General features: G+C 44.5%; 4 protein-coding genes across 6 annotated transcripts in view; 3 read left to right on the top strand and 1 right to left on the bottom strand.

Moving 5' to 3' along the window:
* Nucleotides 1-21,028: 21,028 nt before the first annotated feature.
* Nucleotides 21,029-45,136, bottom strand: DRP5A (Dynamin related protein 5A). Its single transcript, XM_087379361.1, has 9 exons — nt 44,738-45,136; nt 44,456-44,647; nt 44,137-44,343; nt 43,754-44,016; nt 43,505-43,667; nt 43,174-43,401; nt 42,881-43,073; nt 41,962-42,667; nt 21,029-21,465 (listed from the first exon to the last, which is right to left on the bottom strand). The coding sequence occupies exons 1-9, from the start codon at nt 45,086-45,088 to the stop codon at nt 21,279-21,281; spliced, it is 2,490 nt and encodes an 829-aa protein (XP_087235487.1). The 5' UTR covers nt 45,089-45,136; the 3' UTR covers nt 21,029-21,278.
* An 18,166-nt stretch (nt 45,137-63,302) lies between these two features.
* On the top strand, nt 63,303-65,192 carry LOC147898351 (GDSL esterase/lipase At4g16230-like). Its single transcript, XM_087379150.1, has 6 exons — nt 63,303-63,422; nt 63,509-63,758; nt 63,878-64,008; nt 64,108-64,350; nt 64,475-64,730; nt 64,963-65,192. Exons 1-6 carry the CDS (start codon nt 63,303-63,305, stop codon nt 65,190-65,192), a joined length of 1,230 nt encoding a protein of 409 aa, XP_087235276.1.
* Nucleotides 65,193-92,561: 27,369 nt separating this feature from the next.
* Nucleotides 92,562-264,303, top strand: LOC147898350 (protein PSK SIMULATOR 1-like). Of its 3 annotated transcripts, XM_087379660.1 has the most exons (13): nt 92,562-93,752; nt 97,121-97,443; nt 135,270-135,362; nt 135,584-135,674; nt 203,278-203,362; nt 246,534-246,631; nt 246,870-246,939; nt 255,691-255,791; nt 262,853-262,969; nt 263,161-263,240; nt 263,449-263,493; nt 263,589-263,856; nt 263,941-264,301. In XM_087379660.1, exons 1-13 carry the CDS (start codon nt 93,453-93,455, stop codon nt 264,202-264,204), a joined length of 1,935 nt encoding a protein of 644 aa, XP_087235786.1. In that variant the 5' UTR covers nt 92,562-93,452; the 3' UTR covers nt 264,205-264,301. The 3 variants fall into 3 exon arrangements, with proteins under 3 accessions (XP_087235786.1, XP_087235785.1, XP_087235787.1); XM_087379659.1 differs by having other exon boundaries at nt 263,589-264,302; XM_087379661.1 differs by lacking the exon at nt 135,270-135,362 and having other exon boundaries at nt 263,589-264,303.
* A 22,272-nt stretch (nt 264,304-286,575) lies between these two features.
* Nucleotides 286,576-288,358, top strand: part of LOC147898349 (GDSL esterase/lipase At4g16230-like) — a 2,347-nt gene continuing 564 nt past the window's right edge. The window contains exons 1-4 of the mRNA XM_087379603.1: nt 286,576-287,227; nt 287,315-287,445; nt 287,609-287,851; nt 287,970-288,225. Coding sequence (XP_087235729.1) covers nt 286,894-287,227; nt 287,315-287,445; nt 287,609-287,851; nt 287,970-288,225 — 964 coding nt within the window. The 5' untranslated portion in view covers nt 286,576-286,893. The remainder of the gene's footprint in view (nt 287,228-287,314; nt 287,446-287,608; nt 287,852-287,969; nt 288,226-288,358) is intronic.

The following is a 288,358-nucleotide window of genomic DNA, read 5'->3' as shown; positions in this document are numbered from 1 at the left end:
TGCAAAGCAATGCAGATAGTGGTATGCCAGTATCACGAAAAGGAAAATAGAAGGAAGATCAGCCCATGTTTGATGTGAATGCAGGTCACTCTTATGTGGATGGTGAATCCAGTGGCTCAAAACATAGCATTGATGATGAGTTGGGTATTCCTTCTGTTGTTACACCTCGAGTAAGGAAGACCAGGGATGTTTTGAGAGCACCTGGAAGTGAGCCTATTTTGCACAGGTCTACCAGAGGTAGATATCCTGTGGATAGGCTGAAATATGATGGATTTACAGCCATTCACTATGCCTATATGGTCAAAGTTATACAGGAACCAGAACCCACTTCTTTTGAGCAAGCCATGGGAAAAGAAAAATGGGAGAAAGCCATGGATGAAGAAATGGATGCCTTGGAAGCAAATACTACATGGGAATTGGTGCCTTTTCTTAAAGAAAAGAATACGATTGGCTGTAAGTGGGTTTATAAGGTGAAGCACAATGCAGATGGTTCTGTGAATAGATACAAGGCAAGATTAGTTGTCAAGGGGTATGCACAGACATATGACATTCCCGGTTATAAGGATGGCAACCGTAAGAGCAGTCATTGCTATGGCTACATCAAAGGGATGGTCTTTACATCAGATGGATGTAAAGAATGCCTTCTTGCATGGTGATTTGCAAGAAGAGGTCTTCATGGAGCATCCACCAGGTTGTGTTCATGCTGTTCATCCTGAGTTTGTTTGTAGGTTGAAGAAAGCCTTGTATGGCTTCAAGCAAGCACCTAGAGCATGGTCTGACAAGATAGGATAGTATCTTGTCACTATTGGCTTTCAGATTTCCAAGGCAGCTTTCTCACTTTATGTGAGAAAAACAGAGAAAGGTATTATGCTGCTTGTCATTTATGTTGATGATTTGATCATCACAGGTGATAGTGATGAAGATATCCTTCACGTGAAAATGTTATTGAAGCAAAAGTTTGAAATGAAGGATTTGGGAGAGCTGCATTATTTCTTGGACATTGAGGTGATTAGATCACCAAGTGGGATACAGCCCTTGTAGAGGCAGTATGGATTGGTCATGCTGTCCAAATATAGGATGACAGGCTGTAAGCCTATTTCAGTTCCTTTGGAGCAGAATGTGAAGCTGAGTGCAGATGCAGGTGAGCTTGTGGAAGACCCTACTATGTACAGACGCATAGTAGGAAGTTTGATTTATATGACTATTACTAGGCCAGATTTGAGCTATGTTCTTGGATTGGTAAGTCAGTTTATGCAAGCTCCAAGGAAACCACATTTGTATGCGGCTAGACGCATACTCAGGTATGTGAAGTCCACATTGCAGTATGGACTATTTTATGAGGCTGGGGTTTAGATACAGTTGCATGGATACACTGATGTTGATTGGGCTGGTAGTATTTATGATAGCGATCTACCAGTGGATATATGTTCTCTTTTGGGAGTGCTGCAGTCACTTGGAGCAGTAAGAAACAGCCTACAGTTGCCTTATCGAGCACAGAGGCTGAGTACAGGGGTGCAGCAATGGCTGCATGTGAGGTAGCTTGGTTGCATAAGCTACTTTATGATATGCATCAGTCTACAGATGGGCCAGTTGTCATTTATTGTGACAACATGAGAAGTATACACTTGGCAAATAACCCAGTCTATCATGCTAGAACAAAGCACATTGAGGTGCATTATCACTATGTGTGGGAGAAGGTTTTGCTAGGTCTTATTGATCTAGTTTATGTCAGCACAGAGGAGCAGGTAGCTGACATATTCACAAAGGCATTGGGCGCAGAGAGGCTGCATAAGTTCAGAGACTTGGTTGGTGTGTAGGAATTGGGATTGAGCTCGAGGGGGAGTGTTGAGATATTGAGCTCCACTCGTGATATGCCAGGGTGACCGTTGTGCATTTATGTCACCAACTTGCTAGCTACATATGCGGTTGGTACACCGCCCATGAATGGATGATAGCTATCCTTATCTACTCTAGTTCGTGGCTCAGTTAGTATCCCACCTTAGTTAGCTGAGTTTGGTTTGAGACCCACATATAGGGTTCTTCTATTTCTTTGTACTAGAGTTCTTTTTTTGGCTTTCACAACTAAGAAGAGGAAAATTGTTTTCAGCCTTCACATTTATGTGTATTCCCCCATTGTGTATGTGAGAAGGCCGCAAGTGAGACTCCTTCCTTCTCTCCCACTATCTTCACATGGTGGTGACCTAGCCAAGTAGGAAGGATATTCCACATTAGGGTGTGTTGTGTTAATAGGCAGGTAGTGTTGAAATAGGTTGAAGACTTTAGTTTATGTACAACCATTTGTGCTTTTCCATACCATAGGCATGTCCTACCCTAGCTGTGGTCCAGCAACTCCATGGTGTTGCCTTGTCCAGACCTTCCATGTCAACAGACTGAATCCATATGGTTCTTCTCAGGCTCCTCTCCCAGGCCTAGCAATGTTGAGCCATCTCCAAAAACTGGCACGTGTTGGTTTAGTGGTTACACGTCATGAGGTGCCTATGGTATGGATGGTTGTATCGAAATAGAGCAGCAGATTCAAGGTTGCACAAGTGTAGGCAAGAATCATTGACCCAGACAATCACATTTAACTTGTATGCCTATATGGAAACTCTAGAATAGGGTTGGGAGATTCATGCAACTATGACTAGCAATAGATAGGAGTCACATGGATGTGTCCTACACATGGCTTTCATAAATGCACTTGTCAAGATGGGACCTATGATTATAGCTTTTGCTCATAATTCACATGACAAAGGCGCTTTGAATGTTTTCCATCAGAGGAAGCTTGAGGGCTTCAAGCTGAATGAAATCACCTTTATCTATGCTCTTGAAGTGTGTGCCAGTCCATCAAAGGAAGCTCTTCAAGCCGAATGAAATCATCTTTGTCTATGCTCTTGAAGCATGTGCTAGTTTGGCTGCTTAATAGAGGTGTAGACAAATCATGTTGCTATATTAGATCATGGATGTCTCCAATACATGGCTCTGGAAACTGCACTTGTCAAGATGGATGTGGTGTGTGTTAGCATGTGCAAAGCAAGGAGATTTTTTACCATAATCCCTTATGACTATGGTCTCCTGGACTGCCATAATTGTGGCTTCTGACCACAATGGGCATTGCTTGATCCCTACCAACGCTTTCAGTTTTTCCCCCATGAATGGCCACGTCGCATTCTGACTCTCTGTTGGACACCTCACCCATACTCTTCCATATGTTGCCAACAATAAAAGTATGGATCTCTTGACCTTTCTGTAAGGCTGCTATGCTAGCACTGAGAACACAGACAAAGGTTACCTTGTATGGCTTCACACCTTTAGCCTACTTTTGACCGAACAGTTGTAGGGCTTCCTTGCTAAACCCGTTCTAAGCAAATGTTGGAATTATGGTATTCCATGAGACCACATTTCACACAGGCATCACTGCAAACACAGATCTTGAATCATCTAGACTCCCACATTTGCCATACATATTGACAAGGGCTGTCCCCACAACAACATCAGATTCCAATTTACAGCAGCCAACAAAACTAGCATGTAAGTGCCCCAATCTTCCAAGGCTTTTTCTTTGGTGCACACATCCAAAATGCAAATGAAAATGACCTTGTTATGGTTAATGCTTTCACCGTGCATTTGACCAAATAGTTGTAAAGCCTCCTCATTGTGCGCTTCTTGGAGACAAGCTATGATCATGGTGGCATTCCATGAGATCGCATCCTATAGTGAAATCTTTGCCAAAAAAAACCATTGAATCGTGTAGACACACTGTAATCATGGCATTCCAAGAGGTTGCATTCCGAAGTGGCATCTACGAAAACACAGCCCTTGAATCATCCATGCTGCTACACTTAACATACATATTGACAAGACTTGTCACCACCACCACATCTGACTACCATCTATTACCAACAATAAGAGCATATATCTCTAGACCTTTTGCTAAGGCTACTACAATAGCACATGCATCTAATACACAAGTAGAAGCTATCTTGTTTTTCTAGACTTGTATTTGAATTTCTTCAAACAATTGTTAAGCTTCTTTGCCAAATTCATTCTAGGCTTACGTAGCAATCATAATACTCTAGGAGTATTTTGTTGAAAACAACTTGTGCATAATCCAAGCTTTCACATTTTCCATACATTTCAACGAGAAGGTTACTCAGAAATTTATTACCACTTTGAATCCGGAATCTGATAATGTCGGGCTTGTATCGATGGGTGATGGTTTGGCCATACAGGAAGGAGGTTCTGTAAAAGCAACGGGAAGGATTGCCCAGATATCCATGCTACTGATGCACATGCTCACTCTAAGAACTAAACAAGGATTTCCTCATTCAAGCTTTCAGGAAAGCAATCATAATTCCTTGCAAAGCCAATATGATGGTGCCCATCCAATATATGTATATGACAAGGGTTTCTAGTTTGTAGCTCCTTAAGCACCTCTTTGCAACCTTGGATCACTCACAATTCCTCCGTACTTGCCAAAATCTAATTTCATATCCCTCACCCAATGGATCTCATCATACAAGCTTTCAAGAAGATAGAAGCCATCATTCCTCACAAACTCACTCTTATGGTGCCCGTCTAACCTAGGTGTGGGAAAGCCCCCCCTCATTCCTAGCTCCTCTTCTGCAAGCTTGAAACTATATAAAGTCAACATACCATATAGCTCACTCTGCACATATACCTAGAACAAGAACCACCCAAGATGTTGATATGGCATGTTAGCCATTTTAAAACTAATACCTAAATGAAGATTACTATATACTAAATACAAATTTCCATATCCCAAACTCAAATTGCTACATGCTATATACAAAATACTGTGTGCAAAATACAAAATCATACATTCCTAAAAGCAAAGTACCATGTGCAAAATGCAAAGTGCTATGTTCTATTTCCCAAACTCATGCTCACTCTAAGAACTAAACAAGGATTTCCTCATTCAAGCTTTCAGGAAAGCAATCATAATTCCTTGCAAAGCCAATCTGATGGTGCCCATCCAATATATGTATATGACAAGGGTTTCTAGTTTGTAGCTCCTTAAGCACCTCTTTGCAACCTTGGATCACTCACAATTCCTCCGTACTTGCCAAAATCTAATTTCATATCCCTCACCCAATGGATCTCATCATACAAGCTTTCAAGAAGATAGAAGCCATCATTCCTCACAAGCTCACTCTTATGGTGCCCGTCTAACCTAGGTGTGGGAAAGCCCCCCCTCATTCCTAGCTCCTCTTCTGCAAGCTTGAAACTATATAAAGTCAACATACCATATAGCTCACTCTGCACATATACCTAGAACAAGAACCACCCAAGATGTTGATATGGCATGTTAGCCATTTTAAAACTAATACCTAAATGAAGATTACTATATACTAAATACAAATTTCTATATCCCAAACTCAAATTGCTACATGCTATATACAAAATACTGTGTGCAAAATACAAAATCATACATTCCTAAAAGCAAAGTACCATGTGCAAAATGCAAAGTGCTATGTTCTATTTCCCAAACTCAAAACTTCATGCTATATGCAAAATACTAAGTGCAAAATACAAAATGATATGAACCCAAGGAAGGGCACGTTCCTTGGTCTTATAATTTTTGGAGAGGAAATGTGCCAACTCTCCCCCCACACGAATGTGTGGTTAAGTTTATTTGTTTATGTGTTGGATACAAAGTGCTATGTGCTAAATGCAAAAATACTAGTTAGTCAATTCTATGTGCTATATGCAAAATAATGTACAAAAAGTACCATGTGCAAAATGCAAAATGCTATGTTCTATATCCCAAACTCAAATTGCAACATGCTATATGCAAAATACTATGTGCAAAATGCAAAATTATATGAATCCAAGGAAGGGCACATTCCTGATCTTATAATTTTTGGAGAGGAAATGTGCCGATTCTCCCCCCACATGAATGTATGGTTAAGTTTATCTGTTTATGTGTTGGATACAAAGTGCTATATGCTAAATGCAAAAATGCTAGTTGATCAATGCTAAGTGCTAATTCTTAATGCAAAATGCTATGTACGAAATTCAGGGTGCTATATCTTAAATTCAAATTGCTACCATATATATAAAAAGTGATAAATGAAAATGCTATGTCCAAATTCAAATAGCTACCAAAAAAATGCAAAAAAATATATGTTAATGCAAAATGCAAAATGATATGAACCCAAGGAAGGGCACCTTCCTTGGTCTTATAATTTTTAGAGATGAAATGTGCCGACTCTCCCCCCACACGAATGTGTGGTTAAGTTTATTTGTTTATGTGTTGGATACAAAGCGTTATATGCTAAATGCAAAAATGTTAGTTGCTTAATGATTAAGTGCTAATTCTTAATGCAAAATGCTTTGTACTAAATTTAAAGTGCTATATCTTAAATTCAAATTGCTACCAAATATATACAAAGTGATAAATGAAAATGCTATATCCCAAATTCAAATAGCTACCAAAAACATTCAAAAAATTATATGTTAAACACAAACTCCGATGTGCAAAAAGAAAGAGCTATTTACCATTTTGTAAATTCGAAATGCTATATGCTACATTCAAATTCCTATATGCTATATTCAAATTGGTATCAAATTGGTAAAAATATAAAGTGTTAACAACCTTGATATTTTGTTTGCAGATTATTCGAATTGGTGAATTTCAAGTCATTTTTAATGCTTTGATCTACAACAGGAAAATAAAGTAGGTGCTTCTACTTCAACATATAATTTACTTTACAAATATGAAAAGGTCACTTATTCAAAGGAGAGAACATGCTTCCTACATTAGCATAGAAAACAAGAAAAGACAATTACAACCAAGTTTCTCTTCATGCTATTCATTGATAAATTTCTAAAAGAATGGAACCAAATTACTTCTAAGGTCTTGCAGTGTGCTCCATCCATAAATGGATTCATTTGGTTCCTTTCTAGCCATGTTTGCTAGATGCATTTGAGCTGTATACAAGAAATAATTTTGTCCCTTTGTTCTTTTTGTTGATTTTTCTTGATCTTGTTGAGCCAATCAGGCCTTACTTTTAAATTGATTAAATATCTGCAAAATAGTAATTTGTTATGAATTTGAATATAAACTAATGTGAAGAAATATTACAATGTGTAATATTGAAAACGTACCTCATCTAATGTTGCCATATTTTATTGTTGGCTATTCTTCAAATAAGTAGTTGATAGATCCTGCATATTAGTTTGTATATCAAAAGTTTCTTTTGTCTTATAATGATGAATATTTAATAAAAGTATTTTCTATTGATTACTTTTTTTTTAAAGTTTATGGAAGCATTGGAATGAAGGCAGATGGATTGATTTTATTTAAGATTCTTAAGTTGTTTCGAGTGGTGATGCATGAAAGCATGACATACATTAGGCCTAGTGCAAATGATTTTTATATTACTACAAGAGCCTTTCCTTTGAGTGTGCATCCTTGTGACTTGTGTCCCATAATTGCATATGCTAGTATCATTGGAAAAGTTGTTTTGTGATACCATATTGAGTTTAATACCTTTTGTTTATGTTTTGATCGTCTTAGTGTGATTTTTTCATTTGTTGATAAGATCTTGGCATGAATTTTTGAAATGTTGTTTGTGTTATTATCTATTTCTAGTGATATGACACTTGCAATAGCGCCATTTGTAGCTCCGATTGTGAGATCTATATTTTCTATGATCATCACTTTTGCTCCTATTTCTATTTGTTGTATGGAATGGAAATCTGGATCCATTATCCATTCTTGTAATTCTAAGATTTGATCTGCATTGGATGCCACAATGACGCTTTTAATTTGATGCTCATTGAATTTCTTATATAGTATGAGCTCATTATAGTATCATGTGTCTTTTTTATGGGTGCACAGTATAGTTGTGTCCTTGTCAATGAAATCGTTTGCTTCACTATCACTCATGATTAAATTACCTAGGTAATATTGAATCTCTTCTACTGTTGGTTGTCTTATCCTGATTATGTTTAAGAATTCTATGTATGTTGGATCTTCTAGGTGACGTGAAGGAATGAAAAGGTTGTAGTTGTCCAGAAACCCAAGTTTCCAATATAGCATTTTCTATCAAATTCATTTTCTTGCACCTTGCATTTACATACTAGAGGCAACTGGGACATATCTCCGAATAAGAGCATCTTTTTATTTTCAAAAGGCTGCAAGATTGTTTGCTTGCAAGTTTCGCACAACTGTTTGATTACTGTGTTTAATGTTTGGCATGTCATCATTGAGATCTCATCAATTATTATGATTTCTGCATTTTGCAATTCTATGTATCATTCGTCTAACTCTGGTAAGGAGGCACGAAACATATCATGTCTCTTTGGTAGAGCAAACTGATAATGGATAGTAGTTGCTAATAAACTTAGTCTCATTACAACTGCTCCTGTTGTTGCTGCTAGAACAATGAATTTTCCTTGTTTTACAAAATTATAAGTTGATCATAAATGTCTTTCCTGAACCACGAGTACCACAAATGACATGAATTCCTATGGGTAATCCATTAATCTTTTCGTAAATTTCTTATTGTTCAGAAGAAAGAGTTGCATTTTCGAAGTCCTTGAACTCGTTCATCAGTTCAAGTAATTTTGTGCGTGCTGTGTTATGTATATTGGTATCTTCATGAAGGTCGGTTGAAGCCATGAAGGAGTTTTGAATAACACGTAATGGGCTTTTTTGGAGTATCATGTTTGTTAGTTGGTGGTGATTTTGATGAATTAGCAAGTGCACTTTGCAATATTGTCATATAGTTAAGCTTTCTTTTAATTGGATCCTCTATCCAGTTATTAAAATCATTCATGTAAGGGATATATGCATCTATCTGTTTGATACGATCTCTATGTCTTGTTCATCTACCCATAGCATCATGTGTGCATGCATAGATCCTCGATTTTGTACCTCATATCTTATGATGTGATGGTTGATTCTACCTAATAGTCGTTTATCACACAGAATATATCTTGCTAAGAATTGTTGCAGTCTAACATGGAAGAGCACTGCACATTCAACTGGACAATCTCTCCATGTGAAGTTCTTATTGAATTGTTTAGCAATGGTTTCTATTTGATCGATTTCACACCATCTCGTGGTTGATACCTCATCTGTAGTAAGTATAAGGAATATATTGGGAAGGCCCCATGTGTCAACCATTGCCATTAGATTTTTCAAGTTTCTATGGTGCCATGAAGGAGATCCAGGAATAGAGCTTGGTATCTGAAACTTAAGAATACATCTAATTATCTCTTGTTCAGATATTCTTAGATCTTGTCATCTTTGTTGGTCAATATCTCTTTGTAATACTATAGTTTGAGTAGAGTTTTCTATTATAATAGATTGACGTATTTGGTACATCAAAAACAAGTGGGTTTGTAAAGAGTGAACATGGAGAACAATGTTGATATTCTCATTTTTAAATATACGTTGAAGAATATCTACATGTTAATTCATCACATTGTGATAGACCTTCCATAGATGTTATGAGCTGATGCTCAATAATTCTTGTTGAATCACGAAGTACAATCGTGCGCGATGTATTTTTTTTTAATTAATGAGTTGTAGGTAGCATGTTAATTTGTTCTAGTAATGACAAGTAGTTGTCCTCATGTGCAATTTTCATAAAATCGAATGGTGAGTCAGCAGATTGTCTTTCAAGAATATCAGAAATAACTTCTGAAGAAAGAACACCTACTCCTAGTTTTGGATGCGGTCATTCATACATGGTCAAGTATTTTTTAAATATGAAATTTGTTCTAGAGTTAAACGCTAGAATGTGTTTCGTTGTTGATAGTAAGTTTGTTGAGTTACTACAGAATCTTTGTTGGCGATTCCAACATATTAGTGGATTATCCAACATCGATCTCCTTTGTAGTATATCTATTGCTAAAGATGTAATACCTAGAAACGTTTAGGGATATATCGATTATAGAAAGCATTTGCATTTGAGATATGTCCGCACCTAATACATTTTGTAAATAGTCTAGATCATAGGGAACCGAGTACAACTTTCTGAATGGACTATCTATGCATGCTTTACAAGCCATTTTTTATATGTGTCTTGGGCCATTTTCTACATGCAAACTTATGAACATATTGGATAAGTCATATGGTAAAGAAATGAGAGCTAACGGTTAGTAAAAAATTATTAAACTTTACATATTTTTAAAAAAAAACATATGCATAGTATCAATTCAAACATAATGCAGGTCTAACTAAGTACATAATTTGAAAAATCACAAAAGAAGAGGATATCATTACTCTAATAATGTTGAGAACAGAAGCACAAGCAATAAAAGATAAGCACTCAGAAGTAATTTCAGCTTATTGCCTTGAACTTCTACACTTTGGCTACAATGTAAGCTTAGCTAAACTCCTCAAAATAGACCGTAAGAATAGAAATGTCATACTAACAGAGTTCAACAACATGTTCCAAACAGATGATTAAAAAGAAGCAAAAGAGTTGCCATTTACCATAGAAGGTATAACTTCCATTATTGATTTGAATTTTGCAAAAGAAGCATATGGCGAACATTTTGAGTTTTTCCCGACTCCACCAAAGAACAATATATTTCAGCAGCCCACAGGTACATTCTTGACTCCATATCTTAGAATACATACAAATTTCATTTTCTAGCACACATAAAAAAACTCATCGTACTTCATTTTGCTATTTCAAATAGGAAATTGCAAAGAAGACAAAGAAAAAGAAACAAAAGGACCATATTACGTATATTCTATTCTATGTATTGCTACAAAAAAACGATATATTGGACAAACTAGTAATCTTGAAAAACGGATAGCACAACACCAAACCAAACCTCCATTAAAAATAAAACATGATGTTAACAGGTATAAACCATTCCACTCGAACTTCAAAACAAAAATCCTAGCCACCACAAACTTAAAATGCAAAGCAGATACACTCGAAGAGAAATTCATAAGAGAACTCAACACAACCGACTCGACATATGGCTACAATAACCTCAGTGGAAATCCAGCATCTACAAAAAAAAATTTCTTTCTCAAAAATAGATACATAATCTAGTATATTGAAGTAGAAGCCCATTTTCAATACATGTAAAGGACTTCTTATTTCAAACTATAGTTAAGTCATACTCTTGAATGACTCTTAATTCATAGCATATATTACTCAATTATTTCCATTTTCAAAGCATTACGAATTCTTTTTAATACACATAAAATAATTCATGTATGAACTATTATTAATTCATGCTTTTAAAAAAATTATGTTTTTAGTGACATATAACTCCATTTATAAAAACTCCAAAAAAAAATATTTTTAAGTATACTAGATAAATTTGCATGTATTGTTAGTCTTATAATAATATTGTAGTGTATTTCAAATATTTCTACTATTATAGTGCTCTTCTTGATATCATAATTAATACTTCTCAAATTGCAATTTTACATAAATCTAAGTTATAAATTCACTATAAAAATTAAGACAAAATAAAAAATACTAGTAAAAAATTTCTAGGAAATAGCACTAAATTCATTTATATATATTCTAGCTCAATACAGCTACCTACCTAGATCTAGTTCCTTTCTTTTCCACCCTTATCTTTTGGATCCTAGTGGAAGCATCCTCCAATGTGGGCTTTCCAAAGACACGGATTTCTTCGAAAGTTTGTTTGTTCGACATGATACCTACAAAAGACATAAACAATGTCAAAATATTATGATATCATGGAGAGAATATCTCAAGTTGAAAAAAACAAAAGCTAGTACAACAAGCTTGATGGTTTTCAAAAAGACTTTGAGCTTCTAAGATCTACATTCTTCATGGAAAAAGATGTCAACAAGCTTATTATTGGAACATGATTTTGGACTAGAGAATAAAAAATAAAAAAGCATGGAAAGTAAAAACACTATAATGCAAAAACTACAAAATTATGGCCAAAATGCCTCTCTCTCTCTCTCAAATTTAATTCAAAAACACTAAAAAACATCTCCATAATTCGAATAGAAAATTTTGCTTTTCAATACAAATCAACCAAGAAATTAACAAAATTTACCAAAGAACCCTCTCCCTCTCTCCAACTATCCCTCTCTCCCTCTCCCTAATTCTCTCTCTCTCTCTCTCTCTCTCTCTCTCTCTCTCTCTCTCTCTCTCTCTCTCTCTCTCTCTCTCTCTCTCTCTCTCTCTCTCTCTCTCTCTCTCTCTCTCTCTCTCTCTCTCTCCCTTCATCCCTAACTCTCTCTCTCCTTCTCTCCCTCTCTCTCCTTCTCTCCCTCTCTTCCTAACTCTCTCTCTCCTTCTCTCCCTCTCCTTCTCTCCCTATCTCCCTAACTCTCTCTCTCCTCTCCCTCAGCTAACGCCATGCCTTCCACCATGCATGCAGCCCGATATCCCGATCGATGATATCATCGACCATGCGAACAGCCCGTCGATGATATCGTCGATCAGGTGATGCGCCCATCGATGATGTCATCGATTGGGCTACATGCATGGTGGAAGGCATGGTGAATCTGCAAGAGTGCAAGCAAAAAGAGGTTGAGGAGGAGAATCGGTGGGCACATCAGCGAGGGAGCTCGAGGAAGAAGAAGATGGCGGGGAAGAAGAAGAAGATGGTAGGGAAGAAGAAGAAAAAGATGGCGGGGAAGAAGAAGCTCCCTTCACTCCAAAAAAATTTAAACAAATGCATGAGGAGATGGAGAGTTTACATGGCAAAGCTGGAGAGCTAAGAGGGGTAGATGGTAGAGGGAGAGATGGAGAGGTTAAAGAAACTAACAAAAAGGGATTGGGGTAGAATATAGAGTAATTTATTTTTTGAAATGTTTCTTGCTATTTTTAGTAAATAGGATAGACTAGCAATCAAAGCAATGTGTTTTCAAAAAAGCAAACATAAAGTACTTTAAATCATATTCAAGCACACCACCCCCATTTTCAAAATATGGTAAATTATATTGAAGCACGTCGTAAAATTTGATTTCATGACCGAATTAAAAATAAAAAACACTTAACCAAAAGAAAATTGCACATTCCTGGTGATTCTTTGAACTCTTGGGCGTATTTGGAAATAATGAGAAACAAATGTGGGAATCTCATGTTTATAAAGAAAATTTACTATTTTTAAAAATTTCTCTATGCTCAAAACCCTAAACCTAACCTTGACTTTTATGGTCAGGCATATAATTTCCACCTTTCATTGTTGCATGGCACTTTTTGGGCATCCCCTTTGAAGCTTCCCAAAGTTCTGCATGGGAGGTTCGTTCGACACTGCGTCTATCTCAATTTCTTCTTCTCGTAGTTCTAAGTGCGCTTCCTTTACTACATTGGATGTATCTTGTACTAGTGGTGGAACCTCTTTTGCCACCTTGGATGTGTCTCCTACTCCTTCACCTAAGCATGATGGTGGACATAGAAGCCCAAGTACTCAAATCCATGGACCTGATATTCCCATTCAAGAGAATGAAATAATAGATGTCGAAGCAAGCACGAGAGGTCAACAAGTGTTATCAGGTATGTGTTCCATGTCTAAGTTCATTCAATGGCTCTCTTTGTTTTGTTTTTAGAGCTAGAAATTATTTCTTACAAAGGACATCTAATCCAAATGGATCTCAATGACTGTCTCGGCTATCACAAAAGGGGAAGCGGAATTCAATCTCGTCTGTTGAGGAGAGACTAAAGGGAAGACCAATGAATGTGGACCTCAAAAAGTCTAGCTTCACAAGAGGGAGAGCTTGTATAATGCTAACAGTGCACATCTGAAAGAGACCTGCAATACTCTTTGTTGTAGCAGAATGTGCCTGGTCACTTTTGGGGTTGTGAAATTAAGGGTCTTACGGCAAAATTATGTTGAAATGAATAAAGATGATCAAAATTTTTATTTAGCATGGTCTGTAAGACCTAGGGAAAACAATATTATCAAAATTGTGTTTGAGTACTCATTCAGTTCAAGGATTATTTGTCGAAAGCATATAGACTTGTACATTGTCTTGGCAATGAAAGGCTAAAAAGATTACAAGCCCACCTCTATAAAGACCCTTGCATTTGTATAGCAGGAGAAATAAGAGTGCCTGGACCACATGGCAATATGGTATGCTTATGGTTGCAAGACTTTGTGCAAAAACATGCCAAGGCTCTTCCAAATAGTGATCGGTTGCACTTATCAGATAATTTCTCCAAGCATGAGATCCATTCCATGTACAAGCATGCCATGGTTATTGCAGGTGACGAACACATGACATACCAACATTTTTGTAGGATTTGGAAGAACAAATTCAACAATGTGAAGATACCAAATCTTTGTCGCTTTGGTGTGTGTGCCACATGCGTAGACTTGAAGGCCTTCATAATAGAAGTCAAGGACAAGAGAGAGGTGTGTGTAATGATGCCGTGAAATTTTGCTTCTTTTTGAAAAAAATGGTTTTCTTGCAACATCTAATCATTTTCTATATTTGAAGAAGAAGCAATCGCAGAGTTGCAAATGCATCGAGAAATGCAAGCTCTAGAAAGGAAGAAGTTTGCGAAGCATCACAAGAACAGCTACCAACCACCTGATAAGTACATAACCATCATCATTGATGGGATGGATCAAAAGAAGACCAATCTTCCACACTTCAAATGAGTGCCCAAGGATTTGAAAGAGGAGAACTTCATCACATATCACGTGGTTCGATGCATGATCTACCATGGTGAATTAATCCCCAAGGTTTATCTTACGACACCAAATGTAAGAAATGATCCTAATCTCATAGTTTTCGTCCTTAATGATGCATTGAGGAATTTACACAACCTCTTCCAAAAGTGTTGTATGTCCAACTTGATAACACATTGAGAGAGAACAAGAATCAAGTTGTGTTGGCATATCTTTGCATGCTTGTGGAGAAAGGCATATTTTTGAAAGTGAAATTAGGATTCCTTATGGTGGGTCACACACACAACCATATTGATCAAATGTTTAGCCAGTTCTCAGTAAAGCTAAGAAGGAAAGAAGCATGGGATGGGGATGCAATGATCCGCATTGTATAGGATGCATATGTGCCAAAATCGATAATTGCAAACATGGAAAAAACAACAAATTCTAGACGCTTTGTGTTTGGTGACAATGAGCGAATTGATCGATGTATTGAGAAGCTCAATGAGTTAAGCTTTCAACACCAATTTCAAATGAAGAAAGATCAAGAAGGCACGATGTTGTTGTGGGGGAAGTTCTATTCCACATCACCGACTTGGGTTCCAGTCAAAGGATTGAAGTTCTTGGAGTGTGTTCCAAAGCGTGAGTTGTATGTGGCACCCTTACAACCTTTACAATTAGTGAGGGAGTTGCAATGTTGCAATGAGCCATGAAAGAGGGGAGAGATGCAAACCCTATAAGTTCAGTCAATGAGATTAGAGAAACAATCCAGCATGCTGCAACGTATTTTGAAGATGTGGTGTGGACATGGTGAAATCCATTCTTTGCATCCCAAATACTTATCAATCATTTACTAAATGACCCCCAAGATGTGTCAGATTTTAGTTGGCTACAATACATTAAACAAGATTTTGTAAATGCGTGTATGAATGCTCCTTCAAGTGCGCATTTACATGCACCTTCAAAGAAGAACTATCTTGGGGAGGAGAGAGAAATGTACCTTGAAGCAAGAAAGTCCAAAAAAGCTAGGGAAAGGGTTCAAGAAATGTGGAGTGGTAGAATTGAGAACTTGGCAGTGGATATGATGGTTGCTGTATTAGCAACAGATAATCCTAGTGGATTTCCTTTTTGGATTGCTAAAGTTGTGAAAGTCGAAAAAGAAGGTTCAAACACCAAGGCAATCGAGGCGCATTGGTTTTTTACCAAGTCCATGGATGCTTTCATGGGTCGATATAACCCAAAGATGGTGGTAACAAAGAAGCGTGGCCAAAAAGGGAAGAGGGCGACAAAGAATTGTCCAAGAATTGATACTCTACAATTGGATGAGGTAGATATTTTGGTATATGCATTTCAATCAACACAAGCTGGGCATTTGCCAAAGGAGACACAATACATAATATCCCAAAAACTTCCGAAGACATTAATCGGATGCAGTGAACAAATGGAAGCCAAGACAGGCCATGCAAAAAAGAGGGTGGCAACTAAACTTGCCCAGGTTGACTTAGAGAATGTTCTAGTGGACAGCCTAGAGGAGGAAGGATCTTCAACTTCTACCACACAGAGCTTAGGCTCTAGTGCATTTAAAGGTGTAGGATCAAAGGATGAGTACTGTTCTTTGTAGGATCAGTGGCATGTATGTTTGTGAAACAATGTGATTTGTACCTTTTTAGGATTTTGAAATGTGTTATGCAATGGTCCTTTTATGTGCATTGGATGCATAGGCCCTTATTGTATTGGTTTCAAAAAATTAATGTACTTTTTGCAATTTTGGTATTCCAAGTGTAGGTGTTTGTGCCCATTTTCCAAAAAAACTGTCGGCAAAACGAGTTTTTTGAGTTTGAGATGGAGCTTGGCCTCCACCCCAACCCCCCCATCCCACAAGCCATCGGTCCCTCCAACTCACAAAGCACGCCCTCGGCCACGATCCGTATGCCCTCCAACTTTCCAGCTGAAGATTTGCAAGTGGAAGAAGATGTCCCTATGCAATAGGCTACCCAAGAGGTGCCTACAACAATAGGCACGCCCCTCTCAAGGATGTTAAGGAAGCGCACCTGGGCCCCCACAAAAGGGCAATAAAAAATTGTGCGATCAAAAATGCACTCGCCACTTGGAGAGGCATGGCTCTAACAGCTCGATGTATGTGCCATCCACTCCCGCTATGCATACGAGAATCATGACTACACCCTTCATTACCACACCGTAGCTGCATATCAAGCGCTTAAGGAGCTGGCAGTTCAAGATGCACTCACAGTGACAAGTCTAGGATCCGTGGCAAACTACCTTCCCTCTTGAGAGAGTTTCTCCAAGCCTATAACTCCAACACGAATGTAGGCATCCTTTGAGATGCAACAGGCACTCCCCACTTCTACCACCCCAACGTGGACGTGGTGCAAGCCACCTTCGACCTACTAATCATCGGTGACAAATACTGAGTAAAGAAGAAGATGCCCGAGGCCCTCACTCAAATATGCCGATACAATCACAAAAAGAGCAAGGGGTGCATCCATTTCTTAGAGATCATCAAGCCAGAAATGGAAAAGCCAACATTGGCCCTACAATGGTTAATCCATGTCAGAGGCACACTGACCACCACCAGTCGATCGTGCCAAACATCTTCTTGAGGCTGGCAGAACCCCAGGTCACTAACTTTGTTGATTACTTTTGTAATCAGATATGGGAAGACCTCAAAACACATGGTAAGGTCATCGGCAACCCAATGTTGTACATGCCCATCCTCTATCATTTGCTGCAAAAGCAACCGCCTATCAACTACTAGTTTGCTGCGACAAGATGACCACGGGATCGGTACCAACAAATCAAGAGTCGCACCAAAGCGAGGACGAACAGAGCCCGGCACCACTCCAACCAATCGCCCCACGCAACTTGACCAAAGTCAGTTGCTCACCCAGTATGAGGATCGCCACCTGCAAGCATTCCTACGTCGACAATATTGCATCGAGCACTCAAATCCCCAAGCCAAGTGAAAAAGTATAGAGCAGCAGCCATCACCATTGACGACCTCCTGGGAGACGAGACGGTCACCATTGGTCTCCACCCAGGAGCTCAAGCTATCCCGACAACTCCCCCTATGTCGCAGGTCTCAGCCTCAGCCACGGCCCATCCACAGGAGACCACTTCCTTCATCATTAGCTCCTCCTCTCCATGGGCAAGCCTCACAGAAGCCCTATAGTTTTGCAGTGCGCCCCATTATCAGATAGCAAGTGGTTATAGCCACATGATGGCAGAGCAGCTCTCCCGTGCCAACCAAATGGAGCAACATTTATTCAAGGCAATGGCCCAACTCCCACAATTGGCATGAACAATTCTACAGAGAGACGGTAGGAACATTCCTCTCAACCTTTCACGACTCTCCTCTAGACATAGCTCTCCGCACATGATAGCCACATCTTAATGGTCGTCGCCCAGCCACAGGGAGCAAATGAACCTCGATCGAGCAGAGGAGTACCGCAACAAAGCAAATGAGCTTGAGCTATTAGTCACCAAGCTGAAGGATGAGCTCGCCGCAAGCGAATCCCTGGTCCAAATTCTCATGGACCAGATCGACAAAGCAGAGTCCCGCCTCTAAACTGCAAACAAACAACAAGCGCAAGTAGAGGCCCAGCAAGCACAGACCAAGGAGGACTACAACTGCCAGATCCAGGCCTTGCAAGATCTCTTGGCACAAGAACGGACATTGACTCGGTCAATGCAAAAATAGAACGAGCGGTTGCGTACCCCTGGCCACACAGAGGACTCTAGGTTGGAAGACCGAGAGCAAGAAGAATTTCATATGTACAGGAAGGTCTCCGCACAATTAGCCACTTACACACTCGCCCCATGTACTGTCCCCAAAACACTCCAAAAGCACTTCGATGCACTCCACGCCCAAAATCTCATCTTCTACCTCGACCTTGCTGCTCCACTCTCTCTTAATACCCTTGAAACCATCCTCCGCCGTACTCCCGATCATTGCCACCCCGTTCTCTCCATGTCTTATTTCTCATTAGACCTTTACCCATGTAGTCTCTCTCTCATTCACCCCTCTAACCTCTAAACCCTCGCCACCCATCCAATTTTTCTTAACTTCCAAACATGGTGCCAGTCATCACAGAGTCCACAAATTATCCTCCAAACGAGGATGTGATGCAATTAGGCAAGCCTGAGGAGCTTAGCCCGTGGGTTTGTACCCCAGACAGTCTGCAAGCTGACATCAATTGGATGCAGACCTATAGCCGAAGCCTCCGTAATAAAAAAGTAAGGGCATCTCGTCGCTTACCAATCCACTCTCCTATTCCCTTCTCCTTTCTCCCCCTTCCCTCTCTCATGTAAACACATTGCAATAATCCGTAGCTTGGAGTGAAGGCTCCATCGACATTCCTTCAAAATCCCCCACGACACGAGTCACCATTGACACTACACAATCTGTTGCCTATATCTAAACAACCATGAGTTAGCAATCTTTAAAGTCATATTTATGGTCTCAAATTATGATATTTTCCATTGCCCTTTGATGTTGATCATCTTCACCATCTCTAATGTTAATGTGTTTTGCATCTCCTAGCCTTGTTATAACTCCCTTGATGGTGGTTAATAAAAACCACTTTGGAACCTTATGAAGAACCATGGCCCCACTACTCCATTGCAATGAAGCCTCCAAGAGACATATGGAGAAGTAAAGAATAATTACTTCATTTTACTAAGCATGCATTTTAAATTCTTGCAAGGTTCCAAAATATTAGAGTTGAGGAAACACAATATATAGGATTTCATATGTTGTAGAGGAGATAAACATTTACAATCCAAATTTTAGAAAAGATATCACTCATGGGAAAAAAAAACCACTTCCAAAGGAAAAGGATGAAGTACCACTCTAATATATAGTCAACAAGAAATCTTGTACACAGAACGTTCTAAAATATGTAAAACAAAGATAAGCACAAGAGTGTGAAATGTGAAATCTCACATGACACCTAACATCCATGCCTCCTTTACTATCCGAGATTATCCAATATGTAAAAACTCAATGCACCCCTGTGTGTGTGTGAGTTGAATAAAACCCCTACCGACAAAATCGTGTGAATGTGTCTAAAATAAAAGCCCTACCAATAGATTCTTATAAGCTATGTACACCCATTTTATACATTTTGAGATTATAAGAGTACCTCTTTTATATAAAAATCTTAACTTTTTTTATTTAAAACCCTTATGCACCCAAGAAAATAATTCATCGTTATATTAAACGCACAACTATCTTGAAATGGCACGATGGTAATACAAGATTAATCTCAGGTGTCTTGTTTTAGGATCGCAAGTGCTTCTCTCTTTTTAGGACCATGATCTTAACCAGCACAATGGTAATACAGGGTTAGTCTCAAGTGTCCTATTTCAAGATCGCAAGTGATTCTCTCTTTTTAAGACTATGATCTTAACCAACTCGATGGTAATACATGATTAGACTCAAGTGTCCTGTTTTAGGATCGCAAGATTGCAAACCTACATAGTGGTACATCGAATAAGTGGTCACCAATGTGGTGGTTTATTGCACATGATTCAGACTGCAACCAATGCAATGGTAGTACTATGGTCTCTCTTTTAGGGATAAGTTCTCAATAGTGCGGTGGTTGGTTTCCCATCATAACCAGCAGTAGCATCATCCACAAGCGATACATTCAACTTTACCAACACAAATCATCTCAATCCTTAGTTTTCTTGCTCGCTTGCCAAGAATGGCCTACTATTAACTTTAGGCTTACAAAATGGTGCAATGCAACCTATACCTATTCCACGAAATACAATAAGCCCAACAACCACATGAAATATAGGATGTAACTTGGTATCCTTGAGATCCTAGCTTGTAGACCAAATTTCTATACAACTAGAGTACTCTTAATGGTCTCCCATATCTATATGAATGTCTTCTTTGGCATAACGCATAAAAATACCATCACATTCCTCGGTGTCTCTCGCCTCTTCTGTACCATTTACACCAATTCTCTAATTTAACTAAGACTCCTTATCATGGTGGGACTTTGAGTGAGCTATATCTTTGTAAACAATACTACCTTTGAAAGATTAAAGATAAAGATGTCCATTAATTTAAAGATAAAGATGTCCATTAATTTAAACAAGCTATTTAATTTAAAACACTTCTACATGATGAAAAGAATTCAAATAACTTTCATAAAAGTGATTCGATATAGTATTTCAAATAACGAACATAGTATTTTATTACATTGCAGCCAAATATTATCGTCATTATTCAAAAATAGTCCATTGACCGTTGACCAATATGCCTTAAAACATGCATATATTTTCTCCACACGCTCTGTTATGTTTAATCCTCATCAAGCTTGAATCTGTAAGTATTTTGGATTGCGTGTAACCGCCTTGAAATTCAAGGCTCGCCCCCTAAATGAACTCGAAATAGAAATCAATTGCAGCATCTGTGCCCCTTAAAATACAGTAAAATGTTTTTGCACATCACTTAGCTGATGATTCCTTTAAACATTGAGTAAATTATTGGTCACTATGTGTTAACAACATACATATTCTTTTACCCATAGATGTGCAGTTTAATATCTGAACACTTCCCCAATTGGAAAGTGGCTTGCAGCTACAGATTTGATAGTGCGACCAGCTTACAATTGAGGAATGTCATACAAACCTACATCCTTTCATAGAGAGCGTGCAAGATTTCGAAATTCCTGAAGACAGGCCTTTAGTGTTGTGCAGCGCTTTTGCAAAGTTGCCTGCTCGTTTTGAAGCTGTTCCACAGCACCTGGGGCTACAAACATGTCCATGAATTGCATATCACTCACAGCAAACAGCTCCAGCCCTATAAACATTGCTAGTTGATCCCGACTGCACAAACAAGTATTTTCAGGAGACAGACCACATGTCAAGACGATTATGTCTGAAGACGTGCTAAAATTATTTTCTATGCTCTCTCTCTCTCTCACACATAGCTTCCCAACCAGTACCACATCTCCCACTTCCCCACGCAGCACCCATTACTCCCAACATCCCAAGAATACACAGAACCGTTAGACAGGATCTGTAGTAAGTGTACAATCAGCAGGTGATTTCATGTAGGTGACAGGGTACTCACAGAATCACCTCACATGTGAGCAAGGATAGCCATGGGCTAACTCTAGACATCATCTCATTGGTGCAAACTTGAGGCAGGCCACGATTGATGTGACTTAACATTTTAAAGATTTGAAATTGTGCACTCCATGCAAGATGTCATGTGCTGATTAGATGCCAAGTACCATGAGATTCTAGATAGAAACCATAGCACCTTTTTCCAAGGTTCCTAAGCATCAGACAAAGCACCTTTTTCCAAGGTTCTTAAGCATCAGACAAATCATTGATTTCCAGAGATTTCCAGAAACACATAGACTCGCAAGGGCCCACAGCCAAACAGTGGCCTGGACAATAGATGCTCACAGAGTTCGTCACAAATAAGTCTGCACAGAGTCAACACCATAGAAAAAGCGGGATCAGAGCCCATTCTCCAGAGACATTAGAGACAAGAGGCTTAGGATCTTCAAGCTCACACCCCTCTTGCCAACATGAAGAGACTAAGACATCCATGACCCACCAACTCATCCCTTTAAACAGCGCAGAGGACACTAGCAAGAGATTAATTTCATTGGCTTCTTAACTCAGCTAGAGATATTCAGTCAATTCCCCACCTGCGACCCCCCAAATGAGGAGAGCTCAAGTGGTTGACAGCTCAGCATACTTCAGGGTAGATGAACCTGAGGGGGAAGGAGTGAGGCTCGCATGTGGGGCAGCAGTTCATATTCCTGGTTAAGGGCAGCCCAAAGGGCCACCTATGTGCGCTGGCTGTGGGGCTGGAAAGAGGCCAGCCATAAACCCAAGCAGAGGGCACATGAGCTGAAGCAGTGCACAGCAGCAGCAGGAGGAGCAGCAGCAGGGAAGAAAGGCTACAACAGTACCTGGTCAGCAGGTACAGAGGGTACTGCAGATGGTATGGCTACTGCAGCATCAGTTATGGAATGTCTGCAACAGGTTAGCAGTGCAGCAGCAGACTTAAGCAGCAGAGTCGGGGTAGATGCAGGGCCTGGAGAAGACTGCATCACATGGAAAGTGTCCAGCAGACAGGCGCCTACAGCAGGGACCAGTATTAATCAGCAGGAGATTGTTTGGTTGGATGGAACAGCCAGACTTGGTTGGCTGGCAGCCTACCAGGTCGATCAGTCTGTCAGACCTGATTGCGTGGTCTTTAGGGGCCAGTCAGCCAGTTTGGTGGGAATTCCCCTCGATGAATAGGGCCCTGTATGCAGGGGTCCATATATTCTTGGAGCCTCACCTGCACATCACTATTTTGAGTAAGGAGCAGAAGGAGAACCAGGGATCTATATCACCATTACTTGCAGATCAGAAGTCCAGCACACCGAGGTGCATACTTACTCACTGTAGAGAGCATAAGGGTGCAGAGCGTAAGGGTGCAGTAAGGGAGCTGTCTACAGTACACCAATGGAGCAAAACTTTTGCAGAACTGCTCAGCCTTGAGTAGCTATTCAAGCCTATCACAGAGACGCGTGGCAGAGAGGTTTCCTTGAGAGGGAGCACCAAAACAGAGCCCTTTTTTGGTACTTAACCTCATAGATTGTTTCTAAAAGTGTTGATACATATGATGGCAAGTTTTGGACTTTAAGATTCATTTTGTTTTGGCTATACACTTGTAGGTCTGAATTGTCTCCTTAAATTTAAGACTTAAGTAGAGCACATGTATTTGAATTGTCCCACCATAAGTATCTGGTGCTCTCGGCATGAATCTTCCGCTGCGTACAAGTGTTGGCCTTGAGCAAGCAATTTACGTCTACGTTTTCTAGCACAGTATCAGAGTCAAATGTGATCCCTTGCTCGTGACTCGGAGCCCAGGACACCGAAGACCACGAACATCTTCAAACTGAATGGTGGAGTCCTTGCCAAGGAGGAAAGAGCACTCACATTCAGGGGTGCTTAATTGGCTTGCATTTAGTGCAAAATACTTCAGCGGACTTCAGATCTGCTACAACAAGCCATGGGATCCAACCTACTTGTTCCAAACTTCAGACAGTCTGGGAAGCTAACCGGAACCAATTATCATCTGGAAAGTGAAGGTTTGTAGCAATCTCGTGGTCAGGAAGATCTGGGAGATGACGAAAGGCACAAACCTGAAACCTATTGATGTGTTGGATGCCTCGGGGAACTTCATTGTTCGGATAGACCCAGATAAGGTCTAAGAGTGGAACATTAGAGATGCAGTTGCTCTTTCCATGATCATCGAGAGGACTGCAGCTTCGATGACACCTAGTATTTAATTGACGGATACAGCCCCAAAGGCACAAAGACCTTGCAAGATCTCTCTATGAGACCAAGCGCACATTCAAAATCAACTCTTCAACTTGAAAATAGACCCACAACTTCCTAGTGAAGATGAATATTATCAAGGATCAACTCGAAGCAATTGCTCACAAGGTGGACAGCAACCAGTTATCCATTCTCCTTGTCAATAAGCTTCCGAGGACACACACCCCTTCACATTAGGGGGACGTTACAAACCCCTTGACAAAAAGGGTGCCACCCACGTACCCTATATGAAGGGTTATAATAGCAGTCCAAATGCCACCCAACCCTTTACCAAAGGGCTCCAACCCTTTACCCAAGACTAACCCATGCCAAAAGGGCACCCCACAACCTTGGTCCTAACCACCAACCCTACAGAATTCCCCTTGCAGATTTGCAACCAGCCAGCACCCCCCACCCCTGCAGATTCACCCCCAGCAGCACCTGGTCAGCCTGCACAACATTCATGCCCCACCTGCATGCCCACGAACAGCAGCAAGTGCTGCCTTTGCAAACAGACGCGCCACCGCACAATCAACCATGCCAATCTGTTGTTCATGTGCCCTGCCTTAGCATACTCATTTACAATTTGCCATGCCCAATTGCATACATGCACAATGCCCTGGCCATACACACCTACAGCCTGCCATTACACACAGACAGCCTGCTGAGCTTTATTTCCCTGAAAAACAGCATCTGCACAGAGCCCTCCAGACCTTGCGATTTGCCAGTCTTAGCTGCCTTGACTTTTGCGCCCAGCAATCCCAATTTGCCTAGGGATTTGCATCTGCAAAACATTGCACCTTCTGCCTTCTCATTTAGTGCTGTTTATTAACAGGACACTTTCAACATAAGGGCCACACATTTCTGTACAAATTCATGGCACCCCAAGCTGCAACAAGTGGATCACTTCGACTAACAGGCCCCATCCCAGTCATCTGAGGCAAAACCCAATTGGAAGTTAGTTGTGTCGCCATGTGTGATCCATAGCTCCCTACCCTAGTGACCCAACCACTCCTCCATCATGTGGAACATCTAGTTTCTCATCATCAAGTCAAACAAACTAGGTGTCCAATGTACAGGTCTGAAAACCCATAGCTTCAATGGATCCCCCCTTTTGGGACTGTAAAATCAGAATCGTTACCTCCAATGCCAACAGATACTCATCAAAAATCTTGAGGTAGTTCCACGGCCCAAGCCACCAAAACTCCCTCGATATAGACCACCCTCGCGAGGTTTCAAGCCGAGCAGCCAAGAAAAAGGGTCATCAGATCTTGACGGCTCCTTGTTGGTAGCTGCATCCTATGATGAATGAGCACTCAATCGTGGCTGAGAGGAAGAAACCACTAACCAGGAAGAGGAAGCCCTTGTCTTTTCCTTGCCCAAGGACTAAGGCTCAAAGCGAGGCTGAGGCTCCACTGGAGGGAGGCTCGAAGATGAAGAAGAGGTTGGAACTGTTGTAAAGAGAGGAGGAAGAGGGGGTGAAGAGGCGGAGGAGCCACTTGCTACACACAAGATAGGTACTGAACCAAAGAATGCTACCAACAATAACGGAGGCAATGGAGGGAGAACCAATGGACGTACCAACAGTAATAATTAGTGCAACAACTCCGCACGGATCAACTACATTGATGATGGATCCCATGATAAATCTTTCAAGCAAGAGGGCGCGGATGAGGACAACGATACTGAAGATGCCGACTACACCCCTTAAGATAAGTGTTATTCAAGTAAAAGTGCATCTTATTTTCGTACTTCTTTGTTACATATGACTACACTATTGCACGAAAAAGAACATAGTGTCTTATTTGATGATGGAAGCACCCATGATTTCATTTCGCAATGTTTAGTTGAAAAGTTAGGGCTCGCAACCATCAAAACAAAATATAAAGTCAAATCAACTTTTCAAGGATCGAATTATAATTGCTTGCAAATGGTTAAGGATATTGAGGTGACTTTAGGGCCATTAGTTGAGAGCCGTGATTTCTTAGTCGCTCCTTTGCGTGAGCAAGATCTCATTCCAAGGATGCCCTGGCACGTCGATCATAATGCCAAACCCGATTATCTTAAACGCATCATTACTGTGACTCAAGGCACTAAGACTATGACTCTAGAATGCGACAAGAATCTTTCCTCTTGACCTATATTGTCACATACCCAAGCTAAAAGAGCTTTGTGCAAACGTGAGAATACATATCTAGTTATGGTCAATAAGATTGAGGCTAGTCCTGAGACTAAGAAAACTAAGCAAGAGCCTTTGGATCCTTTTCTAGCTACCTATGACAACTGCTTTATGGAAGACTTACTCCCTGGCCTACCTCAATCTAGACATGAGGATCACAAGATTGACCTTATTCCAGGTAGCGCATCACCGTGTAAATCACCATATAGACACAATCCTACTGAGCAACAACAGATTCAATTCCAAATAGAAGATCTTTTGGCTAGAGGCCTAATTCGACCTAGTAGCTCACCATTTGGGACACCCGTTCTTGTCAAGAAGAAAAATGAAACTTTCCGAATGTGCATCGATTATCGTGCCTTAAATAAAATCACAATGAAAAACCCCATTCCGAGAGTTGATGATTTACTCGACAAGTTGAAAGGATCCACAATCTTTAGTAAGATCGATCTTAAGTCAAGATTTCATCAAGTGAGAGTGATCGAGCCCGATATTTTCAAGATTGCTTTTAGAACCCAAACTGGTCACTATGAATTTCTTGTTATGCCTTTTGGATTAACCAATGCACCTTCCACATTTAGTCGGATGATGAATCGTATCTTCCTACCCTATCAAGACTTTGTGGTAGTTTTCTTTGATGATATCATGATTTATAGCAAGAGTCGAGAGAAACATGAAAAACACTTAGATCTTGTTTTCTCTCTTACGTGAGAACCAACTGTATGCCAACCCGGAGAAAAGTTCTTTTTTCCAGCCTGAAATTGAATATCTTGGAGACATTGTTTCAGCTGAAGGCATTCGAGTAGATCCCAAGAAGGTAGAAGTGATAGTAAACTGGCCACAGCCTAAAGATATCCATGAGTTACGATCTTTTCTAGATCTGTATAGTTTCTATCGCAGATTTGTTAGAAATTTTGCACACAAGGCACATCCATTGACCGAACTACTGCATAAGACTCATACTTTCTCTTGGAGTGAGCAACACACTTTAGCTTTTCAACGACTTAAGGGTGCAATGACACACACACCAGTTTTGACCATGCCGGACTTTACAAGACCCTACTTTGTCATGGTCACTGATGCTAGTAGACAAGGTTTTGGGGCTGTGCTCATGCAAGATAATCATCCAATTGCATTCGAGTCACGTAAATTAAAACCAACAGAGCTAAACTATTCCCAGTATGATAAAGAATTAGCCATTGTGGTGCATGCCCTTAAACTCTGAAAACACTATCTTATGGGTTTCGAGTTACTCATTAAGACTGATCACCGGAGTCTTAGACATCTCCTTACTCAGCCGGTGATCTCGGATCGACACATTAAATGGGCTACCTTTATTGACAGCTTTAAACCGATGATCCAATATCAACCAAGCAAAGACAATGTAGTTGCCGATGCACTGAGCCGTCGACCTAGCATAAATAATATCTCAGTCATCAAGGAAGACCCTTTCAAGCCTATGAAGACAGACTATCCTATTGATCGAGACTTTTTAAAAATTTGACATAAGATTAAGCAAGCTAATAACACCCCTATTCCTGTCACTGTACCATTTCGACGCTTGGTACTAGAAGAGGTACATCAACCACCCTACATGGGACATAGAGACGTCACAGCTACGTATCAGACTATAATTCAAGATATTTTCTGGCTTAAGCTTAAAATTGATGTTGCAACTTTTGTTGCACAATGTCTTATTTGTCAAAAAGTCAAGAGCTACAAGGACAAATATCAAGGTTTACTTATGCCTTTACCAATTCCTGATGGCCCATGGGAGCAGATTTCTATGGACTTTATCCCATTAATTTAATCCTTCAATTTTTAGTTTAGTTAGACCCAACATTTTTGTCGCGCAACTGATGCATGTATGCTCGTTGTTCCATAGTGATGCATGTGTACTCCTACATGGTTAGATATACGACTGCGACTGTATGAGTGTGTAGCATTGTGTGCACCACTTACGCGATGACGGTATGTGTAGCATGTGTGCACCATCCGTACGATTTTATTCATGTGTAGCATCAGATGCACCATGAGATAGTATGTGTCGCATGTGTGCACCATTCATCTGTGATTTATTGATTTCACGTTGCTATAATACTGAAAGGTTGATTGATTGTGGTGATTAATTCCAAGGTTATCTTATGTTTGAAATATTTCATTACTATTGATCGCGTGAATTCAGGGAAAGAGTAATTGATCAGACGATGGCATCTGGCAAGCATGATCTATCATAATTTGGGCGCGTAGGCGCAACTCCAGTGATGCGAGCATGAATAAGGCTTATGTCTAATTTTTAATATTACAAAAGCTTATGTACATATTTGAATTTTGGATTATTAGTGGCTTGGCTAAAAGTATAAACTTAAGTTAGAAAAAGCCAACTATTCTAGAAGGTGGATGGGCTTTTTGTAAAATCGAGTATGGAGAAAAGCACAGAGGTTTTTGTATGATTTTTGCTCGGAAGCTTTTTGGGAAATATACATAAATGCACAGGAGGTGGAAGGAGAGCACCACACCTATGGGAGGAGATTGTACCCAGCAGGCTTGTTCTGTCTCTTCCGTTTGTGAGTTTTGAGAGTTTGTGCGTATTTTCGAAGAGTGTTGCTGTGTTTTTCAAGGATTTGCAAGTTCCGTGAGTGTTTCCCGTCGCATCTAGAGTCTCGAGGTAGCTCTGATCTAGGAGGGACTCTAGTTTTTCTACCACTCGTGTGAGTCGGGGAACCCTGCACCAAGCTGATGTAGCTGATCAGGCTTGCAACAATGTACCAAAAATTTGACCAATGCAAGGTAGGATGGCTCTGTATTTCTTGGGAAGCCTCGAGCAGTGGAGCGTCACCAGAAAGTGAGCCTTCAGATGGATCGAGTCCATGTCCTCTACCAAGTGCGGGCCAAGAGAAACAGGGCTCTGCTCCACAAGTGCCCCGATGGTGTTAGGTGAGCTCAAATGGAGAAGGAATACTCCTCTCCCATAGATGGTGATCTCCCAAATGTGGTTCCCTTCTAGTGCTCCTTGATGGCGTGAGACCAACAATCTTGCCCACCACAACTATGTCCTGTAAAGATTGCACTACTTACTTTACCTATTGCTTATACCGTGGAGAGGGTAGAACTTTGACGGTAGACGGAATCAAGGATGCTGCCATTTGAGCCCAACTTGCTAGACCTAGGGTCCCGTTTCTCCAAGGATAAGCAAAAACCTTGCGTTGGGAAAAAGAGGAAAAAAGAGAGAGGAAAGATGAGGAAAAAGACCAAAGAGACCAGCCCCAAGCACGGACAAAAAAGACTGCTCCAAACTCGTAAAAGAATGGTAAAAAGCTTGCTGGGAAGGAGGCCAACAACGCCAAAGGCTTGAAGGAAGGGCTGCAAAAAGGCTTTCAGCTTCTTCCTAAACAGGCCAAAAAAGTCCTAGCTCGAGCCAAGAGCCTAGACCCACCAGCCTCTCGGGTGCTTACCAAAGGCAACTACAAAGCTGTATCAAAAAACCTGGAAGCTTGAGAAAACTAAGAGCAAGGTCCGGCCCCAATACAAGAACAGCCATTATCACCTTTGTGCAGTCTAAACTGTGAGGCAGCTCCCTAACTGAGCTGCAAACTGAAGTTTAGCTGCACAATGCCAGCCCAAACTGGCACCAATCAAGCAACACCTGCTTGAAAAGGTTCTCACAGAGCCACGACCTGCAAGAGAGGCAATGCAATCTACGGGGGAAGCATAGGTGCCCACTACCTATTGGAGAGGCAAAATGATCTGCAAGAGGGGGGGTGTCCATGACCACTCCCAGTACTCCTGAGTGAGATAACCTGCAAGCGTACTATACAAAGTCCCTGCTCTGTTCACAACCAGAAATCGAGGCTAGAAGGGAAAAAGACTGCTCGGGAGCGAAACAGACGAGAGGGGAGGTGAGATCATAGGCAGAAGAAGCAAGATGAAAGGGAGAAGGTGGGGAAGGCACCGTGGGAGAAGCAAGGGGCTAGCAATGTTACCTTTGCTCTAGGTGTATATTATTTTTTTGACACATTATCTAGAAAAACATGATAAACACTTTGGCACAACAATACAAGCTCTTCTCAAAGAACCATGTCCATCTAAATAGAAGATACTCATCTTACTCTTAGAAAAATGACATTTCATGTCATGAGCTACATCTTTTGTTGAGAGCTCATTATGTAGTTCCACACGCAACACGTCCCACAACTGGCAGGCGTATAAATAGGCCGTAACATTCTGCAGAACATGTTGCCACTCTGTATTCGCCTTTGTGGAAGAGAGTGCAGCTACCAGTTGCATCTTGCTTAGCCAAGATATGGCCCCTGATGCAAGCATGAAGCAAAAGCCTGATGTCAAGCATTGTGTATCTCAATATGAATCACAAAACCCTCCAAGCTTGCTCTCCGAGTAATACATGATCCCATAGCTAGATGTACCTTTGAGGCATCTCTAAACCTTGAATCTGTCTTTAATGCGATTCCTCCTTGGATATTACAAGAACTGACCGAGCAATCCCACTATAAAAGCTATATCTAGATGAGTAATGGTTAGATGGTTAGATGCAACAAACTACCAACATTTTTTAAAAAAACTCCTGCAACAACCAACAATTGAGACATGTTCTTAGGCTCAACTTTGGCCAAACCTGCATTGGGGTTGATGCTTGTTAGAATTCCTTGATCTGAAACTCTTTAGCACCTTCTTATAATACTTCTCTTAACAAATGAAGTGCTAACATCCTTTTGCCAGACTTCTACAAATTAGTGAAGAAGTTTTAAATCTGTGATCTTGAACTCTTGCACCAACTATCCTTTCACCTCCTGGATCCTCCTATGATCAATTGTGACAATTAAGTCAACATCAAGGATACGAATTGTGGTCTTATCTCTTTCTATGAAGGAATAGAGGTTAGCACGAAATGGACTACGAGATAAGACTATCTCATAGAAGTAGTCATCTAGTACAATGTTCTCGTGCCTTCTAGCTCATAAAGTGCCTTCGAAGCGTGCATATCGTCTTTCTTTAACATGGTTGTCGAAATCTTGCAAGCTGCTTATAATAAACTTCTCCTTGATGCTTAACGTTTAAAAAGAAAGACTTCACGTCCATTTGAAAGATTGGCCACCAATGGTGGGCAGCCAAATCTATGATCGTGAGTATGATAGTCATCTCAGCTATAGGAGCAGAAGGGAGTGGAAGCACCATCGGCTCTAATACCGTGATAGCGAAAGTGAGAGAGAGAGAGAGAGAGAGAGAGAGGAGTACACACGATATAGCTACCTGTACACTAAGTTGTATTGAACATAACATGAAGCTTCTTCAAACGTTCTTGGATCCACGATCTTCTAGATCTGAACCATAATAACATAGTCTATGGTCGGTGCTTTTCTCTAAAACCTCCTTAATTCTGAACTGCTCTTTAGAATGTCTGTGACACTTGAGTCTTCCAAGGTCATCTGAAACCATCTAGGTAGCTTTCTCTCCTTTCCCAAGGTCTGTCTTGTTGGTTTGGATGCCCTAAAAATGACTCTGAATCGTTTATCTCTGGATCTTTTGTCTCCTTTCCTTGCATGATAACAAGCCTCGGCCTTAAGAAACTACTGAAACTTTTGGTGTGGTTGCTTGTGGCTCAGATTCTCTCTTGAAAAACATCTCTACTCTGAGTCATACATGGATAGGCCTTTGATTCAATTATACCCAATAAAGATCCACATCTCGCTCTGGGATCCAATTTAGTTCTATCTACTTTCTTCACATGTACATAAGCATTAGAACTCGAGATCCTCAAATGGGAAATGATAGGTTTCTTACCAAAATATGCTTTGTATGAATTTTTTCCTTCAACAACCTTGGTCTTTGTTCCATTCAAGACGTGAATAGCCGTATGGACTACGTCATCCCCAAAATATCTAGAAAGCTTTCTTCCTGTCAACATACATAGCCCTATCTTAGTGATTGCTCTATTGTTTATTTACGCTACCCAGATTTGCAAGGATGTGTTATTAAACTTAAATGAAGGCTTGAGACTTCTTCGCAAATCAATAGATCCATATCATTGTTCTTTGAAATCATCAATGAAGGTGAGATAATACTTGGCTCCAAAGAATGATATCATGAACTTTCCGCATATGTCAAAATTGACCAACTCCAATGGAACCTTGGCTCTTCCTTTGGGAATGCCTCCCAGTGTTGCTTACCCTCCACGTAAGCCTAGCACACTTTTGCACTGTCTGCGATTTATATAAGGCAATCCACTAACCCAAGTCTTAGCATCTCTAAGAGAGTCGCATAGTTGGCATGCTTGAACCTTTTATGCCACAACTTGAACTACCTATATCCACATGGCACATTAATGCTCCTAATTTTCTACAACCCATGCTCCTCTGTTTCTCTTGCTACACCTTTTTCTATATCTTTCAATCAAATCAGGACTATTCCGACATCAAATTCAACCTTCAACCTATTCTTTGTGATCTGGCAAAGAGACAAATGTTCTTGCAAAGATTAAAAACATAGAGAATATTTGTGTTGGGATATGTGTGACCAAGGGCTTGCTAGGTGCATGTGTGCATCCACTAGTAGTCATATGGTTGTGAGTGTGTGTGTATGTGTGTGTGTGTAGAAGAGACAAACTTAGTGCCATAGGCCATGACATAAGTGATGATGTAATGCAAGGGCCCCTCACATGGGATGGTACCTATGATTGTGGAGTTCCTATGATTTAGGAGTTACCTCCTTTGATGTAAGAGAGGTGCCATTGATTTAGGCCACCCCCTCTCCCATTCTATAAAAGAGAGGACTTTCTCTCAACTCAATGGAACATTTTGCTCTTTGGTTCCCACACTCTCTTCCATGATGTCCTCCTTCTCTCCCACTCCCCAACATGTGGTATCAAAGCCTCCTTGAGCCTCTAGTCCATTCTAGCTCCGAAATGCCACCTCATCATCTTCTTCTCCACCCTCCACCCTCCACCCTCTTCTTCATTTCTGCCCTCTCTCTCTCTCCAGAACTTGCATAGCTCTATTCTCCATCCTCACGCGACCATTTTCAGATCCCTCTGAATGGAAGAATCCTCTCCTCAAGGCACACCTCAAGCATTCTCTGAAATTTTACGTTTACAGCCTATACTGGCAAGAAAATTGCCCTATGACTTTTGACGAAATTGCGCCTCTACAGAACCTACCCTTCAAGCAAGTGTTAGGCAATGCTAAGAGCTTGCTCTTGATGAAATCTGAGCTCAAATGCTTGCTGGAGTGTGGAGAAACAACCAAAAGACCAAGCAAAAAAGGTGTTGCTCTCATGAGCAATTCTAGGTGAATTTTTTACAATTCTCCTAGGTGGACAATCTCTGGTATAAGATCTTCCAATGCATACTAAAAGCCCTCTCACATCTGCTTCATAGTGTTTGAATTAAGGCCTCTAAGTTACTATGTTTTCCCACAACAATTTTGTGCATTTTTTGTTATTGGATGCTTGATGCAAGCTTGGAGATGACTTATTAACAAAAAATTCTTAGTTAACAATGCCTAGCTCTTGTTCATCTTCCAATGCTTCATATGTGAAAGCAAAGAAGAAGAAACAAGCACCTAGATATGTCAATAGGAAGGTAACAAAACTTGTGAATGAAAAGTCACATAAACTATATTATTATTTTGATGCAAAAAGTTTAGGATTTTTTGATTTTATGGCTTGCAATATGCACTTGTATGGTTGAGACTCATAAGCCATTTGTAAGAGAGCAGACACTGCCTAAACATAAAGGTAAGACCCTCTCATGGCCACCTTTAAGATAGATAACTTCAATGGCCAAGGTTTTCACACTTGGCAAATGAAAATCAAATTTGTGCTTATGAAAGAGAATTTATGGGACTTGGTCAAGCCAAGGAATCAATCATCTCAAGAAGGTGAATCCACCACAACCAAAGATAAAGAGAAGACAAGTGACTCTTCTTCACTACACCTGCAAATGCTAAAAGGATAGAGGAAGCTTATGCAATTATTGCATTAGGTTTGAGAGATGATTATGTGCATCATATTTTAGATTTGGGATCCCCTTCTAAGACCTAACATAAGTTAGATGTGTTATTTAGTGCTAGCTCTCATACTTCTAAGTTGAATTTGAAAATTAAGTTATTTGAAATTAAGATGGATGAAGACAACGTTGCAACTCATATTAATACTTTGAGGAAGTGTTATGACACAATTGGCCTCAATCAACTCTCCAGTTACTGAAGATGATGCTATGGCGATGCTCTTAAAGAGTATGCCTTAAGACTATGATTATGTTGTGACTACCTTGAAGAATATTCCCCAACCCACACTAGGACATCATCAGTGCTCTACAAGAGAAAGAGAGAAAGAAAACTTTAAGAATGGATGAAGAGCACACACAAGCACTTGCAATACAAGTACAAGGCATGCAAGCATTGTGAAAAGGTCAATCATCTTGAAAAATATTGCTTCAAGATCAATCCTTGCACTCATTGTAGCAAGAACAATCATTCAGAGAAGTTTTGCGATGAGAAGAAGAAAAACATGGCAAATCTGGTTGAAGAGAGAACTCCATCAACAAATGAAGAATCGAATCAAACTTTGTGATAGAAGATAGACTTTGTTTTTTGAGCTCTTTTTTCATCACTTGGTCAATTTTGAGATTTTCTACGTGGAATAGTACTCCAAAAAGAATGTTATGTGTTTCATCTTTTGTAAATCATCTCTGGTCACCATATGATGTAGGCCATGTGATATGTGTTTGCCTCCATGGTACCTCTTGCAGACATGAGAAACTAGGTCCACACAAAGGCCTATACATGCAAGAGAGATAACCATTTGAGGGAGTCTATCCCATTTTTGTAAACCTTGACCCTTGGGCACCTTTGCTAGCATGAGATCCTAGCCATAGATTTATCCTTGACCACCATGAGATGGCTTATGAAACTATGAGACTAGATGTATCCTTGACACAGCATGAGGCAAACCCTTGAGGAGAGGTATGTTGGATATGTGTGATCAAAGGCTTTCTAGATGCATGTATGCATCCACTAGCAATCATATGGTTGTGTGTGTATGTGTGTGTGTGTGTGTGTGTGTGTGTGTATGTGTGTGTAGAAGAGGCACACTTAGTGCCATAGGCCATGACATAAGTGATGATGTAATGCAAGGCTCCCCCACATGGGGTGGTACCTATGATTGTGGAGTTTCTATGATTTAGCAGTTACCTCCTTTGATTTAGGAGAGGTGCCATTGATTTAGGCAACCATAGTTACTATCAAACGCGTTTGATTGATTTTTCACACGTTTAAAAACGTTTGAAAAAAAGGTGTTTGGAAACTTCAATCAAACTTTGCTTTGCATGCACAAGTTTAAAAAATTTCAAACGTTTGAAAAACCCCACGTTTGAAAAAGACCCTAAGTCTTAAACTATGAAGATTTCGCCTCTTGTTTCATGCCCGTTTAGATGCCCGTACCCGTACGATGGCATCCATACCTCCTACATTGAAAGCAACAGCTCTCGTGATGTGTGCTGCTCTCCAAGCTCTAGGGTTGCATGCTGTAGCCTGATCTAGCTTTTAGATGCTAGCTACTAGCTACCATCTATCTAGTAGCTACTTAGTAGTTCCTAGCCTTGACATTGATGTGTGGGGACACCATTGCTTTCAAGTTTCATATTTTGCAGCTAGCAAGTTCTAACTTGTAAGTTTTTTTTGGAGAAAAAGGGTTTCGTATTTGACTTTGTAATGTTGTTTTCAATTTATGGGCCTAGGCCCCAAGCTCCAAGCTTTGTAGTTCGACTCTTTGAACGTCAAAACTCAAAATGTGATTGGTTTGGCAATACTAAGTTTGTAACTCGTTTTTGCTTTAAATTTCTAAATTTAAATGAAATTTCTAGCTTGTAAGCTATGTATTATTTTTTATATATCTTTGTAAGACTAGAATAAGTCCAATCATACAAATTTAGATTTTTTGTTGTTCTAATGACAATATGTCAAAATATGCAGCATAGCATTTTTTTAATTGAAATTATGATATTAAAAAAACCCACGTTTGGAAACTTCACCTCATTTTTTCAAACTTATCAAACGTTTGGAAACTCCAAACGTTTGGAACCTTCAAACGTTTGATTGTAACTATGTAAGCAACCCCCTCTCCCATTTTATAAAAGAGAGGACTTCCTCTCAAAGTTTGATTGTAACTATGTAAGCAATCCCCTCTCCCATTTTATAAAAGAGAGGACTTCCTCTCAACTCAATGGAACATTTTTCTCTTTGCTTCCCACACTCTCTTCCATGATGTCCTCCTTCTCTCCCACTCCCCAACAATTTGCAAATCCAATTTCTTGACTCGAACCCATGTTGAACGAAATGCTTTGGATTCCTTCTACGAGCACTTTCTCATGTCTCAATAGTTACACATGAATCTCGATATGCAAGGTGAGGTATGATCACCAATTTAGAGTATCTTGGAGGTAGAGTTATCAATAGAATTGCCTTCGTGCCCTGTCATCATCATTCACTCTCGACCTAAGTGATTGCAAATGCTTTGTCAAAACTGCACTAATTAAGACGAGTTCCCAAGGATGCATTGTCTCCCATATGCAGACAAAACAATTCTTGTTCTACAACGATCTTGCAATTCTTGACTTTTCTATCAAAAAGTGTATCTAACATTTGCCAATTTCGAGCAACGCTTTGGAGACATCCAGATGGTGTAAGTAGTCCACACCAAGAGCTCATTCTTTGCTCGATTCACGAATCCTGATGTAACTCTCAAAAGTCCCCTTTGCATGAGAAGCATTCTAACAAAGTTTCCACGAGGGAAAATTCTTTTCATTAAATTTTACCATGCGAAACTTTGCTAGACCAGACTTGTTCTTCTTCGACCCACTAGCCATCTTTCTCTCAACAAACCCTCACAAGAAACAATTACACAAATATTACAACTAAAGACTCACTACAAGACACGGAGACTCACAACCAACTACTACAACTTTAAAGAAGAAGTGACTTCTGACAACGCTCAACGCTACTAACCAATCGACCTACGTGACAACCCACTTAAGCCCGCCAAGTGGCAGTATCACCACACCCACTTAAGCCTTAGCAGAGCTTAGCACACACCCCTAAGAATGTTTAAAACAAGAAATGCCTAATAACACGCACATACACCCCCCCCCCAACACACACACACATACATGTATGTACAAATATACTTCCATGACTAGGTCTGCATTGAGCTCTATCTAATGGAGATACGCCAACACAAGGAGACAATAATACGACAGATCAGAGAGCAACAGGAGGTGACTAGGCCACGAGATATAGAGAATGATCAAGCAGGACGTGTCATAGACTTCTAAACATTTGAGTCAACTCTAGGACACAATGAAGTAGAGGAGGAGAAGCTAACTGATACGAGGGTAGCCTAGATTTATAAAGAAAGCCAACACTATCATGACAAGAGAAATCACTAATCCGTGGTTAGTAGATATTAAAACATTATACATTATACACCAATTGTGTAACATGTATTTGTATTTATGATGGACACCAACTGATTTGTTATGGCGATGGATCATCTCAGTAAATAGAAACAAGTACTCTCATGAGGACGCTCTTCCTCATTGGAGGACCAATCGGCATTCAACTTCTGCATGCATTACACACATTTGCATTCTCAAGGAGTCCGGTTCTCCACATTTGGTAACAGAGCAACGACAATCCACGAGCGAGACGAGAAGAGAAACCGAGTGTGGAAATGTTCGGGATAGAGGAGGTGCAAGGAACGCAGTGAGGCAAACTGACAACGAACAAGAGATGGCACGTGCGGTGGGACCCCGTGTGAACAGCAAGCGCAACGACGCACCTAGTGGGAGAGAATCGAACATAAGCAAGGTCTTGCGACCACGCACAACGGGAGCATTGATTTCTCAGCCCTAGTTTGTTTTCCTGTCTGGCGAAACAGCAAATTCAAAAGAGTGGTTAAAGACTAGGATCTATGTTGGAAATCCTAAATATTGGAGCTCCTAGGAGAAGGGCTTTCTCTAAAATTTTTAACTTTTGGACAGGAAACAATGTAGCAGGAGATAGACTATCCTCACTCTCTCTCTTGCTCAATACTAACTGCAATTACAAGATGATGCACTCAATACACAAAGTGAGCTATGGATGTGAGTGAGAGAATCAAAGGGAGAGAATGTAGTGGACCTCTGAAGAGAAAATAGATACAACTGAATAATAAATGCCCAAAGAATTGAATACAACTGTATGAAGGGGCTGAAACCCTCACTGCAAAATTGAGAGAGTAGAATTCTTAGAGGAGGCGAATCCTCACTAGATCCCTGAAGAGACTGAGGCTATCTTGCTGGTCTGCTGCGAGGAGGCCTGACTCTACTGCTCTCAAGGCTTAAAGGCCTGAGAAGTGGATGTAGAATGAGGACCAAAGGCTGCTCTTTTATAGGCTGATAGGTCAACCTGGCCAACTTGATCAACGCCGATCGTTAACCTTGGTCGGCTAGTCAACATTGACCATTGACCAAGTCAGTCAAAAAGTCAAGATAGTCTTTTGGCCAAAAAGTCAACTCTGCATTTTCTGACATGCGATGGTGTGACGTTGACTTCCTGTTGATTGTGTGCTGATTGTTGATTGCGCAAGGCTACTTGAGTGATTGTATAGACGCCTACGTCACCAGTTAGCATGGCCACAGTGGATGCCCGTGACAAACGAGATGACTCTCTCCTACAAATAGACCCTTAAAATCCTTAAACCATTGATAAGGAAAAAAAAGAAAGACAACCAAGAATTATGTACTTCACCACGTTAGATAGCTGAGACTTCATAGAGATCTATATTTATGTACTCTAGTTAGTGACTCAGTTAGTATGCCACCTTAGTTATCTGAGTTTGGTTTGAGATTCACATATAGGGTTCACATATTCTTTTGTACTTAGAGTTCTTTTGGCTTTCACAACTAAGAAGAGAAAAATTGTTTTCAGCCTCCACCTTTGTGTATATTTTCCCATTGTGTATGTGAAAAAGTTGCAAGTGAGAATCCTTCCTTCTCTCCCACTCTCTTTACATGATATCAGAGCTCGGTTCGTGGTAAGGAGCTCAAGAAAGAAAACCAAGTTCACGGTGTCCTAGTAAGAGGATCAATGTTGCTTTCCTTTTTTTTCGAGTTTGAAAGCAAATCTCTGCAAGTAGCACAACCAAAAAGTACAAGAGTGCATTGTCTCAGATTAAGACATCCTTCGCGGTCTGACGAGAGAGCATTATTTTTTTGATTCGAGGCCATTTCGAAGCCCGTTTTGATGGCAAAAGTTTTCCGCAGACACTCAGGAAAGTGCCTTGTTTTTTTTTGTGCGACCACTGTTTTGCAGATCGATGAAAAGTTATCACAAAAATTATATCGTATGCCTATGCGTAGAGATATTAGGAGTGACAGAATCATTCTTATTGCCTGTTGATGCATAATCGTCACTAAGAAGTGACTATGTCGTCAAATACCACTCTCGTCAATTTTGCAAATTTGCCCTTCTGAGGCAAAAGTTGTGTTTTTTTGCAATGACAAGATATTTTACAGTGTTTTGTAATCAAAGTTTAGAATGACGAATTTCCTTAAGGGAAAAGACTATTGAAAGTTTATTACTGGAGCTAAACAAGAACCAGTTATTTCTAATGTTCCCAATCAACAGGAGTTGCAGACATTTAAAGGATGGCATGAGAGAGTCAGAAAAGTTATGTACTGGCTTTCTATCAGTATTTTGGATTCTATGACTGTGCATATTCAAGATGCAAGTACGCCAAAGGAGGCATGGGATACTTTGGCAAAAATGTACAGCACAAATACGCAAGCCAGGAAAATGTAGCTCAAGCAGGAGTTGCACAATGTGCAGAGAAAAAATATGAGCATCAATGACCACCACATGAAGGTGAAGAAAATTGCAGATGCACTTGCTTCGATTAGGTCGCCAGTGAAAGATGATGATTTAGTTTCTGTGACCTTGAATAGTCTAGGAAAGATAATACACAATTCCGGACATCCATTGCCGTCCGTGAAAATTTTCCTGATTTTGAGGAGTTAATTCCTCTTCTAATTTTTAAAGAGCAGAGAAATGATAGTACATCTTCTTCAAGAGGAACTTTAAAAGAAGCTGTCTTCTACTCAAATGCTGGAAGAGGTAGAGACAGAGGTAGAGCAAGCCAATTTGGAGGCCGTGAAAGAAATCAGAATATACAATAAATTCAAGAAACCCAGTCCTATGGAGGAGGACGTGGTAACTTTAGAGACAAAGGGAGCCAAAGAGGTCGTGGTGGATGGCAGAGAGACCAAAATGCAAACAGCAATGTTAAATGCTACTACTGTGGTAAATTGGGTCATATGGTTAAAGATTGCTATAAAAAGCAGAATGACATCATGACTGAAAATTTGCAACAAGGCAATTATGCATCCTCTAGTAGACATGGTGATGACAGAAATGAGCATCTATTTATGGTGCAACACATGACCAATTCTGTGACAAGTGTAGAAGAAAGCAAAGATGTATAATATGTTGACTCAAGTGCGTCAAACCACATGACAGGTCATGCAGAATGGATGCAAGATGTAAGGTAACAATCTACTCGAAATCACATCTTCACTCTAAGGGCTGTCATTGAGGAGACAAGGTCGAGACACCAAAAAGTCTACACATGTTTCGTAGACTTTCGGACGGCCTTCAACACCGTCCCACAATCCCACATGATCAGGGAGACTATAAGAGATGCCACGTAGTGCTCCGCTGACTTAGCTTCACCTATCGGGGTGAGCTAGTGGAGATAGTGCAGTCCTACACTTATTTGAGAGCAGTTTTCACAAGACCCATTTTCACAATGACCCATGCATGACTCATGTAGGGGTGTAGTGCTTTGGCTCAACTAGAGCGATAGTGATTCGAGGCGCACTTCCAAGATCCACCGACGAAAGGCTGGCTTTTCGACACTAGTGCGACCGATTGCCATGTATGCAGCACCCTTCTAGGGATGTGATCTCTCGAGGATAGACTGGAAGAAATTTGAGCTGACCAAGCTGCTCTATAGCCAAACGCAAATCAGCAATCAATCCCTGCAAAACGTGTCAACCTGTAGCTGACCTGTATGGGCCTCCTCCAGGTCTCAAATCAGGCCTTATGCAGGCCATTGGCCTGGCTATGTATGCTGGACAATGCCAGTCATACCTGCCCCAAGAGGCAGTCCAAAACCCTCAACGGTGAATCTATAGGAGTGAGGCACCTTGCCAGTACCTTCATCTTTCGTATTCTCTCAAACTTTAAGGTCTAGGCTACTCTTTCCTTGAGAGGGATGTTGGAAAAACATAAGCTATATTCAATCCTATGTACCACTTTTTATCATAGCTATCAACACTGGTCAATGGTGCTTGTATCTTGCTATCTAGGATTGGATTCTAATGTATGATTTTCAAGGTATCCCAGCTTGGGGACAACTTGGTACTTGTTAGTTATTGAATGATCAAAACAGGAGTTTCAGGTTTTGAGCCAAGTTCTGAAAGCATTAAGGACTTTACAGTCTCAATTTTGTACATGCAAGTCAGGTTTCCAAGTTTGTAAGCAATCCAGCTGCAGATGACAAGCCTTGTCTACACCTTCCCTTCGACAATGGATTTCTAGCTTTTCCTTGTTTTTAAATACTGCTTCAGTTGAATTTGGCTCCATTTAAGTAGACTGATTTCAAAAGTCAAAATTTTGGTGTTCAACTCGACTTAACATTGGAACTCAAAATTTAAAATGGGAATAGGTAGAATGCAAAAAAGGAAATACAAAAACACATTTTACCAGGGAGTTAAGAAGCCTGCATTCAGGGTTGAAGGCACGCTGCGCTCTACTAGGACTTCTCTTATCTGTGCAAAGTGTTTAGCAGCTAATGAACAGACCTCTGAATATGCTGATTTCATTCCCCCAGATCCCTCATCAGTAAAATTATGGCGAGCTTCTTTCTTCTGAACAGGCTTTTGCCCATAAGCTGAGACAATATCTGACCCCTGCCTCTTCTTAGCTCCATTTTCAGCTCCTAGCCTGCCACTTATGAGTCCAAATTCATTTCGTTTGCCAGCAATAACATCGGCTCCTTGGTCTGGAGAAGGAGTCTCTGGCACTGTCAATTGACTTTCTTTCAAGGGTTCCCTGGTTGTATCAGGCCTCCTTGCTGGGGTCGAAAATCCTTGGAATAGACCAACTGGAGCAGCATTTTCTGTTTCTTGATTTGGTACAGGAGCTCCAAGCCCTTGGGTTACTTCAATAGACGAAGGAAAGGATCTGTTGGCCATGGCGTTTCCATAATTTCCCCATCCCTTGCTGCTTCCTATACTGTGCTCAAAGCCATAAAAATGAGAGAAGGGGCTGGTAAAAGATTCAAGATGGTGGCGTACAAGCTCTTTGCATTGATTTGCTAGATTTCTCACAAATCGGTCATAAGCACGACGGAGTGAGGCATGGAAAGCAACATAACCACCAATGCCTGACTTGCTTTTCCCAGCTATTTCTGCAAAGAAGGCAAAAATTAATGCCTCCAAAGTTGTAATTTACTCAACATTACTTCTGCACAATCCACGTGAACAAAGCTTCCTTTCGAGCCGCTCTAAAAGCTAGTTCATTATATCAGATTCAGATGTAGCCAAATGCAGAATCTTAAATTTGTATCGTTTCTGGTACAAACACATTAGCCATCAACAAAATTATGCTCCTGAGGACTAACCATCACAAGCTATTTCCATATGATTTCGTTCCACTGCTAGATCAAAAAGATTACGAAGAACATGTGCAAGCCGCTCACAAGCTGTGTCAAGTAGAGGGCCAAGCCATGAGCGTGCTGCTGCACGAGCAATTCCTACAGCTGCAGCTGTTGCACCTCCTTCTCTACCTGTGTGAGCAAGTAAGATGTTGGCAACCTGTTTCCAACATCAGTTACATCTTGTTGATGCCAGGGTGTGAAAGGGTAACATGGAAAATGTTCTTCTCAGTCTAGTATTATTACCATTAAAGCCCTACCTTCTCCTTTGAGACTGATGGGCACTCAATTGAACATGCAGCACAGCAGAACTCGTTTAGAACTCTTTCAAATGCTGCTCCCCCATAGAGCTTCAGGGTAGAATTTGCAGGCCACACATCTGCCATTAAACCTGGCCAATTCCCCACTCCACTTTCTGCCCTTTCCTCCTCTGTGGATCGGCCCCACTCTGCTGGGTCTGGATCTGCAGCTCCATCAATAAGGGCAGCCTAGGAAGCAAAAAGCACAGGGCGTCTGAGATGTAAATACGCATAATTAGACTTGTACGCATGGCGCAATAGCATAGAGAACGCTATTCAGAGTGAAGATTACCACATGCCTAGCTATAGCAGCTGCATGGACCATAGCTGCTCTGCGTAAAGAAGGAATGTCAGAAGTTGCTGCTATCTTATCGCCTATGCTTGACAGCTCGGTTGTGACTTCACTACAGCGCTCCTCCAATAATGCAAGTGTGGCTGGGGCCGCCTCTCTATATCTGCGTTGTCAAAAAAGAAAACCTGTTTCTAAGCTTGTAACCAGCAGGAAATAATTTGACGTTTACGAATCTTCAATCAAAATTACCTTCTCTGAAGTTCAGTTTCCAAGTACTGCCGTAAGTTTGCAAATCCTATATATCCTCCAAACTTTTCCTCATCAAAGCCACCCTTTATGTTCTCCCTAAGAAAGCGATTAACCTCAGCATCTACTATCCCTATCTGTCTGCGGAATTCTTCATTGGTTGTCATTGCCCGGTCTTTTGGGAGAGCAACAAAAAAAGGCCGAGCATCTCCCAAGTAGCCTCCTGCACTCAGGTAGCGGTCAACTTCCCAGCGTTCTGCAAACTCCTGAGATAACAAAAATTAACTCTCATTGACAAAACTATCAATATGTACGCAAGGCACCAAGTGGACAAGCAATACCACCGAATTACTCATCCGAAAAAACATTCAATCCTTCATTTACACCTTCAGGCGATTGTCGAACTTGGAGATAACAACTATTGTGCGGCGAAGAGCTGGATCAACAGCACGAATAGAGTCTAGCCACAGTGAAGAGCACCACTCCACGCTGCTTTGCTGGAGGAAAAGTAGAAGCCTGTGTTGAGGAGCTGCAAGTGCTTTGACCATGGATAAAATGTCATCGGGCGTGCTTTCAGGCTCCCCTTTTTTGGCCTGCATGCCAGAAGATCCCATCATTCGATGAAATGCCAAGCTCAATGTATGAATACATCGGCAGGCATTACAAATACTGGCAGAATTTCAGCTCTGTCTCTCCAGGAGTTACCTTGAGAACGAATCCCGGGGTGTCAATGATGGTTAAGTTGGGACAAAATGCGTATTCAGCTCGCATGACAATGGGCTTCGAGCTGACGGCTGTTCGCAATTTCTTGAGGTGTTCCTCGGTCCTTGAACGGATCGCTTCTGCGACAGAAGAAACCGGAACGATGAGCGGACCATAGTCGTCGGAGTCCTCGTCCTGTCAAACAATGCGATCAATGGAGCAGCCATTGCTGGATTGAACTCCGAAGTCCCGAACAAAACAAGTTTTTTGTGAGCATGTGCGTACCTGGAGCCGGCAGCGGGGTTCAACAGCAGAAGGATCATGCACCATTTGAAGCATCAGGGGCCTCCGGGTTCCCATTTCGACCTCTCTGATGTTGAAGCGGAAGCCAAGGAGCGCTTCGAGCAGCGAGCTTTTGCCATCGGACTGGCCGCCAAGGGCGACGATCTCCGGGATGGCGAGCTTCTCTCCGAAGGCCACAGCGCTGGCCTGCAAGCGGCTGTAGGCATCGAATCGGGAACGAGAGGAGGAGCTGAGGAAGATGGAGTCAGGGAGGGAGAAGGAGGGATCGATATGTGTGGAAACGGAGGTCTGTTTACGGCTAAGGGGGGTGCTCTGGGAGCTATCGGCCGCCATAGCTGAGCTTGCTTGGTGAAATTCTGTTGAAGATGAAGAAGAAGAAGAAGAAAACTAAGAAGGAGAAGATTTGAAGAAGAAAAAGAATGGAGCGTCGGTTGATTTGCTTTTTTGAACTCAACTTCCCTCCCATTTCCCGCTGGTCCCGTGTTTTGTTACAGACTTGACCACCATCGGCACCCCCCACAGATCAGTGCCCTTACGCATTCAATGCACCTTGGGCACCCATGGGCGACTCTAGACCTTTAATGTTCTTGCACTTTAGCTTTCCTGCTCGAAAACTCAAGCTCGCATGTAGCTTCATGGATGGCATCTTTGCACAAGAGGATCCAAATATCTAATTGCCAGAATTGACTTCACACCGACCACCGCCTACCAGAAGAATGGTGCAGGGGAGGGGAGAAGACAGAAGAAGGGAGGCTTGGTTTTTTGAACCAATGTGCATTGTAGGGGTCATGCAGAAGTTCAGCCACAACCCTCTACTAGGCACCTCTCTCTTTTCATTTTTGTGGAAACCCGCCGAACGTGCGAAGGCCGGCACCCGATGTCCTACGACAAGGGCGATTCGACGATTTGAAGAAGAAGGATGGTGCAGGGGAGGCTTTGCTTTTTGAAATGGGCTTTCCTCCCATTTCTTCTTTCGTTTAAAACCAATGGGGCAACTGGATGTTCACCCAACATTTACGAGCATCAACGTCCTACAGGAGTTTGTCAAAGCATGTTTCCCCATAGCGCATCAGAGTGCGGGTGCCAACATTGATCAAGTTTTCGTGAATGAGGGGTGGTGCGCTTTTCAACATTCGGGTCCGACATTGGATCCACAGTTTTTTGGTTGAACCGATGTGGCACTACAAGTGCGCAAGTCATTTTCACATGTGCGCTGCCAACCATCTTCCTCCAACTTTAGCTGTCACGTCATCCCTACTTGACATCACTCATGTTTTTTCAAAGCAGCCACATAGGTTAGTGCTGCAGCATGTCGCCTAAATAGTCATTCCTCCTTTTGCCATCCCAAGACAATTGAGTGTTCACACAGCTACCCCGGCGCCCTGCATGGAAACACGTCTCAGACAAGTCGATCTTGACCTATAGTGTTCTAGCACGTCAACTTTCCTACTTGTAGCTTCATGTAGAACTAAATTCCGGTTGACTGCCACTAACCTTATGGGGCTTTGATGATGGTTCAGGGAAGGCTTTCCTTTTTGAAGTGCAGTTCCCTCCAGTTTCTTCTTCCCTTTCAAAACCAGTGTGTGTTTCGAGGGACAAGAGGGTGCTCACCTGCAACTACGGGTCATTTACAAGTCTTGTGGTCTTGTGGGAGGTGTCAGACCGGTCAATCTTTGACCTATAGTGTTCTAGCACATCAACTTTCTTGCTTAGAATATTGATGGTGACTTGCAGCTTCATAGATGGCATCTTCTGCAAAATAAGATCCAAATATCTAACTACCAAAATTAAATCCTGGTAAACATGGACCTTGGCAAAGAAGAAGAAGAAGAATCGTGCATAGGAGGAGAAGAAAGAAGAAGAGAGGCTTTGCCTTTTGAATTGCACTTCCCTCCCACTTATTCTTCGTTTCAAGACTAGTATGTGTTGCAGGGTGCAAGTGGATGTTCACCCGCTAGGTACCTTCTCCTTTCATTTTTGTGAAAACCCTTCGCCGGTTTCACAAGCATCCCGTCGAGTGCGTGAAGTCCGACTTCTGATGTCCACACAACAAAAGCCACTGAAGGTCCGCCCTTACATTCACAAAGGGCTATCTAGGTGAAGACACTCAGCTCATTTCGGGACCTTAAGGGTCACATGTTCAATTCTTGCCCAAGCTTCCATTGGTGCAAACTCTCCAAACGTACAATTGAGCGAGGTTTCTCTACCCGCACAAAGATTTGGCTTCATCTGGGCGTGACTCACCTGCCAGTGCATCTTGTTGTGTACATGCTTGTGAAATGATGAGCAGGCCAACATGAATTTTCATTGGCTATGTTGCTATGTCCGTCAATCCACGGGTGAATGTTTGTGAAACCCACCTAAGGGCACGTACACACCGCCCATCACTGCACATTGTTGTGGCAGCCAAAAATGACATTAGGTAGGTAAGCTTGGACGTAGGCTTTGCACAAGGTTGTCCAAGTATCGAGTGTAGGCATCCACATTAAATTGCTATGGAGCAACATTTGTTGACTACCCCACCCCTGATACCTCATTGGCTCCAAAAATGGGTATCCATGAGCCTTGTCTGAGCATAGGTGAAATATGGGCAAGAGGTGGCAATTGACTCACCTTTCAGAGTCTCATGTAGGTCAATTGTGTAAAGGGGGATAATGCCCATAGCTAGTACAAAACTGATGCCTAAGAGATTTCATCCACCTTGCAAATGTCTGAGATGGTGCTTTAATTACAAAGTTGGTGATGTGAGAGACTATAGTGCTATTTGGGAACTCAAGCCACATCAAATACGTGAATAAGGCATTGCCCACATGAGCTCATAAAGTTTCTCTTTAATAGTATGAAAATCATCATCATTGCAATCTGTGAGATATTGTGACATGGACTTATTGGCATTGTCATGCTTTAATCTCGCATTCACCATGGTTGTCTCTTTCTATTCCCTTCTGCTCCCTCGCCATCAAGAACATGCATCGTAAGATAGGATAGGTTAGGTACTCAAAACTTAAATTTATCTAATTGCAATGAAATACTTTTGGGGCTCCAAATCCTATAGTATAAGTAAATGCATACGTATGCATGCACGCATGCACACACACACATAACATAAGTATAACCATAATGTGGGTGTAGAGGTGATGCGCTTCCTCCTTCATATGTTTATAAGCTGTGAGAATGGACTCTTCCTTGGGGGTCGTGATTGAGAATGCCAAAAATAATAGTATTGTAGAGAATGTCTTTTTTGGGGGGGGTGTTGAGCTCTTTGTGTTCCACCAACCTTTTGGCTACTACCCCGCATTACGATGGGCACAATGTTGAAAGCAAGTCATTTTTCCTCAACGTTTGAGACATATGCCGTTCCTAGGTCTAGGTGTTTGCCGTTCCTAGCTCTAGGTGTTTGGGTTTGAATTGCTTCTAGATCATGCTATTGCCTATCGGTATCTACACATCCTACCTAACACATGCAATGGTGAGGGTCTCCCCTCCCCAATCGTGAAGTAGCTTGGCACTCTTTAAAGTTTATCCATGGTCCTCCCGACAACATGAGGTACCCTTGTTTGGACTCCAATTTAACCGTAGTGAATATAATTGTGAAGTAGACCCCGCTAATTTTGATGCAGATGAGGCTGGAGCATGCCTGCTAGATCACGAATCTCTAATTTGCCATGCCAATTTTTAAAGGCAAAGGCTTCAAGTTTCTCAACTTAAGCCTCTTCTAGCCTTCTACAAAGATGATGTTTACTTCAGAACCTCCATCAACGAGCACTACCTTCACTATGTGATTCTGCATTTCGACATCAACCATGGACATTTCTTTGTCCCAAATTGTTGTTTCAGTTGACTCCACCCTTGTCGCTAGGGATGTGGCCACAAGTCGGGACTTTGAAAGAATTTTACACAATGGGGAGCAAGTTTCAATAGTTTGCCAATGGAGTTGACAGATTGAGTTCCCAAAAATTCTTCCAAGCCATGTTGGACTCATTTTGCACCTTTTGGCCTTTTGCTTCATCTTCACTTTCATATTCATTAAAGCCCTTCTTCCTTTGTTGGATTCAGTATTGTCCTTTGTTCCTTTGTTGGGTCCCTTCGATTGGTCCTTCATTGCTTGCCAACCCCATGACTCCCTTGGCTTAATGAAGTTGATTTCCTAGGCCATTTCCATTTTTTTCTTTCTAGTGAATCCCAAGCTCATTTAGCTCCTTGGGACTCATTAAAGCTATCCCTTGTGGTCATATGAACCACCTTCATATCCAGTTCTACTACACATCTATTATCATCAATGTGTAGTAATCTTGGTTGCATACTTTTTGGACCATATCAAGTTGTTTCTTCCATAATCAGCATCCAATCTTTTAGTGGCCTTCCTTGCCACAAACGTATCGTGCCCTGGCATGCCGTGTTGGTGATCTTTGGTCTCTCGCCTTGGTAGGGTCTTCTAGTCTACTTTCCGCCTAGTGGATATCTAGTCTCCTTTTCCACCAAGTGGACATCGGCTATTCTTTTGTCCACCCATTCTTTTCCTCCATATTGACTTGCAAAATTACCGCCATTTGTAAAATGACTCCTCAAATGAGATCAAGGATTCTCTCCCCCTTGTCCCAATTTCATTTGTATTTTTTATCCTCTTGCTACCTCAGCAAATCTTAGTGGATTGGTGAAGTGACTGCAAATATGTCCAAACAAATACATGACAATACAGTCCCAATCCATTGGTTGTAAAATTTGAGCTATGACCAACGTCCTTTTTAATAGTAGGAATGCTTTCTCCTATTCCCCTGCCAAAACTTATGGGATATTTCTTGAATAGACGTGGGAGTGGTTGACTGTATGTGTACCGGCTTTGCCACTCCACGTAGCCTACAAATCACATCATCTCTTTCACATTTTGGTCTACCTTTGCATTCTTTGGATCAATTTCCATTCCTTTAGCTAATATGATATATCCCAACAACACCCCTCAACATATTGCAAATGTGCATTTAGACGGATTGAGACTGAGTCAAGAGGAGGGACGCTTGGATACTTGTCACCCATTTAAAAATCTTGAAGTTCTAACTCAGCTTGTGCTGCTAGACTTGGTCTTTGCCCTTTTAATAGTTGTGAGTTTTTGCTTCCTAGCTCTTTCTAGAGCTTCCCCAAATCCATTGGAGTGGTGACTCTTGAATCTCTTAGTCCTTCCCTTCTTCTTCTCTTTTTCAGCGTTGTTTCTGGTGCAATGCTCATCCTACTTACTTTCTTTAGTCAAGGTTTCTTCTTTGGCCACCATCCAAAGTCCTGCTTGAGATTCAATTCTAGCAATCCACTCTTCTCTTTATTGTTGGTATCTTTACTGACATCATGTTCTGACTCCTTCTGTACTTTGTTTCCAACATTCACCACAAACTAACTTTTCCAATGCAAAAGCAAAATCACCAAAACATTAATGCCAAACTGTGGTCCTGCTTTTTGGCGCCTACCTTCAATCCTTTTCCCTTTGTTTTGCTTTGGGTGTGCATGGTAGATTGCCTTTTCTAGATGACCATGTGATGGCAAACAAGTATGAGGGAAGGCACTATATGAAAGTCACATGGAAACAAGAGGAAAATGAATTACTTCCTTCCCTAGCAAGTTTGAGAGAGTGTATAGAGGGTATTAAAACTCCCATTTTATGATCAGAGGAGAGTCTTGTAATTTCTTGCTTGCAAAAGCCAAGAGTGATTCTTGAAGCATCTTTCCGTTGCATGAATTCCCTAAACGTGTCTTGGATCTCCCTTAAATGCTGGTGGAATTGATGGTGAGTGTTGCCTATCCATCATCGTACTGGTAGTTTGCTGCATTTGTATAGGAGGTTGAAGAATCATGTGGCCTATAGCTCTGACCGTCCTTGCACTCGTAGTACTAGTCCTCAACCTTTAGGTCAACGATTAGTTTGTTGATGCCGTGTGCCTCTTAATGTCACATAAGGTTTTCCAGTGCTAGCATCTCCCAAATCTTCACTTTGTCGATCCATGACTTTTGATGGCTTTTCACCATGCCTGTTCAATGCTCCTTCAATACATAGTGGAATGGAGAAGAGATAGGTGAGATGACTCCTTGTTTCGACTTTTCTCTCTTCAAACTGGTGTGCAGTGAGCAATATTTACTAGCAAGCCCTCGACATGGTGAGCATTGAGGGCGATTGGAAATCAGCTCAAATTTGATCATCTCCTCCTTTGGTGACACTCGAGCTTCTTCCTACTCTTAGAGGTCTCTGAGTTGCTTCTCACTTCTCCTTCTTTTACAACTCTACTTGTTGTTGTGCAACTTCATGTTCCACTTCCTGGTGTGCCCTTCGTTAGTCATCTTGGTTTGGTTTAGTACTTGGTGCTTTCTTGGCGGGGGTTGCCTTTGAAGAATCTCTTGGTGTGATTGACACAAATTCCTTTATTGCACTTCACCCTTAGGATCTATGCTTTGATGCACTTCACACTTCGGATCTATGCTTCTTCCTAGCTTTTGATTTTTTGGTTCCTACGCTGTGATGAACAAATGCAATACTTTTTCTATCTAGTCTAGGAGTTCATTTGTCAATTGATAAATTCCAACAAAGATATGAGAGACTTCATTCATTAACCTAGACTAGACCTCCTTAAGTTTTGCCTTTGAAATTGGTACTTTGTCCTTGGCTTGTTTCTGTCTTGACTCTAGCATGTTGACATGGGTCTCCAGCTTGATGTTCTCTTGTTCTACCGTGTTTCTACCTAGTTGCTATGTGCTTGGGCACTTGTTTTGATGCTTCATTTGTTTCATCTCCTCACTCTCAATGCCTTGCTTGACTCTTTGCTTCATTTGCTTTGTGAAATGCTACTGCCCCTCCTCCATGACCCTTGGGGCTTCACTTTTCCATTGTTTTTATTTTTTTAATGGGATGCCACATAGATAGGAATTGTCCATGTTGGCACTTTAGATTGAGTGATTGTCCAATAGAAATTGGGAAACTATCATAGTATTGGTGGTCGAGCTCCCCTTGTGCTACATTCATTATGTCAATTCAAGGAAATGGGGGCATTGAAACGTCAGAAGGAGTCCATTTTTTTAAGAGGAAGATATTCAAGGACACCTCTCTAGTGGCTTTAGTGATGGTCCTCTCTACAATAAAGGGCTCGCTTGTGATTTTTCCTTAGGCTCTTTTTGGCCAAGTTGGCCTTTTTCCCTTGTCTTCTAGCTTTGGTGTGGTTTGGGGCTAATCTTGAGTGGGTCCTGCTGAGGTCTTGCTTCTTTGGTTGGTGGCTATTTCTTCCTTGGTTTGGCTAGTGGGGTGGTTGCTTGCCAATTAATAATATTTATTGATGAGGATGGTGATTGGCTTTGGATCTCTTCACCCTCCATGCCAAAAGGCATACCAAAGGCATGTGTGCCCTGTTGTGTCTTGAGTTTTTTTTCCTTGACTTGAACTTCACTACCTGATCATTTATTTACAAATTCATTAGCTTTTCCTAATTGACCTTTGCTCCTTTTGCATAAACATTTGGGGCACATAGGTGTTCAACCACTGTTCAACATCTTGAGTTGTATCCTTTCAAACAAGTATCAAAAGAAACTATCATGCCTGCGTCCTTGAATTTACTAGTGATGTACCCATGGCCCTACAAACACACATCTTTGCTGAACAAATCATTGTGATTAGTTGCAAAAGGGTTAATGGATACATCATCCATGTTTGGATGCTTCAGCACTATAGCCTCTTTGTCTTCGCTGATTGTGACCTCCTAGCCCTTTGCTTAGAAGGTCTTTTTTCATTTGTCATAGGAGTTGATGGCTTTAAGGGCCATGTCCCAATCAAAGGCCGCATTCCAAGGGAGCTCATAGAATTTATTTAGCCCTAGGAGATGTAGCTAGTTGATGGCTGTGATTGGTGATTACCAAACAAGTGGTGCATTGATTTTTGGCCCTTTTAATTTATTGGCTCTCATCTTCTTTGGATCATCACCTCACTATTTTTGGTGGCCTTTTGCTTCGACAAGTTGGATGCCACCATTCACTCTAGTCTTCAAAAGTTGTGGGTTTTGGAGGCAAGAGAGGGTAGACTATGCAAAGCTTGAATGAGAAAGGTGAGCTCAAAATTTTTGGTGGATTTTTGCTTCGACTAGTTGGATGCCACCATTCACTCTAGTTTTCAAAAGTTGTGGGTTTTGGAGGCAAGAGAGAGTAGACTATGCCAAGCTTTAATGAGAAGGGTGAGCTCAAAATTTTTGGAGGGCTTATGTATAGAGGCATTTAGGGTTGTATAGCCTGGGCATTTAGGGTTTGCTGCCCTATCAGCTTGTCAGTTATTAGGTGACTGCCCACTTTAGGACACTCCTTTCCATCATGAGATCCTTCCTCGTTGTGGAATTGCGGCCATTTAATGCTATTCTTTACTTAGAGTTTGTGACCCATTTTGTCACTTCCCTCCATCATGATCTTGTATAAATTGCATCATTAACCTTGATTTGACATGCAACAGCTCTTTAGGATTGGTACCTATGAGGTGCCTCTTCATGATTACCTTGGCAAATTTTGCCCAACCAATTTGCAACTAGGTTGCAACTATGGCCAAAACAATTTGGCCTTTGTCTCATTGATTTGCTTCAATAGTTTGTTTCCTTCTAGATCTTCTATATTAATGGTCCTTCTAGATCTTCTATATTAAAGCACTTTGGTATGGCCCTATCGATGTAGGTTTTGCTTCATTGCTCCTAGCAGGGCATTATACAGCAACACATGCATCTTGCCTTTGAATGCTTGTTGCAATTGATGTCGTGGTCATGCCACAACTTCCTCCGTTGGAATACGCTTTGCGTCAAGGCTTCCATTCGCCTTAATTCATTGATTTTGAACAATTATGTCAATTGCTTATTGAATGCTCCATCTTGGCCATTCGTATTTTGGACAGCCACCCTTAGCTTGGCATATAGAATTCCAATAGTATCACTACCTCAAGTTTGAATGCCAACTTGAATGGAGTGTACTTTGTTGTGACCTTGAATGCCATTTGGTAGGCCCAAATTGTTGTTTTAAGCGTGTGATCCCAATTGTTTCAATGAGCATTCCCCATCTTGTGAAGAATCATTTGAGCAAATTTTGTTTTTTGCTTCTGCTTGATCATTCACAAGGGATATCTAAAATATTGCTAATCTTCTATTGAATTAGGAATTACTTTGTCATGGTATCAATGACCAAATTATTGAAGTGAATCCTTTGGTCTGACATGATTTCAATGGACACCCAAATATGCTCATACAAGAATCTTGTAGTGCTTTGGGCGACATTGTCCCTTAAGGCTTTTGCTTTGGCCCACGTGGTCACATAAATGGTCGCCACCATGATGTATTTGTTTTTCTAGGATGCATGGCCACTTTGAACAAACTACAGAAATCCAATCACCACTTCTAGACTGGTTTCCATGGGTAGGTGAATTGTAATGGCATTTAATCTTGGAAGGTTGGGTCTTCTAACTCGTTGACAAGGGGTTGACAATCATCATAATTCTTGTAGTTTTTTGGCGAGATTTCCATATATAGTGCTCCAATATAGGAATGGTGGTAGGTTGATCATAATGACATATGATCTTGGAAGGTTGGCCTTCCAACTCGTCGACATTCATCATAATTCTTGGAGTTTTTTGGCAACATTTGCATATATAGTGCTCCAACAAAGTCCTTTATGATGTTTCATACCATGACTTTAGTGGACTATACCTACCACTTTTTGATATAGCTAGCATTGTTGAAGGACTAGCCCCCCACTTTTCAATATGCCACCTGTCTGCATATACTTCCAAAATTTGAGTGAAATCCTTTGTGTGCTTGCATCTTTGGGGAATGTTGCCATCGAGAGATATTGCATGATCGCTTTGTGCTTATCTTCTACATCAATACTACGAAATTGTGCCACCTCTCACATGATAAGGTTGACTTGGAGGATGATGTTGACATGGCAATCGAATGCCAAGTGTCTAATTTAGGGAACACATATTATCTAATTGCTTGCCATGTGTCAATTTATGATGATTCCTCTATGTTGTGGTTATCGACCCATATGTGCAAACATGGTGTAGATTTCTTCTCCAGTTATGGTCTACTGTATGTCTTTGACTCTACAAAATGTAGTTCAAAGCATTAGAGGCATCCCAAGGTGGGGTAGAACGAATATTATTGAGGCTGTGCTCCGATGAGATGCACAAGAGGTAGTGTTGATTAAGAGCTTGGTGTATGGTTTGAGGTTGACAATAATGTGAGAAGCACAGCTGGAGGATGGGACTGTGTAGCTGATCTTGTGTGGTGTTGCAAACTATGTTGCTACCTTTGTAAGATATCTTAGGAGAACATGCTCGATTAAGATGGATGTAGGGATTTGAGGTAGAACTCTAGGGTCCAATGGAGGTTGGATCTCATGTGGCTAGCTTCCAAGTCAAGCTATTATGTGTTGAGAGATTTGTTGTGCTGATAGAGCTACCACCAATGCTAATGTGCCTACACTTGAGGTATATGCTACTATGGAAATAATGTTAATGGGCCTACACTTGAGGTATATGCTACTATGGAAACTTGCATAAGTGCACAGGTTTGAGCTTGAGCTCCATGCAATAAGATGTGAGCCTAGCTAGGCTTTCAAGAGCCTTATAATAAAGGCTTCAATGGAGTTGCATTTGGACCTCCAAGTCATGGAATGATGAAACCTCTGAAACCACATGTAATAATGGAGCGAGAAAATCTATAGTATGCTCTAAATTCATCTCTCTCATCTTTCCACGAAAAAACTCTACTGTCTCAAAGCATACAACCATAGTTCAAGCTTCAAGAATTGGATTTTTGAGTTGCTTGAACTAAAATGGAGAAGAACATACCCACTACACAACTACTAGAGAGGAGGAAAGGTCACAATGACTTAAAGGGAGGGCTTGAACTCACACAAGGAGTAGGAGTACTGTAGGGTAGACCTTCATATAAAATCACTTGTCCTCTATTGAAGATGGTCTCTATAATTGTTCCACATCAATGATCCATGGAGATGGTTTGTGGACAATCATAAAGTGTACAGAGTGAGCTACTAGAAATATGTGGGATGAAGATCAATACATTTCTTTGTAGCTTTCCTTTTAAAGTTTCTCATTCTAATATGGCTAAGAGCATGGTTTCGAGTTCGAAGTCTTTGTTTGACAAACTAATTTGGAATAGTAAAGGAGGCTTTAAAGGGAGATAATAGTATGGAGGATTTTATTTGGCGGTCAAAGAATATTACATCTAATTGTGACCCACTCATTTGGCTCAGAGCAAGGGCTTGGATGAGAGGGTGCTTTACTTGTAGAAACATCTTCAAGTTCTTCTAACACATGTTCTAAAGCTAGTGTCAGAGAATTGGAATTGACCTACAAACTCGTAGTCAATGATTGCCCTTGTTAAATTATGTCAGAGTAGATGGCCAACTAATACACAACACAAAACAACTATAGATGCACAAAATAGCGAGCGCATCTATAGGCGCTGTTTGAATAGAGAAATTACGGGCACGTCTAATAGTGCATCTAATAGCGTGTCTATTAACGGGTCTATTAGCGCGTCTAATAGTGCATCTAATAGTGCATCTATTAGCATGTTTATTAGCATGTCTACTAGCACGTCTGCACTGTTAATTAGATGCGAATTTAGATTCAAAACATAGAATACAGAAAGTGAGATTTTGGGGCAGCCTGATAAATGTGTATCAATGCTTTCCAAACATTGCCCATGATTACCAAAGCACATAATTTTAACAAAAATATCAATGCTTTTTTGCAAACCCATGCCACATATACAAAAATTAAGTGAGGTGAGGAGAATGAGACAATATGTAAAATAGTCTTGCCAATATCAATAATGGGCTATGGTTCAATCTCATCCTCAATGAGATTAACCCTTGCCAAACTATCTACTTCAAAATCCAAACCAGTGTTGAGATCTACAAATACATTCAACCCACTACTACTTGTGCTACTCATGTGCTCATCGAAATTAGCATCACCAATGGTAGGCTCGTCCTCACGGGTAATGGCCTCAATATCTGTATCTCCTATCTCATGATCATCCTCCTCTCTCGTATCACGGTCATCATCACCTCCATGGCCATGATCATCCTCCATATGCTCCATATTAGTAAATGTACTGTACATCACTTTGGAACGTGGTGTAATAGGTATGCCACCATCTATTATTATCCACCATTGGTTGATAGACAATCTAATTCAAACACAAATACAATCATGTTATTTTCCTTGCATCGAAGGTATCAAATATTAAAAGTGAGTATTTTTATATGTGTGTACAATACTTGATGACATTGTTGCGGTAGTACTAGTGTGTCCTTCTTACTTTGCCAAAACTTTGTGGAGTCAATAGTTACAAAGCCACTTGCATGGTGTTTGATTGTTGCATTAGGGCCTCTTTCCACCACGTCCTTAAACCACTTTACATCCAAAACATACACAAAGAAGCGTCGAAAATCAAGCTTAATAATATCTTGGATTATGCCACAATAATCATCCATGGCTCCATTGGCTCCCTCAAAGCTAGCAATGACACTGTAATCTTGTGTGTTTCTCTTATCATCAATCCGTTGTGTTCAAAAATGCTTGCCCTCACACCATATAGCATTGAACATAGTACACTACACCAAGACAAAATCAATCAAATAAGCAATCTAAATTATTGCAAACTCCTAACTTATGCATAACATTCTTTATACCGACCTTGCTCATGCATCCCCTAGCATACTCCCATTCTTCCATTGTGATATGCATCCCCTCGTCTCTCTCTGCTCTCTCCATTTTGTCAAGTAGCCAATCCACATGAATATCCTTTGGAAGTGCTCTTAGATACTGAGGGTATGGTACACGAGATCTGTGGTGTGTACGAAAGAGGGCCCTTTCTTCTTGTCTTCTTGCCTTTGCATCCTCGTATCTTGTCACCCATCTTTTCATCACATCACTATTAAGCATGCAATAGAGGTTGATATTATTAAAGAGAGACGAAAAGAGAAGGAAAGAGAGGATAAAAGAGAGAAGGAAAAAGAGAGGAAAATAGAGAGTGCAATCCCTTTCTTCAATCATGCTTTCCCTTTCCATCATTCATGCAATCCCTCTCTTCAATCATGCAATCCATTTTCATCATTCATGCAATACCTTTCTTCATTCATGCAATCACTTATTTCCATCATTCAATATGCAATCCTTTTCTTGGAAGTGGAAGAAAAATGATGAACATCTAAGACTATCGGAGCGCGTCTATATCCGCATCTAACAGTGCGTCTATAGGCGCAACTGTCTGGTTCTAAAGACAAACGTGTCTATAGACGCATTGTTAGACGCGCTCTTAGATGCATCTATAGACGCGCTCCAACAGACTCACTTTTTTTAGAACTTGAAAAGGACATGCGCTCGACACAAAAAAACAACACTAGTACCAAAAACATTCGTTCCCTGCATACGACAAAGGACGAATCCAAAGAGAGCAACTTCCAAAGAAGATCAATTGTCAAGAGACTTACTTGGATAGAGGTATGGAAGCTTCTTGTCCTTCTTCAAAGCTGCTTCTCTTTCTTCTCTTCCTTGTTCACCCTCTTCTCTTGTGTGCTTGGGGATGATTGTGTAAGCCTGGAGATGAGTGTGGGTGCTTGGAGATAAGTATGGATGCCCAGAGCTATGTCTGTTAATAGCAAAGCAAGCCGCGTGACATTAAAAGTATGTGAAGAAAAGCAAGCACACTAAAAGTAGGTTCAAAAATCAGCTCGTAGTCTATGCATCTAAAAGTGCATCTACAGTACGTTTTAGACGCGCCTATAGACACGTACCATAGTACAGATGCACTTTTAGATGCACCACAAAGTTTTTAACATTTACAACTCATGCAAGAGCAAATTTTTTGGGTTGTTGATTTGTAGTATGTCTTCATCTTCAACAAGTAGCTCCAGTGAGGATGAATCCCTCCGTATCCACCATCGCGAAATATGGTTGGAGTAAAAAATCAAATGTATGTGTGATTGATGTCAAGGAAACATGTATCGTGCACGTAGAATTACACTCAATCACATCTCAAAGTATCGAGAATGGAATGCGACCGTAAATATGGTAAGTGTTGAAGAAAAAAGGTTGATTGAGATACTTATGGGTGTTCAAGTGTTTGAGTTATGATCCCGTTTTAATTTGATACAAGATACAGTACCACACCCGCATATGTAGCCCTATGCTCGTCATGAGGAGGCGAAGTGTCGGTGATATGAGGTGGGATCTTCATGAGGGATTGTTACAGATGCATGGAGTGATGGTGATAGTAGTCCTCTGCCATTACCTCATGAGGCCGTGGAGGAGGAGGTGTTTGATGATATGGTGTAGGATTTATATGTCCATCAATCTGAAGGAAGGGATGATAGCATGGAGCAGGACGATCTTTTTACCGCAGCATCGACTCCATTTTTTAAGGGGTGTAGAGCAATTATATGGCTTGAAATCTTATGATTGGCACAAGATGCTCCAAGTAAGTATTTTATGTGCATAATATATTTTTCCTTCCAAATTTGTGAGTGAATTAGAAGCAACTAATCAACCATTCCTTGTGTGTTCAATTCATACTACCTACTAGCATTTCTTGTAGTGCATCGAAAGACGTGAAGGATTATATTTACAAGATGGGCGAGCTTGTGAAGTACTTTACACGATACAAAATGTGAATATTGTATTTACAAGATGGGCGAGCTTGTGAGGTACTTTACAGGATGCAAGGTGTTCATATTGCTAATATTGCATACTTTTTCCTTTCTAGGTATGTGAGCTCAAATGAAATAGATCCCACCACGCTTGAGAATGCTCGAGTTATGTCAGTGGAGGTGGTCTATTTAGTGGAAGATACATTTCCAAGTTCTATTCTCACAAGCCAACTACATCTCATAGTGCATTTGGTGGATGACATTGCTATATGCGGTACTATACATGCACGATGGTTGTTCTTCCTCGAGCACTTCATGAAGACCTTGAAGGGTTTCGTGAGACCAAATGCAAGACCCGAAGGTAGCATGGCCAAGGGTTGATTGGTACAATAATCACTTGTATATATTTCTGAGTTTCTTGTTGATGTGGATAGCTCTCTCCCATGACTATGGAGAGATGATGAAGACCTAAGGATGACCTCTATTGTGCCTCAAGGGAAAGGACGCAGCAAAGTAATAGACACGGAGTTGCTTCTCTTTCCTTCTCTTTTTGTCTCTTTTCTTGTCTCTTTCCTTCTCTCTTTCCCTCCTCTCTTTTCTCCTCTCTTTCCTTCTCTCTTTTTCTCTCTTTTTCCTTCTCTATTTTATCCTCTCTTTCCTTCTCTTTTCGTGGTAATTTTCCTCTCTTTTTCTCTCTTTTTCTCCTCTCTTTTCCTCTCCTTTCTCCTCTCTTTCCTTCTCTCTTTTATCCTCACCTTTTCTCTCTTTTTCCTTCTTTCTTTTATCCTCTCTTTCCTTCTCTTTTCGTGGTAATTTTCCTCTCTTATCTCCTCTCTTTTTCTCTCTTTTTTTCTCCTCTTTTTTCCTCTATTTTCCTCTCTTTTCTCCTCTCTTTCCTTCTCTCTTTTTCTCTCTTTTATCCCCACTTTTTCTCTCTTTTTTTCCCCTCTTTTCCTCTCCTTTCTCCTGTCTTTCCTTCTCTCTTTTTCTCTCTTTTATCCTCACCTTTTCTCTCTTTTATCCTCTCTTTCCTTCTCTTTTCGTGGTAATTTTCCTCTCTTATCTCTTCTCTTAAGAGGCAGGCACTAGCGTAGATTGCTAGGCTCGAGGGAGGTCAACCACCAAGGGGCCCGCCCCACACTACTCATAAGTGTGAGTGGAAGAAAGCAATGAAGGCAGTGAAGGCGAACCCAGTTTGCAGCATGTGGAGGCACGAAGGATCCAAATGGAGCAATATGGAAGCGTGCATTTTGGAGCAAGGGGTGTTGAAACATGGGAGGCCCAATTTGTAAGTATCGATCTCAAATTATATTGTTTATGTAGTTAGGAGGTTGTTTCTTTGTACTAACCCCTCCGCAAATTGTGTCATCTTGCAGCTTGATATCGTGGGCAGGTATCCTACTCCTGTCGAGATAGCCTACCACTGCCACCATCGCAGAGGAGATACATCTCAGATACATGGAGGCACTTTATTGATGATGGGTTGATTACTGAGGAGTAGTATATCCGGGCTACTAGAGCGCCCCCCAGGTATTTGAAAGTAATTAAATAATGTCAATATTGTAAGTAAAGATTTGATTTTTCATACATTGATACATCTTGTCCCTCGTTTATAATAGGGCCCTGCAGAAGAAGATGAGGAAGAAGGAGGTGCAGAAGGGGGTGAAGAAGGGAGCGAGGACGCGGAGAACTTAAATTAGTCATAGAAGTAGTGCTAGCTACTCTTTTTTGTACTTAAAGCCATTGGCTTGGCTTCGTGCCTCTCTTGTATATACGCTCCTCTTATTTTTTGTACTTGAAGCCACAGGACATGGCTTGGCTTCATGCTATATGTACATACAAGCACTTTTTGAGCTATGAATTAATATACACTCTTTTTATTTTTTTGGCTTTCAATTTTCTTGTGCAACGTTCTATCAATTAATGCCTTGTGAACTAAACGTTTTGGAGTTGTAATGTTTTATTCGGAATTGTAATCGTCGGCTATAGACGTGCTTGCAAGAGTGCTAATTAAAATGCGGTTGGCTGTAAGAATTGAATTGCACAATGTGGAAATGGGATTCTTGTAACTACATAGCATACACAACATACACAGCATTTTGTTCCAGCACACAAAATTTTGCTTTTATTAACAAAAAATATTTTATAGAGCATCTATAAATGCATCTATGTACACGTCTCTCTATTCAAGAGGGCGTCTATTTACGCGTCTATAGATGCGTTTATAAACACGTCTATATACACGTCTCTCTATTCTAGTAGAGCGTCTATTTGCGTGTCTATAGGCGCATCAGTCTGTTATATAGACGTGGGTCTATAGATGCGCAAATAGACATGCCCGTAAGTTTTTTTTAAAGTTATGGAAACGCATCTATGTGCGCGTCTGTAGGTGCTTTGTCTTGTTGTGATACCATTGATTCTTGGAATTATTGAGCTATAAAGAAGGGATATGAAGTGTGTAAGGGCATAGAAGTTGAAGGTGATGTAGATTTATTAAATTATCTATCGCACAACTCCAGCTTTCCCCTCAGGTGGCATCAAGTGAGGTTATATAGCACTTTACAAGTTTAGGTTTTCCATATGCAAGGTTATGTTTCATTTTCTTTCGATTATTGAGCATGGTGTTTATGGTCAAGGCATTTGGTTTAGGGTCCAAATTGGTCCAAGATGCTATTTAAGCTACAAGACTTTGGCATCTGTTCAACCTATAGAGTAGTTTTCACCACTTGTTATATGTTAGGTGCATGTAGTGGGTTTGCCATGCTGCCCTCCCCACCTCTCTAGGCGATTGGCATCGGCTCCATGGGAGCAGAATAAGAAAGTAGATGTTTCAAGATTTAGTATGTCCTTATATTGTAGATAATCTAGGGGCAACTAGTCCTATCTACTATTTATTTATTTTTGCTTTTGTGATGTTTGCATGGTAACAGAATGGCATGGCAATTTTCACCATTGTATGTTAAGAGACATTTTAAGATTTCCTATGTCCTTACATGGTAGATAATTACCTAGGTGTAACTAGTTCTGTCTGCTACTGTTTGGTCCACTAGAAACCAAATCATATTTTGCTTGACATGTTTGTGTAGTAAGGAAATTGATGTGGTAGACTTTGTGCTGGTGGAATAAGGGCTGCATGTCCAGCTTGTGTAAGGAGAGGAAGGTGGCAAGATGATGCCTCTTACAACTTGATTCATCTATTGTTGGCGATGGCATTAGCTAATTAGTTTCTTTAGCGTTGGGCTTTCCATGTATTTGTTGCTCATCCTTTCTCTTTTATATTTTATTATAATATAATCTACTTTCTTTTTGTCCAAAGAGAAAGAGTGGGTGTGATGTCCTTGTGTAGGATGAACAAAGCTTGACTAGTTGCTTTCTTGTTGAATGGAAATCAAATTTGCAAATTTGAAGTTCCAAGCGGAGATTGACTATCAATATAACTAAAATGTCTAAAATTTTGAGTGAGTGGTTTCCTAATGAGTGACAATCCAATTACCCAATTTGAAATTTCAACGGGCATGTTTAGCTAAGGCTCTCTTTTCTTGTAGCTCCCAAAAGGACCCATTTTTCTTGTAGCTCCCAAAAGGACCCAAATTCATATGGCCCATGGGTAGAGTAGAGCTTTGTAAGCAATTAACTCTGGGAGGCCTCATAGGGCATGTCACATGGCACCTCTATTTGTTGATGAAGCACGTGGAAACATGCATGTGTATGGATGACAGGAGAGACTAGTGTGGGATTAGTGGGTAAGGGAGTGCAATAAAGGGAAGTGTGAGCGTGAATAGTGGCGGTTATGGGAGGGAAGGTGGACGGTGGGAGGTGCAAAACGCAAGATGTTTGCTGAAAAAGGCAAAACTTCATTAAAATCCAAAGCATGCAAGCCACCTCTTTTGTTGTTGTTGTTGTTGCTGTTGCCTTGGCTGGCTTTGGCTTTGGTTTTGGTTTCAAAGTCACTCTACTATCAAGCTATGTGGTTTTGTCTTTGCTTTCACAAGTCAGCCTCTTCACTCCTCCTCTTCACTCCCCTTAGTAGCTATGGCGCCTTCCTCTTTCCTCCTCTTGCTCCCTTCCTTCTTCCAGCTCCTCCTCCTCTTTAGCTCTCTTACTTTCTCTTTAGCTTCAGCTTCTGCTTCTTCTCCTTCATCGACCCCTCCCGTCGTTGCTTCCTTTGTCTTCGGTGACTCCCTCGTCGATGCCGGCAACAACGATTACATCCCCCTTGCCCTCGCCCGCGCTAACATCCCTCCCTACGGTATCGACTTCCCTTCCCCCAATGCCAACCACACCACCGGTCGCTTCTCCAACGGCCTCACCATCCCCGATATCATCGGTTAGCTTTGATCTCCTCTTGATCTCTGCGGCTTTGAGCCCTGCAATTAGTTTTGTTTTGTGACCGTGCTTAGAAAATCAGTAGACATGCGTAGTACCTGAAAGAGTTGTTTTCCCCAGGGCGGGAGCTCGGTGCGCCATCGTTTCCGCCTCCCTTTCTGGCGCCCACGACGACAGGACCGGTGATTCTCAACGGAGTGAACTATGCCTCAGGCGGAGGCGGCATTTTGAACGACACCGGCAGAAACTTCGTAGGTGTCTTAGAACAAATCCTTTAAAGCTTGTCTTCTTAGCAAGAAGGACATCGGGCTCCTTCCCTGAGACACTAACAAAGTGTGCGATGCGTGCAGATTCATCGTCTTTCGATGGACGTGCAGATCACTTATTTCGAACAAACTAAAGCAGAGATAATAAACATGCTCGGCACTGAAGCGGCTACGCGTCTCATAGCCAACGCAATATATTCCGTTACAATGGGAGCGAACGACTTTCTGAATAATTACTTATTTCCGATTCCGGACAGCGTGGAGAGGTTACTTCCACCGCAGGATTTCGTGCAGAAGCTTATTTCTCTTTACCGCGGGCAGCTAACGGTGAGATTTGTAAGACTATATTATTACGTTTGATAGTTTCCCTGACCTTTTAGCATCCTTAATTGGGAATGGTTTAGAAGAGTCACACTTTACGTGTTTTGCGTCTTCTTTTGAATTTTGCCAGAGGCTCTACGAAGTAGGTGCTCGAAAGTTGATAATAGTGAATGTGCCTCCCCTGGGCTGTATCCCCTATCAGCGGACTCTCGGGTTGACGTTCAACGGAGGCTGCGCTGCTAGACCTAACCGCCTCGCTGCGAGCTTTAACAGCCTTCTAAAGGATTTGATACTGGAGCTCGATGCAAATCTCCAGGGAGCAACGTTTGTGTATGCTGATGCGTACGGGATTACACTCGACGTTATCAACAACTATAAAGCCTACGGTAAGATAGTACGTGACATCTTAAGCTTGTGTATCTAGTCCGAGGGATTGGATTGTTGATGGGTTGTGTATAATGCATTGTTCCATCACTTGGAATTGGTTGCTCTAAACTGCAGCTTGTGATGGCATTGTGTATAAGGCATCGTTCCGCTTGTGATGAGTTATGTAAATGCCTTGTTCCATCGCTCTTCTCTCCTTCTGATCTCAACGGAATTGGTTGCTCTAAACTGCAGGCTTTGAAGAAGCTGCAGAAGCTTGCTGCGGTGCGGTTGGTCCAAACAAAGGCTTAATCCCATGCAGATCATCCATCACTCCCTGCCCAGACAGATCCAAGTACTTCTTTTGGGACCCTTACCACTCTACACAGGCGGGTTACGAAATTATTGCCGCTCAATTTCTGCGAGGGACAGAGTACACGTATCCAATTAATATACAGCAATTGGCGGCGATAAAAATAATGTAGGCAAAGAAAACAGCACAAATTTTCATTTATGTTTTCGGTGTTGAAGTGAATAACCAAAATGAGAAATGTCATGATAGTGGTTGCAAGGAGAAAGGGAGGATAGTTATAGTATTGGCCATCATGCTCTTTCTCTAGAGATTTATATTCTTCCTAATCAAAATTTTCCCTTGTGAAAAAAGGGCATTGTTTTATGATTCCACGAGTGACTTTTATTAAATGATTGATGATTGAAGTTTTACTCTACGAATTTGAAAGGGATATTCCCCGGCCATCACTTTGTACAAAACCATATAATACTTGTGAGCAATATGAAAGGAATACCCCTCCCCCCCCTCCTCTCCCCCTCCCCTCGCCCTTGTCCTACCGGCTAGGAGTCACTTTGTACAAACCCTATAACACTTGTGAGCAAGCACACTTTTAAAGTACCCCTATATTTTAAAATTTACATCCTTTTGCATATTTGTTTACCCCTTTCATCTTGGGAGGTTTATACACCATATGTAAATATAGCACTTGTGTTCAATAGAAGGGGTTTTTAAACATAAAAAATTCACATTTAAAAAACTCTCTCTCTCTCTCTCTCTCTCTCTCTCTCTCTCTCTCTCTCTCTTATTGAAGGGCTTTTTAATTTGCGGCATTGAATTTTTTTTTAGTTTGTATATAAAAAGAGCTCATCTTAAAGTCCTCATGGTTTTCAAATAATGAACCCCTCCAACCTCTTCTTTACATATACATGTTGCAATTTTGGATATAAGAGCTTAATACACTATTGTGGCCCTTAAATGGCTTTCAAATAATCACCCCCTCTAACCTGAACTTGAGACTTGGACTGGGTATGGATGATGTGAACCCATTTGGTCTCAAAAGCACCTCTTACTATGTATGGCCAGTGATATTGGTGAATTATAATCTTCCACCCTCTATGGTGATTAAGAAAGGACATGTTATGTTATCCCTTCTAATTCCAGGAAAACATAAAGTCAAAAACATGGATGTTTATCTGGAGCTTTTGATTGATGAGCTGGAGATACTTTGGAGAGGTATCGAGGTGCATGATGGAACAGGCCTCCCTCGCCCTCACGAGACTTCACATGCAAAAGGCAGTTTTGATGTGGACGATGCATGACTTCCCAGGCTATGGCAAGTGTTCATGTAAGCATTGAACTTTTAATTATGAGTAGGCAATCGATGTGGCGTTGGGAACCCACCTTGCTTACATAATTGCGTCTACTGTTAAAGTCTCACTACATTGGGTTACCATCATGCATGTCCTGTTTGTGGTCCTTTGCTAGTTGCTTCATGACCAGAGGGCTTGAATAAGGATGAGCCAGTAAGGGTTCATAGCTATTGTGTACTATATTGAATGGAAATAAAGATTGCATGCTAACACCATCTTTTGTTTAGATACTCCATCTTTTATCAGCTACCATATTGGTCCCACCTCAAGATAAATCACCTGCTTGATCCCATCCATATCTTCAAGAATGTGGCATCTACCAATTGGGAGCATTTAAATGGGATATGAGATTCCTTGAGCATAAGGGAGGATCTATGCACCACACAGATGATGCATGAAGTTTGGCCACAAGCAAGGCCAAATGGGCGTATCTTTTTACCCTGTGCACCATGGATGTTATCACAGAAAGAGATGGTGACGATGTGAAGTTGGCTATCACTACAATTTGTACTCCCACTGAATGCATGAGGTGTTTGAAGGGGGCCTTCACAAAGAGCAAGAAAAGAGGTGTAGAGCAATTATACAGCTTGAAATCTCATGATTGTCACAAGATGCTCCAAGTAAGTATGACTTGGCATAATCTCTTTTTCCTTCCAAATTGGTGAGTGTAGAAGCAACTAATCAACAATCACTCATGTATTCAGTTCATACTACTACCTACTAGCATTTCTCATAGTGCGTCGAAGGGTGTGAAGGATTGTATTTACAAGATGGGCAAGCTTGTGAGGTACTTCACACTATACAAAATGTGAAGCGTATCAATGCGTGTTGCAAGCTCTTCATATTGCTAATATGCTGTACTTTTTTCTTTCTAGGTATGTGAGCTCAAATGAAATAGATCCCACCATGCTTGAGGATGCTCGAGTTATGTTAGGGGAGGTGGTTTGTTTAGTGAAGGAGACCTTTCCACATTCTATTCTCACAAGCCAACTACATCTCATAGTGCATTTGGTGGATGGGATTGCTATATGCGGCACTGTACATGCAGGATGGTTGTTCTTCCTCGAGTGCTTCATGAAGACCTTGAAGGGTTCTGTGAGGCAAAATGCAAGGCCCGAATGTAGCATAGCCGAGGGTTGGTTGGTACAAGAGTCACTTGTATATATTTTTGAGTTTTTTGTTGATGTGGATAGCTCTCTCCCATGACTATGGAGAGATGAAGAAGACCTAAGGATGACCTCTATTGTGTCTCAAGGGAGAGGACAAAGCAAAGTAATGGACAAGGAGTTGCTTAATAATCTAAACCTCTTTTGCATGCTTAATAGTGATGTGATGAAAACATGGGTGACAAGATATGAGGATGCAAAGGCAAGAACATAAGAAGAAAGGGCCCTCTTCCGTACAGACCATGGATCTAGTGTGCCACACCCTAAGCATCTAAGAGCACAACAAAAGCTGATTGCCAAGGCAAGAAGAACAAGGAGAAAGGACCCTCTTCCCTATACACCATGGATCTCGTGTGCCACACCCTGAGCATCTAAGAGCACTTCCAAAGAATATTCATGTCGGTTGGCTACTTGACAATATGGAGAGAGCAGAGAGAGATGCGAGGATGCATATCACAATGGAAGAATGGGAGTATGCTAGAGGATGCATGCAAAATGTCAGTATATAGAATGTTATGCATAAATTAGGAGCTTTCAACAATTTAGATTGCTTATTCAATTGATTTTTTCTTGGTGTAGTGTACTATGTTCAATGCTATAAGGTGTGAGGGCAAGCATTTTCAGACACAACGGATTAATGATAAGAGAAACACACAAGATTGTGGCATCACAGATTGATGATAAGAGAAACACACAAGATTGTGGCATCATTGCTAGCTTTGAGGGAGCCAATTGGAGCCATGAATGATTATTGTGGCATAATCCAAGATATTGCTTGACTTTTGATGCTTCTTTGTGTATGTTTTGGGTGTTAAGTGGTTTAAGGATGTGGTGGAAAGAGGCCCTAATGCAACAATCAAATGCCATGCAGGTGGCTTTGTAACTATTGACTCCACAAAGTTTGGTAAAGCAAGAAGGATACACTAGTACTACCACAACAATGTGAACAAGTACTGTACACATATATAAAAATACTCACTTATTTATATTTGATACCTTCGATGCAAGGAAAATAACATGTTTGTATTTGTATTTGAATAGGTTCTATACCAATGGTGGATAACTGAGGTGGTGGCACGTCATACCTATTATGCCACATTCCAAAATGATGTATAGTACATTTACTAATATGGAGCGTATGGAGGATGTTCATGGCCATGGAGGTGATGATTGAGATATGAGAGAGGAGGATAATCATCACATAGGAGATACAGATATTCAGGCCATTACCCACCATGAGGACGAGCCTGCCATTGGTGATGTTGATTTTGATGAGCACAGTAGCACAGGTAGTAGTGGGCTGAATGTATTTGTAGATCTCCACATTGGTTTGGATATTGAAGTAGATAGTTTGGCAAGGCTTGATCTCATTGAGGATGATGTGTAAGTCTCGACAGTGACTCACGTGTCGTGGAGATATTGAAGAGATACCGATGGAGCCTCTACTCCAAGCTACTCCTTGTGAGAGCAATGTAAGGCACGGGCCATCCGCAAGTGTCACTCAAGCAGCCTCTAAATGTTGCAATGTGTTCCCATGCGAGAAAGAGGGAAGGGGGAGAGGGGAGAAGAGAGGGAAGAAGGAGAAGGGAAGAGGAGAGTGAAGGGGGATGGAGTGGCAAACACAAGGGCACTACAATGGACACAAGGAAACACCCAAAATACTCTTGGAAGAGAAGAGGGAGCTTGTAATCAAACTTGTGCAAACAACTATGAAGACCAAAGTCAACCCTTTGGCCTTTATAAATGTCACCTTTCGAAGGGAGGGCCAACACTTTTCCTTTTAGCACTCTCCCTCTCTTTACAATAAGAAGGCTCTTAGGCCCATAGGGTGCCAAGGCATATTGCTATTCTTTCAATCTCTCCCTACTAGAGGAAATAGAGCTTGTTTTAACCATATTAGAGCGCTTGGGACAAGCATGGCATTAGGAGGTGTTCCTAACTGGCTCCCAAATAGTGCTTGTGTTAGCCTCGTGCCTCCAAGCCTTAAGCTATTTGGGGCTCAAACTCCCTGAGTGCCTCCAAGCCTTAAGCCATTTGTGGTTCAAACCCCATGTAGGAGGCTCAAAACCTGGAGCGACGAGGCTTAACTCCCGTGAGACACTTAACCGCTGCAGCTTGTAGCTGGAACCTACAACCTGTGAGCTCTATAGAACATGCAATCTATAAGCTGGAACATGCAACTTGTGCATGTTGCCTACAATCTTTGGCCTTGGGGTATTAGGGGCTCAAACTCCCTGAGCTTGTGCTGTACTCCTTCCATGGTTGTAACCATTGAAGTAAATAATGAAGACTAATCACCTCTAACCATTGATTACCTTGCATTCGGTGACTATACTATGTGGATGTTAATATGCCCCTCTCTTGGGGCACCAACTCCATTTAGTAAGGAAAGCTATCAAAATCTTGAGTATCACATGAATTTAACAATATGCCATGAGTAGAAATGATTCAAATTAACATGGTTTTCTACACTAAACGAGCTTCTAATATGTCTTTATATCTTGAAATTTTGGTAACACACGAAATAGCTACATCAATCTAAAAGGAGATAGGTTTTCATATTTTAGTGTATTTTTTGTTTTGCCCCCCCTTTGGGCCTCACATATTATGAAAAATATGTACAAATCTTAAAGTCCTTGCATTATTTTCAAAGTATATACCTTATATTTTGTGGGAGGGGGGACACAAAATTTTCATATTTTTCCCTTGCATATTTGAAAATTTTTAAGGAAATCCATGCATATTGTGCATGGACCTTATCCCCCCATATCCTGGATTTTGGACGAGGGTAGTAGCATATTACATATTAAGTTGGTGCCCCAGGGCCCTCCTTCCTGTTGCTGATCGCCCTCAGGTTAGCCGCATTGGAGGAGGTGTGTGGTGAGGACTATATGTAGGACTACATACCAGTCCAGTTATCATGGAGTGAGTCGAGCGAGATACGAGCAATACTTCCAAAAATAGGTGGCATGCATATCCTCGTACGTGTAAATGTGGTGTCCATGGAGATTGCAGACATGGAGGTAGAGGCGAAGATCCTCAAATTGCATAGGGCTGATGTCGGGATTGAAGAGAATCTAATTGTTCAGATTGTGGAGGCGATTGTAGATGGGGCGATTATGGGTGGGGATGTCGCGGAGGAGTAAGAGGAGGAGGCAGTTGAAATGGACTATTGCCATGATAGTGGGATGGTTTGAATTCTGCCCTCCATTCCATTGGCATATACAGGGGGTGGATCCCGCGATTGACGTGGCTACTACGGTAGTATCGCCAAAGCTGCTCCAACTTTAAGAAGGGAATGCACTAGCAAGGCTGTAGACCAGCATCTGCATCGGTCTTTGGGTCTGGAGCATCAGGGGCGAGGTTGTATCCTCCTCTTGTATGCTTTGGATGCGTGCATCGCCAGTCGTCGAAGCACTGGGTGATGAATTGTGTCAAGGGGTCCACCTCTAAGATTTCGTATAGATGGAGGTGGGAGCCCTCATGATGGTGCTTCCAATGATGCATAAGCACACTTTCCGACAACTCTTGAAATGACTACAAGTCAGGGTACCACTAGACATTTTTAGGCAGGGAGGAAGGAGGAGCTGGCAGCCTCGTCATCTTCAACGGGCATAGGTTCCACCTCTATTGTGCCTGTTGGCATTGTATCAGCAGCCGCCTAGACAAAATTGGTTGCTTTGAGCAACGTGTTGAAAGCCTCATTAAGGAGGTTGACCAGAGCTGTAGAGGAGATGAAAAGGGGAGGTCCTGTGCTGTGCGGTGGTGGTAGTGTTAGAGGCATTCGAAGAATACTCGGGCAGTGTTGTCGAAGGAAGGGGAGGTTGGGTGGCTTGCTTGGTGGGCTGGGCGGGATCCAAAGGAGGTGGTGGTGGGATTTCGACAGGTGGGGCGATAGAATTAAATATGGTGATGGCTTCTTGGCCTTCCTCCTTGGCGAGTTCCTTGGGATATGCTACATGTATTGTTTCAAAATTGCTCATCAAGGCCTCAAGTGAGTCTTGGAGAGATTGTAGCACCTAGTTAAAGAGGATTATTATGTCGAGGGGGTTGTAAGTGGTGGACTGGAATGCCACAAGATGCCCTTGAGATTGGATTGCAGAGGATCGGTTGTAGGTATGCATCCAATCAATGTTTGCTTGTAGACTTTTGGGGGTGCAGACCCATGGACTGAGTTCCTCGGGCTTTGCAATTTGCATCACATCATCGTCCATTGTATAATTAGTGGACTCCGTGATGATGTGGCACCAGGCTTGGAAATTCAGCGAGATGGGATGGGGCAGCAAGAGTCTAGAGGTATGAGGGGTGGAGAAGAGAGAGACTAGAGGGTTGGAGATCTAAGGAAAAATATGACATGGCTAGGATGGGGTGGTAGTGATCATGGTTATGACAGAGGATTGTTTGGAGGGCGTTAGGAGTGGAGCTGAGGTGGAGCTATGAGTTCTAGGTGGAATATGAGGTTTTGTGTGCGGAGTGCATCGAAGTGCATTTGTAGTGTTTGGGGGATGGTGCGTGGTGCGAGTGTGTAAGTGGTGAGCTGTGCGGAGACCTCCTTGTACATTCTGAACTCTTGTTGCTCCCGGTCTTCCAAACCCGAGTCTTCTAATTAACCAAGGGCACGTTGTTGTTCATTCTCCTCTTGAAGGGACACTGTTAGTGCCCATTCTTGTGCCAAGAGATCCTATAGTGTTTGGATCTGGTGCTGCTAATTCTCCTGTGTCCTGGTGTGCTATGCCTCTACTTGTTATTTGGAGGCTAGACTTTGTCAGCCTGGTCCATAAGAGTTTGGACCAGGGATTCACTAGTGGCGAGCTCATCCTTGAGCTTTGTCATTGCTAGGTCGAGCCCTTCAGCCTTTGTGTGGTGCTCCTCTACTTTGCTTATGGCCGCTTGCCTTGTGGCTTAGGTGCAACCATTATTGTGTGGCTATCGTGCATGGAGAGCCGTGCCTGTAGGAGATTTGCTGAGTTATGAGGCCTATTTTTGCCTCCTTTGCAGAATTGTTTGTGCCACATGTGGAAGCTGTGCCATGGCTTCGAATAAGTTTACTCCATCAAGTTTGCACGTGAGAGCTACTTGGATGACATGTGGCTATAGCCACTTGGTGCCCGATACTAGGGCACGCTCCAAAATTGTAAAGCCTCTGCTAGGCTTGTCCATGGGGAAGAAGAGGTGTCGGTGACAAAGGATGTGGTCTCTTGGACCGTTGCTGAGGCCGAGACATAGGGCAAGTGGGAGTTGCTGGCGTGGCTTTGGCTCCTAGATGGAGGCCAATGGTGACCGTTTTGTCACTTGGGAGGTCCTCGATTAAGATTGGTTCCTGCTGAACTTGTTTGCCCTTGTCCTAAGGATTTGCTTGTTGAAGTTGTACTTGTGGGCACAATAATTATTGCATCTGGTGATCCTCATATTCCACGAGCAATTGGCTTGGGTTCAATTGCACAAGACGGTCGGTCGGAGTCTCTATCCCTACCTGCTTGGGATTGACCTTTGCTTCTTTTGGATCTGTCTAAGCGGGTCCCGAGGTGGACTTTTCAACCAACCTGTAGTGGATAGGTGGATACTACTGCAACATGTAGTTTAGAATTGGCATATAGAGCATTGGGTTGCAAATGACTTCCTTGTGCATTTTGAGGTCATCCCTAATCTGGTTGTTGAAATAGTCTGCCCAATTTGTAACATGGGGATCCACCAACCACAACAAGATATTGGGCATGATGGACTAATGGTGGTCCATGTGCCTTACTTGCATTAGCCATTTCAAGGCTCTTGCTGGTCTTTCCACCTCTAGCTTGAGAATTGTGGTAAAGTGGATTTGGCCTTTGCTATTCTGTCAATCATAGTGGAAGACCTTGCTGAGGGCCTCTAGCTTCTTCTTCGTTGCATACTTTTTGTTGCTGACCGGCAGATCGAAGGTGGCACGTACCATGTCCTGATTGAGGTGGTAGTGGTGGGGAGTGTCTGTTGCATCTTGTAGGATGCCCACATTCGTGTTGCTGTAGCATGCCTGAAGGAGCTCTCCTAATAGTTTCGTGTCTAGGTGGCATGGAAGGCAGTCTGCTACTTTGCTCAGGCCTACAACACTTAGTGCCTCTTGCACCTTTGGCTCCTTAAGTGCTATATAAGCTATTGCCGCTATGTGATAATTGAGGGTGTAATCATGACCCTCATAGGCAAAGCGTGAGTGAATGGCGCATGCGTATAATTCCTAGAGCCAAGATTCTTCGAGTGAGTGCATTTGGGAGCGCATGACTTTGTATTCTCCTTCTGTGGGAGCCGGGATGCATTTTCTTGTCCTGTAGGGGGACGTGCCTGCTATTGTCGCACCCTCCTGGGTGTCATGTCTCCTAGACACTTCCTCCTCCCCTTGCAAATATTCGATGGGGAATTCGGAGGGCATGCGAATCATTGCTGAAGGCATGCTTTAAGACTTGGAGGGGCTAGTGGCCTGTGGAATTGGTCGAGGGTGGAGTCCCAGCTCTGTTTTGAATTCGAAGAATTTGGTTTTAGGATTCGGGAAGAGTGAGGGTAATTGAGTGACGAGGGAATTGGTGGAAGAGGAAGAGTAGGACATAAACAAAGTGTGCTAGATGGTTATGGAAGAGGGCAGGGGGCTGTGAGAATTCTGATGAAATTTTGGTAGAGTCTGGGGGAAACTTCTATGGGGACAACCTGTCAGGATAGGGTCTCTTTATATAGATTTTTATATCCCCACAACTGGTGTGATCTTTAGATGGCAATGGTCAGTGGGGTATAGGATGTCAACGGTTGACGGGATACAGTTTTGGGGATGACTGGTGGGGTGCAATTTCTGTGATGATCGATAGGGAACGGTTTTGGCTACCGCAACCGATGTGAAATGGAGATGACAACGGTCAGTAGGGTAAGTGGATGGTAACGGCCAGCAAGATATGTTTTTGGCCACGATTAGTGTGATATGGAGATGACGATGGTCGGCAGGATTCTTTGATGGCGACAGTCAACAGGATACGATTTTGGCGACGATTGGCGGGATAAGTCAATGGCGATGGTCAGTGGGATAATGCTATAGCAAAGATCGGCAGGATACTAACTCTGTAGAGAAGGGGAAGGGAAAAAGGGGAAAAGTGTGAAGGAGTGGGGAGGTGCATGGGAGATAGGAATCGGTGGGGTGCACAGGTGCGGTGTGGAATGGATTGTGAGGCCAGCGTGCAAGATGGCAAAAAAATGCAAAAGAGACGTATTGACTCTAATCACCTAGTGCTGACGGTGGATGTGTGTGTGTGTGTGGATTTGGTAGTGACTTATGGGCTACGGGTATGTCGAATGATATGCCGGGGACCGTACTGACTCACCTAGACTTGGACTTGACGATTATGAGGAATGCGGTGTAGATGGACACCGTGCTATTGCGCATAGCATGTTAAAAGCCATGTAGAGCATGTGTCCAACTTGTGTCTTACCTTAGACGCCAGAGGCACATTGGCATTATGACTAGTTGTCACGGAATGGTCCTTTGTTCGCAGGGGAAGGGGGTTCTTGTGTGATCGCCTTTGGTGTAGACCCTTGCTCTTGTGAGTAGGACGGTACCGTTGGATACAATATGATCACCATTACCCTCGAGGTTTCGCCTTTGGATTTGGAGGGAGGTTCTTGTGTAACACCCCGCATTGTAGGGGTCGGTTCTTGTGCTGCTCCCTTGCTGCCTATTCATGTTGAGTTGGCGACTCGTGGTAGTAGAGCACCTTTAAGAATCTGGGGCTGGTTTGCTGCGTTCGGTTCATCGGTAGGTTCTTTAGTTTTGCCTCTCGGGTTGACACAAGTTCTTGTGTTGCTACCTTCAAAACCTTCATGGTTTGTACATTAAATTTCGGGACCTAGGTGACCTGCTTGCCTTGGTCTCCCAAGTGCTTGGTGGGGACATTGCATTTGGGGGGATGTTGCGGTTGAGGAGGTGGATTGGAGCTTGGAGTCCGAAGCACAAGATGGCGGTATATCCTTCTTCTTGGCACGAATGCTTTTGTAAGAGACATCTCTAGAGCAATTAGGGGCTTCTATGTTGCTTGGACCCCCTTTGGTCATTGGTTCTGGTTGAACCGCTGAGCATAGAGGATAGCTGCTTGTACTTGCTATTCATGACTTTCTTGAGTGGAGGACGGCAATGGCGACAAAATGGGCAATGGCATCAGGTTACCATTGCGGTTGGCCTTCTGCTCCCTTCGGTGTTGAACTCTTGTCGGGGGCTTGGAGGTGGATGGGGCTTCCAGTCTGCCCTCCCGTAGAATTGCATTGTCGTGGGCCGACAAGGGTGAAACTGGAGTAGGACTTGATCCACATAGTGGGACTACCACCGTTCTACCACCATTTGTGAGTGAAGCAGTCCGGGCACACTAGTCGATTTGACAGTTCACGACATAGTACCAGGTCCTTTCCAATATGATCTGTTCGTCTATTGCTTCTGTGGGGAGAACATAAAAGCATATTTCTATTGCTTGGTGAAAACCGTTACACCTAAATTCACAAAACCCAAGGATTGTATGATCAGTTGGCCATTGATAGCTCTTACTTCAGCAATGGGGAGGGTTAGAGGTACCTGTAGATTTTTCCATACCTCTCAGGAGATAAAGTTGTGGCTCACTCCCACATCTACAAGTGCTCTGATGCCCATGCATGGAACCTGCAGTTGAACAAGCAACCTAGCTAGTTCTACTATTAGCTCATCCGTTAGTTCCACCTGTTCAGTCGTTGCCTTGAGTAGTGTCATTTGCTTATGCTATCTGAGCTTACCGTTATAGGCTCTACCTTCTTCGATGGCCTGGCATTTCATCCTGGCTACCTTGGAGTTGAGTTCTTTTTCTCTATGGATGGCTTGAAGGGTAGACATTGTGAGTGGTCCATAGTATCTTTTTAATTTGCTCCCATTAAGGTGGCCATCTATTTCTATCCCATCAAGGGTGGCTATTTGGCATGCCCCTTGTGGAGTGATCTCAACCACGTGGTAGCAACCCATACCTAGGTACCTGAGCTTGCATTTGGTATTGTGGACACTGTAGAGGAGTGCCAAATGTCCCTCTGCTAGGTCCTTTTCTTGAGGTTGTAGTCGAACCACTTTTTGCGTCGGGCCAAAGAGAGTAGGTTGCATGCAACCTTGTCTCTTCTAACCTTTCCAGGTCAACTAGCCGTTCTTCCAATGCATTCTCTGTAAGCGTTTCCTTAACGACAATAAGACAAAGGCTAGGCACGACATACTCCATTGGCATCACCACCTTTACCCCGAAGGCTAGGCTGAAGGGGGTATAGTGTGTGGCCACCTTGTAGGATGTTTTGTAGGCCCATAATGCTACTATCATGCTTATGCTCCCAATCGGTACAACTAGCCTCTAGTGTACATGTTATGATCTTACAACAAGTTTCATTAGAGCTCTTAGCCAAGCCATTTGCCCTAGGGTAGTATGGCGTTGACTTCCTATGTATGATCATAAACTCACTAGTCAAAATTGCAATCGTTTCGTTAGGGAAATGAGTTCCTCGGTCACTGACTAACTCCAAGAGACATCCAAACTGCATGATGACTTGTTCATGTAAGAATTTGGCAATGATCTTGCATCTGCCTTCACGGTGGCTCTCCCTTCTACCCACTTGGTGAAGTAACCTATGGCCAAGATGATGTATCCAGCCCTGGTTCCTTTAGCTGCTAGACTTATTGGTCCAATAAAATCGATTTCGGTCAAGGGCATTATGTCTAACTTGTGTGGGATTTAGATATGTTGGCAAGGGTCACACCGTTTGATGAATTTGACTGCATCCTCGAAGAGAGTTGGCCACCAAAGGCCATAGCTTGGATCACCTTATGTGCTGTAACATCAACGGAAAAATGACCTCCTGCAATTCCCGAGTGGGCTTCCTTGAGCACATCGATGTAATCATGCTTGCACACACATCTTCGGAGGATGCCATCCTTGCCTATGTGGTATAGTTGGCCTGCTATTAGCTGATATGGCACTGTGTCCTTAATGAGTTGCAGGCTCTATCTTTCTTAAGAGCTTGGGGTTAGGCCGTTGGCTAGACCGATCTCAATGGCCCATTTAGAAACGATGTCGAGGAAGAAGAGAGAAGCATCAGGGAGGTCATCTTCGACTCCCATTGGGGCTTGACTGTTTGGGATTCTTGACAGGTGGTCGGCTAGGACATGGGTTTTCCCTTTATGTACAACGACTATGAAGTCAAACTCCAAGAGGATTAGCATCTACCTGGTGATGCATCTAGTCATGCATGGCTTGTTGACCAAGTATAACAATGCTTGGTGGTCCATGAAGAAGACGAACTTGTTAGCTAACAAGGAGCCTAAAATGGACTTGTCCTTCTTAAGTAATTTTTTGAATGCTTTGAATTTGTTAACATAATATTGAGCTGTTGTCACGGGATCGGATCGAATCAACTGGTGAATATCACTAGAATTGTTTACATTTGTGTTTCCATTTAAAGGGGTTAGCTTTCATAAACATTGGAGTAGTGGTTCCCAAAGTTTTTATGCTGATGATAATGTCATGAAGAAACATGGAGGTCCTAGTTGTTTGAACATTGCGAATAAATTTTTCTTGAGGTAGAATTTGTAGTCAATGCATGTTCTCAAATGCGTGAAGTCTCAAAATCCTATGTTTGATTGCAAGAGTTTTTCTATATTTATGTCCAAAAGTGTGTCCTTAACTTTCAAAAATTCCCCTTTTATTTGGGCCTTTCGCATATGCACCCAAGAAGATGAAAGAACTTGACGTACTAATATTTTCATTGTTTTAAAGAATAGATTGTCGATAGATAGTGCGAATCACCGGTTGGAATTTGTTAGCTTCCAAGATGCTTTATCTTGATATGATGTACGGTCGAGTATATTGTAGTTTCTTTGTTGACCAAAGAATAGCCTTGGATAGGCTAGCTCCTTGCAATGTTTATCTTTGAAAATGCTTAAGGGAGAAAACCCCATTGCACAAGGCTTCAAACTTAACTTGGAGCTTTGTTAGTGGAGTTGTAGGAGAGGTAAGGGTGAAGAAGTGAGAGTTGTGGACGGAAAAGTTAGGAAAGCTATCATTTTCTATTGGAGAGTCTTTTCGATCATTTGTTTTTCATGCTTTTTAGTGTTTTGAGTTGGTAGGAACTTAGTTTGTAAGATTGCTAAGGAGTGCATGATGTCCAAACACACAAAAAAATGGGGCCACAACAATGGTTTGGTCTTCAAAGTCCACCACTTGTTGGCTTGCATAGATTTCATGGACGAAAGTGTTTGTAGCGATGTTCTCCTTTTGTGTTTCGTTGTATTGCTGGATATCCTCATTCAAAGTCTCTAGCTCTTGAATTTTTTGTATGTATTTTTCCCAAAGAACATTGACTTTCACATTATTTTGTTTGTATAAAGGTGTATGGAGCAACTCTTTTAATGCTAGCATAGTTAATGTGGGGCGAACAACTCCACTCATGTAACTATGTTTACATGATAGTTTTTGCTTGATAGCCACTCCTACAGTATCATTTTGTCCCATGAACCTTGGCAAGACTTGTTGTGCTCTATCAACATCACCAAAAACATTTACATTGCTTCCGCGTAGACCATATTGCCCTTCATAAGTCAATTCTCTAATTTGTGCAAATGGTATCCTAATAGAAATCAATCGAGCTTCAACATCGTTCAACTTGCTTGTGTGTGTTTTTATTGGAACCATTTGAATGTTATTTTTATTCATTAGAGGAAGCATTTATTGTCTAACATATTTTCAACACATAGAGCACAACAAATGATTTTCATGAGAAATTGAAGCTATGTTGATTCCATTGCCTTAAATCACAGATATCAAGAATGTTGTGCTTCACCAATGTCAATGCAGATCTTGTGGAGCATATGTGTGAGACTTGTGGAGGTTTGTGTGTGAACAGAAATCCTCTACACTCGTTTTACTATTCTTGCAAAAGTCCTAAACCAATGTTGCAAGTCCCCACCTTTACAGGGGATATTGTTCAACGCAATGGAAAACAAGTACCCATTCGTATCAAAGGCCCCTATGTAGACCTTGTACTTGCATTGGACATGCCTTTCCTTTAAATGTACGAGGAGGATTTGATGATGGCGAGAACCAAGCTTAAAACATGCAAGCCGAGTGGAAGCTTTACTATTAATAGTTCTAATGCTATTATAGCATTCGAGCCCTATGTATGCAATATTTGTAAACTTTCATAATACATTTTCTTCCATTGTATATTCCTTGCTTTGTTGATATCAATCTACTCTTGAGCAATTGATTTTCCTTGAACCATTACGCACATCATGGATTTTTAATTGCTACTTCAAAAAAAACAATTAATGGAAAACCATAATTTCAATGCAAAGTGCCATCTCAACACAAATGTTCTTATATGTGTTTTGTAATTCTTTCGAAACCTAAGTTATGATAAGCAATTGATGTCATCTTTATTTGAAAACATTATTTCTAATATTCAAGGTTCAAGCAATCCATGGATTGTATTTCTAACAATAACTAATGAATTATTGCTCACAATGGAAAAAGTTAACAAACTTATTCAAATTTCTTCACCATCCATTCCACTAGTCATTGACATTTTGCAACGATTTCATTCCATTTTTGGTACTCCATTTGCTTTGTTATGCTATGATGGAATTAAACTTCAACTTAAAACTACTATGGGTTCATGCAAACCAATGAATAGAAACAATTTGCTATTAGATCAATCAAATGGTGTTTCTAGAATCATTCCTTTAATTTGTTTGCCTCAAAAACGTTCCTATACATTGTGGTCCAAAGAATACGAAAATCAATTGAAACAAGGAGTCCTTCAAAATCCAACTTTTCCTACAAAAGACATTGCTTTATAGCTTTCAAACATGTTTGTTGAAAGCAAGTATTCAATGCAAACAATTCTAAATAAAATTTACAAAGTTAGAAGAATGGTTTTTGCACCAATAAGTGTCCTTGCAACACAAACACGTGGTACACAAACACGTGGTGAGGGTGTTGCAACAATTGAGAAGGCCTTCATTACTCACAAAAGGAAATGCAATGAAGACATGCACTTACAAAAATACATTTAAAAAACATTGGACACTCTAGCTTTTCCATGTGTTTGTTGTGGTACATTAAAGTTTCGTTCAAAACTAAAGAAAGCCAAAGAAGATATGATGATATTCTTGGAGAAGACAATATTTGTTATTGTTGAATGTACAATGAAGGACAAACTTAGTGGTGGAGTAGGTACCTTTGTTCTGTAGCCAAGACGAGAAACTTGGCTAGAGAAAGCTTCTTTCAAATTATCTTTTGTGAGACCATCAGGAACCTCAGCCAAAATAGTAAAATAAAAAACACAAATGGTATTCTTTGCCTTCAAGAAAGATATGTTTTTCAAGATGTACATTACAAGGCCTTCATCGTGAAATTCTTGTATAAGTTGAGTAAGTGTAGGTTTCCTTTCATTCACAAAGGATAGCTACAAAACAAAAGTGATAGAGCTTAGGTCAAATTTTCAATGATAACTTTGCATTTGGGAAACAAATCAAATTAACAATATGGACTTACTGCAGCTCTGTCTTGATCACGTGGTCCATCTACAACAATTATTTAATCGGCCATTCCTTCTTCATTTGCAATTTTGATGATGACGATTGCACCTGTCCCCATCACACTTGCTATGTTGTGCCTCCCAAAGTTAATCATCTCTGAAGCCCAATTGACATAAGTGCAGAGGGTATGATCGGGTTCTAAATGAAGATTGCCTTCAAAAGGCTCTCCTCGTAAGATGCATGTAGTAGCATCAAGAAGCAAAGAAAATCTAGATGTCCCACCCTCAGCTCCACCTTTCAATACAACGCTTGCACCTTCTATCCTATAGAATTCACCAACTTGCAAAAAATTTACAAATTGGTCTATGTATGTGGAAGGAATTAGCAAAGTAACAGTGTGTGAGCAAAACTTATCGGTAAAATCCCCTTTCAAGAAGGTTGGGTATTTAGGATTTACTACCTTGTAAGTTCCATACTTACAAAACAATTTCCCCTCAAATATGAATCTCTTCGGAGTGCAATCTGACAATTGTGTAATGGTAAGAGATACCAATGAATTCCCCCCCCCCTACAAAGTTATCCTTGGATGGAATGATTGCTTTAGTATTCAATGGGAAAGAATGAGGTGGTGAGCTCAAGTTATTTGCAATTTTAAGCCCACTATGAGAATTAACCTCATCATTGTCTTCCTTGCATATCAATTGCTTACTTGCTGCAAAGACAAATATTTAAAATAATGAGATGCTATTTCCTCTCAATGTATTCTAAGAGTAAAATAATTTTTTTGCAATTAGAATTTATATATCTTTCACATCACTTTTTTCAGGTAAAAACTCTTTTAGAAAAGAGTGATATATTCCATTCAAAACAAATCATACAAAAGGTGGGAGAAGTACTCTATCCCTAGCCTCAACAATGTGGCAAAAAAGCCATGGAGGTGGTCTAAAATGCCATGACATCCCAAAAGGGGTCAAATGAAAAATTAATGAGCAGTCCCATGTCCTCATGGAGGATATAAGTCTCCCACGAGCTGCCAAAGAGGTGCCTGTACACCGCTCCCACTGACTCCTGAGAGTGAAGATAATCTCCGCCCAAATGGAAGCGAGAGTGTCAGCATCCATGCATAAATGGCCCCTAAGGACAAAAGAACATCATGAACACCATATCTGCCATAGGGTAATGCTTGAAATCACCTCCTAGGCTGACCCTGCAGCTGAAGTAGGCATGGAATCCTGAGCTGGTACCGGTACCAAAAGTAAATCCTGCAGCTCCATGAAGCTGGCCTCTGTGGGACCTTGTCTCTGGCGACGCTGCATGAAGAAACCGTGGTCTCCTGGCTCTGACTCAAAGAGAGTAAAGGCTCCAGATCCTCTCCCCCAAAGGGCAGTGCCCCAAGTCATCAGAAAGGACTCAGATGTAACATATGAGAACAACCTAAAGATACCTGTCCATACCACTCTAGAGCTGGTGCAACTCCATAAACAATGCTTGCTAGATTCCTTTGCAAGCTAACAACGCATACACAAGGAGGGTCTACCCATCTGTTGAAGCTAAGTACCCACAAGTATGCCCCTATGTATAGTGAGCCAAAGAAAGTAGGAGACTTTCCTTGCTCTATTGATGCCTTAAAAGTGGGTCCAGTAGCTCTGCAAGAGCTCTGTAGTAAGTCCCTGTGCATGCCAATGTTGGGAAGCAGATGGTCGGTGATGAGAATCTCTTTGCTGAAGCCTGTAACCTGCCCTCGTCGAGTACTATAAAAATGAAAGAGAACGAACACCTGCCAGAGCAGGCCATGCCCACTCACCTGGGTCCCAGTCAAGTTCCACAAGAGGTCGACCCTAAAAAATAAAAAATCTCCATCTAGTATCCTCTGCAATAGTCAACCTGGAAGGATCTGTGGCCCATTCCTTACCCAGGCAACCAATGACCCTGAATCTCTGCCAAAGGAGCTCCTGTCGATCTAGGGGCTGAGTGGGATACAATCTGTGAGAGGAGTCCGTCTCAAAATAAATAAACGGTGCCAGTCCTAAACGAATGCCAGTCCTAAACGAACTCCAATGCATAGCTCAGCCTCACTAAAACAACCTGACCAAGTAGAGATGGGATGAACATAGGCTGGATCTATAAGTATATCCCTCCACTCTTGAGGAATAGCTCTCATGATCAGTAATCTGGTGGCAGCAATCTGTCCAAGTGGTCCATGTCTATCTCTGATCACCTCCTCTGACATCTCCACACCTCCCTTGAACCAAAATCTCTGACTGTCACAACCCCCTGAGCATGCCATCTGGCCAAGGGAGTCCTAACTTCTGTACCAGGGGAAGATCCTTGGTACAGGACCAGGGGGTTATGGTAAAGTGGTTGTCTGGCAATTTCCTCTCTGGAGGAGGGAATTGCTCTGATGAGGTGCTGTAAAAAATGATCCCATATCTAAATAAGCCTTTTTACAAGTGGTGAGGAAGGCTGAGAATGCTGATCCGTCAGGAAGATCCAACTGACTCTACTTGCCCACTGACCTGCTACTCTGGGGGTGCACTAGTGAATCCCATGCAATAGGAACTACTTCCACGGCTGATCTCCTAGAGTCAAACCTCTAACAAGAAGTTTGACTCAAAGGGCTTTGCTCTGCATCTTCGGATCAAGAACCCCAAGTCCTCCCTACAAGAAGGGTAAAGTGATACTATCCCATGAAACTTTGGCCCTAGTGTCCTCAGAACCATCACCACCACTCCACAGAAAGTCCCGAAGCAATCTCCTCACTTGACGGATCGAGTCAGCATGGAAGCACCAACATGACGCAACGTACCACATAGTCGCTAGTAGAACTTGGTTGAGTACCAATGCTCTTTCGGCCAAAGAAAGTCTAACCGTACTCTAGTAGGCTAGCTTTCTCTGAATACTCTCAAGAACTAGGGCAAACTATTGCGTCGGGGACACCTCAATGCCAACCTAGAAGCCTAGATATCTCGTGGAGGTGCCTCTGGGTATCCATACAAAGCCTCTATCTCCTCCCCATGCTGGGGTATCCTGCTGAGCTCCAATCTAGATGCCTTTTGATTTGTTCCAATTGACAAGTCCCCCTGAGGCTAGGCAGGACTTGTCAATTGAATCCACGGTAGTAGCAAGACTATATGCATCTCGTCTGACTGTCAGTGCCGTGTCATCAGCAAACTTAGTGTCCAGAAGCTCCTGCTCCTACCGGATAGGTAGATGAAGGCCCAAAGTTCCATGACTGGTAGCCTGCATAAAGTATCCCATAGCCTCCGCTACAAAAAGGAAAAGGTAAAGTGCAAGCCGGCAACCCTGTCGTACCGATCTAGAGCCAACATACAGAATTCTTATGACATTTGTAAGTTCACATAAGAAAGGGGAGAGAGGTAATGGTAGTTTGTCCTAGGTTAAATGAGTTGATTTTTTCAATAATGAAAGTGCTTATTACTTGTTCATCAAGGGGGGTGAATAACAACTCCTTTCGAGATAATTTCTGAATGGCCAACATGTGATAGAGATTTTTGCATATAAATGTAGGGGCTTGAGGAGACTTATCAAGGCCAGTGATAAAGAGATGAGAGGAAAGAAAGTCCATCTCACTCATGATGCGTTTATTTCAAACCATGGGAGAGAGGAAGCCCAATTCGGACATATCTTATCAATTTTTGATAGATAGAGTGTCCGGATTTTGTCTTTGTGAAGACCAAGGGGTGTGATTTTTAAGACTATACAGAGTTTGGACCATGTTTTGACAAACTTCTACAAAAATGAAAGGATTCAGTGGTAAGGGTGGGATGTGGTTGAGTCCTTTTGAAAGGAATTCTTTCAATTTAGGGTGGTGACAGATATCAATGTCCGTGGTAAGGACATGTAGTTCTTTAAAAAATTCCATTTTTAGAATTGGAGCAAAGCACTTATATTTCATGCAAGTGCAAGAGTGGGCCACATTATATGAAGTGGAAAAAAGTGTCAAAGAGTATAAGACCAAGCAAATCCAAAATCATTAAACAACTTCAATTTGTTGGGTTCAAAACAACGTATAAGCTCATAAAGTATGTTTTTAGGCTTAATGAACTGGCATTTAGAAAAAAGTCTCTCAAAGTTATGCCTTCAAGTAGCGGTTATCAAAAAGAGCATTGATGAAGTGTGAAAAGTTTTTTCTCTCATATTGTCCAACACCTTCCTTCCATGAGTTGAAAAAGAGATCCATATATGAACCTGTATCAAAAAATAATCCTTTTAGTAGGATCCCCTTCCTCTATAATAGTTATTCTTGAAGAGCTTTTACTTCCCCCATTAGTATCATATCTTGTATTGCCATGTCTTGAGTTGTCCCCATCACGGATGATCCACCGAGGGAGAAATCGAAAGTTTCATGTCTTCTCCCAACATCACTGCCCCTATTAAATCCATAGGTATCAATTGAACGTTGCCCTCTACCTCTACCCATGGGGGGGCGGTAGCCTCCTCTTCTAGGTACATTACCTCGTCTCCCACCACGAGCTAAGTTGCCACCACCTCTAGAACTTCTAAGTTGCCTTTCATCCATAATTCTAGCCCGTTTTGGGTTGAGAAATCTGACCAAGAAGTTAATCCCTTTGCCATTAAGTCCTTGAAATGGATCAGCGTCTGGATCATTTATAGTAGCTTTTTCACCTTCATTGACTAACTCCCAGAAGCAGGAGAAAATCATAGCTTGTTTAATAGAGAACTAAAGAAAAGATGAGCACCATTGTATGAAGGCATACAATTTGACTGTAAGGGTATTGCCATGCATAAATATGTGTACGTGATTCAGTATGTACCTATAGCATGGTCAAACCACATTACCTTGTTTGGGCATTGTAACCCTACATTGATAGAGTTGCATTCTCATTGCATTTTAAGTAAGGTCGCATATAATTCCAAACATCTAATACCTTTTTTGCAGGTAGTAGAGTTTTGTGGCTACAAAAAATCCCTTGCTTTGATGTTCAAAAAGACTCTTCCAACTCATTTAGTGCAAAGAGTTCTGATAAGATAATGTTAGCGATCTCCCATTAATGGCCATGTTCCTATATTCTTTTTTAACGGTATCAACATTCTTAGTGATCCCTGCCAAAACTGCCCACATTTCAAAAGTGATAGGTGCTATAATGCTCAAGTCACTGAGCGACCACAACTTATGGTCAACCTGATGTGAAAATGTCTCTTCCAGTATTCTTCTTGGGATAAGGGGATTAAGTGAAATATCCTTGATATTCAGAGCCAAAGTGTCTGGTGCAGGAAAGTCCTGTGTAAGGACATTTCTCTCTTCCTGAGATAAAGTATCAAATGGAATAAGAGAGTGTAATTTTATGCAAAAAGGTGTAACAGTGGTGGTACGCTTCCTTCCTCCACTACTATCCAAAAGATTTTTCGCTTTGTGGTAGCGGCAAAAAGCTTTGATCATCCCATCAGCTTTTCTTTTATACTCCGTGTATTGTGACTCATCATTGGAAATTATCCTTTCCAATAACTTTTGATGGCCTTTGAATAGTGGAAAGGGCATTGTCAGAAGATTTTGCAGAAAGCTCCCAAATGCGGCACCAATCAGAAATACTTCGCTGGATCAACAATAGCTGCTGGTTTTCCAGATAAGTAGAAAGTAGACCAAAGTCATGCTGTTGGATGAATTTATGGATTTCCTTGCTGGAAATGATGGACAAAAATCCTTGAATTCCAATGGAAGGAGCCGGAAGGGGATCAATATATCCCATTTTTAGCAGATCACTATGCCAGGCATAGTCCTGTTTAATTTGGACAAGAAAAAGATTGGAAAAATGTTATGGATGACAATAGACGAGGATTTCCCTCCCTTGTCCATCCCCCTAAGTGTGTGTGTGCATTTCAAGACAAACATTATCCATCTTAGTCTTATCAATCAAGATAGTATGTAATAAGAAAATATTTACATAGAGGGATTTAAATTATAAAATTATAAATACCGAATGATATTGAAGGAGCTCCACTCACCTACATCCATCCACAACAAGGACAAGTTAGAACAAGGATCCTTACTTGTGGGACTGCAGGCTTCACAGCGTAGCTCCACTTGTTATCGATGTCATAACATCATAAGCCATTTATAAGGGTAAAATATATCGACCTTGGATGGTGGTGCATCATGTGGCACCTCAAGATTTGAGTCACAGGTATCCAGATGCTCCATATGAATGATGCATGTAATTCCTTCTTTCTGGATTGTCATATTACGAATTTCCCAAGTAGGGGGTCATAAGAGACTTCACGTCATATTTTGAATGGCAACTTTTCCCAAGAAAAAATGGCTATCTTGCCAGCATATAAAAAGAGAGTTATGGTCATCATAATATAGGATCATATTCCTATGTGGAAGTCATAGTTGTTTTTGCGTGAATGCTTCTTTTTGCTAAAGTACTTGTTTTCTTAAAAGAAATAAGACAAAGACTTGCCTAAGTCATTCAAATTTCATACTACACACACATATCATCCGATATTAAAACCAAGCTACGACAAATTCCCATATCCATGATGCTCCTTAGCCAATTGTTTAGTAGGATGGTAAGATAGCATATACCTAGTAAGTCACGTAAGTGTATGAGCCGTCCAAGAAGACATAGAGGTAAATAAGGTGCTGAAACGAGACACGTGCATAATAGGGGAACCTTGGGAGTGACTAACCTCAATCATAACGTTCTGTGGGTGTTCTTGATTCACCAGTGCAACCTCCTCCACACTTTTTGTGTGTATTACCAAGCTCCTAGAAGCCTTTATGTAAGATGGTAACGCTCGTGCTCATGATGGCTTTCGTGAAGAGTGGACATCGTTAGAATGCTCTGATTACTCTCTGTATATCCTACACAGTACTATCTAAATAACTATTTGGAAACATTTAGATGCATAGCAAGTTATTCCTTGACTACACACAGTTGTAATCATGCGATCATACTGTGAGTTATACGCTCCAGAACCCGTTCACGCCTTGCTAGCTGTTTAAGTTTCCACGGTATCCTTCCTACTGCCACGACTTCTCACTTTTGATTTGCCACGACTTCTCACTTCTGATCCCTCCATGGCTTTTATACGTCCATCTACTAACCCACGAAGGCTGTATGTCCGTCCGTCCGTGAGCTTGGTAGTCCTTGTGGATGCTTCCAAGGGAGAAGTAGAAGACCTGAGAGGTGGCTACAGTGGTTGTGTCTGAGCGCAGAGAGGATTACTGGCATTTAGCTGTACTGCTAGGAGGCTATTGGCTGTGGCCACAGGTAGAGAGAATCGAGCTATATACTTGGCTTATAAGTCTCAGGCTTGTGAGGAAGAGACTGCGCAATGAGCCGAAATGGCCTGTACGGTTGGCTTAAATAGCCATTTCGTGCAATAAGTTGACTCAGTCGGTTCATTTCAGTGGGTCAATCCATTCCCACATGGGTAATTTCGCATAAAGTCCTTGATAATTTTCATGCATTTTTACCCTGAAAACCACGTAAATCTATGAGTCCTTTTTAGTTAGTCTTGCAATGTATTTTGGAAAAAAGAAGAAGAATCCCAACGACTAATCTTCTTAATTATCCTCCATAGGCTCCCATCAAGAGATTATATATAAATGTCGTTGTCGGTAGTGATGCTTGTCTTTCACACGGGTTGCAATACTTGTTCCAATTATTTCAAGGACCATTGGATTTCTTACCATTGAAAAGGGAGAATACCCCTCTAACATTGTCAAGATCCAGTAGTGAGTGCTAGTCCAACATTATACTGAACTCTGTGTGTGTGTGTGTGTGTGTGTGTGTTCATCCTAGATCTCTACCTTCCTTTTTCCTTCTTAAGTGAACCACAATTAATGAAAGCAATCCAAGTCCATTCCAAAGTAATAGAAAGAAGCCCTTATAGCATTGAGAACAAGGATTCTAATATTGCAACTCTTATCCTTATACATCTTCTTCCATATATTTCCATGTTGTTTGTGTTACATAAACAACTAACTATCATGACATAAAGTATGAATCTCAAGGTCAAAAGTTACCTTGTGTCCAAAATCATAATCAAAATCATTGTTTACATCATAGGAAAGGGAAACCAAGTCCAAACAAGTATATAAACCTGATACAAGCTATCTTGCAAAGATCCATCCCATCTATGTATATTCAGCATCTTAACAAACTGATCCAAGTTGCACAAAGATACAAAATATCCCATTTTATCTAACTATCTATTTATTTTTAGTAAAACAAGGTAGGCTAGTAAGCTTTTATGGCTCCATATCTAAAGGTTATACTAAGTTAACTTGATATGAACAATAATGATAGTTTTTAAGGAGAACATAGGTCATACACATTAATTTCCAAGCCAAAATTCCACTATCTCCTATGGATCTATCCAAGTGGTTGTGAATTCCATTTGAGAAGCTGAGTTCCCTCAATATTCTTGTTATTGCACAAAAAGGTTCTCATAAAGATTGATATGATAAGTGCCTCGAAGGGTAAGTTGTTATGCTGCCAACATCAATCATATATCCCATATTATCATGCCGATGATATTATTCTACAAACTTGACTGAGAAGTGCACCAACTCATCACAACAAAATGAAAGAACATTCCATTTATGTTGTGAAGCCAGGCTTTAGTGCTAGCACATAGTTGTTATCCTTGTCTCAGTGACTCTAGGTTAGCAATAATCAAACCTTGGCATCTTTATAAATCAAACATCATCAAATGTTGGATTTTTCACTACATTGGTAGCAAAAATAGGACTTATGACAGTAAAATTCAACATCATTGAAAGGTTCAAATTCCTAATCAAGTAACCCATTAAGCCCATGGGAGTTCCTTTTCCAAAAAAGCTTATAAAACTACACAAAGTATTTGATTTATCTATTTCTGCATTTCAAGTGTCTTGTTAGCTCAAGATCATTTTTTATTTTGCAAAGGATACAAATGGGCATTTCTAGTATTTTAAGAGGATTTCCTAAGACCATTTCCAAGTGTTGAATAACTAAATTAGAAAGTATTATGCTATTGCAAATCAAGAAAATTCCAAAAGGGCTTCTTTTTATTCAATAGTAGTTGAAGGGTTAGAGAATATTACTTTTTACTCCCAGGGCGCTGAGAGGATCACCAAAAAGTGAGCGAGGAGAAGCGAGCAAGCCAAAAAAAGCAATCAAGAAAAAGTAAGTGAGCAAAAAAACAACAACAAAAAGACAATAACAAATTGACAAATCCCCTATTTTAATAACAAAAATATATAAGTTCTTCGAAAGTCCATGAGAGAGTTGGACCTATGTCATTGCCAAGACACACCCTATGTCCATGAGAGAGAGAGAGAGGTGAAACACCTTTTAGGAGGACTAAAGACCATATGAAAATTTTACCTAGGGATCAAAGGATTTATTGCCTTCTCACGAAGCCAATGTGTTAGGCCTCCGCCAGCATATCTCACGAAGCAACATCCATAAAAAGAAGATTTCTTTTTAAAAAGAAAAATAAAGCAATCAAATTTGAGGTATATGGCTACCTCATGGCTACCTTTTTGAGGGTGTAGAAACATTTATCAAATAATTGCAACATAGTACATGTGAGGCGCATATTGAGGAAGAGTATCTCCATCTATAGGGGCTATTGGTAGCTTTATTGTTGTTAGTTCTTCCTTCCCTTTAGGAAAAATGGAACAAGTAAAAGAAAAAAGAAGGCTAAGGGTTTCTCTTCTCCTCGTCCCGACCCCTTTTGTTAGGAATTTCTTTTTTGTTTTTATGAGAGGTAGGGGAGGAGGACAACAAGAATTTGGTCCTTCACAAAATTATTTAAAAATGTTTTTTTGGTAATTTCTTTTCAGTCATAGGGGAGAGGGACAACAAGAATTTGGTGCTTCTTTGGCCTTTAAAAAGAAGGCCTTAAAAACGTTGTCAACAAGGTAGGTTAAGTTGTCACTCTCAAAAATCAATATTAATATAATAATCATAATGACAATGAACAAAACGATGGCTATGATGAGGATAAGAACAACAACAAGAATAGTAGATAGCGCCATGGCTTTGTGGCTTTGCAAAAATATCCTGAAAATCAAATCTGCCCCCTCTTGCAATTTACAATGGCTAAGTATATTATTGGCAAGACACCCGGGCCTACGCTACAAGGCAGCAAGGATAAAACCCTAACACGGAGGCACACCCTAAACCATTAAGGATAATATACCTACTAAGGATTGCCTAACCAAGGCATCCTGTTTTGCAAGAACCATGCCCTATTTCCAGCAGACCAGTTCACACACCATTGATGGCCATCTTTTGTATCTTTTTTCCTTATAATAAAAGCCGGCATTTTGTTTTTTAGAAAATTTTCAAAGTATAATATTGGCCAAGTATAATATTGTTGCTCATCAATAAGTTGACATAAGTTCTAACTCCTTCCCCACATTTTGGTCTTACTTCAGTCCATAACTCAAGGCAATATAGATGGGCAGTATGTTTTTGTAGTAGAATGGCCTCTGTTTGACCTATGGACTTCCTTGTGGGAGGTGGCAAGGGCAATATAGGTGGGCTATATATGACTTTGTCTTGTAGTAGAGGTCTTTGTTTGACTTGTGGATGGGAGGTGAAAGGTGTGGACTAAATGATTTGGAAGCCATTAATAAATTATGAGTTTTGTGTTTTTATTCCCACCCATTGGGATCTGAGGTAAGTCTCGCATGCTAGGTTCTGTCAGGATCCTAGCTCTTCTCCGCCTCTTTGGTTAATTACACAAGGAGTCCACATGTGAGATGGCACTGAATACATAAGGTAGAGCAAACGAGTTCTTCCCACATGCCTAGTTCCGTCAGGGTCTTGGAATCTTCTCCGCTCTCCGGTTAGTTACAAAGCAAGAAGTCCACACTTGATGTGGCATTGAATACATAAAGGTGGGGGAAAGAGCTATTCCCACAGCCTTGGTTTCGTCAGGATCTTGGTATCTTCTCCGCTTCCTGGTTAGTTAGTTCACACTTGAAGTGGCGGGAAAGAGGTCTCTGGTGGGTGTTAGTGCCTCACACGAAGAAAACCAACACTCAAAACAAGATGGGCACATCGGTCTACAGGCAACAAGTTCATCGCGAAAGAGTCAAACGTGGGCACTGAGCTCAGATGGACGAACGCTCAAGCGTCGGAGCTGCCACTGTGCCTACATTGACAGGCAAGAAGTTCATCCCGAGGGAGTCGAGCGCAGGCAACCAGCTCAGATGGGCAAACGGCCAACTGCAGGAGCTGGTGCTTCAGTGTGTGTGTCTGCTGCATGGCTTTCACTTTTAAAAAACAAGGTGAATGATTATAAATCATTCATAAGGCCAGGCCTAGATTCAAAATAGCAAGGAATATGTGAAGTGCGGAAAAGAGGGCGGAGATGATGAATTGAGAGAGCGCGAGAGGGGAGAGGAGGGGGCATGTGGAGGGATCTTAAAATCGTTTCAGATTTTTTGAAAATTGAAAATGGCTATTTTCGCTTTGTTGTGAATCCCTTCACTTAAAAAGAAGTGTGTCTGTTGCATGGATTTAGACTGTCATGATTCGGTTCTCTGTGGAATTTGGTAAATCTGAAGGGTCATGCATGGATTCCTGAGCGCAGATCGAGTGATCCTTTCGACTTCAGAATTGAGATTTTGAAATTTCATCACAATGTTTTCTTTGTCATCGTAGTGCTTTCTGCTTCTGCGTCTGCTGTGGACACCCGATTTGTTCTCTTTATCCCTCATCGTGTCCTGCTCCGCCTGCGGGGTTGGAAAACAGCAGCAGCTCGAAAATTGTGGCATGAATTAACAGGCCAGCAAAACTCTTTACAGCTTGTTGTCGCCCCTAAGTTCTGGTGAAATGGAAAAGGAAAAGCAGGGAGGTAGCGATGGTCGTAAGATTCGTGAGGAGAGAAAAGATCTTGTTTGAAGTGATAATAAAGACTCCAGGAAGAGCGAAGAAGGCAGGTTTGGGCTGGGGATCAGCGAGCAAGAAGTCTTCGTGCAGCGGCGGCGGAGTCGTTGGGCTGACGAATGAAAAGAGAGGATTGAGCATGAACGTACGAGGAACTTGGAAGGAAGGGGAGGAGACGTCCCCTCGCGAGTTTTGATTGATAGACGTCAAATTCGTACGTCGTAGGGAGTTGGAAAATCGCATGACACCGCCAAAGTCCAGTGACTTTCACATGCTGCTGACGGAAAGAGGGAGGCTGGATTGGAATTCTTTACGTAGTACGGAGGAAGTCGTCAACACGCGCACGAGCGCGCAGTTTCCTACCCGGCCTCGAACAAGAATGCGACGTGCACAGAGGAGAACTCCACAACATTGGGTTTCTTCGAGATCATTTCGGTCTGGTTCCCGACGTTAAGTTTTCCCGGAGCTGCTACGATCAGTAAGCCAAAGTCTCAAAGAATAATGGGGGTTGTCTGCTCACGATTCAAACACGAAGATGCGAGCGTAGGCGGACATCAGCCAAATCTCGATCGTTCATCACCATTGGATAGGATGCCACCGAAGGTGCCTGCTAGCATAGATGAGATGCCGATTGATCGAAAAGACCCTGATAGTACGCGTAGTGCCGGGCATGAGAATCATCTGGAATTGGGAAATGCCGAAGATAAGGACGATAAAAGAAAACTTCTCAGGGTTTTTTCGGAGAAGGACAGGACTGCTAGATCAGGAACGACAGTTGTCGCAAGCAGAGGAGTTGCCAAGGTATTTTCCAATTTTCATAGCGCATTGTTTGCGTCCGGATACATCCGAAACCGGTACTGGGTATACTCTGATCCTGAGTATGACTCGATTCTCACGTGATTGTCACAAAAGGCGTAAGAAGCAAACTTTAAAGGGCTTTGTGTCTAGACTGCAAGAATCTGATGTGAATCTGCAGGTGGCTGTACACCAATTCGGAGGTTCCATAATTCCCGCTTTCAATGTACAAGTGCGCAGGGGCATTCACGCTCTTGGAGCAGAAACGAAAGGAACGTTCATTAACAAGGCCGAATAAAAAGATATGAGAATCGGCGAAGTGTATCTCCAGAGGGGGTTCACATGACCGTGGCATCTGGCCACACTTCAGTCGGTATTGCCCCATTAGGATTTATGCTGTATGCATTTTGAAAGCCCGCTTTTGAGCATTGTTTTAGTTATGGCATTTACAGAGCTGGCCAGTTTCAAGTCCATCCGCCAAACCCAATCGTGCATTTGCAATCAGGTGTGCATGCGCCAAAACCAACTGTGCATGTGCAATCAACTGTGCATGTGTGCATCTGATTGATGCTGTCAAAGCTAGTTAGCTACAGCACTCCCACCTATCAGTGGTGCAGCGGATCATAATATGTATAGGTCCGGTGAGAATATGTGCAAGCATGTTTTAAGTGAGCAGAGTAATATGTTTATCATCCAAGGCTTGTCCGACAAAATGAAATCTTATATCAATATGTTTTGTGTGTATTGAGCTGGTAGCTGGTCTAGTCAACAACAATAATGCATTGCATTATCCTCCACTGAGTTAGAATAGCTGTACTGCCACATGCCACACTGGAGGTTGTTTGCAAACGTTTCCTTCTCTATTCCATGGGAGTGGCTACAATCTTGCAATCTGCCATATGAAACTTTTTCAGGAGTCTGTCAACATACTTGAGCTGACTGATGAAGGTGCTATCTAAATCTCTCCAGAACTAAAGTCCAAGACAATAGTGCATAAGTCCAAGATCTTTCACTTCGGACTCTGCAGATAAGTCTTGTTTTAGCTTTTTGATGAAGCTATCCTTGCTGCCTGTCACAATCAGATCATCTACGTACAATTCTGGTGAGTCTATTTCAACAACAGGTTGCCATTTGTTTGGCCTGCAATGGTGCACTGGCTACCATGCATAAGTATCCAAAAGTGCATTTTCAAGAAGAGGAGTCAATGGCTGGATCAGCATCTGCGTACATCATAAGTGTAGTGAATAGTAGCGAAGAAGTCCGTTAAGGTAATTGCAGTGACATGCAAGTGGAGTATTTGCAAAGCAACCGAAATAATTCAATTGGGCTGTGTACTCAACTGCTGGAAACGTAATTGCTCCTAAGGTTTCTTGATAGGGGAAAGTAGGAGTTGTGTCAGATCTGGGCAGACGGCTTGGAAAAGCATCAGGGGGAATTGTGGTGACTCGTAACATTTGACAGATAATTGCGCTGAGAAAGTGACAATATACATCTGTCAGGACCCCAGATAAAATCAATTCGCAAGAAATGTTCAACAGTTCCCAGACCTTTCATGTGGAAAACCTTTGACAATGTACATCTTTTGCCTCCTGAAGCATCGCTTCGTCTGAAGACACCAACAGAGGTTGCTTGAGGTATCCCTCCTCACATAAATTCCCATGCAAGAACGTGGTCATGACATCCATCCAATATACGGTACAATGTTGTGGATTGCTATGGCCCTAGTAAGCCGAACTGAGGCTATTCTTGCTGCGTAGTAGTCAATGCCAGCTCATTGCATGAATTCACGAGCTACTAACCTGGCCTTGTACCATGCCAGCTACAGGGGTGATGGCCGAAAATTTGGTTGACAGCTTTGTGTGGAATAACATGCATTTTTGTGAGGTTGTGGTTCATTTGCTCAGCACTGCCATTCTGCTCAGGTGTATACATCTTCCTGATGGCATGTCTATTCCTGTGAGCCTGCAATATTCATTGAAAATGTTTGAACAAAACTCCCCTCCCCCATCATCTTGGAGGGCTATCAGACATTCACCCGCCTCCCTCTCAACATATACTCTGAAATGTTGAAACCTTCAAAAGCATCTTCTTTATTACCAAGCAACTACACAAAAAGCTTTCTAGTAAAATCATCAATAAAGAACATACTCTGCATCTCTCATTCATAGATTGCATGCCATCTAAAGGAAGGTATGAAGGTTCTAAGAAGACTGCCAAGAGGCAGGAGTGTTTTTCAAGGCTTGGCCTATAGGCATTTTCTATATCCATCGATTGAGGAATCCATTGGTTGTATATTCTACCACATTGGTTGTTGGCATCTGCCTCCAATGTATCCTAGGCAGTGAGCTGGGACCCAGGGAAACATGCTGCAAGACAGCTGGTTTTTTCAGCACTTCATAGGTATCTGACTCTTTGAATCTGTCTTCTCATGTTTTAATCGGTTCTTTCTTCTGAGGGAAAAAAAGGTCTTAGATGCCCAAAGAAATTTGTATGCAAGAGGAGTAGTAGTACTCGTGTGTATCATAGGATCCTCTGAGCTTTGTCAGTTATCATCAATGTATCTGATGAAGGATCAGCTTTGTCTATAGGTGATTTATGGGGCACTTGTCAACGAACAAAAATGCAGGGGAAAATGCTATGGAACACAAGCGACATGAAAGGTCCCAAGTGTCAAATACTTGACCAAGAGCTGGGCATGTTACATGAATACAATAACTTCCAAAGAAGGACCTAGATGTGTGAGAGATTGATTGAGTGTGGACTTTTTGAAGGGACTTATCCATGTGTTTCTGGAGGATTTATCAATTGCTGTAATGTTGAATGGAAAATAGAGCAATTTATTTATATAAATAACCTCGTAATCATGGATTATTGCATCCTGGACGGTGAGCAGGATATCCATTATAAATGGTTGCTCAAAGAGTGCCATAGATCTCATTAGGTGCCCATCTTTTCTCAAGGAGAGTTCCTTTGTTCATGATAGCATGAATGTTTCCCCATTATTGTTACAATGTGTTAATGTGCTTCTGTTGCAAGTTCTTTAATTATGGCTTAAATATTTAGTGAATCTCCTAATGTTACAGCAAGACATACCAGAAGCCATTGATAACATATTTTGTATTCTCCTATCATTCTAGTCTTCCTTTGGAAATGTGTGACCACCAAGAAAGATGGTTTTTGCATCATAATAGCAGAGCATGTCTAGGGCAAAGAGAATACCTTCTTTAGTTGGCTGGAAGTGCACAAAAATTGTTTCTAAAAGACAGATTATACCATGAGTTGTTATTTTATACTGTTATCACTGGTTTCTATGGCTTCAATATCTGCAGTCTGAGCTTACAGTTTTTGGTTTCTGTATTTTCGTGAGATGCCAGGTAAATGTAGGATCCTTTCTGGGAAGGGCTGGAACTGTTGGTCTTGGGAAAGCAGTTGAAGCACTGGATACTTTAGGAAGCAGTATGACAAATCTTAATATGGGAAATGGATTTACCTCTGGAATTCTATCAAAAGGAAACAGAATTGAAATACTGGCTTTCGAAGTAGCCAATACCATTGTGAAGGGCTATAAATTGAAGGAGTCACTATCGGAGGAGAGCATAAAGATGCTAAAAGAGAATATTCTATGTTCTAAAGGTGTTCAGTGTTTGGTATCCACAAATATGGGAGAACTTCTGAGTATTGCTGCTGCTGACAAAAGGTTTGTGCATTAAGGCACTAGGTTTCTATAAGATAAATTGATCACCCATATCTTTACAGCATGATGCATTGTATTGTTTCCTCTGTGATTAATTTTTTGCATCCCATAAAAAGTTCCATTCCTGGAAGACATCAAATACTCATTATCAATTACCATAATTCACGCATAGGATTGTTAGCCAGCTACACTTTTTTGCATTCAGTCATGACACCTGCATGATTGCTAGCACATTGTTTCCAGTTTTTTTCCCTCTGTATATTCATATAAAAAGTCCATTGATATGTTCTTTTGGAAAGTCGATATTTGGCCAAGGATTCATGAGCATAAATTGGACTAAATAAGTTTACCATGGCTAGTTTTCAAAGTTTACTGCGGTACCTGCATTCTGGTTTGATCCAAGGTATTCTGCAAAATGGAAATCTGCACATTAAAAATGAAAAACTTTTATTAAAAAATGGAAATCAAATGTGCAATCTGTGTACTTGAAACAAATATTGCATTCTGACCCTTAAGTGCTGCCCTTGAATAGACACAATCCAGGAGCGTGCGATGCATTTTGTCAATTATCTCCTTTTGTTGGTGAGATTTAGACGTGATAGTATTCCCATTTGAGCCTTTAATTCCCTAGTTGTTAGGTCGTATCACTTGGGACATCTTGAATTGTGTGCATCCCTTCAACAATGGAGAAAACCTGCTTTGAACAAGGTCAGTCTACCTTCGCCATGCCCCACATGTACTGCTCTAGTCATGTACCACTCATGTACCGCTCCAGTCCCGTTCTGCTCATGTATCGCTCCAGTCACGTCATTCATGTGGCCGAAGTACCAAGGTGTGACCAAGGTCTAACCATGGTGTGACCAGAGTGTGACCAACGTTTTTCCATCCTTGACATGTTAATCCACTGACCAAGATGTGACCTAGGTGTGACCAAGGTCTGCCGACCATCGTTGACAAGTTGCTCTAGTGACTAAGATGTGAACAAGATGTGACCTAGGTGTGACCAAGTTGTGACCATGGTATGACCCCTTGTGACCAAGCTCTGACCAATATAAGTACAACAATTTTCCCTTCCACTATCACTCACCATCTTGGTGAATGACAAGTTACAGCATCACCAATGGTTCAGTGCTATAAAATTACAAGTACAAATTAAGTAAATAAAAATGGCTTTTAGCCTTACATCTCCAAAACTGAAATAAAAATGGCTCATCTTGAAAGATCTATATACAACACACCAAGTAGAACTGAAAGAAAACACATCAAAATTGCCAGATCCAGAATCCAAGGGAATTGAAAAGAAAGACATGCAATAGTGGTAGATCCAAGAGCCACTGCTTGGTGGATAAAATGGTGGCGTGGTGGATGTGTGGAGGCTCCGGGGTTGTTGGTCTGCTCCTTCTCCTCTATAGTGTCCATAAAGTTGTGTAGGTCTCTTCAAACTTTGCTTTGTATCGATGGTAGCCATACCTGTAATGATCATGTTTGGATTAAAGAGTAGAAATTTCAGCCTGTAGCCGAAGGAGATCTGAAGAGATCTAGTAGCTAGCTAGGAATGGAATGGAAATTTGGAAAGCATAATGAAAAGCAAAATGGAAAGGACAATGAAAGAACAAGTGCTAGGCAATGATAATCAAAATACTCACATGTAGATAGCTTGATGTTGACTGATATGAAAAGACTCAAGACAAGTACAACACTATATAGTGTGACACTAGACTCTAGAAAGCCATAGTGTATATGGGATAACTCCCAATATGCCACGTGGCATGTCTAGGACTCACTAGACTATAAAACACCCCCTAGACACCTAGTACACTCATTTTTGACTCACTTTGGCTTCATATTCCAACACCCCCCCATGAAGGCAAGGTGAGAGACTATTGGAATGGAACCAAGAACAGTACATGACAATGACGGTCATCAGAATTATGCATGCCGGTCTAGAACTAGACATAGTTCCCACAAAATCTCAGAGGCTAGTGAGCATAACATAGAAATCTCATCTAGCATGGCTCAGAGGCTCATCATGCATGGATGCATGACCAACTTAGAGGTCTAGGAGACCAATGCACCAACAAATGGACCTATCAAAGCCAAAAACACATGGCTCTCACAGTACATCCCCCCTTGGCTTTATAACAGGACATATTAGGAAGCCACCAAAAAAACAAAAAGGAAAACCAATACATCTTTTTAGGAGGACTATCCAAGGCAGAGGACCTTTAGACTCAATGAAAACCAAACACTCAATACATTTCATTTTAGGGGAACTACCCAGGGCAGAGGACCCAAAATACATCAAGGTGTAAGAATAATAATAATAGATTTCTTAGGAGTAAGAGATGTCCTCTAAGTAGCTAATGCACACATGTGCACATCCCTATGAGTCGATGATGATGTCAATGAAGCGCTAGGTAGGAATGCCCCAAAATATGTGTCGGTGAAGTCCATGGGTAGCTACATGGAGCAATTACATGATGACTCTCAAAATGCAAGAAGGAGAGTTACCAATGTCGAAGTAGAAGCCTCAGGTACCACGACCAATTGGAAAGTCAATCAATGTAAAGTACCTTAGGCACCGATCGAATAAGCAATGTTGAAGAAGTCACTTGTTGTTGTAGAGTGGTCTACATCAAGCTCGATGTAATACACTAATCAAAGAGGTCAATGTAGTGGAGTGTGTCGGAGTAGTATCGGAGAACTTACATTTAGCTCGGGAAGTCTTCACCAAAGTTTGGAGTAGTGACGTGAAGGAGTCACCCCAATGTAATGTCAAGAGCTCACATCAAGTGACGGGCAGAGAAGATGCAGCTCCAAGAGAATGACGGGCAGAATGCGGGCATGAACTTGCAGGCAGCAGCTCCAAGAGAATGTCGGCCAGAAGAAGCAAATGGTGGGCTGGAGTAGAGGTCAACGATGAAGAGGATGGACAGCTCCACGTTGAGCTGGTTGCATTATGCTTGGGCTGTAAAATCATTGAGCTCCAGAACAAAATTCCCGTGCAGAAACAAATTTCGTCACCTCTTGCAAGGGGCTGTAACTTTTCACAGAAAAATCGGATTGCAATGATGTAAAAACGAAATTTGTAGTACTCAAGATTGTCTACAACTTTGCTGAAGACACAAAGCTGTGATTCTGCTTCTAGCTCCGGATAGAAGCGTCACATTGTCCGCAGGTCACAGAAAGATGTAGCTGAAGGAAGGAGAAGAGAGGTGGCAGATCATGGCGTGGAGACACAAAGCCGTGATTCTAGCTTCTAGCTCTGGATAGAAGCGTCACATCGTCCGCAGGTCACAGAAAGATGTAGCTGAAAGAAGAAGAAGAGAGGTGGTAGATCATGGCGTGGAGAGAGAGCTCAAGGAAGGAGAGAAGAGGGCAGCCTTCCAAGGAGGAGGAGTTAGAGTAGCTTCATTCGCCTCCCTCAGCTCAACCTCTTGGAAGGGAAAGGGAAAGAGAGAGCATGGCTAGGAACATGACTCTGATACCATATGAAGAGATCTAGTAGCTAGTTAGGAACGGAATGGAAATGTGGAAAGCATAATGAAAAGCAAAATGGAAAGAAAAATGAAAGAACAAGTGCTAGGAATGATAACAAAAATACTGACATGTAGATAGCTTGATGTTGACTGATATGAAAAGACTCAAGACAAGTACAACACTATATAGTGTGACACTAGACTCTAGAAAGCCATAGTGTATATGGGATGACTCCCAATATGACACGTGGCATGTCTAGGACTCACTAGACTATAAAACACCCCCTAGACACCTCGTACACTCATTTTTGACTCACTTTGGCTTCATATTCCAACAAGATCCCCCCTGCAACCTTATATGTATGGTTGCATATTTTCTTTGTCCTGTCGAAGTTGCTTCTGATTTTGGTCAAGTGACTCTACAACTGCACCACCTTCAGATCAGCTTTGGCTTTGCCTATGACCATGGAGGTGTAACTTTCACTTAGAGAGCTGAGTTTTCTTTGAATCTAAGCCTGGTGAGCTGACGGTCCTCCTCATCTTGTTTGGTGGCTGTCCACTCTTCCTCTTCAAACGATGATATGTTGCTCAAGCTCATCCTGCTGAGCCTTTCAATGAGCTTCCCTTGCCTGTAAGGTTGCATCCCACTGAACTTGCTTCCCATGAAGAGATGCTTCCAACTCTCTATGTTGGGCTGCAATATGTTTTTCTATCTCTAACCTTAGATGCTGTATTTGGGACAGCATGCGGCAAGTGTGGCCTATAGAATCCAACAACACAGCACCCAACTGAATCAAGCTATTGTCTTTTGCCCATGCATATTGATCCCTAAAAGTCATGCGGTCAGTCATATCAATAATCTCACTGTACTCCTCAAAGGCTATACCTTCATCCTCTTGGAGCTTCAAAGCTACCACCAGAGCTAGTGTATCTATGTCCAGGTAACAATTGGGAGTCTTATATGCTTTCCTATTGCACACCAGGGTTTCCTGCAAGGGAATTGTAAGGAGCTGATCTCTTTCGCTTGAGGGCATAAAGAAGCCTCTTATGATCCTCATTTTGTTTCTTAACCTGTACCTCGTGGGGGAATGAATCTCTTGAAGATGAGAAAAAATACACGTCCGACATATCGTTTTTCGGCAAGGGAGGACAATCAGTAATAACGGGCAACTTACCACCTACAAAAATGATGTCACCAAGTCAGGTGTCGAGTGGGTCTTGTTGAGTATCCTGTGTTGGGATAACTATGGTCAAGGGCTTGCTCTATGGTGCATGTGTGCATCTAGGGGAGTCACATGTGTGTGTGTGTGTGTGTGTGTTGTATAGACACATCTAGTACTATGATGTGTCTAGTGTGTGACCTAAGTGATGATGTAAGCCAAAGGCTCCCACATGGGAGGTTCCTTTGATTTAGGCTAGTCCCACTGGTGTAGGGACTGATTGCCACTGATATAGGGAAGGTGCCTACACCATCCTCTCTTTCTATAAAATAGAGGTCATTCCTTTATACTAATACAATGGATTTTGCCTCACTTGTGCTCTCACTCTTTGTGCCATGATGCATCTCTTCTATCCCACACTCCTCTACATTTGGTATCAGAGTTGGTAGGCTTTTTAGAAATCATTTTGGTAGTGCCATCTCATCATCTTTTCCAACACCTCTTTTTGAGCTTTCTTCCTACTTTCTCTCAGAAATGGCTTAGCTCTGTTCTCCCTATTCCTTGCGACTTTTGCCAAGCCCTTCCAGCTATAGTTTCTACACAATGGGGCGCCCCTCTGGCCTAGAGCATTTCCCTAGATTTGGAGTATTCCACCCGCACTGATTCAAGCAAACTCTGACGAAAAAATGCGCCATTCTGCTCCTCTGCTCAACCATTGCCTGAGCCCTCCTAGCACAAGCTGGTCCATGCCTAGAGCCTGCTGCTGATGAGTTTTGAAGGCCAATGCTTGCTGGAGCAAGGAGAAATCAGAGAAAAGACAGTCAAAGAAGGCGCAACTCTCCTAGACAAAAGACACACTATTTCAGCAATGCTTTAAGGTAAACTTACTTTGATATTCAAGCTTTAGTTTTGCACAGAAAGCCCTCTCAATCTCTTCTTCAGTTGTGTGAATTGTGTCCTCCAAGTTGAGCTAGTCTACTGTAATGCATTTTTTATAGTTTTGGACATTTGATGCTAGAGTAAATGCTAGAGTGATGCTTGAGGATTGAGGTAATGCCAAAGTATAGTTCAGAGAATGCATTTTCAGTTTGAAATTCAGTTAGGACTAATCTTTTGTCAAAATGCCAAGCTTTGAGGGATCTTCAAATGCTAATCACTTGAAGAAGACTACAAGAAGGACAAAATTCAAAGTGAAGAAGACCCCAATCAAGAAACTTTGGGAGAAGCCAACAGGTTTTGAGTATGCTAAATAATTAGGATTCTCTGAATTTATCTCTAGCAATCTACATTTATATGGTGAGGGAGATTTCTTTGTTCCACAAGATTAGTCATTTTGTAAAAGAGTACACTGCCTGACAAAGGTAAGATCCTCTCATGGCTACTTATAAAATTGACATTTTCAATGGCCAAGGATTCCATACTTGGCAGATGAAGATAAAGTTTATGCTTATGAAGGAGAATCTATGGGACTTAGTCAAAGAAAGAACTCAAACCTCTCAGGAAGGTGAATCAACTACAACAAGGTAAAGGAAAAGCCATTGACTCTACTTCTACACCTACAGATGCAAAGAGAATTGAGAAAGCGTATGCCATCGTTGCATTAGGTTTGGGTGATGACTATGTACACCACATTTCAGATTTGGAATCTCCTTTTGAAGCATGGCACAAGTTAGACATATTGTTTGGTGCTAGATCTCATACTTCCAAATTAAATCTGAAAATTAAGTTCTTTGAACTTAAAATGGAGGGAGATAATGTTGTTGCCCATGTGAACACTATGAGAAGTATTATGACACAACTAGCTTCAATTAATTCCCCTGTCACTGAGGATGATGCTATGGCAGTGCTTTTAAAGAGCATGCCTCAGGATTTTGACTATGTGGTTACTACTTTAAAGAATCTTCCTCAACCCTCATTAGAAGGCATCATTAGTGCCTTAAAGAACACTTCAAGAATGGGCAAAATGCATATAGAGGCTCTTGCAGTGAAGTTTTCAAAGAGCAAGTACAAGACTTGTAAACACTATGGGAAAAACAATCACCTTGAGAAGGATTGTTATAGAATCAACCCTTGCTTATATTATCGAAAGAATAATCACTCTGAAAAGTTTTGTAATGAGAAGAAGAGGACTATGTCAAATCTGGTTGAAGAAAGAACTCCATCAGCTAAAGAAGCATCCAACTTTGTAGTAGAAGACATGGACTTTGCCTTTTGAGCAACTTGTCTTTGAATTTTTGTTTATCATCACTTGGTCAAATTTTAAGATTCTTTGCCTGGAGTAGTACTCCAAAAAGAATGTCATATGTTTTGTCTTTTGTAAATCACCTCTGGTCACCATATGATGTAGGCCATGTGATATGTGTTTGGTCTATCCCAGTTTTGTAAACCTTGACCCTTGGGCACCTTTGCTAGCATGAGATCCTAGACATAGATTTATCCTTGACCACCATGAGTTGGCCATGTGTGACCACCATGAGATGGCATGAGAAACTATGAGACTAGATGTATCCTTGACATTGCAAGAGGCAAACCCTTGAGGGGGGGTATGTTGGGACAACTATGGTCAAGGGCTTGCTCCATGGTGCATGTGTGCATCTAGGGGAGTCACATGTGTGTGTGTGTGTGTGTGTGTATTGTAGAGACACATCTAGTGCTATGATGTGTGAGCTAAGTGATGATGTAAGCCAAAGGCCCCCACATGGGAGGTTCCTTTGATTTAGGCCAGTCCCACTGATGTAGGGGCTGATTGCCACTGATATAGGGGAGGTTCCTACGCCGTCCTCTCTTTCTATAAAATGGAGGTCATTCCTTCATTCTACTACAATGGATTTTGCCTCACTTGTGCTCTCACTCTTTGTGCCATGATGCATCTCTTCTATCCCACACTCTACATCTTGCACGGCAAGATCTGGTGTCACTCTTCTAGAGGTTGCGGGAGGTGTCGTCCTGTTAACAATCATCCCCAAAGTAAGATTCAGATCAAGTAGTATGTGTCCTTTTGATACCTGTCCCAAACTGGGCTAAGGGCCGTAGCACATGGATGGGGCTAGCATGGGTTTAGGATGGGAATATTTTTGTCATCATTACTCCCATCCTACACCAAGTGGTCTAGGATGGATTTAGAATGGGAGTAGCCACTTTTTCTCCCATCCTAAACCATGGCCTCTAAACCCTAGCAGCTAGAATGGGTTCCCCTTTTTTAGGGATTCCAAAACATGGAAGGATGACATGTGTCCTTGTCCCCACAAGGTCCCCACCTCTTAAACACATGAAATGATGCCATGTGTCCTCTTCCTCCTAAACCCATCCCTAGTTCTTTTTTTGTTAGCACATGGTGGGATGGGAATAGGATAGAAATATGCATGGGACCACTTGGGACCACCTTTTCCCATTCCCATCCTATTTCTTCCCATGTGCTAAGCCCCTAAGAGTCAAAAGAAGAGCTCATGGCCTCTATATGATCCATGCCGTCAAGAGAGATAAAAGGCTTGCCGTCCAGAGTATCTGATGCTAAGGATGACGTATGTGTGCCGATGCAGCCCCGTAGAAACTGATAATGTGATAAGATCCATGAAATTCACCACTACCGTTAGAAATGGCCGGAGATTTCAACTCAGCAGTAGAGGTTGGAGGCCCTCCAGAGCGACACATTGGGAGATTTTCGCAGTTGTGCGTAAGAACTTTTGGCATAGGCTTTGGAAATCCCTCAGGAATAGAAAGATCACTCTTTTCTTTTGGCTTTCTATTCATGCAAGGATTGCAGTGAACCTATGGAGATCCAGGTTCGGGGCTGACCCTACTTGTCCTCGTTGTCACATGGCAGTTGAGTCAGTACAGCATTGCCTTTGGGAGTGCAGACAGGCGACGACGATTTGGAAAGGTGTTGCTAGGATTTTCAGCATCTTTCATACAGCACCTTTCTATATGACCTGGGGTTAAGTGGTTTCGTTATCTCCTACTGGCCCACAGGTGTTTTTCGAGGGACATGATTCAGATTCAGCTTTCATTGTACGGCGACACCCAGTGGAGTCTTGTTCCCTCCAGGGTGTTCCCTTCACTCCTTTCAGAGCTGCTCATGCCTCAGTAGACACGTCTTGGGAGATTTTGGCTAGCATTGCAGCATGGCATATTTGGAGAGCCAGGTGTATAGAGGCGATGGAGGGTATCCAGGTTTATCCTTCCTAAAGACTATGGAGGAAGTCAATCAATGCGAAGTACCTCAGGCACCAATCGAATAAGCAATGTTGAAGAAGTCACTTAATGATGTAGAGTGGTCTACATCAAGCTCGATGTAATGCACTAATCAGAGAGATCACTGTAGTGGAGTGTGTCGGAGTAGTCACGTGAAGGAGTCACCGCAATGTAATGTCAAGAGCTCACAGCTACGTGGGCAGTAGAGCTACGTGGAGCAGAATGGTGGGCAGAATACGAACACCAACTTGCAGGCAGCAGCTCCAAGAGAATGTCGGGGGGCAGAAGGAACAAATAGTGGGCTGGAGCAGAGGTCAACGATGAAGAGGATGGACAGCTCCATGTTGAGCTGGCTGCATCATGCTTGGGCTGTCAAATCATTGAGCTCCAAAACAAAATTCGCACGTAGAAACAAATTTCGTCACTTCTTGCAAGGGCTGTAACTTTTCACAGAAAACTCGGATTGTAATGATGTAAAAACAAAATTTTTAGTACTCAAGATCCTCTACAACTTTGCTGAAGACACAAAGCCGTGATTCTGCTTCTAGATCCAAGTAAAAGTGTCACATCGTCCGCAGGTCACAGAAAGATGTAGCTGAAGGAAGGAGAAGAGAGGTGGCAGATCATGGCGTGGAGAAGAGAGCTCAAGGAAGAAGAGAAGAGGGCAGCCTTCCAAGGAGGAGGAGGTAGAGTAGCTTGATTGGCCTCCCTCACCTCAACCTCTTGGAAGGGAAAGGGAAAGAGAGAGCAGGGCTAGGAACATGGCTCTGATACCACATGAAGAGATCTAGTAGCTAGCTAGGAATGGAATGGAAATGTGGAAAGCATAATGAAAAGAAAAATGGAAAGGAAAATGAAAGAACAAGTGCTAGGCAATGATAACCAAAATACTCACATGATATAAAGCTTGATGTTGACTGATGTTATAGACAATAGACAAGTACAACACTATATAGTGTGACACTAGACTCTAGAAAGCCATAGTGTATATGGGATAGCTCCCAATATGACACGTGGCATATCTAGGACTCACTAGACTATAAAACACACCTAGAACACTCATTTTAGACTCACTTTGGCTTCATATTCCAACAATGCTCGCCTAAATGGCCATCAGAGTGTGTACTGTGTCAGTCCAAATATTGCGTGGTACCCGAGGCTTCTACTGCGACATTGGTGACTCTCCTTTCTGCATTTTGAGAGTCATCATGTAATTTCTCATTTCTCCATGTAGCTACCCATGGACTTCATTGACACATATTTTGGGGCATTCCTGCCTAGCGCTTCATCGACATCATCATCGACTGGCAGGGATGTGCACACATGTGCATTAGCTACTTGGAGGACATCTCTTTCACAAAGAGATATTTTTATTTATTACTACACGCTTGATGTATTTTGGGATCCTCTGCCCTAGGTAGTCCCCCTAAAATGATATATATTGAGTGTTTGGTTTTCATTGAGTCTAAAGGTCCTCTGTCTTGGATAGTCCTCCTAAAAAGATGTATTGGTTTTTCTATTTTGGTGTGTGGCTTCCTAACATGTCCTGTTATGAAGCCAAGGGGGGATGTATTGTGGGAGCCATGCATTGGCTTTGATAGGTTTAGAGGGGGATGTATTGTGGGAGCTATGTATTGGCTTTGATAGGTCTCATTATCAGGCCTGGCCGAGTTCCAGGATGTTGGTGTATTCCTAGACCTATGAGCTGGTCATGTAGCCATGCTATAACGTGAGACTCTGAGCATGTTGAGTCTCAAGCCATGAGAGTGCTTGGATCAACCTCTGAACACGCTCAGACTTTAGCCTTTGAGTTACATAGGGTGCACAGTTTGATGACCGTCATTGTCATGTTTTGTTCTTGGTTCCATTCCAATAGTCCCTCACCTTAGACCATCATTGTCATGTTCTGTTCTTGGTTCCATTCTAGTAGTCTCTCACCTTGCCTTCATGGAGGGGTGTTGGAATATGAAGCCAAAGTGAGTCTAAAATGTGTGTTCTAGGTGTGTTTTATAGTCTAGTGAGTCCTAGACATGCCAGGTGTCATATTGGGAGTTATCCCATATACACTATGGCTTTCTAGAGTCTAGTGTAACACTATATACTGTTGTACTTGTCTATTGTCTATGACATCAGTCAACATCAAGCTCTATATCATGTGAGTATTTTGGTTATCATTGCCTAGCACTTGTTCTTTCATTTTTCTTTCCATTTTGCTTTTCAATATGCTTTCCACATTTCCATTCCATTCCTAGCTAGCTACTAGATCTCTTCAAGCATGCACGGATCCTCCAGAGCAGCCATTGCCAGGAGAGTTACTTTTTTCAGAGTTTGGAGAGGATCTCCTTTCTTCTCTGAGTCTCCTTCAGGGTTGAGATGGCATTTTCAGCCTCCACCTTGTTTCTTTATTAGCTCATTTTGAGCTGTTTTTTCCTCATGCATTGCATGATGTACTTCTGCATTTGAGCTTGCTCTCGTGGTTTTCATTCATACTTAATGAAGTAATTTTCTTGCAAAAAAAAAAAATCACCACTACAAGGGGGCCAATGGCTGATGTCATCCCGCAAGTAAGACCTGAGGAGTGACCTGAGAAATAATATCCTTGAAACCCGACTCTGCCTGAATAGAAATCGAAGGTGAGGCACAAGAGGTTGGTATAGGAGGGAGTGGCCCAGAAAAATGCCCTCGAGATGATGGTGTAGAGGGAGAAGCAACAGAGACAGAGGATGTCAAGGTTGAAGAGACTTCCAAAGAGGCCAATGTGGAGGAGGCAGGTGAGCCCATCATGGATATAATAGGCCCATCATAGATATAATAGGTAGATGAGATGAGGACCACAAGTGCAAGTGTGTGACCCCCTGTGTGTGCATTTGTGAACAATGGCACAAAACGTGGAAGAGAAAAGTGAGGCGAAGTCATATGGAGTGATGGTGAAGAGGGAATTCAAAGTAGGGAGGATACCCTTTATGATGAAGTAATGTCCTGATGGAGAGTAGAAGTGAGTGAAGAAGTAACGAGTAATGGCCAGCTTTTTGTTGTGGCCTTCGATGACCTTCTTACAATCAAAACCCCTTCAATTCAATTTGCAGTAGGACATGAATGAGAGAAATAATGGTGAATCATCCGAGGGGCACTGCATAGGAAGAGCTGGGACTCCCATGTAGGTAGACACCAGAGTCGGAGTCAGAAGATGCTTGGAGCCCAATAACTCAAAAGTATCTGTAGTGTAAGTCATATGATCTGATAAACTCAGTGCAAATCTCAATGTCTACTGGGGGAAAACATGTCTGTGTCAAACTTCGTCAAGTAGAGAGTCGCAATATCCCTAGAAGATAACACTGAGAAGAGTTTGAATGGGATCCAGGAGGGGTTTGAGCATTACCCGGATGTTGGAGGAAGAATAAGGGAGATTCAAAGGGCTTTGAGCTTCTGTTGGCCCACCGGACCCCTCTGACTGAGGCCTATGGGTAGAGGGAGTGTAATCTAAGCCTCTATGGTCAGAAGAAGAATGACTAGAGGTCTAAGAGTTTGGGGATGCCTCCCTCTCTTGATGTCAGAGTGGCTGTCCGTCTTCGTCGGATATAACAATAACCTTTGGTTTCACTGTGTGTCTTGTGGGTCTCTAAGTTTCTAGGGACACAATAGGTGGAGTGGACACTGTTGTAGACTCTATGCCACGGGAAGAATTCTCCACCTTATGCCAAAATGCCCTGTGAGTCTCTGAGTCGCTGGGGAATTTGCCACCTTGGTCCTGTGGGTCTTGGGGACACAGCAAGTGAAGGCTCCTTTGTTGGTGTGGTGCAATTAGAAGTCATGGTGGTGTAGAAAGGGGAGAAGAGCTTATCCTGTGGTAGGTGAGGCTTGTAACTACGCTTCTTCTCAAGCCTGAAGAGGGGCTTTAGCAATGAGAAGAGGGCTAGGTAGGGGAGAGGTGAAGCAGAGAGTGGTCCAGGGGTGGTGCAAGGCAGAGAGGGGTCTCAGGAAGGGAGACGAAGTGGAGAGAGGCTCCCAAGAATTGAGGCACAGCAAGGGATTGGGGCAGGGAATGAGGTGCAACAAGATGGGCAGCTGGAGATGGAGCACAGCAACAAGGGGCAGCCTGGAGACAAAGTGCAGCAAGAAGAGGCTGCCAGGAGTGGTGTGAAACCAGAGAGGGCTGCCAAGAAGTGAGGCAAGGCAGAAGAGGGTGCCAAGAAGGTGGGGCGATTTAAGAAAAGGTTGTTGGGGGTGGCCAGGAAGCACTACGAGGGGGGGCAATGCAAGTATGGGCGCTAGAAGCTGATGTGAAGCAAGAGAAGGTGCCAAGAGCTGGTGCGTTGAAAAGGAGGAAGATGCGTTCAAAAGGAGGAGCAAGCTGCCATGGAGCTGAATTTGGCAAGACAGCGACAAATAGATGAGAGGTGAGAAAAAAAGCGGTCACCAGGTGGCAATTTTTTTTTTTTTTTCCCATAAAAGAGACTTCTATTAAGTAAGAAAGAAACCCGCTAAAACAAGCTCTGTGCGGAAATACACCATGCTAAGCATGTAATAAAAACACCTAAGAGGAATGAGGTAGAAAGAAACCAAGGCTGAGGCTGAAAATGCCATCTCAATCTTGTAGAAGTCTCAGCAAAGAAGGGAGAGTCTCTCCAATCTCTGAGAAAAGTAACTCTCCTGGAGAGGCTGCTCGAGATGATCCTTGCATGGTCGCCCAAATGGCCATGCCATTAGAGTGTGTATCGCATCTGTTCAAGTATTGGCCAAGATCTGAGAAGGGTGAACCTGAGAACCCTCCAAAGCCTCAATGCACCTGGCTCTCCAAATGTGCCATGCTGCAATGCTAGCTAGGATCTCCCATGGAGAGTCGACCAGCCCTGAAAAGAGTGGCCGGAACATCCTCTAGAGAGCACGACTCCACAAGGTGTTGTCAGATGTGAAGAGCCCAAGAGGAGTCAAGTCTCTCAAAAAATACCTAGGGCCCTGAAAGAGTAAGCCAAGCCACTGATCCCCAGGTCATATAGAAAGGTAGGCGAACAAAAGTGCTGAAAGTTCTTGCAATCCCCTTCCATATGATTCTCGCCTGTCTGCAATCCCATAGGCAGTGCTGTATTGTTTCCAAAGTAGAAAGGCAGCGAGGGCAAAAGAAGGGTCAGCTCCGAACTTGGACCTCCAATGGTTCACTGCTATCCCACCATGAATAAAAAGCCAAAAGAAGAGAGTGATTTTTCTATTCCGGTGGGATTTCCAGAGCCTCTGCCAAAAAATTCTCTCCAAGTCAGCAGAAATCTGAAAGTTCTCCCAATGAGGAGCTCTGGTAGGTTTCCAACCCCTAGAGCTGAGCTGGAATTTCCTAGCATTACTAACCGTGTAACGAAAGAAGGGGATGCCCTTCTCTCGGTGCCCTTCATCTATCCATTCCCATTCCCCAGGGTCCCACTGTAAAAACTTAATTGGGACATCTCCATAGAGCCACAGCCTCCATGAGCCAAGGGCGAGGAGAAGCGGATCAGGATCCAAGTACCGTTGTGAAAGAGAGCCATGCTCCATGAAGCACACTATCCTGACTAGCTGAAACGGTACCTCCAACAAGATATCGTTTGTGGATCTGGACAGCCTGCCCCCCAAAGAAACATCAAATACTAAGGCATCCTCATGTGGGTCAAGAAAAGCAATCACCTGTAAAGGAACTCCCAATCTGGAAAATGCCCCCATCCAGGTGGAGCAAGTAATAGGCATGTCATCTGTGTCCACCCAATCCAAGGGCAAGGTTGCATCAATCTGTTGGACTCTCCCTGCACTCTCTCTAAGATTAAGAACCATCTGGGCCTGTTGGTTTGCAGGAAGCTTCCTGAAGGCTTTCCATGCTCCCACTATAGATGCAGGGTCCCTCTCCCACCTTGGCCACTGCATGTAAGGAGAAGCTCCAAGTGGTCTGCCAAGCTCATCCAAAATCCTATCATTCCACATGATAGGCTGCCTTTCAATCTCTTCACGGGTGGATGGGGGAATCCTGCGAAGAGTACTCCTGAAGCTGGCCCATGCTTTCAGGATAGCAACCATAAGAGGGGAAGAGGGAGACCTGAGGTGGGCTGTGGTGAAAACCCATCTAGTACTGTGTGTCCAATCCTCTCCTGAAGTGGGCGTGCGAGACTGTATGCATTTGATAAAAAAATCCTTCCAAGGCTCTTGTCCTGGCATAAGCCCTCTCACAACGAACTTGCAGAGTAAAGCTCTGCACTGTAGATCTGGGTCAATGATATTCAAACCCCCTTCTCTTGTAGGAAGAATCAAGGTCTCCCAAGCCACCCTAGTTGTAACATCAGTTATGCCATCTAGACCACTCCATAAAAAGTTTCGTACAGGCCTCTTAAGCTGAGTGATACAATCCCTAGAGTGGCACCAACAAGAGCATACAAACCATGCTGTGGCTAGAAGAACCTAGTTAACCACCACCACCCTGGAGGCCAAGTCAAGTTTGGCTGAGCTCCAAAAAAGGAGCTTTCTTCTGATGCTTTCCAACACCGGAGCAAACTGTTGTGAGGGAGAGATGCCCACCCCAACCTGGCAGCCCAAATATTTGACGGAGAAGCCCCTCTGTACCCAAGTGAAGCCAATATCATTACCCCAATCCGGGGTGTGATCCCCGCAAATCCAAAAACCACTAGATTTATGCCAATTAATGTGTGCACCTGCAGCCGTGCACAAATCCAAGGCTGTCCGGAAGGAAGTGAGTGTCCTGGGGGAGGCATCCAAAAAAACAGCCGTGTCATCTGCCAACTCACTATCCAGGAGCTCTTCTTCCCGGCGGATAGGAAGCCTCAGCCCATAAATATCAGCTTGAGATCTAATGTAGATACTCATAGCTTCTGCCACAAACAGAAAAAGAAACAGGGCAAGAGGACATCCTGGCGGATGGATTTGGAAATCTGAAACCTGTCCCCTCTTACCCCCCCAATGAGTATTGGCTATGGGCTGATCTGTAGAGAGAGGATACTCCTCTAATCCATGCACGAGATAGAGTACCCTCTAAGAAATCCCAGTCTACTCTGTCGTAATCTTTCTCAAAGTCCAAGAGTAGAATGGCCAATCTCTGGCGGCTCTGCATGGCCCATTCTGAGGCCTCCCAAAATGAGAAAATATTATCAAAAATACTTCTGCCATGCACAAACCCTGTTTGCTTGTCATGAATCAAATCTGGAAGAAAAACTTGTAGCCGCAGACTGATGGCTTTTGCCAGAATCTTGTAAAAAGTGCGCCGAAAAGAGTGATGGGTCTCCATTGAGACACAAGATTCCTATTACACCCCTTTGGGATGAGATGAATGAGACCATCTGTGAGTGAGTCCGGCATCTCACCAGAGTCCCACATGCCTTGCAGGGCTGATGTAATGTGATCACCAATCTGCTCCCAAAAAAGGAGGGGGTAATTCCATCTGAACCTGGGCACTTGCCCTTGTGAAGGGCAAGTAATGCAGTCTTGAATTCTGCATTGGTGAAAGGTGCATCCAAAGAAACATATATCTCATCCTTCACCAATACAGGGATACACTGCCAAATAACCTCTTTGGCATCATCAATGGCCTGTGTGCCTGGATCTGCAGTAAGAAGGGATGCAAAAATATCTAAAGCCACACACATGACAGCATCAGGATCTGACTGTAACACCCCGTCTGAGTCAACAGGCTGCGAAACACTATCTCTACTATGTCTGGGCCCATGAGTAGAGAAAAACTGTTTGTTGACCCTGCCACCCATCTGAATCCAAAAGGATTCCTGTCCATGAAAGCCATACTCTGCTCTCTGATCCAACAATGTCTGCAAATGAGCCCTTGCTGCAGCAAGGTGCTCTTGAATCCAAGCATCTGTGGACCTCTTCTGCTCTTTCCTCTGAAGGGACGCTAACTGCTGGCGTATACCAATCTCACATATGAGAATCTCACGTCTCCTAGAATCAGCGACTGAATGAAAATAGTCACGAATTCCGGATAAGGCTGCAGCTACCTGAGATGGATGGACAACTCCACCCTGTATGTGAGAAGTCCAAATCTATAAAATATCCTCCGTGAGGCTCTCCTTTGCATGAAAAGCATCCGGAATCCTGACACTGGCAGAGCGTCCTCTTCGATGAGGCTCAAGAATCTGCAACACCACTGGAAAATGATATGAGGTGGAAACCCCAGTAGAAATGCATACAGATCCTCCTCTATCAAGTGCCCAATCGTCTACATAAAATCTGTCAATCCGTGCATGAATGGGCATGTGTATTCTCCTGTTCGACCAAGAGTATGGGAGTGACTGTGGAATACTATGAAAGGCATCATCCAATCAAGTGTCTCTGCCACTGAACTGAAAGAGACAGGCATCCCAGGCTGCCCTCTCCAATGAATGAGTTCCACCCTGTCTGCCTCCCTTTTTGTCTGAAGGCAACTCAACCATGTTGAAGTGGCCACCAATGATCCAAGAATCTGCAATGGGGGCCCAAGAGAGTAGGGGTCCTGGTCATTGGGATTCCTTCTGACAGGGCCTCCCTTTCAGCAGGTGTGGGGATCCTTTCACCTGTTGAGTTTCCTGCCCTCAGCAGGAGTGTTTCGGCCCAGGGTGGTCTCCTCTACTAGGTCGGGTAAGCCTTTCCATCCAGCATCCTCCTGTCGATGAGGATAGTTAGCTGGAACATACAGGGCCTAGGCGGAGTTCCGCACCATCGCCGTAGGCAGCTGATCCGGAACCAGCTTCATCTAGGCGTCACTGGAGGTGCTATTGATATCCTTTTTATCCAGGAACACAGGATGGATGCCAGTGATTGCTCTAAGTCTAGAAAATTGCTTTCAGGACATACCTTCTGGTCGCCTGCTATGGGCACAAGGGGAGGTACTTGCATTTCGGTCTCTCTTTCTATTCTCGCCTTGGTTGCTGGTCATGGTATTATCTCCCCTTCTAGAGCTCAATGGATCATTATTTCGATTGGAGGGTGTAATATTGGTCTTCTCAATCTTTATGCTCCCAACAACAGAGGGGAGCGGATCTCCTTTTGGAAGGAGTTAAGGTGGAGGGCACAAACTCCTCATCATTCATGAAAGTCGCCGAATCTGCCAGTGCCGAAAAAGAATTCCTGATAAGCAAGTCTGGCCGAGGAGTGCGAAGAAGACCTGCACTCATGGAAGATGGAGGAGAAGGAGCTGCCAGGCCTCTATCAGCAGAACTGGAGCTAGGGTTGAGGAGGCCTGTGGCTGGGGTGAAGAGGAATCAAGAGTCCTCATCTGCGCCTGCACTTTCTCGGTTGTCTTGACTGTGGCAGGAACAGTCTGCGGGGAAGAAGTACCTGTAGTCCCCTCGTGGTCAGAAACCAAGGGGTCAGAGACCAAAGTGACTGGGGCTGGTGGATCTAAAGGCCCCTCGTGATGTGGAACTGTAGTGTCTGGGGCTGCAGCAACATCCACCTCTGGAGTCTGGAAGGCGTCATTCTGAACAGGATCAAAAGTCTCCTCCTAAGGTAAGGGAGCTGCTCTGATAGCTCTCCATTGTGGTACTGGGTGTGCTGCGGGCATTGGGCGCCTTGCTGCCCCTGGTGGTCCTGGGGTGCGCGAAGCAGGGTGCCCTATTGCTCTTGGTGGTCCTAGAGTGCGTGATACAGGGTGCTGGGGAGGTGCAGTCGTGGTAGTATGTGAAGGAGCCGCACCAGAAGACCTCTTGGGTCTTTTTCTCTTCCTTGGGCAGTCTCTAGCAAAGTGCCCAAGGGCCCTGCAAATCCTGCACTAGTCCTGTCTACTTGAAATCTCGACTGTCTGTCGAAAGAGAGAGCCGTCTGGACGCCCAAGCATAATGTGGTCATATGAGATGTTAGGGTCAGAGACAATGACCCTAACACGAGGCGCCCCGTCTGCACTGACTGCCTCTGTCAAGGAAGAAGGCATGCCAGGAAGGGAGGGGATCTGCGTGACCACTCCGAATGCGGCTCCGATAGTGGCAAGCAGTCGATAATAGACCTGAGGAAGACCAGGAAACCTAATGAACAGTGATGTGACCTGCCTGTCCTCCTTGACCGCGGATCTAAGCCCAAGGTGTAGGGCAAAAGAAAGATACTCCTCGAACCAAAAGCCAGGGGATTAGCTTTGAGAACAAGGGCTGTGGACTCGTGGGAGTCGAAAACCACTTGGAAGAATCCACGTCCCAAAAGTCGAATATCCCTAAGGTGAGGGGCGAGGTCTCCTAGTAACGCCGCTAGCATCCAGTCTCTGGCTTGTGATCTGGAAGGGTGTGACCCAAAGATGCGGGTGAAAAGTGATGTGGAGTTCTCTAATTGCACATCTTTCTTGAGCTGCTGTAGCTCGTCTTTTGAAAAAATGATGGTTCTCGCGGCCGGTGGAGGTGGACGGAGATTGGCTGAATGGGGATCCATTCGCCAATCAATGTGAAAAGGCCGATTCCAACACTGAAAAAGCTCCGTCCGTGAAACTACTACCCAGGACGCCCTGAACGCGGGCGCAGGAAGGAGAAAGAGAGGGTAGGAGAGAGGGGAAGGGAAGGGAAAGAGAGGGGCAGGAAGGAGGAGAAAGAGAGGGGAGACGGAGGTAGGCTGAGGGGGAGGCGTGGGGAGTTGAGATAGGGAGGAAGGGGGCGGGGAAGGAGAGGGAGGAGGTTTTTTTTTTTTTTTTTTGGTTAACTCTTTTTTTTTTTTCCCTGGGGGGGGGTCACCTTGGGGGGGAGAGCAGGGGGGGGGAGAGCGTGGGGAGGGAGGGGGGCGGGGGAGGAGAAGGGGGCGGGGGGGTTGGCGGGGGAGAGGGAGGGCGGAGGAGAAGGGGGCAGCGGGGAGGGGGAGAGCAGCGGGGGGGGAGAGGGAGGGCGAGGGGGGGGCGGGGGAGGAGAAGGGGGTGGGGGGGCTGGTGGGGGAGAGGGAGGGCGGATGAGAAGGGGGCAGTGGGGAGGGGGCAGCGGGGGAGGGGAGAGGAGAAAGGGGCAGCGGGGAGGGGGGCAGCGGGGGGGGGCGGGTCTGGCGAGGGAGAGGGATGACGGGGGAGGGGACGGGGGAGGAGAAGGGGGGCGGGGGGGCTGACGGGTGGGGGAGAGGTTGGGCAGGGAGGGAGAGGTACGGGGTAGTGGGGGGGGGGAGAGGGAGGGCGGAGAGGAGGAAGGGGAGAGGGAGGGTGCGGGAGGAGGGAGAGGGGGCTGGCGAGAGGGGAGGGAGAGGAGGAGCAGCGAGGGGGGGAGAGGGGGGGGCAGCGAGGGGGAGGGAGAGGGGGCTGGCTGAGAGAGGGAGAGGGAGAGGGGGCTGGCTGAGAGAGGGAGAGGGGAGGGCAGTAGCTCACGGGGAGGAGCAGCAGCTCAGGTTGGCGAGGATGGTGGCAAATTTTGAATTGGCAAGATTACAAAATTTGAGTTCTTTTCCTCCACGTTAGAGAGAGAGTGGAGAGAGAATTATGACGGGAACTAAAGTGGGGGCAGATTGCAATGCAAAGGGGGATAGATGGCCAGTCCCGGGAAAGGGGAACTCGCAGGTGGGGGCAGATTTGAGCTGTTGCAAGGGAGTAGATGGTGAGGCAAGGGAAAGATGGCGAGGCAAGAGAAGGGGAAGATGGCAAGGCAGGAGAAAAGAGAAACACAGGTGGGGGGCAGATTGTAGATGGCAGGTGAGGGGGCCAGAGGCGGCGAGGTGCCAAGGGGAGGGAGAAAACCGCCTAGAGGGGTGCAAATGTGCACTAAAGAGGGGGTAGATGACGAGGAGGGGGGAGAAAGTGAAATCTCAAGGTGAGGCAAGTAGGGGAAAGTTGGAGAGGGACGGGGGTGATTTGGACAGGGGGCGAAGGACGATTTGCAAGTAGACACAGCGGGGACACATGGTGAGAGGGGGGATCTTGGAGGGGGGGTGCGATTTGCAGAAGGGGATAGTTGGAGAGAGAGGGGGTGATTTGCAAAAGGGGGCAGTTGGAGAGGGAGGGGTCAATCTGCAAGAGGGGGGAGTTGGAGAGGGAGGGGGTGATTGAAACCATGTCTCCGTCATCCACATCCAACCCCAATCCAATATCCACTTCCACCAATCATGTGAAGGTGGATTTTATACCCTCTAGACAACCTGATGTACTAATCCCAACATTCCCCCTCAATACGAGTTGGATAGAGTATTGCACTAACATATGGTGATAAAACGGAATACCCTTTATCAATAATAGGAATTTATAAGGTTTTGGATTTTTTTTTGGGGCAAAAAAGAGACTTCTATTAAGTAAGAAGGAAACTCGCTAGAGCAAGCTTTGAGTGGAAATACATCATGCTAAGCATGTAATAAAAACACTTTAAAAAAATGAGGTAGAAAGAAACCAAGGCTGAGGCTGAAAATGCCAACTCAACCCTGTAGAAGTCTCAGCAAGGAAGGGAGAGTCTCTCCAATCCCTGAGAAAAGTAACTCTCCTGGAGGAGGCTGCTCGAGAGGATCCTTGCATGGTTGCCATATGGCCATCAGAGTGTGTACCGTATCTGTCCAAGTACTGGCGAAGATCTGAGAAGGGTGAACCTGAGAACCCTCCATAGCCTCAGTGCATCTGGCTCTCCAAATGTGCCATGCTACAATGCTAGCTAAAACCTCCCATGGAGAGTCAATCGAGAAATGCGCAGCTCTGAAGAGAGTGGTCGGAACATCCTCTAAAGAGCACGACTCCACAAAGTGTCGTCGGATGTGTAGAGCCCAAGACGAGTCATGTCTCTCGAAGAAAACCTGGGGCCCTGAAAGAGTGAGCCAAGCCACTGATCCGCAGGTCATGTAGAAGGGTAGGCGAACAAAAGTGCTGAAAAGTCTTGCAATCCCCTTCCATATGATTCTCGCCTATCTACAATCCCAAAGGCAGTGCTGTACTGTCTCCGAAGCAGAAAGGCAATGAGGGCAAGTAGGGTTGGCCCCATGAATAGAAAGCCAAAAGAAGAGAGTGATTTTTCTATTCCGGTGGGATTTCCAGAGCCTTTGCCAAAAAATTTTCTGCAAGTCTGCAGAAATTTGAAAATTCTCCCAATGAGTAGCTCTGGTGGGCCTCCAACCCCTACAGCTGAGCTGGAATTTCCTGGCATTACTGACCGTGTAACGAAAGAAGGGGATTCCTTTCTCTCGGTGCCCTTCATCTATCCACTCCCATTCCCCAGGGTCCCACTGCAAAAACTTAATTGGGACACCTCCATAGAGCCACAGCCTCCATGAGCCCAGGGTAATGAGTAGCGGGTCAGGATCCAAGTACCACTGTGAAAGAGAGCCATGCTCCACGAAGCCCACTACCCTGACTGGCTGAAACGGTACCTACATCAATATATCATCTATGGACTTGGACAGCCTGCCCCTCGAAGAAACATCAAAGACTAGGGCATCCTCATGTGTGTTCCGTAAAGCAATCACCTGCAAAGGAATGCTCGATCTGGAAAATGCCCCCATCCAGGTGGAACAAGTAATAGGCATGTCATATGTGTCCACCCAATCCAATGGCAAGGCTGCAACAATCTATTGAATTCTTACTGCACTCCCTCTGAGATTATGAACCACCTGGGCCTGACGGTCTGTAGGAAGCCTCTTGAAGGCTTTCCATGCTCCCACAGTAGATGCAGGGCCCCTCTCCCATCTGGGTCTATGTAAAGAGAAGCTCCAAGTGGTCTGCCATGCTCATCCAAAATACTATCGTTCCACATGATAGGCTGCCTTTCAATCTCTTCACGGGTGGACGGGGAAATCTTGCGAAGAGTACTCCTGAAACTGGCCCATGCTTTCAGTATAGAAACCATAAGAGGGGAAGAAGGAGATCTGAGGTGGGCTGTGGTGAAAACCCATCTGGTACTGTGTGTCCAATCCTCTCCTGAAGTGGGCATGCGAGACTATGCATCTGATAAAGAAATCCTTCCAAGGCTCTTGCCCTGGCATAAGTCCTCTCACAACGACCTTGCAGAGTAAGGCTCTGCAGTAAGGCTCTGCACTGTAGATCCGGGTTGATGATATTCAAACCCCCTTCTCTTGTACAAAGAATCCAGGTCTCCCAAGCCACCCTGGCCGGAACATCAGTTGTGCCATCCAGACCACTCCATAAAAAGTTTCGTCGTACAGGCCTCTTAAGCTGAGTGATACAATCCCTAGAGTGGAACCAACAAGTGGAACCAACAAGAGCATACAAACCAAGTTGTGGCTAGAAGAACCTGGTTAACCACCACCACTCTAGATGCCGATTCAAGTTTGGCTGAGCTTCAGAAAAGGAGCTTTCTTTTGATGCTCTCCAACACCGAAGCAAACTGTTGTGAAGGAGAGCCCACCCCGACCTGGCAGCCCAAATATCTAACGGAGACACCCCTCTGTACCCAAGTGATCATTACCCCAATCCGGGGTGTCTTGAAAGCTGCAATATGTTGAGTATCTGGGTCCGTGATGAGCATATCATCCACATATAAAATCAGCACTAAGAAATCAGATCCACTCCCACGGAGATAAAGAGTGGGCTCTGTGGGGCTATTCTGAAAACTAAGAGATAGTAAGTGTGCATGAATTTTGGCATACCATGGCTTGAGTGCTTGCTCCAAACCATAAAGGGCTTTTCTAAGCCCGCATACCTTGTTTTTAGAATTAACAACTTCAAAGCCAGGAGGTTGTGTGACATAGACTTCTTCCTATAGATCCCCATGAAGAAAAGCAATTTTGATGTCAAGTTGGTGCACTTGCCAATGGTGATGGGCTGCAATGGCAATGACACATCTAATGGTAGTAATCCTGGATGTGGGAGCAATTGTCTCCTCAAAGTCAATGCCTTGTTGTTGGGCATACCCCTTCGCAACAAGACGGGCTTTGTATCAATCTATGCTGCCATCAGATTTCCTTTTTAATTTGTAGACCCACTGGGTACCGATGGCATGCTTGCCAGGAGGGAGATCTACTAATTCCCATGTGTCATTTTTGGAAATGGATTGTAACTCAGCTCTCATTGCATCCATCCACTCTTTGCTGTCAAAAGCATCTTTATGGCACAAAGGCTCTTCTTTGCAAGCTGTAGCAAGGAGTGCAAACTCAACAAAGTGACCATGCATCTGTCTATTCCCTGATCTTGTCCGGGCAGCAAAAGGCTGATCTTGTTTGCTGTCCCTCAATGTATCAAGAAGCCATCTAGGAACTTGCCTTTGCTGTCTATTGACAGCTATTTCTTCAATCACTGCATCATGAATAGTGGGATCATTTTGTGTTGGAAGAGAAACCTGCAAATCAGCATGGGGTAGTGGCTGATCATTGCTTGTTGGAGGGCCTACAGGAGGCTCATGTTGCTGGTCACAGTCTTCTTCTGAGGAAGGCAGAGGTAACCAAGAGTCAAAGGCATCAAACATGTCAACATCTGGCTTAGCTTTGCAGTCCACAAGAGGAGAAGCTGAATGTTCAGCAAAGATTACATCTCTACTGACAATAATCTTCCCAGTATTTGGTTGGTATAACCAATACCCTTTGCTCTCCTGACTGTAACCAATAAATATGCATTTGATTGCCTTGTCATCAAGCTTATGTCTCAGCTGAGATGGCACATGAACATATGCAAGAGACCCAAAAACTCTCATGTGTGAAAGTGAAGGCTTCCTGCCTTTCCATGCTTCATAAGGTGTAACAGTCTTCAATGCCCTTGTAGGTGAAAGTGTTCAATCGACATTGTACTAAATCTTCGGCATGACATGTTCTTGTTGTCCATCCATTGTAAAATAGCTCAGATAGCCAGTCCATTTCTAAGATCTTGCAAGTGTAAGTAATCTTTGTTTTCCTTAATTGCCTACAACTTACAAAGAAATCAACAAAGCATGGAAATGGAAGAAACCAAGTCCCATCTTGACTGTTCCTGAGTTGGGGGAGTAGTAGCAGGAGTGCTAGAAGATAAGGCATCAGGAGGAGTACTGCCTGTAGAGGGACCAGCAGTAGAGGCAACCAATGTAGCATTGGTTAGCCTCAGATCAACCCCAGAAATAATATTTCACAAATGCTTTGCAACAAGAATATGTTTCATGAGATAAGACCACATCGGATAGTTGGTGCCATTCAACTTATCATCTTCACGAAGAATGCCAAATAGATCTTGATTGTTCCCAGCCATAGCAAATGTGTACCCTGAAAGAGACTTGAAAACTCAAAAGCCTCAAGGCTATCACTGCAAAGAGCTGGCTGTCCTAAAATGACAGCAAATATCTGCAAATTTCCAACCCAAATCAAAGGGCAAATGCAGATCTTACCCAATGTATAGCCTCAAGGCTTTAAACTGCAAAAGTAGAATTTACTGTCCCAAACACCAGTTGAAATTGAGCTCCCAACACAAAAGCCCCAAATTTTGTTGACCTAAGTGATGACGTGGCACAATGTGACAGTCTTGAACATGAAATTAACTGAAAACTTCAATTTTTGGAAGGATTTCAGTTGTCAACCTTGTCCAAAGTATTGTATTGACAGGTTGAAAGTCCAGATGTCAACAGCCCTAAATTTTCTGTTGGAAATTAGGGTTTGACAGTAAAAACTGTCAAAAAACAGTAAAAAACAGCAAAGTAGCTTGTGGATAGCAAAAGATAGTTGAATCTGCTGGAACAGGTTCTCAAATGCAAGTACACTCTTCCACGAGATGGGAGCAGCCAATAGAAGCTTCAGAGGAGTAGCTGGAGAGGAGACGCCTTCTGGAGAAGGTAAGTCGCCACCTTCTAGTGCCACGAACTGAAGGTTGAAGCTCAAATCTGGCGGGAGATGGATCCCAAGTTAGTTGCCTAGTTGAGAGGGCCACCTGTGAGTGTGATGGAGCTGGATAAAGGGCTGTAGCAGCAGCTCGAGATGAAAAGGCAGCAGCAGCAGGGCTGGAAATGCCTCAAATCAGCCTCGAACTGAGTGTAGAGCTGCAAGGCACCCCTGGAACAAGTCGCGACTGGTAGGCGCCTCGTGTAGAAGCAGTTCGAAGTAATTTCCAGCGATGAAAGGCCTTGAACTGACCACGAAGAGCTGATATGGTCCACGAAAAAACTGGAGCTAGGTCCTAGAGCAGTCGCCTCAGCTTGGAAACAGCAATGAGGCACTTTGTGACGACAAAAAATCTTTGGAAGCCTTGGACAGCAGCTGGAGGAGACGTATGGGATCCGTACGTATCTGTACGGACGCCCGTATAGGTGTACGGACTGTACGGGGACAGGAAGCAGATCCAGGCTCTGATACCACTATAGGATCGATAGGCAAAAGAGAGAATACAAGGTACAAGGAGTCTACAACCAGACGGAATTTTACTCTCCAAGGCTCTTCCTCACTCCCTCTCTCTGAAGATACACTAGGGCCCAGGACAAATTGTCGGGCTGGACCCCCCCGAAGGTCTTTATTAATTGCAGAAATTCTGTTACAGAAGTTCAGCTTAGAGCTGTCTCGTAAGTCTCTCCTTCTTCAAAACGTGAAAAATCCACTTTTACAAGAGCTTCAAGCTCCATTCAAATTGGCAACATGCCACTTGTCTAAAATCTAGACTAAATCCTATTACAAGCCTCTAAGGGCCATTCTGGAGTCTTCAAAGCTCTCGGTCACACGAACCGCCTCCTAGATGCTTGTCAGGCTCCCATTTCGCTTAGGAAAAAATAGTCCTTCCTAGTACCTGCAACAATTAATTAAAGCACACCACCATGGTACCCATTAATTGTTAGCGCTTTGCATGCAAATAAAGCACTGTGGACTAATCCTAGTCACGGTGGGCGTCCCCACTGAACACATGTGCACATCAAAACAAATATATATACAAATAAACATATATATATATTTTCTCTGGTTGACTAGGGTCAACACTCTTGATTATAATTAAAGAGCTTTGACTAAGGGTCAAGGTGCCTTAATTATAGCCAAGTCTCTCCAACCGAAGTTGGCACATCTTGGTTAACCGGGGTTAACCCTCTTGGCGCATGCCAAGTCTTGTTGACCGAAGTCAACACTCTCTGACCGCAGTCAGGTTTACTTGACTGGAGTCAAGTATCTTTGACCGTAGTCAATCCTTTGACCATTAAAATAACTCTTTGACCATAATTAATACATATAAAACTCTTTAATTATGATCAAATAAATGGTCAAGTGTACTTTGACTTAGGATATTTACATTATGGTGACATCCCCTCGGCTTCTATTCAGTTGACCTCAACTGAAAAGCTTCCTTGTAAACACCCAAAAGCTGTGGATGATCGGATAACATGTCTTCGTCCATCCACTTGGCATCTAATGCGGTGTAATTCTTGAATTTTTCAAGATACCTATAAAATTCCTTACCCTGAGGGCCTTTACGTACAGTATGGTACACAATTTGCTCTGGCTGAAGGACTTCCTCCAGCTCATCCACTTCTAGTGGATCCTCTGATACTGGTTCTGTAGGCTCTGGTCCTTGAAATTTCTTTAGAAGACTCACATGGAATGCATTGTGAATCCTCCAATGCTCTGTCAATGCTAATCTGTATGCAACCTCATTTATTCTTTCTGTAACCCTAAAAGGGCCATTAACTTTGTATACACTTTCTGTTTGCCTTTAAACTTGCGGAGCCTAGCTTTTTCATACCTCAAAAGTACCCAGTCCCCTTCCTTTAGATCTAGCTGTCTCCTATGTTTATCTGCAGCTCTTTTATGTTTCTCTTGAGACCTTTCAATTGCTGTCCGGACTTGGCTATAAGCTGTCTGGAGGTCTCTCACAAACTGATCAGCTGCAAATATTTCATCTTTGGTCCTCAATATAGGTGGCAAAATCACTTTCCCATATATGATTTCAAAACGGGCTTTCCCTGTAGAGCTATGTATTGTATTATTGTAAGCAAACTCTACCAACGGTAGGTACTTTTCCCTGTCTGAACTTTGGTCACCTACGTAGCATTTCAGCATATCCAAAATGGTAGAATTTGCTACTTCACTTTGACCATCTGTCTGGGGATGGAAAGAAGAAGAAAAATTCAGATTCATCCCCATGTTATCAAATAAAGCTCTCCAGAATAGACTGGTCATTTTGGGATCTCGATCACTAACAATGGACTTAGGCATACCATGATGTTTAAAGATCTGTGCCATGAACAGCTTAGCCATATGATCTGCCTTTATGGTTTTGCGAACCGAAAGGAAATGAGCTTGTTTGCTGAATCTGTCAATGATAGTCCAAATCCCATCATTCCCTGACTTTGATCTCGGCAAATCAAAAATAAAGTCCATTGTAATACTTTCCCATGGTGCCTGAGGCATGGGAAGAGGCATAAGTAGGCCAGGTGCCTTCCGTCTATCATACTTCACTTTCTGACACGTAAGGCATTCCGTAACAAACTGATGTATATCTTTCCGCATTCCTGGCCAAAAGAAATATCTCTCCAGGGCTAGAGTTGTTGCTGTAATTCCTCTATGTCCAGCATAGGGAGGTGCATGGCATTCCCCCAAAATCTTTTTCCTCATCTCCTGGGTGATGCATAGGCAATCATCTTTCATTAAATACCCATCTTTCAGGGAATAGTGACTGGTGGATTGCCCTTCTTGCATCTGCTGTAAAATTTCACCAAAATCAGAATCATGAGCATATTGTTCCCTCATGCCTTCCAGGTCCTGATGATAAGCAATAGTTACATTATTGACCTGGGGTCTTCGGGACAAGGCATCTGCCACTCTGTTCCGAATTCCTGGGGTATGGACAATCTGAAAATGATACATTGACAGCATGTTTGCCCATTTCATATGCTTCTCTGAAAGCTTGGTCTGAGTCAAAAAGTATTTCAGACTTTGGTGATCTGTTTTGACAGTAAAATCTGCACCCAAAAGATAATGTTTCCATGTATGGATGGCATGAATTACAGCCAATAACTCTTTCTCATAGATTCCTAAATATCTTTCCGCATCCCGAAGTCGTCTGCTTTCATAGGCTACTACATGACCATTCTGATGCAATGCAGCCCCAACACATTCTCCACAAGCATCGCAATCCACATCAAAAGACTGATACAGATCCGGAACTACCGGAATAGGCTCTGTGGTCAACTTTTCCTTGAGTGTATTGAATGCTTTCTTCTGTGATAATCCCCATGTGAAGGCTGCATTTTTCTTAGTGAGGTCATGTAATGGAGCTGCGATATCAGCAAAATGTCTGATAAACCTTCTATAGTAAGAACACAAGCCTAAAAAGCTTCGAACTTCATGCACAGTTTTCAGCTCTGGCCATTCCTGAATGGCACGGATCTTCGCTGGATCCATTTGTATCCCATTCTTGGATATTATATGCCCCAGATAGTGGAGGACTTCCAGGAAGAATTCACTTTTCTTGCTGTTTGCATAGAGCTGATGATTTCTCAGCTCTTGAAACACTATAGCAAGATGTTCTCTGTGGTCTTCCTCTGTCTTAGAAAAAACTAAGATATCATCAAAGAAAGTACCCGTAAAATGCCTGTACTTCCCGAAGATACGATCCATCATTCTATTGAATGTGGCTGGAGCATTTGTCAACCCAAAAGGCATCACTAAGTATTCATACAACCCGAATGTAGTGCGGAATGCTGTCTTGTGCACATCCTGAGGCTGTATCCTCACTTGGTGGTAGCCACTCTTTAAGTCTATCCTGCTGAAAACTGAAGCTCCATTTAATTGATCTAGGACATCATCGATACGCGGAATAGGGAATCTATTCTTGATGGTCATTTTGTTCAGTGCGCGATAATCGACGCACATACGGAATGAACCATCTTTCTTCTCTGTACTAACAGTACAGGGGAACAGAAAGGAGACGAGCTGGGCTGAATCAACCCTTTGGACAGCAAGTCCTGTACCTGAGCCATGATCTCCTCCCTCTGAGTCGCACTGACTCTATAAGGGGGTCTATTTGGTGGTTCACTACCAAGCATTAACTCTATCTGATGATCTTCAGGTCTCTCTGGGGGTAACTCCCCTGGCAAAACATCAGAAAAGCAATCTTTAAAGTTTACAAGAAACTGAAACTTATCTTTGTCTGCATCATTCATTCCAGCATGCATATCATTCTCTTTTTCTTTTACAAAAACCATGTACGCAGAAATTGCAGACTTTATTGCTTTACCGCATGAAACATCAGATACAATGGGGATAGTGTCCCCTTTATTCCTGGCAATTAAACGCTGATTTTTCCCCCTATGCACAAATTCCAGCACTCTTTCAGGAAGAGTCAACTTCATTGCCTTGCGGTGAAACCAAGGCATCCCCAAAACTACATCATAATGTTTCAGTGGAGAAATGAAGAAGTCTTCCTGATCCACATAACTCTGAACATGAAGACGGAGCTTCCCTATCAAGGGAGTAACTGGCACAGGATTCCCACAAAACATTTGATCGGCATCCAAAGCCCTGCCTAACTCTTCCGTCTTTATTCCCAGCCTCAGGGCTAGATCCTCTGATATGAAATTATCAGTAGCCCCTGGATCAAATAAAATTAGCGCTTGCTGGTCTCTAACTTTGCCCCATGATAGCAGTAATTCTCGTTCTTCTGGGTTCAAAGCATGACCCAGTATATCAGGAATTCCTCCTGCCATTGGCTTTTGCGGTCCTCGTGGCTTCTCTGCCTCTTTTCCCTTCGATGTTGAAGGCTTTTCTGGGCACTGGGCAGCCACATGCCCCTCTTTACCGCACCTGAAGGATTTCCCATCTCTACGGAATTCCGCTATCTGTTCAGGGGTGAATAGAGATTTGCCCTTATAAGTCTTTGAAAACTGAGTACCCCTCGGCTTCTGAGGCTGAAACCCTTTCTTTTCAGCCTTGGGGGACTCTTTCTTTTCTGATTTTATAAAATCAGTTTTCTTTTTATCAGCACGTCCTGCATGCAAGGATGGCACTGTAGATGGATCTTGTAGCGGCACAAGACTCGCTACTGAGGCTGAATGCATAAGATCTTGAATATTCTTTGCCCCCAAAGCATTCACTACTGCCTGAATTCTTGGAGTGAGACCTGCTCTGTACTTCCTCATCTGGGTGCCTTTGGAGATCTTTTTGAACGGTGCAACCTGCAAATAAGCATCCCAGAACTTTTGGTTGTACCCATCCACTGTATCTCCTGCATCCATGTGCAAGCTGTCCCAATCTTGAAGAACATGGTCTCTAAACTGTTTAGGCATGAACTGCTGGTAGAAGGCTTTCTTGAAGCCCTTCCACTTCCTTGGGGATGACCCATTTGTGGTCAGTGCACTCCACCATGCACTAGCCGTTGCTGTCAAATGTAAACTGACCATTCTTAATTTGGAGGATTCTGAAAATTTTTCTGTAACCGAATGCAGCATCAAACTGTCTGATAAAGTGCAATGCTTTGTCTGTATGACCATACTGTCCATTGTAGGTCATAAACTTGACAGATTTTCCTCCCTCTTTAAATTCCCTGGTCGCTTTGGAAGACTTTCTCTTCCCAGACTTCTCGTGTTTCCTTCTTTTCCTGGATGGTTTATCTGATAAGGAAGAAGAAGACACAGAAGTCGAACTCGAGGTAGACGGTGATGGACTAGGAGATCGGTGATGATGCCTCGATCTCTTTTTACTATGGGACCGTCTCCTATGAGATCTATGAAATCTCTCTCTCTCAGACTGTACACGAGAGTGTGCCTCCGGCATTGGCACGTCATATACTGGATTAGGCATAGCTTCTGCTTGAAACAAATGCTGAGCCCTGGGATCCCTTTTTAGATTTTCCAGCTCTTGTATACGAGTGCGTACCATTTGTTCAAATTCTTGTTGAGTTTGCGACACATTTCTCTGTCCTGGATGTACATCCCTATCTTGTGAATCCCACTGGATAGGTGATTGATCCATATTCTGAGATCTGCAGATTTCTCACACAGTGCGGGTAACTGATGCACACTACCTTTGCTTTTCCAACAGAAAAGGTACCTCAACAAGAGGTGTTTTGCATTTACAATCTATGCCAGTACTGGCTGTCAGTTCAAGGCATATACCCACACAATTGCCAAAGCATCAACAATTTATATTCCCCTTTTCTGGCTGCTGCAGATGGCTTCAAAAGGCATCTGTTTCCCCTTCTCTGTGCACAAAGGCATGCATCTCTTTTATTTCTGCAAAACTCTGATTTTCTCTGTTTTCTGCTGATTTTCTGACAGTAAAATGATTACCAGATAGGTGGGCATTGATGGCAAAACTGTCTCTGCAACTCTCTCTTTTTTTTTTTGGTGAACAGTGACCAGATGGGTAACTACTGGTTACATTAACCAGATCAGTCCTGTTCTGGTCTGGTTAGATGTCTGTAACTTGGCCACTAACTGAACCAAACTGGTTAACTGCACCAGTCCAGTCTGGTTAGGCTGTCCTCTGACCAGATCCCTAACCAGGGTCAGCTAATTGCAGTTAATTTGAACAAGGTCACACTAACCACAGGTCTGCCAGCCTGGCTGCCACGTGTCAGTGTGCCACGTCAGCTCTGAGCTGTGGATGCCACGTGTACTGCCACGTCATCACCATGCATATGCTGCCACGTCAGCATCCACACGTGTCTGCCACGTCAGCTCTGTGCATGCCACGTGTCTGCTTAGGTGGCACCCTGGCCACGTCAGCAACAGCCAAAGGTTTCAAACCTTGGCTATGCAGGAGTCGTCGCGCGTCGCGCCTGCATCCTGATCACCTTTGCAGCACCTACGCCCGTGCAGGGGATCGACGAAAGAAAACCTACAAATCCCGTCAGAAAGAAGCTCACGCCTTCCGGTTTAACGTTTGTATCTCTGTGAAAACAGATGGGCGGCGCAGGCATCCCCGTGAAGGCATCTCTTCGTCCGTGATGATCATTCGAATCCCGTCATGATCTCCCGTAAGATTTCGTCAAGCTCGTTCCACGTCAATTCCCTTCTGTCGCAGCTAACAGGCAGCGCTCCACCGACCTACCAACTAGCACCTCTCGGGTCCACACCTTCGTCTGCCATCATCGGACCTATGGTAGTGGAGTTCATTCGCGCTATCGATAGCCACTTCGTCGTCTGCTCACTACTTGTATCGACGTCCAGACCGATAGCTTTATTGGCAGCTCTTCTTGCGCTATGCCATCACTTATTTTGCGTCACAGACCTGCACTCTTCAACCTTACTTGGATCGTCACAGTTTAAGGAAACTGTGAGACCACGCTTTGATACCAATACAACCAGACGGAATTTTACTCTCCAAGGCTCTTCCTCACTCCCTCTCTCTGAAGATACACTAGGGCCCAGGACAAATTGTCGGGCTGGACCCCCCCCGAAGGTCTTTATTAATTGCAGAAATTCTGTTACAGAAGTTCAGCTTAGAGCTGTCTCGTAAGTCTCTCCTTCTTCAAAACGTGAAAAATCCACTTTTACAAGAGCTTCAAGCTCCATTCAAATTGGCAACATGCCACTTGTCTAAAATCTAGACTAAATCCTATTACAAGCCTCTAAGGGCCATTCTGGAGTCTTCAAAGCTCTCGGTCACACGAACCGCCTCCTAGATGCTTGTCAGGCTCCCATTTCGCTTAGGAAAAAATAGTCCTTCCTAGTACCTGCAACAATTAATTAAAGCGCACCACCATGGTACCCATTAATTGTTAGCGCTTTGCATGCAAATAACGCACTGTGGACTAATCCTAGTCACGGTGGGCGTCCCCACTGAACACATGTGCACATCAAAACAAATATATATACAAATAAACATATATATATTTTTTCTCTGGTTGACTAGGGTCAGCACTCTTGATTATAATTAAAGAGCTTTGACTAAGGGTCAAGGCGCCTTAATTATAGCCAAGTCTCTCCAACCGAAGTTGGCACATCTTGGTTAACCGGGGTTAACCCTCTTGGCGCATGCCAAGTCTTGTTGACCGAAGTCAACACTCTCTAACCGCAGTCAGGTTTACTTGACTGGAGTCAAGTATCTTTGACCGTAGTCAATCCTTTGACCATTAAAATAACTCTTTGACCATAATTAATACATATAAAACTCTTTAATTATGATCAAATAAATGGTCAACTGTACTTTGACTTAGGATATTTACATTATGGTGACAGACTCAATGAGAATCAGCCGTCACGTCAACTAGAGTAATAGAAAAGAAAGAGTACAAAGTACTTGTACCTAGACCTAGGACTAAGTGTCCTAGGTGTCACATCGGACTAAGTGTCCTATGCGGCCTAAAAGGCACTAAAACTTTAAGTGCCTATATTTATGCCTACAAGGCACATGCCATGGCCTATAGGGCATCACTAGAACCATTAGAAGATGGCCTACACTTTCTCCTTCAATGTCTTTAGTGAAATTGCTCGAAAAAAGATCCTGGCTTATATGATATAAACTTCAGCCTCTGTGCAATCTCTTCAAAAATAATATTCACTCCTGATCTTCCATTCACTATTACACTTGATATAGTGTGCTTCTTAATTTGGATAGTAGTTACCGGAACTTCCCAATCAACTACCAGCGTATCAATCACAAGCACAGTGGCTAAGGATTGCACTTCCTTTGGATGCTCAGATGACTCCTTGATCTGCTGAGCAAAGAAGTCATGACAGTATGGAGCTATTCGCATGACTTGCATCATGCACAGAATGGCGAAGCAAACTCTATCTCCTGTGACAGCCAGAGTTGCATTGCCATAGCCAACAATCCTGACTTTCATGCTCGCATGAAACACATTGAAAACCATTATCATTATGAACGGGATTGTATTTTTGATGGCTTCATTGATCTCATCTATTGTCCATCTGAGGACAATGTGGCGATATCTTCACCAAAGCCCTGTCAACAGATCTTTTCTTACAACATTGACATGGCTTGGGGATCAGAGACATTCTCACAATGTCAAGGGGGGATGTGAAGTGATTCACAATGACATTGTTTTCATGTTCTCCCATAGGTTGCATATCCATCTGGATGAATTTGTGCAACCATGGGACTTTAGGTACTGCAGGGTACACCTGAGACATTTCCAAGGTACTTTCAGCCATATCTTTGAGGGGGGATTTTGTAAGAGATTACAAAGACTAAAGTACTGCAGGGTACACCTGAGACATTTCCAAGGTACTTTCAGCCATATCTTTGAGGGGGGATTTTGTAAGAGATTACAAAGATATGGTGTTGTAGGCATAAAGTCAACCCTATGGTTGACCAGTAGTACTTGGGTACTATATATACCAAGTACTTGTATTGTTTCATTTGAACATTTCTATTGGAGCTTTCTTGTGTGTGCACTCTTGCTCACTTGTGTTCACAACCTGTCTCCACTTTGTTCCTACATCTCTTTGATTTTGGATGGATGATAATGATCCAATTGAACCGCTCTATGTCAAGAGGTTGTTTGCTACCTGATTTATTTTTGTCACACTCGGCTTAACCTCCAATATGCCATCTCCCATTTGAGTAGGTTTATGCACAGACCTAGTACAAAGTATTGGCAGGCAGTGAAACATGGCTTCGGTAACTTGAAAGGCACTCAGACTCTGGGTCTCCTCTATGATGACATGTCTTCACTTACCATGCTTGCTTAAACCAATAGGTTAGGTGGACTTCATGCATTCTTGGTTCAGCAAGAAGCCGCCCATAGTTGCTACTTTTAGTTGTGAGGCTGATGTTGTGGGGTTGACAGACTAAATCAACATTATAACTTTAGTCAATTTTGAAGCACTTTGGTTTGACCAGCACAGCGCAGTCAGCCCAGTGTTACTTACCCAGCACATTTGCAAGTTGGAGGAGCATTTTGGAATTCCTTTTTAGCCAACAAATTTGATACATGTGTGATTTTTTGCTACTTTTGGGCATTTGAGCACCTAGTACATGTCTTGCAATACAACACAACATTTCAAGCTATTTTGACTTCTATTAAGTAGTAAAAAATACCCAAGAGAAAATGCTCATGGCAAGAGCACATCATGATTAGCATGAAAACCGAAACACCTTGAGTGGCTCAAAAACCTGCTCATCAAGAAGATCCAGTAAAGCTCTAACATTGAGGCTGAAAATGCCACCTCAAACCTATGGTGGACTCCAAGAAAAAAGGGGATCCTCTCCACTCCCTAAGGAAGATAGTCCTCCTAGCAGAGGCCGCCTGGGAAGGACCCTGCATGCTCAATCAAATGCCCATCAAAGTGTGTATAGTGCCTATCCAAATACTAGCCAAGCACATTGATATCAAATATCATTTCATATGTGAAAAGGTGAAAAAACAGCTAGTCCACATGATCTATTGTTCTACCAAGGACAATCCAATAGACATTTATTGTTCTACCAAGGACAGACTACATGATCTATTGTTCTACCAAGGACAATCCACATGATCTATTGTTCTACCAAGGACAATCCTGTGCTGGTACTGGTACCAGCATAGGATTCCATGCCTACTTCAGCTGCAGGGTCAGCCTGGGAGGTGATTTGCAGCATTACCCTATGGCGGATATGGTGTTCGCGATGTTCTTTTGTCCTTGGGGACCATTTATGCACGGAGCCTGACACTCTTGCTTCCATTTGGGCAGAGATTATCTTCACTCTTAGGAGTCAGTGGGAGCGGTGTACAGGCACCTCTTTGGCAGCTCGTGGGAGACTTATGTCCTTCATGAGGACATGGGACTGCTCTTTATTTTTTCACTTGACCCCTTTTGGGATGTCGTGGCATTTTAGACCACCTCCTTGGCTTTTTTGCCACATTGTTGAGGCTAGGTACTTTCTCTCCCACCTGATGTATGATTTGTTTTGAATGGAATATATCACTCTTTTATTCAAAAAAAAAATCCAATAGACATTTTCACGAAGGCTTTACCAAAGGAGGAATGTTTCCTATGCATGCATCTCCTTGGTATACAAAATAACTGTTTCTCCAAAGGGGGATTGATGATACTGATGATGCAATCTCCAACAATCAAGTCATACTCCTAGAACTATTCTAGATTATTGGGGGATTGTTGGGCTATGCCCAGGATGGATTGGATAATTTGCTCATGAGTTGTACTATCAAGTCTACTCTTAGATTACGACAAGTGTGTAACCAATGTCCAGGTCCTAGCTGATTTGTAGGGTCTAGATCCAAAATCTGAGTCCAGTTGAATGAATGAGTCTAGGGTCTCCTATCAGATGGTAAAATAATAATTTTGTGTACTATACATGTGGCACTATGCCACATGTCGCTTAATTTGGGCCTAGGGTTCAAGGTTTTCTACGAAATTCCCATTTCCTTTGTCTTTCAAACTGTGTGCAATTTCATGTGCAATTTCAGATTTTCTCCAACATTATGTGTTCTCTCCACTCTCACAAACTTCACAAAATGAAAGGAAGAGGTAGCACAACTTGAAGCAAGAGCCAATGGAAGCACAAGGTTGTATCAATGGAAATAGGAGATCATATCAATGGAAGTAGGAGATCATATCAATGGAAGCATGAGGTAATGAAAGCAAAAGCTACCAATGTGAATCACTTAAAGAGATTTATGCATACGTTCATAATTCCTGATATCATTATTTTAATAGCATCTCTTGTTTTCCCTTTCATATTCCCTCTGCATGCGATCACTGCATATTTTTTAGTTCTCACACTGTGTCCTCATGCCACCTAGGACCTTGGGAATCAATACATTTTAAGCAGCACTTAAATTTCTATGGTATTAAATCTTTTGTAGGATCCAGTAGTACTAAGTAAAAGTTTAATCTGCATAAGTGGCCATTAAGAAGAGACAATTTCACAAAAGAACACAGGTAGTTGGCAATCTCAAATAGCAATTTAGTAAGAACAAATTGATTTGTTTGGATCTTTCTCTTGTATGCTGGGTTTATGCTGGGTTTATCTTGGTGCAACACTTATTTTACGTTGTCTTTTTGCAGTCTGTGTACTCTGTTTTCCTCCCTTTTTATGGAATCTTTGTACTTTGGGGAATTTTCATCTAATGAAATCCGATGAAAACCATGGATTGTATTGCAAGTCTTGACCTATCAGAGTGATATGTGTTTACCTGTCTTTATATTTGTTAGAAATTTTGGATCTATGATTCAGATCTCCTGGTCAGATTTGATTCATAGTGGATTTATCACAAATGTAATATCTTGAAAGTGGAGCTTATGTGCTTATCTTAATGTAGGAATGAATTACTCATATTTTCAAGGGAAGTTGTCCGGTTCGGGAATCATTGTCAGGACCCTCAATGGCATCAACTTGATCGCTACTTTGAAACGTAATACTGAGATTTGCAAGTAGCTCTTAAAAGTTATGTTCTTTGCAAGTAGAGCATAATGACAATCTAATTTTTTAAGGTATAAAAGTAGAGTCTTCCTGATTCCTTGTGAGGTTTCATATAGCCAGCTGTAATGCACATGTCTATGTACATTTCATTTTGTTCTGATATTCCTCGATGTTTTCAGTCGTACATTTGTGACTTTGTCCTTCTCTTTGCAGTTTGAACACACAGCTGAGTGTACCATGGCAAGGCAAAGAGGAAGTACAGAAAGAAGTGCAAAGCTTGATAGATTTGGTGCAACACACAGCTGTATGTATTGATTCAACATAACCAATAGATAACCTTTTTTTCCTTTCCCCCCCAAAAGTGAAATCCTATTAATTATGACCAATATACATACGAGCAGGATAGAATCCTGTGAAGGCCTTGTACAAAATCATGCATAAAAGAAACAAAGCTATCTAAAACCAATATTGAGAATGGAAGTGCCATAAAGGCCTTGTCAATGACAATCCCACTCCCTCTAGAAGGATGCTTGCCTAGCCTCTGTTATTGGAAAAGTAATGAATTGTGGAGTTAATTTGCTCACTTTAGAGACTTTTAAGGGCCATACGATGTGGCAAGCCCCCACATACATCCATCATGGATTAAGGGGATTCGTGCCACATGGCACCAATCCATTGGTCTATTTCATATGGTATTGCCACGGTCACACAAGCATGCAGTCACCATGTTATTCAATCTAGGGCTGTCAATTAGATGTAGGTATTGCATCTATGGCATATATTTGATGCATTTTAATTGGGCACACTGTGTCAAGATGCCACATAGGATGGGACTAGGCCTTGGGTTTTGTGAGAATCCACCATCAAGACATTTCTTAGAAATCTTCTCCCTTGTACCTTGATATCTCCTCAGCTCCTCAGCTAGGGATTGCTCTAACTTCACGAAAATCATGGCAGTGCTTCTCTACACACATCATTGACATGGCTTGGGGATCAAAGACATTAAAACAATGTCAAGGGGGGTTCTTAAAATGACATTGTTTTTCTTTTGTACTCCCATAGGTTGCTATATCCACATGTGGATGAATTTGTGCAACCATGGTACTTTAGGTACATCAGGTACTTCTGAGATCATTCGAGAGTACTTCAGCCATATCATTGAGGGTGGATTTGTAGAGATATATAATGATATGATAGTGTAGGATAGACTAGGACTTAGTTTTTTTTGTGTGTTAGTACTTGGGTACTATATATACCAAGTACTTGTACTTCATTCAGTTGACCATTTGAGTTGGAGTTCACTTTTGTTCACTTCTTGCTCTTTTGTGTTCACAATGCATCTCCATTTTGTTCCTACAGGTAGCTACACTTGTTCGTAGTGTTGAGTCAGAAACTAAAGAGATCACCAACCCCAACGTAGTGGTTACTACTGATGATGACATAGTTGCAAGACAGTATGGGATTTCCTCTTGACCTTTGTGAGCTTTGGATGAAGCCTCGTTCTCCTTATCTTCCTCCTTCATTGCTCTCTACTTTGCACTTCTTCGTGACTTGGATCCGACCAATAGGGACCTTGTTGGTCCAAGTCAATGAGAGCCGCAATGAAGTTGGTAGCTTTGGCAACTGTTCCAATGGGTACACTTTGAGCTCATCTTGAAGACTTCTCAAAATGTTGTCGCACCTGTTGTACTTTATTGGTGGGACCTCCATCACCAGGAGTCACCAAGAGTCACACCAGTGTCACACCTTATCCACACTTGGGCCACACTTGAATCACACCTTGTTCACATCTTGGTCACCGGAGCCGCATGTCAAGGATAGTTAGACCTTGGTCACCACCTTGGTCACACCTTGTTCACATCTTGGTCATTGGAGCGACCTGTCAAGGATGGATAGACCTTGGTCACACCATCAGTACGAGACTGGAATGGTACATGACTTGGACATGAATGGAGTAGTACATGACTAGATGAGTATAGGACTAGGCATGCCAAGCCTGGACCGACCTTGGTCAAAGATGACCCGCCCTTGGTCAAAATGAAGTAGTGGCGCACTGGACTGTAGTAGCTCAGAGAGCACAAGTGGTGCACATGGGAAGCAGTCCAACATTTAAGGAGCACCACCCCTCACCATCAACTAGTGTCAGGTGCACATGGAATAGACAGGAGTATACATGGAGTACTTTACTCACTGACTCGAAGGAGGTTGGGGAGTTGCAGAAGACATCAAGTGACAAAGTGGTGAAACAGCTAAGGATTCAGGAAGACAACCAATAGGAAGGAGGGACAAGGATTTCCAGCGACGGGCCGATGAAGGGAGGTGAAGAGGGGCAAAGGATGGAGGATGGGGGGCATTCCAGCATAGGGCACATAGGACATGAAAGAAAGAAAGAAAGAAAGAAAGTGTATTATTGTCCACTAGAGGCCAAAATGGGCCCATGGGACATCAAGAACTCTGCATACAATCAACGTGCCCCAAAGAAGAGGCATCGTCGAATATCATCTAAGTGCTACGCAATCTAATGCAAGTGAAAGTACATAATGTCAAATCTGAGCCTAAATACAGAGTAAACTAGATGCAAGGAAACCGCCCCCGGGTGCAAAATGGGGGGGATGAGCACAATATGCTAATGCAAAGATACAAGTCCAGGTGTCACGGAGTCTGAGAACCAAAATAATACTGGAAATCCTGTCCATCGACTCTGCCTCCTGCTATGAGAGTACAAATCTGGGCAAAGGTGAGGTGAGCGGCTGGTGGGGCGAGATCTCCATGAGTGAGTCTGAGAGAGAGAGAGAGAGAGGCTAGAGTCAAGAGCTCGCCTAGGGTGTATCTTCCCTAGTGTATCAATCATCACTTTACAAGATGAGGCCTCGACATGATTGTGACCCAGAGCCAGTGACTCGACAACTCAGACATAGGGTTGATGCGCAGATTACAATTGGGGATATCCCCTCCCTGTTCAGAGTCGGAGCCTGACCGACGGAGCCTGACCGACAAGGGTTACTGTAGTCCTCATTAGGTGCAGAGCTATGACCAGAGGAGACGTCACAAGGCCGCACGCATGAGCGGCCGACAACACTCTATCGCCACTTTCATGCCTCCATTACCTCATCCACCCTGATGTCTTGGTGATGATGATGATGATGATGATGAGATTGATATGTAGTCGACCATTAACATGACTATGTTGTACTTAGCACTACCATTTTGCATTTTTGCATTTTGCATTGGTGTGGAGGCTCATTTAGTAGCTCCACCCTCACAGCTTGTTTGTACTAGGATTTCACAGTCTCATAGACCCATCAGTCTTCCGAAGACTTCAATAAACTTTTTTTCTTTCTTTCTTTTCTTCTCATGACTGCATGATTCATTCCTTCTAATGAGCTATGCTTCTTCTCATCTCTGCTCACTCCTCTAACATTTCTTCCCGTTGTGTTCTCCTCCCCTCCTCTCCCTTCACATGGTTTAACGGACCCTATGTCATGTGGCTAGAGTTATGTTCCGTTCATGTTGAGGATTGGCTCTTGTGATTTTGTTCTGCTTTAGTCTTTCTCTTGCTCACATCACTCTTGCACTTGTATCGCTCGCACATTGTTGACACCATCGACCAACATTCGCCCCATGCACCATCCATGACACCAATGTCACGTCCCGCTTGCACCTCACACCAGTGGCCCTAGGCCTCCAGTAATACTTCTGGAAGTAGTAGGAACCCCCCCCTCAGAGAGTTTATGGCGATCAGGGTGGGACACTGCTAGTGTTGAGTAGCACAAGTGAAGTGGTGTTCTAGGGTCCTAGAGAGAGAGGTCTTATGCTGAGTAGTTCTGAAACTTTTTTTTTTGGGCAAAAAAGAGACTTAAGTAGGAAAGAAAATCGCTAGAGCAAGCTCTGTGCGGAAATACAACATGCTAGGCATGTAAAAAAGGCCATCTCAGAAGAATGAGGTAGAAAGAAACCAAGCCTGAGGCTGAAAATGCCAACTCAACCCTGTAGAAGTCTCAGCAAAGAAGGGAGTCTCTCGAATCCTTGAGAAAAGTAACTCTCTTGGAGGAGGCTGCTCGAGATGATCCCTGCATGGTCGCCCATATGGCCATCAGAGTGTGTACCGTATCTGTCCAAGTACTGGCCAAGGTTTGAGAAGGGTGAACCTGAGAACCCTCCATAGCCTCAATGCATCTGGCTCTCCAAATGTGCCATGCTGCAATGCTAGCTAAAACCTCCCATGGAGAGTCAACCGAGGAATGAGCAGCCTTGAAGAGAGTGACCCGAACATCCTCTAGAGAGCACGACTCCACACGGTGTCGTCGGATGTGAAGAGCCCAAGAGGAGTCATGTCTCTCAAAGAAAACCTGGGGCCTTGAAAGAGTGAGCCAAGCCACTGATCCCCATGTCGTATAGAAGGGGAGGCGAACAAAAGTGCTGAAAAGTCTTGCAACTCCATTCCATATGATTCTTGCCTGTCTGCAATCCCAAAGGCAGTGTTGCGAGGAGGGTGAGGGAGGGGCTGACGGAGGGGGCACCAAAGCTTCACGGGGAGGAGCAGCAGCTCAAGCTCCATGATGTGAAAGGAGTATTTGGATGGGGGTAGCCAGGATTTTCGTTCTGAAACTTTTGAAGGAGCTAGTGAGAGAACTAGGAGGTACTTGAGGAAGCCGGAGAAGTCTTTTAGCAGACCAAACCCGGTACAAGAAGCATTACGTGCGACGGAAGTTCATGAAGTCCTCAAGGTGAGCATTAAGTGAGCCTATTGGAGCAGTTAGCCAGAGCAAGTAACTTCATTGACACTCTCATTGACTTGGATGAACAGGATCCCTGGTGGTCAGATTGGGATTCTGGAGAAGAAGTACAAAGTAGAGAGTGGGTGAAAGAGGAAGGTATGAAGGAGGAAGGCTCCTCAGGAACTCATCAAAGGTCAAGACAGCCCCCTCTTGCACAACGATGTCTTCATCAACAACCACTTCTGCTGGAGTGGTGACTCCTTATCCTTCCGACTGGACATCTGTTGGTCAAGCTGCTATCTCATTTTTTATGCATAGATACGGGTTTCTAGCAAATCTTATGATCACATCCATCCCACTCAGGGATACTTTTGCTCCGGCCTTGCTCGCCATGAATGTTTCATCTCCCTTTCCATCTATAGCTATGTTGCCTTTTCCATTACCTCCTTTCCCTATTGCCTACTCATCCAATATGACCTCAATCCCATCCCTCTCCTTCCTAACTGCTCTCCATCCCCTTTAACCCCAAGATCTTCTATGTTCTCACCCTTTCCCTCTACAACACTGAGGCCCTCTGCGTATTCAACATTGTCTACACTTTCTCTATGGCTATATCAGTGGTGACTTCCCCATTATGTTCCTCTGCAGGAGGTGTTGCCTCATCCACCATAGCACCCACACTCATTATTGCTCCGTCGGGAGGCCCTCCAACTCTTGTGCCTGCTTCAGCCTTTGGGGTGGGGATGGCGGTTCTCAATCCTGCAGAAAGAGCTAGACTTCTCAAGTTACTTAACAAGGTCCATGTGAAGACTCAAAGGTTCAAAGGCCACCTCCATGAGGATGCCGAAGCTCATGTGAGGGAATTCCTCACGACATGCAGAGATAAAGATGTGGAGACCTAAGGCAAAAATTCTTACACACTTTCAAGTTGGAAAAGTTCGAACATATGATTGTCCAGGAGTTGTCCACTGATACCATGAAGCCAAGCAAAAGCATCTCGGAGATGTACACAAGGATGAGGGTCCTGGCCGTCTTGGCCGCGAAGATGTATGTGCCACCCAATGATACCGGCATGAAGGGGTGGTTTTTGAAGGCGTTACCTTCCACCATTGCTATAGGACTGGCCGACAAACTCCCTAAGCATGCCTCATTACAAGACTTCTTGCGGGAAGTGGGGAACGGTCTAAGTTTTGCCTCATCACACACTTCAACTACCCAGCTTCTTAGAGAAGAGGGCTCACCGGCATGGCAACAACTCAAGATGGAGTTAGAAGAAATCAAAGAAGGTTTGAAAGACAGAACAAGGGTGGATGGACAGTCACCCTTTGAAGCTCAGAGAAGAAGTGGTCTCTCTGGTGCACGGAGTGCGAGGGTTTTGGCCATGAACTTGTCAGTCCCTTCCTCCACCCCCTACCTTCAACCTTCTGCCTCTCTTCTCCCCTCCTCCCTCAACCCCTCTCCTTTCAGCCCTCTTCTACTAACCTCTCTCTCAGCCTCTTTAGAGCCTTTTCTCCAGCTTTTCTAGTCCGATGCAGCTCAATAGTGTTTGAGTCGGCGGCCTTCCCACCCCGATTGACGATGGCTCTGCCTTCAACCAATTCAACCAATCCTCGCGCGCTTCCACTGGCCGCAAAAACCATCACATTCTCAAAAGACGAGTTGCAACAGCTCAGAAAAGGTACAAAGCAGGAGAGCTTGACATCGCTCTTTGCTCGCATCCATGGGTCCCATCCTTCCAGGTTACAAGCCAGGGACTGGATGCTGGCCGCCTTACATGAGACCTCGTAGGGCACCGCATAGATTTTCGTCTGCTTGGTGGAGGTTTCTTTAAGGTTGTTTCTATTCCCCAGATGTAGAAGGTACAGTGCTTTAGGCCAATCCCTTGGCACTGAGCTCTAGGAGGATTTTATTGACACCTTTCTAATTGGGTTTTGACCCCATGGAGGAGGATGGCTAGACGTTTTCACTCTTCCTTAGATTCTTCGGCCTCTCTCAAATGTACCACCGACTCTTATCTTCCATTGGAGCCGCTTTCGGGATGGTCACAGAGATCCCTCCCCTTTCTGGGATGCCTTCTTTGACCTAATTGGGTTTTGACCCCATGGAGGAGGATGGCTAGACGTTTTCACTCTTCCTCAGATTCTTCGGCCTCTCTCAGATGTACCACCAACTCTTATCTTCCATTGGAGCCGCTTTCGGGATGGTCACAGAGATCCCTCCCCTTTCTGGGATGCCTTCTTTGGCAGCAGAGGCAGTCAGGTCAAACGGCGTACATGTTAGGGTCATTGTCTCTGACCCTAACATTACGAATGACCACATCATGCCCCAGTGTCCATATGGCTCATTATTCAGGCATAGAGTCGAGATCACTGCTGGGAGACATGATCAGTGTAGGATCTGTAAGACCCCAGAGCATTTTGCCAAAGATTGCCCAAGGAAGAGAAAAAAGAAAAGGCCTAAAAGATCCATGGATGTAGTGCCTCATAGCACCACCTTGGCTGGATCTACTTCACGATCTATTGCACGTCTTGCTACTTCTCGTGCTATTGGACCTTCCACTTCTTGCCCAGGCTTCTCATCCTAGACCTTCTACAACGCGAACAAGACAATCAGCACGTCATGTTCCAGTCGTCTCCTGTTGGGTGCAAGTCAGAGTTGCTGAGCGAGTTCCACCTCAGGAGGCTTCTCATGGTGCCACGGACCCTCCTTTACAAGCAAGAGATATTCCTGTCCTAGTTCCTTGTGCGGATGAGGTTGCTCTTGTCCCCTCAGATGGGAGCGTCCATCTATGGAGCAACTCATTGCCAAAATCCGTGCCATAATCCATGCTAGTGACACTTTTTTGGCTGAGTCCCATCATCATCCCCCTTTATTTGCTCCACCCTCTTCACCTCTTGACAAAGGCAAGGGGATTGTAGCTTGTACTCCATCATCCGCAGGGATCCTCCGCACACCTGTGCCAGTTGCATCATTCAAGAATTCTTTTGCAGTTTTGGCAAACATGGTAGATTTTGAGGAGTTTGTACCCTCTACCCTTGGGGAGCACCTTGTTCAGATCACCGTGGATAGAGCTTTCCCTTCTGCAGGTGTGGGAGTGCTTTCCCCAGTTGACTTCCCTCCTCTTGATAGGAGGAATCTTTCCCTGGAGAGGGATATCTCCGCTACCAGGTCGGGTAGGGTTTTTCATCTGGACTTTTCCTCTCGCCGACGAGGATTGTCAGTTGGAACGTGCATGGCCTTGGAGGTGTACCTCACCACCGTTGCCATAGGCAGCTGATTTGTAACCATTTTCATCTAGGTATTACTAGGGGTCCCATTGATATTCTTATGATTCAGGAACACAAACTGGATGTCAGGGATTGTTCCAAGTCGGGTAAGCTTCTCTTAGGGCATACTCTTAGCAAAAAATGACAAGTTGTACAGACTCCTGGCATTGTTGCGCATCCGCTTGCAGAGGTCCGTACAAACGTACGGACGTTTGTACAGCTGTACGAAAAAAAAATCGAGAATTTCTTTTTTCTCGAAAAGGTGCAGGAAGGATTGTTTATGCCAAAATTTCAAAAATAGGGCAATACCGAGCAATTTGAGGAATACTTGTTTGACACCTCCTCATCTCCGACATTGCGACATTGCGGTGTTTGACTGTCCCGAACAGTCAAATATCATTTCTTTGATCTTGGTACATTCGGTGACTCTCTAATCGGCACATTGAGAGTCATAACGTGATCTCCCTTGGTAGCTGCTCCTATGGCCTTCATCGACACATCATTTGAGGTCATTTGAGGGCATTCTCGCCTAGTTCTTCACGGACATACCTCTTTGCATCAGGATGTGCACACTCTTGTGCGGCAGCTACTTCGGGCACATGGGTTGTCTGCCCTTGCTATGCATACAATGAATGAAATATATCTTTACTATCTTTTTTGAGTCAAGGGTACTTTGCCCTAGGTTGTCTCCCAAAATGAATGCAAGTAAATCATGTGTGTTGAGTCAAAGGTTCTTTGCCGGCAATGGTAGTGCCTTCAAAACCTTCCTTCCAAGAGCAAGCGGAGCTGCTGCTCCTTCCCGTGAGCTACTGCCCTCCCCTCTCCCTCTCCCACTCCCTCTCTCAGCCAGCCCCCTCTCCCTCTCCCTCTCCCTCGCTGCCCCCCCCTCTCCCCCCCTCGGTGCTCCTCCTCTCCTTCCCCTCTCGCCAGCCCTCCTCCCTCTCCCTCCCTCTCCCCTTCCTCCTCTCCGCCCTCCCTCTCCCCCCCCTGCTACCCCCTACCTCTCCCTCCCCGCCCAACCTCTCCCCCACCCATCAGCACCCCCGCCCCCCTTCTCCTCCCCCGTCCCCTCCCCCGTCATCCCTCTCCCTCGCCAGCCCCCCCCCCCGCTGCCCCCCTCCCCGCTGCCCCTTTCTCCTCTCCCCTCCCCCGCTGCCCCCCTCCCTGCTGCCCCCTTCTCCGCCATCCCTCTCCCCCGCCAGCCCCCCCGCCCCCCCCCTCGCCCTCCCTCTCCCCCCCCCGCTGCTCTCCCCCTCCCTGCTGCCCCCTTCTCCCCGCCCTCCCTCTCCCCCGCCAGCCCCCCTGTCTCCTTCTCCTCCCCCGCCCCCCTCCCTCCCCCACGCTCTCCCCCTCCCCCCCAGCTCTTCCCCCCTAGGTGACCCCCCCCCGGGGGGGAGAGAAAAAAAAAAAAGAGTTAAAAAAAAAAAACCCTCCTCCCTCTCCCTCCCCGCCCCCTTCCTCCCTATCTCAGCTCCCCACGCCTCCCCCTCAGCCTACCTCCGTCTCCCCTCTCTTTCTCCTTCTTCCCTTCCCCTCTCTCCTACCCTCTCTTTCTCCTTCTTCCTGCGCCCACGTTCAAGGCGTCCTAGGCAGTAGTTTCACGGACGGAGCTTTATCAGTGTTGGAATCGGCCTTTTCACATCGATTGGCGAATGGATCCCCATTCAGCCAATCTCCATCCACCTCCATCGGCCGCGAGAACCGTCATTTTTTCAGAAGACGAGCTATAGAAACTCAAGAAAGATGTGGAATTAGAGGGCTCCTTATCACTTTTCGCCCACATCTTTGGGTCACACCCTTCCAGATCACAGGCTAGAGACTGGATGCTGGCGGCGTTACCAGGAGACCTTGCCCCTCACCTCAGGGATATTCGACTTTTGGGACGTGGATTCTTCCAAGTGGTGTTCGACTCCCACGAGTCTACAGCCCTTGTTCTCAAAGCTAATCCCCTGGATTTGGGTTCGAGGAGGATCTTTCTTTTGCCCTACACCTTGGGCTTCGATCCCCGGTCGAGGACGATAGGCAGGTCACATCAGTGTTCATTAGGTCTCCTGGTCTTCCTCAGGTCTACCATCGATTGCTTGCCACTACCGGAGCCACATTCGGAGTGGTCATGGAGATCCCCTCCCTTCCTGGCATGCCTTCTTCCTTGGCAAAGGCAATCAGTGCAGACGGGGTGCCTCGTGTTAGGGTCATTGTCTCAGACCCTAACATCTCAGATGACCACATTATGCTTCAGCGTCCAGACGTTTCTCTCTTTCGACAGAGAGTCGAGATTTCAGGTAGACAGGACCAGTGCAGGATTTGCAGGACCCTAGAGCACTTTGCTAGAGACAGCCCAAGGAAGAGAAAAAGACCCAAGAGGTCTTCTGGTGCGGCTCCTTCACGTACTACCACGACTGCACCTCCCTAGCACCTTGTACCATGCACTCCAGGACCACCAAGAGCAACAAGGCGCCCTGCTTCGCGCACCCCAGGACCACCAGGGGCAACAGGGCGCCCAATGCCCGCAGCACGCCCAGTACCATGATGGAGAGCTATCAGAGCGGCTCCCTTACCTCAGGAAGAGACTTTTGATCCTGTTCAGACAGATGCCTTCCAGATTCCAAAGGTGGATGTTGCTGCAGCCCCAGACACTATAGTTCCACATCAGGAGGGGCCTTTAGATCCACCAGCCCCAGTCACTTTGGTCTCTGACCCCTTGGTTTCTGACCACGTGGGGACTACAGGTACTTCTTCCCCGCAGACTGTTCCTACCACAGTCAGGACAACCGAGAAAGTGCAGGCGCAAATGAGGGCTCCTGATTCCTCTTCACCCCAGCCATAGGCCTCCTCAACCACCAGCTCCAGTTCTGCTGATAGAGGCCTGGCAGGTCCTTCTCCTCCATCTTCCACGAGTGCAGGTCTTCTTCGCACTCCTTGGCTAGACTTGCTTATCAGGAATTCTTTTTCGGCACTGGCAGATTCGGCGACTTTCATGGATGATGAGGAGTTTGTGCCCTCTACCTTAGGGGTCCCAGTCATTGGGATGCCTTCTGACAGGGCCTCCCTTTTAGCAGGTGTGGGGATCCTTTCACCTGTTGAGTTTCCTGTCCTTAGCAGGAGTGTTTCGGCCCAGGGGAAGCTGGTCTCCTCTACTAGGTCGGGTAAGCCTTTCCATCCAGCATCCTCCTGTCGATGAGGATCGTCAGCTGGAACATACAAGGCCTAGCCGGAGTTCCACACCGTCGCCGTAGGCAGCTGATCCGGAACCAGCTTCATCCAAGCATCACTGGAGGTGCTATTGATATCCTTTTTATCCAGGAACACAAGCTGGATGCTAGTAATTGCTCTAAGTTTGGCAAATTGCTTTCAGGACATACCTTCTGGTCGCTTGCTATGGGCACAAGGGGAGGTACTTGCATTTCGGTCTCTCTTTCTATTCTCGCCTTGGTTGCTGGTCATGGTATTATCTCCCCTTCTAGAGCTCATGGATCATTATTTTGATTGGAGGGCGTAAGATTGGTCTTCTCAATCTTTATGCTCCCAACAACAGAGGGGAGCGGATCTCCTTTTGGAAGGAGTTACTCTGTTGGGCCCCCATTGCAGATTCTTGGATCATTGGTGGCGACTTCAACATGGTTGAGTTGCCTTCAGACAAAAAGGAAGGTAGACAAGGTGGAATTCATTCTTTGGAGAGGGCAGCCTGGGATGCCTTTCTCTTTCAGCTCAGTGGCAGAGACACTTGGTTGGATGATGCCTTTCATATTATGCCATAGTCACTCCTGTACTCTTGGTCAAACAGGAGAATACACATGCCCATTCATGCATGGATTGACAGATTTTATGTAGACGATTGGGCACTTGATAGAGGAGGATATGTATGCATTTCTACTCGGGTTTCCACCTCAGATCATTTTCTAGTGGTGTTGCAGATTCTTGAGCCTCATCGGTGCACACATTAATTGGCATAAATCGAGTGGTTTTTGGATTTGCGAGGATGACACCCCGGATTGGGGTAATGATATTGGCTTCACTTGGGTACAGAGGGGCTTCTCCGTCAGATATTTGGGCTGCTAGGTTGGGGTGGGCACCTCTCCCTCACAACAGTTTGCTCTAGTGTTGGAAAGCATAAGAAGAAAGCTTCTTTTCTGGAGCTCAGCCAAACTTGACTTGGCCTCCAGGGTGGTGGTGGTTAACCAGGTTCTTCTAGCCACAGCATGGTTTGTATGCTCTTGTTGGTGCCACTCTAGGGATTGTATCATTCAGCTTAAGAGGCTTGTACAAAACTTTTTATGGAGTGGTCTAGATGGCACAACTGATGTTACAGCCAGGTGGCTTGGGAGACCTTGATGGCACCAAGAGAAGGGCATTCCCTTATTTCGTTACACAGTCAGTAATGCTAGGAAATTCCAGCTCAGCTCTAGGGGTTGGAAGCCTACCAGAGCTCCTCATTGGGAGAACTTTCATATTTCTGCTAACTTGCAAAGAATTTTTTGGCAGAGGCTCTGGAAATCCCACCGGAATAGAAAAATTACTCTCTTCTTTTGGCTTTTTATTCATGGTGGGATAGCAGTGCCTTTCTGCTTTGGAGACAATACAGCACTGCCTATGGGATTGCAGACAGGCGAGAATCATATGGAAGGGGATTGCAAGACTTTTCAGCACTTTTGTTCGCCTACCTTTCTATATGACCTGGGGATCAATGGCTTGGCTTACTCTTTTAGGGCCCCAGGTATTTTTTGAGAGACTTGACTCCTCTTGGGCTCTTCACATCCGATGACACCTTGTGGAGTCGTGCTCTCTAGAGGATGTTCCGGCCACTCTTTTCAGGGCTGCTCACTCCTCGATCGACTCTCCATGGGAGATCCTAGCTAGCATTGCAGCATGGCACATTTGGAGAGCCAGGTGCACTGAGGCTTTGGAGGGTTCTCAGGTTCACCTCTCTCAGATCTTGGCCAATACTTGGACAGATACGATACACACTCTGATGGCCATTTGGGCGACCATGCAAGGATCATCTCGAGCAACCTCCTCCAGGAGAGTTACTTTTCTCAGAGATTGGAGAGACTCTCCCTTCTTTGCTGAGACTTCTACAGGGTTGAGATGGCATTTTCAGCCTCAGCCTTGGTTTCTTTCTACCTCATTCCTCTGAGGTGTTTTTATTACATGCTTAGCATGGTGTATTTCCGCACAGAGCTTGCTCTAGCGGGTTTCTTTCTTACTTAATAGAAGTCTCTTTTTTGAAAAAAAAAAAAAGGGGTCTTTGCCTTGGATAGTCCTGCTAAAAAGATGTATTTTCCTACTTTCTTTTGGTGTGTGGCTCCATGTCTCTCATTAGCCCCTGGAGCCAGGAGGGGATGTACTGTGGGAGCCATGTATTGGCTTTGATAGGTTTAGAGGGGGATGTATTGTGGGAGCCATCTATTGGCTTTGATAGGTCTATTTGTTTATCAGGCTTGGCCGAGTTCCAGGATGTTGGTGTATTCCTAGACCTATGAGCTGGTCATGTAGCCATGCTATATCGTGAGCCTATGAGCATGTTGAGTCTCAAGCCATGAGAGTGCTTGGATCAACCTCTGAACACCCTTAGACTTTAGCCTCTGAGTTACATAGGGTGCATAGTTTGATGACTGTCATTGTCATCTTTGTACTGTGGGAGCCATGTATTGGCTTTGATAGGTTTAGGGGGGGATGTATTGTGGGAGCCAAGTATTGGCTTGAGGAAGGTACAGCCTGATCCAAGGGTGGAGTCAAACAAGGCTCCTGAACAGTAGTCTCCTCTTGAGGCTCCAAGGGGGTAGCCTTCGAAGAGGTGGAGGAGTGAACTAGAGTAGAGGGCCTAGCCGTGACCGGAACCCACCATGGGCCAGAAGTGGCACGGGGTGCCGAAGGGACTCGAGTAGCCCTAGGAGAGGGGGGGAGCCCGTGTCTGAGGCCATGTCTGTGGAGCGGTATGTCCTGCTCCAGCTCTCTGTCGTAAACTAGTACGAGCTGGTTGCTTTGTGGGCCTCTTTTCTTCTTTGGGCAATCTCTGGCGAAGTGCCCCAAGGATCTGCAAATCCTGCACTGGTCCTGCCGACCTGCAACCTCAAATCTCTAGCGAAAGAAAGACCCATCGGGTCGCTGTAGCATGATGTGGTCATATGAAATATTGGGGTCTTGGACAATGACCCTAACCTTGGGAACCCCGTCCATCCTGACCGCCTCAACAGTCGAAGAGGGCTCGCCAGGGAGAGGGGGGATCTCTGCCACCACACCAAACCTCTTGCCAATAACTGAAAGAAGCCGGTGATAAACTGAGGGAAGACCAGGGAACCTGATGAAAACAGAAACTCCTTGCTTGTCCTCTTCAATTGGGTCAAATCCCAGTTGGAAAGGAAACAAGAAGATTCTCCTGTAGCCTAGAAGTAGAAACCCGGCCTGTAGCAGGTCTCTGGTGACGTTCGCGGAATCTAGGCACACCTGAAAGAAACCCCGTCCCAACAAACGAACATCCTTGAGGTGGGGGGCGAGGTCCTGAGGAAGCGCCGATAGCATCCAATCTCTAGCTTGTAACTTGGAAGGGTGTGAGCCATGAATGCATGCGAAGAGAGTCGTGGAACACTCATGTTCGAAATCCTTTTGCAACTGCTGTAGCTCATCTTTTGAAAAAGTGACAGTTCTCGCAGCCGGTGTGAGCGGAGACGGATTGACTGAATGGGAACCCATTCGTCAATCGAGGTGTGTTGGCCGATACAAACACAAAAAAATAGAAACTCCGTCCGCTTTCCTGAATCCCAGGATACTCCTATAGGAGAAAAGGGGTAATCTAGAAGAAGGAGAGGGTGATGAAGAAGGGAGGAGGGAAGAGGAGGGGAAGATAGGGGAGAGGAGGAGTGGAGGAGAGGGGGAGAAGAGGAGTAGAGGAGAGGGGAAGGAGAGGGGAGGAGAGGCTGCTGCGGGGTGAAAGCAGCAGCAGGAGCAGGGGGGGGAGCAGCAGGCTGCAGAAGGGGGAGAGTAGCAGCGAGTGCGGGGGGGGAGCAGCAGGCTGCAGCGCAAGTCAGCAGCGGGCTGCAGCGGGCGGGGAAGGGGGGGGAGGAGGCTGCAGTGCAGGGGGAGAGGCTGCAGTGCGGGGGAGAGGGCAGGTAGCGAGGAGGGAAGGAAGGGGGCAAGCAGCAGGGAGCAGGGAGAGAGGCAGCAGGGAGCGGGGTATGGAGCAGCAGCAGGAGGGAAGAAAGGGGGCAGCGAGGGAAGGAGCAGGAGGAGGAGCAGGGAGCGGGGGAGCAGCAGCAGCAGGGAGCGGGGAGAGCAGTGAGGAGGGGAGCAGGAGCAACGGGGAGCAGCAACAGTTCGACTAGATGGATTTTCACTTCAGCCCCGGATGCCTTCCTTTTTCACTACTGTGGCAGAGACATGTGGCATCTACTGCCTCATGTTCGACCAAGAGAACATGAGGGACTGTGGCTGAATAAGATACTTGGTTGGACGATGCCTTCCTTATTCAGCCACAGTCCCTCCTGTTCTCTTGGTCGAACATGAGGCAGTAGATGCCTATTCATGCACGCATTGACAGATTCTATGTAGATGATTGGGTACTTGATAGAGGTGGATCGGTATGCATTGCTACTGGGGTTTCCACTTCAGACCACTTTCCTGTTGTGCTGGCTATCTCAGAGCCTCACTTGAGAGGTCGATCTGCCAGCATCAGGATTCCAGATGCCTTGTACATAGAGGAGGACCTTACAGAGGCAGCCCTGCAGATATGGGTTTCTCATGTCCAGGGTGGGCAGCCATATCCATCACATGTAGCTGCTGCCCTTTCTGGTATTAGCGACTTCTACCACTCAGTTGCTTATACCAGGAGATGAGATATTCTCAGACGTGAGATTAGTGTTCGCCAACAGTTGACAGCTTTGCAAGGGAAAGAGCAGAAACGGCCTTCAGATGCTTGGATTCATGAGCGCCTTGCTACAGCAAGGGCTCATCAGCATATATTGCTTGATCAAAGAGCAGAGTATGCCTTTCATGCACGGGAGTTCTTCTAGATTCAAATGTAAACACTTTTTCTCTACTCTTGGCCCTAGAAATAGTAGAGAGAGTGTATCCCAGCTTATTGACTCACATGGGATTTTACAGACAGATCTAGATGATGTCATGTGCAAAGCTTTAGATTTTTATGCCGCCCTTCTTACTGTAGATCCTGGCACACAAGATAGAGAGAATGCTAGACAGGTTATTTGGCAGAGCATCTCCTTGTTGGTGAAACTGGATATGCATGTTTTGCTTGATGCACCTTTCACCATCACAGAGTTCAAGAATGCACTTTTAGCCCTTCACAAGGGCAAGTGCCCAGGTTCAGATGGCCTCACCCCTTCTTTTTTCATTGCATTTTGGGATATGATTGGAGACTACATTACATCAGCCTTGCAGGGCATTTGGGACTCTGGTGAGATGCCCGGGACGCTCACAAAGGGTCTCATCCACCTTATCCTGAAAGGAGGTTGCGGAAATTTAGTGTCCCAGTGGAGGCCTATCAGACTTTTAGGGACATGTTACAAGATTATGGCCAAGGCAATCAGCCTCCGTCCTTCTCCCAGATCTTATTCATGACACTCAGACGGGATTTGGACAACCCATCATGTGGAATGACAGTATTTTAGATGATCATGGCAGACCACTGGGTGCCTCACTCTACATGCAGTGGTCCACGTGGGAGAGGGGACCCGCATCATCTTTGGGGTCATGGAAAGCTTTCCACAGGCTTCCAGAGGAGAGCGAATCTCAGTTGACACGACATCTCAGAGGGAGTGTAGGGAGGATCTTGCAGATTGAGGCAGCCCTTCTAGCGAATCGGGTAGACACAGATGATATGCCACTCACTTGCTCCACTTGGGCAGGTACTTTTACAAGAGGCGGTGTTCCGCTTCAGGTTTTGGCCTTTCGAGATGCACATGAGGATGCTTTAGTCTTTAGTGTGCATCAGATTGCTCAGGTCCACAGAGGACATCTTGCTTGAGTCTGCTTTTTAGCCTATCAGGGTTGTAGGTCTTTTGACCCAGACCCCCGGCTACTCTCCATCGGATCTTGGAGGCTTTTGCTCTACGGGGGAGTTCCCATTAGGTATTTGCAGTGGGACCCTAGAGAGTGGGAGTGGATTGACGCAGGGCATCAAGAGAAGAGCATCCCCTTCTTTTGTTACACGGTCAGTAATGCTAGGAGATTCCATCTCAGTAGGAGAGATTGGAGACCTTCCAGAGCTCCTCATTGGGAGACATTTGATATCACTGCGGATTTGCAGAGGTGCTTCTGGAAGAGACTCTGGAAATCCCACACGAATAGAAAGATCACTCTCTTCTTTTGGCTTTCTATCCATGGTGGGATTGCAGTGAACCTTTGGAGATCCAGGTTTGGAGCCGACCCTACTTGCCCTCGTTGCCTCTCTGCTTTAGAGACTATTCAGCATTGCTTATGGGATTGCAAATAGGCGAGGATGATTTGGATGGGGGTAGCCACGATTTTCAGTCACTTTGCCCACTCCCCATTCTTTATAACATGGGGCTCAGTGGCTTGGCTTTCTCTTACAAGGCCTCAGGTATTCTATGAGAGACTTGACTCCTCTCGGGCCATCTTGATTCAACGTCATCAGGTTGAGTCTTATTCATTGGATGTGATACCACACCTTCCTTTTGCAGCTGTACATGCCTCTGTGGATACCTCTTGGGAGATTCTAGCGAGCATAGCATCCTGGCATATCTGGAGAGCCAGATGCACAAAGGCATTGGAGGGAACTCAGGTTCATCCCTCGCACGCATTGGCTAGTATCTGGACAGACAATCTGGACAGACATTGTACATACCTTGATGGCTGTATGGACAAGTATGCAGGGAGACTCCCATGCAGCCTCAGCTAGGAGGGCGTCTTTCTTCAGGGAATGGAAGGATTTTCCTTTCTTCTCTGAGACTCCTACAAGGTTGAGGTGGCACTTTCAGCCTCAGCCTTGGTTGTTTTCCACCTCACTTTGAGGGGGTTTATTTATCCTCTTGATTTCATGATGTATTCCGCTTAGAGCTTGCTTGCGCGGGTTTTTTCTCTTAATAGAAGTCTATTTCTTGGGGAAAAAAAAAAGGGAGTGCACTGAGGATTCACCAAATACATGTAGCCATTCCGCCAGAGTGGATTGACACAGATGACATGCCGCTTACAGAGTCCACTTGGTGGGGAGCGTTCTCAGGGATAGGCATTTTGTTACAAGTCATTGCATTGCAGGATGCAAATGAGGATACCCTTGTCTTTGATGTTGAGTCGGGAGGCAGACTTATCAGATCTTCTAATGATATTCTTTTGGAGGTTGCATTTCAGCCTGTCAGGATTGCAGGATTCATGGAGTGGGACAGGGACTCACAGTGGTATCTTGACCGTGATCCTATTCTCCTTGCGTTGGGGTCTTGGAGACTCTGACTGTATGGTGGTTCCCCTATTAGGTTCTTGCAGTGGGACCCAGGGGAGTGGGAATGGATTGATGAGGGGCACCGAGAGAAGAGCTTTCCCTTCTTTCGATATACAGTTAGAAATGCCCAGAGATTTCAACTCAGCAGTAGAGGTTGGAGGCCCTCCAGAGCGCCACACTGGGGTAGTTTTCAGATTTCCGCAGCTGTGCAGAAGAACTTCTGGCGTAGGCTCTGAAAATCCCTCAGGAATAGAAAGGTCACTCTTTTCTTTTGGCTTTCTATTCATGGAGGGATTGCATCGGGGCTGACCCTACTTTTCCTCGTTGTCACATGGCAATTGAGTTAGTACAGCATTGCCTTTGGGAGTGCAGACAGACAAGGATGATCTGGAAAGGTGTTGCTAGGATTTTCAGCATCTTTCATACAGCACCTTTCTATATGACCATTGGTTCAATGACTTGGTTCTCTCTTATTGGTCCACAGGTGTTCTTCAAGGTACATGATCCAGATCTAGCTTTCATTGTACGGCAACATTCAATGGAGTCTTGTTCCCTCGAGGATGTTCCCCACACTCCTTTCAGAGCTGCTCATGCCTCAGTAGACATGCCTTGGGAGATTTTGGCTAGCATTGCAGCTTGGCATATTTGGAGAGCCAGGTGTACAGAGGCTATGGAGGGTATCTAGGTTCACCCTTCCCAGACTATGGCCAGTATTTGGACTAACACAGTACACATTGTGATGGCCATTTGGGCTAGCATGCAGGGATCCTCTAGAGCAGCCACTGCCAAGAGAGTTACTTTTTTCAAAGTTTGGAGGGGATCTCCTTTCTTCTCTGAGTTTCGTTCAGAGTTGAGATGGCATTTTCAGCCTTGGTTCTTTATAGCTCCCGCCATGTGTCCACACACCCGCCATCTGCCCATACAGCCCGTACAACTGTACGGACTGTTTCTGTACAGTCCGTACGGTCACATTTTGCCTCCAGCTCCCGAACCTGCAACTCACCATCAACCTCGACTCTGACGTACCGCTTGCTGAAGCCCCTATTCGTGCCTTGGTCCTTGCCTCTACTCATTTTGAACCTCTTCTAGGTTGTACTTGCAGCTCCAGGTTGTACTTGCAGCCCGTGTTTTCAGTTTGCTTGCACAAGTGTCCTTGGAGTACTTGGAGTACAGTTGCATTTGGAGAGTTTGAGCATGTGCATTGGGGATAGTTTCGGGGCTGCATATTCAGCTCAAATTATTGCTCAGCTGTTGTGCATTTTGACGCCAAATGTTGGCTGAAGGTGTATGCATTTTTGGATGCCTATTGAGCAAGAAACTACTATCGTATTGTGAGCCAGTGTTTGGCTGAGATTCAAGCAGATTCTAGGGCAGAAGTACATTGCAATTTGGGCCAGTGTTTGGCATTGCATTTTGAGCCAGTGTTTGGCTGTGATTTAGGATTATTTTTGGGCAGAAATATATTGCTTGATTGCATTTTGTATCCTGGAAGGGATTGTGTTTTGGGCAGGTACTTTTGGGGCAGATTCTCTGGTATTTCAGAGTAGCCATTGTCCGTGTATGCCATTGCAGTCATGTGATTTGCAGGTACAGTTGCCCTCATTCTTGAGCTTGCAATCATGTCTCTCAATGAGAATTTTGGTACCATGACTAAGGTAGATAAGTTGGATGGACCCAACTATGCTTTGTGGTCATTTACGCTCAAGAATATTTTGGTTGGCAAAGGATAATGGAACATCGTGAATGGTGATGTGACTAGACCTGCTGGATCTAGTGCATCTTCCACTACCACTCAGGCTTCTATTGTCACTAGCCAGGTGGCTCCCACGGAGGATCAGAAGAGGTTTGATTGCAGGGATGCCCAAGTTTTGTCTTTGATTGCATTATCAGTGTTGAAGCCACACATTAAGTCAACCATTAAGTCATGCAAGCATGCAAAGAATGCTTGAGACAAACTGAAAAACATGTGGAATGTCAAGAATGAAGCAAGAAGCATTGCTTTGAACAATAAGCTCAATGACCTATCCATGCTTGAAGGTCAAACTGTTTCAGAGCACATTGCTAAGATTACTGACATTTGAGATGAGCTTCCAGCCATTGATGAGAACATAGAAGACAAGAAATTGGTCTCTATTACCCTCAACAGCCTGGCTCCCTCATACGGCACATTTGTTACCTCCTTGACCATCATGCTCAAGGCTGCTTCTCTCTTTTTTGATGAGTTAGTTGGCTTGCTCTTACAGGAAGAAACGAGGACTTCCAATGCTGCTCGTTCCTCTCGTCAGGGTGAACAAGCACTTGCCACCTATGGAAATGGTAGGTTTCAGCCTATAGGTCATTTTCAAAAAAAGTCCAACCATGCCCATCATCCCAAGGAGGGAAATGCAAACACAAATACAAGGAATGTAGATAAAGGTGTGAAGGTGAAGAAAGGCAGATGCAATTATTGCAAGAAGGCTGGTCATTACATTGCAGAGTGCCAGAAATGGATTGCCAATGAGAAAAAGAGGCAATGCACAAATAGTAATTATGTTGCACCAACTAAGAATGTAAATGCTTCACCATCTCATGCAAATTTTGTTGAGATATCGAGCTCCACTCGAGATATGCCAGGGTGACCGTTGTGTACTTATGTCACCGACTTGTTAGCTGGAGATGCGGTTGGTACACCGCCCACGAATAATAGCTGGATGACAGCTATCCTTATCTACACTAGTTCGTCGCTCAGTTAGTATGCCACCTTAGTTAGTTGAGTTTGGTTTGAGACCCACATATAGGGTTCTTCTATTTCTTTGTACTTGAGTTCTTTTGGCTTTCACAACTAAGAAGAAGAAAACTGTTTTCAGCCTCCACCTTTGTGTGTATTCCTTTGCTCTCTCCCACAATCTTCACATGGTATCAGAGCCTTGTTCGTGGTAAGGAGCTCAAGAAAGCAAGCCAAGTTCGTGGTGTCCTGGTAAGAGGACCAGTGTTGCTTTCCTATTTCGAGTTTGGGAGCAAATCTCTGCAGGTACCACAGCCAGAAGTGCAGGACTGCACTGTTTCAGATTGAGACGCCCTTCGCGGTGTGGCGAGAGCGCAGTATATGCTGCGGATAAGGGCGAAGCCCTTAGTGACTTTATTTTTCTGATTTGAGGCCGTTTCGGGGCCCGTTTTGAAGGCAGAAGTTCTTCGCAAGCACTCAGAAAAAGGCCCTGTTTTTTGCTGTGCGACCACTGCGCGGCTAGTTGGTGGAAAGGTGCCGCAGAAATTGCATCGTATGCCTGTGTGCAGAGATATTGGGAGTTGCAAATTCATGCCTGTTGCCTGTTGATGCAAAATCGTCACTAGGAAGTGACTGTGTGGTGAAATACCACTTTCGTCAGTTTTGCAGTTCTGCCCGTGTGAGGCAAAAGCTGTGTTTTTTGCAGTGACAGAATATTTTGCAGTGTTCTGTAATGGCATCTGATTCTCTTTCACAGATTGTCACTGAAAAGCTTAACAAGAACAACTTCCAGGCATGGAAGTTTAGAATGACGAATTTCTTGATGGGAAAAGGCTATTGGGAATTCATTACAGGAAATGAAGAAGAACCTGTTCTTCCTAATGTTCCCAGTCAACAGGAAATGCAGGCATTCAAAGGATGGCATGAGAGAGCCAGGAAAGTTATGTACTGGCTGTCTATCAGTATTTCGGACTCCATGATTGTGCATATTCAGGATGCAAATACGCCAAAGGAGGCATGGGATACTTTGGCAAAAATGTATAGCACAAATACGCAAGCCAGGAAAATGCAACTCAAACAGGAGTTGCACAATGTGCAGAGAGAAACTTTGAACATAAATGACTACCACATGAAAGTGAAGAAAATTGCAGATGCACTTGCTTCCATTGGGTCACCAGTGGATGATGATGATTTGGTTTCTGTGACCTTGAATGGTCTAGGAAAGGATTATGCACAGTTCCGGACATCCATTGCCGTCCGTGAAAAATTTCCTGATTTTGAGGAGCTGATTGCTCTTCTAATTTCTGAAGAGCAGAGAAATGGTGGTGCATCTTCTTCAGCAGGAACTTCAAAAGAAACTGTCTTCTACTCAAATACTGGCAGAGGTAGAGGCAGAGGTAGAGGAGGCCGATCTGCAGGCCGTGGTAGAAATCAGAATATGCAGCAAACGCAAGAAAACCAGTCCTATGCAGGAGGACGTGGTAACTCTAGAGGCAGGGGGAGCCAAAGAGGCCGTGGTGGATGGCAGAGAAGCCAAAATGCAAACAACAATGTTGAATGCTACTATTGTGGCAAAATGGGTCATATGGCTAAGGACTGCTACAAAAAGCAGAATGACATTATGAATGGAAAATTGCAGCAAGGCAATTATGCATCTTCTAGCAGGCAGGGTGATGACAGAAATGAGCATCTATTTATGGTGCAGCATATGACCAATTCTGTGACAAGTGCAGAAGAACAAAATGATGTGTGGTATGTTGACTCAGGTGCGTCAAACCACATGACAGGTCATGCAGAATGGATGCAAGATGCAAGGAAAATGGAAAAGCCAGGATTTGTGGAGACTGGTGATGATACTGCACATCCTATTGTGCAGATTGGCGAAATTCCTTTGTCTATGCAGGATGGGAAAAAGAAATACTTGTCTGATGTATTTCATGTCCCGAACATCACCAAGAACCTCGTTTCTGTTGGTCAGATGGTTGAGCAGGGCTTGCAGGTCAGATTTAATCCTCATGGATGCTTTGTTGAGGATATGAAAAATAATGGTCGCTTGATAGCAAAAGGAAAGAAGAAGGGCAGGATGCAGACGTTGGATGTAGACGTTGGATGCAGAACGTTGGATGCAGACATGCCTGAATTGAGTGCAGCAATGTTTGCACATGGGACCGGTGTAGTTGCAGATATTGATATCTGGCACAAACGCATTGGTCATGTTAATATACAGCGACTTAAATCAATGCAAGCCCAAAATATTGTTGCAGGATTGCCTAAATTCAAGGTTGCAGAAATGCACAAGGTTTGTGAAGCCTGTCAATTTGGGAAACAGGCAAGGAAACCTTTTCCTAGGCATGTTCAAGAGAGTAAAAAGCCACTGGAATTAATCCACTCTGATGTGTGGACTACAAAAGCTGCATCTATTGGAGGCTGTCACTATTTTGTCACATTTATTGATGACTTCAGCAGAAATTTGTGGGTGTATTTTATGAAAAAGAAAAGTGAAGTGTTTGGGCACTTCAAAGCTTTCAAAGCTATGGTTGAAAAAGAAACAGGCCTGCAAATAAAATGCCTAAGGTCAGATGGAGGGGGAGAGTACCTCTCAAATGAGTTTGCAAGGTTCTTGTAGGAGCATGGTATAAAGCAGTAATATTCATGCAGTCATACCCCACAGCAAAATGGAATTGCAGAAAGAAAAAACAGGCATATTGGAGAGGTATCTCGGGCTATGCTAAATGAAAAAGATCTACCAGATTATTATTGGGCTGAAGCAGTTGCTACAGCAGCCTATATAATGAACAGGACTCCCACTGCAGCAATACATGGCATGACGCCAGAGGAGATGTATACTGGTAGGAAACCAGATATTTCTCATTTGAAGATTTTTGGTTGCATTGCCTATGTCCATGTGCCAGATGAGTTGAGGTCCAAGTTGGATCCAAAGGCTGAGAAGTGCGTCTTTATTGGTTATTCTCTGCAGCAGAAAGGGTATAGATGCTATAACCCTTCTACACGTAAGTTCACAGTGAGCAGAGATGTTTTTGATGAGATGAGCAGCTGGTATAAACCAGTAAATGTGATGATTGATGTAGATGCACAAAATGGTAATGCTGCACAGAATGCACAGCAGCAATCACAAAATATCAGTGGACCTGGAGTGTCCTCTACCAGTGGTTCACATACTACGCCATGGACAGGCAGATTGAGATCAAGAGAATCCCCTCAAAGCAATGCAGAGAGTGGTACGCAGGTATCACGAAAAGGAAAAGAGAAGGTAGATCAGCCCATGTTTGATGTGAATGCAGGTCACTCTTGTGTGGATGGTGAATCCAGTGGCTCAGAACAGAGCATTGATGATGAGTTGGGTATTCCTTCTGTTGTTACACCTGGAGTAAGAAAGACCAGGGATGTTTTGAGAGCACCTGGAAGTGAGCCTATTTTGCGCAGGTCTACCAGGGTTAGGTATCCTGTGGATAGGCTGAAATATGATGGATTTACAGCCATTCACTATGCCTATATGGTCAAAGTGATACAGGAACCAGAACCCACTTCTTTTGAGCAAGCCATGGGAAATGAAAAATGAGAGAAAGCCATGGATGAAGAAATGGATGCCTTGGATGCTAATGCTACATGGGAATTGGTGCCTTTGCCTAAAGGCAAGAATGCAATTGGTTGTAAGTGGGTTTATAAGATCAAGCACAATGCAGATGGTTCTGTGAATAGATACAAGGCAAGATTAGTTGTCAAGGGATATGCACAGACATATGGCATTGATTATGAAGAAACTTTCAGCCCGGTTGCAAGGATGGCAACCGTAAGAGCAGCCATTGCTATGGCTGCATCAAAGGGATGGTCTTTACATCAGATGGATGTAAAGAATGCCTTCTTGCATGGTGATTTGCAAGAAGAGGTCTTTATGGAGCAGTCAGCAGGTTATGTTCATGTTATTCATCCTGAGTTTGTTTGCAGGTTGAAGAAAGCCCTGTATGGCTTGAAGCAAGCACCTAGAGCATGGTCTGATAAGATAGGACAGTATCTTGTCACTATTGGCTTTCAGATTTCCAAGGCAGATTTCTCACTCTATGTGAGAAAAACAAAGAAAGGGATTATGCTGCTGGTCATTTATGTTGATGATTTGATCATCACAGGTGATAGTGATGAAGATATCCTTCATGTGAAAATGCTATTGAGGCAGAAGTTTGAGATGAAGGATTTTATAAGATCAAGCACAATGCAGATGGTTCTGTGAATAGATACAAGGCAAGATTAGTTGTCAAGGGGTATGCACAGACATATGGCATTGATTATGAAGAAACTTTCAGCCCGGTTGCAAGGATGGCAGCCGTAAGAGCAGCCATTGCTATGGCTGCATCAAAGGGATGGTCTTTACATCAAATGGATGTAAAGAATGCCTTCTTGCATGGTGATTTTCAAGAAGAGGTTTTTATGGAGCAGCCAGCAGGTTATGTTCATGCTATTCATCCTGAGTTTGTTTGCACGTTGAAGAAAGCCTTGTATGGCTTGAAGCAAGCACCTAGAGCATGGTCTGACAAGATAGGACAGTATCTTGTAACTATTGGCTTTCAGATTTCCAAGGCAGATTTCTCACTCTATATGAGAAAAACAGAGAAAGGGATTATGCTGCTTGTCATTTATGTTGATGATTTGATCATCACAGGTGATAGTGATGAAGATATCCTTCATGTGGAAATGCTATTAAGGTAGAAGTTTGAGATGAAAAATTTGGGAGAGCTGCGTTATTTCTTGGGCATCGAGGTGATTAGATCACCAAGTGGGATACAGCTCTTGCAGAGGCAGTTTGGATTGGACATGCTGTCCAAATATGGGATGACAGGCTGTAAGCCTATTTTAGTTCCTTTGGAGCAGAATGTGAAGCTGAGCACAGATGCAGGTGAGGTTTTGAAAGACTCTACCATGTACAGACGCATAGTAGGAAGTTTGATTTATATGACTATTACCAGGCCAGATCTAAGCTATGCTGTTGGATTGGTAAGTCAGTTTATGCAAGCTCCAAGGAAACCGCATTTGGATGCGGCCAGACGCATACTCAGGTATGTGAAGTCCACATTGCAGTATGGACTATTTTATGAGGCTGGGGTTCAGATACAGTTGCATGGATACACTGATGCTGATTGGGCTGGTAGTATTTCTGATAGAAGATCTACCAGTGGATATGTGTTCTCTTTTGGGAGTGCTGCAGTCACTTGGAGCAGCAAGAAATAGCCTACAGTTGCCTTGTCGAGGACAGAGGCCGAGTACAGGGGTGCAGCAATGGCTGCATGTGAGGTAGCTTGGTTGCATAAGCTACTTCATGATATGCATCAGTCTACAGATGGGCCAGTGTTACCTTATCACACGACCACCTGTCGACAGGCGTTGACCACATGACGACATCTGTTGACCACATGTTGACCATGTGTCAACACAAGTTAGCCACACGATCACACGGGTTCATCCAGGAGTACTGTCCGAGGCTGTTAACCACAGGTCGACACATGTTAACCACAGGTCGACACAGGTCAACCACAGGTCGACACAGGTCAACCAGGAGTACCGTGTCCAAAGTGATCTCATCAAGAGCTACGCACATGGAGAGTGAGCTTAGCACATGGAGCAGTCAGGAGTATTTATATTACACAGTGGTTCAGTGATACAGTGGTGCAGTAGTGCGGTGAACCAGCTCACCTGCACATGGAGAATTTATACCATCGGGCTGGCGAGTAAGGGAGTCAGAAAGTCACCGAAGCCATCAAGAGCTGCGGTGAACCAGCTCACCTGCACATGGAGAATTTATATCATCAGGCTGGCAAGCCAGGGAGTTAGGAAGTCGCCGAAGCCATCAAGAGAGCCAGTGGCGCAACGGCTATCCTCAACAGCTAAGGCGATAAGAGGATGACCAATGGGAAGAAAGGGGGGGATTCTCAGCGAAGAAGGGACCCTCCAAGGCGGGGGATGAGGATGAAGGAGAAGGGAGAGAGAGAGCGGCATTCGAGAGAGAGCGAAAGAGAGGAGAGTGAGGAGAGATAGAGGCTAGAGCTACGAGCTCGCCAAGGAGAGAATGTGGAGAGACTTGTGTGCACCTTTTGTCTACTATGGGGATAGACCTGTGTATTCTTCTGATTTGCGGCTTGTGTATTCTTGTGACTTGCGACTTGTGACCTGGGGACACGTCCAGTGATATGTACATTGGCCAACTCGGTCACTTTCTCATCTCTCTTGTCTCTTCCGGATATGGGGATTGTTCACCAGTGTAGGATTTTCTTATTTTGCTTATGTTGTGGAGTTCACCGGTGATTGTCATTTAGCATAGTGCACTCGTACGTCGTCGTTCACTGCAGTATAGCATACGACACTCGCACACTACTGCACGGTGCGCTCTGCACGATCCATTGCATTAGAGCATTGCAAAACTCATGCTTCTCACGCCAATGGCCTTTGGCCTCCGGTAACACCTCCGGAAGGATAGGAACCCCTCCCCCTCAAACAGTTTATGGCGATCACGGTGGGACACTGCTGGTATTGAGTAGCACGAGTGAAGTGGTGATCTAGGGTCCTAGAGAGAGGTCTTATGCCGAGTAGTTCTGAAACCTTTGAAGGAGCTAGTGAGAGAACTAGGAGGTACTTGAGGAGAGTGGAGAAAAGACTTCCGGCGGACCAAACTAGGTACAAGAAGCATTACGTGCGACGTAAGTTTGCGAAGCCCTCAACTCGAGCACAAAGTGAGCCCACTGGAGCAGTAGCCAGAGCAAGTAACTTCATCGACACTCTCATTGACTTGGATCAACAGGAACCCTGGTGGTCAGAGCCGGACTCCGGAGAAGAAGAAGTGCAAAGCGGGTGAAAGAAGAGGATACTGAGGAAGAGTGCTCCTCAGGGACTCATCAAGGTCAAGGAAGCCCCTCTTCTCTTCCTGCAACGATGTCTTCATCAACCACCTCTTCTACCGGAGTGGTGACTCCATCTGCTCCTGCCTCAACCTCTTGTGGACAAGCTGCTACCTCATCTGTTATGCATAGCTCCGGGCTCCTAGCTAATCCTTCTTCTACATCTATTCCGTTGGGGGGTACTTTTGCTCCGGCCATGCCTTTACCTGTCACGATAGTTTCATCTCCCTTTCCATCCACACCGGTGTTGCCTTTTCCACCACCTCCTTCCTTCCCTTCTGCCTACTCATCCATGACTTCAGCTTCGTCCCTCTCCCATCCATGACTTCAGCTCCGTCCCTCTCTTTCCCAAATGCTCTCCCATCCTCTTTCACCCCCACATCTTCCATGTTCTCACCCTTTCCCTCTGCAACAACGAGACCCCCCACTTATGCGCTACCATCTGGGTACACTCCCTCTATGACTACATCAGTAGTGACTTCCCCATTGTGGTCCTCCACAGGAGGAGTTGTCGGGGTGGTCTCCTCCTTGGGAACACCAACACTCATTATATCCCCATCGGGACTCCCTCCAACTCTTGCATCTTCTCCAACCTCTCGGGTGGGGATGGCCATTCTCAGTCCCCCAGACAGAGCTAGACTTCTTGAGCTACTCAACAAGGTCCACGTGAAGACTCAAAAGTTCAAAGGCCACCTCCATGAGGATGCGGAAGCTCATGTGAGGAAGTTCCTCACATCATGTAAAGCTAAAGGTGTGGAGAATGAGCATGCGTTCCTTCACATCTTTCCTTCGTCATTGGAGGATGCAGCGGATGTATGGTACAGTCAATTTCCTCCGGACCTCCAGACGTGGACAGACCTAAGGGAGGAATTCTTACGCACTTTCAAGTTGGAAAAATTCGAACACATGATTGTCCAAGAGTTGTCCACTGACACCATGAAGCCTGGAGAAAGCATCTCTGAGATGTACACAAGGATGAGGGTCTTGGCGGCAAAGATGTCTGTGCCACCTAATGATGCTGTTATGAAGGGATCGTTTTTGAAAGCATTACCCCCTTCCATTGCTATAAGGTTGGTGGATAAACTCCCTGAACATGCCTCACTTCAAGACTTCCTAAAAGAAGCTGTCAAGATGAAACGGTCACAGTTAAGCTTTGCCTCATCAACGAATACGACCACCCAACTCCGAAGAGAGGAGGGATCATCCGCATGGTAGCAACTCAAGAAGGAGTCAGAAGAAATCACAGAAGGCCTGAAAGATAGAATAAAGGTGGATGGCCAATCGTCCTTTGAGGCCCAAATTCGAAGTGGCCTTTGGTGCACCGAATGCAAGGGTTCTAACCATGGTTACTGGGAGTGCCCCTCCAAGCGAAAGGTACTTACTTCTACCTCATTTTGTACATTTTGTGAGATCCATGGACATGATGCCTCTGAGTGTAGGTACCTCAAAGGATTAAGGAAGCTTCTTCCAGAGTATACCTCGGGGGAACCTCTGGTCGCTGCAGTCAACAGAACGGTACCCATAACTTCTGGTCCAGCAGAAGTATCTCCTGCTCCCCCTCTTGCACGAGCATCTGAGCCACCTCCTCCTCCTGTCATGCCACCTCCATTGCTTCCGACTCCCCCTTTGCTCCAAGCTCCTGCCCCCAATTCAATTGGTTCCCCTTATTTCTATCCTCAGCCATACTATGCCCCGTACCAACCACCTATGTCAGAAGGTGGCTATGGACCCTCTTATCAACGCGGTCGAAGGGGTGGTTTCAGAGGTGGACGCGGAGGTGCAGGCAGGGGTACAAACTTTAGAAGACCCATCATGTGTTACAGATGTGGCGAGTACGGCCACTACCAAGATGATTGTACACAGCCGTTCGGGGGACCCTCTTGTACACAGTGCAACACAAATGACCACTACACCAGAGATTGTCCCAATAGAAGAGTGGAACCCGCATCCCAAGTGAATATGGTTGATGTAGTAGTGGCGGGGGAGGGCAACAATCCCCATTTGATTGGCGCAGTGTTGGGCGCTGTGACACGGTCACATACAAAAGGTGACAAATATAAGGGTGACTCAGAGTCAGCACCGGAGACCTCAGCACCAATGAGTTCGACAAGTGTTCCCCCACCGAGGTCATTCTCCTCCTCCAAGGTACACAGTACGCCCAGGAATAGACCACCCATGCTCGCTTCTGATAGTGATTCAGAAACAAACTCGAAGGGCCCACAACCATTAAGGTCAACCACTAACTCTGGGAGTGCCTCATCCTCGGGGGATCACTCTATGCCTTTGAGGTATCAGGAGGTAGTAAAGGGTGTCACGAGAGATCTTCAAACAAGTTCTGAAGATGAAGGTAGCCCACCTCAGCTTCCATCCCGCAAGTCCAAAACTGTGAGGTTTGCAACAGAAGTGACAACCCTCGGACAGTACCGGGATAAGGAGGCATGAGTAGGTCCTCCCACTTTGTCCTCAACAGCACTCAACAGAGAAGAGGCTATGGGGACAAGATCTAGTTTTGCCCACGAAAAAGGGAAAGGAGTAATGGAAGAGAAACCACTGGAGACAATGACTCACAGTTCAGACCTACATCCACATCCTCGTGTAAGTTTCGACCCTCGGCCAGAGGCTAGGAGGATGAAGTTGCAAAAGGCTAATGCTAGTGTCCACCACTACTCCTTGTTTGAAGATCTTATGAGTTTCAAACCCAACCTCACTCTACGACAACTTTGCCTATTGTCCCCCCAAATCAAGCATCAGACTATTACATTTCTGAATCGCCTCCCAGGAGGTCGACACAAGGGATCTACTCCGAGTGGGCCACCACCAGAGACATTACCGGCTCAGCATGGGTCTACACCGGACCACTTCTCTGCCTACGCTGCCCTCACTTGTGAACAAAGTCCCAAGCTCACCGTGGAGATCCATGGAGTGGAGCTGAAGGACGTCTTCCTCGATGGTGGGGCGGCTGTAAACATTATGCCAAAAGGTACACTCCAAAAACTAGGCTTGAAGTTGACAAGTGATGTTCACTTTCAGGTACGCATGGCTGATCAACGCAGAGTAAAACCAATGGGTGCAGTCAAAGGTGTTCACATGAAGATTGGCGGAGTAACTTTTCTCTCCAATTTTGTTGTCCTTGATATGACCGAAAATGAACAAACTTACCCTCTACTTCTTGGTCGGCCATGGTTGCGGTCTTCAAAAGCCATTAAGGATTGGTCAACTGATGAAGTTCGATTGCCCCTGGGATCGACATCCCTCGAAATAGATATGGTCACAAGGCAGGCAAGGCACATACCAATAGAACTAGGAGAGGAGGATTTTGAAGAACAAGCCGGAGTCGAAGAGGAGCATTGGGCCTGTGGGGACTGGCCCAGGGGTGGTGACCAAGGTAACAATGAGGAGACAACCCTAGAAGGATTTGAAAGTTTGACCTACTTGTTGGATCGGGCTGATCAAGAAGACGAGGAGGCTGTCATTTTGGATTGGATGGGAGCCCTGGGCTCATTAGCGGTCAACATGGTGGAACTATGCCAACAAGAAGATAAAGAAGAACACCTACTTGCAGTATTAGAAATCCACCCAGAACGACAGGGTCTGGCTGAACTAGTTTACGAAAGGATGCCCTTTGGACTTTGCAATAGTCCACACATGTATAAGAGAATGGTCACTAGGGGTACTACAGTGGACACCACAGATCGTACTGAGGACAATGATGGTATTGTAGTAAACATTGAGGATGGCCGACATGGAGGACATTGGTCAAAATGATGCTGACAATACTATAGGATACAATGAAGGATCTACTAGGGACGAGGCTAGTAGGGCACAACCCACCAATGGTACTTCAAAGTACAACCATGGTATTACGGTGCACAACCATGGTACTACGGTGTACAACCATGGTGCTGCTAAGTGCAATGAAGGTGATAGAGAAAACAGGAACACTAATGATGATGATAGTGATTTAGAAGAAAGTGACATAGACATTGCTGAACTTGAGGAGAATCACCACCAACAGCTTGAGGTCTTGGGCGGACCCAGGGTGCATACCGGATACAGAGATGAGGACATGGCCGATCTCACTTTGCTTGACCTTTTCTTATCAGAAGCCGACCACCCCTCAATTCAAGACCTTCCGGAAACCACTTATGAGGTGGAAGGCTTACCTTACCGGGGCATGCTGAAACAGTCACCGAGGCATCGAAGGCACACAACATCTGCAACATCTACTGATTCTACATCTCAGTCAATGCCTGAGAACCCCCCAGTTACTTACCCCTCATCTTGGTTGAGAGAAGTGGAGGGGGACTTTCCCCTTGAAGATACTCCAGCACATACAGGACTGAGAATGGGTGAACCAAGTACCTCAACATCCCAATGCATTGCCCCTATTGATGAGGCACGGAACTGGCGGTATCTCAACATTGGAAGTGAGGACCAACCCAGGCATTTGAAGTTAGCCACTTGGGTCTGGGAACATGACTATCTTCTAGCTGCAGTCACCGACCTTTTTAAAGAATTTGTGGATGTCTTTGCTTGGTCCTACAAGGATCTGAGGGGGTGCCCGGTGATTTCATGGAGCATAGCATCGACTTATATCCCGATGCAGACCCTGTGATTAAAGGTCCATACCGCATGAATCCCAACTACGGCAAGGCAGTCCAAACAGATATACAGAAAATGGAGCAAGCAGGATTAATCTACCCAGTGGATTACTCCGATTGGGTCAGTGGAATTGTCATTGTACCCAAAAGAGAGACCGGCAAACTTAGAATATGTGTTGACTATCGGAGTTTGAATGCTGCAACACGACGTGATAGGTTCCCCCTTCCCTTCACAGATAGAGTGTTGGAGACAGTGGCAGGACATGCTTTATACTCATTCATGGATGGATATAGCGGGTACAACCAAGTTCGAGTGAAAGAACAGGATCAGCCCAAGACTACCTTTGTGACTCAATGGGGAACATACGCCTACCGAATGATGCCCTTTGGACTATGTAATGCCCCGGCAACCTTTCAACGACTTGTAACCAAACTCTTTCAAGAGAATATCGGCAAGTTTCTTGAGGTATTTCTAGATGACTTCTCTGTTTTTTATGGTAAATCGGCCTCCCATCTTGATCCGGCCATACAAAATGATCATCTACATAAGTTGAGATGGGTCTTTGATAAGTGCAGAGAAGTGCGCTTGTGTTTGAACCTTGACAAATGTTTCTTTCTCGCACTCCGAGGTGTTCTCCTTGGTCATATTGTTTCTGCTGAGGGCATGACCACGGATCCCGCAAAGGTAGAGGTGATCATCTCATTGCCCATCCCTCGTACACCCAAAGAGGTGAAGTCCTTCTTAGGGCATGTAGGATATTACCGAAGGTTCATACGTTTCTATGCCGACATTGCTATTGCACTGACAGAACTCCTACATCAAGACCGATCGTTTGTCTGGGCCACCCCACAACAACTAGCCTTTGATGATCTGAAGCATCGCCTCGTGAAGGCCCCCATCCTCAGGCAGCCCGATTGGGATGTAATTTTTCATGTCCATGTGGATGCTAGTGGGTGGGCAGTAGGTGCTATACTGGCTCAACCTAACCAGGATACTAAGATTGATTTGCCCATCTACTTCGCGAGTCGACAACTCAATGGAGCAGAACGCAATTACAGTACCATAGAAAGGGAGGGCCTCGGCATGGTTTATGCCATGACCAAGTATCGTCACTACCTCTTGGGCAACAAGTTTGTGATCATCACTGATCATCAAGCTCTTAAATATTTATTGAATAAGCCTACTCTTGGTGGCTGGATAAGCAGATGGATTCTTCTCTTTCAAGAATTTGAATTCGACATTGTGGTGAGGGCTGGGAGACTGCATCAACCTGCAGACCACTTGTCCAGGTTACATTCCGGGGAACCAGCCAGTGGTATCACCGATGACTTACCCGATGCGGGCTTGTTCGGAATAACAACACTACCTGATGAATGCCTATTTGCGGTGGACTGCTTCCCACCATGGTATGCCAACATAGTACACCTCTTGTCTACAGGTGGCTTTCCTCCAGGATTAACTCCAACAGAGAAACGCAAACGGATCCTTCAAGCTACTCCTTTTAAGTTGATTGCAGGTCAATTGTACAAGCTTGGGAAGGACCAGATCTTGAGACGGTGTGTGCTTCCGCACGAGACACAATCCATTCTTAAAGAGGCACATGCTGGCATAGGTGGAGGGCATATGGCCTCAGATGCTACTGCTCGTAAGATCATGCGAGCAGGGTTCTGGTGGCCCAAGCTCTTCCGCGACTGCCATGTTCATGTGACCAGATGTGATTCATGTCAACGAGCGGGCCCCAAGCCTACGAGGCGTGAGTACCTCCCTCTCAAACCATTCACTCCGGTGCCTCCCTTCTATCGCTGGGGATTGGATTTCATTGGACCCATCTCTCCTGCCACACGCCGAGGGAACAAGTATGCCCTACTTGCCACCGACTATGGAACCAAATGGGTCGAAGCCAAGGCAGTCAAGAACTGTACAGCCCAGGTAGTAGCCACATTTCTATATGACTAGATCATCTCTCGGTTTGGTTGTCCTTTTGAGTTGATAAGTGATAGAGGGTCTCACTTCCTAAATGACACCATTGCTGCACTAGTTCACCTGCTTCAAATAGTTCACAAATTTTCATCTCCCTATTACCCACGTGCCAATGGTCTAGCTGTGAGCTCAAATCGCACAATGTGCGGGATCGTGCATCGACTTTGCCTAAATTCTCTAGCCGATTGGGACGACATACTTCCAGCTACTTTATTCGCCTATCGAACGGCTTACAAGGCGAGTACTGGGTATTCACCCTTCGAGCTGGTCTATGGACTAGAGGCCGTTATGCCTTATGAATTTCATCTTGACACTCACAGGATTCTTCCAGACAAAAATGACAACCTTGAAGCCTGCACAATGGAACGCTTGTGGGATTTGGAAGCACTGGCAGAGCATCGACGTGAAGCAGTTTTCCCTCAAGAAGTTTGGCAGAAGCGACAAAAAGCTTGGCATGACCGGAACCTCAGAAAAGGAATTTCAAAGTCGGAGATTTAATACTCTTGTATTCCAGTAAGTTTCTCAAACACAAACCTAAGTTTGTGAGTGGTTGGACAGGTCCATTTTTCATTGCCAAGCTTATCCCAAGTGGTGGAGTCTACTTGGCCACTTTGGAAGGCAGACTTCTACCTGCCCCGGTGAATGGGTCACGCATCAAGAGGTACCATGATCAATGAGAAAACACCCTCCTATTCCTTCTCCTTCCTGGTGACATCTTCTCCCTCTGAGTGAGGGCCACTTTCTCTTTCTACAAGGGTCCTCCTCTCTACCCCTAGCGCCACTTTCTCTCTCTACATGGCTCCTCCTCTCTCCCCTTAGTGCCAATTTTTCTCTCTAAATGGGTCCTTCTCTTTCCACCCAAGTGTCACTCTCTCTCTCTAAGTGAGCCCTCCATTTTTCACCCTGAGTCACTTTCTCTCTCTAAGTGTGACCACCTTTTTTCATCCCGTGCCACTATCTCTCTCTAAATGACCACCCTTAAAATGTGGCCTCCCTTTTTCACTCTGTGTCACTTTCTCTCTCTAACTACGGCCTCCCCTTTTCATCCTGTTTTACAAACTCTTTCTCCTTCTACCTTCTCTCCAACTTCTACCTCTCTCTTACAAACACCTTCTCTTTCCACCCTCTGTCCAACTTCTACCTCTCTCTTACAAAAACCCTCTCTTTCCACCCTCTGTCCAACTTCTACCTCTCTCTTACAAACACCTTCTCTTTCCACCCTCTATCCAACTTCTACCTCTCTCTTACAAAAACCTTCTCTTTCCACCCTCTGTCCAACTCCCTACCTCTCTCTTACAAACACCTTCTCTTTCCACCCTCTGTCCAACTCCCTACCTCTCTCTTACAAAAACCTTCTCTTTCCACCCTCTGTCCAACTCCCTACCTCTCTCTTACAAAAACCTTCTCTTTCCACCCTATGTCCAACTCCTACCTCTCTCTTACAAACACCTTCTCTTCCACCCTCTATCCAACTCCTACCTCTCTCTTACAAACACCTTCTCTTTCCACCCTTTGAACAGCCCCCCTCTCCCCCTTTACCACCACCCTTCCCCCCTCCTCCTCTCCTGCACAACAGCCCCCCCCCCTCTCTCCCTTTACCACCACCCTTCCCCCCCCTCCTCCTCTCCTGCACAACACCCCCCCCCTCTTCCCCTTTACCACCACCCTTCCCCCCCTCCTCCTCTCCTGCACACCAGCCCCCCCCTCTCCCCCTTTACCCACCACTCTCCCCCCCCTCCTCCTCTCTTGCACAACAGCCCCCCCCTCTCCCCCCTTTACCACCACCCTCCCCCCCCCCCCTCCTCTCCTGCACACCAGCCCCCCCTCTCCCCCTTTACCCCCCCTCCCTTCCCCTCTCCTCTCTCCTACGCCACAGCCCCCCCCCCTCTCCCCCTTTACCCACCACCTGTTCCCCCCTCTCCTCTTCTACGCCACAGCCCCCCCCTCTCCCCCTTTACCCCCCTCCCTTCCCCTCTCCTCTCTCCTACGCCACAGCCCCCCCCCCTCTCCCCCTTTACCCACCACCTGTCCCCCCCTCTCCTCTTCTACGCCACAGCCCCCCCCCCTCTCCCCCTTTACCCCCCTCCCTTCCCCTCTCCTCTCTCCTACGCCACAGCCCCCCCCTCTCCCCCTTTACCCACCACCTGTCCCCCCCTCTCCTCTTCTGCGCCATAGCCCCCCTCTCCCCCTTTACCCCCCCCTCCCTTCCCCTCTCCTCTCTCCTACGCCATAGCTCCCTCCCCCTCTCCTGCGCTACACCCCTCTCCCCCTTCACCGCCCCTCCCTTCCCCTCTCCTCTCTCCTACGCCATAGCCCCCTCCCCCTCTCTTGCGCTACACCCCTCTCCCCCTTTACCCCCCCCTCCCTTCCCCTCTCCTATCTCCTACGCCATAGCCCCCTCCCCCTCTCTTGCGCTACACCCCTCTCCCCCTGTACCCCCCCCCCCTTCCCCTCTCCTCTCTCCTACGCCATAGCCCCCTCCCCCTCTCCTGCCCTACAGCCCCCTCCCCCTCTCCTGCGCTACAGCCCCCTCCCCCTCTCGTGCCCTACAGCCCCCTCTCCCTCTCCTGCGCTACAGCCCCCTCCCCCTCTCCTGCGCTACAGCCCCCTCCCCCTCTCCTGCGCAACAGGCTTTCCCCCTCTTCCCCTTTACCCCCCACCTTTCCCCTCTCCCCCTCTCCTGCGCAACAGTCCCCTCCCCCTCTCCTGCGCAACAGGCTTTCCCCCCTCTTCCCCTTTACCCCCCACCTTTCCCCTCTCCCCCTCTCCTACGCAACAGTCCCCTCCCCCTCTCCTGCGCAACAGGCTTTCCCCCCTCTTCCCCTTTACCCCCCACCTTTCCCCTCTCCCCCTCTCCTGCGCAACAGTCCCCTCCCCCTCTCTTGCGCAACAGCCCCTCCCCGCTCTCCCTTTACCCACCACCCTGCCCCTCCCCCTCTCTCCTGCGCAGCCCCCTCTCTCTGCCTACGTCCCCCTCTCTGGAGCAACTCTCCCCCCTTCTCCTCCCTACACCCTCTGCATCACCTCCCCTCCTAGCTCCAGCCCCCCTCCTCCCCCCTAGTCTACATCCCCGTCCTTTTACTCTCCCTCTCCACCGACACTCCTTCCTCACTCTTTTCCTCTCCATCGAAGCATGGGCCTGCACTGGTGGATCTGCTGAAGTATTCTCTCGTAGCAGATTCCGGGCTTAACCTCGACATCAACACCTCCTCCTTCCTCCTTGCCTCTCCAGACCTCGACATCGACACCCCCTCCGTACTCTTTTCCTCTCCATACGACGCCATCGTTCATGCCTACCCGTGCCTCTCGCCACAAGTACAAACCCAGATTACCCCGTGATACTTTATTCGTTGACTTCCATCGGGCTCGAGCAGGCCACACGACAGGATCGGGACCATCTTCCATGGCATCACTTGGCAAACGCACCACTGATGACCTGGGTGCCGGGTCTACACCACAAAGCACTTCGAAACGACCTCGAGCAGTTGCAGATTCACCTCCCTCCGACAGGATCACTATCATATCGGATGAGGAGCTATCCCCCTTTTCAAGTTCCTCTGATTCAGATCATGGAGGCTCCGACTATCTGCCCCCCACAGGTACAATCAAAACACCATCCAAGGCATCCAGTGGGCACAGTGGTCACAGTAACGGTGGCGATGATTTGGCCCCACAAAGTACGGCTTGTGATCTTCCACCCCCAGCTTCATCCTCCTCGATCATTCGAGTGGTTTTCAAACCTTTCCTCGATCCCACACTCAAGCTGTCTAGCATCTTGTCACCTGATGAGATAGCCCGCATGTCTCTCGTGGAGTTTGATGATGTCACACTTCCCCAGGTGGACGTCCAAATGTGTACTGCGTTCATTCAGTCTTATGACTTTGCAACAGACACATTCGGATTCTTGAATTCCCGTCACATGTTCACTCCTAGTCTCGTATCCACATATCTCCGTCTTCCCACACTTCCCTTTTTGCCACCTCACACTGGCTTACCCACATTCCTGTCCTTCTTGTCTACCTGTAAAACTCATCGGAGAGGACATGAGTGCAAGAAAGTTCTCGAGGGAAACAACCGAGAGGCGCTTCTAGCGAGGTATTTGTTCACACACTTCTACTCTGCCCCAGGCCACTTCTTCATCACCAAGGCGATCCATTCTGCCTTAGACTCCATCCTCTCGGTCACTCCCTATGATTTCGCCTCACTCTTCTACTCTGCCTTTCATAACACAATTCGCAAGCGTCGGGGCACATATATCTGTACTTGTGGGCCCCACCTCACCTTCTTACTTCATCAGTGGAAGGCCAACCCTCCTCCCATTGTCACAGGTCGCCTCCCTTCCACATCTCTCTCCCCTCCTATCACCCCCTCTTCCACATCGTTCACTGTCACTTCCAGTGTTCCTTCCCCCGGGACTGCCTCTTCTCCTCTTTCGCTCAGGAGGACACCTCGGCGAGCGCCACCTCAGGAAGTCTGCACCGGAGCTTCTTCAGTATATTCTGTTACCGGTGCCACAGGGTTAACATCAGTGACATGTCTTGTATCTCCATCAGTCGTGCCCGTGCCAGGACTTGCCTCTCCATCAGTCACACTTGTCCAGGCTTCTCCAACGATCTCCAGACTTTCCATGGGAGGGATTGCACCAGGTACACCTCCTGTTCTACCAGTGACGACGACTGTTGTACCCGGGACTTCCTCGACAGGTGTATTGTTACGCAGGACTGCAGCTGTTTCGTCTTCACCCCCTACCACTTTCACCGATGCAGTCATCACCACAATTCAGGCGACCTCTGACCATGTTTTGGACCAGGTGTTGGACCTGAATCTTAGCCTGGGACCCGACTCCCACTCCCATGGGCTTTCTTAGGAGATGTCATCCCAGGGTGTACTTCACATTTCGGCCTCCCTAGGCAGAGACAGGACTAGAGACGGGAGTGGGAGCCCCTCTCGCGGAGATGCTCCATCGGCCACTTCAGCATCAGAGGAGGTATTTGAGGGAGGGATTCTGCCCAAATCTGTGGATTGCCCACCCCTTCATGAGAATGATATGTTCACAGCTTACATAGCTGCTTCATCGGGCCCACCTCTTTCAAAAATTTCCCTGGTGGAGAAACAGAATGAAGATTACAGCCAACTACTATCTGTCCTTCACAAAAAACGCTCACCAGTATGTGGGGAAGAGGAGGATCTCACTCAAATCTTCACCATTCCCTTGCAGGACTGCCTCGCACAGAACAAAAAGATCTCCAGGGCCCCGACTGTTTTGTGCACTTGGACAAATTGCCACCTACAGGAAACCTGTCAACCGAGGAAGAGGGAGCTCTTCCTGACATGTTTGAGGAATTGGGGGACGTCATTAATTTGGCGGACAGGATGAATTACAACGACACATATGCGTGGATGAAAAGGTCCCTGCATCTTGCTCAGCGTATCATGGATGACACCTTCACGCAACTTGGGACAGCGGTCTTCAATTCCATAGGTTATGCTCATAAGCTCCTCTCTCAACAGCAACATTTAAAGTTAGAATTCGAGAGAGCTCAAGCAGCCCAGCAGCGCGCCACTAGCGTGACACTTCGACAACAGGAGGAAAGGTGGCAGAAAGAGAAGGACTCAGCAATACATGAGCGTGACATCGCTTGGAATATTCAGAAGGCTGCCCTTGAGGATCGCCTCCATAATCACAGGCAGGAATGGGAAGCAACAATGACATCTTTACGCACTATCCCACTATCTTCACATGGTATCTGAGCCTTGTTCGTGGTAAGGAGCTCAAGAAAGCAAGCCAAGTTCGTGGTGTCCTGGTAAGAGGACTAGTGTTGCTTTCCTATTTCGAGTTTGGGAGCAAATCTCTGCAGGTAGCACAGCCAGAAGTCCAAGAGTGCACTGTCTCAGATTGAGACGCCCTTCGTGGTGTGGCGAGAGCGCAGTAGATTTTGGGGCCCGTTTTAAAGGCGGAAGTTCTTCGCAGGCACTCAGAAAAAGGCCCTGTTTTGGCTGTGCGACCACTGCGCGGCTAGTCGGTGAAAAGTTGCCGCAGAAATTGCATCGTATGCCTGTGTGCAGAGATATTGGGAGTTGCAGAATCATACTTGTTGCCTGTTGATGCAAAATCGTCACTAGGAAGTGACTGTGTGGTGAAATACCACTTTCGTCAGTTTTGCAGATCTGCCCGTGTGAGGCAAAAGCTGTGTTTTTTGCAGTGACAGAATATTTTGCAGTGTTCTGTAATGGCATCTGATTCTCTTTCACAGATTGTCACTGAAAAGCTTGACAAGAATAACTTCCAGGCATGGAAGTTTAGAATGACGAATTTCCTTATGGAAAAAGGCTATTGGGAGTTCATTACAGGAAATGAAGAAGAACCTGTTCTTCCTAATGTTCCCAATCAACAGGAAATGCAGGCATTTAAAGGATGGCATGAGAGAGCCAGGAAAGTTGTGTACTGGTTGTCTATCAGTATTTCGGACTCCATGATTGTGCATATTCAGGATGCAAGTACGCCAAAGGAGGCATGGGATACTTTGGCAAAAATGTACAGCATAAATACGCAAGCCAGGAGAATGCAACTCAAACAGGAGTTGCATAATGTGCAGAGAGAAAATTTGAGCATACCACATGAAAGTGAAGAAAATTGCAGATGCACTTGCTTCCATTGGGTCGCCAGTGGGAGATGATGATCTAGTTTCTGTGACCTTGAATGGTCTAGGAAAGGATTATGCACAGTTCCGGACATCCATTGCCGTCCGTGAAAAATTTCCTGATTTTGAAGAGTTGTTTGCTCTTCTAATTTCTGAAGAGCAGAGAAATGGGGGTGCATCTTCTTCAGTAGGAACTTCAAAAGAAACTGTCTTCTACTCAAATGCTGGCAGAGGTAGAGGCAGAGGCAGAGGTAGAGGAGGCCGATCTGCAGGCCGTGGTAGAAATCAGAATATGCAGCAAACGCAAGAAAACCAGTCCTATGCAGGAGGACGTGGTAACTCTAGAGGCAGGGGGAGCCAAAGAGGCCGTGGTGGATGGCAGAGAGGCCAAAATGCAAACAACAACGTTGAATGCTACTATTGTGGCAAAATGGGTCATATGGCTAAGGACTGCTATCAAAAGCAGAATGACATTATGAATGGAAAATTGCAGCGAGGCAATTATGCATCTTCTAGTAGGCAGGGTGATGACAAAAATGAGCATCTATTTATGGTGCAGCATATGACCAATTCTGTGACAAGTGCAGAAGCACGAAATGATGTGTGGTATATTGACTCAGGTGCGTCAAACCACATGACAGGTCATGCAGAATGGATGCAAGATGCAAGAAAAATGAAAAAGCCAGGATTTGTGGAGACTGGTGATGATACTGCACATCCTATTGTGCAGATTGGTAAAATTCCTTTGTCTATGCAGGATGGGAAAAGGAAATACATGTCCGATGTATTTCATGTCCCGAACATCACCAAGAACCTGGTTTCTGTTGGTCAAATGGTTGAGCAGGGCTTGCAGGTTAGATTTAATCCTCATGGATGCTTTGTTGAGGATATGAAAAATAACGGTCGCTTGATAGCAAAAGGAAAGAAGAAGGGCAGGATGTTTACGTTGGATGCGGACATGCCTGAATTGAGTGCAACAATGTTTGCACATGGGACCGGTGTAGTTGCAGATATTGATATCTGGCACAAACGCATTGGTCATGTTAATATACAGCGACTTAAATCAATGCAAGCCCAAAATATTGTTGCAGGATTGCCAAAATTCAAGGTTGCAGAATTGCACAAGGTTTGTGAAGCCTGTCAATTTGGGAAACAGGCAAGAAAACCTTTTCCTAGGCATGTTAAAGAGAGTAAAAAGCCATTGGAATTAATCCACTCTGATGTGTGGACTACTAAAGCTGCATCTATTGGAGGCTGTCACTATTTTGTCACATTTATTGATGACTTCAGTAGAAAACTTTGGGTGTATTTTATGAAAAAGAAAAGTAAAGTGTTTGGGTACTTCAAAGCTTTCAAAGCTATGGTTGAAAAAGAAACAGGCCTGCAAATAAAATGCCTAAGGTCAGATGGAGGGGGAGAGTACCTCTCAAATGAGTTTGCAAGGTTCTTGCAGGAGCATGGTATAAAGCAGCAATATTTATGCAGTCATACCCCACAGCAAAATGGAATTGCAGAACGGAAAAACAGGCATATTGGAGAGGTATCTCGGGCTATGCTAAATGAAAAAGATCTACCAGATTATTATTGGGCTGAAGCAGTTGCTACAGCAGTTTATATAATGAACAGGACTCCCACTGCAGCAATACATGGCATGACGCTAGAGGAGATGTATACTGGTAGGAAACCAGTTTATTAGCAGCCTTGGATGCTAATGCTACATGGGAATTGGTGCCTTTGCCTAAAGACAAGAATGCAATTGGCTGTAAGTGGGTTTATAAGATCAAGCGCACAATGCAGATGGTTCTGTGAATAGATACAAGGCAAGATTAGTTGTCAAGGGGTATGCACAGACATATGGCATTGATTATGAAGAAACTTTCAGCCCGGTTGCAAGGATGGCAATCGTAAGAGCAACCATTGCTATGGCTGCATCAAAGGGATGGTCTTTACATCAAATGGATGTAAAGAATGCCTTCTTGCATGGTGATTTGCAAGAAGAGGTCTTTATGGAGCAGCCAGCAGGTTATGTTCATGCTATTCATCCTGAGTTTGTTTGCAGGGGTTGAAGAAAGCCTTGTATGGCTTGAAGCAAGCACCTAGAGCATGGTCTGACAAGATAGGACAGTATCTTGTCACTATTAGCTTTCAGATTTCCAAGGCAGATTTCTCACTCTATGTGAGAAAAACAGAGAAAGGGATTATGCTGCTTGTCATTTATGTTGATGATTTGATCATCACAGGTGATGGTGATGAAGATATCCTTCATGTGAAAATGCTATTAAGGCAGAAGTTTGAGATGAAGGATTTGGGAGAGCTGCGTTATTTCTTGGGCATCGAGGTGATTAGATCACCAAGTGGGATACAGCTCTTGTAGAGGCAGTTTGGATTGGACATGCTGTCCAAATATGGGATGACAGGCTGTAAGCCTATTTCAGTTCCTTTGGAGCAGAATGTGAAGCTGAGCACAGATGCAGGTGAGCTTTTGGAAGACCCTACTATGTACAGACCCTACTATGTACAGACGCATAGTAGGAAGTTTGATTTATATGACTATTACCAGGCCAGATCTAACGCATACTCAGGTATGTGAAGTCCATATTGCAGTATGGACTATTTTATGAGGCTGGGGTTTAGATACAGTTGCATGGATACACTGATGCTGATGGGGCTGGTAGTATTTCTAATAGAAGATCTACCAGTGGATATGTGTTCTCTTTTGGGAGTGCTGCAGTCACTTGGAGCAGCAAGAAACAGCCTACAGTTGCCTTGTCGAGCACAGAGGCTGAGTACAGGGGTGCAGCAATGGCTGCATCTGAGGTAGCTTTGTTGCATAAGCTACTTTATGATATGCATCAGTCTACAGATGGGCCAGTGTTACCTTATCACATGACCACCTGTCGACAGGCGTTGACCACATGACGACATCTGTTGACCACATGTTGACCATGTGTCAACACAAGTTAGCCACGCGATCACACGGGTTCATCCAGGAGTACTGTCCGAGGCTATCAACCACAGGTCGACACATGTTAACCACAGGTCGACACATGTCAACCACAGGTCGACACAGGTCAACCACAGGTCGACACGGGTCAACCAGGAGTACCGTGTCCAAAGTGATCTCATCAAGAGCTGCGCACATGGAGAGTGAGCTTAGCACATGGAGCAGTCAGGAGTATTTATATTACACAGTGGTTCAGTGATACAGTGGTGCAGTAGTGCGGTGAACCAGCTCACTTGCACATGGAGAATTTATACCATCGGGCTGGCGAGTAAGGGAGTCAGAAAGTCACCGAAGCCATCAAGAGGTGCGGTGAACCAGCTCACCTGCACATGGAGAATTTATACCATCAGGCTGGCGAGGCAGGGAGTCAGGAAGTCGCCGAAGCCATCAAGAGAGCCAGCGGCGCAACGGCTATCCTCAACAGCTAAGGCAATAAGAGGATGACCAATGGGAAGAAAGGGGGGGATTCTCAGCGAAGAAGGGACCCTCCAAGGCGGGGGATGAGGATGAAGGAGAAGGGAGAGAGAGAGCGGCATTCGAGAGAGAGCGAAAGAGAGGAGAGTGAGGAGAGATAGAGGCTAGAGCTACGAGCTCGCCAAGGAGAGAATGTGGAGAGACTTGTGTGCACCTTTTGTCTACTATGGGGATAGACCTGTGTATTCTGCTGATTTGGGGCTTGTGTATTCTTGTGACTTGCGACTTGTGACCTGGGGACACGTCCAGTGATATGTACATTGGCCAACTCGGTCACTTTCTCATCTCTCTTGTCTCTTCCGGATATGGGGATTGTTCACCAGTGTAGGATTTTCTTATTTTGCTTATGTTGTGGAGTTCACCGGTGATTGTCATTTAGCATAGTGCACTCGTACGTCGTCGTTCACTGCAGTATAGCATACGACACTCGCACACTACTGCACGGTGCGCTCTGCACGATCCATTGCATTAGAGCATTGCAAAACTCATGCTTCTCACGCCAGTGGCCTTTGGCCTCCGGTAACACCTCCGGAAGGATAGGAACCCCTCCCCCTCAAACAGCTAGTTGTCATTTATTGTGACAACATGAGCAGTATACACTTGGCAAAGAACCCAGTCTTTCATGCTAGAACAAAGCACATTGAGGTGCATTATCACTATGTGCGGGAGAAGGTGTTACTAGGTCTTATTGATCTAGTTTATGTCAGCACAGAGGATCAGGTAGCTGACATATTCACGAAAGCATTGGGCGCAGAGAAGCTGCGCAAGTTCAGAGACCTGCTTGGTGTGCAGGAATTGGGATTGAGCTCGAGGGGGAGTGTTGAGATATCGAGCTCCACTCGCGATATGCGAGGGTGACTGTTGTGCATTTATGTCACCGACTTGTTAGCTGGAGATGCGGTTGGTACACCGCCCACGAATAATAGCTGGATGACAGCTATCCTTATCTACTCTAGTTTGTGGCTCAGTTAGTATGCCAGCTTAGTTAGTTGAGTTTGGTTTGAGACCCACATATAGGGTTCTTCTATTTTCTTTGTACTAGAGTTCTTTTGGCTTTCACAACTAAGAAGAGGAAAACTGTTTTCAGCCTCCACCTTTGTGTGTATTCCCCCCCATTGTGCATGTGAGAAAGCCGTAAGTGAGACTCCTTCCCTCTCTCCCACTATCTTCACATCCGTGCCCCACTCCATGAAACCTGCAATCCTAACAGGCTTAAAGGCAACCTCCAAAAAACTATCATCAGAAGATCTGATAACTCTGCCTCCCGACCCCTCCTGACAGCCTAGCTCCTTCTTCTCCTAGGGAGGACAGTGTTTGGGAGGTGGTAGCCAGCATCACGGCTTGGAACATTTGGGTGGCTCGCTGTAGTCTAGTGATGGGTGAGCACCGGGTTCCACCTTCGGCTACCCTAGTTGCCATCTGGAAGGATATCATTTACACTCTACGGTCCACCTGGGAGCGTGGGACTCCAAGCTCCAGGGCGACTATCGAGAGGCATGCTCGTTTCTGCAAGGCTTAGCCTACAGGTGTTTTCTACATCTTCACTCCGTGAGGGATTCGCTAGCTGTATAGTCCCCCCACTTGGCTGTTAGCCCCAGTTCCAGAGATCCCCTAGGCAGTGAGCTGGATTTCTCTAGACTAGGCCGGTTTCTTCCTTTCAGCTTTTTCTGGTTTTTCCCATACTCAGCGCCTTCGGGGCTGCTCTCTTGGATAAAATCTTTCAAGCATTAATAGAAGGTTCCTTTCTTTGAAAAAAAAAAAAAATTGCCTCCCGATTGAACATCAAAGACTAGGGCATCCTCATGTGCATCCTACAATGCAATAATCTGTAACAGAATGCCCGTCCTTGAAAACGCTCCCCACCAAGTGGACTTTGTGATCGGCATGTCATCTGTATCAATCCACTCTGGCGAAATGGCTACCTGAATCTGCTGGTACTTGACTGCAATCCCTCTGGGGTGGCCATTTGCTATAAGTCTTTGATCCTCTAGAAGTCTCATGAAGGCCTCTCAGGCGCCTACTGTAGAAGCAGGTCCCCTCTACCATCCAAACCACTGCATATAATGTGACATTCCAAGTGGTCTGCCATGGTCATCCAAAATCGAGTCATTCCACATGACTGTTGGCCTGTGAATTTCTTCACGAGAGGTGGGTGGAACTCTACGTAGAGTGTTTCTGAAGCAGCCCCAAGCTTTCAGAATAGCAACCATGAGAGGGGAAGGGGAGATTTGAGATGGGCTGAAGTAAAGATCCATCTAATTCTGTCCATCCAATCTCCCCCATGAGATGGGGTACAAGAATGAATGCTGCGTGAGAAAAAATCTTTCCATGGCTCTTGTCCAAGCATCAATCCACGTACTACGAAGTTGCAGAGCAAGGCCATACACTGCAAGTTCGGGTCAATGATATTGAAACCTTCTCTTGTAGGGAGAATGAGGGTCTCCCAAGCAACCCGGGCTACAACAACTGAGATGCCATCTAAACCGCTCCATAGTAAGTTCTTGATAGGTCTCATAAGCAGAGTGATACAACTTCTAGATCTTCATCAATAAGAGCAAACAAACCAGGCAGTGGCCAATAATACCCAACCTGGATCCAAGATCAAGTCTGGCAGAACTCCAAAAGATGAGTTTCCTCCTGATACTCTCCAACATGGGCGCAAATTGTTGTGCCGGAGAGATGCCCACCCCAACCTGGCATCCCATATATCTGACGGTCCTCATTACTGATCCAAAAGCCATTGGATTTGTTCTAGTTAATATGTGCACCTGCCGCAATGCAAAACAAATCTAACGCCGTCTTGAATGAAGTCAGTGTCTGTGGAGTGGCATCCAAAAAAACAGCCGTATGATTTGCCAACTCACTCTCTAAGTGCTCATCCTCCTGCCTCAATGGAAGCTTGAGCCGTTCAATACCAGCTTGAGCTCTAATGGAATAGCTCATAGCTTCAGCCACAAATAGGAACAGAAAGGGGGCTAAGGGGCAACCTTGACGAACTGATCTGGTAATCTCAAACTTGTCCCCCTCACTCCACCAATAAGAACCTGGCTGTGGGCTGATCTGTAGAGGGCTAACACCTCGCTGATCCATGCATCTGAGAAACCAAAGTGAGTAAGTATGCCCTCTAGAAAGCCCTAGTCTACCCTGTCATAAGATTTCTCAAGTCCAAGGTGTTAGTGTCTTTTAGGCCACATAGGACACTTAGTCCTTTGTGACACCTAGGACACTTAGTCCTATGACCTGTGGACATTATGCATGGCCCAATCCGAAGCCTTCCAAAATGAGAAAATGTCATCAAAGATGCTCCTACCTACACAAATCACGTGTGCGTATCATGGATAAGATCTGGGAGAAAGGGTTGCTGAGACGAAGGCTGATAGCTTTAGCTAGAATTTTATACAAGGTACCTAGAAAGGTAATCAGTTTTCACTGAGACACTAGATTCCTGCAACCCTCTTTCGGAACCAAATGAATGAGGCCCTCCATAAGTGAGTCTGGCATCTCACCCGAGTCCCATACACCCTGCAGGGCTGAAGTAATTTGATCCCCAATCTGATCCCAAAAAGTAATGAAAAATAAGAAGTTAAGTCCATCTGAACCAGGACACTTGCCCTTGTGAAGGGCAGAGAGAGCAGTCATGAACTCTATGTTGGTGAAGGGTGCATCAAGAACACTATTGAGCTCTGGTCCGACTAAAAATGCTGCTAGTAGAGAAAAGGGAGGAGAGGGTGAAGGCTGAGTGGAGAGAAGGGGATGAAGAAGGCTAAGGGAGGGGGAGAGAGGATAGGACTAGGGTAGGAGTAGAGAGGTGGAAGGCGGGAGAGGATAAGACAGAGGGTAGGAGTAGAGAGAGGAGGAGTAGAGAGGCTAGGAGGGGGTAGGAGTAGAGACGAGGAGGGGGGGAGGGGCTAGGCAAGAAGATAGGAGTAGAGAGGAGGAGGGGCTAGGCAAGGAGGGAGAGGAGGAGACAGCTCGAGATCTTTGGTATCATGTGAGTACTTGTCCATTGCTTTCATTTTCTTTCCATTTCATTTCCATTATGCTTGTTATCTTTCCTTTCCATTCCTAGTGTTAGCTTTCTTCTCTCCCTACCACTATGATCTTTCATGTGGTATCAAAGCCATTGTCCCTAGCCCTACTCTACCTCGATGGTAAACCTGGGGAAGCCCGGGAAATCTAATGAAGAACGAAATATTCTCCTTGTCCGCCTCCACTGGGTCGAAACTAATATTGAAGGCGTCAAAGAAAATCTTCATGTGTCCCAGTTGTAAATCTCAGCTTTGAGCAAGGTGCTCGCAGCCTCTGGAGTGTCAAAGACAACCTGGAAAAAACCTCATCCTAGAAGACGAACATCTAAAAGTCGTGGAGTGGGGGAAGAGCCGCAAGCATCCAGTCTCTGGTTTGGGATCTAGAAGGGTGATGCCCGAAGATGCGTGCGATCAACGTGGTAGAGCATTCAATCTCTACGTCCTTCTTGAGCTGCTGCAACTCGTCTTTAGAAGATAAAATAGTTTTCGTGGCTGGTGAAGGTGGAATAGGATTGGCTGACGGAATATCCATCGCCAATCGAGGTGAGGAGGCCGATTCGAACACTTTTGAGGCTCCGTCCATTCCAAAAAGCGCTGCGGGAGAATGAAAGAGGGGGGAGACAGAAAGCGTAATTTTGACAAACCTTCAACCCTATTACAATTATGCAAGTATGCCAAAGCTCTGTGATGCGCATGACTAAACCTGGCATGCCATAAATCACTAGGATTAGTATACGAGACAGCCAAAGCATGCTGAATATAGGACTGAGCATCAAACTTGTAAAGACCCATTCTCATAAGAGCCTGTAAGCATAATCTCATACCCTTTCTTTGGATCCTTGATCTTGTATTGATCATCCTGAAATTCCACGACCATGTGCTGATCATGGGCAATGGATGGAACTGAAACAATATTTTTCTTGGAGTCAAGAACATACCAGACATCATGGATATACTTGTTCTTTCCTGAATCCAAAAGGATGGAACATCTCCCAGTCTTGTGATGTCTTGAGATGCATCATTAGCACAAGTAACCTGCCTACCATAAACATGTTTGATTTCTTCAAACGGCTCTTTCCTGTGAGTCATGTGCTTCGATGCACCACTATCTAGATACCAAGTATCTATGGCAGCAAATCAAGAATCACCAGATGAAGCATGTGAAGCATCATATGCAACTGAATCTCCCTTGGCACCAAATCTATCCTAAAATGCAATAAATACAAAATCCTTTTTCTCTTGTGCAAGAGGGAAGGAGTCTCACTTGAAGCTTTCTCACAATCACAATGGGGGAATACACACAAAGGTGGAGGCTGAAAACAATTTTCCTCTTCTTAGTTGTGAAAGCCAAAAGAACTCAAGTACAAAGAAAAAGAAGAACCCTATATGTGGGTCTCAAACCAAACTCAACTAACTAAGGTGGCATACTAACAGAGCCACGAACTAGTGTAGATAAGGATAGCTGTCATCCAGCTATTATTCGTGGGTGGTGTACCAACCACATCTCCAGCTAACAAGTCGGTGACATAAGTACACAACGGTCACCCTGGCATATCTCGAGTGGAGCTCGATATCTCAACACTCCCCCTCGAGCTCAATCCCAAATCCTGCACACCAAGCAGGTCTCTGAACTTGCGCAGCTTCTCTGCGCCCAATGCTTTCGTGAATATGTCAGCTACCTGATCCTCTGTGCTGACATAAACTACATCAATGAAAGACTGGGTTCTTTGCCAAGTGTATACTGCTCATGTTGTCACAATAAATGACAACCGGCCCTGATGCATATCATAGAGTAGCTTATGCAACCAAGCTACCTCACATGCAGCCATTGCCCTGTACTCAGCCTCTGTGAATCGACAAGGCAACTGTAGGCTGTTTCTTGCTGCTCCAAGTGACTGCAGCACTCCCAAAAGAGAACATATATCCACTGGCAGATCGTCTATCAGAAATACTACCAGCCCAATCAGCATCAGTGTATCCATGCAACTGTATCTGAACCCCAGCCTCATAAAATAGTCCATACTGCAATGTGGACTTCACATACCTGAGTATGCGTCTAGCCGCATCCAAATGCGGTTTCCTTGGAGCCTGCATAAACTGACTTATCAACCCAACAGCATAGCTCAAATCTGGCCTGGTAATAGTCATGTAAATCAAACTTCCTACTATGCGTCTGTACATAGTAGGGTCTTCCAGAAGCTCACCTACATCTGCACTCAGCTTCACATTCTGCTCCAAAGGAACTGAAATAGGCTTACAGCCTGTCTTTCCATATTTGGACAACATGTCCAATCCCTCTGCAAGAGCTGTATCCCACTTGGTGATCTAATCACCTCAATGCCCAAGAAATAACGCAGCTGGGCAAAGTGACTGAAGATCCTGGCTATCCCCATCCAAATCAATCTCGCCTGTCTGCAATCCCATAAGCAATGCTGAATAGACTCCGAAGCAAAAAGGCAACGAGGGCAAGTAGGGTCGGCTCCGAATCTGGACCTCCAAAGGTTCACTGCAATCCCTCCATGAATAGAAAGCCAAAAGAAGATAGTGATCTTTCTATTCCTGTGGGATTTCCAGAGCCTCCTCCAGAAGTACCTCTGCTGATCCGCAGTAATACCAAAAGTCTCCCAATGAGGAACTCTGGAGGGTCTCCAGCCTCTACTACTGAGCTGAAATCTCCTGGCATTACTGACCGTGTAACGAAAGAAGGGGATGGTCTTCTCTCGATGCCCCGCGTCAATCCACTCCCACTCTTCGGGGTCCCACTGTAAATACCTGCTGATGGGAACTCCTCCATAGAGCCAGAGTCTCCAAGACCCGGTGGAGAGTAACTGGGGGTCAGGGTCTAAGAACCACTCTGAATCTGATCCCTGCATCAAAAGGCCTACGACCCTGATAGGCTGAAAAGCAGACTCAAGCAAGATATCATCTGTAGATCTGAGCAATCTGCCACCATCCTGGACACTGAAAACCAAAGCATCCTCCTGTGCATCTCGGAAGGCTAAGACCTGAAGTGGAACCCCGCCTCTTGAGAAAGTACCTGCCCAAGTGGAGGAAGTGAGAGGCATATCATCTGTGTCTATCCAAGCCTCTGGAAGGGCTGTCTCAATCTGCAAGATCCTCCCTGCACTCCCTCTGAGATGTCCTGTCAACCTTGACTTGGTTTCCTTTGGAAGCCTACGGAAAGCTTTCCAAGATCCCAAAGAAGAAGCAGGTCCCCTCTCCCACCTGGCCCACTGCATGTAGAGTGAGGCACCTAGTGGTCTGCCACGATCATCTAAAATACTGTCGTTCCACATGATGGGCTGCCTATCAATCTCTTCCCGGGAGGAAGGAGGAATCCTCCGAAGAGAGCTTCCGAAACTAGCCCAAGCTTTCAGAATGGCAACCATGAGAGGGGATGAAGGTGATCTGAGGTGTGCTGTGGTGAAGATCCATCTAACACTGCTCATCCAGTCTCCTCCTGAGGAAGGTGTGCACCTCTGTATGCTGCTGATAAGAAAGTCCTTCCACGGTTCCTGTCCTGGCATAAGTCCTCGCACCACTATCTTGCAAAGTAAAGCTCTGCACTGTAAATCTGGATCAATAATATTGAGACCCCCATCCTGTGTAGGGAGGATGAGGGTCTCCCAAGCCACTCTGGCTAAGGCATCTGCTATGCCATCAAGCCCACTCCAGAGAAAGTTCCTGATCGGTCTTCTGAGCTGAATGATGCAGTCCCTAGAACGGCACCAACATGAACAAATAAACTAGGCAGTGGCCAGGAGGACCTGGTTGACCACTAGTTGACCACCACAACTCTAGAGGCAAGATCCAGCTTGGCTGAGCTCCAAAAGAGAAGCTTCCTTCTGATGCTCTCCAACACGGGAGCAAACTGCTGCGTGGTAGAAATACCCAAGCCGACCTGGCAGCCCAAATACCTGATAGGCACATCCCTCTGAACCCAAGTGAACCCTATGTCAAGCCCCCAAACTGGAGTGTCCTCATCACTGATCCAAAAGCCATTGGATTTATGCCAATTTATCTGCGCCCCTGCCGCCAAGCAAAATAAATCCAATGCTGTCCTGAAAGAAGTCAGTGTCTGTGGAGAGGCATCCAAATAAATCGCTGTGTCATCAGCCAACTCACTGTCAAGCAGCTCCTCTTCTCTTCTGATGGGAAGTATCAGCCCAAAGATGTCAGCTTGAGATCTAACATAGATGCTCATAGCTTCGGCCACGAATAAAAAAAGGAAAGGAGCAAGGGGGCATCCCTGACGGACTGATCTCGAAATCTGAAATCTCTCACCCCTTACCCCACCAATAAGTACCTGGCTATGGGCTGATCTGTACAAAGAGGAAACACCTCTGATCCAAACATCAGTGAATCCAAAGCGTAGAAGGGTGCCCTCCAAAAAACTCCAATCTACTCTGTCATAAGCTTTTTCAAAATCCAACAGTAGAATGGCAAGATTCTGGGCACTCTGCATGGCCCACTCTGAAGCTTCCCAGAAAGAAAAAATGTTATCAAAAATACTTCTGCCATGCACAAATCCCGTCTGAGTGTCATGAATAAGATCAGGGAGAAGTGGCTGCAATCGGAGGCTGATAGCCTTGGCCAGAATCTTGTAACAAGTCCCCAGAAGTGTGATAGGCCTCCACTGGGACAATAAATTTCTGCTACCTCCTTTTGGGATAAGGTGGATGAGGCCCTCTGTAAGTGACTCAGGCATCTCGCTAGAGTCCCAAATGGCCTGCACGGCTGAAGTAATATAGTCTCCAATCATATCCCAAAATGCAATGAAAAAAGACGGGGTGAGGCCATCTAAACCTGGGCACTTGCCCTTGTGAAGGGCTGACAGTGCAGTCCTGAACTCTGTGTTGGTGAAAGGTGCATCAAGTAGAACATGCATATCCGGATTCACCAACACTGGGATACTCTACCAAATAGCCTGTCTAGCATCCTCTATATCGTGTGTCTCAGGATCAGCAGTAAGGAGGGTGGCATAGAAATCTGAAGCTATGCGTAAGACGTCATCTGGCTCTGTCTGTAAAACCCCATGTGAGTCAATAAGCTGAGATACACTCTCTCTACTATGTCTAGGGCCAAGAGTAGAGAAAAAGTGTTTATTGACTCTACCACCCATCTGAATCCAGAAGGACTCCCGTGCATGAAAGGCATACTCTGCTCTCTGATCAAGCAATAACTGCAGATGAGCCCTCGCTGCAGCAAGGCGGTCCTGAATCCAAGCATCTGAAGGCCGTTTCTGCTCTTCCCTCTGCAAAGCTGCTAACTGCTGGCGAACACCAATCTCACGTCTAAGAATATCTCGTCTTTTGGTAGAAGCAACTGAGCAGTAAAAGTCGCTAATACCAGAGAGGGCAGCGGCTAAATGTGATGGATGTGGCTGCCCTCCCTGGACATGAGCAAACCATATCCGTAGGGCTGCCTCCGTAAGGTCCTCCTCTGTGTAAAAGGCATCTGGAATCCTGATGCTGGCAGATCGGCCTCTCAAGTGAGGCTCTGAGATAGCTAGAACAACAGGGAAGTGGTCTGAAGTGGAAACCCCCGCAGCAATGCATACCGATCCACCTCTGTCTAGTGCCCAGTCATCTACATAAAATCTGTCAATGCGTGCATGAATAGGCATCTGTTGCCTCCTGTTCGACCAAGAGAACAGGAGGGACTGTGGCTGAATAAGAAAGGCATCATCACACCAAGTATCTCTGCCACAGAAATGGAAAAGGAAGGCATCCCAAGCTGCTCTCTCCAAAGAGTGAAGTCCGCCTTCTCTACCCCCTTTTTTGTCTGAAGGTAACTCGACCATGTTAAAGTCACCTCCAATCACCCAAGAATCCACAATGGGGGCCCAGGAGAGCAAAGTCTTCCACATAAGGACACGTTCCCCTCTAATGTTGGAGGCATATAGGTTGAGGAAGCCAACCTTACGCCCTCCAATCAAAAGAATAATCCACTGAGCTCTAGAGGGGATAATGACTCCGTGCCCAACAACTAAGGGGAGAACCGACTGCGAAACTGAAATAGAAGTGCCTCCCCTAGTGCCCAATGCAGGCGACCAAAAAGTATGGCCTGAAAGCAACTTGCCTGACTTGGCACAATCTCTATAATCCAGCTTGTGCTCTTGAATAAATAATATATCAATGGGACCCCCAGTAACACCTGGATGAAGCTGATCAGCTGTCTACGGTGGCGATGTGGGACGCCACCTAGGCCCTGTATGTTCCAACTGATAATCCTCATCGACGGGAGGATGTAGAGTGGAACACCTTACCCGACCTAGTGGCGGAAACAAACCCCTCAACAGGGGAAGACCTCCTGCTCCAGGAGGGAGGGAAGGAACCCAGTGGTGGAAAGTCAATAGGGGAAAGAATCCTGGCACCTGAAGAAGAAGCCCTATCAATAGGAAACCCAACCACTGGCTCCCCAAAAGTAGCGGGCACAAACTCCTCCTCTGGGAAATCTGAACTCTCTGCGAAGGCTGAAAACGAGTTCCTGTGGAGCAATCCAGACACCGGAGTACGAAGGATCCCTTGTGAGGGAAGAGGATCAACAGTGTAAGCTATCCCCTTCCCCCTATCCAAGGGAGGGAGTGAGGAATGCTCTCTACCCTGTGTCTGCCCAGCCGGGAGATCTCTCCGTCCTCAAGAGGAACATCTGGCACTGCTGGATCTAAGGAAGAAGCTGTAACTGGGGAGGAGGTCGAAGCTTCAGCGTCTCGGACTGTGCAAGGTGAGACAGGAAGGACAGCTCGAGGTGAAGCAGAGTCTACTAAGGCACCCTCGTGAACTGAAGGAGGGACCTGCACACGTACTGGAACCCACTGTAAAGCGTCGCGTGTGCCTGAGGGAGGTGGGGGTCGAGGAGCAGGTGAAGGACCTGTACCACCCCCTGTCAAGGCTGAGGAATAGGTACTGGACCTGTACCACCACCTGACTGAGCACACCTGACTGAGCAGGACCGCCACGTGAAGAATGAGGAGCAGGAGCTGGACCTGTACCACCCCTCTGTCGAGGTCGAGGGGCAAGTGTCGGGTCTAATCCCCCCCCTGTCCCCCCTGTTGATGCCCTGAGGCGGTAGCTGTACCAGAGGGCTTCTTAGGCCTTTTCTTCTTCTTGGGGCAATCACTGGCAAAGTGTCCCGAGGTCCTGCAAATCCTGCACTGGTCCTGCCTGCCTGAAATCTCCACTCTCTGGCGAAAAAAGGAACCATCCGGGCGCTGGATCATGACGTGGTCCATCTTGAGGTTAGGATCCTTGCAAAGGACCCTAACTCTAGGAACCCCATCAACCTTGGTTGCCTCTGCTGCAGTCAATGGCAACCCAGGGAGGGGTGGAATCTCAGCAACTGCGCCAAAATGCTCCCCAATAACAGAAAGAAGTCGATGGTAAACCTGGGGAAGCCTGGGGAACCTGATGAAGAGCGAGAAGATTTTCTTATCTGCCTCTACTGGGTCGAAACCAAGGTGAAAGGCTTCAAAGAAGATCTTCCTGTGTCCCAGGTGTAAAAACTCGGCCTTGAGCACAGTGCTCGCAGCCTTTGGAGTGTAAAAAACAACCTGGAAAAAACCTCGTCCCAGAAGGCGAACATCTAACAATCGAGGAGTGAGGTCTGGGGGGAGAGTCGCAAGCATCCAGTCTCTGGCTTGGGATCTGGAAGGGTGAGACCCGAAGATGCGTGCTAGCAATGTGGTAGAGCATTCAATCTCTACATCCTTCTTGAGCTGCTGCAACTCGTCTTTAGAGAAAGTGATAGTTTTCGCGGCCGGTGGAGATGGAGTAGGATTGGCTGACGGGGTATCCATCGCCAATCAAGGTGAGGAGGCCGACTCGAACAGAATAAAGGCTCCTTCCGTTCCAAAAAAGCTGCGGGGGGCAAGGGAGGGGAAAGGAGGCAAGGAGGAAGCAGGGGGGAAGGGGAGGGAAGGAGGAGAGGGGCTGGGGCTGAGAGGGGAGAGGGGCAAGCTGAGAGGGAGGGAGGGGGCGTTGGAGGGGAGGGCTAAGAGGGAAAGGAGAGGAGAAGAAGGAGAGGGGAAGGAGAGAAGGGAAGGGCAGGAGTGAGAGGAAGAGAGGGGGCGGGAGAGCAGGCAGGGAGGGGGCGGGACAGCAGGGGGGAGGCGAGGGGCAAGCAAGGAAGGGGGCGGGACAGGGGGAAGGGGCGGAACAACAGGGGGGAGGGGGCGGAGGCAGGCAGAGGGGGCGGAGCAGCAGGGGGGAGGGGGCGGAGGCAGGGGGGAGGGGGCGGAGCAGCAGGGGGGAGGGGGCGGAGGCAGGGAGAGGGGGCGGAACAGCAGGGGGGAGGGGGCGGAAGCAGGGAGAGGGGGCGGAAGGGCAGGGGGAGGGAACGAGGGACAGGCAGGGGGAGGAGGCGGAGCAGCAGGAGGGGAGGGGGGGGAGCAGCAGGGAGGGGGCGAGGGACAGGCTGAGGGGAGAGAGAGACGGGCTGAGGGAGGGGGAGGAGCAAGGGAACGGGGAGGAGCAGCAGCTACATCATTTGCCACCCAAGGGCTGGTAGATCTTTTTCATTTAGCATAGCCCGAGATACCTCTCCAATGTGCCTGTTTTTCCGTTCTGCAATTCAATCTGCAATTCCATTTTGCTGTGGGGTATGACTGCATGAATATTGCTGCTTTATACCATGCTCCTGCAAGAACCTTGCAAACTCATTTGAGAGGTACTCTCCCCCTCCATCTGACCTTAGGCATTTTATTTGCAGGCCTGCTTCTTTTTCAACCATAGCTTTGAAAGCTTTGAAGTGCCCAAACACTTTACTTTTCTTTTTCATAAAATACACCCAAAGTTTTCTGCTGAAGTCATCAATAAATGTGACAAAATAGTGACAGCCTCCAATAGATGCAGCTTTAGTAGTCCACACATCAGAGTGGATTAATTCCAATGGCTTTTTACTCTCTTGAACATGCCTAGGAAAAGGTTTTCTTGCCTGTTTCCCAAATTGACAGGCTTCACAAACCTTGTGCATTTCTGCAACCTTGAATTTTGGCAATCCTGCAACAATATTTCTGGCTTGCATTGATTTAAGTTGCTGTATATTAACATGACCAATGCGTTTGTGCCAGATATCAATATCTGCAACTACACCGGTCCCATGTGCAAACATTGCTGCACTCAATTCAGGCATGTCCGCATCCAACGTAAACATCCTGCCCTTCTTCTTTCCTTTTGCTATCAAGCGACCGTTATTTTTCATATCCTCAACAAAGCATCCATGAGGATTAAATCTAACCTGCAAGCCCTGCTCAACCATTTGACCAACAGAAACCAGGTTCTTGGTGATGTTCGGGACATGAAATACATCATCGGACATGTATTTCCTTTTCCCATCCTGCATAGACAAAGGAATTTTACCAATCTGCACAATAGGATGTGCAGTATCATCACCAGTCTCCACAAATCCTGGCTTTTCCATTTTTCTTGCATCTTGCATCCATTCTGCATGACCTGTCATGTAGTTTGACGCACCTGAGTCAACATACCACACATCATTTCGTTCTTCTGCACTTGTCACAGAATTGGTCATATGCTGCATCATAAATAGATGCTCATTTCTGTCATCACCCTGCCTACTAGAAGATGCATAATTGCCTCGCTGCAATTTTCCATTCATAATGTCATTCTGCTTTTTATAGCAGTCCTTAGCCATAAGATCCATTTTGCCACAATAGTAGCATTCAACATTGCTGTTTGCATTTTGGCCTCTCTGCCATCCACCACGGCCTCTTTGGCTCCCCCTGCCTCTAGAGTTACCACGTCCTCCTGCATAGGACTGGTTTTCTTGCGTTTGCTGCATATTCTGATTTCTACCACGGCCTGCAGATCGGCCTCCTCTACCTTTGCCTCTACCTCTGCCAGCATTTGAGTAGAAGACAGTTTCTTTTGAAGTTCCTGCTGAAGAAGATGCACCCCCATTTCTCTGCTCTTTAGAAATTAGAAGAGCAAACAACTCTTCAAAATCAGGAAATTTTTGACGGACGGCAATGGATGTCTGGAACTGTGCATAATCCTTTCCTAGACCATTCAAGGTCACAGAAACTAGATCATCATCTTCCACTGGCGACCCAATGGAAGCAAGTGCATCTGCAATTTTCTTCACTTTCATGTGGTAGTCATTTATGCTCAAATTTTCTCTCTGCACATTGTGCAACTCATGTTTGAGTTGCATTCTCCTGGCTTGCGTATTTCTGCTGTACATTTTTTCCAAAGTATCCCATGCCTCCTTTGGCGTACTTGCATCCTGAATATGCACAATCATGGAGTCCGAAATACTGATAGACAGCCAGTACATAACTTTCCTGGCTCTCTCATGCCATCCTTTAAATGCCTGCATTTCCTGTTGATTGGGAACATTAGGAAGAACAGGTTCTTCTTCATTTCCTATAATGAACTCCCAATAGCCTTTTCCCATAAGGAAATTCGTCATTCTAAACTTCCATGCCTGGATGTTGTTCTTGTCAAGCTTTTCAGTGACAATCTGTGAAAGAGAATCAGATGCCATTACAGAACACTGCAAAATATTCTGTCACTGCAAAAAACACAGCTTTTGCCTCACACGGGCAGATTTGCAAAACTGACGAAAGTGGTATTTCACCACACAGTCACTTCCCTGTGACGATTTTGCATCAACAGGCAACAAGTATGATTCTGCAACTCCCAATATCTTTGCACACAGGCATACGATGCAATTTCTGCGGCAACTTTTCACCGACTAGCCGCGCAGTGGTCGCACAGCCAAAACAGGGCCTTTTTCTGAGTGCCTGCGAAGAACTTCCGCCTTCAAAACGGGCCCCAAAATCTACTGCACTCTCGCCACACCGCGAAGGGCGTCTCAATCTGAGACAGTGCACTCTTGGACTTCTGGCTGTGCTACCTGCAGAGATTTGCTCCCAAACTCGAAATAGGAAAGCAACTAGAGTAGATAAGGATAGCTGTCATCCAGCTATTATTCGTGGGCGGTGTACCAACCGCATCTCCAGCTAACAAGTCGGTGACATAAATGCACAACAGTCACCTTGGCATATCGCGAGTGGAGCTCGATATCTCAACAACGGACTCATAGTGGTATCTTGACCCCGATCCTCTTCTCCTTGCACTAGGGTCTTCGAGACTCTGGTTATATGGTGGTTTCCCTACTAGGTTCTTGCAGTGTGGCCCAAGGGAGTGGGAATGGATTGATGAGGGGCACCGAGAAAAGAGCTTCCCCTTCTTTCACTATACAGTTAGAAATGCATGGAGGTTTCAGCTCAGCAGTAGAGGTTGGAGGCCCTCGAGAGCGCCGCATTTAGATTGTTTCCAGATTTTTGTAGTTGTGCGGAAAAACTTTTGGCGTAGGCTCTGGAAATCCCTCAGGAATAGAAAGATCGCTCTTTTCTCTTGGCTTTCTATTCATGGAGGGATTGCAGTGAACCTGTGGAGATCCGACATCTAGATTCGGGGCTGACCCTACTTGTCCTCGTTGTCAGATTGTAGTTGAGTCAGTACAAGATTGCCTTTGGGAGTGCAGACAGGCGAGAACGATTTGGAAAGGTGTTGCTAGGATTTTCAATATCTTTCACACAACAACTTTCTAGATGACCTGGGGTTCAGTGGCTTGGCTATCTCTTACTAGCCCTCAAGTGTTTTTCGAGGAACATGATTCAGATCCACCTCTCATTGTACGGCGACACTCAGTGGAGTCTTGTTCCCTCCAGGATGTTCCCTTCACTCCTTTCAGAGCTGCTCATGCCTCAGTAGACACGTCTTGGGAGTCTGGCTAGCATTGCAGCTTGACATATTTAGAGAGCCAGGTGTACAGAGGCTATGGAGGGTATTCAGGTTCACCCTTCCCAGGTTATGGCCGGTATTTGGACCGACACAGTACACACTTTGATGGCCATATGGGCGAGCATGCAGGGTAGAGCAGCTATCTCTAAGAGAGTTACTTTTTTCAGAGTTTGGATAGGATCTCCTTTCTTCTCGAAGTCTCCCTCAAGGTTGTGGCATTTTCAGCCTCCGCCTTGGTTTTTTATGAGCTCATTTTAAGTTGTTTTTTCCTCATGCATTGCATAATGTACTCCCACATTTAAGCTTACCCTTGCGGTTTTCATTCATACTTAATGAAGTAATTTTCTTGAAAAAAAAGGAAAGGGAGATGAAACATTCATAGTAGGTAAAGGCATGGCCGGAGCGAAAATACCTTCGAGTGGGATGGATGTGGAAGTAATGTTCGCTAGAAACCTAGGGCTATGCATAACAGATGAGATAGCGGCTTGACCAGCTTGACCAGCAGATGTTGAGTTGGGAGGAGTCACCACTCCCACAGAAGTGGTTATTGATGAAGACATCGTTGCAAGAGGAGGAGAGGGTTTTTCTTGACCTTGATGAGTTCTTAAGGAGATTTCATCCTTCGTACCTTCCTCTTTCACCCAATCTTTACTTTGTATTTCTTCTTCTCCAAAATCTCGATATGAACACCAAGGATCCCGTTGATCCAAGTCAATGACAGTGTCGATGAAGTTACTTGCTTTGGCTCTACTGCTCCAATGAGCTCACTTTGTGCTAGCCCTGAGGACTTCACGAACTCCCCGTCACACATTGGTCTATCAGAAGTCTTTTCTCCACCCTCCTCAAGTACCTCCTAGTTCTCTCACTAACTCCTTCAAAAGTTTCAGAACTACTCGGCTTAAGACCTCTCTCTCTAGGACCCTAGAACACCACTTCACTTGTGCTACTCAACACCAGTAGTGTCCAGCCATAAACTGTCTGGGGGGGGGAGGGGGGGTCTACCACTTCTAAAAATTTTACCGGAGACCTAGGGCCACTGGTGCGCGGAGCAAGCAAGACGTGCCATTGGTATCACGGATGGTACGTGGTGCGAGTGTTGGTCAATGGTGTCAATGATGTGCGAGCGATACAAGTGCAAGAGTGGTGTGAGCAAGAGAAATACTAAAGCTGAACAAAATCACAAGACCCAACCCTTGACATGAACGGAATAGAATTTCCAGCCACATGACACAGGGTCCGTTATACCAGGTGAAGGGAGAGGAGGGGAGGAGAACACTCAGGGAAGAGATGTTAGAGGAGCGAGCAGAGATGAGAAGAATCATAGCTCATTAGAAGGAATGAATCATGCGCTCATGAGAGTTACACCATACCACTGATACACCAAGGAATATACACACTAGGCGAGCTCTTGACTCTAGCCTCTCTCACTCACTCATGCCCTATGCTGGAATGCCCCCCATCCTCCCTCCTTTGCCCCTCTTCACCTCCCCTCATCGGCTTCCCGTCACTAGAAACGTCCCTCCTTCCTATTGGTTGTCTTCCTGTATCCTTAGCTGTTCCACCGCTTTGTCACTTGATGGCTTCTACAACTCCCCAACCTCCTTCGAGTCAATCAGTAAAGTACTCCATATATACTCATGTCTATTCAATGTGCACCTGACACTAGTTGGTGGAGTGCGCCGGTACTCACTTTGACCAAGGGCGGATGACGGAGGGCAGGTCATCTCTCACCAAGGTCGGTCCAGAGGCTTGGCATATCTAGTCCTGTACTCCTCGAGTCATGTACTGCTCTAGTCCAAGTCATGTACCATTCTAGTCTCGTACTGATAGTGTGAGCAAGGTCTGACTGTAGTGTGACCAAGGTCTATCCATCCTTGATAGGTCGCTCGAGTGACCAAGATGTGAACAAGGGGTGACCCAAGTGTGAACAAGGTCTACCCATCCTTGACATGCTACTCGGTGACCAAGATGTGAACAAGGTGTGACCTAGGTGTGAACAAGGTTTGACCATGGTGTGACTCTTGATGACTGTTGGTGGTGACGGAGGTCCCACCAATGAAGTACAACACATGCGACAACAATACAAGAAGTCTTCAAGATGAGCTCAAAGTATACCCATTGGAACGGTTGCCAAAGCTACCAACTTCATTGCAGCTCTCATTGACTTATACCAACAAGGTCCGTGGTGGCTGGTGGATCCAAGTCACGAAGAAGTACAAAGCAAAGAGCAATGAAGGAGGAAGGTAAGGAGGACGAAGCTTCATCCAAAGCTCACAAAGGTCAAGAGAAAATCCCCTACTATGGAAAGCACATGGTGGAGAGGGAGAGAGAGAGGGTAGGCTAGGGAGAGAGAGAGTGATACTCAAAGAGAGACATAATGAAATGGAAATGAAATGACAAGAGCAATGAACCAAAATAAAAGTACTCACATGTAGACCAAAGAGCTTGTAGGCTTGATACTTGATTGATTTGACACTAGACAAGTACAGCTCTTATATAGAGCACACACACACATATGAACACAAATACATATGGGATAACTCCCAATGTGACACGTGACATCCATAGGACACACTAGAACTCACTAGAACACACCAAACTGACTCATCTTGACTCCATTTTCTAACACCCCCCCATGGAGGAAAAGTGAGTGACTACTGGAATGGAACCAAGAACAGAACATGACAATGACGGTCATCGAATTGTGAAATGATGGTCAAGAGCTAGACATGGCTCTCATGCTAACTCAGGGACAAGTGAGCATGCTATAGAATTAGAGGCTCACCTAGCATGGGTCAGAGGGCTCATCATGCATGGATGCATGACCAACCCAGAGGTCTAGGAGACCAACTCATTTTATGCATAGGAAGGGTAGAGAACCCGTAAATGACCCCAAGTAACTGCTGCACATAAGAGCGCACATCCCGAAGAAGTATGTCGGTAAAGAATCAGGTGAGGATGTCCCTAAAGATACGTCGATGTCGTTCATGGGAGCAGCTACCAAGGGTGATTACATCATGACTCTCAAAATGGCGGGTGGAGAGTCACTGAAAGTGTTGCCAAATTTAGGGCTTTTCAAATTTTGTTGCAGGGAAGTGCCCTAGAAACACTCAGCTTGCAGTCGAGGCAATATTTGAGGGTCTTACCCTAGATATGGGTAGCGTCTACTCACAAGGCTAGATCAGAGTCAACACTCAGTAAACAATCAGCCAACAGCAAAGGCCCTGAATTTTAGTTGACTTGGCCAAGTATTACACTTCAAAAACTGACAAAAAATCTAGCAAAAAACACAGCAAGATTGGAGGCTTCAATTCTCACTCCTTAGAAGTCCAAATAAGGGGCTTTTTGTGGCAAATGAAAGCCCTTATATAAGCGTATAAGCAAAGAAGAGGATAGATGAAATGTCCCTTTGGTCGCCATAGCCAATCTCATGAAGGGCGACTGGTTTGTTGTTGATTTCTCCTCAAGCCGTGGACCATTTAAGCTCAAGCTTGGACTGTAGGTATCTTGAGGTGTCGCCCAGCCTTTCCTAAGAGGAATTAGAGAATGGTTGCTCTAGAAGAGAGATATGATTAGCGGAGTGCCAACGACAATTTCATGCATTATAGGAAAAATTTTGGAGCATAGGCCATTGGTGTTCATATGTGTGTGTGTGCTCTATATAAGAGCTGTACTTGTCTAGTGTCAAATCAATCAAGTATCAAGCCTACAAGCTCTTTAGTCTGCATGTGAGTACTTTCATTTTGGTTCATTGCTCTTATCATTTCATTTCCATTTCATTATATCTCTCTTTGAGTATCACTATCTCTCTCCCTAGCCTACCCTCTCTCTCTCCCTCTCCACCATGTACCTTCATGTGGTATCAGAGCCTCCCTTCCTAGGTTTCCTTTCTCCTCGCTCTACCTAGAGGATGAGAGAAGCCCGCGAATGGAAGCTCCCCTCTCCTCCAAGATAGAGCTCCCTTCCACTCGGTTCTTCCCATCTTACTTCCCTCAGCCTCACCTTCAGAGCTGTTGGAGCTGATTTGGATCTGGTCTGCCTTCTTCTCCATTTGTCCCCTTTTTGCCCGAATGATGGAGGGTCAACTTTGTCTCCTACGCTTCACCATTACCTGAGCCCTCTTAGCTGGAGGTTTCCTATTCCAGGGTGCATGTCTAGACCGCATATGGGATAACTCCCAATGTGACATGTGGCAGCCATAGGACACAGTAGACTATAACTCACACTAAAACTCACTAGCACACACCAAACTAACTCATCTGGAATCCATTTCCTTTCCAATTGAGGTGGGATCATCTGAATGGCATCGTCTCAAGAAGAAATTGGAAGAAATCAAAGAAGGGTTGAAAGAAAGAACAAAGTTTGAGGAGCTCTCATTTTTTGAAACCCAAGTCAGAGGTGGTCTATGGTGAATTGAGTGCAGAGTTTCTACTCATGGTCATTGGGGATGTCCCTCCGATAAAAAGTTCTATCTATTTTTGTACTTTTTGTGAAATCTAGGGACATTATGCCTTCAAATATAGATATCTCAACGGGTTGAGGAAGCTTTTATTGTCAGGTATCCAACTAGAGAACCCCTCGCTACTGTTCAAAGAGTCGCACTGACATTCTTGTGACTGCATCTTTACCCTATGCTGCTCTTCTCAATGTGTTGGAGACAATTGCTTCCTAATCTCCCTTTCTTCAAGCTCCTAAACCCAATCAATCGGGACCCCATATTACTATCCTTAGCCCCATGTAGCAACCACTTTCTTGAAGAGGTGGGTATGGACCATACTACACATCAGGTTGACGAGCTGGTTTTCAAGGAGGTTGATGAGGACAAGGGAGAGGACCCGGCTAAGAGATTCATTTGTGTAATTTTCAAGATTGTTTATGTGCATTTAATCCAAGTATTAGTCTTGGTATGTACTTCCTTTTCTTGATTTTTTGGAGGAATGTGTGTGTGTCGGGGCGCGGGGGGGGTGTGGTGTCTCATTAGTTATATGCTTGGCAGGTTTTACAAGTTTGTTGGGACTTTAAGAAGTACTTTTTTTTTGTTTTTTGCAAAAAGAGACTTCTATTAAGTATTAAAGAAAAACCGTTAGAGCAAGCTCCATACGGGATACATCATGCAATGCACGAAAAGCTCAAGAGCCAAAAAGAAAGGATTGAGGCTGATAGTGCCATCTCAATCTGGTAGAAACCTCCGAGAAAAAGGGAGAACCCCTCAAAACTCGAAGAAATATAGTCCTTCTAGAAGAGGCTTCCCGTGAGGGGCCTTGCATGCTAGCCCATATGGCTATCAAAGTATGAACTGTGTCAGTCCAAATACGCGTGAACACCTGTGATGGGTGTATTTGGGTGCCATCCAAGGCCTCAGTACATCTGGCTCTCCAAATGTGCCAAGAGGAAATGCTAGCCAAAATCTCCCAAGAGGTTTTTACTGAAACATGAGAAGCTCTGAAGGGAGTAAGTGGCACATCCTACAGAGAGCTAGGCTCTATCACTTGCCAGCGGACCGAGAGTGCCGTGCCCAAGAAGAAGGCTCACCCTCATAAAACACGTGGGGCCCGGTAAGAGATAACCATAAGACCGAGCCCCAAGTCATGAAGAAAGGGGAAGTGTGAAAGATGCTGAGTATCCGAGCAACCCCTTTCCAAACAGTCCTCGCCTAACTGCAATCCCAAAGGCAATGTTGCACTGACTCCTCTGCAGAATGACATTGAGGACAAGTGGGATTAGTCCCAAACCTTGATCTCCACAGGTTCACTGCAATCCCTCCATGAATAGAAAGCCAAAAGAAAAGAGTGATCTTTCTATTTCCGAGGGATTTCCATAGCCTCCTCCAAAAAATTATATGCAAATATGCGGTGATGAAGAAGCTTTCCCAATGGGAGGCTCTGGAGGGAATCCAACCCCTACTGTTCAGCTGAAACCTCCTCGCATTACCAACGGTGAAACAAAAGAAGGGAATCCCCCTCTCTCGGTGCCCATGATCTATCCACTCCCACTCTTCTGGGTCCCACTGCAAGCACCTGATAGGTGCACCTCCATATAACCACAACCTCCGGGATCCGAAGGCCAAAAGCAGAGGGTCAGGGTCTAAGTACCATTGCAAACCCGCTCCATGGTCCACAAAACCAACAATCATGACAGGCTGAAAGGCAACCTCAAGAAGAATGCCATCCTTGGATGTAGACAGTAAACCTCCATCCCCAACATCAAAGACCAGTGCATCTTCCTCGAGACCTCGGAGAGCGATTACCTGTAAAGGAACTGATGTCCTCGAAAAAGCCCCCATCCAAGTGGTGGAAGTAATAGGCAACTCAACTGTCCATTCCACCGGGATGGCTGCATCTATCTGCTAAATCCTGCATGCTACCCCTCTGAGGTGACTCACGGACTGCAGTCTCTGATCCTCAGGTAGCCTAATAAAAGATTTCCAAGTGCCTACTATGTAGGCGGGGCCTCTCTCCCATTTAGACCACTGCATGTAATGGAAAGTGCCCAGTGGTCTGGCATGCTCATCAAGAATACTATCATTCCAAATGATCGGCTGCCTATCAATCTCTTCGACGGTAGAAGGTGGAATCCTTCGAAGAGTGTTCCTGAAGCTCCCCCAAGCTTTCAAGATGGCAGTCATAAAGTGCAAGCCTGAATGCATCCCAAAAAAAAATCCTTCCAAGGTTCCTGCCCAAGTATGAGTCCCCTCACCACGACCTTACGAAGCAATGCCCTGCACTGCAAGTCCGGGTCAATGACATTAAGGCCCCCTTCACATGTAGGGAGAATAATGGTCTCCCAGGCCACCCTTTCTGCAACATGTGCTGTGCCATCAAGTCCACTCCATAAAAAATTCTTGACTGGTCTGATGAGCTGAGTGATGCAATCCCTAGACCGGCACCAGCAAGAACACACAAACTAGGAGGTGGCCAAGAGAACCTGGTAGATGCAAGGTCGAGTTTGGCAGAGCTCCACAAAAGGAGCTTTTTCCTTATACTTTCTAGTACTGGGGCAAACTGCTTTGCTGGAGAGATGTCCAATCCTACCTGGCATCCCAAATACATGATAGGAACACCCCTCTAAATCCAGGAAAAACCAATGTCAACTCCCTAGCCTGGAGTGTCCTCATCACTGATCCAAAAGCCAAAGGATTTATGCCAGTTAATGTGTGCCCCTGCAGCTGAGCAAAAAATATCCAAGGCTGTCCAGAAAGAATCAAGTGACTGCAAGGAGGCCTCAATAAAAATAGCAATGTCATCAGCCAACTCACAGTCTGAATTGCCCTTGAGACAGGAGTAAGAAGTACTATTGACCCTGAATGCTATGCATGTTTGTATCTAAGCCTCTTTCAATGAAGCATGTTTGTTGTTTTAACAAGCTTAATTTGAAGGATTGTTTCTGAATACTCATCTGAATTTTGGCAGGAGTTATATCATGAATTAAACTCCTTGGACAGATTTGAAGCAGAGTTTCAAAGGAAGTTCCAAGAACACAAGAATAATTCGAGAGGTAAAAATAAAATCTCAGATAACAAGAACTGATCAATGGATAGCTTATTAAACTAGGATTTAATAGCTGCTCTATTGATGCCTCTTGACTTTAACTCAGAAAAGTTTACACAGGAGCTTTGTGCATCTTTTTTTTTCATAAAAGAGACTTTTATTAAGTATGAAAAACCCCTGCGTGAGCAAGCTTGTTGCGGAAATACATCATGCTGGGCATTGAGAAAAAAAACCACTCTAGAGGAGTAAATAAAAAATCAAAATGAGCTAGACAGAAACCAAGGTTGAGGCTTAAAATGCCACCTCAACCCTGATGTAGTCTCTGAAAAAAAGGGTGAGCCCCTCCACTCCGTAAGGAATATAACCCTCTTGGCAGAGGCTTCCCGGGAGGACCCTTGCATGCTCGCCCAACTGGCCATCAGAGTATGAATAGTATCAACCCAAAAAAGATCATAGTGGTAGGGAGAGAAGCAAGCTAACACTAGGAATGGAAAGGAAAGATAACAAGCATAATGGACATGAAATGGAAAGAAAATGAAAGCAATGGACAAGTACTCACATGATCCCAAAGAGCTTGATGTTGACTGATATTAAAAGACTGAAGACAAGTACAACACTGTATAGTGAACACTAGACTCGAGAAAGCCATAGTGTATATGGGATAACTCCCAATATGACATGTGGCATGTCTAGGACTCACTAGACTATAAAACACCCCCTAGGCAGAACACTCATTTTTGACTCACTTTGGCTTCATATTCCAACACCCGCCCATGAAGGCAAGGTGAGAGACTACTGGAATGGAACCAAGAACAGAACATGACAATGATGGTCTAAGGTGAGGGACTATTGAAATGGAACCAAGAACAGAACATGACAATGACGGTCATCAAACTGTGTACCCTATGTAACTCAGAGGCTAAAGTCTGAGCGTGTTCAGAGGTTGATCCAAGCACTCTCATGGCTTGAGACTCAACATGCTTAGAGGCTCACGTTATAGCATGGCTACATGACCAGCTCATAGGTCTAGGAATATACCAACATCCTGAAACTCGGCCAGGCCTGATAAACAAATAGACCTATCAAAGCCAATACATGGCTCCCACAATACATCCCTCTCTAAACCTATCAAAGCCAATACATATGGCTCCCACAGTACATCCCCCCTTGGCTTCATAACAAGACATGTTAGGAAAATCAATACATCTTTCTAAGAGGACTATTCAAGGCAGAGGACCCCAAAATACATCAAGATGTAGTAATAAAAAATAGATCTCTTTATGATAAGAGGTGTCCTGCAAGTAGCCACTGCACACGTGTGCACATCCTTGCGAGACGATGACGATGTCGAAGAAGCGCTAGGCAGGAATGCCCCAAAAGATGTGTCGGTGAAGTCCATGGGGTAGCTAGATGGAGCACTCACATGGTGACTCTCAAAATTCCAGAAGGAGAGTCGCCAATGTCGAAGTAAAAGCCTCAGGTACCACGACCAATTGGGAAGTCAATCAATGCGAAGTACCTCAGGTACCGATCGAATAAGCAATGTTGAAGAAGTCACTTGTTGATGTACAATGGTCTACATCAAGCTCGAGGTAATGCACTAATTAGAGAGATCACTGTAGTGGAGTATGTTGGAGTAGTATCAAAGAACTCACATCTAGCTCTGGAAGTCTTCACCAATGTTGGAGTAGTCACGTGAAGGAGTCACCGCAATGTAATGTCGAGAGCTCACATCAAGTTTGGAGCAGCAGCTTGACATCAATCCCGAGGGCAGCGTGAGCAGTAGATCTAGAGCTACATGGGCAGCAGATCGGCATGGGCAGCAGGATCGGCATGGACAGCGTGGAGCATGGAGCTAGAGCTGATTGCAGGCAAACAGAAGGAGAAATGGCACGCTGGAGCAAAGGTTATTTCTGTTTCTTTTTCGACGCTCCCCTTGGTCATTGGACATGGGATCATAGTTGCCTCCAGAGCTCATTGGATTCGTGGGTGTAAGGTTGGTTTCTTAAACCTCTATGGCCCCAATTTAAGAGGGGATGGTGTCCTTCTATGGAAGGAGCTGCTTTCTTGGTCATGCATTGCGGAGTCTTGGATCATTGGGGGTGATTTCAACATGGTTGAAATGCCCACAGACAAAAGAGGAGGTAGGAAAGGTAGTATCCATTCCCTAGAGAGAGCAGCCTGGGATGCCTTCCTTTTTTAATACAGTGGCAGAGGTGGTGAGGAGATGCTCTGCCAGTATCAGCTTTCCAGATGCCCTTTCTGGGAAAAGCTTCCAATCTCATAGCAGCCCGTGGCTACAAAATTTCGTATATATAATGGAGCTCCAATCCTAACGAATTCAATCGATTCGAAAATTCTATCCTTAAACTGCCATAAATATCATTTGGAAAGCCAACATGCAGAGGAGGGCCTCACAAAGGCAGTGTTGCGGACTTGGGTATCTCACATGCACGATGGGTAGCTTTCCGTGTCAGATGTAGCTGAGATATTAGCGACTTTTATCATTCAAGTGGTCGTATCAAGAGAGGTGAGATCCTCAAGCAAGAGATAGGTATCCACTAGTAGTTGCCTGCTCTTCAGAGGGAAGAGCAAAAGAGGCCTACAGATGCTTGGGTTCAGGAGCGCCTTGCTGCAGCAAGGGCTCGGCACCAGTTACTCTTAGATCAGAGAGCAGACTATGCCTTTCATGCCAGAGAGTCATCTTGGACTTAGATGGGAGGTAGCGTCAACAAGCAGTTCTTCTGTACTCTTGGCTCCAGACATAGTAAGGAGAGCGTTTCACAGCCTGTTGACTCAGACGAAATTTTATAGACGCATCCAGATGCTGTCTTTCAAGTAGCCACATATTTCTATGCCTCCCTTCTTACAACATATCCTGACACACAGGCCGAAGATGATGCTCAGGTTGTTATTTAGTAGCACTTACCTATGTTGGTGGCTGGAGATATGGTAGTCTCACTTGATGCACCCTTCACCAACAAAGAGTTCAAGGCTGCTCTCTCTACCCTTCACAAGGGCCTAGCTCAGATGGACTTAACCCCTCTTTTCTTATTTCATTTTGGGATGAGATTGGGGATCATATTATCTCAGCCCTGCATGGTGTTTGGGACTCGAGTGAGACTGCTCTCTCTGCCCTTTACAAGGGCAAGTGCCCTGGCTCAGATGGACTTAACCCCTCTTTTTTAATTTCATTTTGGGATCAGATTGGGGAACACATCATCTCAACCCTGTAGGGAGTTTGGGACTCGGGTGAGATGCCAGACTCATGGACGTTGCAGGAATTTAGTGTCTCAGTGGAGACCGATCACTCTATTGGGTACTTTGTACAAAATCTTAGCAAAATCAATTAGCCTACAGTTGCAGCCCTTTCTTCCAGATCTTATACATGATACGCAGACAAGCTTTATGCATGGCAAGAGCATCTTCGATAACATCGTCTCATTCTGGGAGGCTTTTGACTGGGCCATGCATAATTGCCATAGGCTTGCCTTTCTACTCCTGGACTTTGAGAAAGATTATGACAGAGTAGACTGGGGATTTCTAGAGGGTACCCTCATTTGCTTTGGATTCACAGATGCATGGATCAGAGGGGTGTGAGCTCTCTACAGATCAGCCCATAGCCAGGTTCTTATTTGTGGAGTCAGGAGAGAGGGGTTTCAAATTACCAAATCAGTCCATCAGGGATGCCCTTTAGTCCCTTTTCTCTTTTTATTTGTGGCCGAAGCTATGAGCTATTATCTTAGAGCTCAAGCTGATATTATGAGGCTGAGGATTCCATTGAGGCAGGAGGATGAGCTCTTAGATAGTGAGTTGACAGATGACACGGTTGTTTTTTGGGATGCCACATCACAGACATTCACTTCGTTCAGGACTGTGTTTTGCACTATAGCAGGGGCTCATATTAATTGGAACATGGCTTTTGGATTAGTGATGAGGACACTCTATACCCAAGGAATGACATAGGATTCACTTGGATTTAGAGGAGTGTTTCCATTCGGTACCTAGGATGCCAGGTTGGGGTGGGCATCTCTCCTGCAGCACAACTTGCTCCTGTGTTGGAGAGCATCAGGAGGAAACTCATTTTTTGGACTTCCGTCAAACTTGACCTTGCATCCATAGTAGTGGTTGTGAACTAGGTATTAATTGCTACTGCCTAGTTTGTATGCTCATGTTGGTGCAGATCTAGAGGTTGTATCTCTCAGGTCAGGAGACCTATCGGGAACTTCCTATGGAGTGGGTTAGATGGCACCTCAGATGTTGTAGCCAAGGTGGCTGGAGAGACCCTCATTCTCCCCACAGGGGAAGGTCTCAATATTATTTATCCGAACTTGCAGTGCATGGCCTTGCTCTGCAAGTTTCTATTGAGAGGATTGATGCCTGGACAGGAGCCTTGGAAATATTATTTCTCACACAACATTCATCTTTGTACACTATCTCATGGGGGAGATTGAATGGACAAGTCGAAATGGATCTTTACTTCAGCCCATCTTAGATCTCCCTCTTCCCCTCTCATGGCTGCCATTCTAAAATCTTGGGGCAGTTTCAAAGGCACTCTTCGGAGAGTTCTTTTTTTTTCCAAGAAAATTACTTCATTAAGTATGAATGAAAACCGTAAGAGTAAGCTCAAATGCAGGAGTACATCATTCAATGCATGAGGAAAAAACAGCTCAGCGGAGGCTGAAAATACCACCTGAACCCTAAGAAAGACTCAGAGAAGAAAGGAGATCCTCTCCAAACTCTGAAGAAAGTAACTCTCTTTGTAGTGGCTGCTCTGGAGCATGCTCGCCCATATGGCCATCAGAGTGTGTATTGTGTTTGTCCAAATACTAGCCATATCCTAGGAAGGGTGAACTTGGATACCCTCCATCGCCTCTGTACACTTGGTTCTCCAAATATGCCAAGCTGCAATGCTAGCTAGAATCTCCCAAGACGTGTCTACTGAGGCATGAACAGCTCTGAAAGGAGTAAAGGGAACATCCTGGAGGGAACAAGACTCCACTGAGTGTCGCCGTACAATGTGTCATCCTGCTTCAACATGTATCCACTTGCTTGGTACTATTTCTTTTTGTTTTTCAATAGTATGCTTATTAAGAAATGAAATGTTTTCCTTCTGTTCAGTTACGGACAATGGGGACTAGGTCTAGCATTTGAGGGTGGACCCCCTTGCTTGGGGTTATGGGCATTAGTGACCCACAAGAGTGATGGCCTCTCATTGAGAGGGACATCTAGAAACCACACCCCACCTGAGTACCCAAACATGGGACCAATCAAATGCACAGATTGCATACCGACCTAGGAACCATTCAAGAGAATGTTCCCTGAGCTTTGGGTGTGGGCCTGGCAGCATGCCAAGAGTAATGGAGATACAAGATAAGACGACAAACAAATGAGCTCAGTATGGCTCAATTATGACCTTAGAGTACGTCAATAGATAGTCTAAGCTGTTAGGAACCCGTGGGTGCGATCAGAATTAAATTCTGACAACTTTGAAATTTTAGGGTTTTTGGGAGTGACGTGGCAGCTGACACGTGGCAGACTGCCACATGGAATCTGAGCTGGCAGGTCAGTCCACCTGTCCCACACATGTGGCAGCATGCATGGCAAGTGGCAGGGCATGCAGGCCAAGTGTTTGGCCCCAAATCTGGTAGATTTAGGGCAAGTGGTGGGCTGTCCTCTTTGGGACTGCAGCCCACCAAAAATCTGGGACAAGTGTCCACCTTCCACTCTAGGCCTAGGGGGGGGGCTGAGCCTATAAAAGAAGGCCTCTCCCCTTCATTCCACACATGAAAATTTCGTCACTTTTCTTCTCCTTCCTTTTGGATGATGCAGCAGAACCTCTCCAGCTCCTTGGGTGCAGCCAGCTTCTCCCCAGGCCATTCTCTCACCTCAGCAGCACTTTCTCTCTCTACAACAGCACATTCTCTCTCTACAGTTCCAGCCCCTCCTCTCCAGAAATCTGCCCCCTCTCAGCTCTTCTGGAACAGCAGCAGCATCCTCTCTCCTTCACTTAGCCTGGAGCAGCCACAGCCCCTTTCTCTCTCCTGCTGCAGTCTTTCTCTCTCTACTGCAGAATTTCTCTCTCTACTGTTCCAGCCCATTTCCCTTGCAAAAATCTGCCTTTCTGTGCACCTCTGGAACAGCAGCAGCTCCTCTCTTACATCTCCTCCCTTGGGATCAGCATTGGCACTCTCTCTCTACAGCTATCACTCCATAAAAGCTTTCTCTCTCTAGCCTACAGGCTGTTTTTCCAGGCTGTTCTCATTCCAGCCCCATTTCCACACTCTCCTCACCCAAGGTAGCTTCAGAGGCATCAAGGATTTCATCTACAAAAGGGTCAAGTCACGAAGGGAGCCTGTATTGTCAAGTTTATCTCATTTACAGCCCTATTTCATGTTGTTTCTACTATCTTTCTAGAAACTAGTGCTTGTCTCTAATGTTGGATGTAAGTGGTGATTGTTGCAGGCTTCTTCCTTGTGGATTGGGCAAGCCAAGAGCTGAAACCTGAGCTTGGAGTCCTCCTTTTTGTTGTCTACCTTGTACATATGCTTTTGAGTCTTGTATCTAGGTCCTAGGTTTTCACTGAGTTCATCAGTTTGGAAGGTGCATTGCACCTTGGTCTTGTATCTCCATTTTCAAGATTAAAGTGAGCCTGGATAAGGGGGGGGCCCCGTCTTGGCCCCTCAATCATATTGCATTCTCCAATGATGTCACTTTGTGTTTAAGCTGTATAAGTCTTAATTCCAGCTTAATTGCAAACTCTTAAGTTCAAGTATATGTGTTTGGCAACTCGCAATCATCTCATTCAAATGCCTCTGCAAAATCCGTTGTTTGAATTGATAGAAAGCACCGAGTAGTTTACATTGGTATCAGAGCTTAGGCAGTGGTCCTGTACTCTGTGCTTTCTCTTGTTGAGTCTCTCCTTCGTTGAGTCATCTTGTCATCATGGCAGCCAATGGACCTGACCCTCCTCCTAACCTGCATGAGTTGAGTGCTCTCTTGGCAAACATTGCTCAACAGGTTCAAGTGCTGGAAAGCAGCCAAGCAGGAACTCATGACATAGGGCCCCAATCCCAAGGAAGAGGTCGGGCGGACAACACCAACTCCAACAAGGAGGGAAGATCATCCTCTTCTTCCCCTCCTCGAGGTAGACGGCGTCATCGGAGTCCATCTCCTTCGAGACGTCCACGGAGACGAAGGTATGCAAAGCATAAGGTACCTCTTGGAGATAAGCTCTTCAAGTTTACCAAGTACAAGGGAGAGGACAAGCCCGAGGTCTTGCTGGCCTGGATCCGAGACCTCGAGTATTTCTTTGAGGGGGACGAGTACGAAGACAAGGCGAAGATCCGGTTTGCCGTCCTGCACATGCAAGACCGTGCTTCACTCTGGTGGGCAACTATGGTCAACACTGGACAGCAAGCCCACACCTGGAAGCACTTCAAGAAGAACTTGATGAGGCACTTCCTGCCTAAGGAGTTTAAGAGAGATACAATGGTGCAGTGGGACATCCTCCGCCAACGCCAAGAAGAGAAAGTCAGTGAGTATGTTGATCGTTTTTGGGATACTTTGTTAAAAGTTCAAGCATTCAGTAGGAAGGATAAAAAAGAGCAGCAAAGGAAGTTCTTTGCTGGCCTACGGTATATCGTTCAGCATGAGGTGGACATTGCCACTCCTACTTCTCTCGAAGACACCATCAACATTGCCTTGAAGGTGGAGAAGAAACAATCTTTCTCCAACAAGCGGAATGGCAGCAACAACAAGCGGAAGTCCCAGGGAACCTCTTCCAAGGAACAAAAGGGTAAGGAGACAGCAAAGGATGCACCAAAAGAGCAAAAGTCAGCCAGCCAGCCTCCTTCGAAGAAAGCAGCCCGCACTTTCAGCTCATTGTCTCCACAATAGAAGCAAAAGTATTACTCCGAAGGGCAGTGTTTCAAGTGTGGCGATCGAGGCCACAACTTCTACGAATGCCCTCAAGCTGCCAAAAACAGCAGCAACAAAGAAGCAGCCCTCAAAAAGCCAGTTTTGGTAGTTAACAAGGTGGAAGCACCTCCAGAAAAGGGAGGATTATGACTCTGCTTATGCCACAGTTCGAGCAGCCATTCAAAAGGCACAGGAGAAACAAAGAGCAGCTGCAAATAAAAGACGGAGGGCGTTTGCAGTGAAAGAAGGCCAATGGGTCTTATTGAAATTTGAGAAAGCCGGGTTAAAAACCAAAGTCGGCAAAAAGCGCATCTACTTCAAGCTATCCTTTCGATATTATGGTCCTTTTCAGGTGTTGTAGGTAATAAATGATGTCTCAGTCCGATTGAGACTTCCAGAGCATTGGAAGATCCACAATGTCTTCCACGTAAGCTTGGTGAAACCCTTCATTGGGGAACCACCTCAAGAGCCCACACTGGACGATGCACCTGAAGTAGAGGACACTGAGATCTTGTTGATCCCAGAGCAAATTATTTTGCATAACTTCACTACGGGACGTCGAGGCACGACTCGCAAAATGTACCTTTTGAAGTTCAGAGGGCTCCCATCCACCGATGCCCAATGGGTGGACAGAGCTACATTTCAGGAGTGTCCTGAAATCCTGGATGCTTATGAGGAAGCATTTCAGTTGCGGACAACCGAATGAAAGACGGAGGGAATGTCATCCTGCTTCAACATGTATCCACTTGCTTGGTACTATTTCTTTTTGTTTTTCAATAGTATGCTTATTAAGAAATGAAATGTTTTCCTTCTGTTCAGTTACGGACAATGGGGACTAGGTCTAGCATTTGAGGGTGGACCCCCTTGCTTGGGGTTATGGGCATTAGTGACCCACAAGAGTGATGGCCTCTCTTTGAGAGGGACATCTAGAAACCACACCCCACCTGAGTACCCAAACATGGGACCAATCAAATGCACAGATTGCATACCGACCTAGGAACCATTCAAGAGAATGTTCCCTGAGCTTTGGGTGTGGGCCTGGCAGCATGCCAAGAGTAATGGAGATACAAGATAAGACGACAAACAAATGAGCTCAGTATGGCTCAATTATGACCTTAGAGTACGTCAATAGATAGTCTAAGCTGTTAGGAACCCGTGGGTGCGATCAGAATTAAATTCTGACAACTTTGAAATTTTAGGGTTTTTGGGAGTGACGTGGCAGCTGACACGTGGCAGACTGCCACATGGAATCTGAGCTGGCAGGTCAGTCCACCTGTCCCACACATGTGGCAGCATGCATGGCAAGTGGCAGGGCATGCAGGCCAAGTGTTTGGCCCCAAATCTGGTAGATTTAGGGCAAGTGGTGGGCTGTCCTCTTTTTTTTTTTTTTTTTCATGAAAAAGACTTCTATTAAGTAAGAACAAAAGCCCGCGAGAGCAAGCTCAAAGCGGAATACATCATGAAATCATGAGGATAATAAAAAACCCCCTCAGAGTGAGGTGGAAAGAAACCAAGGCTGAGGCTGAAAGTGCCATCTCAATCCTGTAGTAGATTCAGAGAGAAGAAAGGAGAATCCTTCCATTCCCTGAAGAAAGAAGCCCTCCTAGCTGAGGCTGCACGGGAGTCCCCCTGCATACCCGTCCATACGGCCATCAGAGTGTGTACGATGTCTGTCCAGATAAAATATACTAGCCAATGTGTGCGAGGGATGAACCTGAGTACCCTCCATAGCCTCTGTGCATCTGGATCTCCAGATATGCCAGGCTGCTATGCTCGCTATAATCTCCCAAGAAGTATCCACAGAGGCATATACAGCTGTAAAAGGACGGTGTGGAACCACATCCAACGAGCAGAGCTCAACCCGATGACGTCGAACCGAAATGGCCCGGGAGGAGTCAAGTCCCTCATAGAAAACCTGAGGTCCTCTAAGAGAAAGCCAAGCCACCGAGCCCCAAGTCATAAAGAGTGGGGAATGGGCAAAGTGACTGAAGATCCTGGCTATCCCCATCCAAATCAATCTTGCCTGTCTGCAATCCCATAAGCAATGCTGAATAGACTCCGAAGCAGAAAGGCAACGAGGGCAAGTAGGGTCGGCTCCGAATCTGGACCTCCAAAGGTTCACTGCAATCCCTCCATGAATAGAAAGCCAAAAGAAGATAGTGATCTTTCTATTCCTGTGGGATTTCCAGAGCCTCCTCCAGAAGTACCTCTGCTGATCCGCAGTAATACCAAAAGTCTCCCAATGAGGAACTCTGGAGGGTCTCCAGCCTCTACTACTGAGCTGAAATCTCCTGGCATTACTGACCGTGTAACGAAAGAAGGGGATGGTCTTCTCTCGATGCCCCGCGTCAATCCACTCCCACTCTTCGGGGTCCCACTGTAAATACCTGATGGGAACTCCTCCATAGAGCCAAAGTCTCCAAGACCCGGTGGAGAGTAACTGGGGGTCAGGGTCTAAGAACCACTCTGAATCTGATCCCTGCATCAAAAGGCCTACGACCCTGATAGGCTGAAAAGCAGACTCAAGCAATATATCATCTGTAGATCTGAGCAATCTGCCACCATCCTGGACACTGAAAACCAAAGCATCCTCCTGTGCATCTCGGAAGGCTAAGACCTGAAGTGGAACCCCGCCTCTCGAGAAAGTACCTGCCCAAGTGGAGGTAGTGAGAGGCATATCATCTGTGTCTATCCAAGCCTCTGGAAGGGCTGTCTCAATCTGCAAGATCCTCCCTGCACTCCCTCTGAGATGTCCTGTCAACCTTGACTTGGTTTCCTCTGGAAGCCTACGGAAGGCTTTCCAAGATCCTAAAGAAGAAGCAGGTCCCCTCTCCCACCTGGCCCACTGCATGTAGAGTGAGGCACCCAGTGGTCTGCCACGATCATCTAAAATACTGTCGTTCCACATGATGGGCTGCCTATCAATCTCTTCCCGGGAGGAAGGAGGAATCCTCCGAAGAGAGCTTCTGAAACTAGCCCAAGCTTTCAGAATGGCAACCATGAGAGGGTATGAAGGTGATCTGAGGTGTGCTGAGGTGAAGATCCATCTAACACTGCTCATCCAGTCTCCTCCTGAGGAAGGTGTGCACCTCTGTATGCTGCTGATAAGAAAGTCCTTCCACGGTTCCTGTCCTGGCATAAGTCCTCGCACCACTATCTTGCAAAGTAAGGCTCTGCACTGTAAATCTGGATCAATAATATTGAGACCCCCATCCTGTGTAGGGAGGATGAGGGTCTCCCAAGCCACTCTGGCTAAGGCATCTGCTGTGCCATCAAGCCCACTCCAGAGAAAGTTCCTGATCGGTCTTCTGAGCTGAATGATGCAGTCCCTAGAACGGCACCAACATGAACAAATAAACCAGGCCGTGGCCAAGAGGACCTGGTTGACCACCACAACTCTAGAGGCAAGATCCAGCTTGGCTGAGCTCCAAAAGAGAAGCTTCCTTCTGATGCTCTCCAACACGGGAGCAAACTGCTGCATGGTAGAAATACCCAAGCCGACCTGGCAGCCCAAATACCTGATAGGCACACCCCTCTGAACCCAAGTGAACCCTATGTCAAGTCCCCAAACTGGAGTGTCCTCATCACTGATCCAAAAGCCATTGGATTTATGCCAATTTATCTGCGCCCCTGCCGCCAAGCAAAATAAATCCAATGCTGTCCTGAAAGAAGTCAATGTCTGTGGAGAGGCATCCAAATAAATCGCTGTGTCATCAGCGAACTCACTGTCAAGCAGCTCCTCTTCTCTTCTGATAGGAAGTCTCAGCCCAAAAATGTCAGCTTGAGATCTAACATAGATGCTCATAGCTTCGGCCACGAATAAAAAAAGCAAAGGAGCAAGGGGGCATCCCTGACGGACTGATCTCGAAATCTGAAATCTCTCACCCCTTACCCCACCAATAAGTACCTGGCTATGGGCTGATCTGTACAAAGAGGAAACACCTCTGATCCAAACATCAGTGAATCCAAAGCGTAGAAGGGCGCCCTCCAAAAAACTCCAATCTACTCTGTCATAAGCTTTTTCAAAATCCAACAGTAGAATGGCAAGATTCTGGCCACTCTGCATGGCCCACTCTGAAGCTTCCCAGAAAGAAAAAATGTTATCAAAAATACTTCTGCCATGCACAAATCCCGTCTGAGTGTCGTGGATAAGATCAGGGAGAAGTGGCTGCAATCGGAGGCTGATAGCCTTGGCCAGAATCTTGTAACAAGTCCCCAGAAGTGTGATAGGCCTCCACTGGGACAATAAATTTCTGCTACCTCCTTTTGGGATAAGGTGGATGAGGCCCTCTGTAAGCGATTCAGGCATCTCGCCAGAGTCCCAAATGGCCTGCATGGCTGAAGTAATATAGTCTCCAATCATATCCCAAAATGCAATGAAAAAAGACGGGGTGAGGCCATCTAAACCTGGGCACTTGCCCTTGTGAAGGGCTGAAAGTGCAGTCCTGAACTCTGTGTTGGTGAAAGGTGCGTCAAGTAGAACATGCATATCCGGATTCACCAACACTGGGATACTCTGCCAAATAGCCTGTCTAGCATCCTCTATATCGTGTGTCTCAGGATCAGCAGTAAGGAGGGTGGCATAGAAATCTGAAGCTATGCGTAAGACGTCATCTGGCTCTGTCTGTAAAACCCCATGTGAGTCAATAAGCTGAGATACACTCTCTCTACTATGTCTAGGGCCAAGAGTAGAGAAAAAGTGTTTATTGACTCTACCACCCATCTGAATCCAGAAGGACTCCCGTGCATGAAAGGCATACTCTGCTCTCTGATCAAGCAATAACTGCAGATGAGCCCTTGCTGCAGCAAGGCGCTCCTGAATCCAAGCATCTGAAGGCCGTTTCTGCTCTTCCCTCTGCAAAGCTGCTAACTGCTGGCGAACACCAATCTCACGTCTGAGAATATCTCGTCTCCTGGTAGAAGCAACTGAGCAGTAAAAGTCGCTAATACCAGAGAGGGCAGCTGCTAAATGTGAAGGATGTGGCTGCCCTCCCTGAACATGAGCAAACCATATCTGTAGGGCTGCCTCTGTAAGGTCCTCCTCTGTGTAGAAGGCATCTGGAATCCTGATGCTGGCAGATCGGCCTCTCAAGTGAGGCTAGCCAGAACAACAGGGAAATGGTCTGAGGTGGAAACCCCCGCAGCAATGCATACCGATCCACCTCTGTCTAGTGCCCAGTCATCTACATAAAATCTGTCAATGCGTGCATGAATAGGCATCTGTTGCCTCCTGTTCGACCAAGAGAACAGGAGGGACTGTGGCTGAATAAGAAAGGCATCATCACACCAAGTATCTCTGCCACAGAAATGGAAAAGGAAGGCATCCCAAGCTGCTCTCTCCAAAGAGTGAAGTCCGCCTTCTCTACCCGGCTGTCCTCTTTGGGACTGCAGCCCACCAAAAATCTGGGACAAGTGTCCACCTTCCACTCTAGGCCTAGGGGGGGGGCTGAGCCTATAAAAGAAGGCCTCTCCCCTTCATTCCACACATGAAAATTTCGTCACTTTTCTTCTCCCTCCTTTTGGATGATGCAGCAGAACCTCTCCAGCTCCTTGGGTGCAGCCAGCTTCTCCCCAGGCCATTCTCTCACCTCAGCAGCACTTTCTCTCTCTACAACAGCACATTCTCTCTCTACAGTTCCAGCCCCTCCTCTCCAGAAATCTGCCCCCTCTCAGCTCTTCTGGAACAGCAGCAGCATCCTCTCTCCTTCACTTAGCCTGGAGCAGCCACAGCCCCTTTCTCTCTCCTGCTGCAGTCTTTCTCTCTCTACTGCAGAATTTCTCTCTCTACTGTTCCAGCCCATTTCCCTTGCAGAAATCTGCCTTTCTGTGCACCTCTGGAACAGCAGCAGCTCCTCTCTTACATCTCCTCCCTTGGGATCAGCATTGGCACTCTCTCTCTACAGCTATCACTCCATAAAAGCTTTCTCTCTCTAGCCTACAGGCTGTTTTTCTAAGCTGTTCTCATTCCAGCCCCATTTCCACACTCTCCTCACCCAAGGTAGCTTCAGAGGCATCAAGGATTTCATCTACAAAAGGGTCAAGTCACGAAGGGAGCCTGTATTGTCAAGTTTATTGTCAAGTTTATCTCATTTACAGCCCTATTTCATGTTGTTTCTACTATCTTTCTAGAAACTAGTGCTTGTCTCTAATGTTGGATATAAGTGGTGATTGTTGCAGGCTTCTTCCTTGTGGATTGGGCAAGCCAAGAGCTGAAACCTGAGCTTGGAGTCCTCCTTTTTGTTGTCTACCTTGTACATATGCTTTTGAGTCTTGTATCTAGGTCCTAGGTTTTCACTGAGTTCATCAGTTTGGAAGGTGCATTGCACCTTGGTCTTGTATCTCCATTTTCAAGATTAAAGTGAGCCTGGATAAGGGGGGGGCCCCGTCTTGGCCCCTCAATCATATTGCATTCTCCAATGATGTCACTTTGTGTTTAAGCTGTATAAGTCTTAATTCCAGCTTAATTGCAAACTCTTAAGTTCAAGTATATGTGTTTGGCAACTCGCAATCATCTCATTCAAATGCCTCTGCAAAATCCGTTGTTTGAATTGATAGAAAGCACCGAGTAGTTTACACAATGAGAGCTGGATCTGGATCATGTCCCTCGAAAAACACATGAGGGCCAGCAAGAGATAACCAAGCCACCGAACCCCAGGTAGGTGTTGTATGAAAGGTACTGAAAATCCTAGCAACACCTTTCCAGATCATCCTTGCCTATCTGCACTCCCAAAGGCAATGCTGTACTAACTCAACTACAATGTGACAACGAGGACAAGTAGGGTCCGCCAAACTTGGATCTCCATAGGTTCACTGCAATTCCTCCATGAATAGAAAGCCAGAAGAAAAGATTGATCTTTCTATTCCTGAGGGATTTCCAGAGCCTACGCCAGACGTAGGGGCTCCAACTGCGGAAATCTAAAAACTATCCCAATGGGGCGCTCTGGATGGCCTCCAACCTCTACTGCTGAGCTGAAACCTCCGGGCATTTCTAACTGTGTAGCGAAAGAAGGGGAAGCTCTTCTCTTGGTGCCCCTCATCAATCCATTCCTACTCCCCTGGGTCTCACTACAAGTACCTAATAGGGGAACCACCATATAGCCAAAGTCTCCAAGACCCCAACGTGAGGAGAATAGGATCGGGGTCAAGATACCACTGTGAGTCCTTGCCCCACTCCATGAAACGTGCAATCCTGACAGGCTGAAATTCAACCTTCAAAATAATCTCATCAGAAGACCTAATAAGTCTGCCTCCCGCCGACTAAACATCAAAGACTAGGGTATCCTTATGTGCATCCTGTAGTGCAATAATCTGTAATGGGATGCCCATCCCTGAAAACGCTCCCCACCAAGTGGACTCTGTGATCGGCATGTCATCAGTGTCAATCCACTTTGGCGGAATAGTTGCCTATATTTGCTGTATCCTGAGTGCACTCCCTCTAAGGTGGCTAACTGCTAAAAGTCTTTGATCCTCTAGCAATCTCATTAAGGCTTGCCAAGTGCCTACTGTAGAAACAGGTCCCCTCTCCCATCTAGACCACTGCATATAATGTGACACTCCAAGCGGCTTGCCATGGTCATCCAAAATCGAGTCATTCCACATGAGTGGCTGCTTGTGAATTTCTTCAGGAGAGGTGGGTGGAACTCTATGAAGAGTTTTTCTGAAGCAGCCCCAAGCTTTCATAATAGCAGCCATGAGAGTGGAAGGGGGAGATTTGAGATGGGCTGAAATAAAGATCCATCTGATGTTGTCCATCCAATCTCCCCCATGAGAAGGGGTACAAGACTGAATGCTACGTGAGAAAAAATCTTTCTAGGGCTCCTGTCCAGGCATCAATCCACGTACTACGAACTTGTAGAGAAAGGCCATACACTACTAGTTCGGGTCGATAATATTGAGACCTTCTCCTGTGGGGAGAATGAGAGTCTCCCAAGCCACCCTAGCTTTAACATCTGAGGTGCCATCTAAACCGCTCTACAGGAAGTTCTTGATAGGTCTCATGAGCTAAGCGATACAACCTCTAGATCTGCACCAACATGAGCAAACAAACCAGGTAGTGGCCAATAATACTTGGTTCACAACCACAACTCTGGATGCAAGGTCAAGTCTGGCTGAACTCCAAAAGATGAGTTTCCTCCTGATACTCTCCAACACGGGAGAGAACTGTTGTGCTGGAGAGATGCCCGCCCCAACCTGGCATCCTAGATATCTAACAGAGACTCCCCTGTAAATCCAAGTGAACCCTATGTCATTGCCCCAGACTGGAGTGTCCTCATAACAGATCCAAAACCATTGGATTTGTTCCAATTAATGTGTGCACGTGCTGCAATGCAAAACAAATCCAATGCCGTCCTAAATGAAGTCAGTGTCTGTGGAGTGGCATCCAAAAAAACAGCCGTATCATCTGCCAACTCACTGTCTAAGAGCTGATCCTCTTGCCTCAGAGGAATCCTGAGCCCTACAATCCCAGCTGGAGCTCTAATGTAATAGCTCATAGTCTCAGCCACAAAAAGGAATAAAAAGGGGGCTAAGGAGCAGCATCCCTAACAGACGGATCTGGCAATCTCAAACTTGTCCCCCCCTGACTCCACCAATAAGAACCTGGTTGTGGGCTGATCTGCAGAGGGCTGACACATCTGAGAAACCAAAGCGAGTAAGTGTGCCCTCCAAAAGCCCTAGTCTACCCTGTCATAAGCATTCTCAAAGTCCAAGAGTAGAATGGCCAACCTGTGGCCATTATGCATGGCCCAGTCCAAAGCCTATTATCAAAGACGCTCTGGGCATGCACAAAACCTGTTTGCGTATCATGGATAAGATATGGGATAAAGGGCTGCAGATGAAGGCTGATAGCTTTAGCTAGGATTTTATACAAGGTACCCAGCAAGGTAATCGGTCTCCACTGGGACACTAAATTCCTGCAACCCCCTTTTGGAATCGAATGAATGAGGCCATCCGTAAGTGAGTCTGGCATCTCACCCGAGTCCCATACACCCTGCAGGGCTGAGGTAATGTGATCCCCAACCTGATCCCAAAAAGTATTTAAAATAAGGATGTAAGTCCATCTAAACGAGGACACTTGCCCTTGTGAAGAGCAGAGAGAGCAGTCTTGACCTCTACGTTGGTAAAGGGTTCATAAAGTGAGACAGTCATATCCCCTGTCACCAACCCAGGTAAGTGTCACCAAATAACCACTCTAGCATCAACTGTGACTTGAGTGTCAGGATCTGTTGTAAGAAGGGAGGCATAGAAATCGGTGGCAATCTGCAAGACAGCATCTGGATGTGTCTGAAGATCTCCGCCTGAGTCAACAAGCTGTGAGACACTCTCCCTACTATGTGTGGGTCCAAGAGTAGAGAATAACTGCTTGTTGACCCTACCTCTCGTCTAAGTCCAAAATGACTCTCTGGCATGAAAGGCATACTCTACTCTCTTATCGAAAAGTGACTGCTGCGGTGCCCTTGCTGCAGCAAGGCGCTCCTGAATCCAAGCATCTATAGGTCTCTTCTGCTCCTCCCTCTGGAGGGCAGCCAATTGCTGGCGGATGCCTATCTCACGCTTGAGGATCTCACCCCTCCTAATACGAGCAATTGAAAGATAAAAGTTGCTAATATCAGAGAGCGCTGCGGCTAAGTCTGAAGGACAAAGCTTCCCATCGTGCAAATGAGATACCCAAGTCTTGCCCATCCTTCAAATGAGGAAGGGACTATGATCTCGTGTCCAATCACCAAGGGGAGTATAGAAGAAGAAATAGAGACGCAAGTAACTCCCTTAGTACCCAAGGCGGGTGACCAAAAACTATGACCTAAAAGAAGCTTACCTAACTTGGTACAATCCCTGACATGAATGTCCATGGGACCCCCAGTAACACCTGCATGAAATTGGGTATGAATCAGCTTCCTGCGGCGGCGGCGGCGGTGAGGTACACCCTCGAGTCCCCGAATGTTCCAACTGACAATCCTCATCTGCGAGAGGAGGCCGGATGGAAGATCCTACCCGACCTGGTACCGGAGAAATCCCTCTCTTGCGAAAAGTTGGGGATAGCACACCCACACCTACTGAGGGGGAAACTCTGTCAGATGTCTGAAAGATGTGCTCCCCAAGCGTAGAGGGTACAAACTCCTCCTCAACCTCAAACTCAGCCAAGTTTGTCAGAACTGAAAATGAATTCCTACGGAGTACCTCTGGCGCAGGAGTGCAAAGGAGCCCTGCGGAAGGAGGACTGGAACCAATAACCCCCTTACCTCTATCAGGTGTAGACAGCTGTGCAAGAGAAGAAGGGGGTGCTGTAATAACTCGGCATAGTGCTGCATGATCTCGGCATGAATCTGGATGACCTCGGCCACAACTTTGGCATTGTTCTCAAGGCAGGGGTCTCTAGTGAAAGGTTCTCCCTACGTGAGCACTCTGCACATGAACACGAAAAGGGGCAAGAGCAGTCTCATCTGTGTTGGAATATGAAGCCAAAGTGAGTCTAAAATGAGTGTTCTAGCTAACCCCCATATTGAAGCGGACGAGTTGGATTTGAGCTGCTCCTCTCTCCCCGTGAGCTGCTGCCCCCCCCCCCCTCTCCCTCTCTCAGCCAGCCCCCTCTCCCTCTCTCCCCCTCCCCCTCACCCTTGCTGCCCGCCCTCTCCCTCCCCTTGCTTCTCCTCCTCTCTCTCCCCTTCACCAGCCCCCTCTCCCTCCTCCCTCCCTTCCTCCTCCCCGCTCTCCCTCTCTTGGAGACGGGAAGGAGACCGATTGAATTTTTATGCATTGATCAGAGTTATGCAATACCTCATAGAGGTGCAGCAAATGCAAGCTGATAGGCTGCCTCATAAAGCATGGAATGCTAGCACAAAGCTTCAAAAGAACTACAAAAGTAAGGTCATCTGCACAGGATGGGCAACCGACATAAGAAAATGGTTCAGCAGATGGAAAGTGGAAGCATATTTGACCATGCCGCTTGAAAAGGTCAACATGCAAGAGTTTCAACTGTCTTTACTGAGCACTTTGCGGAATCACTGGTTGACAAGTGAAAAGAGGGTAAAGCTGGAATATTACCAAGACAACATAAATCCCACATGTTGGTCTACATACATGTCCATAGAGGCTCATGCTCAGTCTTATATTAGCACACCTATCCTCCTTCTATATCGCAGAAACATCGCCAGGTTCTGTACTAGATCTCATACATTTGCCATTGAGCAGAGAGCTTGGATACACCAGCCCAGACATGCTAGAGTCTGTACCCTTTGTGACATGCAGACAGTTGAGACCGAGGCACATGTAGCTCTACAGTGCCCCCGATATGCACATATCAAGGAGGACTACCAGTAGATATTGGGGGACTCTGCTCAGTTGACATCAGTTCTCTTCACTGCCTCTCCGGCAGCATTGGGATCTTTTGTCACTCGTCTTTTTACCTGTCGTCAGGAACTCATAGACTCCTGACCCCTCTCCTTGAGGAGACTCTTTTGACATTGTATCGAGACGGGTCCCATGGGTCATTTTTTGGCCCCCTAAGGACGCTAATAAATTCTACTTCTACTTCTACTTCCTCTCCCCCCTTGCCAGCCCACCCGCCCCCTGCCTCTCCCTCCTCGCCCTCCCTCTCCCCACGTGCTCCCTCCCTCCCCCGCCCCCTCCCCCTCCCCCCACCCGCTGCCCCCCCGCCCCCTCCCTCCCCCGCCCCCTTTCTCCCCCACCCTCCCTCTCCCACTGCCCCCCCGCCCCTTCCCTCCCCTTCCCCCCTCGCCCCCTCTTTCCCCCTTCTCCTTCCTTCCCTCCCCTGCCCCCTCCCTCCCCTGCCCCTTCCCTCACCCTTCCTCTAACCCCCCCGCCCCCTCCCTTCCTAACCTACCCCCTTCTTTCTCTCCCCCACCCACCTCCCTCCCCGCCTTCAGCCCCCTTCCTCCCTCCTAAACCGCCCCCTCCCTCCCCCCTAACCCCCCCCTCTTTTCCTCTCCTTCCCCGTCAGCCCTCTCCCTTCTATCCTATCTCAGCTCCCCTCCACTTCTCCTCTCCGTCCCTTTCCCTCTCTCCTACCCTCTCCTTTTCTCCTCCTTCGTACGCCCGCTTCAGGGCGTCCTAGGCAGTAGTTTCATGGACGAAGCTTTAACAGTGTTCGAATCAGCCTTTTCACTTCGATTGGCGAATGGATCCCCATTCAGCTAATCTCTGTCCACTTCCACTGGCCGCAAGAATTACTTTTTGCCCGCATCTTTGGGTCACATCCTTCCAGATCACAGGCTAGAGACTAGATGTTGGCGATGTTACTAGGAGATTTTGCCCCACACCTCAGGGATATTCGACTTCTGGGACGTGAATTCTTCTAAGTGATTTTTGACTCTTACAAGTCCACAGCCCTTGTTCTCAAAGCTAATCCCTTGGCTTTGGGTTCGAGGAGGATTTTTCTTTTGCCCTACACCTTGGGCTTCGATCCGGTTGAGGAGGACAGTCAGGTCACATCACTGTTCATCAGGTTTCCTGGTCTTGCTCAGGTTTACCATCAACTTCTTGCTCTATCGGAGCCACTTTCAGAGTGGTCGTTGAGATTCCCCCCCTTCCTGGCATGCCTTCTTCATCAGCAGAGGCAGTTAGAGTGGGACGGGGTGCCTCGAGTTAGGGTCATTGTCTCTGACCCTAATGGCTCTCTCTTTCGACAGAGAATCGAGATTGCTGGTAGACAGGATCAATGCAGGATTTGTAGGACCCTTGGACACTTTGCTAGAGATTTCCCAAGGAAGAGAAAAAGACCCAAGAGGTCTTCTAGTGCAGCTCCTTCACATACTTCCCTATCTGCACCTCCCCTGTGGCCTGTACCACGCACTCTAGGACTACCAGGAGCAGCAAGGCGTCTTGCTACGCGCACCCAGGACCACCAGGGGCAGCAGGGCGCCCAAAGCCTGTAGCACTCCTAGTACCAGGTTGGAGAGCAGTCAGAGTGGCTCCTTTACCTCAAGAGGAGACCCTTGATCCGGTTCAGACAGATGCCATCCAGAAGGTGGATGTTGTTGCAGCCCCAGATACTACAATTCCACATCAAAGGAAGACTTCAAATGCACCAGCCCCAGTCATTTTCATTTTTGATCACGAGGGGGCTACCAATAGTTCTCCCCCTCAGACTGTTCATGCCACAGCTGAGGGAGTGTTTCACAGATGAGGACTACAGATCCTTCTTCAGCCCAGACACAGGCCTCCTCAGCTCCCAGCTCGAGATCTGCTGATAGAGGCCTAGCAGGTCCTTCTCCTCCTTCCTTCATGAGTGCAGGTCTTCTTCGCACTTCTCGGCCAGACTTGCTTCTCAGGAACTCTTTTTCGACACTGGCTGATTCGGAGACTTCCATGGATGATGAGGAGTTTGTGTCCTCCACCTTAGGGGTCCCGGTCATTGGGATTCCTTTTGACAGGCCCTCCCCCTCAGCAGGTGTAGGGATTCTTTCACTTGTTGAGTTTCCTACCCTCAGCAGGAGTGTTTCGGCTCAAGGAAAGCTGGTCTCCTCTATTAGGTCGGGTAAGCCTTTCCATCCAGCATCCTCCTGTCCATGAGGATAGTCAGCTGGAACATACAGGGCCTAGGCGGAGTTCCACACCGTCGCCGTAGGCAGCTGATCTGGGATCAGCTTCATCTAGGCGTCATTGGAGGTGCTATTGATATCCTTTTTATCCAGGAACAGAAGTTGGATGCCAGTGATTTCTCTAAGTCTGGCAAATTGCTTTTTGGTCATACTTTTTGGTCGCCTGCCTTGGGCACCAGGAGGGCACTTCTATTTCAGTTTCGCAGTTGGTTCTCCCCTTGGTTGTTGGACATAGAGTCATTATCCCCTCTAGAGCTCAGTGGATTATTCTCTTGATTGGAGGGTGTAAGGTTGGTTTCCTTAACTTGTATGCCTCCAACATTAGAGGGGAACGTATCTTTATGTGGAAGGATTTGCTCTCCTGGGCTCCCATTGTGGATTCATGGGTGATTTGAGAGGTGACTTTAACATGGTTGAGTTACCGTCAGACAAAAAAGGGGGTAGAGAAGGAGGACTTCACTCTTTGCAGAGAGCAGCTTCGGATGCCTTCCTTTTTCACTACTGTGGCAGAGATACTTGGTTGGACGATGCCTTTCTTATTCAGCCACAGTCCCTCCTGTTCTCTAGTTCGAACAGGAGGCAGCAGATGCCTATTCATACACGTATTGACAGATTCTATGTAGATGATTGGGCACTTGATAGAGGTGGATTGGTATGCATTGCTGCTGGGATTTCCACTTCAAATCAGTTTCCTGTTGTGCTGGCTATCTCAAATCCTCACTTGAGAGGCCGCTCTGCCAGCATCAGGATTCCAGATGCCTTGTACACAGAGGAGGACCATACAGAGGCAGCCCTGCAGATATGGGTTTCTCACGTCCAGGGTGGGCAGCCATTGCCATCACAGGTAGCTGCTGCCCTTTCTGGTATTAGCGACTTCTACCTCTCAGTTGCTCGTGCCAGGAGAGGAGATATTCTCAGACGTGAGATTGGTGTTCGCCAGCAGTTGGCAGCTTTGTAGAGGGAAGAGCAGAAACGGCCTTCAGATGCTTGGAGTTAGGAGCGCCTTGCTGCAGCAAGGGCTCATCAGCAGGTATTGCTTGATCAGAGAGCAGAGTATGCCTTTCATGCACGGGAGTCCTTCTAGATTCATATGGGTGGCAGAGTCAATAAACACTTTTTCTCTACTCTTGGCCCTAGACATAGTAGAGAGAGTGTATCCCAACTTATTGACTCACATGGGGTTTTACAGACAGATCCTGATGATGTGTTGCGCATAGCTTCAGATTTTTATGCCACCCTTCTTACTGCTGATCCTGAGACACGGGATAGAGAGGATGCTAGACAGGTTATTTGGCAGAGCATCCCTTTGCTGGTGAAACTGGATATGCATGTTTTGCTTGATGCATCTTTCACCAACACAGAGTTCAGGACTGCACTTTCAGCCCTTCACAAGGGCAAGTGCCCAGGTTCGGATGGCCTTACTCCCTCTTTTTTCATTGCATTCTGGGATATGATTGGAGACTACATTTCTTGAGCCCTGCAGGGTATTTGGGACTCTGGTGAGAGGCCCGGGTTGCTTACAGAAGGTCTCATCCACCTTATCCTGAAAGGAGGTTGCAAAAATCTAGTGTCCCAATGGAGGCCCATCACACTTCTAGGGACTTGTTACAAAATTCTGGCCAAGGCAATCAGCCTCCGATTGCAGCTCCTTCTCCCAGATCTTATTCATGACACTCAGATGGGATTTGTGCATGGCAGAAGCATTTTTGATAACATTTTCTCTTTCTGGGAAGCCTCAGAGTGGGCCATGCAGAGTGGCTAGAATCTAGCCATTCTACTTTTGGATTTTGAGAAAGCTTATGACAGAGTAGATTTGGGTTTTTTGGAGGGCACCCTTCTAAATTTTGGCTTTACTGATGCTTGGATCAGAGGTGTTTCCTCCTCCTACAGATCAGCCCACAGCCAGCAGGTACTTATTGGTGGGGTAAGGGATGAGAGATTTCAGATTTCGAGATCAGTCCGTCAAGGATGCCCCCTTGCTTGCTTGGGTAGACACAGATGATATGCCACTCACTCACTTCAGTTGGGCAGGTACTTTTATGAGAGGCGGTGTTCCGCTTCAGGTTTTGGCCTTTCGAGATGCACAAGAGAATGCTTTAGTTTTTACTGTGCAAGATGGTGGCAGATTGCTCAGATCCACAGAGGACATCTTGCTTGAGTCTGCTTTTCAGCCGATCAGGGTTGTAGGTCTTTTGGTGCAGGGATCAGATTCAGAGTGGTTTCTCGACCCAGACCCCCGGCTACTCTCCACCGAGTCTTGGAGCCTTTTGCTCTACGAGGGAGTTCCCATTAGGTATTTGCAGTGGGACCCTGGAGAGTGGGAGTGGATTGACGCAGGGCATCGAGAGAAGAGCATCCCCTTTTTTTGTTACACGGTTAGTAATGCTAGGAGATCTCAGCTTAGTAGTAGAGGTTGGAGACCTTTCAGAGTTCCTCATTGGGAGACATTTGATATCACTGCGGATCTGCAGAGGTGCTTCTGGAGGAGACTCTGGAAATCCCACAGGAATAGAAAGATCACTCTCTTCTTTTGGCTTTCTATCCATGGTGGGATTGCAGTGAACCTTTGGAGATCCAGGTTCGGAGCCGACCCTACTTGCCCTCGTTGCCTCTTTGCCTCAAAGACTGTTCAACATTGTTTATGGGATTGCAGATAGGTGAGGATGATTTGGATGGGGGTAGCTAGGATTTTCAGTCACTTTGCCCACCCCCCATTCTTTATGACATGGGGCTCAGTGGCTTGGCTCTCTCTTACAGGGCCTCAGGTATTCTATGAGAGACTTGACTCCTCTCGGGCCATTTTGGTTCGACATCATCAAATTGAATCGTGTTCCTTGGATGTGGTACCACACCTTCCTTTTACAGATGTACATGCCTCTGTGGATACTTCTTGGGAGATTTTAGCGAGCATAGCATCTTGGCATATCTGGAGAGCCAGATGCATAGAGGCTATGGAGGGTACTCAGGTTCATCCCTCGCACACTTTGGCTAGTATCTGGACAGACACCATACATACTTTGATGGCCGTATGGATGAGTATACAGGGAGACTCCCGTGCAGCCTCAGCTAGGAGGGCTTCTTTCTTCAGGGAATGGAAGGATTCTCCTTTCTTCTCTGAGACTCCTACAGGGTTGAGGTGGCACTTTCAGCCTCAGCCTTGGTTGTTTTCCACCTCACTTTGAGGGGGTTTTATTTATCCTCATGATTTCATGATGTTGTATTTCCACTCAGAACTTGCTCTAGCGAGTTTCTTTCTTACTTAATAGAAGTCTCTTTTTTGGAAAAAAAAAAAAAGAGTGTTCTAGGTGTGTTTTATAGTCTAGTGAGTCCTGGACATGCCACATGTCATATTGGGAGTTATCCCATATACACTATGGCTTTCTAGAGTCTAGTGTCACACTATATAGTGTTGTACTTGTCTGTTGTCTATGACATCAGTCAACATCAAGCTTTATATCATGTGAGTATTTTGTTTATCATTGCCTAGCACTTGTTCTTTCATTTTCCTTTCCATTTTTCTTTTCATTATGCTTTCCATATTTCCATTCCGTTCCTAGCTAGCTACTAAATCTCTTCATGTGGTATCGGAGCCATGTTCTTAGCCCTGCTCTCTCTTTCCCTTTCCCTTTCCCTTCCAAGAGGTTGAGGTGAGGGAGGCCAATCAAGCTACTCTACCTCCTCCTCCTTGTAAGGGTGCCCTCTTCTCTCCTTCCTTGAGCTCTCTTCTCCACGCCATGATCTGCCACCTCTCTTCTCCTTCCTTCAGCTACATCTTTCTGTGACCTGCAGATGATGTGACGCTTTTATCCGGATCTAGAAGCAGAACCATGGATTTGCATATTCAACAAAGTTGTAGAGGATCGTGAGTACTACAAATTTTGTTTTTACAGCATTGCAATCTGAGTTTTTTGTGAAAAGTTAAAGCCCTTGCAAGAAGTGAGAAAATTTGTTTCTACACGTGAATTTTGTTCTGGAGCTGAATGATTTGATAGCGCAAGCATGACACAGCCACCTCAACGTGGAGCTGTCCATCCTGTTCATCGTTGACCTTCTGCCGTTTGCTCCTCCTGCCCGACATTCTCTTGGAGCTGTTGCCCGTAAGTTGGTGCCGTATTCTGCCCGCCATTTTGCTCCACGTAGCTCTGTTGCCCACACAGTTGTGAGCTGTTGACATTACATTGCGGTGACTCCTTCATGTAACTACTCCAACACACTCCATTTTGGAGGACTATCCAGGCTGAGTACCTTGACTCAACATAAAAAGAGAGATCTGGAGCATACATAGAGATGACTTAAAAAGCATAATCTTCAAAGGATGCCTCATCTTGTGGAGGCACATCAACTGAAAGTAGATCTTTGAAGTTGCTTCCTTTTTGGCTCTGCAAAACTTCTCATGATGATTGTTTTTGCCACAGTGTTTGCATGGATTGATTTTGAAGCAGTCTTTTGAGAGGTGATTAGTCTTCCCACAATGATTACAAGGTGAAAACTTGCCCTTCTAGATTTTTATGGCATAGGCTGTGTCATTGCCTTTCCGGAGCTCCATGTGCCTTTCTTTTTCTTGGAGAGCAGAGATAAGACCTTCAAGATTAGGATTAGGAAGATTTTTCAAAGTGGTAACAATATGATCATAATCTTCAAGCATACTCTTAAGCAACACTGCCATAGCATCATGTGTAGTGATAGGAGAGTTGATAGAAGCAATTTGAGTCATAAGACTCCGCATGTAATTGACATGGGCAGCCAAAGGAGTGCCACTAACCATCTTCAATTCAAAGAAAGAAATTTTAAGTGATAATTTTGAGATGTGATGAATATAATCATCTCCTAAAGCAAGAGCAATGATACCATATGCTTTCTCCTGTCTAGCAGGATCTCTTGCTAGGTGTGTCGGAGCTGAGAATTCTCCAGCGTTGGAGGCTGTTGAAGAAGAAGTTGAAGCCAGTTTAACAAGTCCCCAGAGGTTTTCCCTCATCAATGCAAATTTCACCTTCATCTGCCATGTGTGGAAGCCCTAACCATTGAATTTTTCTATATTCAATATGGTAGCCATGAGAAGGTCTAACCCAGGTATTGGGCAGTGACTTCTCTCTTACAAGGCTAGAAAAACAACTGAAAAGGTTCAAAGTATAAGCATTTAATGCAAAGACTTGTGACCAAATTTCATACTACAAATCAATGATGCTTTCACTTACATGCTTCACAGAGGTGGCTAAATGAAAGCTTTTCAAGCAAATCCAGGTGTAGCAATTCAAAACAAAGCTGTAGCCACAATTGTACTGATGCTTTTCAAAACTTCAAAACCTCAGAAATGCTAAAGTAGCATTTAATGTAGCATCAAATTCACAACCTTGTCAAAACTGTCAAAAACAGAGGACTGAACTTGGAGGGCTTGTATCTTACTCTCCAAAGCAAAGAAAAGGGGGCTTTCTGAGGCAAAAGAAAGCTCATATACTACAGAAGGTCCACTGAGGAGAAGGGGCGCAAATCCGTATCAGATTGCCATAGCTCGCTTCTTCAAATTCGACTGGTTTTTCTCAGTTTTCACCTTGAATATGCAGCCATTGCTGCTCAGATTTCAGCACAGGATAGCTCAAGACATGGAGAATCTTCCCCTAAAAGGAATTAGAGAAATATGAATCAAACTCAGAGAAAACGCAGGAAAGAGATTCGCCGGTTTTCATGCAATGTCGTCGAGCAGCGGCGATGATACTTCAATTCGTTGCACGCAGAGGTTCGCCCCTTCGAGATGTATCTCCAGCAGGAAGGGCTTGGAGAATGGTGGAGAAACGGAGGAGAACAGGCTTTAGCAAGATTTGGGAAGAAGGGGAAGAGATGGTGAAGAAGAAGATGATGTGGCAGAAATGGGATCAAGGGGGATCAAAGGGCTCTGATACCATGTTGGTAAACTGAAAGGAAAGCATAGAGTGAACACAAACTCAGAATACTTGCATATAGAATGAAGAAGAGTAGGCACCTCTTACATGCTCACTGACATCACTGATGACTTCCGAGCTCCACAATCATCTTCTCAATCTGCTCCTTGATTCTCTCAATCATCCTATGTGGCTTCTACCACCACCTAACTGTGCTTATGGGCACCTAACTGTGCCTCTAGCACTCACACATAGAAACCAAGGTGTGCCTGAGGCATACACCTTGAGATATCCCAACACACAATATCATGCACACTTGGTTGCTGTAGAGAAGGAAACTCTACCTGAAGACACTGAAGTCACCGAGTCTTTTGAGAACCCCTTTAGTTTCTAGTTCAGTCTTTGTGTATAGGGCACTCTGTCCGAGTTGCTTCCCAAAATGAATGCAATAAAAGTATCCCTATGCGTTCTTAAGTCAATAACAGGTACTTTGCCTTGAGTAGTCCCTCTAAAAGGATTGTATTTTTTTTTTTGGTGAGTCTTAGCCATTGAGATGTCCACTTGCACCCACATCGGAGAAAGGGGGGGTGACTAAGTGATGGTCTCCGCTGCTGGTCGCAAGCAGATTAAGGGGATTACTGTAACATGGGAGGTGTTAACCATATAGGCCCGCTCTCTGTAGTATTGCAGTAGAGTTGGAGATCTGTTACTTCTTGTTGAGGGTCTCACCACCATCATTCCGAGGGGGGGTGTTGGAGCATTTTGGAGCCTAGGTAGTGTGAACATGGTTGTGGTTTGTCTTGTGTGAGTTTGAAAGGTCAAGTGTCATTTGGCCTAGTCAAGAGTCTAGATTAGATTTTGGTGATGTCATAGATAGTCTCTTTTGTGATATCATCCGTGATGTCAGTGTGTGTCCTTGTGATTCTATATAAGGAGGCGTTGTACTTGCTATCAGAGTATCAATGAATCTACATCAAGTTCACAAGTCTATATAATGAGGCCTTGTATTTGCTATCAGAGTATCAATGAATCTACATCAAGTTCATGGTCCCATCTCATTGTTCATCATGTGATTGCCTCGTATCTCTCTCCCTTCTCCCTGGTTCTTCAAGCGAGGGCTGACGGACTATCAACGATGGAGACAGGGTTGACAGACGATCAGCAATGGAGAGAGGCAGGGCAAAACCAAACCCAAAAGCTATCCTTTCATTCTAAGCACCAAGACTGTATACATGAACTGTACATCCCCCAGGCTGCGAATCCCCATACGTACCTTCTCTCTCTCTCCATACATAGAAACTTGCCAACCTCCAACTCTCTGGAATACTCTCTCTCTCTCCTCTTCACACCAAGTCCTACACTTCTTAATCAAACCACTCTAACCCCCCATGGGAACACGACCCTACACCAACTTACTTAGTTACATATCTCAAGCCCCTGTGACATGAAATGGGTCCCATTTGAAAGCTCACTCATGTCCGATGGACATGAAACGGGTCCCATTTAAAAGCTCACTCAACACCCCACCTCCCTCTAGACTCCATAGTGGGGGAGGACTTGAGATGTGCCATGCTACTTCCTCCTGTCGATAAGGATTGTTAGTTGGAACATATCTTATCACTGCCACAGATAGCTGATCTGAAATCAGCTTCATTCAGGTGTTAACGGTGGCTCCATTGATGCTTATTCATTCGGGAACACAAGCTGGATGTCAGAGGTTACACAAAGTCAAGTAAATTTTTTTAAGGACACACTTTTTGGTCACCTTCTTTGGGCACCAGGGGAGGTACTCGCATCTTCAGTTTTGGACTATTTTCTCCCCTTGGTTGTTGGACACGGTGTTATCTTTTCCTCTAGAGACCAGTGGATTCTTCTTTTGATTGGGATGGAAGGTTGGATTCCTTCACCTCTATGCCCCTAATAATAGAGGGGATTGTATCTTGTTCTGGAAGGAGTTTCTTTCATGGGGCCCCGCTGCAGATTCTTAGGTCATTGGAGGAGACTTCAACATGGTGAAGTTACCCTCAGATAAAAAAGGAGGTAGAGAGGGTGGCATCCACTCTTTGGAGAGGGCAGCTTGGGATGCCTTCCTCTTCAATTTCAGTGGCAGAGGACTACCCAGAAATACATCAAGCATGTAGTAGTAAATAAAAATATCTCTTTGTGAAAGAGATGTCCTCCAAGTAGCTAATGCACATGTGTGCACATCCCTACGAGTCGATGAAGCACTAGGCAGGAATGTCTCAAAATATGTGTCGGTGAAGTCCATGGGTAGCTACATGGAGAAATTACATGATGACTCTCAAAATGCAGGAAGGAGAGTCACCAATGTCGAAGTAGAAGCCTCGGGTACCACGACTAATCAAGAAGTCAATCAATGCAAAGTACCTCGGGCACCAATCGAATAAGCAATGTTGAAGAAGTCACTTGTTGATGTAGAGTGGTCTACATCAAGCTCGATGTAATGCATGAAATAAACATTGTGTTTTGTGTGTTTTGTAAACACCTCTGGTCACCATATCTCTGGTCACCATATGATGTAGGCCATGTGTATGTGTTTTGCTCCATGGTACCTCCTGCAGACATTGTGTGCGTGTACATGCAGGAGAGATAACCATTGGAAGGTCTTTTGTATCCCTTTTGTTTACCTTACACCCATGGGAACCCTTGCTAGCTTGAGATCCTAGCCATTGATAGATCCATGACCACCATGAGATGGCATGAGACACCTTGTGCTAGCTGTATCCTTGACATAGCCTGAGGCATTCCCTTGAGGGGGGGGTTGTTGGGATATCTTAAGGTGTATGCCTCAGGCACACCTTGGTTTCTATGTGTAAGTGCTAGAGGCACAGTTAGGTGCCCATAAGCATAGTTAGGTGGTGGTAGAAGCCACATAGGATGATTGAGAGAATCTAGGAGTAGATTGAGGAGATGATTGTGGAGCTCTGAAGTCATCAGTGATGTCAGTGAGCATGTAAGAGGTGCCTACATAAGAACCTCACTCTTCTTCATTCTATGTGCAAGTATTCTGAGTTTGTGTTCACTCTATGCTTTCCTTTCAGTTTACCAACATTGTGCTTGCTCTTTCTCTTTCTTCTGGTAACATAAGGCTTCTTTATGCCCAAACCACTTACAATAGCAGCACTGTATCTTCTTGCTTCCCTTCCAAGTGGGATTGGATGCAAGAGCAAGTTCGGTGTCAGGAGGCTTGTCTTTATCTAGATTCCTTCTATCTTTCTCCAAAAGAAGAGCCACCATATCCTCAAAAGTTTTATATGCAACTCGAAGAAATTCAAGCAAAGATTGAAATCGAGGAACATCTTTTATGCTCTTAATAAGTACAGCCATTTTATCTTCATCATCAGGCTCAGATTCAAGGCTAGCAAGTTGACTGATGAGAGAATTCATTGTAGCTAGATGAACACTAAGCTTGTCACTCTCTTGCATCTTGAGCTCATAAAATTTAAGTTTCAAGAATACCTTAGAATTGGTAACCTTGTTGCCAAAGATACTTTCAAGCTTCATCCAGATCTGATTAGGAGTGGATGATAAGTCAACATGATGGATTAAAGAATCCACAAGACTAAGGCCAATAATGGAAATGGCTCGTTGACACCTTTGCTTGTACTTCTGGATCTCGTTTTCTTGTGGAGCTGGTTCTCCTCCCATAACAATGTCCCATAAACCATCTCACACATCAAGATAAGTTGAATCTTTCTTTTCCATGTGGGAACACCAGTTCCTGAAAATCTCTTGGATGCAGGCACAGCAAATGAAAGAGTAGATGAAGGAGCCATATGTCGCCCAACACGCAGGCCTACGTCAAGATTTTCTAGTTCCGCTCTTGAAAGATGAAGATTTGTCGTGTTTATGTTGTGCGATACGCACCTTAAGGTGCAGAAGGAGAGTATAGTCCAGTAAAACTTCACAACCCAGATCCTGGTTCATCATCAACAAATCGTGACAGAATCATCTTCAAGAACTGTTGTAATGGGTGAATCTTCAAAAGATGATCACGCTGGTCTTGAATATCCCAGCCTTCTGAGAGCACTTTTAGCAAAGATGAAACCCAAAGAATTCTCCATGTTTCTCTCATTAAGGAGCGATAAAGAAATTTAAGCAATCGAGGCTGCTTCTAATTCTTGGAATCTGCACGCATGAGGAACAGTGAAGCAATACAGGCATGAGCAATGGTCCAACATCATGAAGGTGAAGAATAGAAGCACGAGCTGCGCTAACACCACATGAAGGAACCAGGGAGAAGGGAGAGAGATACGAGGCAATCACAATGAGATGGGATCATGAGCTTGATGTAGATTCATTGATACTCTGATAACAAGTACAAGGCCTCATTATATATACTCATGAGGACACACACTGACATCACTGATGATATCACATAAGAGAATATCTATCACATCACCAAATCCAATCTAGACTCTTGACTAGGCCAAAGGACACTTGACCTTTCAAACTCACACAAGACAAACCACAACCGTGCTCACTCCAAAATGAAGCTCCGCGAAGTCACGTAAGCAACGGCTCTATTGTTGCTTCGTGGACTTCAGAAAGGCATTTGACACTGTGCCGCGTTTCAGACTCTTCCAGCGACTTCGTGACTTGGGATTCAATGGGGAGATTCAATGGGCGATCATGGCCTTGTATGAGAGAGTCACAGGTAGAGTCAGGACACGGGCGGGGCTGTCGGCGGAAGTACGCAGTACGATAGGGGTGAAGCAGGGGTGTCCTTTGTCTTTGACACTCTTTGGTCTCTATATCGATGAGTTAGAGATGTACATACAGACGATGGGTGGTACAGGTTCTTTACTGGCAGGATCCACGATACCGATTCTCCTCTATGCAGATGACGTGGTTCTTATTTCTTCCTCCCAGCAGGGTTTACAGGCACATCTCCATGCACTCCACAGCTTTTGTCAGGACAGAGGGTTGTCTGTAAACCTTGGGAAGACCAAAGTCATGGTCTTCAACACGTCATACCAGGTTTATAGGAGAGGCGAGTTCTCTTTCACATTTGATGGGCAGGAGGTGGAGCTAGTTAGGGAGTATACATATTTGGGTGCCACATTTAGAAGTCCAGTCTTCACCATGACGCATGCAGCACGAGATAGGATCAGTAGAGGGTATGCCGCCTTGGCTCTTCTCGAGAGGCAGTGTGCACAGTCACATTTTCAGCATCCCGACATGAAGTCCTTACTTTTCGATACGCTGGTGAGACCTGCAGTCATGTATGCTAGCCCCTTTTGGGCAGGAGATCTCAGGGTTGCAGATTGGAGACGAGTAGAGAGGTTACAGATCATCATGTTCTCCAGATTGATCTGAGCGAAGCCCACGGTACCGCATCAGATTACGTTCGCAGAGTTCGGAGCTACACCACTAGCGCTAGATGCAGCATTTCAGTCAGTTACGTACTTGCATAGGATCAGGGCGCTCGGAGACTCAGCAGCAGGCAGAGCACGATTACCGTGGCTAGCACTGACATCCTCGCAGATGTTAGCGGAGAGAGGTCATACTTTTTGTTGGTACCACACACTCTCCACATGGCTCACCTCGCTGGGCTTGGATATGGATAGGCTGCCACCATTTCGATACAGCATAGATGCCCCTCGCCTCCCTCTCACTCGACATGAGCTCAGCCAGGTTATCAAGGCAGATTTGTTGCAGCTACACACGTTTCGCACTTGGGTTCATCCCACGGAGCTTCCTACGAAGATGGCCACATATCGTGACCATTTTCTCAGGATTTCAGAGGATGGCTTCATCATATCCCCAGGATATATCGGCGTTCATATGTCGCACTCACTCAGGATTGCCTTGGGCCAGCTCAGGGTATCTTCCCACAGATTAGACGTTGAGGCCGGCAGGATGCGTCGTACAGCTACCGGACATAGACCCAGGCGAGAGACTAGGATATGCCCTTGTTGCACTATGGGGGAGGTGGAGACTGAGGAGCACTTTGTTTGCAGATGCCCTTTATATTATGAGATCCGTGGCAGATTTCACTGTTTATTTGGGCACGGATTTGGACCTCTCTCTCGGATTATGGAGTATGAGGATCAGTATTGCTTAGCGTTGTTCATCAGGGAGATCACCAGATATAGAGAGAGATTCCTCAGAGAGCACCGTCGCATCCCTGCCAGAGACCTGGTTATTCATGAGGAGCAGGACGAGGCGCAGGACCATGAGCACAGAGATAGCCCATCTTACCAGAGAGCACCGATGGTTCCACCCCGAGGATGTACATATGACATGATCCGGCAGCACCGCAGGATGATCTTACACAGAGGCCGTACCCGTCGCTTTATTTCTAGACGACGGAGGATGATGGCAGATTTTCGGAGGAGATTGCTCCATGGAGACTTGGCACCGCCAGCAGCCCATTTGACACTTGCCCAGATCTTCACACTCATGGCAGGAGGCATGGTCGATGGCCATGACTTCCATCATTTCTTTGGATCACAGACCCCTTAGGGAAGACGATGTTCCTCATATTTCATATTTTACATTTTGTATCTAGGCAATTTTGGTACTCTATTTCATTTCATTTTGTATCTAGGATTTTTGTAGCCATTTTTGGCATCTTAGCGGTATTACGATGAGGCCACCTAGTTGGCGCATCGTTGATGATGTATTTTCCTTTCGGATGATTTTGTGTCCCATAGGCCATGTATGGCCTTCCGTGGACCTTTAATAAAATTTCTTTCTTTCTTTCTTTCTCTCTCTCTCATTTCCGTCACTAGCTCGTCCGTCAGCCCTCCATTTTTGCGTTCGGTCGCTTCGGTAATCTCCCCCTCCACTCTTGCATTCGTTAAGCCCGTTAGCCCCTTACAATTAACCAACCCATTAGCTCATTAGCCCTTTATAGGCCACAGCCCACAAGCCCATCAACAGCCCATCAACATGAGACCCGTAGCAGCAGCAACGAAAGTTTCTTCAACAAATCATTACAAGACTGTTAGCTCATTAGCCTGTCGTCCGTCAACAGCAGCCGATAGCAGCAACCTCTCCTTTGTCACCTAACCCCAAGCTGGGTTGAAACCCTGAACCTAGTTGGGGGTTTAGCTCAGCAAGGGGTTGCAGGAGACATGGCCAGTCAAGAATGGCCCAAACTCTCTTCCCCCTCCTCTTCCTCGAAAAACCCATCAACTCCAGTAGTTCCTTCCAGCAAGGCGAATATGCCACAGTTGCAGCTCAAACACCCTCTCCTTATGTAGGATTGTTGTAGGATTTTGAGTCCTAAATCTTGCGAGTTAAATGTATAACAGCATGGCCTTTACGATGACTAATACATGCTGTTGAAGCTTCACCATCATCCTCAAAGTTATTAGGGTTGTCATCCTCATTTGTTGTCCAATCAATGTTAGGCATTGTTGCTTTAACATGTGCTGAAGTATCACTCTGAATAAATCCTCCTCATTGTACCATCTATCTGGGAGTCCCCCAATTCTGATTTTTATGCATTATCTGTAGGAACAAAGTGGAGACAGGTTGTGAACACAAGTGAGCAAGAGTGCACACACAAGAAAGCTCCAATAGAAATGTTCAAATGAAACAATACAAGTACTTGGTATATATGGTACCCAAGTACTATTGGTCAACCATATGGTTGACTTTATCCCTACAACACCATATCTTTGTAATCTCTTACGAATCCCCCTCAAAGATATGGCTGAAAGTACCCTGGAAACATCTTTGGTGTACCTACAGTACCTAAAGTACAATGGTTGCACAAATTCATCTAGATGGATATGCAACCTATGGGAGTACATGAAAACAATGTCATTGTGAATCACTTCACAACCCCCCTTGACATTGTGAAAATGTCTCTGATCCCCAAGCCATGTCGATGTCGTAAGAAAAGATTTGTTGATAGGGTTTTGGTGAAGATATCCGCCCCATTGTCCTCGGATGGACAATAGATGAGATCAATGAAGCCATCAAAAATACAATCTCGTACATAATGATAATGACTTTCAATGTGTTTCATGCGAGCATGAAAGACAAGATTGTTGGCTATGGCAATGCAACTCTGGTTGTCACAGAAGATAGAGTTTGCTTCGCCATCGTGTGCATGATGCAAGTCATGCAAAAGCTTCCTTAACCACATTAACTCCGTAGTGGCTGAATTTGCAGCTTTGGACTCTGCTTCATTGGAAGAAAGTGAGACTTGCTCTTGCTTCTTACTAAGCCATGAGATACAGGCTGAACCCAATGAGAAGCAATAGCCAGTAGTGGACCGTCTATCGTCAATGTCCCCTGACCAATCTGAGTCGGTGAAACCACTTAGCTTTAGATCACAATCTGAAGCATAATGCAAGCCAAGAGAGAGAGTGCCATGGACATATCTGAGAACCCTCTTTGCTACATTCCAATGTGTGATCGTGGGACAATGCATGAATTGGCTCAAAAGCCCTATGGCGTAGGCAATATCAGGCCGTGTGGAGCATAGATATATCAAACTGTGAACCAACTACCTGTACAAAGTGCCATCAAACTTTTCAGCAATATCATGCTTACTCAGTTTAAGTCCCTTTTCCAATGGAGTAGCCACAGGCTTACAGTTCTCCATTTTTAAATTTCTACAACAATCCCTTCGAATACTTTGTGACTTAGAAATCCCATCATGGGTCTGCCAAAACACAATGCCAAGACAATAATGCAATAGGCCCAAATCTGTCATGTCAAAGTTGTGACATAAAGCGGACTGCACTGCTGTAATTTGCTGCAAATAACTGCCAATGAGTATGATGTCATCCACATATAGTACCAACATGAACAATTTTGATTTCTACTGCAAAACATACAGATTTGGCTCTGTACGAGTGTTTGCGAAGCCCTGGGACAGCAAAAACTGATGTATCTTCTGATACCACGCACAAGGTGCTTGCTTCAGCCCATATAGAGCCTTCTTGAGCTTGCATACCTTGTGCTCTTGTCCCTTCAGCACAAAACCTTGGGGCTGATGTACATAGACCTCCTCTTTAAAATCTCCATTGAGGAAAGCGGTCTTGACATCCATCTGGTACACTGACCAACCATAAAACGCAGCAAGAGAGATGATAGAACAAATGGTGGTCATCTTGGCCACTGGAGCAAATGTCTCCTCATAATCTATCCCCTCCTCTTGTGCATACCCGTTGGCAAGCAAACGGGCTTTGTATTTCTTAACTGTGCCATCTGAATGGTATTTCAGCTTATAAATTCATTTCATGCCAAGCACATTTTTCCCAAAGGGCGTATCAGCCAAGTCCCGTGTGGCATTCTTCTCAATGGATTTAATCTTAAGTTGCATAGCTTTCTGCCATGCTAGATTATGCTGAGCATCCTTGAAGCTATGAGGCTCATTTTTAGCTTCCATCATTGAGGTCATCAAAGCAAATTTGACCTTTTTTTGATTTTTCTGAGTGCTGGCCCTGGTTTTCCCCAAAGTAGGCTGATACTTAGCATCTTGAATGGTCAACCTTGCCCAACGTGGAATAGATTTCTCTTCTGTACCACTCGGACCTACATCAACATCTTTAGTGGCCTCACGACGTTGATAATGCCTCCAAACATGAGGCTGTCTATTCTTATTAATTGGCTGCAAATCTGAAACATTTGAGGGAGAGCCATCCTCAACATGTGGCAAGCCATCTGAACTATGAGAAGTAGACGGGGAAGCATTAAGAGACTCTGTCTCATCATCCTCAAACTAGATGATGTCCAAAGAGCTGTCATCGTATGGTGGCAAGTGTGCACTCATTCTCAGCAAAGAGAACATCTCTGCTGATTATTGCCTTCCTGGTAGCAGGATTATAAAGCCTAAATCCCCTGCTTTCAGTGCTATACCCCACGAAAATGCATTTGACACTCTTCTCATCAAGCTTTGTCCGATGTGCATCTGGAACGAAAGCATATGCCACTGAGCCAAAAACTCTGAAATAACTAACGTGTGGCTTAAAGCCATACAAAGCCGCAAATGGAGTCACATTAACCAAAGCTTTGGTTGGGCATCTGTTCTGAATATAAGTTGCTGTCACAACTACTTCTCTGCAAAAAGCCTTTGAGACTCTCTTGAATTTTAGCATGCATCTCGTCATCTCCATGAGAGTACGATTCTTCTTCTCAGAAATTGGATTATGCTGTGGTGTGTAAGGGCATGTCAAGTGATGTTTAATCCCATGTTGCTTCAAAAATCCTTGGAATGCATGTGACATGTACTCTCCCCCTCTGTCCGAGTTGAGTGTTTCAATTCTAGAATTGGTTTGGTTCTCAGCCATAGCTTTGAAGTCCTGAAACCAGTAGAGCACCTCATATTTTTCCTTCATGAGAAAAAGCCATGTGAACTTGGAGAAGTCATCTATAAAGGCCCACAAAGTACCTTGCTTCTCTATGCGTGGGAATAGTCATGGGGCCACATACATCACTGTGCACTATCTACAACACTCTAGTTGCCTTGACCCAATTCTTGCCTTGTTTCCTGAATGGCAAGCGATGCAATTTGTCGAGTGCACGCCCCTCACACACTTCATTTGCTGGTTGCTGCAATTTTGGCATTCCCTAAGTCATATTATTGTTGTACAAGTAGGACAATGATCTGTGATGGACATGTCCAAACCTGGCGTGCCATAAATCAGCCTAGGAAGTGTTTGCTACAGCCAATACCTTCTGATCATAAAGCTGATTATCAAGCTTGTATAAGCCTCTGTCATATGTGCCTGTTGCTACAACCTCATACCCTTTCTTTGGATCCTTGATCTTGCATTGGTTATCCTGAAATTCGACCAACATATGTTGATCATGGGCAATGTTTGAAATTGAAATCAGATTTTGCCTCAGCTCTGGAACATACCAAACATCTCGGATATACTTAACTTTCCCATTATCAAGCTGAATGGGAATGTGCCCAACTCCGATGATGTCTTGAGAAGCATCATTTGCACATGTAACCTGTCTGCCATGAACAGGTGTGATGCTCTGAAACCACTCCTGGCGAGGAGTCATGTGCTTAGTAGCACCACTGTCGATATACCATCTATCACTTGCAACAAGGAAAGCATCCCCCCTTGATTGATTCTCAGCATTCAAATCCCCCCTGGCATCCATCTTCTCACTAAATGCAGCAAACACAAAATCCTATCACCTTGGACAAGATGAGCTTCACCATGTGCATCTGAAGCACGAGTTTCAGTGGGGGCAACAAAAAATTTCCGCTAGAGCTGTCCCTTTGCCTTCTCTTTTGATTGGCAATCCTTTTCTAACACTCTGCGATGTAATGTCCTTGCTTCTTGCAATAGTTGCATTTACCCTTTTTCTGATTTTTACTTGAACTGCTTGCATTGCCCTCCTTGGGCTGAGTTGTATGGCTGTGTTTTGCCTCAAACTTTTTCTGAAATTCGCCCTTTCCACTGATGGCAAGCGCTTGCACACCCTGACGAGAGGATTTGGCAAAATTTGAGCATCTCTCCTCTCCCTGCAACAAAAGCCCAACTAACTCGTTGAACAAGAGTGGGACTGCCCTGAGAACAATGGTCAATGAAGTGACCATATGAGGGTACTTAGCTATTGAGAGTAATATAGACAAGCTTCTTGTCTTCTATTTCCTCATCAATACTTGCGAGTTGATCACGTAGATCAGTGATCTTGGCAATATGATCAATGATGGCGTGGCCTTCCTGCATCTCAAGATCCTTGAGCTGATTTTGTCAAGGCAATGGACCTTGCCTCATTCTTAACATGATACGTGTTTGCCAATCTTTCCCATGCTTCCTTTGCATCCTTGCACGACTTGATAGTCGTCATAATGTGCCTCTTCACATTTGTGGCAATCAAAAACATCGCTTGGGCAATGCGGCGGTCAAACTTCTGCTCCTCCGTCGATGCTATGGGACTAGCGAGAGGGGCTGTAGCAATCTGCTGTCTGTCTGTAGTCTGACCCGAAGAAGTTGTGCTGGATGTAGATGAGCCTGTTGGCCTCACCTCATCCCCACTAACAATATCTCACAAGCCCTTACCAACCAAGATGTTCTTAAGCATGAATGACCACAAGGCATAGTTTGGTCCATCCAGCTTGTCACCCTTGGACAAATTGCCAAAACTGTTTGAAAGAGTCGACATGATGCAAAATGGGATACCCACAAGCTGCAAATGTACTTGCAAAAAGAACTGCAAGTCCCAAAAGTGCAATTGGCTGCAAATGTGCCTGCAAATCCCAAACTAATACTGGCTGCAAATGCAAAGTACGACTTGCTGCTTTGAAATGCCACTAACTGCACAATGCAATCACTACAAAAATGGCATCAACCAATCACTGCACTCTGCTGCAATCTGAAGTGCAATCCCAAACTGAAAATGCACAACCCAAATCTGAAATAGCGCACCCACGAGTGCTCAAATGCATCCAACGGAGCTCAAAGGCATCCACAACTGTAAAGTAATTGCAAATGCACCCAACAATGCAGAGTATGTGCAAATGCATCTGAGAGTGCAAGAGTATGGGCTGCAAAAACAGTCCCGAAGCGAAATACACAGCTCAAAACACTCACTGAAAGCGCACCTTGGCCCAAACCACCTGCAAAACAGTCCAATGACTGTGTGGGCACGCTGGAGATGACAAAGGAGCTGAACTGAGTTGTTTAGAGCTGAATGAAGCTGTCGGGAGTACTTTTCTTTTTTTTCAAAAAAGAGACTTCTATTAAGTAAGAAAGAAACCCGCTAGAGCAAGCTCTGTGCAGAAATACACCATGCTAAGCATGTAATAAAAACACCTCAGAGGAATGAGGTAGAAAGAAACCAAGGCTGAGGCTGAAAATGCCATCTCAACCCTGTAGAAGTCTCAGCAAAGAAGGGAGAGTCTCTCCAATCTCTGAGAAAAGTAACTCTCCTGGAGGAGGCTGCTTGAGATGATCCTTGCATGGTCACCCAAATGGCCATCAGAGTGTGTATCGTATCTGTCCAAGTACTGGCCAAGATCTGAGAAGGGTGAACTTGAGAACCCTCCAAAGCCTCAGTGCACCTGGCTCTCCAAATGTGCCATGCTGCAATGCTAGCTAGGATCTCCCATGGAGAGTTGACCGAGGAGTGAGTAGCTCTGAAAAGAGTGGCCGGAACATCCTCTAGAGAGCACGACTCCACAAGGTGTCGTCGGATGTGAAGAGCCCAAGAGGAGTCAAGTCTCTCAAAAAATACCTGGGGCCCTGAAAGAGTAAGCCAAGCCACTGATCCCCAGGTCATATAGAAATGTAGGCGAACAAAAGTGCTGAAAAGTCTTGCAATCCCCTTCCATATGATTCTCGCCTGTCTGCAATCCCATAGGCAGTGCTGTATTGTCTCCAAAGTAGAAAGGCAGCGAGGGCAAGAAGGGTCAGCTCCGAACTTGGACCTCCAATGGTTCACTGCTATCCCACCATGAATAAAAAGCCAAAAGAAGAGAGTGATTTTTCTATTCCGGTGGGATTTCCAGAGCCTCTGCCAAAAAATTCTCTACAAGTCAGTAGAAATCTGAAAGTTCTCCCAATGAGGAGCTCTGGTAGGCTTCCAACCCCTAGAGCTGAGCTGGAATTTCCTAGCATTATTGACCGTGCAACGAAAGAAGGGGATGCCCTTCTCTCGGTGCCCTTCATCTATCCATTCCGTCGGGAGTACTTTTGAATACAATACATGTGTAGAGAAGAGCCTGATGCTGTTGGAACACACCCGGGAGAGGTTGGAGCTGAAAAGAGTCTAGATCTGAGCAAAAACACCAAAAAACAGTTGGAAACGGCTCGAATCGCCTTCTAACAAGTCGTACGGACTCAAAATCAGGTTTCGACAAATCGTACGGACTCCCGGCACTGTCGCGCAACTATATGGACAGATATGTACGGACTGTACGAACAGATCCATACGGGCTGTACGGACAAAAACAGATTTAAATAACTGATTTTTTCTGCCTGAAATGGTGCAGGACAAGCTTGTTTGTATGCGGGCAGCTCAGAAATTTCGAAAAATGTCAAAATCGGACCTCAAAAGGTCAAAAACAGCCACTGGACTGTTGGATCTACCTCAAACGAAAGCTGGAGAGCTGAATGTGAGAACCAGGAATGCGCACTGGAGCAACAAGCTTGTGGGAGTCTAGAAGCAAGCATGGGAATGGGCTCTAGAGACGGAAGCGCTCTGATACCAAATGTAGGAACAAAGTGGAGATAGGTTGTGAACACAAGTGAGCAAGAGTGCACACACAAGAAAGCTCCAATAGAAATGTTCAAATGAAACAATACAAGTACTTGGTATATATAGTACCCAAGTACTACTAGTCAACCATACCCAAGTACTACTGGTCAACCATAGGGTTGACTTTATGCCTACAACACCATATCTTTGTAATCTCTTACAAAACACAAGTGAGCAAGGGTGCACACACAAGAAATCTCCAATAGAAGTGTTCAAATAAAACAATACAAGTACTTGGTTTATATAGTACCCAAGTACTACTGGTTGTAATCTCTTTTTGGATATCAGCTTTATTCAGCTTTGCTCCAAACTCCACATTTACCTCTTGCTTTGTCGTTTGAATTTTGATTTGAACTAGATCCTTGACTGTGGAGACTAATTGGGAGGTAGGTGGAGAATCCTTGCAAGATTTTGTAGCCTCATTAATTACCTCCTGCTTACCAAGTCCTTTAAGAACCTGGATTCTAGCTACAGCATATCGTCCTCATCAGCTCTCTCATTTGATCTTGTAAGAACAAAATATGTTTATGATATCCAATAATGAGCGCCCGAAAAGACCTCCTCAGCGATAAATAGTTGAGGAACTTATAAGATCTCAATTGAAGGATAAAGTAACGGTGTTAGCCAAAGTTAAGACTGCCAAGAACGATGGAAAGTGGGCAATGTACCACGGAGGAATAGCACTCATTAAGGAATTCAAATCAAAACCAAAAGACTCTCAGTCTTAAAATGATGTATGGCCAATTAGAATTTAGGTACTCTAAATAATTGGAGTTGCTTTATGCATTCCATGGGAGGTGCAATGTGCCCTCCCTAACGTGTTGTATTGGATGGTTTTTTATTGTCCCATAGACCGTTGGTCTCCTGTGGACATTAATAGACTTTCTTTCTTTCTTTCTTTCTCTCTCTCTCTCTCTCTCTCTCCTTCACCCCTGCTTGTATCCCACGAGCACAAAGCTTGCTTGGCACGTTGATAATTTTCTCAGCTTTCACTATGTTAGGCTCAGCTTCAGTATTTTCAATGAATAGTAGCGGTGACCACCTATCAGCACAATTCTAGGATTCATCCTCTTTTGATTAGGCATAGATCCATACAATGAGACATATTTAAGTTGAATTTGGATCCTATGTAGACTATAACCAGATTGCAAGAGTATAGTAGTTGAATAGGAGTGGATCGATGCACACAATCATTCCAAGAGGTTTCTTTTCTTTGGCTTTACAGTCAATAATACTAGGAAGTTATAGATTACAGTCAAAGGATGGAGACCACCTAGGGTTCCGCACTGGAAGAGATTTCATCTCTCTCCAGACTTGCTGAGGCTCTTTTGGAGAAGACTGAGGGATTTCCTTAGAAATAGGAAAAGCACTCTTTTCTTTTGACTTTTCTTTCATGGAGGGGTTGCAGTAAATCATTGTGCTTGACAAGTATCACAATTGTATGCAAGAGAGAATGCGCTATTGTAGAAGAACTTGTCAGTGGTGCTCTGATAGTGAAACCTCCAACGATTTACTGAAGCCTTTAAGTAAAACAATTTGTGTAACTGATGATTTGTATAATATTATTTCTGCAATAGATATTTACAATGTAATTATGTTGTGGTTCTTTGCTTTGTAGGGGATAGTATTGCAATTTTGCAGAGTGAATTGAGAAGCCAGAGGAAACATGTGAAAAACTTGATGAAGACATCATTATGGTCAAAGACATTGGAAGAGGTATTTGTTTCCTAATTCCATGGTCGAAGAGGAGGTTGTTTGACTTGCCTGTAAGGCATGCAATACTTAGAAGCAAAAGGGGAGGCATAGAATCCATGTAAACCAAAATCCTTGTGGCATATCCATGCATGTGGTTTCTTATTTTTTAGAACTGCAATAAGGTAAATGGCTATGGACGTCTCTCACAAGTTTGCAGATTCATGTCAAGGCCTAAGTGAGAAATAATGGAGCCTTTCAGGTGATCGAGAAGCTGGTAGACATGGTGTGTTTTTTACATGAAGAGATACAAAATTCTTTTGAAGGTGCAGGTATTAGTTCAATATTGCTTTTATCACTCCATTTCTACGACATTTTCTTATGGGCAATCTCAAGTAGTGTTTGTAAATCTTTTTAAAATATATGTGATTAAAAATATATGATGAACCTTTCTTTAGTTGCCTTCAAATGTGGCATAGTTACATGGGCGTTTTTATAAGGAATTTCTTAGACCAGTGTGTTCTTATGTATGTATACATGTAAGTCTTTGCTTATGCATGGTTTGTCTTGGTGACAACTGGGTACATCCTTCTTTCTCTTCTTTCATATCTTTCCCAGTTATGTTAGTAATCTGGTAAAAGTAAAATTTTAAACACCTGCCTACCAAGGTTGAACTAACCCTAGTGTATCACAAACTCAACCAAGGGTACTTCTAACTAACCCTAGTTAATTATTATCTGAAAGACTTTAAAGAAACTCTGAAGCGAGGCAATGGCATCGTGCGAGTTGCAGAGTCTGGCAAGGAGGGGGACATGTGAAGTGATGAGGTTCTTTCCCAAGGCAGCAGATTCGGTCTTGATGCAATTGCAAGCCAGAACCCGAGCAGGCCGTTTGGCTGTTGCCTCCTTCGACGCCATACAAAGCTCTAAAATTGATTTTGGGCAATAGAATGTATACTACTGCCATGGATATCTGGTCTGCGGGCTATTTGTAGGTCGTATCTCGGGATCATCAGGTACATAGACCTCTGAATAGAGAGAGAGACCTTTGATGTCAGTAGTAAGAGCATGAGTCGGTGTCGAAGCATCATCTTCTTCTTGGTCTTCACTTGTTGCAGCCCCAACCAAGTTGACATGATTCTTATGTTGTTGCTTGGCAAGCTTGTGGAAGCAGCAATCCTCGGTGTGACCAAGCTTCCCACAGTGATTGCATTTGAAAGGCTTGAATTTGCCTTTGCCTTTACCCTTGGAGTACAGTATAGTGGAGTCCGGAGTTTCTGCATACCGTCTATCATGATCAATAAGCATAGCAACCATATCATGATAACCCATTTGTGTCACACGCAATGCTGGTATGATCTCCCAGTACTTAGAATTTTACTCAATTCTCGAGAGGAGCACAACAACTTGATCATCTTCCCCTACAGGGGCCGCTAGACTAGCAAGCTGAGTGACAAGGAATTCCATATGATTCAAGTGAGTAAGAAGAGTCTTCATGCTTCATTTGCAGCTTGAAGAATCCTGTTTGAGGAATACCTTTGAGTTGATGATTTTGTTGCCGAACAATTCTCCAAACTTATCCCATAAGTCGTGAGCACTGGAATCAAAATCAAAATGATGAATAACGTCATCATCCAACCCTAAACCAATGAAAGAAAGAGCTTTGTCATTCAAATTCTCCCATTGTACAATTTTCTTTTCATCTGATTGTGACTTTTTCTACTTGCCACACACAACATTCCACACTCCATCTTTCACAAGTACAAGATGCATCTTTGTTTGCCATGTAGGGAAATTCTTACCATTAAACTTCTCGAACGAAATGGTAGTTGATTTGAAAGACTCCATGGTTGGAAAAAAGTAGAAATGCAAGTGTAACTATGGAAAGATTACCTTGATAAGTTCTTCATGAGCTGGAGCAAGTCTGGAACTTCTTCATGGCAAACAAAAGTAGAAGGACAGCAGCTCCAAGAGAATGACGGGTAGAATACGGGGACCAACTTGCGGGCAGCAGCTCCAAGAGAATGTTGGGCAGGAGCAAATGGCGAGGGCTGGAGCAAAGATCAATGATGAAGAGGATGGACAGCTCCACGTTGAGCTGGCTACATCATGCTTGGGCTGTCAAATCATTGAGCTATAAAATTCGCACGCAGAAACAAATTTCGTCACTTCTTGCAAGGGCTGTAACTTTTCACAGAAAACTCCAAATTTGTAGTAAGGTCCTCTACGACTTTGATGAAGACATAAAACCGTGATTTTGCTTCTAGATCCGCATAGAAGCATCACATCGTCTGCAGGTCATAGAAAGATGTAGCTAAAGGAAGGAGAAGAGAGGTGGTAGATCATGGCGTGGAGAAGAGAATTCAAGGAAGGAGAGAAGAGGGAAGCCTTCCAAGGAGGAGGAGGTAGAGTAGCTTGATTGGCCTCCCTCACCTCAATCTCTTGGAAGGGAAAGGAAAAGAGAGAGCAGGGCTAGGAACATGGCTCTGATACCATATGAAAGATCATAGTGGTAGGGAGAGAAGTAAGCTAACACTAGGAATGGAAAGGAAAGATAACAAGCATAATGGAAAGAAAATGAAAGCAATGGACAAGTACTCACATGATACCAAAGAGCTTGATGTTGATTGGTGTAATAGACAATAGACAAGTACAACACTATATAGTGTGATACTAGACTCTAGAAAGCCATACTGTATATGGGATAACTCCCAATATGACACGTGGCATGTCTAGGACTCACTAGACTATAAAACACACCTACAACACTCATTTTAGACTCACTTTGGCTTCATATTCCAACAAGATCAACCTCTGAACACGCTCAAATTTTAGCCTCTGAGTTACATGGGGTGCACAGTTTGATGACTGTCATTTGTCATGTTTTGTTCTTGGTTCCATTCCAATAGTCTCTCACCTTGCCTTCATGGGGGGGTGTTGGAATATGAAGCCAAAGTGAGTCTAAAATGAGTATTCTAGGTGTATTTTATAGTCTAGTGAATCCTAGACATGCCACATGTCATATTGGGAGCTATCCCATATACACTATGGCTTTCTAGAGTATAGTGCCACACTATATAGTGTTGTACTTGTCTATTGTCTATTACATCAGTCAACATCAAGCTCTTTGGTATCATGTGAGTACTTGTCCATTGCTTTCATTTTCTTTCCATTTCATTTCCATTATGCTTGGTATCTTTCCTTTCCATTCCTAGTGTTAGCTTGCTTCTCTCCCTACCACTACGATCTTTCATGCCTCTAAGTCTATACCATGCTCAATGGCCTCTGAGTTAGCATGGGAGCCATGTCTAGTTCTAGACCGTCATTGCATAGTTCGGTGACCGTGATTGTCATGTTCTGTTCTTGGTTCCCTTCCCGTAGCCACTCACCTTTCCTCCATGGGGGGTGTTAGGAAATGGAGTCAAGATGAGTCAGTTTGGTGTGTTATAGTGAGTTCAAGTGTGCTTGTGTCCTATAGTCCTAGGGTGTCCTACAGTTGTGTGGGTGTGAATGTGTCTAGCAGGTAAGCAATCATTGCTACCTCCTAGAGTTAGATGACTTAGGTGTGTGAGATGGAGCTTGAAGAGACATGGCGGTAGGAGAATGCCAAGCTAACTAGGAACGGAATGCAAATATGGAAAGCATAATGGAAAGGAAAAATGGAAAGAAAATGAAAGAACAAGTGCTAGGCAATGATAACCAAAATACTCACATGTAGATAGCTTGATGTTCACTGATGTCATAGACAAAGACAAGTACAACACTATATAGTGTGACACTAGACTATAGAAAGCCATAGTGTATATGGGATAACTCCCAATATGACACGTCCCATGTCACTAGACTATAAAACACACCTAGAACACTCATTTCAGACTCACTTTGGCTTCATATTCCAACACCCACCCATGAAGGCAAGGTGAGAGACTACTGGAATGGAACCAAGAACAAAACATGACAATGACAGTCATCAAACTGTGCACCCCATGTAACTCAGAGGCTAAAATTTGAGTGTGTTCAGAGGTTGATCCAAGCACTCTCATGACTTGAGACTCAACATGCTCAGAGGCTCACGTTATAGCATGGCTACCTGACCAGCTCATAGGTCTACGAATACACCAACATCCTGGAACTTAGCCAGGCCTGATAACGAGACCTATCAAAGCCAATGCATATGGCTCCCATAGTACATCCCCCATTGGCTTCATAACATGACATGTTAGGAAGCCACACACAAAAATAGGAAAACCAATACATCTTTTTAGAAGGACTATCAAAGGTAGAGGACCTTTAGACTCAATGAAAACCAAACACTCAATACATATCATTTTAGGAGGACTACCTAGGGCAGAGGACCCCAAAATATATCAAGCTGTAGTAATAAAAAAATAGATCTCTTATGATAAGAGATGTCCTCCAAGTAGCCACTGCACATGTGTGCTCATCCCTGCGAGTCGATGAGGATGTCGATGAAGGGCTAGGTAGGAATGTCCCAATATGTATTGGTGAAGTCCATGGAGTAGCTACATGGAGCACTCACATAATGACTCTCAAAATGCTGAAAGGAGAGTCACCAATGTCGAAGTAGAAGCCTCAGGTACCATGACCAATCGGGAAGTCAATCAATGCGAACTACCTTAGGCACCAATTGAATAAGCAATGTTGAAGAAGTCACTTGTTGATGTAGAGTTGTCTATATCAAACTCGATGTAATGCACTAATTAGAGAGATCACTGTAGTGGAGTGTGTTGGAGTAGTATCAGTCAAAAGTGGAGCTCGGGCACCAAGGACAATCGGGTGGTAATCAGAGAAGTCGGGAAGTGTTTAATGTTCACATCAAGCTCGGAGAAGCTCCAATAGAATGTCGGGAAGAAGCAGCAAATGGTGGGCTGGAGTAGAGGTCAATGATGAAGAGGATGGACAGCTCCACGTTGAGCTGGCTGCATCATGCTTGGGCTGTCAAATCAATGAGCTCCAGAACAAAATTCGCGCACAGAAATAAATTTCGTCACTTCTTGCAAGGGCTGTAACTTTTCACAGAAAACCCGGATTGCAATGATGTAAAAGCAAAATTTGTAGTACTCAAGGTTCTCTACAACTTTTCTGAAGACACAAAGCCGTGATTCTGCTTCTAGAACTGCATAGAAGCGTCACATCGTCCACAGGTCACAGAAAGATATAGCTAAAGGAAGGAGAAGAGAGGTGGCAGATCATGGCGTGGGGAAGAGAGCTCAAGGAGAGAAGAAGGCAGCCTTCCAAGGAGGAGGAGATAGAGTAGCTTCATTAGCCTCCCTCACGTCAACCTCTTGGAAGGGAAAGGGAAAGAGAGAGCAAGGCTAGGAACATGGCTTTGATACTATATGAAGAGACATGGCAGTAGGAGAATGCCAAGCTAACTAGGAACAGAATGGAAATATGGAAAGCATAATGGAAAGGAAAAATGGAAATAAAATGAAAGGACAAGTGCTAGGCAATGATAACCAAAATACTCACATGTAGATAGCTTGATGTTGAATGATGTCATGGACAATAGACAAGTACAATACTATATAGTGTGACACTACTCTAGAAAGCCATAGTGTTTATGGGATAACTCCCAATATGACACATGGCATGTCTAGGACTCTCTAGACTATAAAACACACCTAGAACACTCATTTTAGACTCACTTTGGCTTCATATTCCAACAGAGGTCTAGTGTCCTCCTAGTCCCAGGTGCTGCTCCTCAAAGATCAACTGAGGGCAGCCACTAATCCGACGGATACACATGTCTGATCGGACCCGGAAAGACTTCAAGAGCTCACAAGGTTCTTGAATAGCGAGCACGCATCCTTGTGGTAGCACTACATCGAACAATTGTGCTAGATCCTCCAACCCAGATGCAAATCCATGGTGGTGCTCTAAAACAACAAGCCAGAGCCTGTTGATGTAGGAACAAGAATGGAGAAGAGTTGTGAACAATGGAGAACAAGAAATGAATACAAGTGAACTCCAACTAAAATGTTCAACCAACTTCTTCTCAAGTTTCTGCCATGCAGATGAGCCCTCCTCTCAAGGGAGTTGGGTGGTTGAAGTTGATGATGAGGGAAAACTTAACTGTGACCGTTCCATTTTGACTGCTTCCTTTGGGAAGTCTTGTAGTGAGGCATGTTCAGGGAGTTTGTCAACCAACCTTATAGCAATGGTAGGGGGTAATGCTTTCAAAAACCCCCCCTTCATGATAGCATCATTAGGTAGCACAGACATCTTTGCCGCCAAGACCCTCATCCTTGTGTACATCTCAGAGATGCTTTCCCCAGGCTTCATGGTGTCAGTGGACAACGATCATATGTTCAAACTTCTCCAATTTGAAAGTCCTTAGAAACTTCTCCCTTAGAGCTGTCCAAGTTTGAGAATGGTCAGCCAAAAATTGGCTATGAGAAATTTCCTCACATGAACTTCCGCATCCTCATGCAAGTGACCTTTGAAATTATGAGTCTTCACATGGGCTTTGTTGAGTAACTCAAGAAGTCTGGCTTTTTCTCCAGGACTGAGAACCACCGCACTCACCTTGAAAGCTGAGGTAGAAGGAAGAGCAGAAGGGCCTCCCAAAGGAGCGGTACTCAATGTGGGTACCATGGAGACATATGGTGGAGTGGCTAGTGAGACAACACACTGTGTAGGAGACCACACTAGTGCAGTTACTATTGATGTAGCCATAGTGGAGATAAACGGTACTGCATATGTTGTAGGCATTACCGTTGCGAAAGTAGATGGTGAAGACATGGGGAACGTGGGGGTCAATGGGGATGTAGAGGCAGTTGGGAAGGAGAAGGAAGGGGTCGAAGCCATGTAGGATGGATAAGAAGCAGTAGGGAAGGGTAGAGATAATGGCAACAGTTGGGACATGACCGGAGCAAAAGGTAAACCCACGGGTGTTATGGATGTAGAAACCAGACTCAAAGGATCAGGGTTATGCATGGCAAACAAAATGGCAGCTTGAAACCTAGATGTCAAGTTCGGCGCTGAAGTGGGTATTACTCCCATTGAATTGGTTGCAGTGGCTACTGATGAAGAGATTGTTGCAACAGGAGATAAGGGGCTGTCTTGACCTTGATGCACGTCCGAGGAACCCTCGTCCTTAGTACTTTACTCTTTCATCCATACCCCGCTTTGTACTTCTTCTTCTTCGGAGTCGGTATTTGACCACCACCTATCTTGTTGGTCCAAATAGATGATAGTCTCAATGAAGTTACTTGCTCTAGCTACAGCTCAGGGTTCACTTTGTGCTCTTCCTGAGGACTTTGCAAACTTCTGTCTCACCTAATGCTTTTTGTATGGAGTTTGGTCAGCCAGAAGTCTCCTGTCCACTCTCCTTAAGTACCTCCCAGTTCTCTCACTTGCTCCTTCCAGGGTGTCAAAACTACTCAGCATAAGAACTCTCTCTTCTAGGACCCCAAAGCTCCACTTCCCTCTTCCTACTCAACACCAGCAGTGTCCCACCATGATCGCCATAAACTATTTGAGGGGGGAGGGGTTCCTATCCTTCTGGAGGTGTTGCCAGAAGCCAAAGGCCGCTGGTGTGAGAAGCATGAGTGCTGCAATGCTCCAATGCAATGGATCACACGGAGTGCACCGTGCAGTGATGTGTGGGTGTTGTAGGTAATATTGCAGTGAATTGCGCCGTATGAGTGCACTATGCTATGAGAACTCCACAATATGAGCATAAGAAGAGGCAGTTTGCATGCACTAGTAAATAATCTTCATATCAGAAAGAGACAGAAAGAATGAGAAAGTGACCAAGTTGACCGAAGTACATGTCACTGGACCAGCACCCACAGGTCACAAGTCACAATTCACAAGAACACACAGGTCTATCCCCATAGTGGACAGAGAGGTACACATAGGTCTCTCCACACTCTCCCCTCGGGGAGCTCGTAGATCCAGCCTCTATCTCTCCTCACACTCTCCTCTCTCTCGCTCCCCTGCCAAATGCCGAATGCTCAATGCTCTATGCTGAATCTTGAACCCCCTCTCCTCCTCCTTCATCCTCATCCGTCTGCCTTGGAGGGTCCCTCTTCGCTAAGAATCTCCCTCCTTTCTCCTGATTGGTCGTCCTCCTATCTCCTTAGCTGTTGAGGATAGCTGTTGGCGCTACTGGCTCTCTTGATGGCTCCAGCGACTTCCTGACTCGCCAGCCTCTTCTAGTCAAGATGGTGTAAATACTCCATGTGCAGGTGAGCTGGATCACCACATCACTGAACCACCGTACACGTTTTCACCACACCATGTGCAATTGTAAATATTCCTAATTGCTCCATGTGCTGAGCTCACTCTTCGTGTGCGCAGCTCTCGATGAGATTGCCTTGGGCATGGTACTCTTGGTTGACCTGTGGTTGACATGTGTCGCGCATGGTTGCCTCGGATATGGTACTCCTAGATGAACCCATGGGTGACACATGTCACGCATGATTGACATCTGGTCAACGCTTGATGTCATGTGGCTGACATGTGTTGACACATGGTCAACATGTGGTCAACACCTGAAGATAGCAATTGCTTGGGGTGTCTCTATTGTAACAGTGGCTTTGATTGCTCACCTACTAGACACATTCACACCCATACAACTGTAGGACACCCTAGAACTATAGGACACAATCACACTTGAACTCACTAGAACACACCAAACTGACTCATGTTGACAGCATTTCCTAACACATCTTAGGAGTACATGCTGCTCATTTTCTACCTCCCCTTTGGGACAGATTTTGCAGGTTCTTTCCTCTCCGGAGATCTTGGGTCTTGCCCACCTACCCCTCTCTTCCTCGAGATCATTTGATCATGTGAACTAGTTTTGATTTTATTTTTTTTCAAAAAGATTACTTCATTAAGTATGAAATAAAACCACAAGAGCAAGCTCAAATGCAGGAAACTAGTTCTGATTTTACAGATTAGATGCCTTTAAATACTGATATATCTTCTCCGAGGTGTTTTTGCATTTTTTAGCTGTCCATTGAGTTGATTTCCTGTTTATAGAATTGAGAGAGAAAGAGAGAGAGAGAGAGAGAGAGAGAGAGATTCATGTATTTCTTATGTGCTTTGCAGGAGTGCAAACCACCTTCATAGAAAAGCAACCTTCCGAAACGCTTGGGTCTCTTGGTCTTGCCCTGCATTATGCGGGCATTGTCAACCAAATAGATAGTATGGTATGAAAATTTCCTGCCTTTTCCCTGCCATACAAGGGTGAAAAGGTCATGCAACTTGATTGAATAATGTATAATATTTGATACATGTCTTCTTTCAAATAGAAATTAGATTTAACCAATCTTATATGCATGGTAAGATAGTGTTAGCTAGATGCCTTGGATGTGGCTAGGAGTTACGTCATATTATAGTTTATGTACTGCAGAATTAGTTGGGTTGCATGCCAACGTTGAATTGGAAGAAAACACGAAAGACTTCAAAATGAACCTTTTTCAAATAGTTCACACTAACACAAACCACAAATTGGCAATTACCAAATTTCTATCAATAACATAGTCAGAAAGGATTAAAAACAAAAACAAAAACATTGTAAAAGAGTAAGCAAGGTAAAAACTGTAAAAATATCCAATCCTCTGCAAAGAAAAAAGAAATTGAAAGACCCTTGTCATAAAAGCAAAGAAACCAAGGATCCATTTGGATTCTTCTTTGGAAATTGTAGGAACAACCTGTAAAAATGAGACTACACATTCTTTACCATATCGTTTTGTCTAAAATAAAAAGAGGGGGGGGGGGGGGGGGGAGAGGGAGGGAGAGAGAGAGAGAGAGAGAGAGATGATATGATATGATAGGATATGATATTATTAATGTCCATTGGATACCCAACTGTATCTTTATGACAAAGGATGATTCTATTACATTTGCAGCTCTGCAGATATCTGTCAACAATATTTTTCCATGTGTTTGTGTCCATTGCTAGTGTGTGTTCCTTGGCCAAGACACTATTGAAAAGTCCTAAGATTTTTAAATGTAGAATCATACCATTTTTGTTGCATGTGTGATTAATCATCTGTATCTTGTATTTTGGTAGATGAGAAGTATGTGGTGCTCATCGTGCATCTCTCATGATGGGCATAGTTTGCAAACTCTGTCCTCTCTAGCACATCCTCCCATTTACTAGTGTTCAACCAATCTCTAGCTTGTAACCTGGAGGAGTGTGAGCCATGAATGCGTGCGAAGAGAGTCGTGGAACACTCATGTTCGAAATCCTTTTGCAACTGCTGTAGCTCATCTTTTGAAAAAGTGACAGTTCTCATGGCCGGTGTGAGCGGAGACAGATTGACTGAATGGGAACCCATTCGTCAATCGAGGTGTGTTGGCCGATTCAAACACAAAAAATAAAAACTCCTTCCGCTTTCCTGAATCCCAGGAGACCCCTATAGGAGAATAGGGGTAATCCACAAGAAGGAGAGGGTGATGAAGAAGGGAGGAGGGAAGAGGAGGGGAAGATAGGGGAGAGGAGGAGTGGAGGAGAGGGGGAGAAGAGAAGTAGAGGAGAGGGGAAGGAGAGGGCTGTCGACGCTTCCTCAGGACCTCGCCCCCCACCTCAAGGATGTTCGTTTGTTGGGACGGGGTTTCTTTCAGGTGTGCCTAGATTCCCCGGACGTCACAAGAGACCTGCTACAGGCCGGGTTTCTACTTCTAGGCTACAGGAGGATCTTCTTGTTTCCTTTCCAATTGGGATTTGACCCAATTGAAGAGGACAAGCAGGGAGTTTCTGTTTTCATCAGGTTCCCTGGTCTTCCCTTAGTTTATCAATGGCTTCTTTCAGTTATCGGCGAGAGGTTTGGTGTGGTGGCAGAGATCCCCCCTCTTCGTGGCGAGCCCTCTTCGGCTGCTGAGGCGGTCAAGATGGACGGGGTTCCTAGGGTTAGGGTCATTGTCCAGGACCCCAATATTTTAGATGACCAGATCATGCTACAGCGACCCGATGGGTCTTTCTTCCACCAGAGATTTGAGGTTGCAGGTCGGCAGGACCAGTGTAGGATTTGCAGATCCTCGGGGCACTTCACCAGAGATTGCCCAAAGAAGAAAAAGAGGCCCACAAAGCAACCAGCTCGTACTAGCTTACAACAGAGAGCTGGAGATGGACATACCGCTCCATAGACACGGCCTCAGACACGGGCTCTCCCCTCTCCAAATGCTACTCGAGTCCCTTCGGCACCCCGCGCCACCTCTGGCCCACGGTGGGTTCCGGTCGCGGCTAGGCCTTCTACTCTAGTTCACTCCTCCACCTCTTCGGAGGCTACCCCCTTGGAGCCTCAGGAGGAGACCACTGTTCAGGAGCCTTGTTCGACTCCACCCTTGGATCAAGCTATACCTTCCTCAACAGCGCAGGTTGTTGGCACCTCGTCTGCACCACTTTTTGATCAGGATCCAGTACAGGTGCCTCCCTCTTTGGATAGAGGGAAGGGGGTTTTACATTCTTTTCTTGCTTCGGTAGGAATCCTTCGTACCCCCTCCCCAGGATTGGCTTAGCGGAACCCCTCCCCAGGACTGGCTCAACGGAACTCTTTTTCCGCTTTGGAAGACCTCTCTAGCCTCCCAGATGATGATTTTATACCCTCTACTTTTGGAGAGCCAGTTATCGGCTTCCCTGTTGAGAGATCCTTCTCTCTCTCTCACCTATGGACTTTCCTCCCCTCGAACCTCGTGTGTATGGCAGGAGGTCTGCTCCGGTAGAGCCTTCTGTTTCCGCCACCAGTTCGGGTAAGGTATTTCAACCCACTTCCTCCCGCCGACGAGGATAGCCAGTTGGAATATACAGGGATTGGGCGGCATCCCTCATTGCCATCGCAGAAAGCTGATCAGGAATCAGCTCCATCCAGGTGTTTCAGGTGGTTCCCTAGACATTCTTTTCTTCAGGAACACAAACTGGATATTAGAGATTGCTCCAAGTTAGGTAAGCTGCTCTAGGGCCGGACTTTTTGGCTTCCTGCCTTGGGAACGAGAGGAGGTAGATGCATTTCAGTTTCAGACTCTGTTCTCCCTTTGGTCATTGGACACGGTACCATAACCCTCTCCAGGGCCCAATGGGTTTTACTTATGATTGACGGACGTAAGGTTGGTTTCCTCAACCTTTATGCTCCGAACAACAGAGGGGACCGTGCTTTGTTTTGGAAAGAGTTGCTCTCGTGGGCTGACATTGCGGATTCATGGATTATTGGAGGTGACTTCAACATGGTTGAGGCACCTTCGAATAAGAAAGGGGGCAGAGAAGGTGGTATCCACTCCCTTGAGAGAGCAACCTGGGATGCCTTCTTGTTCAGGTTCAGTGTCAGAGATGTTTGGTCATATGATGCATTTCTTGTTCAGTCTCAGTCACTTTTGTTTTCATGGTCGAACCATAGGGTGCAGATGCCTATCCATGCTCGGATTGACAGATTCTATGTGGGTGACTGTGCTCTTGATAGAGGGGGGACAGTTTGCATTGCACCCGGTGTTTCCACTTCATACCATTTTCCGGTAATTTTGTCCATTTCAGAGCCTCATCTGAGAGGACGGTCTCACAGTATCAGGATCCTAGACGCCTTATACACGGATGAGACTCTCACAGAGGCAGTGTTGGAGATCTGGGTTTCTCATATTCAGGGGGGTTTGGCCGGTCCTTCACATGTGGCCACAGCACTTGACAGTATTAGCGACTTCTATCACTCAGTTGCTAGTGCTCTCGGCAGGTGAGGTACTCAGGCGAGAGATCGGTATCCACCGGCAGTTGGCAGCCCTTCAAAGGGAGGAGCAGAAACGACCTTCAAATGCTTGGATATAGGAGCGCCTTGCTGCGGCAAGGGCTCACTTGCAGACCTTACTTGATCAGAGAGCAGAGTATGCCTTCCATGCACGGGAGTCCTTTTGGATACAGATGGGAGGGAGAGTCAATAAACACTTTTTCTGTACACTTGACCCCAAACATAGTAGAGAGAGTGTCAGGCAACTTATTGACTCTAACGGCATTTTGCAGTCCCATCTGGAGACCGTCATGCATTTAGCGACAGATTTTTATACCTCCCTTCTTTCGGCAGATCCGAACTCACAGGCCAGGGAGGTGGCTAGAGATGAAGTTTGGCAGAGTTTACCTGTGTTAGTCACCCCAGAGATGTTATGCTGACTTGATGCACACTTTACCAACACAGAATTCAAGACTGCTCTTTTTGCCCTTCATAAGGGCAAGTGCCCTGGTTCCGATGGTCTTACTCCCTCTTTTTTTATAGCCTTTTGGGATATGATAGGTGATCATATTACTTCAGCCCTGCAGGGCATTTGGGACTCGGGGGAGATGCCTGACTCACTGACCGAGGGACTCATTCACCTTATCCCGAAAGGTGGCAACAGGAATTTTGTATCCCATTGGAGACCCATCACTCTTTTGGGCACTCTTTACAAAATCCTTGCCAAGGCGATCAGCATCCGACTACAGCCCCTTCTTCCAGATCTCATCCATGATACTCAGACAGGCTTTATGCATGGGAGGAGCATTTTTGATAATATCTTTTCCTTTTGGGAAGCCACAGAGTGGTCTATGCAGAGTGGACAAAGGCTAGCAGTTTTACTCTTGGACTTCGAGAAAGCCTATGACAGAGTAGATTGGGGTTTTCTTGAGGGCACTCTTCTACGGTTTGGATTTTCAGATGCTTGGATCAAAGGGGTGGCCTCCCTTTACAGATCAGCGCACAGCCAGGTTTTGATTGGAGGGGTAAGGGGTGACAGGTTTCAGATTTCCAGATCAGTTCGTCAGGGATGCACTTTAGCCCCCTTCCTCTTTCTTTTTGTGGCAGAAGCTATGAGTATCTTCCTTAGATCTCAGGCTGAGCTTTTTGGGCCGAGACTGCCCTTGAGACAGGAGCAGGAGCTTTCTGACTGTGAGTTGGCTGATGACACTGCTATTTTTATTCAGGCCTCCTTGCAGTCACTTGATTCTTTCCGGAAAGCCTTGGATATTTTTCGCTCAGCTGCAGGGGCACACATTAACTGGCATAAATCCTTTGTCTTTTGGATCAGTGATGAGGACACTCCAGGTTGGGGAGTTGACATTGGTTTTTCCTGGATTCAGAAGGGTGTTCCTATCAGGTATTTGGGATGCCAGGTAGGATTGGACATCTCTCCAGCACATCAGTTTGCCCCAGTACTAGAAAGTATAAGGAAAAAGCTCCTTTTCTGAAGCTCTGTCAAACTCGACCTTGCATCTAGAGTTGTGGTAGTGAACGAGGTTCTCTTGGCCACCTCTTGGTTCGTGTGTTCTTGCTGGTGCTGGTCTAGGGATTGCATCACTCAGCTCATCAGACCAATCAGGAATTTTTTATGGAGTGGACTTGATGGCACAGCACATGTTGCAGCAAGGGTGGCCTGGGAGCTATTATTCTCCCTACATGTGAAGGGGGCCTTAATGTCATTGACCTGGACTTGCAATGTAGGGCTTTGCTTTGTAAGGTGGTGGTGAGGGGACTCATGCCTGGGCAGGAACCTTGGAAGGATTTCTTTTTTGGACGCATTCAGGCTTGCACACCAACCTTGGGAGATGATTGGGTGGACAGCCCTCGATGGATTTTCACATCAGCCCCTCTCAGATCTCCTGCCTCTCCTCTCATGACTGCCATCCTGAAAGCTTGGGGGAGCTTCAGGAACACTCTTCGAAGGATTCCACCTTCTACCGTTGAAGAGATTGATAGGCAGTCGATCATTTGGAATGATAGTATTCTTGACGAGCATGCCAGACCACTGGGCACTTCCCATTACATGCAGTGGTCTAAATGGGAGAGAGGCCCCGCCTACACAGTAGGCACTTGGAAATCTTTTATCAGGCTACCTGTGGATTAGAGATTGCAGTCCGTGAGTCACCTCAGAGGGGTAGCACGCAGGATTCAGCAGATAGATGCAGCCATCCCGGTGGAATGGACAGTTGAGCTGCCTATTACTTCCACCACTTGGATGGGGGCTTTTTCGAGGACATCAGTTCCTTTATAGGTGATCGCTCTCCGAGGTCTCGGGGAAGACGCACTGGTCTTTGATGTTGGGGATGTAGGCTTACTTTCTATATCCAAGGATGGCATTCTTCTTGAGGTTGCCTTTCAACCTGTCAAGATTGCTGGTTTTGTGGACCTTGGAGTGGGCTTGCAGTGGTACTTAGACCCCGACCCTCTGCTCTTGGCCTTGGGATCCTGGAGGTTGTGGTTATATGGAGGTGCACCTACCAGATGCTTGCAGTGGGACCCAGGAGAGTGGGAATGGATAGATCATGGGCACCGAGAGAGGGGGATTCCCTTCTTTCGTTTCACAGTTGGTAATGCCAGGAGGTTTCAGCTGAACAGTAGGGGTTGGATTCCCTTCAGAGCCCCCCATTGGGAAAGCTTCTTCATCACCGCAGACTTGCGTAGAAATTTCTGGAGGAGGCTCTGGAAATCCCTCAGAAATAGAAAGATCACTCTTTTCTTTTGGCTTTCTATTCATGGAGGGATTGCAGTGAACCTGTGGAGATAACGATTTGGGGCTGATCCCACTTGTCCTCGATGCCATTATGCAGAGGAGTTAGTGCGACATTGCCTTTGGGACTGCAGTCAGGCGAGGACTGTTTGGAAAGGGGTTGCTCGGATACTCAGCATCTTCACACTTCCCCTTTCTTCATGACTTGTGGCTCGGTCGCATGGTTATCTCTTACCGAGCCCCAGGTGTTTTATGAGGGTGAGCCTTCTTCTTGGGCACTCTCGGTCCGCCGGCAGGTGATAGAGCCCTGCTCTCTATAGGATGTACCACTTACTCCCTTCAGAGCTTCTCATGTTTCAGTGGACACCTCTTGGGAAATTTTGGCTAGCATTTCCTCTTGGCACATTTGGAGAGCCAGATGTACTGAGGCCTTGGATGGCACCCAGATACACCCATTAGAGGTGTTCACGGGTATTTGGTCTGACACGGTTTACACTTTGATAGCCATATGAGCTAGCATGCAGGGCCCTTCACGGGCAGCCTCTTCTAGAAGGACTATATTTCTTCGAGTTTGGAGAGGTTCTCCCTTTTTCTTGGAGGTTTCTACCGGATTGAGATGGCACTATCAGCCTCAATCCTTTCTTTTGGGCTCTTGAGCTTTTCGTGCATTGCATGATGTATCCCGTATGGAGCTTGCTCTAACGGTTTTTCTTTAATACTTAATAGAAGTCTCTTTTTGCAAAAAAAAAAAAAAAAAGAAAGAAATTGTGCCCAATATTGTGACGCCATATATCTTCACACTGCACAGGTATCACAATCAGGTTATATCCCAATGAATGCAAGGGATAACTTGTATCAAAGTTTGCCACCAACAATCAGGGGATCTTTGCAGCTTAGATTGTCAAGATTTCAATTGAAGGATGAGGTAAACATTTGATAAATTCAGCAGTGCTATATTGTAATTAGTATTGCTTAACATAGACAAGTCTGAATCTTTTGCATGTTTGTGTTTCCATACTAAGTGCATAAAAAATCCTCAAGTGAAAAATAGTAAGAGTCACAAGTGGTGTGCGAGGCTTCATAAACTTAACTCTTTCATTACTGTTCGCATTTAAGCTGCGTACCATGACAAAAATAAAAGCCAAGATGGAGGAGACATTATCTTGGCTTGTACCCCTGGCAACAAATACTACCAAGTGAGTTCAAGTACAAATCCGTTGGTATAAAGTGGGCACAATTGTTCATCTATTGCTTGTCTGCAATGTTTCATCATGATTTACTGGAAATTTTTGTATTTTGTGTTTCATTACTCTTTTGAACAAATATGGCAGATGGCAACAGCACTTTTTTTTTAAATTTTATTATTCATGCTCTAATTGATCTCTTGTTCTTGCTGACCTACAGAGTACATCACGGTTTTGGATGGGTTGGAGAATGGGCTGGTACAGGGTGAGGTTTCTGTCAGTATGTAGACAGCAAGGTACATATATTTGCAGTCAGATTCAGAAAATTCCAAGAAACGCGCTTACAGGTTCGATATGCAGGTCAACTTTGGAGCAACAGCTTCCAGGAGATACACAGCTTGCACTTCTTCAAACTTTACACCATGCAAACAGAAAAGTCATGGAAGACTATCTCCTAGAACTTATTGTATTGCTTCATCACCTTGTCATTTTGGCAAGGAGCAATGCTCCTGGCATCAAATCCCTGACACACTCTCCACTTTTACAAAAATCTCTGCCTCAAGGAGAGAAGCCTTATGGAATTGAAACCACACAACAGGTAGTCACACAGAAACTGTCTCCACCAATAGGTTCTTCATTTCTTCAAAAATCTCTCCCTCAAGAAGAGAAGCCTTATGGAACTGAAACCACACAGCATGTAGTGACAAAGAAACTGTCTCCTGAAGATTGTGACATGCTGAAACTTGTAGCTGAGAAGAAATTCACACCTCGAATCAGTAAGAGTCAAGAATTTGACAAGAAAACAAGGACTAGCAATTCATGTCTCCTAATGAAAAGCAATAGCCATTCTCGGTTTACACCGACAACATATGACTCTTCAAAAGTTGTAAATCATGTGCGATTACTTCCGGTTATAAATTTTGAAACTAACAAAATAAAAGCCCTTGATTTTATAGACCGAGTTGACAATATATAATGTTCCTATAACAGCAGCAGAGGCAGAGGGTTTCTTCTGCAGATCCACGTCTGTAAATTGTACTTTCCTAAATAATGGAGGTGTCTTAAATTTGAGATTTTCTATTTACCAGATTGATAAATTCTAAAGCATTGAATTTTGCAAGGATCACTTAGCTTCTGTTCATTTGTTGTTGACAGTTCAAATCTTCATGCATGTTCATAAACGTCCTGGTATACCTTTATCCAATTCAAGAAGCATTAGATAGCTTGTTGTTATTAAATACATGACTTTTTCTTGTTAGGTCAAAGAAAATGTGTGAGAAGAGAGCAGGAGTATATCCACGAAAGGGGCTACCTCCCCCTTATGATAGAACATGGCTCGAGTAGTATGCAACCCACTAGTTCTATTTCACTGGTGTCGCCTCACAAGCCCCGTTTAGTACATGGCTGGAGGTGGCTACATAGTGTCATTGTTGGAAACAACCACTTAGAGCCACGTGGCACCACTAGGATGCACCGGGGTGCGGGTGTCTATTGGGATTCTTCCTCTTGTCTCATACAGTGTGACTGTTCCTGTGTATGTTGGCATCTTTCTTTTATGGTGTGACATTAGTATCTTTCTTTTATGAGATGATATCATCTATTGGTGTGTGTTCACTTGCACTTGATTGTGTATGCGCTCACTTCTTACATATTGTCACCGCATGGACCCCCTCTCTCCTTTGTGTCTCTTTGATACTCATCTTCACCAAGAGACCAACAAAGTGGACTACAGTTCCACCAATTTTTGGATCGTGTGGAAGTAGGGTTATGGCAGAGTGGATCATGTGGAAGTAGGGGGACTACTCTCTCAAGTTTGAGTGAGCGTTGCTCATGAGTGGTAGGTCACGCTGAAGGAGTGTGCCTTCCTCTTCACATGCATATCAAAAAATGCACTCCCTCCTAGCTTTCTCCCAACCCATTTCCTTGAACCTCACTTACATTGTTAATGGTCTATGACTTTGATTTTCAATCCCTTCTAGCCTTGACAACTGCCATGGCTCTATGTCTTCAATTCACATATATGACCTCTTGGATAGCTGTAGCATTGATCATGGCCTCTCCATCTTTCCTAACTTTTGCATCATATATCTTCACCATCTATGCATCATGTATGATTTTTGCAGCCTCCATGTATTTCCTTTAGCATTTGCACTGGTGATGATTTCTATACTAGTGTGGTATTTCTATTAGCCTTTACCTCCACTATGGCCTCTCCACATCTATCCCCATGGCATGGGTAATGATTTTTTTTTGAAGGAACTCAACAACTATTGTACACGATTTGGGGTCACTAGTGTGTCTTTCTATTAGCCTTTAACTCCACTATGGCCTCTCCACATCTATCCCCATGGCATCGGTAATGATTTTTTGTTGAAGGAACTCAACAACCATTGTACACGATTTGGGGTCAAGAGGTGTGGGTGAAGGCATTGTGTCAGCTATGACGATGCTTTGTACCACAGAGAGGAGGTGACTTGTTGACTTGCTAGACTTGCTGGACAAGTCCACATGAAGACACAGGTCACCAACTACAAGAGGATGTATAAGCACATGTGAGACACCTTGCAAGGTTAACAAGGTGCAAAACGATCATGCCTTCTTCCACATTTTCAATTGTTCCTTGGAGGATGCTACTGCTATCTACGACAATTTTCACTTTGAATCATTTTTAAACGTGTTTTGACTTAAAGGATCACTTTTCATAGAATTATAAGATGGATAAGTTTGAGAAATGATCAACCAAAATGTTGAAGCTATCGGAGAGTTGTACACTTGGATATAGGTTCTAGCCACCCCCTACCTAATTGCATGGTCATGAACGGTTGTTTTTTACAGTTTTTGCCTTCCTCCATTGTAGTCAAGCTGATTCACAAGCTTCTTGAGCAACGACTTTGCAATATTTTTTGAAAGAAGCCATTAAATAGAGAAATCTCAATCAATTTTGAGCCACCTAGATCTATACCTCCAATGACATAGGTGGGATTTTTGTGTATCAAGAGGACTTGGAATAAATTATACAAGGAGTGAAGGAAAAGACATAGGTTGAGGAGACATCATCTCCTCTAATGCATTGAGTGCAAAGGTGCCTAAAAACAACTCATGTAAGAAGACATAGCTTCCTTTTTTGCTTCTAGCTTACAGACGACGTATGAGGGAGCCAAGCCATCCAAGCCCATGGTGACTTCCAAACAAGATCATTCCAAGGGTGATCAAAGTGTGCCTCAGCCCACAGTCAAGCATGTCACATCTATAAGGAAGAGAGAAGCAATCCATAAATTTTCCCACTAGAAATTCAGAATGGTGAGATTTAGACCTAATTGAAGAAATACAAAGGCTAGAAGAGAAAGTATGGATAGGAGCTTAGTGTAGGACCTTTTAATGTTTCAAAAACATGTCATGAGATGCCTTGGTCAAACAAGGAGAAGGATACAAATGAACTGTAGGTTGGAGGCCAAGGGAATAAGGTGATGGACTAGATTGTGCAAGAAACAATGATGGTAGATTTAGACCTATGTTGACCTCAAGCTCTAATTTATGAGTGGAATCCAAGATTCTTAGCATTTAGGTCATTAAAGACCACCATGCAATCTTACTCCTTGATAGAAGGCCTAATAGAGTTTTGACCCAATATCATTTTGAGGCAGGTTGTGTTCACAAATAAGTATCATACAAAGAGGTCAACAAAAGATACATGTTCCAGATGAGAATTATGAAGATGATGAAACAATGCTCACCTTATTAGTTTCACGTATTAGCAAGATACATGTGTGTGCAGTGGAAACAATTGGGGTATGTTTAAAAAATTTATTGCAGGATGGTGGTGCAACAATGCACTTCATGCCCAAGGTACAATGGTGCAACTAGGTTTGAGTTTGACTAGTTCTATGTGCTTTCAAGTCAAAATGGTTGACCAGTGGAAGGTTACACCCTTGGGAGGCACGAAGTGAGTTCCCATTCATATTGATGGGGCCACATTCCTTTTTAAATTTGTTGTACTAGACATGATAGGGAATGGCCTCAACTATCCCCTCTTGCTAGGCTAGCTAGCCATGGTTGCAATTTACCAAATCCATCTAAGGATGGTGAAATGATGAAGTCAAGGTACCTCTAAGGTATACATCCTTGGTATAACTAGGGAGTCTTACCATAGGTGGATAGGCATGAGAGAGAAGGATTTAAGAGAGGAAGTTTGTGTTAGAAAAGAACGTGATGAAAGCTACCTTTGGAGATTCACTCCACATATATTTCACTTAATATTTCTCCACATGAAACATAAAGGATGATCATAAGAATTTGAAACTTTTCACAGTAAAGAAGAGAACTGTGAGACTATATTCTAAAGCACCTCTTTATTTCAGTATGACGAGAAGATGAAATCTAGTGCAAGCTCATGTCTACTGGCCTTGTTGCTTGCTTACAACTCAACACCTTATTGCATGTAGGACTAACAACACTCTAAGAACCCTATCAAGGAGCTAGCAAACACGTTGTTCACACAGATGGCACTATGACCCAGGCACGAAGCCTATCTCAATAAGGGAAGGAACAACACATTCCCATTAGCTATATACCACCTCGTATCACCACCATGCATCTCGTGAAGACACCACCCATGCCTTCAAAAATCTCTATGTATGTCGTAAGGAGGCTTCCCACACAATCTGCCAACCAAGCTATTGCACATGCATGGCCCTATCACAAGTCATAAGCCAACATGGCGACCTAATAAGCACACACCATGTATAGTAAACCTAGAGGATCAACTCTCCAACACCCTCCCTTGATCTGAATAGGGTGACAGCATTTGACTAATCATTCAAAAACTACATGAAATAAAAAATCCCTCTTGTCCACACAACACACTTCTGGGCATCGGAGCTCAACAATGTGCCTAACAATCGTAGCTTTTAAAAACTCGCCCATGCATATAAAAATCATCCAAGCATTGTAGCCAAATAAACCATTACAAACCAAATCTCAAAATGCCCATAGGCAGATCATCAATTAACAACCCAACCATCTCTTCTGACATTGATTCTTCGACCATGCATGCTTTTTGCTTCTCCTTCTTCGCCTCTGCATCCTTCTATTTCTTGGAATAGAGCCTCTCTATGTGGCCTGGCTTGCCACAATAGTAACAAGCACAATTGTCTTTGTTCGTAGTCCACCTACCCTTCATTGCATACACAGTATCTCCTGAAAATAAATTCTCCTCTCGCTTTTCTTTTGCCATAAGCAAGCCTACACAGTCAATAAACTCGGCTTCATCATCCAGCTGGAGAATACGTGTTGCCTTTGGAGGGAAGACTCTTCAATAAAATTGCTTTTTGGTCCTCATCCTCAATCTTGGAACCAAGATCTTGCAGTTGCTTTAATAACGATTGCATGCGGTTCAAGAAGGTGGCCAGGTCCTTGTTGTCATTCATGTGGAGATCATACAGCTATTGCTTGAAGTTTACCTTAGAATGACACATTTTGACCCAAACAATGCCTCAAGAATCGTGCAGCTCACTGTAGCAAATTTTGTGACTTCAAGATGATGAAAATAATCCTCCCCCAAAGCCTGACCCATCATGCCAATAGCCTTACCATTGTCTTTTCTCCACACTCGTTTCTCTGTCTCTCTAGTAGTCAGCTCCTTCTCCATGCCAGACACAATTCCCCACAATCCTTTTTGCATAAACCCTAATTTAGTTGAGAGTTTCTAGCTTGCAAAGTTTTGTCCAGTGAGCTTAACAATCAAAGCCTTAGACTTCGTATTCTTCACCAACTCCATAGACATATGAAACAATACCTAGATGCTCTTGAAAACACACCTCTGCCAATACGTTTATTGCATATCTTCTCCTCAGACTTGATCTACTTCTTGGTCTTCTGGGCTTCCTTGGGAACACAAGTAACCATGCCTCAAGTCTCCGGTGAACCCTCTGGACATACATGCAAGGCTCAAAATCTCACACCGCTCACTTAGCACAACTTTTGATCAACCTTGGAGCTCTGATACCAATATCAAATTTCCAAGTCTCACGTTCATGCAACATACTATCCTCTCTAATTAAACTTTAAGTTCATCACATCAAATAGTTCCAGTAAAAGTTTGCAACACAATGAATGGAAGAAACTTCAAAGATTATCATCGATTCATGGCGACATAGAACTAAGACTAGATGACTCTTGGGCCGAACCTCTACTGAGTTTTTAAGCTGTATATGACACAACACGCTACTTTGCTACAAAAGCCTACGACTATCGACAAGCAAATACTCTTCTACATGTTATCGAGAGCATCTCAACCGACTCAAGACTCTCATGGAGTCAAACGGACAAAAAGAGAATCCAAACATAGAGGAACTAGTTTATAGATTGACCAAACCACCATTGCTTCCACAATGTTCATGATAGACATGAAACCATCTCATGTGCTTGAAATGGAAAACCTTTGCCATTTGATTGGACCCGCCAAATAGATTGCATGTGGAGGAGGTGCCATGTGTGATTGCATGGATGACCCATGAAGTTTTCGCCGAAAGTTTTTGAGTGGAGGAGGAATAGTTTTTTGAGTGGAGGAGGAACAATTGGCACTTGGAAACATGCCCATACATGCGCAGAAATCATCTACATAGAAGACTCTCCATTCATGAGAGAGAGAGAGAGAGAGAGAGAGAGGGGGGGGGTGAGAGAGAGAGAGAGAGGAAGAGAGAGAGAGAGAGAGAGAGAGAGAGAGAGAGAGAGAGAGAGAGAGAGAGACCCTTGTCAAAGGGTGAAACCCTTTCTTTCTTGATCAATCTTGTCAAGGGAAGAAGATTTGGTCTTCATGGACTAGATGGGGGCTTACAAGATGGACTACTATGACCCTAGCATGCCATGTGCCTCAAGGAGGTAGCTTATGAAACGATGACCTTCACACTTTGTAGTGGTCCACACACATGCCAAAGGATATTCTCTCCATTCTCTATGGAAGATCATGGTGACAACTTAAAGGAAGGTGGGGAGAAACATTACATAACTAGGGAGGCCAATGACACAGAAGAAGGGAAGAATCATCACATAACTAAGGAGGCAAATGACACCAATGTCATACAAGGATGGGATGACATGAGATCGGGGAGATAGATGATACTATTGACAAAGAAGGGTGGGATGACATTAGGTGATGGAGGAGGTAGATCATACTAATGTCACCAAAAGGATGGGAGAATACCACATGGCTAGGGCCACAAATGACACTGACTAGACTGAGTGGCATGACTACTAGATGAATGAAACTAAAGAGTGGGCTGATCACTAGGCAATTAGGGAGGTATTCACAATTTGTAGAAGGTCCTTGACCCATATCTATGTAAATTTTCTTTCAACTTGCTTCATGTCATCAATGATACTAAGGTCATCGTCCCCCTCCATTGTTTAATGACCAAGAACCCACTTGGAGGTGATGACATTGAAGACCTAAACTTATGCAAAATATACTTATTTGTTGATCATGATAAAAGGAGACAAGGAGGGTCTTCTGTGGGTGACTACCACTGGCAAATGGTAACATTGGATGTACCCTAACTATGGTAAGGTGATCAAACCAAAAATGCGACTGCAAAATCTACAACTGACTATTATAACCAACACCAAAAAGCTCACACAATCAACGTAATAATAGCTAGCCCTTAGAAAAAGTGAACCAACTCTAGGAGATTCCCAAAGACCATAGCCTAGCCAGCCCCAGGTGATGGCCCACCCTGTAGACTCTCATGGAGCCAAGCTCCTTGAATCACTTGGAGAGGAAAAAGGTGGCCCTTGACAAATCCCTCACAAGACCTTAATGTAGTCTATGTCATGGCCAACAACCACAACTTGGTAGAATACCCTCGACTCTTCACATGTTAGTAAACCCCCTATGTAGGTTTACCCATGCACAATATATAAGCATAATAATTTTCCTTTCTAAGCATCACTTGGTGGTACCCACTATTACCATCGATGAAGGAGTACAGTGCATGCTAATCACAGTCTATAATATTTGTAAATGGAAGAGGAGATCTATCTCTATGTGTGGCAACATTCAAACTTCTGCAGTCCACATAGACATGGAGCTTGTCCATCTCCCTTTTGGGCACAATAACAATACCATTCACCTAGACTTAGTAATTCTAGACAAATCTTGCCTATTTGCTCCATTTTTTGCAAGGTCACTTGTTCCATTTTTGTAAATTGCAACAAGCTCCATTAAAGATGTGCAGTGGTCAATAATAGAAGTCTTTATTTGATTATATATCACATCAATTTCTTTTCATCTTCTTGTATCAAGTTTCAATGATAAATTAAATGAGCAAGTTGTGATTTGAAGTCTCGGTTCATCTAACAAAATTAGTTCCAAGAACCCCTTCGTGAGTCAATGGGAAGCATATGTATATAAGATGAGCCTCTTTAGACTTTGCAATGCTACAGTGACCTTTTGTTATTTGGTGATTGATATTTTCCCAGAGAACATTGGAAAGTTTCTTGAAGTATTCTTGGGTGATTTCTCACTTTTAATGGTGAGGGACGACCTGATGTTGCAACAAATAATGTACAAAATTCTAGAGTGTTTTCCATATATACACACACATATATATACATATATAAATAAATGTGTGTGTGTATGTGTGTGGCACTAGTAGAATAGTATATTGTGTGCTTAGGGCTGAAGGTTGAGGTGGCAAGGCATGACCATGTGCCACCCTTCTGAGTAAGAGGAATCATAGGTGTGTTATGAGCATAGTCCAAGGCTATAATAATAAAATAAGCAAAAGGTGGTTGAGGTGGCATGGCATCATCTCCATGTACCACCCCTCCACCTAGGCGGTCCCATGCAAGCATTAAGTGAGATATGGCCAAGGTCAATGGGATATATAGTATAAAATAGGTGGAGGTGGCAAAGAATCTTGGACAAACTCCTCCTAGACCATGTGGGCTAGTCCCATGTAGAGTGGTTGTGTATAGTCCAAGAGATAATTGTTCAATAAGGGGAAGAGTAGGATGAGGTGGCAAGAATCTTTGTGCCAAGCCCTCCACTTTGTCCTCCAAATTGAGATGGATCCATGGGGCATCTTAGACTTAGGATAAGAAGGTTTGATTTTTGAGGAAAAGTATCATTGCATGCTATTGAGAGTGCACATCCTCCTTGCCGACATGGGAGATACCTTCACACTCATACTATGCATGTGGGAGGATGCATTTATTGGGAGAACCCCTCCTCTTGGTTATAAAAAGAGGGGGCTATTGGTTGATGCAATACACTCCTTCTTGTGCAGACACCACCCTTATACTTTGATTCTCCATCCCCCTTCATTCTCAATAAATCATGCCCCCTTCTTCCATGATGTCCACATCTCCCCTCCCCTTCTTGCCACATATATTCCCCTCTTCTCCGTTCTTCTTTCCCTTGTACCATAACTGCCTTACCCCTCTTCTCACTCTTCTCTCCATTTCCCCCTCCTATGTCATCTCTTTCTCCCTCTCTCTCCCTTTTTCCCAGGGCTATGGAGCATCGCCATGCTTTGCACATGTTGGCTTGTGGGTTGTTTTTCTTCCGACTATAATAAATGGTGTGGTTGTTGGGATTTGAATCTCCATAGCTTATGGCTACAAAGATCACTCGCCACCGATGGCTCTATTTTAGCTCATGTGTAAGTTTTCTCTCCATTGTAAAGTGGCCACTTTGAGTTTCCTTTTTTGAAACAGAATAAAATACAATTCCTCAGCCCCCTCCCCTTCTTGTGGTCTCTCTCTCTTTTCTCTCTGCTCTCCCATCTCTCACATCATACCACTCCACTCACTAGTCTCTTCATCTCCTCACATCTCTCTCTACCCCCATCTCTCTCCCTTCTCTCTCTACCTCCTTCTCTCTCTACCTCTCTCCTCTCTCTTCTTTCTCCCCATGATTTTCTCCCCCCCTCACACTCTCTCCCCTCACCACTCACTCCCCCCTCCTCTCTCTCTCAAGAGGTGGACAAAACCAACCATAGAAAGTTAGGGGTATTGAGAGTTGTGGTGCTAAGAGCACAAAATAAGTGTTGCCACATGTCTCTCTTCACCAACATTTGTCACCTTGATGATGTGGTTGTAACCTTGGTGACATGGCATCCTTGATGACATGGCATGACCTTGATGATGTGGCATCTTGCTTATGTGGTATGCCAAAAGATAATGTGGCAATCCACCATGTATTTGATGACATGGTAGGTTGCTGATGTGGCACCCTTGATGACATGGCATATTGAAGTGCCCTTGACCCCTTGTTGATGTGTGACCTGTTGATGTGGCACCTTATGACATCATCAAATGATGTGGCAACCCATGTGGCATTGTGCGCTTTCTCCAGGAATTGAACCCGTGACCTGCAATTTAGCAATATGTTATGCTACAACTAAGCCAAGTACCCTTTCATGTAGCTAGTATGAGCTCTATAACTTTATTAGATCAAACTCAAAAAATAGCATGATCTTGGTGGTGCCCTAGTTCCAATTGCCATACGCCAATAAGCACCAGAAGGCACAAAGATTGGCATAACTTTGTTTCTGACCTCCTTTCAAAATGCTGTCAAAAGCAAAGTTCCTCAAGTTTTTGTGCACAACAATTGTGTGAGGTATGATTCAAAAAAGTGGGCTGCATCTTCAGTTCATAGAGTGTACAAAAGGTTTAAGCACATGCAGCTTATGTTATGGTGGTTCATGAAGCAAGAACTAGTACCCCGTCAATGGAAGTAGATGGCCTACATGAGGGTCATCATCTATAAATATTGCGGAGGATGTGGCCACTGTGAAAATGTTGTATCTCATATGTGTCCTTTGTTGTCTTAAGGCAATCATCAAGAAAGTTCTCCGTTGAGTTGCATAGAAGTTGAAATGCTCCACCGCACCCCACCCCAACCAACTTTCCCCTCTACTTAAAGGCCTACCTCTAACTCCTCCCATTGCACCTCCCCACTCACTCATACAATCCCCTTCCTCACCCCCTACTGCTTGCTTCTTATACACCTCGCATATCTCTGCAACCTTGCTACCCACTCAACCGTGTGAAATCTATCATCACCTCCTCCTTTTCTGATTTCCTTTGCATGCCCACCCTGGCCTCTACACTGCACTAGGCACTGCACTAGGCACTTGGTCTACCTTCATGCTTCCTCCAAACTTCCCAGCCACCTCATACTTTTTGCCTACTCACCCACTCTCCAGCTCCTATAGCCCCTTTTACTTCATCTGTGTGGACTACCACTGACTTTGATGGGCCCCCTTCTACACTCCCTCTCTTTGGCTCCTGTGCCCCCAACCCATGTAGATGGACTTCTAGCTCATCTCCCAGTGCCTCGACTATGGTGCCCCTAGCTCCTCTCTACTCACCGACTTTTTCTTGTACCACCTTGATTCTTCCACCCTGCATACCATGGACTCTCATGCCCTTTTAATGTTTCTCTCTGTTTATTACCCCTCTAATTTACTCACCGGCTTTTGCATGTACCACCTCGATTCCTCCACCCTGCATACCATGGACTCTCATGCCCTTTTGATCTTTCTCTCTCTTTTACCCCTCTAAATTACTCTTATCTTACATGTGCCCCCCCTTTTAATATCTTCTAATTATTTTCTTTCCATAATTTTTTATTTACTAGGTATGCCCCCTTCCCCACCCCCCTCTATTCTGTTACACTTATTTCTTCACCTTAATTACTATTTTTTTAAATACTAACCCCCCATGCCCTCTTTCTTCTCTTAAAATTTTCCCCCATCCATTCTTTTGTTGGCCCCTTTCTCCCTCTTTACATTACTATTAAATATCCCTCTTTACATTACTATGCCCCCCTATTCTTTTACTCCCATTATCTCCTTCATTACATTGTTATTCCCCCCTATTTTGTTACACCTATTTCTTTATTATTATCTCCTATTCTTTTAACCTTATTACATTATTATTTTCCTCTTGGTTATCTCTTTGACCTCCCTATTACATTATTATTTTCCCCTTATTATCACTAATCCTTTGGTTAAATAAGTTTAAATATCTGGAACTTGTTTACCCTTCTAATTTCAAATCAATGATTTATGTTTCTTCTACCCGTGCCTTCTTTAAGAAAACTTCTTTCCATATTTTTCCCATCCCTTCATATCTATTTTTCCATTTTTTCCATTTTTATTTTTTCTTTCTCTCCAAAATTCACCAAATTAATCTCCTCACTCAATACTCTTCACTTAACCTTATTACCCCCATTATCTTTACACTCATAAGTTCATATTAAGCTTCATAAGTTTGTACACATCGAGCTGATTTAATTCTATGGTTTAGCTTCTATGTTTTGTTGTGAACCTAATAACAAGGGAGGGGCATTTATAACACCTGTCTTTCCTAACTATGGTTTAAGCGAGTTCTCACCATGTTTTTCTTATTGGATGGTGGTAGGTATATAGACTCTACTCTTCAATAAAAGTGATGTTTGCCAAGACTTACCCAAGCTCAACTTTTTGCAATTTTTGCAAAATCATTTTGGCAAAATCACCTACCTCTCATTTAACTTTTATAATTATTAGTAGGGGTTCACTTACTTGTTCAAACTATTCCTTTAATTAAATAAGTTTCTCTTTTTCCATTGTCTTCACTCTTTTGTCATCTCATCTTGAGGGGGTCCACTATGAGAAAACAAGGTATAGCACGTGCCATCAAGCACTTGTTTTTAAAACCCTATGTAACTTTTTTTGCTTCATTTAACAATCCTCTTTGTAAACTTTGAGCATCATTTCTAAACCCCTTACCTTTTATGCTTTTCTTTTAAATACCCCTAATTTAAAATATGTAGATGCCAAAACCATTACTTCAAAAAGCATGCAAAGGTGACCATAAAAGGAATAACCATACATGTGAAATACTTAGTGACATTGAAAACAAGAAAAGGGGAAAGAAGTTGATCTCCTCTTTTTACAATACTAGACATGAGAAGGTTGTTGAACATGATCATTCGAGGATGATCTTTAGTAATGGTTAATGCTAGATTGTTTATATGTAAGGATTGTGCTTGTCAAAACTTAAGTGAGTGTGCCAGTTTCTGAGATCTTTCACTTGGACAAATAAATATCACAATAATTACAAAGAAATTCCTCCTCTGCATCATATAAATATTTTGTGACACCCAAATTACAACTAGCATGGTCAACTAGATGAGCAAGGCAAGAGCAATACTCTCTGCGAATAAGTTAATGATTCATACAATAAACTTGGAGTAAACAAATGGGTAAGTATAGTTTGCTAACTACTAGGTATGTGAGAAAATTCCATTCTCCATAGATACCATCCATTTTCATATATAGTTTGCATACATAGTGACTAAGTCTCCCTACTAGGCAAGTGAGCACATGCCATGTCTACATAGAATACCATCCATTGAGACTATCTCTTGAAAATGGTGAATTGCATTCAAAGGCAAAAACAATAGAAAAGTAATTTGATGCTTCTATTATCCCAAACATATGAGATATAAACATTGCACATCTTCAAAAATGAGAAAGATCTCATACTACAACCATTCAAAATAGCCAAGAAAGAAATGAGCTTGCCAAAGGCTTAACATATTTTGGTTTTGATTCATGTAAAAGGCTCAAGAGAGAATGGTGGATGTATGGCTACCAACACAACCAATTTCCACGTCACATGCGTGCATGAGCTTTCAAAAAAATCCCTATATACGGTCCTTGTAGGATGACGAAACACCCCTATTTAAGCTTATAAGGATAATACCAAGAATTCTACTTTGTCCCCTTCTTTCCTTAAATCTATGTCCTTTCTCATCCATTTAGACTAAACCATAAACAAATTTATCTAACATCTCCTTGATATAGATTAGGCCATTGTTAAATATTTTTCAATGGGCTGATAAAGTTTCTTTATTTATTTCCTACCATGGCCTAAAACAAGAAATAGTGTAGGTTTAGCTAATGCATACACTTGGTACATGAATAATTGTAACTAGTCAAATGTGTATGTGTGTTCTTTTTTCCCCCCCAGTAAGAATTAGGAGTTCCCTAAACCTCCCACCTCTCCAATATGTCATGGCCCCTTAACTTAAATTTGAGATTAGGAAAACAAGAAAAGGTCCCCCACCCCTAATGTATAAGCTTATACCTGATCTTAAAAAAAAAAACCCTATTGTACACTCACGTGATATCATAAGATTCCCCTTATGAATCCCCTGCACCATGCTCTCTAGTAAGAATCAATGGAGAAAGTGTACCATGCCTTAGAGGCACTTCTACCCACTCCTACACACGACAGACCTTCATCAACATGATTCCACGCTATATCCTATAGACAACCCTTAGCATCGAGTAGTGAAATCACTACAACTTTGAAAGTGATGTCTGGCACAGAATGATTCATGCATTCCATCGGGCTTTATCCTAGAATCTAACTCCCATTTGCCAAAATTCAACAAAGAAAAGGCCGTGTGCATAGCAACTCAATCGAGACTCATTGAGATCCACCCAGCATGAGAGTTTCTTGATAGTAGGACACTACGAATCAACATTCTTAATACCATAGAAACATCCTTCAAAAGGGAAATAGAAATAATCAAAGAGAACATAAATGCATATTAAGTACTTCTAAAAAGAACCAAATAACACTTAATGGACTACAAGTGCCCTATTCTAGCCAATGGATCACTCATCCAATTTCAAACAAGTCACATTATAGTAGCCATCTATCTTCATAAACATATTCTTCTTCAGAAACTCTCACACGGTTTTACTAAGTTAAGTCATGCCCAAGTATTCCTACCAAACTTAATGATTTCCCATCCCTAAAGTTCCAATTTCATTTCAAGGCCTTGCCATGATGAATATAAACACAAGATATGATAAATATAGGCAAATATGATGAATAACAGTTTTGCTTCTACAAACGTAGGACTATGACGACAGATTTGAGACATGGCATTTCCAATCACTAGACTTAAATATCATTCGCAAAAGTAGGAACAACCAATCCGTTTCATCAAAATGAAGTAGATAGATTACCCTTTCTTTCAAACGAGGCAAAAACACCTGCACATTTCAAAAACTTGTGTAGCTTTAGCCTGTACATAATCATTCTCGTATATGTTTCTGCTCTTCCAATGGAAAAATGCATTTAGAGATCAGGGAAAGCCCTTCCTTCATAAACGACATAAACGACCTCTACTGTAGGAAGAGAAGAACGGAATGCACGGGCAGGAAGGAGAAGAGAGGAGACGACGGTATCTTTGATGGAGGAGGTAGTGGGATTGCAAGAGTCTGCGATCCTTTTCTCTGGAAAAATAATCGGGGAGGAGAAGACCATTGTACATTCACACATCCATGTTTGTAATTATGCAGCAGCGCCATATGAAGTAGATGAATTCGAAGATGTCGATGCAAGCTTGGTCTTGAGTGAGAGCAGTCAGCAGATACTCTATATCCGCCTTAACTGTGCTCGATGAACTTTCCCCACCTAGCAGTAGCGACCGTAATGAAGCAAGTTTAGGTTCATGAAAAATCGAAATCACGAAATTTCTAGTTGGATTGTCATAGTAAATGAAATTCAAGCACTGAAGCTACCTTTCCTAAGAATCAATCGCAAGGTAAGGTTGGTTTGGTTGTTTATTTTTCGTGAGCTTTGATTGAGATCTTTTTCATTTTTTTGGGAGTCGGAACTTGATTTTTTGATCATAGTAGTTATTAATAATCAATAATTTTAACAAGAGCATAATCAATGATACTAAAAGGACATCCTTATTAGCTTCATATGAAGGGGAAGATTGTCCTAAACAAAGATTAAAAAAAAGGAGCCCTAGAGCTTGGCCAAGGGCTATGCCAACACAATCCCTAGAAAAGCTCTAGGGGCTCCATCACACACATTTATTCTTGCTCATGGTGACATGAATGTTATCCATAATTGGTGTGTGTAATGGTTATAAGGTGATCAATGATTTATTAGTTGTATTATTAAACAATTTACTCATGTGCATTAATTATCCTTACTATCATATTAATTAGTCATTCCTTGATCATTTTGTGTACAAAATAGATCTTGAAATCATATGGATAGCAAAAATTCAATGAGCTATAGAAAGTTGTTTTAGAGGGTATTCGGTAGAAGGAGCTTCAAGGGTCCCCCAAATTTATTTCTTTTTTGTTCGCTACACAAAATTCTTACTTTGAGGCTCAAATATTGATAGCAACAAGAAAACCCTTAAGCTCACAAAGGTGTATGTTTTTAATGTTAATTTTTACATCTTTTCCATTCATAACTCAAAAAAATCTCACAAAAAAATGAAAAAGCTTGCATGTAAAGCTCGCAAAAAAAAATCCCCCAAGGTGGTTTGAGTGTATCAGCTTACACCTTGTGCTCTCTGATGCTCCCCTTCCAACTTGAGATTTAAAAAAAAGTAGCAACATCATTGAAGAGTGCCTGTGTTATAGTGCGGCCAATGATTACCATGTCACACAACGTGAAATGCACAGTTTTAGCTTCTATCAAGATTGCATTGTTTTCTCTAGAGGAATGGTAATCTCATCACTTGGAATAAGAGATTTGGGGAGGGGGTGAAAGCAGTACAGGTTGCCCATGGAATTTCAAGAAGATGGGCTACAACTAAAGCAGTAGTTGAATCCATTAAATAATGACAGGCAAATTTGACATTTGAGAGTATATAAGTTATCTTCATTTGGGAAAAAATTATCAAATTTGTATTAAAAGGAGATTACAAAGAAAGCTAAATTTGCTGCCTCCTTTATGAGGTGCTTGCTGCCAAAGTTATAAATTGTCCTTTGATGGCTAGACCACTATCTCGAGCTTTGTTCAAAACTACCTTATTTCTGAATTTCCATATGTGCCAAACTACCAAAGCTCTAATAAGCTCCTAGACTACATGGGAACTTCATTAAAGATGCCCTTGTATCCTAATAAGGCCATGCATATGTGAGCACTATCCAACCATTTCATAACTCCTACTAGACATTATGGATTACTAAGAAGTCCTAAAGGAGATGTCGATGTGTTTCCTTATTACTATGATATAGCAAGCAAAGGGGGGGAACCTTGGGGTTCCACTTGGAAGTTCTTGCCCTCACAGGCAATACAATTCTCCATAAAGTCAGGTCTAGCTTGGAAAATGGAGTCTTATGTTCCACACTGTTTAGTTGTCAAAGGGAGCATAACCTTTCCATTACTCCTATGCTAGTCCTAAAATGGATATAGCATGCATCGCCTTGATGGATATAGCAGGCATCGCCTTGAAATCTTTTAATGAGTGCTTCTGAAAATATTTACATATCTTCATAACAAAGCTCTTGAAGTCATTGCTACTTTGCTTTGCTTTGGTAGATATGGTTGGTCAGCCAACCATCCATGATCCTACTTTGGTAGATATGGTTGGTCAACCAACCATCCATGATCCTACTTAAAAGAATTTGCATGAAACTTTTGTCCGCAACCAATAGTTGAAAATCCCATGTGATAACATCACTTTAATCCAATCTTTTTTACTAGGGTCCCAAATTTCTCTAAGGTCTTCAATCCTTTTCTAAAAGGCCTTGCACTATAGAGGGGCTACTAAGCAAAATTGACCTTATGGATATGAGTGAAATGATTTTTTTTGCACTATTTTTTAAAAATAAAAGTATTTTAAAACAACCCTTTCATAGAATGCTTAAATTTTCCATTGGGCTTAAATTCATCCTTAATGTTTTTTGTGGAAGTCTTCATATTACATCTTGAAATTTCTATAGAAGATCTACAAAGTCTGGGGGTAGGAACAAATAGTTTAAGGATGGAAACAACAACTATATAGCCATGTCTCTAATAACTTCTAAGGAAACACTTCAACTCTTGATAAAGTTAGAGTGAATCTTGGGTAAATCCTATGCTTCTGGCAAATTTTGAATTAAAAGCCCCCTTTTGTAAATCGAATTTTGATGTATTGATACAACTCTTTATGTAAGTATCTTATATAAGTCGTTACTAAATTACTTTCCCTTATGTTGATCACACGTGCTCGTTTACATAACACTTAGTGGCCCCCCTAGGCATTTCACCCTACAAAGGGGTCTTGTCTTGTCTTCCACACGCATGTCCTTTCCCCTACAACTCTAGATGGTTGCACATAGTAAAATCAAGTTATTAAGGCCTTTTTTGGCTTTTTGAATCCTTTCATTAAACTTTTTCTTTGCTTAAATTTTTTCTATTAAATGTTTTCTAATCCTCTGCTTGTCCTTTCGAAAATATTCCTGGGATGTTACACTCTAGTCCAAATCTCTCAACAGCCCGATCCCAACTCCCTCTCTTGCCTCCCAAGAGGTACTTTCGTGTTTTCAGCAACCTAAGTTCTTTGCCTTTATTATAGCTCATGACTTCGAAGCTCTTGCATAAAAATTATATGCTACTCTTCAAACTCTCTCTCTCTCTCTCTCTCTCTCTCTATATATATATATATATATATATATGATTGGATCGAACTCCTAAAATTCTCGTCATGGTTCCCTTGCCAGACTTCAAAGAGTTGCATCAAACCTTGCTACCATAGATATCAGTGATACTAATAATTTAAATGAGTATTATTCTCGGCCTTGCAAATGGCATCCTTCTTCTCAACGGTGATTTCCCCCTCCTTATCCCCACTAGTCTAGCCCCTTCCAATAGCAATTTTCATAGCTTCATCAACCTTAATCTCTTATCCCTTGAAGATAAAGCCTCATTAGAAACCCTCTCCTAGTCTCTCTCGTAGCCTCCTAAACCTCTTGATAGCAGAGAACTCAAAATTTTCACTTCTTCTGTGCCCGTTCTTCCTCTAGACATGTTGAAATGAAAGTTCCTTTTGTTGATCACAAGATTTGGTGCATAGACAACCTTAGATTTCCAACACCTTTTTCCATCCAATCTCTTGCTTTCATTTGCAATCTCTTGTCTAAAGATGTTGATCTATGCAAGGAAGATGCCTATCAAGGCCATCAACATTTTAACTCAAACTACTTCTTTAACACCCATTTTCCCCTAAACTCTATTGACTACTCCAAATGCAGCCTCACCAAAGAAGTTTTCTTTCTCTCAAAGGGTTCGAATTGTAATGATGCTAGCTTTTCAAACAAAGATGACAATTATTCTATCAAGAATTGTTGGAACACCTTCAAGCCATATATAAAGTGTACTACCATAGTCAAAATAAAAGCAACCCCAAGCCTCGATAGGCGCAAAGCATGGCGATGGTCCATAGCCATGGGGAAAAGGGAGAGAGAGGGAGAAAAAGATAACATGGGAGGGGAAACGGAGAGAAGATTGAGAAGAGGGGTAAGGGGGATATGGTACAAGGGGCAAGAAGAAGGGAAAAGAGGGGAATATAAATGGCAAGAGGGGGAGGGGGGATGTGGACATCATGGAAGGAGGCATGCTTTATTGAGAATATGGTATAAGGGGCAAGAAGAAGGGAGAATAGGGGAATATACATGGTAAGAGGGGGAGGGGAGATGTGGATATCATGGAAGAAGGGGGCATGATTTATTGAGAATGAAGGGGGATGAAGAATCAAAGTACAAGGGTGGTGGATGTACAAGCAGGAGCGTGTCGCATCAAGAAATACCCCCCTCTTTTTATAGCCAAGAGCAGGGGCTCTCCCAATAAATGCATCCTCCCACATGCATAATGTGAGTGTGAAGGCATCTCCCATGTGGGCAAGGAGGATGTGCAATCTCAATAGTATGCGACAATACTTTTCCTATAAAATCAAGCCTTCTTATCCTAAGTCTAAGATGCCCCATGTCTCCTTCTCAATTTTATAATATCTAGGAGGAAAAATGGAGGGCCGGCACAAAGATTCTTGCTATCTCATCCTACTCTTCCCCTTATTGAAGTATTATCTCTTTGACTATACACAACCACTCTACACGAGACCAACCCACATGGAGGAGTTGGTCCAAGATTCTTTGCCACCTCTACCCATTTCATACTATGTATCCCATTGACCTTGGCCATATATCACTTAATGCTTGCATGGGACCACCTAGGTGGAGGGGTGGCACATGGAGATGCCATGCCACCTCAACTACCTTTTGCTTATTTTATTATTGTAGTCATGGACTATGCACATAACACGCCTATCGGTCCTCTTACTTGGAAGGGTGGCACATGGTCATGCGATGCCGCCGCAACCTTGGGCCCTAAGCATACATTATACTATTTTGCTAGTGCCACACACATACACACACATTTATTTATACCATTTTCCATTGTCATTTTGGCCTACAACAGTTTTCCCCCCACAGGCATGGAATGAATATCATCTCCATGCTTGGGCAAACTATAGATGAGCTTGCCAACGATCAAACACAATGCATGGTGCCGATTCCATATCCACACATCCTAGATCAAATGCAAACTATTCACTATTCAAGACCACACTAACAACAAGTGTGTCAGCCAATGAACCGGCCGATTTTTGAGCCATTTTGTCCTTGGTTGAGAGGCAAATTGGATAGACTGTCTCGCCTTAACTTGTGACCCTGGTGGCAAAGCAAGTACCATAGGTGTAGTCATATGCACTAGGGCATGCAAAAGCAATCTTCAAAGGGGAGGCCAAAGTAGACATTGAAGGCAACTCCATGGTGGGGGGAGAAAATTGATCCTTTTGCTGACTTTCCTCGATCTCCTTTTGAAAGTTCTGAGCCACCAAGAATTTGTGGTGCCCAAGTCTTTTGTAAGTCATGAGAGGTATCTTCCCTTCTTGTGAGATTGGAGAAGAAACTGGTGTTCCAAACCCAGGGCATAGAGGTCTATAAGGTGGTGGCGTTTTGAAGATGGGAGAACGAACATCTTTTTGCAAAAAAGGTGAAGGTGCTGGCTTCATTTTCCCTTCCAAGGGGCCTTCTCAAAACAGAGGCATTTTGATCAAATCAAGAAGGTTTTGGGTAGAGGAATTCAGATAAGGGATTGGCCTAGAGGGAGTAACCTGTAGACTTGGATCAGGAGGCGGTGAGGCATTGTTTTACATTACTTGGGTGGTCACTCATTGGTTTGCACTTGGATCCAAAGACAATTAATCATATAGACTCCAAGGATCATGTCAACGATGCATGGGATGAGTTGAACACAGTGTTTGGTGCAAAAGCCAAAAGCTAAGAAATTCATCTTAAGATTGAATTCTATGGTTTGCACATGAGCTTCAATGAATCGATGGCACAATTTGTCAACAAAATCAAAAGGATTATGATCCAACTAGAAGGCATAAATGCAAAAGTAGGGGAAAAAGATGCACTTGCAATTCTCCTTAAAATCATGCCTGCAGAGTACAGCGCACTGACAACCACTTTAAAGAATCTCCCAAATCCAAAGTTTGAGGAATGTGTATCCTCTCTTCTTGAAAAAGAAAGAGAATTGAGGGCATCGGCATCGACATCTATATCAACACGCATCAGCAATAATGAAGAACAAGCATTGTTCAATAAAACATCAATGAAGTGTTACCATTGCGGAAGAATGGGTCAAGTGAAGGGATTGCAGACTGAAGAACAAACCAAAGTGTCACCATTGCAAGAAACTGGGACACAAGGAAGAAGATTGCAGATTAAAGAACCAACGGGTCAACTACGTAGAGTCATCAGCAAGCCATGAGTAGAATGATAAGAACAACATGTATTGAGAAGTAAAAACCTTGCCACCTTTAGCCCACATGTTTGTAAATCAAGCCTGACCACCTGCAAGTAGCCATGTAAGCACTCAGGGGAGGTATTGACATGTCAAAGCCACACTTGACCACTTTATGTAGCAAGGTATAAACTAAGGGGAGGTGATGGAATGTAAACTCACATTTGACCACCTTGCGGTAGCCAATGAATCATGGCACCAAGGGAAGGTGTTGAGATATGGTGCCATGAGCACATATTAGAGGCTAAGGTATGGTATAGGAATGTATTAAAGTAGCCACCCTAGGATGTGGATCAAGGATATCCACAAGGAGAGATGTGGATCAAAGGATCCCAAAAGTGTTGACTATTCTAAAGGCTCTCTCTATATAAGAGGCCTATCTTTGTATTGTTCACACACATTGCAATAGATTGAGTGTTTGCCACCCTATGTCTCTCTTGTGGTGCTTTGATCCTCCTTGATCCCTCACTTTGACACATCGAAATCGCAGAGCCTAATCCAAACAACAACCAAAGCAAACACCATGCTGCATGTGAAAATTTAGCTGTATAGGAACGAGAGCCATGCTCCATAGACATGAGAAAGGAAGGTAAAACACACCTCAAATAGGAGATGCCACATCATGCATGGGCACGTGGACCACACACAAAATTACACGAACTCTCACAAATACCATGTAAATAATTTCACTTTTGAGTTGGGAAGGAACCTTAAGTAAGGCCTCCCATGCAGGCCAAAAATGATACTAAGGTCGTCCAAATTCCAAGTCGAACCGGCTTAGAAATAATGTCATGTAATTTGGGAGTTGTCGCATAGAAACTCCCAAATTCCAAAGGTGCATTGATGGCCGTGGAGTGCACCACTAGCGTGGTTTATAAGTGGTTTCTAAGTACTGGGCCGCTATCGGATGTGACTACTTTTCTTGAAGAGGTGACGGTACGCGGCAGCAGTTGAAGGGGGCGCATTGTCTCCTTAAAAGCTCGAAGATACCACCTAGCAGTGGTGCGGCCATTGATGATTGATGTTTCATGTGTGGGAACAGCGAGGAGGCAAGCAATACTACTCAAAAACTCAAGAGCTACTGAAAATTCTGCAAGGGGATGTATTTAGCGCGAGAGCGAGAGAGAGAGAGAGAGAGAGAGAGAGAGAGAGGGGCAGTGTGCTTGCCACCGGTGAGACTAGCCGCCGTTAAGCACTAGATAAGGACCATACCCGGTCAATTAAGCTCTACATATGGTAGCATCTCAGGACCATACCCAGTGGATTGTGAATATATCTACGAGAGAGACAGAGAGAGAGGGGGAGAGAGACTGTGAATATGTCCCCCTGTGAATTATATTGTGGGTAGAATGTAGCAAATTCTGCCTTCCTCTGTGTGTGTGTGTGTGTGAGAGAGAGAGAGAGAGAGGCCATTAAGCACTAGATCTGCTAACATCTCAGGACCATAACCAGCGAATTCCGCTTTGTCTAGTTCTGGATGTGAAGAACGGGGATTAGGATCGATTTAGGGGGGTATAGTTTGTCGGAGGCGGGTGGAGGCGGGACCCATGCCGGCCGGCAGGTTTTCACTACGCCGAGCAGCGATTACAGACAATTGTTTATAGTCATATGTTTATATAGGATTAGAACTGGGAGGGAGAGAGAGAGAGGGAGAGAGAGAGAGAGAGAGGTGAGACTGAGATTGTGTAGAATTCAGCAAATTTTGCCGTCCTGTGTGTGTGTGTTTTTTCACTAAAAAAAAAGTGTGTTTGTGTGTGTGTGTGTGTGAGAGAGAGAGAGAGAGAGAGAGAGAGTCCAGCGTGTACTGTGTGTAGAAATTAACATCTGAATCGTTGTAACGGTGAGTGTCTTGCCACCGTTGTTTCAGAGCTTTGTCTGTGAATCTGTGAATCCACTCTCTAATACTACTCTCTGTATGGTTGCACACTGAATACAAGTATTACAAGCCCTTCATGCTCTCTCACCAGTCTACCACTCCCCAGCTTATCACCTCTCAGTCATGACATTGCCTTGCCAGCTTAGAAGCTTACCAGCTATGGTGGCTGCTTCACGCTCCCAGCTCCGGCTCCATCTCCTTGAATTGTTGCAGCTCTCACGCTGCTTCCTCCCGCTCCTCCTCAGTAGCTTGTTGGCTATTATATCTACGGCTTCATCAGCTCCGTATGCTTCGTTTGTCTTTGGTGACTCGCTCGTAGACGCCGGCAACAACGATTACATCCCGTTTGCCTACGCCCTCGCTAATAAGCCTCCCTACGGTATCGACTTCCCCTACCCCAACGCCAACCACACCACCGGCCGCTTCACCAACGGCCTCACCATCCCCGACATCATCGGTCAGCTTTGATCTCCTTATTCTTCGTTTTCCTTTCTGGTCGTGTGCTTTGGAGATGGTTTTAAATCGGATTTTTTTTTCTGAACAGGCCGGGAGCTGGGAGCTCCAAATTTTGCACCCCCCTTTCTGGCGCCCACGACCAAAGGACCCGTGATTCTCCGAGGAGTCAACTATGCCTCGGGCGGAGGCGGCATTTTGAACGACACCGGCAGAAATTTTGTAGGTCTCCTTCTTGCATCTATCTCATGAGTCTTGACGTTGAAGCCGGGTCTACATCCCTTGCTAGCGATGTGGTCGAGGCGCTCACATGAAATGCGTGGAATTCAGGGTTTTTTAAAATATGCTCGAGGTTGAGACTAACGCACAGTTATCATACATGCAGATCAATCGTCTTTCCATGGACATGCAGATCGATTATTTCAAACAAACAAAACAAGAGATAATAAGCATGCTCGGCAATGAAGCAGCTACGAGTCTGTTATCTAACGCAATATTTTCGGTTACCATGGGAGCGAACGACTTCCTGAATAATTACTTGTTTCCGATTCCGGAGACCAAGGAAAGGGTTCTCCCGCCACAGGATTTCATACCAAAGCTAATCTCTCTGTACCGCGGGCAGCTGACGGTGAGAACTCGAGACCTGGCCGCACCATTTACGCTTGCTTGCTTGCTCGTGGTTTTATGAGCAGTTTTTCAAGCAGCGCAGAAGGGACCTGACTCGATGCGTCCTTTAATTTTACAAGAGGCTCTACGAGGTCGGTGCTCGAAAGTTGACAGTGGTGAATGTGCCTCCCCTGGGGTGCACCCCCTATCAGCGGACTCTCGGTTTAAGGTTCGACAACAGTTGCGCTGCTAGACCGAACGACCTCGCTGCCAGCTTCAACAGCCTTCTGAAGGGTGTGATAGTAGAGCTGAATGCCAATCTCCCTGGAGCGGTGTTTGTGTATGCTGATGCATATGGTTTGGTCACTGAGGTTGTAAACAACTATCAAGCCTATGGTAAGGAAATTGGGAGCTCTTTGAAAACTGAGTTTCCTTGTCTATTCCCCATGCAAACAAATACGATTCGGAAGTGGATATACGAGTATGTGCAGATCTCATGCTGGATATTAGCTGACAATTCAAGGGATTG

The sequence above is a fragment of the Dipteris shenzhenensis genome, chromosome 9 (assembly GCF_047967505.1).
Source record: "Dipteris shenzhenensis isolate YYH24624 ecotype China chromosome 9, Dip_SZ_1.0, whole genome shotgun sequence".
NCBI lineage: Eukaryota > Viridiplantae > Streptophyta > Polypodiopsida > Gleicheniales > Dipteridaceae > Dipteris > Dipteris shenzhenensis.
Note: the sequence above shows the minus strand (reverse complement) of the source record. Positions and strands in the feature narration are given on the sequence as shown.

Coding starts and splice junctions, on each gene's coding strand:
- LOC147898350 (XM_087379659.1), top strand. CDS start 93,453: ATGGGGGTTGTCTGCTCACGATTCAAACACGAAGATGCGAGCGTAGGC. Junction 93,753..97,120: donor CAAGCAGAGGAGTTGCCAAG/GTATTTTCCAAT, acceptor GTGAGATGCCAG/GTAAATGTAGGATCCTTTCT. Junction 246,632..246,869: donor GGTCAAAGACATTGGAAGAG/GTATTTGTTTCC, acceptor GGAGCCTTTCAG/GTGATCGAGAAGCTGGTAGA.
- LOC147898351 (XM_087379150.1), top strand. CDS start 63,303: ATGCAAGCCACCTCTTTTGTTGTTGTTGTTGTTGCTGTTGCCTTGGCT. Junction 63,759..63,877: donor CACCATCCCCGATATCATCG/GTTAGCTTTGAT, acceptor TGTTTTCCCCAG/GGCGGGAGCTCGGTGCGCCA. Junction 64,351..64,474: donor TTTACCGCGGGCAGCTAACG/GTGAGATTTGTA, acceptor GAATTTTGCCAG/AGGCTCTACGAAGTAGGTGC.
- DRP5A (XM_087379361.1), bottom strand. CDS start 45,088: ATGGCGGCCGATAGCTCCCAGAGCACCCCCCTTAGCCGTAAACAGACC. Junction 44,017..44,136: donor AGTTCGACAATCGCCTGAAG/GTGTAAATGAAG, acceptor TTGTTATCTCAG/GAGTTTGCAGAACGCTGGGA. Junction 43,402..43,504: donor CTGCTATAGCTAGGCATGTG/GTAATCTTCACT, acceptor TTTGCTTCCTAG/GCTGCCCTTATTGATGGAGC.